General features: G+C 42.7%; 1 protein-coding gene and 1 long non-coding RNA gene across 6 annotated transcripts; one reads left to right on the top strand and one right to left on the bottom strand.

Moving 5' to 3' along the window:
* Positions 1-6,922: 6,922 nt before the first annotated feature.
* Positions 6,923-205,358, bottom strand: bcl11aa (BCL11 transcription factor A a). 5 transcript variants are annotated; one of them, XM_055639889.1, is made up of 4 exons: positions 205,161-205,358; positions 200,378-200,710; positions 73,481-75,366; positions 6,923-10,081 (listed from the first exon to the last, which is right to left on the bottom strand). In XM_055639889.1, the coding sequence occupies exons 1-4, from the start codon at positions 205,213-205,215 to the stop codon at positions 10,073-10,075; spliced, it is 2,283 nt and encodes a 760-aa protein (XP_055495864.1). In that variant the 5' UTR covers positions 205,216-205,358; the 3' UTR covers positions 6,923-10,072. The 5 variants fall into 5 exon arrangements, with proteins under 5 accessions (XP_055495864.1, XP_055495863.1, XP_055495862.1 ...); XM_055639888.1 differs by having other exon boundaries at positions 6,923-10,117; XM_055639887.1 differs by lacking the exon at positions 6,923-10,081 and having other exon boundaries at positions 70,779-75,366.
* Positions 205,359-205,612: 254 nt separating this feature from the next.
* LOC129699799 (uncharacterized) lies at positions 205,613-209,027 on the top strand. Its single transcript, XR_008723940.1, has 2 exons — positions 205,613-208,308; positions 208,961-209,027. It is a non-coding gene; the product is annotated as an uncharacterized LOC129699799 (long non-coding RNA).
* Positions 209,028-288,358: the final 79,331 nt, after the last annotated feature.

The raw sequence follows: 288,358 nt of genomic DNA on the forward strand, positions 1-288,358 counted from the left end.
TCATCCTCCCTTCCCCCAATTCCTCCCTCACCGCTACCTCCTTCTGCTTTCCCCTACCCTCAGTCATTCCCTCCCTTCCTCCCTCCCTCCATAAAAAGCAGCATCTGCAGTTCCTTCCTCCACAGATCATTCATTGTTAGCTGGTGTTTAGATCCCGTTGACTTGACGATTGGACCAGTTTGCATCGTGGCGGTGCCGGTGCCGTCAGGGTCGGCAAGGTAGGCACTGCGTACCCTGATTAAAATTATAAAATGATAATTATTAAATATAAATAGTAAAGGCACGGGAGAATTATGCCTATCTAAGAGATCGATCTCGTAGGTAGGCATAATTCTCCGTGCATTTCACGTGCAGTACATGTAAGACGGGAAAGTGTGTGCAGCTCACGTGCCATCGACGCTGCTTCAAGCCGTCAATTTCAAGCAGAGCAGAAGGCAGCTGAAATTCTGCCTTTGCAGCGTGGACTGTGTACTGCGCATGCACAGCGCAAAAGGCTATAAAGTGGGAAGCGGCTGTAAAAGGACATCGCCACTGGGGGGCGGGGGTGGGGGGGGGTTGTTCCTTTCACAGCATATGGGGAGTCTGGCCAGCAATAAAGTTGCAGGAAAGCAGGAGCGTTGAGAAGGAGGGGGTCGGGGATCATGCCAGAGCAACCAGCTCAAGAGCGGGTGAGCGGGTGAGCGGGCAATGGATAACAGGACAGCGGGCGGTGGAGCTTACTCCATGTGTCAGTGCAAGTAACCTCAATTGGTCCCTTGTTCGCGTTGATATAGGAGTGTCCACTGCCCGCTGTCCTGTTATCCATCGCCCGCTGATCCGCTCCACACTATGATCTTTGCTCTTGAGCTGGTCCCCTCACTGTTCAGACGGAGAGCACTGCCAGTGAGTGGGCTGGCAGAAGGCGTTGAGGTCCGGCGGCCACTCGCAGCCACCCGAGCTGCTTCCCTCCCCGGCCACAATGCGGTGGCTCTGCGCCCGGAGCGCTGTGGCAGCGGTAAGTGAGTGAGTTTCTGGCATGATCCCCGACCCCCTCCTTCTCAACGCTCCTGCCTTCCACGCAACTTTACCCCTGGCCAGACTCCCCACATGCTGTGAAAGGAACTCTTCCCCCCAATTGATCCCTTGAACTAGTATAGTAATTCAATAAGATGACAATTGATTCAACTTGTCCCGGTGTGCTCCCGTTTTGCCACCATCTCTCCACCTGCCATCACCCTCCACCCCACAACCATTCTGTAATTCACAATGAAGGAGATTTGGAAGCCTTGGGCAAATTGAATTGTTACTTTCTTTATTTTTATTCTTTATTTTTATGGAGAGGAGAACAATCTGCGCAGGCGCGGTTTAAGATTTCTTTAAAAAGCCGACTGACTGCCTACCCTGAGTAATTACTCATGGCTGTTTGATTGCCTGTGTGTGTGTGTGTGTGTGTGTGTGTGTGTGTGTGTGTGTGTGTGTGTGTGTGTGTGTGTGTGTGTGTGTGTGTGTGTGTGTGTGTGTGTGTGTGTGTGTGTGTGTGTGTGTGTGTGTGTGTGTGTGTGTGTGTGTGTGTGTGTGTGTGTGTGTGTGTGTGTGTGTGTGTGTGTGTGTGTGTGTGTGTGTGTGTGTGTGTGTGTGTGTGTGTGTGTGTGTGTGTGTGTGTGTGTGTGTGTGTGTGTGTGTGTGTGTGTGTGTGTGTGTGTGTGTGTGTGTGTGTGTGTGTGTGTGTGTGTGTGTGTGTGTGTGTGTGTGTGTGTGTGTGTGTGTGTTGTGTGTGTGTGTGTGTTTGTGTGTGTGTTTGTGTGTGTGTTTTGTTTGTGTGTGTGTGGGTGTGTGTGTGTGTGTGTGTGTGTGTGTTGTGTGTGTGTGTGTGTTACTCAAACTCTGCACAAACTGTTCAGCCACCCTGCAACCCGACTCTCACTCCCTCCCTCTGCCCGTCCCCGTCCTGCCCACCCGCCTACCTGCCTGCCTGCCTGCTGACTGTCGCCGCTGGGCCGGGCAGGGCCGCGGGGAGTGGGTGGGGGAGGGGATGGAGTCGGAGTTCGTCACGGTGGGCATCACGAGTTTCGATGAGCTGGTGGAGATGAACTCCTCCGAGAAGGCCGTGAGGGTGAGTTACCGCAACAGCGGCGGCGGAGGAGGAGACGGACCCGGGGGGGGAGGGGGCGGGTAGACGGGACTGCCATTGCCGCAGACGGTGGGTGGGTGAGAGTGGTGAGTGATGAGCGAGAGAGAGACGGGACGTCCTCCACTGAACCCCCCGCGGCTGCTTCCAGTGGTGTGCGAGATGATAGACAAGTTACTGTGAGGAGGGGAGAGAGGAGTGAGTGAGTGAGTGAGGTGGGAGAGCCCGCTGCCGGTGGGGCAGGAAGAGGCATCACCATCCTGGCCGTGGCATTGACTGACAGGAGAAGAGACCAATCTGCGTGACGCTGAAGGAATCTGCGCACGCGCAGTCTTTAATGATTTTTAAACCTCAAAAACTTTTACAATATACCACCGATCAGAATGAATCTTGTTGTACTCGCAGCACAAGAGAACGGTGAGTAACCTGGTGAAAAAACCTCGTAGCGCTATCTCGACCCATTTTTGCGTAAATAGAAAAAACACGCAAACCGGAAGAGCACAAGATCATTTAGTTATGGATAGATAAATAGATAGATGGATGGATGGATGGACGGACGGACAGACTGATGGATAGATAGATAGATCTTCTTCTTGCGTATGGCGTGCACAGCCTAAAGTTGTAGGATAACTTGTTCTATTAGGTCTTATTTGATTGTGCACGGCAGGTTGATTGCATTCGTCGAAACAGGGCGGACCACATGAAATAGATAGATAGATAGATAGATAGATAGATAGATAGATAGATAGATAGATAGATAGATAGATAGATAGATAGATAGATAGATAGATAGATAGATAGATAGATAGATAGATAGATAGATAGATAGATAGATAGATAGATAGATAGATAGATAGATAGATAGATAGATAGATAGATAGATAGATAGATAGATAGATAGATAGATAGATAGATAGATAGATAGATAGATAGATAGATAGATAGATAGATAGATAGATAGATAGATAGATAGATAGATAGATAGATAGCTGTGCATGAGTATTTATTATTTATTCAATCCTGCATATAAGGCACACTTTTTTTCATTTTCAGAGAGACCGCATGGGAAATTTTTCATTAAAAAATGTATTATGCCTTTCACAGAAAATTGTGGGCTTTTTTCTTGACTCCTGTTGTGCAGAGCGAACATTAGAAATGAACTGAATAACCCAAATAACCCTGAAACTCAGCAGGTTGGAATAGTGAAAGAAGATTCACCTTGGTACATGAATGGGCGGCTTCAGGCAAATGTACACCAAGGGCAGAGCCTGGAGACGTAATCAACAAATGGCATTGAGGAGCAAATGGGGGCATAATGAGCAGCAAGCTAAACGAGGCGCCATTCAATAGCTGCAGCTGTAGCTGCATGATCATCATTCCACTTGGTGTACGCTCCATCAGCAGGTGTGAACAGAAGTAAACACTGTGGGTGCAGCCGGCATCATCAGAGACCCACACCATCCTGGCCACACACTCATTTCACCCCTGCCATCGGGTAGAAGGTACAGGAGCCTGAAAACTGTAACGTCCAGGTTCAGGAACATCTTCTTCCCTACAACCATTAGGCTATTAAACACTACAACCTCAAATAAGCTCTGAACTACAAAACTATTACTGTTATTATTGCACCACTATTGTTTGTTTGTTTGTTTTATATATATATATATATACATATATACGGTATGATCTGTATATATGTGTATATGTGAGCATGTGTATATGTGAGTGTGTGTATGTATACACATCCAGGACAAGGGGTCACTGCTTAAGGATAAGGGGGAAATCCTTTAAAACCGAGATGAGAAGAACTTTTTTCACACAGAGAGTGGCGAATCTCTGGAACTCTCTGCCACAGAGGGTAGTCGAGGCCAGTTCATTGGCTATATTTAAGAGGGAGTTAGATGTGGCCCTTGTGGCTAAGGGGATCAGAGGGTATGGAGAGAAGGCAGGTACGGGATACTGAGTTGGATGATCAGCCATGATCATATTGAATGGCGGTGCAGGCTCGAAGGGCCGAATGGCCTATTCCTGCACGTAATTTCTATGTTTCTATCTATGTTTCTATACACACACTGAACGTATTTTTTTCTTGTTATTATATTGTTTACAGTGTACTATAATTACATATTCTGTTGAGCTGCTGCAAGTAAGAATTTCATTGTACTAATCGGGACATATGATAATAAAACACTCTCCACTCGGGTACTCGAGATTTGAAATAAAAACAGGAAATGCTGGACTCAACTCTGCAAGCCGGGCAGCATCTGTGAAGAAAGCAGCACGAGTTATCATTTTAGGTCAATGACCTTTCTACAGGAAGGATCAGAGGTGAATAGATTGTAAGCTCAACACAGTATTCTTGAACGTTATACAGTGTGAGCGGCACTGTTCATGATCTTTATTGTGTGCTTTAAAATGATTAGGATATCAAACAACTGAAGTAATGAAGGAACTGCTGTGAGATTTAATGTTTCAAGCACTGGGCTTGCACATAATGGAAACCATCAGGCTGCCTTTTAAAGATTTCTTTTGCACCTTATGTTTGGCTGTAATGTAGGTAACTCTTATAGTTTTTTGTGCAGTTGTACAGCTCAAGACAAGATTGTGGGATATCTGAGAAAATTAGTTTAGTTCAGAGTTACAGCGCGGAAACAGCGTTTCAGCTGCTGATTGGTGATCCCCGCGCATTAACACTATCCTACACACACTAGGACAATTCACACTTATACCAAGCCAATTAACCTACAAACCAGAAGGTACACAAAACTGCTGGAGAAACTCAGCGGGTGCACCCGCTGAGTTTCTCCAGCATTTTTGTGTACCTTCGATTTTCCAGCATCTGCAGTTCCTTCTTAAACCTACAAACCTGTACGTTTTTGGAATGTGGGGGGAATCCGAAGATCTCAAAGATCTCAGAGAAAACCCACGCGGTCACGGGGAGAAGGTAAAACTCCGTACAGACAGCACCCGTAGACAGGATCGAACCCGGGTCTCTGGCGCTGGAAGACAGTAGCTCTACTGCTGCGCTACTTTTCAGCCCCGAAAAATACACGCGAATTTCACCTGAAAACGCACATATTTGGACAAGGCAAAAAGCTTGCTATATTTTCTTTCCACGCTTCATCTTTATGAATTTACCTACAATAACTTCAGCGTTTCCTCGATATGAATCTAGACCAAAGTTTGATCATCAGCTGCGAAGTTCATGTCAACTATAATTTGTTTATGCCCTTTGAGAATGGCAGTAGATACATTTCTCACTAATCTCCCCTGTGTTGCTCATAATGTTGCATAGCTCATTAAAGTCCCCTAGATACAGCAGAGATATATAAAATCAGAGGGTATAGATTTGTGTATTTTCTCACTTAGTGTGGTTGGAATCTGGAGTAACTGCACAAGTGGGTGGTGGAGACAAAGGCTCTCAAAGCATTTAATAATGATCCAGACAAGCAATTGCATTGCCAAGGCAATGAAGGATTTTTGAATATCTAAAGGGGCTGCTCCTTGCCTTCTGGCTGCATTTTTCACCCACCATCCTCATCTTTGGACACCCTGTGCGTAGGGGAGAGAGTAGGGCTGAAGATGTCCTGGTTGGGTTGCTCCTGGGCCTGGCCAAGCTGACCATCCGCGAGTTAGGGTGCCAGACGGTGGAGGGCTGTACCCGAGCCAGCTGCCTGCCCCTTTTCCGGGGTTACGTCTGTGCCCGGGTGGGGTTAGAAAGGGAATACGTCCTGTCTACGGGCACCCTTGTCTGAGGGAGTTCCGGGTCCACTGGGCTCCGCAGGGTGTTGAATGTATCCTCAATAAGGATTGTAACATAGTTGTACAGTAGTTTATTATGGATACATGTTTGTATTGTATTATGGTGGTGGGTTCTGGCTTGTTTTATTGTAGTGGAAATATTATTTTTAATAATTGAATTAAAAAAAAAAAAAATTTATTTAATTTAAAAAAAAGACACAGAAGGCTACTGACCAAGTAACGTCCAAAACATGAAGCTGGTTATCTAGTGGAATGTATTACAGTGCATAGCATTGCACATACTATGTACATACTAGATGCAAAGAGTCTCTTGCCAAGAGTATGTGGTTCAATATATCATACTAAGATATAAAATCCTGTCATTAAGTTTCAGCCAAATGTTAGATGTGGGGAGACGTTAGTTTTTGTTTTGCTTTCACCCTGGGCGCTGTTTTAACCATTTAGTAACAGGAGGATGAAAGGGTGATCTTATAAAATCATGAGAGGAATAGATCGGGTAGATAGATGCAGTCTCTTGCCCAGGGTGGGTGAATGGAGGACCAGAGGACATGGGTTTAAGGTGAAGGGGAAAAGATTTAATAGTCATCTAAGGCGTAACGTTTTCACACAAAGGGTGGTGGGTGTGTGGAACGAGCTGCCAGAGGAGGTAGTTGAGGCAGGGACTATCCCAACATTTAAGAAAGAGTTAGACAGGTACATGGATAGGACAGGTTTGGAGGAATATAGACAAAATGCTGGCAGGAGGGACTAGTACAGCTGGGACATTGTTGGCCGGTGAAGAGCCTGTTTCCACGCTGTATCACTCTATGACTCTAAATGACTCTAAAAGAAGGGTCTCGACCTGAAACGTCACCCTTTCCTTCTATCCAGGAATGTTGCCTGTCCCGCTGAGTTACTCCAGCATTTTGCGTCTCTCTACTGTGTGATTACCTTGGGGCAGAGTCATTCGCTGAAGTGATGTGTGTCCCGAACAGTTCTCATTTGACCTTTTCGTCGCAGCGATTAAAACTAAATCAACTTGCAAACAAACATCACTGTACACTTCAATTATAATACAGCAAAAAAATTTATTGAAAGGAATACAAAATACATGTTTCTGAATCCATGGTGACTCGCTGAAATAGAATACATTTGATAGCAGCATATATACACTGTCATTACAATGTCTGGTTACAGCACTGTAGAAGGTTGACAAGGTGCTTAGTATTCTCATAACAAGCTTAAATGATTGTTCAGAAAGATTAAAGAATTATGATTTTTTTTTTTAAAACCTGCGTTGTTGCAAGTTTATTTCTATGACCCTTTGAAAAAGGAGGAAAAAATTTTTGTTTTTACACTTAGGACATGAAACAAGGGATTTGAACGGAATTTAACTGAACTTACGATCATAGCAACAGCAGCAATACCAGAGCATGCTGTAAGCAGTGTCCTTTCCATTCTGCTACAGTAACAGAATATGTCATTCTCAGTTAATGAGCTGCCAATTCCAGTGACATCTCCTAAAACTAAAAAATCTGTACATACAGAAGAATCCATACAGATGCAACCTTGAGACCAGCATATTCCCGATAGATGGAATTTGTTCCGGTTTTAACCGTCAGTAATAGTGCAGTTAGACCTGTCACGGCCGACTTTGACTTTGCTGTACATCTAAATACATTGCACAGACCAGGATTCAACGGCATTTATCTTACTGCAAAGGGAAAAAATGCATCGGGCAATTTATGTTGAAATGAGCATTGATTGGCATCTACTATGGTACTCCATGTGCTTGCTCTGGAGAGGGTCCAAAGGAGGTTTACAAGAATGATCCCAGGAATGAGTAGGTCAAAACCTATGATGAGCGTTTGACAGCACTGGGCCTGTACTCGCTGGAGTTTGGAAGAATGAGGGGGGGGGACCTCATTGAAAGGTACAGAATAGTGAAAGGCTTGGATAGAGTGGATGTGGAGAGGATGTTTCCACTAGTGGGAGAGTCTAGGACTAGCCTCAGAATTAAAGGACGTTCTTTCAGGAAGGAGATGAGGAGGAATGTCTTCAGTCAGAGGGTGGTGAATCTGTGGAATTCTTTGCCACAGAAGGCTGCGGAGGCCAAGTCAGCGGATATATTTAAGGCAGAGATAGATAGATTCTTGATTAGTGCAGGTGTCTGGGGAGAAGGCAGGAGAATGGGGTTGGGAGGGAGAGATAGATCAGCCATGATTGAATGGCGGAGTAGACTTGATGTAGCAGGATTCAACCACATTTACCTCACTGCAAAGGGGAAAATTGCATCAGGCAATTTATGTTGAAATGAGTACTATGGTACTGCATTGCCCGCTGAGTGGTAAGGATGGAAGGCCATTCCGGGGGAAACTTCACTTGACTAGTGGCAGGCAGTGAAGGGAAGGTGCAGTCCCCAGAACAAGGGAAGGAACTTGAGCAGATTAGACCCTCTAAGCACATGGAATAATAACCTTCTTACTGACCAGTGACAGTGGAATGAATGGAGATAGACCACTTGCCATGTCAGTCGCTTGGCACGGTGCAAGGCAAAATGCAGAGATGCAAACCAGACTGAATAACGGGGACAGTAAAAGTAATTCACAAACATTCTCTTGAAGGATGCATGGAATAGCAGTTTTGCCAATAATGCAATGAATGGAATCTTACTGCCAGGATCCCTTTCTCAGATAAATACAATCTGATTGATTTGGACATTCCTTATTAATCCTTTATTAATTTTTTTTTTAACGTTTAGATAGTGCAGACTGATACCATCATCGGGGGAACAGCACGGAGGAGTTACCCATCCTAACGGTTCTGCTGGAATGAAACAACACAGGCAGCTGGGAGTGAAGTACACCGCTCTAATGATGCCATCAACTGATATTAATTGTGTCTGCCATCACAGTCAGAATCAGTAAATACTCCAAAACACTGCGCTTCGTGATGTCGTCAAGACCAAATGTTTCAATAATTTACAGTCAAAGAAATGAACAGAAGTAGCCACAGAAAAAAAAAACAGACAGGCATTCAAACAATCATAGTCTTATGCAATGGTTCGATTCATTTCTAAAGTGGTTGCGATGAGGAGACATTCTCATCGACATCCCTCAATGCATTCGTTACATTTTGTTCAAAGAAAAGGGAATAATCTGTCACGTTATCAAGAAGACTGTAAAAGCTTGAGGGGCGGCCAGCAAGAAGGTCACGGTGACCCAACCGCAATCCTAAAGGGGCCAATTAAGAAGAATGGGAAATGAGCGGTCGGTCATTTCCTACCGGCCGGGCAAGTCGAAAATACCCAAAAAGGTAAAAAAAGAAACCAGACTTTCTTGGCAGTGTTCAGAAGGGTGACAGGTGTGAGTGCACGGCAATCATTTCAATAGCAATTTGAATCGTGACTTTATCCTATAAAAACTAAGCTGCTCTCAGCAGTTGCCAGAAGTGCTCACCTTTCCCCTCCTCCAGCAGATCAAACATGGCCTTTTAAGGTTTTGGGTGGGGAATGGTCTTTGTCTTTTTTAAATACATATATATTTGACACTGATTCCAATTTAACCTTTCACCCTATATAAACGAATGATCCTGTTTATGTGGAATGTCTTTATTTGTTTTCATTGATCTGACACTTGAGTTCAATTAAAATTGCTCTCAGACATCAGGCTTTCCTGTATCTTCCTGCGTTAATTTCCTTCTAGCCATTCCAGTGCAGTCCCATACTAAAATCTCCATAGGAATCCGAATATCCTACAGAATCCTATTAAATCCTATAAGGCAATAAAAATCCTCCAAAATTCCCACAGGATCCTATAGATTATTAATCGAGATTTCCTCCGGGAATATTTTAATGGAATTCTAACTACTGACTAGTGGAAATGTCGTACTGCATTGCACAGCTTCAAGTGTTACATATGAAAATTCTATAGAAAAGAAATAGTGCTTTGCACAGAATTCTAAGGAAAAAAAGTGCCTTACCAGAGAGCGTCTTTATATCAAATATTTAAATGTTTTACGTTAAGAATTTCATAATTTTCAAGCACTAGCTTTAGAAAAAAATTACATTTACGGTGTTTTCCCTTCAAAAGGGAGAATGTCCGTGTGGCTTCCATCAGTTGGACTGGTGTTGGCAGTGCTCCAGGCTCACCTTGCTGAATGGGTGAGGTGACCAGTGTCTGTTTTACTCCAGTGGCTCTGTCCACCAGCCTGTCCAGCTGGGCTTCACTGTGGCTGTAATTGAGACAGATAATAGCCGTAATACCTCACCTACAAGGATAAGATTTGGTGAATTAATAGACAAATAGAAATCAAAGCAGAAGTTTGAAATCCAGAGATATCAGGAACAGTTACACAAGAACGGAATCAATTGGAATCTACCAATAACCCGTTCGTTGGTCCACATAGTTTTCAAGCACTAGCTTTAGAAAACAATTACATTATGGTTCTGTACAAGGTACAATAAGCCTGGTTTATCGACCCCTCCAGGATGGTCCTGGGCCAACAATCAAAAGCTAATATCGAGGGCACCCAATATTAGACCTACACCAAACCCAAACCAATTAGGAGCAGACGAGGGCATTCGATCCAATTAGTGATCCCAGCTACAAAGACATATGTATACAGCAATTCGTTCTTCCCCCGCACAATTAAAGCATGGAATAATCTCCACCCAACTATAGTTACCCAACCAGATGCAACTAAATTTAAAGTAGCTCTTTCTTCCCAATAACCCTTTCTGGCTTAAGCCCTCCCTTCACCACCTCCAGTTTAAATTCCATTTGGAATATTTTGGAGGACCAACAAACCAAGAACCAAGAACCCGGACAGAACATTTGGGGCATGCAAATTTATATTTCAAAAAAATAATTCAACGCTTTTTCATAAAAGTGACAAAAACATATTGGATTTGGACAACAGTGATCTGACACCAAAGGGTCGTCCAGATGATAAGGAACTGTTTATTTTTCAATTAGGTTGGAAAACGAAAGCACTGCAAAATTGAGCTTTGCATGACCATCGAGAGGTGAAGTGCATGTCAGATTCCTCCAGGAATATATCCAGCTGGAGCAAGAACCCTACAATGTCACAGCCAGAGAATTGTACAGCACAGAAAACAACCATTCATGTCAACATCTTTGCCCATCTGAACTAATCCCATGGGACCACATCTTATTGAAATGCCTGTCTAAATGTCTCTTTTATATAGTAATTGTATCTGATTCCAGCAGCTCCTCTGGCAGCATGTTCCAAATATTAACCACTCTGTGTAAAAAAAAAACTTTCCACTCAAATACTCCTTAAAGACCGTTCCTCCCATTTTAAGGCTATGCCCTCTTGTTTTCACATTTTTTATGCCACTACCATGGGGAAAAAAGGAACTGACCATCTATCTATATGCCTCTTAAAATTTAAATACTTCTGTCAGGCCGACCCGATTCTCAGCCACCTTTGCTCAAGCTCATTTGCAAACCGACTAATCATACCTCCTACATTCACATTTAAGTCATTAAAACATAACAGTACCAAGGGACTCTGCACCGATTACTTTTTCAATCGACAATAGATGCAGGAGTAGGTCGTTCGGCCCTTCGTGACAGCACCACCATTCACTGTGATCATGGCTGATCATCCACCTTCAAAACCCGGTTCCTGCCTTCTCCCCATATCCCCTGACTTTGCTATATTTAAGAGCTCTATCCAACTCTCTCTTGAAAGCATACAGAGAATTGGCCTTCACTGCCTTCTGAGGCATAGAATTCCACACAATAGACTCACAACCCTCTGGGTGAAAACGTTTTTCCTCATCTCCGTTCTAAATGGCTTACCCCTTATACTTAAACTGTGACCCCTGGTTCTGGACTCCTCCAACATCGGGAACATGTTTCGGCGTCTAGCATTTCCAAACCCTTAATAATCTTATATGTTTCAATAAGATAACCATATAACCCGATAACAATTACAGCACGGAAACAGGCCATCTCGGCCCTACAAGTCCGTGCCGAACAACTTTTTTTTCCCCTTAGTCCCACCTGCCTGCACTCATACCATAACCCTCCATTCCCTTCTCATCCATATGCCTATCCAATTTATTTTTAAAAATACCAATGAACCTGCCTCCACCACTTCCACTGGAAGCTCATTCCACACAGCTACCACTCTCTGAGTAAAGAAGTTCCCCCTCATATTACCCCTAAACTTCTGTCCCTTAATTCTGAAGTCATGTCCTCTCATGAGTCATGAGATACCCTCTCATCCTTCTAAATTCCAGTGTATACAAGCCCGGCCGCTCCATTCTCTCCACATATGACAGTCCTGCCATCCCGGGAATTAACCTAATCACGCCAGCATTGCTTTTCGATCTTAGTTTCTTAGTTTAGAGCTACAGCATGGAAACGTTTCCACACCGACCACTTTCTCATTCACTCCCGACACGAAGGGTCATTTTTAGAGAAGCCAATTAACCCACAAACCCACATGCCTGTGGGACGTGAACGGAAACAAGTGCACCCAGAGGAAACCCACCAGGTCACCAGGAGAAAGTGCATGCTCCACACACATAGCAGACGATGTCAGGATCAAACCCAGGGCTTTGACACGATGAGCAACAGCGTTACCAGCTGCACCACCCCTCATCGATACAGACTAGCCCTGAACTCTTCCAAGCTCTCTTTTAAAAGACTCACACTTATCAGATATAATTTTAGCTGCAAGCATCTGCTCCCAATATACTTCCGCCAGCTGCTCACTTATGCTGTTGAATCTGCCTTCCCCCCCTATTTAGCATCTTAACTTGAGAACCAACCTTATTCCGATTTATATTTAATTGGAACTTACAGAATTTTGATCACCGTTCCCAAAGCCGACATTCCCACCACCTGCCAGTTTCATTTCTAAGATAAGGTTGAATAATGCTCCATCTCTTAGCAAGCTGATCTACATATTGTCTCCAAAAATTCCCTTGGATACACTTGAGTATCCACCCCATTGAAGCCCCTTTACACAAAGGCAATCCCAGGCAATTTGGGGAAAAGTTGAAATCCACTACTACTATTTTGATTTCTCTAACTTCAAGTAACCCTCGCTTTCCCTCTCTCTCCGTCTCTCCCCCGTCCTAGTTCTCAAACTAGTTTCACTGTCCTGATTTAATTTTACTAATTGTATGCCTCATCGTCACCTTCCCCTCAGCTAACAATGAACCATTCTATATTTCCTTAATAACTGTCTGGTTTGATGTGTTGTTTTCACACCTTACCCTTCCATTTCTCTAGTCTCCCTCTCCCAACTCTTAGTCTGAAGAAGGGTCTCGACCCGAAACGTCACCCATTCCTTCTATCCAGTGATGCTGCCTGTCCCACTGAGTTACTCCACCATTTTGTGTCTATCTTCAGTGTAAACCAACATCGGCAGTTCACTCCTACACTCTATTATAAACCTATTGCTTTTATCCTCTTCTATGATTTGCTTGTATATCTGTTCCTCCATTTCTCATTGACTATGGAGGCCTGTAGTATAATCCTGGCAAAGTGATCACCCTTTTATTATCCCCATTTTAGTAGTAATATTTTATTATTAATGATTAATGTTTTACGTGTCATTCCTAACTGTCACTGTATGTCATGTTGTCACTTGCGGGTGGAGCACCAAGGCAAATTCCTTGTATGTGAATATACTTGGCCACTAAACTTATTCATTCATTCATTCATCTTACAGCCAAGCATAAATAAATGTGACCTCCATACTTAGTTAACCAAAGCAATTGGCCCTGTACAAGTGCAGGACGTCTCCACACCTTGCCTTTGCCTTCCATACCTTCCAGCATTTTTGTTGACAAGCAACCAATCGCCATACATGCATCTGGTGCATCATTCCAGCCAGCACTAGGATCTTAGTTCCTTCAGCAACATCGAAGCAGTTGGTTTAATTCTGCGTTTGGCATTGCCACAGAATGCCACTGCGCTGGCTGCATCGCTGTTCAGAAAATACTCGTAAAGTGTAGGCAGGTGGCGCAAAATTACTGTCCCTCTCAGCATTCCGGTTAGAATAGGGATTGTCTAATCTATCACTACAGCTAATTTCTGACCCGCAATATTCACTGCTGATTTTACTTACGTGAAACCAATTGTAACAAATGAAAACAGCCTCCATTTTAAACCATGTATTTCACAATTAGTACAACACCCTGTTTAATTCGGTCCCTTCAATAAGCAAACACAATTGTTCTGCAAATGGAACAATCATTAGAGATGATCTTATTTATTTTCCGCCCAAACCTAAATAAATCAATATAAGATGAAACTGTGCTGTAGAACGCACGCAAATGCCGTTCAGTAGATCATGCTGGATAAGATGATCTATTTAAAATCCAATAATATGTTTGAAATTGAGTTTGGAAGAATGAGAACTCAAAATGGATGTCAGTGGCGTGAATGGCTTCAAGCAGGTGCTATAAGATCTGCACTTGCTATTCTACACTTTACTGCATGCCTTTGCTTTTAACTGGTGTTTCAGTTATGCACCCTCATTGATACAGCACCAAGAACTTCAGCACAGAGCATATTTTACTTCTGGCTCATTGTTCAAATCTAACAATTGATTTCCACTGCCTTTTTGAGCTAAGAGGCACATTTAAATATTGATAACAGATCAGTAACAAAAAATGCAGAACCTCATGCGACGAAAGGACAAAAATGGGGGAAACAGCATTTAGCAGCTAGATACAAGTGAAGAAAAAGCAACGGCCATTCTAACCTATCAATCCCGCTCATGTACCTGGTGACAATCTGGGATGGATTCAAGCAGATAGTAATTTTGGATAGACACAAAATACTGGAGTAACTCAGCGGGTCAGACAGCAGCACTGGAGAAAGGGAATAGGTGACATTTTAGGTCGAGACCCTTCCTCAGACTGAGAGTCAGTGAAAAGAGAAGTTATATTATATATTAACTATATTCTAATATTATATGACTGAGTTATATCAACTCAATGTGATCACCTACATGAAGGAACACTTCAAGGGACATTAATGATTTGCAAGACCGCTTCCTGCGTAACTCCTTGGTCAATTTGTCCCTTCCCCCCCCCAAACCATCCCCTCTCCTTGTACTTTCCCTTGCTACCCCAGGAAATGCTACACTTGTCGCATTACCTACCCCCTCGACTCTATCCAAGGACCCAAGCAGTCTTTCCAGGTGAGGCAGAGGTTCACAGCACCAACTCCAACCTCATCTATTGCATCTGCTGCTCTAGGTGTCAACTGCTCTACATCGGTGAGACCAGGCGTAGGCTTGGCGATCGCTTCACCCAACACCTCCGCACAGTTCGCATTAACCAACCTAAACTCACGGTGGCTCAGCACTCTAACTCCCCCTCCCCCCTATTCTGAATCCGACCTTTCTGTCCTGGGCCTCCTCCATGGCCAGAGTGAGTCCCACCGCAAATTTGGGGAGCAGCACCTCATATTTCACTTGGGTAGTTTACACCCCAGCTGTATGAACATTGACTTCTCCAATTTCAGGTAGTCCCTGCTTTCTCCCTCTTTCCCCTCCCCTTCCCAGCTCTCCGATACCCTACTGTCTCCACCTCTTCCTTTCTTCTTCCTGCCCCCTTCCCCTCCCCCACCTCCACATCAGCCTGAAGAAGGGTCTCGACCCGAAACATCACCTATTTCCTTCGCTCCATAGATGCTGCCTCACCCGCTGAGTTTCTCCAGCATTTTTGTCTACCTGCAAGACAATGTAATTAACACTGTTGGAAGTTATTTGATGACAGCAAATAGGTGGTATAGAAGCCAGTGAGGACTGTTGTCTTAGTTTACATGAACTAGATCAGTTGGCCCAAAGAATGCCAAATGGAATTTACAGGCATGAGAATGGAAACATTTGAAAAAAGAGGAAGAGAGATGTGGGTCCAGGGGCCATTGCCCCTCAGTAGGGTTCCAAGGGGCAACGCCCCAGGCATGGGGTAAATGAGGGCAGCGCCCCCTATATGCAGACATTTTTTGATAATTGTACCTTGAAATGACACCTTCTTGCCTGTTTACCCTTAATTTATACTGTAATTTTTTTTAATTGTACCTTAAAATAACACATTTTACTTGCTTGTCACTTCTTAATTTACTCAGAAAATTTGTGATAATCAAACCTTAAAATGACACCAACTCCTTGCTTGTTTACACTTGTCATATTACACCTACACCTACTTGTAACACGATACCTGGTCCTTGCTTCTTTACTCTAATTAAGGAGAAGTATCCTTTACCAATGTATTTAAACGCCAAATGAATTTCAAATCCAACTCTTAGCAGTTAGGATGAAAATGATGATCCTTCTACTTCAAAGATGATCATATTGTGCGATATAGCTGCTCAGTCAAATTAAGTACAGTCGATAAAATATTAACATCTCAACCTGGAATTTAAGACATTATTGAAAATAACACTTCTCAAATTTTGAAATTAAAGATTTCATTTCATTCAATTTATGGTCAAATTATTTTTTTTTTAAAGAAAAATAAGTGAATATCGTTTATCTTCTTTTGATTGCTGGACATTTACAGATTGCCAGAATTTGCAAAGTCAGTGACTATTAAGGAATGCTAATTGCTGACTCAATGGCGAGTCCAAGTTGGAAATGCACAGGCAGAAGGCATCCCGACGGGCCACGGCTGTGAACTGGAAACGTGGCTAGAGGCCTTTATCGAGGCGCCGCGGTCTCGATGCCTCCCGTAGATCGCCGCGTAGAATCCCGGGTCGGAGCCTGGCGGGTAGAAGCCGGGGTCGGATGAAGCGGCTGGGGCCCGCGGGCGGCTAAGGCCCGGGTCGGCACCACGGAGGCGTGGAGTGGGGCGTCGATGGCGGTCATGGCCTCGGCAGCGGTGGTGAAGCCTCGCAACGATGGGGCCACGACGGCGGTGAAGCCTCGCAACGATGGGGCTACGACGGCGGTGAAGCCTCGCGGCGGCGACGATGCCTCACCAAATTTCAAAATCCGCGGAGATCCGCGGAGAAATCTCACGCCTCAATTTAACTCTGACTAATATGAGGTGCTGCACCTCATATTGTGTGAATATGAAGAGCAAAATCAGGACAAGAGGGTGGTGAATATGTGGAATTATTTACCACGCGCAGCTGTGGAGGCTAAGTCAATGGATCATTTTAAGGCCGAGATAGATAGATTCTTGATTAGTACGAGTGTCAGGGGTTATGGGGAGAAGGCAGGAGAAGGGGGTTAGGAGGGACAGAGAAAGATCAGCCATGACTGAATAGTGGAGTAGACGATGAGCCAAATGGCCTAATTCTGCTCATATCACTTATGACCTTATGACTTACACAGTAAATGGTAGTGCCCTGGAAAGTGTTGCAGAACAGCGAGATCTGGAACTACAGTTGCTTGGTTCCCTTGAAGGGTGACTTTAGTGAAGGTTATAATCATGAGGGGCAAGGAAAAGGTAAACACTCACTGCCTATTTCCCAGGTTACAAATTTCAGCAAGTAGCAGGCAAGAGGGGAGACCTTTAAGGGGCAACATTTTCACTCAGAGGATAATCCATATCTGGAATGAGTTGGAAGAGCAAGCTATAGCAGTAGTTGCAATTAAGACCTATAAAATGCACTTGGACGTACATGGATAGGAAGGGTTTGGAGAACTATGGGCCAAATGCAGGTAAATTAGATTAGCCCAATATGCCAACATGGTCGCTATGGACAAGGTGGGCTGAAGGGCCTGTTTCCATGCTCTACAGCTCTATGACTCTATCTCTATGTCCCCGTGACTCAACCATGGCACCATCGTTAATGCACGTGCCCTTAATGCATGTCTCCCACTGCAAGGCAAAAAGGCTGTATGTCCACAAAGAAATTGCAGAATCTTGGGAGTAGATAATAACCCCAGAGACTTAGCAGAGAAGAATGTCAGGCACAAACCCGACTGCCTCAGCTCCCGCATCTGGGAGGAGAACATACCGGGGGGGGGGGCTCAGAGATGCAGTAATCATTGACATTTTCAGGAACGCAAACAGTTCTGACTGGTCAGAGAGTAACTACTTAACTGCAATGCAGATCTGTCCATCCAAGGGCCCTTGGGTCTTCACTGCACAATGACTCCAAGATAAGGACAAGGAATCACATCAACATAGAAGAATGAGAGGGGTTCTTATAAAAAACATATAACATTCTTAAGGGATTGGACAGACTAGATGCAGGAAAAAATGGTCCTGATGTTAGGGGAGACCAGAACCAGGGGGGTCACAGTTTAAGAATAAGGGATAGGCCATTTGGGACTGAGATGAGGAAAAAACAGTTGTGAACCTGGTGGAATTTTTTGCCACAGAAGGCAGTGGAGGCCAATTTCATTGGATGTACTGAAGAGAGCGGTGGATAAAACTCTTAGGGCTACTGGAGTCAAGGGATATGGGGAGAAAGCAGGAACAGGGTATTGATTCTGGATGTTTAAGAAGAAACTGCAGATGCTGGAAAATTGAAGGTAGACAAAAATGCTGGAGAAACTCAGGGGGTGAGGCAGCATCTATGGAGCGAAGGAAATAGGCAATGTATCGACCCGAAACGTTGCCTATTTCCTTTGCTCCATAGATGCTGCCTCACCCGCTGAGTTTCTCCAGCATTTTTGTCTACCTATTGATTGTGGATGATGGTCATATTGAATGACGGTGGTGGCTCGAAGGGCCGAATGGCCTACTCCTGCACCTATTGTCTATGTTTCCAACCTCTACACATGGTGTTATTGACCTAATACAAAGCAATGACAATGGTTGTCAAATTAGGTTGCCCTCAGTAATATATCATGCTTCTTCAAATCTGCTTCAACTCACATGAATGACTTGGATCTAGGCATTGAAGGTATGGTTGCTAAATTGAATGATGAATCTAGAAAGGGAAGCAAGTTGTGAAGGGGACACAAGGTCACAAGAGGATATTGATGGGTTAAGTGAGTAAATGGAGTATATGTGAGAAAATGCAAGTTCGTTCGTTTTGACGGGAAAAATAAAAACAAGCATATTATTGGAGAGAGATTGCAGAGCTCAGAGTTGTAGAGGGATCTGGGAGTGCTCGTGCATGATTCATAAAAGACAATTGTGCAGTAATTATGCCTGCAGTAATTGTGCAGCACAGGGAATGCACCAACTCACAAACCACGCACCTACACACCACGTCAGACACCACTTGCCTCATCTCTGGTATAGTCTGTTGGCCGAACATTGGCTTCAAAGGCAGCCGTATGAAGGAACGGAACCGGAGCAGAAGTCAGTCATTCCCATCCACACACAACTGCCCTGAAATAAGATATTGGGTGGTGTCCGACATAGAGCGTAGGTGAGTGGTTTGTGAGGTGGTCCCGAATACATCTTCTCCATTTAGTCTAGTCATGTGCTGTTTAGAGTCATAGAGTGATACAGTGCGGAAATAGGCCCTTCGGCCCAACTTGCCCACACTGGCCAACAATGTCCCACCTGCCCGCATTTCACCAATATCCCTCCAAACCTGTCCTATCCACGTACCTGTCTAACTGTTTCTTAAACGTTGGGATAGTCCCTGCCTCGGGGAGAATATAACATTTTCTCAAGGAGGCTTTGAAGATATCCTTGAACTGGTTCCTCTGTCCTGTCAGTCTCTTCCCATGAAAGAGTTTGGAGTAGACGCAGGTACAATAATAACAATTAAAACACATTAGGACAGATTACTGGAAAGGGTTGATAGCTAAACGTGGGCAAATGGGACTAGCTTAGAAGGGGCAACTTCATCAACAGGGACGAATTAGGCCTAAGGGCCTGTATTCATGCTGCACGGGTACAATCAGAGGTCAATAAATACTCGGGCACTAGTTTAGTGCTTGAGACCAAGCAAACATTGCACTCTTAATAATTTTGGGTGGGTAGCGGATTGCATCTAGCACTAATACCCTTGCAATATTTGTAATTTAATTTTTCTATCTCTCATTCCTTTACAGAAACTACTTTTTTTTTAAAAAAAAGGTCTTTTAGTCGATTGGATTTTCCCATTTCCATGTTGTTGTGTAATCAGTTTCTCAGTTCCCGCTGCACCCCACCTCAATTGTTGATCATATGCAGTCAGTTTGGAAGAGAACCAAATATTGTTTGAACGTCCACACTAAATGGAGTTGAAGCTAGAGTTCATCTACTCTTTTCATCTAATTGTACCATAGCATATATATTATTTCAGTAAGATTTTATTAGCATGATTAAAATATTATAAAGAAGGGGGTGTTCTATTGCTAATGACGGGAGTTGAGCGGGAAAACTCAGAACAGACCAAGGAGCAGGCCCTAATTCAGCTGGATTTAATTTCTGGCCCGTTTGTTCATAGAAACATAGAAAATAGGTGCAGGAGGAGGTCATTCGGCCCTTCGAGCCTGCACCGCCATTCATTGCTATCATGGCTGACTGTCCCCAATCAATAACCCGTGCCTGCCTTCCCCCCATATCCCTTGATTCCACTAGCCCCTAGAGCTCTATCTAACTCTCTCTTAAATCCATCCAGTTTTTTGGCCTCCATTGCCCTCTGTCGCAGGGAATTTCACAAATTCACAACTCTCTGGGTGAAAAAGTTTTTTCTCACCTCAGTCTTAAATGGCCTCCCCTTTATTCTAAGACTGTTGCCCCTGGTTCTGGACTCGCCCAACATAGGGAACATTTTTCCTGCATCTAGCTTGTCCAGTCCTTTTATAATTGTATATGTTTCTATAAGATTCCCCCTCATCCTTCTAAACTCCAGTGAATACAAGCCCAGTATTTTCAATCTTTCCTCATATGACAGTCCAGCCATCCCAGGGATCAAACTCGTAAACCTACGCTGCACTGCCTCAATCACAAGGATGGCCTTCCTCAAATTAGGAGACCAAAACTGTACACAATACTCCAGATGTGGTCTTACCAGAGCCCTATACAACTGCAGAAGAACCTCTCTACTCCTATACTGAAATCCTCTTGCTCATTCCGTACATCTGAATAATGGGAAATGAGATTTGCCTGTACGCAAAGAATATTGCCTGACTTTGTCTGTACCATTAGAGGCTTGGGAACAATGAGCAGTGTATTGATTTTCCATGAAGACTGCATGGAACTTAATGATGGCTCGCACGGTTGAAAAATGTAACATTTGGAGACCCTTGAACCTATCTTTGATCAGACTTTACTGGACTTTATGTTGCACTAGACATTATTCACGTAATTCCCTTTATCATGTATCTGTAAACTGTGGATGGCTCGCTTGTAATCATGTATAGTCTTTCTGCTGACTGGTTAGCAGGCAACAAAAATGCTTTTCACTGTACCTCGGTACACGTGGCAATAAACTAGACTCAACATTTCTCACTAGATGGGTTCAACGTTGACAATGAAATTGGAGAGGATGTTAGTGAGCACCCAGCTACCGAGCAGCAACAACTGACGTCCATGTGGTGCCTTCTATGGAGTTCAGCACCTCCAAGATGCTAACAGGCATTCGGCAATAGCAGGGGAGAGAGAGTCAGGGAGATTACCAAAGGAAGGTCAGAGGAGGGGAGTTAAGGCAAAGATGCTGAAGGTGCGGAGAGAGGTGTAGGCGGCACGGTGGTGCAGCGGTAGAGTTGCTGCCTAACAGGCTTGCAGCGCCAGAGACCCGGGTTCGATCCCAACTACGGGTGCTGTCCGTACGGAGTTTGTGTGTTCTCCCCGTGACCTGCGTGGGTTTTCTCCGAGATCTTCGATTTCCTCCCGCACTCCAAAGTCGTGCAGCTGCACAATTGGCTTGGTGTGTGTGTGTAAATTGTCCCGAGTGTGTGTCGGATAGGTTTTAGTGTGCGGGGATCGCTGGTCGGCGCGGACTCGGTGGGCCGAAGGGCCTGTTTCCGCGCTGTATCTCTAAACTAAACTAAGAGAGGAGGAAGAGCAGAGGGATTGAGGATGAGGGATCTAAAGCGTAGAACCAAGGCAATACTGACTAGCTAATGGGAAGGCAGGCACACATCAAATCTGCGAGAGCTGATTAGAATAAAATGGTATTAGTGCAGACTGGGTGCAAGTATTTGCTTGACAGTCTATGCGGTGCAACATAGGGCTTATTTCCATGCTGCATGTATCTACAACTTCTGTCTCTCCATGACAAGTGGCGGAGGCCAAAGCTGATTATAACAGAGAGACGGGGTTTTGAATTCAGTTCAATGGAGAGAAACAATCATTTGAGATTGGCAAGGAAGGAACAGTGGGGGTTAGTGCAGGTCTCAGTGGAGGAATATTCACATCACCGAGCGACATGTCTGTCGCCTGTATGGTCGTGAGTAGTCGCCCAAAGAGTCATACCTTGTTCTGGTCGCCGCTGGGTTTTCAACATGTTGAAGATTCTCGGCCACCTGCTGCGACTCTGACGGGTGCTGGCAAGTCGCCGAATAAAATCGCGTAAGTGGGACAGGCCCTTTGGTTTATGTAGGATGGAGCCTGCAATGTTGCATGAACAGATGGTTGACCTGGAGTAATGAAAATAGAGATGGTGGTGGAAATAAGGGCAAGGGACAGAGATGCTGAAGGACCCTGGTGATGGGCAAGATATAGATCGGGCTGAAGCTTAGCCGAGTGTCAAATGTCCACACAATCGACGGAAAGGAGCTAGAGGGGGAAGGCAAATAAGATGGTGCAACCTTGCAATAAGATGGTGCTACCATGGTGGACAATCAGAATGGAGGTGAGGATTGTGGCCAAAAGTGTGGGGTGTTACCAACAAACATACAAAAGCTTGGAACAATGGCCCAGACTAAGTCTCTCTCTCTCTCCCCCCGGGAGATGTGATGACAATCACAAGAATGAGAAAACGCACACTTTTTGTGAAATTCAGTGCACTTCAAAAATTGAACACAATAGACAGAAAGGTCAAGAACAGGGAAGGATAAAGTCTTTATGCTTTCAGGCGCACACCACACTCACCCTGCATTAGAAATTATGACCACTTCCACTCACTTCATAGAATCCGACTCGGGACAGGTGGGAACAGACCTTACAATCACTGGCATAGTCACTGGGGGAAAGCTCTGTTGAGCATCAGGGGCGGGTGTGGATCTCAATTCTTTGCACCCCGTCATTCTAGATGCACTTTTAATACAACATCAAATCAGTGTCACAGGAAACTCTGTGACTTTTACAGGCTTCAAGCAAAACTCGCATCCTCTTTACACACTTTCCTTAATTGGCTTGAAGTCTTGCGGAGAAAGGGGCCATTTCATGATGGTGGAGCGGAGGAAGGAAAATGGGGGGGAGAAACAGACTTGTTACATGAAGTTTAGTGCTTCAGGAAAGACCCCATATGTCGACTGCATTTCCTTTTTGATTACCGTTTAATTAGTTTCTACAATTGATGGCACTGTTTCTCAAGGACATACATGTAAACGGCCGTGCCATCTGCCTGTAATATGGTTCTTAAGAATTTCAATGAGCTGCCTTATTTCTTTGAACAAACATGAAACCACAAACCGAGCCCCACCCTTCTACTGTCGTTTTTATTACTCCTGCATTCAAATATAAGTGGCAAGGTTTTGTGCGCCACAAACTAATGGCTCACATTGTTTGCGGTGCCTCCCATAGTCAAAACGTGTTTTAACCTTTCAGGACCAGTGTGGTGAAAATGCTTTCAGAACTGCCGTCTCTCAGCTCCGGCCTGTCGTTCTGTTAGAGAGGTGGGCCAAGCAGCCAGCCATCGACAGCTTATGCTGAACTCGAACTGGTCCGAAGAGCAAATGATAATTTTCTTTAAAGAGTTAAGGTGTTTCCAAAACCGTATCCAGGTGTGAATTACCACCACGGCAAATTATTAAAACTGAAAAGATGGGAGATTCAAATGTCTATTTTTCCCCATGCTTTATACATGATAGATAGAAGTAAATGAGATCGTTGCAGAGACGGGGCATGTTGGAAATAATGGGAGGGGCATTAAATGAAATGCGTATCTGTGCATCCGTGCATCCATTCGGAACCTGCCTGCTGTTTAACTAATTAATGGGCAAATTTAACTAAAGGAGGTGGCTAAATTTTGGAAACAGGAGCCAAGAAAACAAAGGTGCACACAAAAAAAATGGTGCTTGCCATAAACGATTCCTGACTGTACTTACTATATTCAAAGACATTTATTTTATGGAATGATTTAATCAGCTGTATTTCACCCCATGCTAATGAGAATACTTGTTTTATATTTGTATATTTGTTTTATATTTTGTTTATATACGCATACTATTTCTAAGATATTTAAGTCAATAAAATAGTGTCTTGTAAAATTATTCAAGTCATTTTGTCATTAAAAGATATTCAAGTCATTTTGTCTTGTAAAATTAGTTGGCCCGACTTTTGTCATACTTCATTTAGCTTTATTTTATCACTATTCCTTCCACCAAGTTTGGTCGTAGTCTCCTTCCTTGCACCCATATTTAGTTCTCCCTTTAGGCGAGTTAAGATGATATCAGGTAACAAACATGGGGGAAGGAAAAGGTAATATGGGGTTGGACCTTGATCCTCCACCTATCACCTTTCACCTCCACTTTCCAACACCTAGTAATGCAAAGTGAGCAGAGGCGATTTTTCCTTTCTGTACCTCTGGGGTACTGGGACGTATGATGGTGTTCCACCGCCTTCGTCAGCTCCGAGGAGTTACCTCAACATTAACCATTAATGTGATCTCCCTAACTGGGAGAGCAAAATGAGGCAAGCGCTCAATATATTTCAGATTAGAACGAGAGACTGCTGATGCTGGAATCCTGAGCAAATAAAAAAACAAAGAGCTGGAGGAACTCTGTAGGAAGGAACTGCAGACAAAGCAAGCTGGAGTAACTCAGCGGGACAGGCAGCATCTCTGGAGAAAAGAAATGGGTGATGTTTCAGGTCGAAACCCTTCTTCAAAATAAATGGAGTGAAACCGAGTGTGAGGAAGGGTCCCAACCCCAAACCTCATCTGTCTGCCCATCTCCTTCCACAGATGCTGCCTGAGCCGTTATCTTCCTCCAGCAGTTTGCTTTTTTTTACAGCAAAACACTTAAGATGATGAAGATGTTTCTTCGATTCGTTTTTTCCACCTACTGTACGAGGGCTTGGAGCTGTCCATGTATATTGTGCCTGCTACCTCCGTTGGCCTTGGGATCTGCGGGCACTGCCCTCTGTGGCCAGCACATCCATTCAGCTCAAAGTCAGACACAAAATGCTGGTGAGACTCAGTGAGTCAGGCAGCATCCCAGGAGAGAAGGAATGGGTGCATTTCAAATTGAGACCCTTCTTTAGACCCGAAACGTCACCTATTTGTTTTCCCCAGAGGTGCTGCCAGACCCGTTGAGTTACTCCAGCGTTTTGTGTGCATCTCTGGTTTAAACCAGCATCTGCATTCAGCTCCTCCTTTCATTCACACCACCTTGCAGCAACAAACCCCCTTCTCTGGAGGAGTCTCGTCGCCACAGACAGTGACTGGAGTTCCCATCCCTACACCACAACAACTCCTCCTACCAGCAGGGGAGGAAAGGATATTCAAATACACTTTACACGACAAGTCGTTAAACTGTAAACAATGTTCATTTATGCAAACCAACCTATTGTCTTTAAACTACAATTATAAAATCACATAGACAAGAGATTATATTACTCAAAGTAGCATAGAGTGATACAGCGTGAAAACAGGCCCTTTGGCCCAACTTCCCACACCAGCCAACACGAGTCCCACCTGCCCACGTTTGGTCCATATCCTACCAAACCTGTCCTATCCATGTACCTGTCTAACTGTTTCTTAAATGTTGGGATAGTCCCTGCCTCAACCACCTCCTCTGGCAGCTTGTTCCATGCACCCATCACCCTTTGTGTGAAAAGGTTACCCCTCAGGTTCCCATTAAATCTTTTCCGGTTCACCCATGTCCTCTGGTCCTCGATTCGCCTACCCTGGGCAAGAGACTGTGCATCTATCTACCCGATCTATTCCTCTTATGATTTTATAAGATCACCCTTTCATCCTCATGGTACTAAATGGTTAAAACAGCGCCCAGGATGAAAGCAAAACAAAAACTAACGTCTCCCCGACTAACATTTGTCCGACAAACTTAATGACAGCATTTTATATTTTAGTATGATATATTGAACCACATTATTTACTTAAGTAGATCTGACCTTTGCCGAGAGCCTGCTCTCTCCACCTTCTCCCCGCCCTTTCCCCAGCCTCTACCAAGAAAGTTTTAACAACAGAGTCCAAGCAAAACAAGTTCCACTGCTGTGTTGGGCGGCTGTCCAAGAAAGCCGTGCATTCCCTGAGCTTGTTGCCTGAAGCTGGCGATGTGCAGGGACATGAGCAGCATACACAGGTCTTGACCAGGAAGATGGGAAAACCCGTCCTGAAACCCCCCGGCGAACTCACTTGCCATCTCTTTACCCCCCCAATGCCTTTCACTGCTGGCGTTGCCCTCGCTTAGATTCATAATTAATAAACAACTCCAGTGTTAAAATTGACAGCGCTTCATTCAGATTAAAGTGCGGATAGAAAGCTTGCAACATACAGTGGAGAGGAGATGAAGGTAAGTAGATTGCATGCAAGGTATGCTGCCAATTTAAATGAAGGACAAAAATGGGTGCACACAGCCCCAGCCAAGCGTTCACATGCTTGGCTGCAGAAACTCTGGCTCCACCTTGCCCCGCAGCGAGCTAACCTCCACTACAGCTGTACCAGTGGACTTGCCTTCCCCTATCTAGACAAATTGATTTGCAAAGGTTCAAACTGGCTTTGCATACAGAGCGCGGCTCCGTGTCACAATAAGAGTATCAGGAGGCAGACATTGAGTGGGACGCTGCGGGAACTGGTCGGTTCAAAGTCCAAATCACACCCTCCGCTCACCCTCGTCTAGTTTGAAAGGTCACCGCATGTCTGGGACGAAACAAAGTCTCAGGATCTGAGCCTTTATTAAAGGTCAGTATTATTCAACAGCAGTTAACACGCTGGTGCTCAGAGAGTGTGCACACACACACACACACACACACACAAAGCCCCTGGAGCTGTTTGCTGCTTACAACTGGAAGGGCCGGCTCCTTGTGAAACATGACTCCCTGCCCAATGTACACACACACACACACACTCGCACAGCTACAGCACTCGGGACCAGCTGAAGTCTGGGGCGCCTTGGTGTGGCCTTGGCATGTCTCAGCACAGCGACAGCTCTGTATGCCTCATATTTAGCTTGGGCAGCTTACACCCCAGCCTTGACCTCTCATGACAAGTAACTCTTGCTTTCCCTCTCACCCCATCCCCACCCTTCCTAGTTTTCTGACCAGACTGACTGCCCCCCTGATTAAATTTTATCTCTGTATGCTCCGTTGTCAACTTCTCCCAGTCAACAATGATCTCTTCTACATTTTCCTTGATCACCATCTCCTTTGATGTCTCATTTTAACACCTTACCCTTCCTTATCTCTGTGTCTCCCTCTCCCCTGACTATCGGTATGAAGAAGGGTCTCGTCCCAAAACGTCACCCATTCCTTCTCTCCAGAGATGCCGCCTGTCCCGCTGAGTTACTCCAGCACTTTGTGTCTATCTTCAGTGTAAACCTGCATCTGCAGTTCCTTCTTACTGACAGTCTCTTTCTCAGATTCGTATTGGCCGCACTTCCTGTTGATTTGCCCGCCGATCATTCTGTATGCTCTTCAAAAATAAACATTGTCCATTTTGCTTTATATTTCCTTTCATTTCCGTGCACCATTTGGTCTCATTGCCGCTGACGGGTGTCAGAGGTTATGGGGAGAAGGCAGGAGAATGGGGCAAGGAGGGAGATATAGATCAGCCATGATTGAATGGCGGGGTAGACTTGATGGGCCGAATGGCCTAATTCTGCCCCTATCACTTATGAACATGACAGTGATCTGGTTTATGTTTCAAGTCGGGATCAGTTCAGGGAGGATGGACACAAAAAGCTGGTGTAACTCAGCGGGATAGGCAGCATCTCTGGAGAGAAGGAATGGGCCATGGTTGGAATACAGAATAAGCAATAAATTGGGAAGCATCTCAACTACTGGCAGGAGATGGTGATAAATCTCCCAGTGACGGACAGCAGGGAGACCTTTCAATGGGTGCAGGAATAGGCCATTTGGCCCTTCGAACCAGCACCGCCATTCACTGTGATCATGGCTGATCACCCACATCCACTTTCCGAGTCACCAGAGTCAGATTTGTCTCCTGTCTTTAAGGTGCTCACATTTACAGTGCCTCGGAGAGTGCCTTGCATGTCCTCCACATTGAATTTGTAGGAGATAAGGTTATGGATTTGTCACCAAAGTTCATGGCCATAAAAGCTGCTGGGGTGCCATCTTTGTTGACATCTTTATGACATCTTATTGGTCAGGGTGGAGACAATCTAGTTTGCTGTAAAATGGAGTCTAGGTGTTTCTATCAAGGAGAGAATCATGGTTGTTCAAAGTGTTACTTCAAGCAGCAGTGGTACAGTGGCGCAGTGGTAGAGCTACTCCCTTACAGCTCCAGAAGCCTGGGTTTGATCCTGAATATAGGTGCTGTCTGTACGGAGTTTGCACGTGCTTCCCGTGACCTGCGTGGGTTTTTATCCAAGATCTTCAGTTTCCTCCCACACTCCAAAGACATGCAGGTTTCTTGCTTATTTGGCTTGGTATAGAAACATAGAAACATAGAAAATAGGTGCAGGAGGAGGCCATTCGGCCCTTCGAGCCTGCACCGCCATTCATTGTGATCATGGCTGATCGTCCCCTATCAATAACCTGTGCCTGCCTTGTCCCCATATCCCTTGACTCCTCTAGCCCCTAGAGCTCTATCTAACGCTCTCTTAAAGCCGATAATGTACATTGGATAAATGTACATTGTCCCTGGTACGTGTAGGATAGGGTTAATGTGCGGGAATCGCTGGTCGGTGCGGACTCGGTGGGCCAAAGAGCCTGTTTCCGCGCTGTATCTCTAAACTAAGGTGTGAGCTTCCTCTCTGTCCTTCAAGAACTCCATAACTCAAAGAAAAACAGAGTAAATTGAGTGAAGATGGAGACAACTTATTTTACGACATAACCAAATTCATCTGCTATATCAATTCAGGAGGATTATTGAGCATGTTTTCCACATTTGGTTCGCTTAGAAATTCATCTTCATCTTGTGACTGCTTCACAATGGCATGCAGTCTATAACTTGTGGGTCAACTGCAGATTCCAGCTCAGAGTAGACTGCTGTCAAGCCAGGCTGCATCGCACCAGCATTTATCTCAACCCCTTCAACCTGCATCACATCCACACCAGAAGCAACTGCATCCTAATTCAATCATCAAGCTGCCAGCATGCGGGCTAACCTCCAAGTCTGAAGAAGGGTCTCGACCCAAAACGTCACCTACTCCTTCTCTCCAGAGATGCTGCCTGTCCCGCTGAGTTACTCCAGCATTTTGCGCCTATCGTCGGTTTAAAGCAGCATCGGCAGTTCCTACACATCCAAGTTATCATTAGCCAATTGACTGAACCACACACGAGAATGCGTTCTGCGTTTAACATCCACAAATAAGGCCCGCTACCAACATGCTCCTGCAATGCAATGCTAGCGTGCCCACAATGACAGCCTGCCAAATATGGACTGCTTCTCACATCTTGGCTAACAGCTCTCAGTGGATGCAGTCATTGAAGATGAATTTCACCACTGGCCTTCAGTGGGCCAGCGCAGCCTTCGAATACATGCGAGAAACCAATGTTTGAAGGGCTGCCCAGTGGTTCAGCTAGTGGGGCCTCATAGCACCAGAGACACAGGTTCGATCCAGACCTTGGGTGCTGTCCAGTTTGCACACTTTCCCTGGAGTAACCCATGTGTTTCCTCTTGGGGCTCCAGTTTCCCTCCCACATCACGAAGACATGGAGGTGTGTAGGTTAAATTGGCCTCTGCAAAAAAAAAATGTCCCCAAATGTGTCGGGAATAGATGAGAACGTGGGATAACATAGAACTAGTGTGAAGGAGTAATCAATGGTCAGCATGGGCTCACCCAGACCAACATATCAAAGCCCTAATTAAACCGCCATCTAGGCCAAAACACACACGCTAATCTCAGCTCCAATATACAAGGTTACTTGATTCCATTGTTAACGTAATAGCAGATGATTTAGAAAATCATAAGGCAATGATTTTCTGAAAAGGAAAATCATATCTTTTTTTCAGTTGCTCAAGTGGATGGAACAGCGTGGATAAAGGGAACCAGAAGCTGTTATGGACCTGGATTTACAAAAAGGCATTTAATAAGGCGTCACATACAGGGTTACCACATATGATGATAACACACTGGTTCATAGAAACATAGAAATTAGGTGCAGGAGTAGGCCATTCGGCCCTTCAAGCCTGCACCACCATTCAATACGATCATGGCTGATCATCCAACTCAGTATCCTGTACCTGCCTTCTCTCCATACCCCCTGATCCCTTTAGTCACAAGGGCCACATCTAACTCCCTCTTAAATATAGTCAATGAACTGGCCTCAACTACCTTCTGTGGCAGAGAGTTCCAGAGATTCACCACTCTCTGTGTGAAAAATGTTTTTCTCATCTCAGTCCTAAAAGATTTCCCCTCTGTCCTTAAACTGTGATCCCTTGTTCTGGGGGGTGGGATAAATAGGGATTGGCTGACCAGCAGAGAGCAGAGATCATCAGATTGGTAATCAGGAACCAGCGGCATGCCAGACCGACCAGTACTGCCATCAGCCATGATCACAATGAATGGCGGTGCTGGCTCGAAGGGCCGAATGGCCTCCTCCTGCGCCTATTTTCCATGTTTCAATGTTGAACAACTTACAATCTATATTAGTGAGTAAAACCAAAGGCCCAAGTGCACTGAGCCAATTTTGCTGACGATTCAGTTACGCAAGTTAGCAAGTTGTGAAGAGAAGACTAGGAGACTGGATATAGACTCAGATAATAGGTTGGCAGATAGAATATAACATGGGAACATGTGAGGTTATCCATTTTGAAAGGAAGAATGAAAATGGACTGAGATTGCTAACATTTTTGCCAGAACAAAACGATTTGCGATCCTAACACAAGAACTACAAAGGTTCAGCATGCAGGTACAATAATTAGGGCCGCTAAAAAATGCTGGCCTCTATTGCAATGTTGGGGAAGTCCAGGACAAGGGGGTCACAGTTTAAGGATAAAGGGGAAATCCTTTAGGACCGAGATGAGAAAAACTTTTTTCACACAGAGAGTGGTGAATCTCTGGAATTCTCTGCCACAAAAGGTAGTTGAGGCCAGTTCATTGGCTATATTTAAGAGGGGGTTAGATGTGGCCCTTGTGGCTAAAGGGATCAGGGGGTATGGAGAGAAGGCAGGTACAGGATGATTATATTGAATGGCGGTGCAGGCTCGAAGGGCCGAATGGCCTACTCCTGCACCTATTTTCTATGTTTCTATGCAAGGGATATGGAGAATATATGAATGGAAGTTTTGCTCCATCTTAAAAGACATTAGGTGGGATCATACATGGACTATTGTATATAGTTTCGATCTCCATTATTAATACATTTGCATTGGTAACAATATAGAGATGGTTTACTGGGTTGATTCCAGGGGAGAAGGGCTTGGCTTATGAAAAACAGTTGAGTAGGTTGGGTTTATACAAATTCAAATTTAAAACCGAGAGAGGTTGGCTTGTTGAAGGACTTGGCATTCTGAGATGATTGGCAGGGTGGGTGTTTTCTGCGGTGATGTATCTAGAACTAGAGGGCATTGTTTTCGAAGAAGGAAATTAGAAAATGTTTACCGTCCCAGAACATTATTTGGAGTCCTCTACCTGAGAGAGCCGTGTGAGTGGAGTCACCAACTGTATGTAAGATGGAGGTTGGCAGGCGGTTCATACACAAGGGGTGGAGGAATGCAGTGGGGGATTTGGAGCATGGTGTCCAGGCCAAACCTGAATCGGCCATGATCCTGCTGTGTGGCAGGGCAGGTTTGATAGGCTGCCTGACCTACCTCTGCTCCTAAGATAGAACAAAATGGCAGCTGGAGTAACTCAGCGGGACAGGCAGCATCTCTGGAGAGAAGGAATAGGTGACGTTTCAGGTCGAGACCCTTCTTCAGCTAGTCTCGTCCAGAAACGTCACCCGTTCCTTCTCTCCAGAGATACTGCGTTTCCTGCTGAGATACTCCAGCATTTTGTGTCCATCTTGGGTGTAAACTAGCATCCGTGCAGTTCCTTCCTACACGCTGCCTCTGCTCCTGTTCTTCTGTAGCTGGGTGGAGGAGGAAAAGATACAAGGATATTCTCAAAGCCTCTTGGAGAAAGTGCAACATTCCCCAGTGGCTGGTGGGAACCCCCGACTCAGGACAACCCAAAATGGAAAAGGACTGGCATTGAGTGTATGGACCCCTTTATCAGGACCAGGCAGAAAACCAGTATGGAGCACAAGTGTACCATCCCGTACACTACCCACCCAGTCACCTCACAGGGAAGAGAATCATGTGGCTTCTGGAATGCCTTTGGTTTAGTTTAATTTAGAGATACAGCGCGGAAACAGGCCCTTCGGTCCACCGGGTGGCGCCGTTCAGCGATCCCCGTACATTAACACTATCCTGCACTCATTAGGGACTATTTTTACATTTACCAAACCAATTTACCTACAAAACCGGTACGTCTTTGGTGTGTGGGAGGAAACCGAAGATCTCGGAGGAAACCCACACAGGTCACGGGGAGAATGTATAAACTCCGTACAGACAGCACCCGTAGTCGGGATCGAACCCGGGTCTCCGGCGCTGCATTAGGTGTAAATCTACCGCTGTGCCACCGTGCCTTGCTGTGTGCATTTGGGAGCGTTTTATAAAGCAATCAGTTCAAGATTGGCCATTGGCAAAATCTCTAGCATGAAGACCAGGACCAGGGGGGTCATCATCGACAGGACTGTCCAAACTCAGATCTGATTGGAACCAAGGTAGTTCAATGTTTGGCCGTAATTCGGAGGGGATTTCTTGCTCCCAAATCAAGCAAGACCATGTGTCAAGGAAGAAAAGGCGATGCATTGTTTATCTGCCGGATATGCTGCGGGCACTGCAACTGCCTTAAGGGCCTGTCCCACTTTCACGAGGTAATTCACGAATTCTACCGAGTTTTCCCCTTGATTCAAACTCGCAGAATGTCCGTAATGAGGTCGTAGCAGTTCGTAGATATACCGTGGTGGCCCGTTATGCCAGCCGGAGGTCCTCGCGGCATCAGGTAAGCCGGGACGTTTTTTTCCAGCCCAATAAAAAATGTCCACAAGTAAAAAAATGATCGGGATGAAAGAAATTGCAACTTTTTTACTCGTAAGGAGGGCATCGAAATAGTCGTGGGAATTTGTAGACATACTCGTAGGAGTTCGCGAACATAGTCGTGGAAGGTTGTAGGAGCTCGTAGATTACCACCATCTTGATTTTTTTTTTTTTAGTTCCTTTAAACTCGGCAGAGGTTTTGAATTAAGTCGTGAAAGTGGGACGGGGGCTTTGGAGCCAAGCGAGTGATTCAGTTACTGAGTGACACTGGCTTTGTTGACAGGACAATGTAACCAAGCATCACAACCACAACGTATCAGGCTGCCTTTACTCAATATACAACACGGTGTCACGCCTATATCCTGGACTGCACTCAGATCTTTCTGTCCCACCACATGGAAACGAAAAAGAGGAGTGAATCAAATGCAGTGTATTGTAATCGATAGCAAGTCGACAGCTACGCCACATTTCACATGGTTCTGAGCAAGAGCGGTCCCTGTGTGTAGAGAGGGTGCAAGCTGCCCCTATTCCCCGGGCAGAGAGAAACTGCCACCACCGACCAAGCCTCAGCTTCAAGCAATAGACAAAAACCAAATAAGGAAATGATACAATTCCCATCCGCGACCTTCTGTTTCAGACATAAAATTATCAGATCATATTTACCCATTTTCTTTCAGCCTTCTCCTCTTTCTTGTTCCTCCTCCTCTGTTGAAGGCAATGACTCAGGGTGGAGGTGGGGTGGGGGAGGGGGTGGACTGCCGTCCCTTTGACACTTGGTGTCATGAGCCCTCGCCCAAGTGGCTGTTTATCATGTGTGGACCTGAACAGTGAGCATCACCAGGTTGAATTATCATTGGCAAGAGGTGCCTGTTCCGTTGCCCAAGGCGCACACACGGAGAGCACGGACGCTGCAGATTAATCTGACGCGAGAACACTGGACAATTGTTCTCTTCTCCAGCCCAGGGACAATTAAGGTTATCAATTTCCCCTCCTCCCCGACTGGTTAGCTCTGCACAGACTGCATGTCAAAGTTCGCGAAGAGCTACATTTTTGAATTCGCACACATGTCAAAAACATAATTTTGTTACGAGCACAGAGATTTTTGAATTAGTCGCACGAACAGAGATCTACTTAGATGGATTTAGAAAGCTAAACTTCCTGGGTACATTTCCAAGATTGTTGTTATTGGATTCAGGAATCTGACAACCAACATATAGCCTATTCAAAATATGTCAGCTAATCAATTCTTAATTTATAACACCATTAGTTTGGAAAAGTGTGCTTATCAATAATGACAAATCCATTCACAGGCTGAGGGTCGGCTTGTTAATGAAACTGAAAACTATCCTGTAATGTACTCTTTGAAGGCAGCTAATAGGAATACCTATCCTGCCACCTGCAAGGTAAAAATCCTTTGAGAATGACCTCATTCACCATCCAAGTTGCTACCTTGCAATTTATTGACCTTACGCATATTAATCTTCAGACGTAACTGTCTCACAAACTGCCATGGCCTCCTCCATTGTCAGAGCGAGGCCAAACGCAAACAACATCTCATATTTCGCTTGGGCGACTTACACCCCAGTTGTGCGAATATTGATTTCTCGAACTTCAAGTAGCCCTTGTATTCCCTCCATCTCCATCCCTCCCCCACCCCATCATCTCTCCCTCATATCTTCCATTCATATTTTCTATATCTTTCTACATTGCCATCTGAGAAACAAGAATAAAACTGTTAGACATCAGCCAAACCTTAGGCTTGGAACATCATTAAGAAGAAAGAGAGCACTGGTGAGCTTACTAATCGCAAAGGCCAAGGAAGGCCAAGGAAGGCCTCGGAAGGCCACAGAAGGCCAAGGAAGGCCAAGGAAGGCCATGGAAGGCCATGGAAGGCCACGGAAGGCCAAGGAAGGCCAAGGAAGGCCATGGAAGGCCAAGGAAGGCCACGGAAGGCCAAGGGAGGAAGGCCAAGGGAGGCCACGGAAGGCCAAGGAAGGCCAAGGAAGGCCACGGAAGGCCAAGGAAGGCCAAGGAAGACCTTCACAGCTGATGACAGAAGAATTCTCTCTATTATAGAGAAAAATCCCCACACATCTGTCCAACAGATCTGAAACACTCTTCAGGAGTCAGGTGTGGATTTGTCAATGACCACTGTCCGCAGAAGACTTCATGAACAGAAATACAGAGGCTACACTGCAAGATGCAAACCACTGGTTAGCCGCAAAAATAGAATGGCCAGGTTACAGTTTGCCAAGAAGTACTTAAAAGAGCATCCACAGTTCTGGAAAAAAGGTCTTGTGGACAGATGAGACTAAGACTAACTTATATCAGAGTGATGGCAAGAGCAAAGTATGGAGGAGAGAAGGAACTGCCCAAGATCCAAAGCATACCACCACATCTGTGAAACATGATTCAAAACAAGCATAAGCTAAAGATGGCTGCAATACAGGCCTGGCAGAGCATCACCAGAGAAGACACCCAGCAACTGGTGATGTCCATGAATCACAGACTTCAAGCAGTCATTGCATGCAAAGGATATGCAACAAAATACTAAACATGGCTACGTTCATTTACATGACATTGCTGTGTCCCAAACATTATGGTGCCCTGAAATGAGGGGACTATGTATAAACACTGCTGTAATTTCTACATGGTGAAACCAAAATGTGTAAAAATAGCCTTTATTAAAATCTGACAATGTGCACTTTAACCACATGTGAATTTTTTTCAATTACAAATCTCAAATTGTGGAGTACAGAGGCAAATAAATAAATGATGGGTCTTTGTCCCAAACATTATGGAGGGCACTGTACCTGTCTAACTGCTTCTTAAATGTTGGGATAGTCCCTGCCTTAACTACCTCCTCTGGCAGCTTATTCCACACACCCACCACCCTTTGTGTAAAAAAATGTAATATTCAGTTACTGATCGTGAATGATAAGGCAGTTAACGCTGGTGCGAACAGTATTGAAGAAATTGACATTGTATAAATGTGGATGAGATTTGCAACAGCAGGGAATACACACCAGAGGTGTTTGTTTTATATTTATATGTTGACAAGGATGTGGACTTGCTGGCAGTGCGAGCACTTTACGCCCATCTACATTGACCTGCCCATTAAGAATCAAAGCGATTTGTCACAGTGGAACTGCACATCGGTAACAATGCTGATTTTCCAGGACATCATAAATTAGATGTTTCTACAAGAATGTGGTAGATTCATGGCAACTCTTATTGGTACTGCTTTTTTTTAATGGCAGGGTACCACAGGTGCATATACTGTAGGGAAATCGACTTGGATGCATGTAAAGTGAAGGGCGTGTTTCAGAGTGATTTAGTGAAAGGCAAAATGATACAAGCTAGAACTGAGAAGTAAATATCAAAGATTAAAAAATTGGATGAGACAAGTTTGGGAAAGTGTTTGCGGGTGACAATATATGTTGAAAAGCAAAATAAGGTAGTATTCTTAATAGCTTTAAAAACTCATTGGTTATCTATAAGCCTGTGCATTTTCACATGTCTTTACTTCCAAGAGTCTCTATTTACTTCTATTTATCTCAGAGCAAGTAGTGACGTGTGGACCACATTCAGATCTGGTCCCAATGATGTCACTGGGCAACTTATGTCAGAGTAGGAAAATGTTTGCCCACTCACCCAAAATCCACAGGCTGAGGTAAAATTAAATGACTGCCCCGGGTGACCATTTAGAAAGGAAACAGAAGTCTTGCATTTATATTGCACCATTCAGAATGTTGCAAAATATTCTGTCGCCAAGGTAGTGTCCTTGAAATACAGCTACTATTGCAATGCAGGATCATGTCAGCTAATTCATTTGCACAAACACCAATGTGATAATGGTCAACATTTCTGTTATTGGGAATTGGGTTGATTGATAAGTGCTTCTCCTGACACCAGGAATAACTCCCCTAAGTTTTTTTCAAATGACCCTCAAGGCCCCATCACACATACTCCAGAGGCAGCAACGGGTTGCTTGGTTTTAACGTTCAGCTGGGCTGTAAAATGAAAACCCAATTCAAATACAGGCCCCGCTCAAGAACATAAATCCCTTCATTCCCAATCGTCAATTGGGTATGTGATCCTCTCAAACACACCATTAATCGGGATATTGTTGATCCGTTCATTTCTTTTGAACATATTTTTATTTATTTTTAAAGTATTTTAGGAGGTAGATGGTGTGGGAGTGAGCTTTGTTTATCAAGTACTGTACTAGCCTGAGGATAGACACAAAAAGCTGGAGTAACTCAGCGGGTCAGACAGCATCTCTGGAGAAAAGTAATAGGTGACGTTTCGGGTCAAGGCCCAAAACGCCACCTATTCCTTTTCTGACCTGCTGAGTTACCCTACCTTTTTGTGCCTATCTTTGGTTTAAACCAGCATCTGCAGTTCCTTCCTACACTGTACTAGCCTAGCCTGATCCAAATCCCAGTGTATGACGTGGGATAGTCACCTGATTCAACCTGAACCAACACAAATCGTCTACTTCCATCAGACTCTAATTAAGTAGCCAGGTGCTGCTTGCTTTAACTATCTAAAAGATGACACCTCCAATAGTTCAGCCCTCCTTTGGTACCACACTGACGCATGAGCATCGACTTTAGTGCTCATGTCTGGAGCGGGACTTGAAACATAGAAACATAGAAACATATAAATTAGGTGCAGGAGTAGGCCATTCGGCCCTTCGAGCCTGCACCGCCATTCAATATGATCATGGCTGATCATCCAACTCAGTATCCCGTGCCTGCCTTCTCTCCATACCCCCTGATCCCCTTAGCCACAAGGGCCACATCTAACTCCCTCTTAAATATAGCCAATGAACTGGCCTCAACTACCCTCTGTGGCAGAGAGTTCCAGAGATTCACCACTCTCTGTGTGAAAAAAGTTCTTCTCATATCGGTTTTAAAGGATTTCCCCCTTATCCTTAAGCTGTGACCCCTTGTCCTGGACTTCCCTAACATCGGGAACAATCTTCCTGCATCTAGCCTGACCAACCCCTTAAGAATTTTGTAAGTTTCTATAAGATCCTCTCTCAATCTCCTAAATTCTAGAGAGTATAAACCAAGTCTATCCAGTCTTTCTTCATAAGACAGTCCTGACATCCCAGGAATCAGTCTGTTGAACCGTCTCTGCACTCCCTCTATGGCAATAATGTCCTTCCTCAGATTTGGAGACCAAAACTGTACGCAATACTCCAGGTGTGGTCTCCAGAACCCAGAGCCCAGAGCCTTCACACCCACAAGAAAGTGTAACCCATTGAACAATGCTCAAAAGCATCATGGAAGGAAATATACTGAAACAACACAAAGGAACCAACTTGACAGTGGGATTGAATATTACAATGTTCAACAGATATAATACCTTACAGTGAACATTGTAATATTTCACCGGATCCCAATGGCCAGAGTACAGCTGAACATAGAAACGCTGTCTCTAATACTTCAAGGGTTAAAAGTTCTCTGCAATGCTGGTTATCGCAAATTAAATTCAAACTATTTTTTGTTGGTAAATATAGACAAGTTATCAATCAATGAGCTGTCTGGAATTAAGGAACCACAAAGCACCTTCGCAACATGGACACTTAATTTGTGCTCGCACCAGACACTACCACTTCCATTGACACAAAATCTATATTCAAAGGTGGTTTGCACAGTCTGAAAGTTACATCCTGGAAAGTATATCTTTTTATTATTTACTCTTCTCTCCATTTAAAAATAACTCTCCGTTTGATACTGCTTTGGTCAGGACCCATGCTCTACTTTCCCTGGTTGTTGTGTTTGCTATGCTATCTCTTGCTTCGAAACATTCTGGGTACAAAGTTATCCATGCAGACTGCTGGCTCTTGGATGCAGTAACTGCACAGAGAAACTCCTATTAATTGCATTTCTATCCATAATCTTTGGAAAGCTAATTGGTGTCCCAAAAAAAAAAAACACATCTCATCAGGCCTGTAATAAACAGTAATTAAATTCAGAACCAAATTCAGCAACGCAGTGCGTTTTATTTGAAACGAGTTCAGTTCTGTGGTGGTGTTCGTGTACATTTCCTTGCACCCATTTAAACATTTGGGGAATTGTAAATGCAGTGGGGTAAAAATGATCGTCAAGTATAAAGGCGACTAAAGGAGGTGAATTGCTGAACCCTCAGCTGTTGAATTTACGTGAAAGAGCCAAATATATTTCCAGGTTTCCGACAACTTCATCAGCCATTTTACAAGTTACAATAGTCCACTGGCTTTTTTTTTTCATACCAGAAACTCTATGTGATTGTGCAAGGCCCCAGGCGTTTTACATACATTATATAAAGACCTCACAAAGCAGACGTCAGACGCCCAGACAACAAAATCCAGACAGCACTACTACACAGAAATGTTTGACAAAGGTGTCATGTGATGTTAAGCATGAAACCTAACACATGAACACTAACCTTTAGCCCTGTCTCAGTATTTGAAATTTAGATTTGGTTTTGTTACAGAATCCCTTCTATAGGTCTGAACTGAAAGACTATGCACTAATACCGTGCCGACATTACTGTAAAAGGTTTCCATTCCAATATATGAGACTTACAGTAGACCACGAGGCATAACACATATTTGAATTTCTTAATGCTACCATGAGTGCTGGTCTATGCTAAATCTCATATTTATACCATCACCCCACGTCCAATCTCGAAGCACAGTTTAACAGCAGAGGCTCTTGAAGCTAGCCGGCAGATTTGCCATGCACACTTAAACATGCAGCAAAGCACTTTTACAAGAAATAAAGCATTTTACTCTCTTAAAGTGACTGCAGCCCTTACTGTTAGCCTGTATTTCTCTCCGCCTTAACTAATTCCTTAAACACCTTTTGCACTCTCAATTCCAGTCAATAAATGTCCATGTAATTGCTTGGAAATCTGGTTTCATTGCTTCCAAAAAAAAAGCCTGCACTTAATCTTAACAGATAACATGCATGTCGACCATTGCATTTTATGACTAAAAGTAAACTCTGCATCTAAAGCGTGATTTGTTGAATTTACCCTTTTTAGCTATGCTCTGAAGTATTTCATTCCTTGCTTTAACAAGAGGCCTTCCTTGATTCCTAGATCTGATGATAGTATCTACAGAAATTGATTTGAAAGGATTGTAGCACAGAAAATCAAACAGCAGAATCGATTGAGGTGGAGGTAAGAAGCAGCAAGTGAAAGAAAACTCTGGTGGGTAATGCCCCTGTCCCAATTAGGAAACCTGAACGGAAACCTCTGGAGACTTTGCGCCCCGCCCAAGGTTTCCGTGCGGTTCCCAGAGGTTCCCGGAGGTTTTTGTCAGTCTCCCTACCTGCTTCCACTACCTGCAACCTCCGGGAACCACACGGAAACCTTGGGGTGGGCGCAAAGTCTTCAGAGGTTTCCGTTCAGGTTTCCGTTCAGGTTTCCCAAGTGGGACAGGGGCATAAGTTGGCAACACATGAACAGGCATAGAATGGAGGAAGATAAGACACAAAACAGTGGAGTAACTCAGCTGGACAGGCAGCATCTCTGGATAGAAGAAATGGGCAACGTTTTGGGTGGAGACTCTTATTCGGACTTCGGGTCTCGACCCAAAACATCACCCATTCCTTCTCTCCAAAGATGCTGCCTGTCCCGCCGAGTTCCTCCAGCATTTTGTGTCTATCTTCAGTTTAAGCCAGCATCTGCAGTTCCTTCCTACATAAAATGGTGGAATACAGACTATGTGTGGTCAGGTGGGATTAGTTTAGTATCATGGTCAGTACTGACACTGTGGGCCAAAGGGCATAGTCTTGTGCTGTACCATTCTGTGTTTTCTGAAGATCGCTTAGCAGTCGTGGAAATGTAGCCTACACAAGAATGGTTTTTCTTCTTTTGAAACAAAACTCTAACAATGAACCTTGTTTCAAGAATAAGTACAAAAATATATTTTTAGTATATTTGTGTTTATTCATAAGAGTAGCATAGTAGTAGGAAGACCAACAGTACATTGACTCTCATAGAAACATAGAAATTAGGTGCAGGAGTAGGCCATTCGGCCCTTCGAGCCTGCACCGCCATTCAATATGATCATGGCTGATCATCCAACTCAGTATCCCGTACCTGCCTTCTCTCCATAACCCCTGATCCCCTTAGCCACAAGGGCCACATCTAATCCCTCTTAAATATAGCCAATGAACTGGCCTCAACTACCCTCTGTGGCAGAGAGTTCCAGAGATTCACCACTCTCTGTGTGAAAAAAGTTCTTCTCATCTCGGTTTTAAAGGATTTCCCCCTTATCCTTAAGCTGTGACCCCCTTGTCCTGGACTTCCCTAACATCGGGAACAATCTTCCTGCATCTAGCCTGTCCAACCCCTTAAGAATTTTGTAAGTTTCTATAAGATCCCCTCTCAATCTCCTAAATTCTAGAGAGTATAAACCAAGTCTATCCGGTCTTTCTTCATAAGACAGTCCTGACATCCCAGGAATCAGTCTGGTGAACCTTCTCTGCACTCCCTCTATGGCAATAATGTCCTTCCTCAGAGGGTTTGCGTGCAAGACTAGAAGTGGTTTGTTCCAATTATATACAACCCTTGTGAGATTATCTCCCTTCCTAAGGAAGCATACACTAGCGACGAAGGGAGGGAAACAAAGGTTCGCCAAATTGATTTCCGAAATGGGACTCTGACGTATGAGAAGGGATTAGGCAAACTGAGCCTTCATAGGCCCCCGTCTGTCATGGCTAACCAAGGGTGTCTCCACGGTTGGAGGACGCCAGTATTAGTGCAAGATAAACAGCATTAGTGTAAGATTAACGTTAATGGGTGCTTGACGGTTGACAATGGGCCTGTTTTTTTTAATATTCTTATCGTGTTTTGGACTTTTGCCACATCAAAGTACAGAAGCAAGAAAGGTAGATCAAAAGTTTCTTACTTACTGCTGAATTCTTAATGTGGTTATTGAGGGTTCATCAATATTATGGAAACAAGCCAAACTGCGAAGATGCAAAATAAAATTTCCAATCTCGAGATTCAAAAACCAAACATTTATAAAATGGGGAGCTTGATTGAGGAACAATTGTGTAATTTGGTACACAGAGAAACACCAGTTAGTGATAACAGGTTGATTTGGTGATTCAGGTGTCAGGCACATCTTTTCATCAAGCAATTCACTGGCTTAAATGGGCAGTGGATTTTAGCAGTGGGAAGGAGACAGGATTTCTCTCACAACAACGAGTTAGATATTGCTCTTAGAGCTAACGGATTCAAGGGATATGGTGAGAAAGCAGGAATGACGTACTGATTCTGGATGATCAGCCATGATCATATTGAATGGCGGTGCTGGCTCGAAGGGGCGAATGGCCGACTCCTCCATCTATTTACTATGTTTCTATGTTAACCTAGAGTGGAGAGTGTGACACGGATCTTTCATCAAAGTAATTTGCCTCTTGTACACGTCCGAGTGGCTGGGGGGAGAGTGAACATCAGTCGCAGGGAATCTGCCTGACCAGGAAATTTGGAACACTGTAAGAGGCAGTGCAAGAAGCAATCAAAATAATCAGGAAATATATGATTTGCTAAAAGAAGAACAAAAATGAAAAAATGATGCAATTTTAATTCCAGTTGAAATTGCAATTGTTCCTGTGGATTGGGCAAATATGGTCAATACTGCTTATGTCACTATCGTCTGATTTTTAAACATTCAATATATCTGCATGTACAATTGTTTAATTATTGCTGTAACTCTGATAAAACATTCAGGTATCTTGCCCAGGTGGCACAGCAGTTGAGTTGCTGCCTTACAGCACCAGAGACCCGGGTTCGATCCTGACTACGGGTGCTGTCTGTACGGAGTTTGTACGTTCTCCCCGTGACTGCATGAGTTTTCTCTGGGATCTCCGGTTTCCTCCCACACTCCAAAGACGTACAGGTTTGTAGGTTAATTGGCTTTGGTATAAATGTAAATTGTCCCTGGTGTGTGTAGGATTGTGTCCGTGTGCGGGGATCGATGGCCGGTGCGGGCGGACTCGGTGGGCCAAAAGGGTCTGTTTCCGCGCTATATCTCTAAAATTTAAATCTCCAAATACCACACGCAACAACACATGCATAACATTCTGCAGTACTTAAACGGTTTCTAGAAAAGATTCGGCAGCCTTGTTATGATTGTGATCACGTCACATATGTTATTTTGTCTAACCAACTTGGCCCTTTATCATTCTTACGTGGATAGCATTTCCCTATTTTCCAATTACTATCTAATAACAAACCATATAACCATATAAGAATTACAGCACGGAAACAGGCCATCTCGGCCCTACAAGTCCGTGCCGAACAAATTTTTTTTCCCTTAGTCCCACCTGCCTGCACTCATACCATAACCCTCCATTCCCTTCTCGTCCATATGCCTATCCAATTTATTTTTAAATGATACCAATGAACCTGCCTCCACCACTTCCACTGGAAGCTCATTCCACACCGCTACCACTCTCTGAGTAAAGATGTTCCCCCTCATATTACCCCTAAACTTCTGTCCCTTAATTCTGAAGTCATGTCCTCTTGTTTGAATCTTCCCTATTCTCAAAGGGAAAAGCTTGTCCACATCAACTCTGTCTATCCCTCTCATCATTTTAAAGACCTCTATCAAGTCTCCCCTTAACCTTCTGCGCTCCAGAGAATAAAGACCTAACTTATTCAACCTATCTCTGTAACTTAGTTGTTGAAACCCAGGCAACATTCTAGTAAATCTCCTCTGTACTCTCTCTATTTTGTTGACTGGGTGGGCAACAATTTATTTGATATTGGGGCATCTAAATAGAAGCGACGTTTAATTGAGTGGCGTTAAATAATGTTATGTGCAGAATGTATCTATGCATGTCTGAATAATGTCTGTACTTCATTCATTTAAACTTTACTAACACTGCAGCTTAAATAATCGACAATCAAGCTTTGCAGTAACGCTCTCAGTGGTCAGGGTTTGGCACAACATGTTTCTGTTTGGTGGAGAAGAATTAATGTCAGTTGGGGGCAGACACGCAGTATGTGTATACCTTTGTCATTGTAGTCTGTGTAAGTGTATCCCGGTCTTGTGCAAGGGTGCCAGAACCAACTGTTGTGCCTTCCCGAGGTGTCGTGGGCCTAACTCAATGAAACACCAGTGAAGGGAGGTGCCCACTTGATAACTCCAATGATATACTTGCATCTCCAGGATTAATGGTTTTTAAAGAGCTAGTTAATATGAAGGTAGCTGCATTTTACATATGGAGTCAGATACATAGACAATAGGTGCAGGAGTAGGCCATTTGGCCCTTCGAGCCAGCAACTTATTTATTGTAAGTTGGTATATTTAGTTAGCTAATACTTTGGCTTTGGGCTTGGCTTTCTTAAGGGCCTGTCCCACTTTCACGACCTAATTCACGACCTTTTTTACTCGTGGGCAATTTTCATCAGGCTAGAAAAACGCCCCGACCTACTTGATGCCACGAGTACCTACGACTAGCATTACGGCCTGCCTACGACATCCTATGACCTTGTGACGACCACGTTGCGAGTACGAGTCAAGGTCAAACTCGGCAGAGGTCGTGAATTAGGTCGTGAAAGAGGGACAGGCCCTTTAGTTGATCGCTTATCCTGGAGTTATAGCACAAGTACTTTGTGTTTTGTGTTGGTCACGGTGGCGCAGCAGCAGAGTCGCTGCCTTACAGCAAATGCAGCACCGGAGACCCAGGTTCAATCCCGACCACTGGTGCTGTCTGCACGGAGTTTGCACGCTCTCCCTGTGACCTGCTTCGGTTTTTCCGACATCTTCAGTTTCCTATTTTCTATGTTTATCTAGGGGGTAGTGGAATCAAGGGATATGGGGATATGGGGCGAAGGCAGGCACGGGTTATTGATTGGGGACGATCAGCCATGATCACAATGAATGGCGGTGCAGGCTCGAAGGGCCGAATGGCCTCCTCCTGCACCTATTTCCTCTATGTTTTATCTGTAATAATCTGTGGTGGTGGATTTATTGCTTCATGGTAGGCTAAGGGTTAAGTCACATAATAGTTAGCTCACTTCAGTTTACTGTGACTTCCTTGTACTGTCTGTGCCAGCGAACATTTAGTCTCCAGACCAGTAAATGTTACATGAACTTCACCTTTGCCCTTCCCCATGGAAAAAAAAACAGGCAACAAAACCAAACCACACAATAAAACATTATTAGATAGGCTCAGTTGCTCGGGAAAACCACTCTCCTAATCTTTAAATTGTTCACAAAGCCTGAAGGGCACTTGGAGATTCAATACTGTATTTAAGGCGGCCAGACTGCTTCCCCTCCCACAACCCCTTTTCAGACTAACAGCTGACCTTTCAGCTTTTAAAATGGACAAAAAGCAGACAAAACACATCAGTGTTCAGCCACTTGCTTATCTCAGATGTCCGCACCTTGCATTCCATGACCAACTATCTGTAGACTTTAACCTTGCATGTTTGACAAACACTTGGGTCCTGGGCAAGGGCACCAATATATCGTTTCATGTCATTTATATGTCTGTGTGTGAGAGGGAAAACAACCATGACAAAAGGTGGTTTCATAAGCTTTTTAAAAAAAAAAAAAAGACTTCCTTGAGGCTGTGAGCTTCAGAATGAGCGGTGTTATCTGTAGTTGAGTTTAGTGTTTCACCGGCCTGTGATCAGTGTTTGATAGCATTAAAACTTGCTCAAATTCTAGTCAAATATGCATTACAAAAAGACTGATGGAAAATTAATTTTACAGTCTTTGATATTATTTTGGTTTAAAAATCCATGTTCTGCTTTCATTGTGTTACCTCTGTGGTTCTTCTTCTGAATCTAGAAAACCTGAAAGGAGAATTACTGCTTTTAGCGTAGAAATCTGGGTTTGTTCGAGCACCTCCACCCTTATTGTACGACTATCGAAATTACCAGAGGAAATCTTTAAAATTCTCATCACAAATTTCATGAATAATCTGCATCAGACCACTGAAACTGTTCAAAAATATTTATGAATTATAAAAAAATGATTAAACCTTGCGTCAAACTGAATACAAGACAACAACAAACTATAGCAGACGACAGATATTCATAGAAACATAGAAACATAGAAATTAGGTGCAGGAGTAGGCCATTCGGCCCTTCGAGCCTGCACCGCCATTCAATATGATCATGGCTGATCATCCAACTCAGTATCCCGTACCTACCTTCTCTCCATACCCCCTGATCCCCTTAGCCACAAGGGCCACATCTAACTCCCTCTTGAATATAGCCAATGAACTGGCCTCAACTACCCTCTGTGGCAGAGAGTTCCAGAGATTCACCACTCTCTGCGTGAAAAATGTTCTTCTCATCTCGGTTTTAAAGGATTTCCCCTTTATCCTTAAGCTGTGACCCCTTGTCCTGGACTTCCCTAACATCGGGAACAATCTTCCTGCATCTAGCCTGTCCAACCCCTTAAGAATTTTGTAAGTTTCTATAAGATCCCCTCTCAATCTCCTAAATTCTAGAGAGTATAAACCAAGTCTATCCAGTCTTTCTTCATAAGACAGTCCTGACATCCCAGGAATCAGTCTGGTGAACCGTCTCTGCACTCCCTCTATGGCAATAATGTCCTTCCTTCATCTGTTAATTCTGACCCATTAAATAAGATTCTATCCAAACACTCAATCATTTAACTAACTGATAACAAACTCATATTTATGATAAGGGGCGGGGGGGGTCTGAAGAAGAATCTGAAGAAGAATGAGTCTGAAGACGGGTTTCCACCCGAAACGTTGCCTATTTCCTTCGCTCCACAGATGTTGCCTCACCCGCTGAGTTTCTCCAGCATTTTTGTCTACCTCATACTTATGATATTTGACATTTTCTGGTCATTGAAAATTAAAATAAACCACTTCCTTTTTCCCCCAATTCAATTTGTGCAACTTCTTGAATGACTACTTGAATGGCCTACTCCTGCACCTATTGTCTTTGTATCCAACTCCATATTTATAGTACTTTATTTTTATCTTCTTTTCTCTCACTCTCCCCTCCTTACATGTGCAACTCAAGAATATCTTCTAGTGTCATTTCTGTGTCTTTGTTCATCAGTCACTCTTTCTACAAACACATCTTCATGTCATAAAACCAGAGGCAAAGGTGAAGGCACATTTCTCTCACTCCCAGTTGCATTTCAAACATCAACTAACCTACTTACTTTGTTCCAGTAGTGGCAGAGACCCACTCTTTGAAGACATTGAAATCATTGCCTCCGTTTCTGGACAAGAGCTGACAGAGTGTCAGATGGAAATGTCAGAATGATGCTAGTAACACAACACAAGTATGAAGTATAAAGTCTCAAGTACAAAAGCAACAGGACCATGTAGTCAAACTACGGGACAGGAACTTGTCTTGAGTGGTGGTGCTAACTATGCCAGGTCAATAGACAATAGGTGCAAGAGTAGGCCATTCGGCCCTTCGAACCAGCACCGCCATTCAATGTGATCATGGCTGATCATCCACAATCAGTACCCCGTTTCTGCCTTCTCCCCATATCCCCTGACTCTGCTATCTTTAAGAGCCCTATCTAGCACTCTCTTGAAAGTATCCAGAGAACTGGCCTCCATCGCCCTCTGAGGCAGAGAATTCCACAGACTCACAACTCTCTGTGAGAAAGTGTTTCCTCATCTCCATTCTAAATGGCTTACCCCTTATTCTTAAACTGTGGCCCCTGGTTCTGGACTCCCCCAACAGCGGGAACATGTTTCATGCCTCTAGCGTGTCCAAACCCTTAATAATCTTACGTTTCAATGAGATCCCCTCTCATCCTTCCGTGGCATTGGAAGGCAGTCAGGGATTGAGCAAGACTTGACATTTCGAGGTTGGGGTGAAAACAGGAGTGCTGGATTGGAGGTCACTCTGGGTGGAGAGGGGAACGGGGCTGTGGGAGGTTTGAAGCCTCCACTGTGGAGTTGCTGATACAGGGGGAGATAAATGCAGAGTCAGAAGTGGTTGGGGAGACCAATTATAAGGTATGGGAGAGGCAAGATCAGTGGGATGAGCTATGGGTGGCAAGTAATGGACAAAGGGGTCCCAGTCCAGCTCCTGCAGTGGAAACATGGTTGTCCGTGAGTGTTCTGTTAAACAAAATCTTAATGAGATTAGTGAATAGTTGAAGGATTGGTCAGAATGTAGCCCATGACAATGCCTCATGGAGCCATAGAATTGTACAGCACATCAATAGGTCCTTCGGCCCACCTCATCCATGCCAACCCACGATGTCTTTCTACATTAATCACATTTGCCTGCTTTAGGCCCATACCTCTCCAAACATATCCTGTTGACTATTAAATGTAACTGTATTTGCCTCCCTCACCTCCTCCTGCAGCTTATTGCAGACAACCCTCGGTGCAAAAAAAAAAACCCTTCTCCTCAGATCTCCATTTAATTTCTCCCCTATTATCTTAAACCCGTGGCCTTTATTTCTGGACACTCCTACCCTGGAAAAATATTCTGGTCATCGGTTCTGTCCTCTTCAGCTTTAACCTGTTCAGTGTCACTCCCGAGTATACTCATGTCATTGCCAAATGTGAAAGAAAAAAACTTGGCAATAAACAGTGTTTTGTATAGCTGCAACACGAACGTCTAACTCCGATATCCAATGCATTGAAGGCAAATATACCAACCGCCTCTTTACTATTCTATCCACCTGTGTCACCACTTTCAGTAAGTTACGGACCAGCAGCCAAAAACCCATCTGTCTACCATCGTTCCAGAGGTCCCTGCCATCTACTCTATATGCCCTAATGGAATTGGATGACTCAAAGTTCCTTTCCTCACGCTTGTCTGGACTAAATTCCATCTGCCACCACTCTGCCCGGCTTTCCAGGTGATACCACCGCTCCACCCAGTTTTCCAGCCTCCTCCTGATCATCTACCTTCTCCTCTTACATCTTCTGCTTACAAGCACAGAGCCCACAAAACAGCCAGAGCACGTGCACACGCACACGCACACACACACACGCACACGCACACACACCAGATAGTCACAGATTACTCCGAAATATCCTGCTGTGCACTTCAGGATCAGTACAAGCACCTTGGGACATGGAGACCGGCTCTGGGATATTCGAGAAGGCAGCAGGGATTATTAAATGGCCAGACTCATTTGCTTCAAGAGGCATCTCATCCTCAAGCAGCCAACCTTTCTTCTGGCCTAGCAACTCAAAGATGAAGGACACATCAGACAGTCACAGGAACAAGATGTCAGCATTGTTCCCTATTGATCAGGCACTGACTTAGTGTTATAGGGTCATAGAGTGATACAGCGTGGAAACGGGCCCTTCAGCCCAACTTGCCCACACCGGCTAACATGTTCTAGCTACACTAGTCCCACCTGCCAACATTTGGTCCATATCCCTCCAAACCCGTCCTATCCATGTACCTGTCTAACTGTTTCTTAAATGTTGGGATAGTCCCATCCTCAACTACCTCCTCTGGCAACTTGTTCCATACACCCACCACTCTTTTTGTGAAAATGTTACCTCTCAGATTCCAATTAAATAATTTCCCCTTTACCTTCACCTTAAACCGACGTCCTCTGGTCCTCGATTCACCTACTCTGGGCAAGAGACTCTGTGCATCTACCTGATCTATTCCTCTCATGATTTTATACACCTCTATAAGATCCCTCATCCTCCTGCGCTCCAAGGAATAGAGTCCTTGCCTGCTCAACCTCTGCCTATAGCTCAGACACTCTAGTCCTGGCAACATCCTCATAAATCTGCTCCCTATCCAGCCTGGCATCTTTCCTATAACACGTTGCCCAGAACTGAACACAATACTCTAAATGTGGCCTCACCAATATCTCATACAACTGCAACATGACCTCCCAACTTGTCTCATGGAAATGCCCACAATGCGGCCTCCCTCTTGCAGTGAAACCCCTCATTATTTCCAAACCTTCCCAGAACTTTATGCATCTCCATTGAAGCTCTGGGCGTAGTCAAATGCCTTGTATCTAACAAACCAGCCTACAGTCCTTGAGTCAGCTGATGCCCCCTGCCCTTGTTGCAAATGAAATATTGCATCTGACATTCTAATGATCATGGGCATGTGTCTAACAGGACATGGAACAGCAAAGAATGACTATTTTGAGTCCATATAAACAACATTGATGCTCACATCCATCAACAGAAATATTGTGATAAAGGCAACACACGTGGCCATTCCCGACACCAAGATATTGACATTTAAAAGCATTCAGAAGCGACCCTTGGAATCATACCCACACTTCATGCGAACTTGAGTTTGAGATGTTGTAAGTAGAGGAAAACATCAAACTCAGTTGCACAACAGGACATGTATTATACCCGGGCTTCATCACTTTTGTTGGAAACATAGACAATAGGTGCAGGAGTAGGCCATTTGGCCCTTCGAACCAGTACCGGCATTCAATATGATCATGGCTGATTATCCAGAATCGGTACCCCGTTCCTGCTTTCTCCCCATATCCCTTGATTCTGTTAGCCCTAAGAGCTAAATCTAACTCTCTCTTGAAAACATCCAGTGAATTGCCCTTACTAACAAAGGAGGACCCAGCGTGGGGTGGGGGGGGGGGAGAACAAAGGGGGATCTAGCGCGCGTGGTTACTTTGTAACATTGTTAGCGCCCTTTATGGGCGTCTATTTGCATACCTTGGGTGTGCAAACAAAGAATATCACTGTGACTGGTCACATGTGATTCAATTCAATTCAATTCAATTCAATACCCTCCCTTCTCCACTGAAGTCCTGGATAGTACTGCTGGCCTGGAGGTAAGTCACGCTGCCTGGATCGCCAGCTATCCCTGCATTCACATGCTGGACTTTTCGTAGAGTCCAACAAGGCAGCTCAAATGGCACAGTCTTCCCAGCTATCTGGTTAGCCTACCTCCCAGTAAATCTGTAGCAGGTTAAATCAGGAAGAAAGGACTACTGGGAGAATAAGTAGACATTTTACTTCAGCTGACGCATTGTTAATTGTTTCAAACTGTGTGTGAGAGTTTGTTTTGTAGATTTCCAATTCCTTTTTAATTTTTAAAATATTATTTTTAATTATTTAGTAGCTCTCCAGTGTTTTGAATGTTGAATGTTAGTGAAAGCCGCGAGGCCCGACACTATGCTGTTGATGTCAGTGTACGGAGCGCTCCTCTTCCAGTGGAAGAGATAGCACCCCAGACCGTGTTGGAAGAAACTGTGCGATCCAAGACCAACAGAAGATCTGCCTCAACATACCATACGACAAAACAGTGACAAATATGTCAAGTCAAGTTAATGTTTCATGGTTCACTATTAAACAGGTGTAGTCATCTTCCCAATAATCTGAAATAGTAAACAGCAAACACCACAATGAACAAGGAGGACACTTTGTGCAATCAGTCTCAGGTAAGAATTAGTCACTGCACAGGACAAGGCCACGAGTGATAGGAGCAGAATTAGGCCATTCGGCCCATCAAGTCTAGTCCACCATTCAATCATGGCTGATCTATCTCCTAACCCCATTCTTCTGCCTTCACCCCATAACCCCTGACCTTCTGTAGCAAAGGATTCCATAAATTCACCACCCTCTTGACTAAAGAAATTCCTCCTCATCTCCTTCCCAAAGGAACATCGTTTAATTCTGAGGCTACGACCTCTAGTCCTACACTCTCCCATTAGTGGAGACATCCTCTCCACATCCACTCTATCCAAGCCTTTAATGGGTGAGAATGATCGATCAATGTCCGATATCATTGCCGGATCTGTGTCCAGGACTTGGAAGCTCTTATGAGGATCAAGCAGTGGAAAAAACGTCCACAAGAGTATGTACAACCTGGGGCCACCTTCGTCATTGTGAAGTTTGTTGGTTTCTCTAGAATCCCAACTTAAAGACCTCCTGAGGACTTGAGAGCTCCTAATACCAGTGTTGTTCAGGAAGACAAGGTGGTTTTCTTGAGCATGGTGGGCAGAGAGTGTTCCAGCCAGTAAGCTCCATAAACTATCTACAGCCTAGCTGCAAACTGTTTAACGATACGATACGACCAAGTCTCTGTGTGCCTTGGTTTTCCACGGATGGCATTCTGATGTATTGACTTGGACAAAGTTCCCAAGAAAGGACCTACAGAGGATTAACACAGATAGACACAAAAAACTGGTGTAACAACGGGTCAGACAGCATCTCTGGAGAGAAGGAATAGGTGACGTTTCGGGTCGAGACCCTTCTTCAGAGGATTAGTTGGTCAGTGAACTGTATTCCTGTGATTTTGTAACATGGCAGTGTTACTTTGAAAGCTGATATAAAACCTGTGGCGCCTATTCTGGCCCCGCTTCTGTTACTTGGGTATTCTTATCAGTGAAGTTGGACACAACAAATAAAGACTTCAGACAAAATGTTGGCTGAAATGTTTTAAATGCTGCCATGGATATCAGAAAGCCATGGAACACGAGCACAGGATATTCAGATAATTTAGTTTTTATGATTTCTAATATAGCAAGTTGGGTAAGGCATGGTGAAGTATGATTTGAAAATACATGTTTATATGCAGATTTTTAATTAAGGAACACATTGTTCTCAGCCTGAAGAAGGGCCTTGACCCGAAACGTCACCCATTCCTTCTCTCCAATGCCTGTCCCGCTGAGTTACTCCAGCATTTTGTGTCTATCTTCGGTTTAAACCAGCATCTGCAGTACCTTCCTACACGTATTATTACCAAACTGTTTAGACTCTAATGAAGCACTATCTCCTCAGACTAAATTATAACTCTTAACAGTAGAAGGCCAAGGCTATTTTGTTTGGGGTTTGATCATATAAAAAAAAAAAATATGGTATTGTACATTTTTCTTTGCCATCGTTTGGGCAACCATGGAGTTTTGCATTAGTTAACCTACTTTATTAAGAGTCATGACCCATGCTTGCTGGATAAGGGCAACCAGTGGATGCAGTGTCCCATAGTAACGTAGAAAATAGGTGCAGGAGTAAGCCATTCGGCCCTTCGAGTCTGCACCGCCATTCAATATGATCATGGCTGATCATCCAACTCAGTATCCCGTACCTGCCTTCTCTCCATACCCCCTGATCCCTTTAGCCACAAGGGCCACATCTAACTCCCTCTTAAATATAGCCAATGAACTGGCCGCAACTACCTTCTGTGGCAGAGAATTCCACAGATTCACCACTCTGTGTAAAAATACCAATACCACTTGTATTTTTGATTTGTTTCCAAAGAAAATATATCTGAATTTAATAACTTGCATTATAAAAGAAAACCTTGTATAAAGGCAGTGTCCTACAGTTTAGTTTTTATCTCAACATTTTGATTCTAATCCCTTTTAGTTGTTGCCTAATATTCATGTAAATCCAATGATTAACTGCCTTCAAATAACTATAAAGCCACCTTTAGCCCAATCATTTGATCTGCCTTTACCCTTATGTAGACAGATATTGCTGCTTAAAACTCACATTCCCACCCAATTTTGCATTACTAGCAAATATTAATAAATTGCAACCAGCTGACTTCTGATATATCCCACAAGTTGCAGCTTTCTAACCTATTTATCCAAATTTTTGCTTTTTGTCCATTAACCAACTCCATTCACAGTAACAGTTTACCCTCAATTAATGCTGTAAACCCTTAGATGTGGCACCTTATCGAATTCCTTTTGGAAAACCAAATACACTCCATCCACTGGTTCCCCTACACCCGGCCAACAAAGAGTGCTGATTACTTGAAATATACAATGAGACATGAAGGAGTCATTTATCCTACTTAGTCACAAACTAGAGAGGTGGGCAACCTGGGTTTTGTATTAAACGTTATTTGACTTTGCAAAAATCGTATTGACTTTGTCTAATCGTATTATATTTTTCTGGGTGGTTGTGTTATCAGTTCTTCACTGTGTTTCCGCAATTGCCTGACAACTTACAACAGGTTAACTTTCCTGCAGTTTCCCCATTTTTTCCTTATCCCTCCTCTCATGTGGGACGGTATTACATGGGTTTGTCACCCAATCCATTCCCGGAATCAGTGGCGGACTGGGGCTAAAAATATTGGTTGCCAGGAGACAAAGGGGGCCCACTACATCAGGGGCCCACTTGCCATCAGGCAAGCTGACACCCTGGCCAGTCCGCCACTGCCCGGGATACAAATGCCAGGCGAGTGGATACCCGTATGTACAAACAAACTGCAACAATGTGGGACTGGACTGAGCAGACTCACTCAATGGGGGGGGGGTGCTTCACTCACGCCTGCTCGCAGCTCTCTCTGTGATCTTCTCTCACCCACTCTTATTGTTTGTCTCAGGAACTGAACCCGGGTACTGCCGATATAACCTGCCCATTACAGGGGGAATGTCGTAAGACAACAAGTGCCTTATTATCGCAGCAGCCATATTTTACAATCCTCAACTTCAGGCCATCGGGTCAGAGGATTTGTCAGCCCTTCGTCCCAGAGGTTAGTCTTGCGTTTCCTCACTCATGATGCCACGGATGCCAACAGATGAAGAACAGCAATTCTGCTGAAAAGAGCTGGCCAAAATCAGACACCACAAATCCCAAACAACCTGGGATGCGCTAACTAAGGCGTTAAAAAAAAAACTACCCATTAGTGACTTGGTAGATGAAGTAACTCCAAATATCTCATTATATGTATTTTTGAAGTAATGCAATCCTAATTCTATAAACTAACTGCACATGGTGGTGGGGTTGCCTTGCAGTGAAAGGGATAAAAAAAATGATTTATAATATGTACATTTGCAAGGAGTGGGTAACATCCCTGGACAAAGCATACGTCTATTCATTCTCTCCTTGTCCTACAAGTTGCTGCAACCACACAATGCAAATCTTGAAAATAATGTCTGCTTTTAAGCACCTTGGGCCAATTTTGGATCCATTTTGCCATGAATAGGATGATGATGGACATTGTGAACTGTACACATTTGCAAAGATTTATCTAAAGAGACCACTGTTCATGTTCCTTGCAGCTTGAATTTCAAAAATCACCTCAGGCAGAGGAGAAGGGAGTGGTTGAAAGCTGGAAAAGAATGAATTGGGGAGACGTGAAAGAAAGACCAGCATTCTAATTGTCTCCATGTCATATGCTAATTGTTACTGCCATTCAGTACAAGGCACAGTATCACTCTTCAACAACAAGAGGTAAAATAAAGTCAGTTTAAGGATTTGGGGTGAAAATTTATTCAGGAATTCCAAGGATACTTCAAACCTAATTTCCCGCATTTGTTTATGAGTTGGTTTCCAGCAGAAGTGGAGCAGGTGGAGTTTCAGGTTGGGGAGGTAAATAACTTTGTTGGCCACCTCACATTAGCCCAAACATGCACATTTGTCCATTTTCTAGTGTAAACTCCATCCCGAAGCAGAAGTCCCTTAGGACTGAGATAAGGAAAAATGTTTTCACGCAGAGAGTTGTGAATCTGTGGAATTCTCTGCCACGGGAGGGCAATTCACTGGACGTTTTCAAGACAGTTAGAGTTAGCTCCTAGAGTTAACGGAATCAAGGGATATGGGGAAAAAGCAGGAACGGGGTACTGATTTTGGATGATCAGCTCAATGTCTGCAGTATGCTAATTGAACTTTTCTATACTGCACCTTTTATTATTGCACCTTAATAACATACCTTAAAATTTTACTACACTCTGGCACACTGTGAATATTTTATATAATGTATATGTCCATTGTCTATTTTTATTGGTATATAGTCTGTCTGTGTTATAAATATTACTTGCACCTTTGGAGTATGGGGAAACGCAATTTCAATCCTCTGTGTAACTACTTGTTGTATTATTTGAATTGACAATAAAGTTTACTTTTACTTTGACTCATATTGAACGGCGGAGCTGGCTCGAAGGGCCGAATGGCCTACTCCGTCCTGCACCTATTGTCTATGCTTATGCTAGTTCTGCCACTGCTTTCCTCTTTCATACTTCCTCTAATGTGTCAGCCTCTAAGTGGAGCAACCAAAGGATAACCACGTGTGAATGTCCCCCCCCATTTCTGGAACAATCAACCTGAGAGGGTGCCGTTGGGGGGGGGGGGGGGGGCACATTTATGCCCTTGTTTTATCACACATACACACCTACTGAGGCAAGAGACAAACATTGGTTACGCACCAGGATTCTCATTTCCAAAAGAGATTCTGATATATGGAAGTGCCGACACCGATTTGTGAATATCTGATGAAGACCAATACTGCTTCCACCATGGTCTCTGTGTGTTATGCCAGTATAAGAATGAAAACATGCTGGGGTGGTGATATCTCATTCCAGCCAAATTGACTGTATCCATTAACTGATGAACAACCATCTACACGGGTATTATGACAGCCTATTGTCCAGGAACATAGGTTCTAGGAGCAGAATTAGGTCATTTGGCCCATCAAGTCTGCTTTATCATTCAATCATGGCTGACATATCTTTCCCTCTCAAACCCAATTTCCTGCCTTCTCCCCATAACTCCCGACACCCTTACGCATGAAAAATCTGTCAATCTCCGCCTAAGGTATATCCATTGACTTGGCCTCCACAGCCTTCTGTGGCAATGAATTCCACAGATTCACCACCCTCTGATTAAAGAAATTCCTCCTCATCTCCTTTCTAAAGGTACATCCTTTTATTCTGAGTCTATGGCCTCTGGTCCTGGACTCTCCCACTAGTGGAAACATCCTCTCCACATCCATTCTATCCAAGCCTTTCACTATTCAGTAATTTTCAATGAGGTGTCCCCTCATCCTTCTAAACTCCAGCGAGTAGAGGCTCAGTGCCGTCAAATGCTCATTATATGTTAACCCACTCATTCCTGGGATCATGATGGTAGACTTTACAGGGTGCAGCTTTGTGCAACTGTGACATCTGTTGCAAGGAAGCCACAATACTAAACCACATCATCGGGCTGACACAAGTAATGATAGTAGTCCTCAGGTTTATCTCCACTTCTTCATGGATACACAGTACTAATGACCTATAGATAGTATCGCAGAGGAGAGGGCAACTTTCCTTCCAATTATCTGCTGGGGCAACTCAGCAGGTTGAGCAGCATCTGTGAGAGGAAGGAACTGTCGACATTTTGGGTCTAAACGTGTTTCCGGCAAATCAGCAAATTTTCATCTGTCTCAGCCGTTCTAGACCAATAATAGATACAGTTCCACAGCAGGTTAGAACTAGGCAATTGATGCTGAGGTTTCCACAGCACCCCCCACCCTCCAGAACTATGATCTCAAGTTGGTCAATGTATTAGTGGAGACCCGATAAAGTGGTGCAGCACAGACTACATCAAATCCTACTGAGCCGTGCAAATTATTACATTGACATCACCAATTTGCGAATGCCACCACAACGCTTTTCTGCTTCGAGGCAGCAACATGCTCACTTATCACTTATGCGGGTACTTTGGTATCAGACAAGTATACAAGCCATTATCAAAACACCTGACGATGTATGGTGTAAGAACATAAATTAATAAAATGCATGTTCCAAATAGATTTGAATGGCATAAGCAATTATACTTAAGTTTCTATTACCAGCAAGTGAAATCTGGTGTCACCCAGCACTAAAGACCTCACATATCACAACATATAAGAGGCCATTCGCTTCAGAGGGAAAATGCTTTGATTGTTTCAGAAAAATAGATAAAGTTCAGTTCATGGTATTTGCTTGTTCCTTGTTTTGCAGAAAATGCACTCAGGACAAACAGGTATCTGCATTTATTTCGGCAATAAAGTGCTTAGGAACTGACTGCACAAGGTAATAAAAGTCAATTGCAATTCATTTATTTTCAGTCTATACCATATAATCACTCAGAGTTGTATCTCTATTAGTACGAGAACAAAGGTGCATAGAATCCACCTGGGCCATCAAAATTAAATGATTTTGAGTGATGTATTCTAGAAATTAATTTTTTCCTTTCTAAACATGTTGACCAAAATATAAACTGACCAGATCGGACTTTGCTGGCTTTACCCTGCACTAAACAACATTCCCTTATCATCTATCTATACGCCGCAAATGGCTCGATTGAAATCATTACTGTCTTTCTGCTGACTGGCTTTTCACTGTACCTCGGTACACATGACAATAAACGAAACTGAACTGATTATTACAAATCAATCTTTTAATCGTGATGCCAAGGAGCCAGATTTAATTCTTACACAAGATACAACCAAGCTCTCCTGATGCTTGAGGTAAAACTCCTGCAACTCTTCCCAATTATACGGGGGTTTCTTTGATCCAATCGGAAAACTGATTCTTCCCATCGAAGACGTGGGGAGTTTCTATACTGACAATTAAATAAAATACAACTGCACCAGAAATAGTTCTCACACTGAGAATAGTACACTTTCCTTTTCTGTTATGAACAATCTTGTATTCCTGTGAATGGAACAAAAGAGAACAGTTTTCCCACATTTTTTCCATGCCATCCCCGATTCCTATTTAATTGTGAAATGAACCTTCAGCGCAGATGGGACACCTTCACTGCACTGTATCCACACAACTCTTCCGTGATCATGTTACCGACCACGCAACAGTGCCAAAGCATTTCACCGTAGCGGTAAAAGATGTCACTCATTTAAAATATAAAATTGCTAATCTTACTCATCACACTGTCAACTGTCCGTCAATGAATATACTGTGTGAACCCATTAGGGGAGATTCCAGGACCTCCTTATCCTCACTTTATGTTCGTTCACGCCTCCCCCAATCTACCCCTCCAAACATGCCAGTGGATCAATACAACATGTGGTGTCGTATTCAGGCAAGTAGGTCAGGGAGGTCCCAAGATCAAATCTTTTTTTGGATTGAACGTACAGCTCTCAGCAAGGGGTTAGGTTTGGGACTCAGCAAATGGTCTAAGCATAGCAGGTTAGGGAGGAGGAGATATATTTAACCATATAACCATATAACAATTTACAGCACGGAAACAGGCCATCTCGGCCCTACAAGTCCATGCCGAACAAATTTTTTTCCCCTTAGTCCCACCTGCCTGCACTCGTACCATAACCCTCCATTCCTTTCTCATCCATATGCCTATCCAATTTATTTTTAAATGATACCAATGAACCTGCCTCCACCACTTCCACTGGGAGCTCATTCCACACCGCCACCACTCTCTGCGTAAAGAAGTTCCCCCTCATATTACCCCTAAACTTCTGTCCCTTAATTCTGAAGTCATGTCCTCTTGTTTGAATCTTCCCTATTCTCAAAGGGAAAAGCTTGTCCACATCAACTCTGTCTATCCCTCTCATCATTTTAAAGACCTCTATCAGGTCCCCCCTTAACCTTCTGCGCTCCAGAGAATAAAGACCCAACTTATTCAACCTATCTCTGTAACTTAGTTGTTGAAACCCAGGCAACATTCTAGTAAATCTCCTCTGTACTCTCTCTATTTGTCCAGGATTTCTACTCCTCATCCTTGTCAGCACCCTTGACAGCAACACTGACAATAAAAGGTGGATGGATGGGTGCGGACAGGATGAGGCCAGACCTGGATGTTCCCACAGGCGAACAGCCTAACAGCACTCACTGTCTAGGCTCACACATGAAGAATGGCCACACAGACGAGGGATTGCAGGGGGTGCCAACGTTCATAGATCCGTGTCCACTGTGGGCCACTGCCTCCCGCAGATGAGGAGAAAGAAGAGACAAATTGAAACAAGAGGTTAAAAAGATACAAATTTCCAGTAATGTGAAGTTTTAAAAATCAACGCAAGAAGAGAGCAAAGAAAGACAATCTAGAACGGCAGGGAAACAAAACCACCATTTGTACTTGAAATCAACAAAGGCTTTGGATTAGGAATTAGCAACTGGAATAAAAATCACAAGTGTTTTTAGAATCTCAACCTTACCCCAGACCCATCCCAGCCCACAACATGTTTACACTTTTAACGTATAAAGTACCCAGGATAGGCCAGCAGCACTTCATCACCAAACCCAATTTGTTATGGAACAAATGAGATTGTAAATTGTTATTAAACCCCTGACGATTGTGTCAATGAAATCGTCTATTAGAGGGAAATCTGTCGAGTCTTACATCACAGTAGCAAAATACTACGATAAATGAACATTATTGTCATTTACAAGTATCATGCATCAAATTTGTCCCAAAGTAAAAATTCTCTCTTTTGTATGAGCCAATGCATAATGGATGCATTATTTACAGTTTACAGCCATGCCATTCTCTCGTGCAGTATTAATGCTATGAGAGCATTGATGTGAAGTAAAAGAAGCACAGTATTGTATAGCAAACATTTTGAAAATAGCCATCTAAATGATGCCATTGAGTAAGAGAAAGTTTGTTCAACAAAGTTCGCTAAGTTTTCATCTGGGTCAAATAAACAATGGAATCACAGTATTGGGCACGCGGATGAGTTGAAGATAATTTTACTTTTCTCTGTCTCGGTTATATTAATATTGACATAATTTAACTATTCTTTTTAAATAAACGTTTGCAACAAAGGGCGTGCTTCCTTGTGAAATGGCATTCGTATTTGCTACACAGAGTACAACAAGTCAATTGGGATTTTTGGAATGGCAATCAGTAACTGGCTGCTTCCACAGGGATGAATGTCGCGATGTCAATGATTTAATTTTGTACTGATGACTTGGATGAAAAGACCAAATGTACCATAGCCACATCTGCCGGTAGCTTAGCAAGTTACGAGGTGAATATAACAAGTCTGCAAAAGTCAAGTCACATTTAAAAAACAACTCTCGTTGGCAAAAGTGCTTTACATTTGTTATAAGAATAGTATAAACAAACAAACTACATACATATATACATATAGTCCTCGCTCAGCGGACGTCAGGAAAAGCTTGGGAGTATAGATACGTTTTTAGTCTTGACTTAAAGGAGTCGATGGAGGGGGCAGCTCTGATGGGAAGGGGGATGCTGTTCCACAGTCTAGGGGCTGCAACCGCAAAAGCGCGGTTGCCCCTAAGCTTATGCCTAGACCGCGGGATATTCAGCAACCCCAAGTCGGCCGATCTGAGGGACCTGGAGGTGGAGTGGTGGGTGAGAAGACTTTTAATGTAGGAGGGGGCAAGCCCATTGAGGGCTTTGTAGACATAGAGGAGGGTCTTGAAATGTATACGGAACCGCACAGGGAGCCCAGTGGAGAGAGGCCAGGATCGGGGTGATGTGGTCCCTTTTTCGGGTGCCCATCAGGAGTCTCGCTGCGGCGTTTTGGACCATTTGCAGGCGGGACAGGGAAGATTGGCTGATGCCAGTGTAAAGAGAGTTGCAGTAATCTAGGCGGGAGGAGATAAATGTGTGGATGATCCTTTCGAGGTCATCAAAGTGGAGGAATTGTTTTATTTTAGCTATCGTTCGAAGCGGAAAGATAGGTTAAGTCGATGAACGTGAAGCTGATGAAATGGTAAAAAATGTGATGTCGCCCACTTTCGAGGGAAGAATTAAAAGGCAAATAATCATTTAAATGGAGTGAGACCCCAAAAGGTTCTGGGGGTATTAGTACATGGAACAAATGCAGGTACAACTAGTAATTGGCAATGATAAGGGAATATTGAGCTTTATTGAAAGGGGTACAATTTTGGGGAACTGCAAATGCTGGAATCTTATGCAAAAACTCAAAGTGCTGGAGTAATTCCGTTTTTCAGGCATAGAAACATAGAAACATATGTTTCTATGGGATTCTATGGAAGGCAGTATCAGACAGTTTGATGCTGCCTGACCCACTGAGATGCTTTAGCAATCTGAGTTTTGATGCAATCTTGCAGGGTGCTAGTAAGTAATATATACAATTTTGATCTCCATATTTATGCAAGGATCTGTTTGCATTTGAGACAGTGCAGAGCAAGTTCATTTGGTTGATTTCTGGGGTGAAGGCATTAAAGTAAATAGAAAGATGAAGCCAGGTTGGGACATAATTATTGGTGTTTAGAAACATAAGACTCTAAGGAAAACTGTCAATGTGGATACTGAAAGGGGTATTTAGAACACGAGGGCACAGGTACTGAACAAGGGGTTGCCTATTTTAAGGAGTCGTCGAACATCTCACAGATGGCCATAATTCATTGGAAATCACAACCACAGAAAATTGACATCATTAAGTATACGCAAGACTGACGGACATTACAATTTGAGGAAGTAAAAGATAATGAGGAGCGAATGGGGGAAATGGAGTTAAGACCAAGAATGGATCATCCTTGACCTAACAAAATAACTGAGAAAGTTCATGGGGCTAATTCGTTTCTCAGTCTTATATCATCAACTTTTGCATAGGTCACAATTAGAGGGAAATGTGTTTAATTAAAGCAGCAATGTTGTTCTTAAAGAGAAATTAATACTTTTTTTTAAAAATTACAGATATATGCTGTTAGCTGATGAGTTTTTACCTGATTACAACTATTTTTTCTCTCCAAACAATAGATGAGCTGGATTGAAATGATCAAATTGCAGACGGTACTGCTAATGTACAGCTGCCCCATTATAGGGTGATTTCACCAAATGTCAAATGAGCGTAGACCCCCCCTCACGTGACCGAAAAATTTAACTGGGAGACACATGTATCGCGTTTGCTCGCTGAGGCATTATTAACTTACTTTTGATGAAATTCAGCGAGCAAACGCGATAATTCCCGATATTTTGGACCTTTAAATCTCCACGGCAAATGTCTGCTGTTCACTTCCGCTGTTTTTCCACCTTCAGTTCCCTCTTGTAATTACCTTACTTTCTATCTTTTTTTTTTGCCTGAAAATTTAGGTCGCTGTGCTTCACGGTCACCCCGACTAGCACAGAAATTTTCAGCTCAAAAATCGGCCGTTTTCCATGTTTTTAACGGGTGTGAGAGTGCGTGTTTCCCCATTCACTAACATGTACCGAAGTGACATATGTCCTCCAGTTAAATTTTTCGGTCACGTGAGGGGGGATCTACGCTCATTTGACATTTGGTGAAATCACCCTACACAATACAGCAGGGTGTAGAGAACATGGAGTCTCAATGTTGACCAGGTAGCCAGCACTGTCACACATTTGAGACGTAGGAGTTGCCCCAGGCAGAAAAGTTCACCCTGACCATTCTCCCACTGCTCTAATAGACACCTGAAGAACAGTGTCTCAGCGGGACAGGCAGCATCTCTGGAGAGAAGGAATGGGTGAGACCCTTCTTCAGACTCAACCTGAAACGTCACCCATTCCTTCTCTCTGCAGATGCTGCCTGTCCCGCTGAGTTACTCCAGTTTTTTGTGTCTATCGTCGGTTTAAACCAGCAGCTGCAGTTCCTTCCTGCACACCTAAAGTACAGTGATGGGATAAACCTATCATTCATCTACCTGCTTGGAAGTGAATGATGATCGTACTTGGAATACAGAATGGGACCCCAAGCCAAAATAATTACAAATGAGATTATCCATGTAAACACACTGGTGAGTCACCTTGCCAAAATAGACTTAACCTAAAAGTAAAAAATAATTTTGGTTTGATCCTTTAATTGGAAACTTTCATTGCTTTAGTTCATTTTGTGCTTTGGAAAAGGAAAAACTTGTGGTGTCCCAAAAAGTGAATGGGGGGCAGGGGTTGTATCCTCTGATTCCCATCATTAAACATGAGTGCAAATGAAGGCCACTGATTATTTTCATCTCCAAATATTCAGCTTCCCGATGAAATTGAATAGTTCAACCAGTGGCAAAAAATTCTCAAACATGTTCAGGACTGGTGACCAAAAATTAGTTGTTGCCCAATATCTCACATTTACCACGGGATGTGCAATATTAGTGCAGTAAAGCATTATTTTGCCATATTATTTGCAACACTCAGAATTTTAAATGTTGCCAAGGTGCATGAAATATAATTTATCGAAGGTCAAATAGCTGGCACAATAAAGATAGTTCCAGCTGAAGTTAAAACAGCTCATTTCTATTTTACTCTGCATCAAGTATTCAAATAAATGCTTCATTAATTACTAATGAAAATGGTTTAGATCAAGTACTATTAAAGGGGAATATCAGACTTCAAACAGTTTCTATTTAATACACAGACCATCATCTATTACCTACTTCCCAGCAGTAAATTTATTTTCATCATTTTATTTACTTAGTATGGGGAAGTTCCTGTCTGTAGATCCAGCATTTACTGCACAACAGTGATTTAACTGCTCTGAAGATATTAACAGATGTTTGTCACCATGGAGCTGAAATATCTGTCTTTACTAATTTTAGAAACAATAAAAGTGACAGGAATGAAAAGTGGTATTCTCGTTTTTAGTTAATACTAGGGGAAACCAAAACTCAGCCCTTCGATGAAAATGGAGCGTTTGCCACAGCAGTCTAAAATATAACAGGGAACAGATGAAATCGAAAGGAAGGGTCTTAAAGAAAGCTGGAACAATGGTATGCTGCTCAGTACCCCAACTTCTGTCATTCAATCAGATCAAGTTTGATTGCGACCTCAACCCCAGTCAACACCATACATTTGTGCCCTTGTGATGAACATAATCAGTGGCCATCAATGTGTAGGAAGGAACTGCAGATACTGGTTTAAACCGAAGATAGACACAAAAAGGCAGCGACTCTGGAGAGAAAGAATGGGTGACGTTTCGGTTTCTCGAGTCTGAAGAAGGGTCTCAACCCGAAACGTCACTCATTCCTTCTCTCCAGAGATGCTGCCTGTCCCACAGAGTTACTCCAGCTTTTTGTGTCTATCTTCAGAAAACCATCAATGTCAGGTTAGTAATATTCAATTGATCTCATCTCAATGGATTTATATTTTAAACAGGAATGGGGGGGGGGGGGGGTGGGGGGGGGGGGGGGGGGGGGGGGGGGGGGGGGGGGGGGGGGGGGGGGGGGGGGGGGGGGGGGGGGGGATAGCAGATAGAGACAAATGCTAGATATTATCAAGTGCATGATAGTTGGCTTGGTGGCCTGATATATAACACCATGATTCTATGAGGTCTTGCCAATTGAAATAAATGACTTTTATTCCCACTGTTAACACACTTGTGTGGAGATGATGTATTTTATATCTGGTATTGAGCCACAGTTAACGCTACAGGAAAGAAACAAAACATTGAAAACAAAAATACTTAAGCACAAAATTGCAGATTCTTTAACATTCTGAGATCTGCTACACTAAGTCCAGACCTGGCAACACATGACCTCCAATCAGGTAAATAAAGGCTGTTATATTTATATTGAACTTAACAGCAAATTAACTTTCTGTACTCCAAAATCACACAATAAAAGGCACAACAGAAGCAAAAGATACTGAAGCTATACATCAGTACACAAGTCTATTCTCATCAACTATTCTTTTTCTATTCACATTAAACTCTTCCACAAACAGCACCAAATTTTGACAAGACTGCTCCCATATTTCACAGTTAATTATGGGATAGTTAGCGTGATAAGCTACAAATACTCTAGTAGGTAGTATAAACCACTTCATAAAGTACTGGTAAAAGACATCTACACCATGCATTTATGCCAATATGACTTGGATTAGTGTCCACATTAATTCTATGCATCTTTATTTGACATTAACAGCGCTAAAGAATGCTGGCTGCCACGGGAAAGATAGTTGTGCATATCTTGGAATGGTATTCCAACGTGTGCCTGGAACCGCATTTAATGCTTTCTAATCAAAGATTTAAAGCTTCTGACTCAAAGCCTTATTTTAAACTTATTCCAGGAGCAAACTGCACTACATATTAATACAAGTAATCAGCGATTATGCACCTCTATACACTGACTCAGCAGCAGTAGGACATTAATAAACCAGATGAATGATGCCGAGCCTCTTCACACAAGTCTCACTGGGTACCCATGATCATCTTGAAAATTATTTTTAGACTTCATGTCCTGGAAATGACACCACTTTGCAGGTGCTGTATCCACTAAATAAAAATCCACCAAGCCACGCATGCTGCCTTAACTGCATCCTATTTAATAATCCAACAAAAAACCAAGAGAAATTAACAATGCCAGAACTAAAAATGAAGGATTAATTTGCTAACATTTATTTTCAGTAATATCGCCAGCACAATCAATGCATTTTATCAATCTGAATCAAGCAACATTAAAAATTAGTTTATACACTTGGGCAAAGATGCAATCGATGTTTCATGGTGAAAAGTAGGCACAGCACAGAATACTTTGTGTTGAAGACTGCACCTGATTAACTTGGACAGCGCAATGCCTTTCAGGAAGGCAATTGGCGCAACAGTGCAAAATGAGCCAGTGAACACCATCACACACACACACACACACACTGGGATTACACACCATTTCAATGCTACCACAAATCATACTTCACTTAATTAGCAAAACTTCATAAATAGCTGGACAAACAATGCTGTTTAGCAAACAGACATCATAACTCCAAACCAGGATTTCTTATGTTATTTCTTTTCAAACTATTTTCCAAAGCCCTAATCAATAAGAGAGCCCAGAAAGTAGTTGGGTTGTCATAATATAAATGCTCCTAATCCCCCTAACAACTTGCGCTTATAATCCTGCCTTTAATGTAGCAGGACCCAGACATTGCACAGGAGTATTATCAAGCAACACTTCACACTGGAAGATTGGAAATCAGGGACACACAAATGTCCACAATTGTGTACGGCTGCACGGATGAAAGAGTTTGGAGATAAGGTAATGGTTTAGAAACTGCGTGGATGGCTCACATCTACCAGGTATTAAGGTTGAACAAGTCACTCATGGGCAACCAAGGATGGGCAATAAACACAAGTGCTATCAGTGACACAATAACCACACAGCAAGCTTTTCTGAGTAGCATTATGAGGTTTGTGAGGTTGAAATGAAGCAAATGATTGTACATATAAGGCAGCCATTATCTATGCAGCAGGTTCTCACAAAAAGCAACGAGATGGATTGGATTAGTTAACTTGTTTCAATTGCATTGGCTGAGGGAAGAATGTTGGTTAAGCCACAAAGAGAACTTTTAAAATCTTCAGATGAGAGCTAATTAAAAGTTTAAATAGATGAGGCTCAGAATTTATATTTTAAAGAAGGAAATCTACCTTGAATCAAGCATTACTTTACACCAGGCAGAATAACATACTTTTATTATCTTTCTCTCTTTCTCCTGTTTTTTCTAGTGTAATTTTGTACTTCGTTATTGATCCTTACATTTCAAGTGAAATGCACACTTTTCTAAGAAGGATCTGAAACTAACTGGCATAGAATGAGGGGTAGAAAGTTAAATTATGTATGCATACCTTTTAAAAAATGATTAAATGCAAATCATATCAACTTAAATTGGAACCGCTAATACAGAGAATTAGTCCTAGAAATATCCTTTACGCAGGTCTGCATTTGCAACTCTTATGTGATCTTACTATCTAATGCCAATAGCTTTGCCCATGTTGCAGCTTTCAAAGGCCGACATTTCCAAAACAATGTCATTTGATTTGTTAAATCGTTATCAAAAATTGTAACTCAATAACTCAGAGCGTTCCAACAGCTATAGTTTCTACATCTTGGAATCGAATTTTTTTTTAATCCTTTAAGCAATGGCAATGCAGAGCTTTATAGATGTGTCTTCCTCCGAACCCATCCCCTCATTTTACAAAAAGTAAAAACTATCTGCTTCTTTACAAATCCACAAATGCATTTAAATGTGAAATCATAGGTTTAACAATTCTAGCGACACATAAAAACAAAGGAAGTGAATGTATCCAAAATTTATGAGAACATGGGGTCACACTTGTATATGGTTTTACAATGGTGCCTTACATGTTATGCTTGTCACATAAATCTGCTCATGAGATTCTCGTAAATGCACAAAGGGCTTGCAGGTTCATGATTTTATAATGCAATTAATGTGTAACAGTTCGGGAAAGCCACCATTTCTTTTCGCCACTTTGCTTACAGTATTTGGGCTGCATGGTGCATGCTTCCCATGATGTGTTTGAAGTATGATTGGTGCCTCCAACAGAAACGCACCACGAGCTGACTGAGGTTTAAAGCAGCTACATTTCTCCCTTTAGCAAGACTAAATCTGGAGCAACTACATCTACAATGTCAAATCAAAAAATATCAAATGAATTTGACAGATTAAATCTCTTATACCAAAAGCAAAAAATGTTACTGGGAATTTTTTAAATACGTCCGCATTTGAAATAGTATTTCTGGTTAATTTATAAATTCTATTATGCATTTTTAATATTTTAAATTTTGATATGAAACATTATACATGTTTCCCTCTGAGGTTGGTTAAGTTATATATAACCCCTGCTGCTCAAACCATGGTGGGAGAGCTTTCAAATGGGATTTTTCTGCAAAGGAATAAGTGGGATTCCAGTGATTTAATAACATTTTCCCAAAGAAGCCTATTTTTTTTTTGGTCGGGCACAATTTTGATCTACAAATAATGCTAACTTTTTGACAACGATCTTAGAACAAATGTGGTTTACTAAAAATACAGTTCCATGCTAAAATCGACAGGTTAGAACTAAACTGTCATCCCTTAGGGATATTTCAGAGATCCTCATCTTTTTACAAGAGCACAGAGAATGATTATATACTCACTCCTGTTCTATAAAAGTGAAGCAGGTAAAGAAAAAGGAAGTGTGTACTAATATAAAAACAGCTTTCTTTTTGATCTGTAAAGAACAGAAATGAATGATACACTAGTTAAAACCCAGTTTTAAAAGGGTAATCTATTGATACTGCAAATATTTAATGTAATAAAAGAAAAATAAATGGAAAAAATATATAAACTACAAGCTACTGCAGGTGATATTAAAAAATAAACAATTAAGATATTTCTGTGCACTGCCTCTCTTTATTGTTAACACACTATTTCCTGAAATAATCAAATATAGAGGAATCACATGCAAATATAATTACATGTTTGCTAATATTGCCAGAGGTAATTTTCTAGCATTAATTTATTTTGCATTTATTTATTTTAAAGTCTGTAAAAAAAAAGCTACCAGTGAGCCTCATCATTATTTTTAACATTTGTGAAAAGATTAAATTGACAGGATTTGCTAATGGGTCTGGTGTTATGCCATTGGTCCAAAATTGGTCTTCACCAGCAATGGGAAATATATTTAAAGCAAATCAGCAAACTGCTTTATGCTGAATTTAATTTTTACATTCCACCGAGATCAATTGCTTGCACTGCAAAACAGACTGCCAAATCGAAAGCTTGTTTTCTGCCAGTGGCAAGGCCCATTCTTCCTTCCATTGCATGGCTGAACTATGTAGACTGCAGATCCTAGCTGTGATCCCCAACTTATGCCAGGTCAATAGATGCCAAGCAATGTAGAGGTAAGAATCTTAACATTGGACTCCGTGCTCAGGGCTAAGGCTAGGGAGTGTCAAGGATCCCAGCTCCCAATAGTCCTCCAGATACTCTTTCTGCACACATAGCAGTATTTCACTGCATAAGGCCTGTGGGCAACCAGCACCTCAATGCATGCCTGAGAACTGTCTAGCGGGCAAAGACATGTGGCTTCCCAGAAAAGGCAAGAAAATGGCCAAAATATATCATTTAAAAGTTATTTTATAAATATTGACTAAAATACACACATGCACATTTCCTCATATTATATCCTTGTATGAAAATCCTGAAACTATGAGTTCAATTCAATTAAAGGGAAATTCAAATCAATGAATTAGAAACTGATAATTTCACTGCCCACTGCCATACTGAGTCGTGCAAACCAGATTCAATCTACATCCTTTACCAAAGTAGTTGATGTAGATGGAACAAATATAGTCAGCATCCCAAACGGCAAATAATAAAATTCTCTCTATCTATTATCCTATACCCTGTGCAGGGATATATTACCCAAGGTAGAATTGGACTCGTCCTCATCTTTGAAGTCACACATCATTACGTTGCTGCATTGAAATAAAACAAATATGTGAAAGATTTTTGAAAACATATTTGTGTTCTAAATAGAACTTGTGGGGTTGAGAAATTGCAGAATTGTTATCCACGTTGTGTGAATTAGATTTTCCCGCACCTACGTGAGGCACAGCAATACCATCAAACAATTGTAAACATCCGCCATTTCTCCAAGTCATAAATTTTAGTTCATCAGGTCGTCAACTCTCAAAGGAAAAACCTTGGGAGTAGAAGACGCAACACCAACAGTACCATTGGAACAACTACACTGAACAGTTTGCTGACTCACCTTATGGAAGGTCCAGATAATTGGACTTAGCAATTAAATGATCTGTTGCTATTAACTTAAACAGGTACTGCTTGTATTTTCAACTACCACCTGGTCAATGTTTAATTTTCAATGCATGGACACAGTGCCCAAGTATGCAGATTAATCATGCACTTTTAGTGGGAAAAGGAATTGTGGCAGAGAAATTGGCATCAATTAATTGATTAATGATTTTATTTAGACATAGTTAGTAACAAAGAATTTATTGTATGCTTCATTCATTTTCATTGAAATATGATCACATTTTTTTAGATAGCCAATAATCCTGCTACATAGCTGGCAACCCCTCACCCATGCAGGGAATGAACCTGCACTTGGCTCACAGTGCATTTCCCGATTGTCTGTTATGTTAAACCCTTTCTAAAGGTGGGCAATTTTCTGCAGCATGCTACCAAACTCTATATGGGTCAGCGAAAGGGGTCGCTGCAGAGATCAACTCAGCTGGAGCAAAAGCTGTATACTTTAATTATGCCATACAAAAACAAATAACTAAATTAATTTAAAAAAAAACTAAAATAATGAGGAAAGCAATAAATAAGCACACACAAGGTTCACCAATTAGCTTTGAATTTTTTATTAATTTTTTTCATAAAGGGACAAAATGGGCAATGTAAACAGGATAATGCAGACAACTGCCAAACACAGACAGTGGTTTCCAATAGACTCCTGAACTTAACAAAGACCAGAAACAAATACAATAAAAGCCAGGTTGTAATGACCTTTGGTCATCTAAACGAAAAAATAAAAAATAAAATGAAAAAAGGATCAATTCGGTGCATCTGTTTTAAACAGCGCACATAAGCAATAATAAATAGTGAATCCCATAGTAAAAGATAAATGTCAAGTTACAACAACAGCTTTTATTACAGGAATAGAAAAGGCCGATAACAAAATATTCTGCATTGCCATTTACAAAAAAGTATTGACTCAAGCGGCTTTAATATGCTTTGCATATGAAATTTTCCCAATCTAAATATAAAGCACCATTTAATTTTTGGCAATGAAAAAACTGCAAACATTTAATTTACTGCATATGAAGTTAGATGCTGGAATGTAGTAGGTGAGAGGTTAGGAGACAGAAGCACACTACAGAACAAACATTAGCTTGCAGTACTGTATACAGTATGGCAGCAGGGAGGGAAAGATATGTACAACCAACCACTTTGACCATTGGCGCGACGTTCTAAAGTTTCCCCAAGCAGCCGTTATACGACCTCTTAACTGTACAATGTCACGGGCGTATTCTTTTTTTTGTTTGTTTGTTTTTTTGTTGAAACATACAAATAATTCGCACTATATTATCCTGCCAAATTAAAAAAATATACTGTGGCAGCCTGTTTTTTTCCACTACCAAAAAAAGGTACATTGATACCTTTAAAGAACAAGCAACAGTTAAAAATACAAGCTTCAATATAAATACTATAGTGCCTACACTAGGTGAACATTTATTTCAAATAACCATTCTAGAAATACAGAAAAGTAGAGACCATAAATGTGTTTAGCATAGGAATCAACATGTGTGCATTTTCCTATAGTTAAGTACTATATATATATATATATACATACATATGCATATATATATATACTCTTAAACCTTTCCCCAATGCAAGTTTATACAACCTGAAGAACTGTGTGCCAAGGGCAGAGTATCCACTAACGGTATAACATGTAAAGTCTTGACAACCACCAAGACACTGAAATCCTAAAATATACTTCTCCCTAACTTAATGAAGTGTTTTCTTTTTAAAAAAAAAAAATCTTACCATTTATACTTTAAAAAATCTGTACAAAAATTCTTGCACTGTAGTAGTGAGATTATTTATTCTAATTGACTGCAGTCCCATTATCGTCTGCTGAGGAGACATGCTGTTAAATCGTGTTGCTTTACATCTTATATTCTTTTTAAATTTAGCCAGGTGCACTATTCTAGTCAATGACTGGCAAATTGACACTAAACAATCCGTTCATTTTTCTTTCCTAAGTATTTCAGGATTTTTTTTTTTTCCCCTTAATTATATGTTTGTAAACTGGGAAAATTGCACAGTGCACTTAATTGTCCTATCCAAGCTGTCTTTTATCCTTTTGTCTTTTTGCTCAGCCTCTGTACCCCTGATTAAAGAAAGGGCATAGAAGTCAGGAGCAGAGTCAAGTGCGATTCAAATACAAGCTAGGGGTGGGTGGAGGGGCTGGTGGAAGTATTACTGTATCGTCTTGATGTTTATATAACTACAACATGGTGTCTGAACCAAGCATGACATTACGGATCACAGATGGGTACTATGAGATTAATGGAATTATCAAGACATTTTCCCCCTCGGTTCCTACCACTTTGTTACTCTCGTTTTATTTATATATGGAGTATTGGTTCACTCACTGGTAGCCAAAACTAACAAGTGCATGATGTGGAAGCATCACTTAAGTCAACAAAAACCCAAGGCTACTCCTCCAGGACTTAACTGAAGAACAGAAAGAAAACCAATACAGTTTCAAAAGATCCAAGGCACTCAGATTATTATTTTTTTCTTTCAACCAAACAATGGCATTCACCCAATTATCATTTTCTTTTTTTTTTTTTCCTTTGCCAAAAGTCAAGGCCAGCAATTGCTCTTACGTTCTAATTTAATATATTAACATTCTAAGACAGGGTTTCCTTTAGAAAGAGACGGCTTTAACAGTGCGAATTCCAGCCTGTCCATAAAGGGTTAAATAAAGAAATATATTTGGGGGGAGGAAGGGGAGGTCCCCCATTTTTGTCTTCCCTCTGTGTTACGACCCAAACTATACAATGACGTGTGTTACAGGACGCTATGCAGCATGGTAATTTTCTTTCAAAAAGCAAAGAAAGGACAAAAGGTGGTTACCCAGCACTAACCAAGGACAGAATTAAATTGCCGAACATACCATACATGCTGTCTAAAAGAAAACAACATACACAACACGTAAATTATTGCACAAGAGAAAGGCTCGAGTTTGCGTAAAATGCAATAGTATTGCCCCGATACAAATCATGCATTCATCAGTGACATTAAACCAGTTGTACTGGCATCAAGCACATGTTCCTTACGTCCTCAGCTTCCACTTGGTTTTGATCACAAGAGAATAGAAAAAGCTATAGGGAACTTGAGCATCAATACACCTACTCAGTTTTTATATCATTATTTAACAAGCGCTCACTGTGCCATTTTTTCATGTGTTTCTCGAGGGTACTATACACGCTAAAAGGCATCTGACAAATTTCACATTTGTAAACGTCTTTGCCCACCTGACCGTGCGTTTTCATGTGTCGTGTGAGCTTGCTACTCTGGGCACAGGCGTAGTTGCACAGGTCACATTTGTACGGTCTCTCGCCCGTGTGACTTCTCCGGTGGACCGTGAGATTGCTGCAATTCTTGAAGATTTTGCCACAAAATTCACACGTGTCACTCCGCTTGCCCTCCTTGGAGCTGGGCCGTCCCGGGCCAGGCCCGGTGATGTGGGGCGTGCTGCCGCCACTTCCCGTACCACTCCGACCTGAGATCCCACCGTCCATCTCTCCCGGAGGAGTGGAAAAGCGTAAACTTCCATTTTCTGAAGAGTGCTCAGATGAAGTTGCGAAAGGGGATTGTCTGGAGTCTCCAAAGCTGAGGAATGGGTCTTTCAGCTGCCTTGAGGCGGCATAACCAGCAAGCCACTGTGAGTAAACGTTATCTGTGGGAGCCAAAGGTGCTGAGGGTAGGTCAAAGTCTTTTTCAAGCTTAATGCGTTTGGAAAAAGGGCTGAGGGAGGTCGGGCTGCCCAATATAGGCTTTTTCGATATGCCCCCAGAGGCCGATTCACCTGGTGAGGAACCTCTTCCATTGACTGTACCATCATCTGTGCGATCAGATTCGCCAGCGACCGAATCTTCATCATAAGTGTCTCTGTGAACCTCTACCTCAGAGGAGTGATGAGTCCGCTTGTGTTTTTCCACAAGGACTTGATGGAATGCCTCACCGTAGTGCTGCATGGTAGTCATGGCAATGCTGTGCATCACTTCAGGTAGAGAGCTCTTCTCTTCCACAGGCCGCGAGCTGTTCTCATGGTGACGCACACTCTCGAGACTGACACCAAAGGCAAATTCGGACCTATTTTCATTCTCAGGATCCTCCTCTTCCTCCTCCTCCTCCTCCTCCTCTTCTTCCTCCTCCTCCTCTTCCTCTTCTTCCTCCCCATTTTCTGGAATCATATTGGCATCTGTTTCACTCTTGTACTTGGCTACCACGGACTTGAGGGCACTGCTGGCGCTGCCCACCAGATCACTAGTACCGGGTTCAGGAGAGCTGGCAGTGGAGAGGCCATCATCTGACTTGATGGTCATGGGCGATGTCTTGTGCAAGTGTGTTTTCATGTGTCTCTTTAACTTGCTGGCCTGAGTGCAGGCGTGGTCACATAAATGGCACTTGTATGGTTTCTCACCAGTGTGGCTTCGACGGTGCACTATCAAGTTGCTCTGAAACTTAAAGGTTTTCCCACAGAATTCACAGGACTTGGACTTGAGCACACTCTGGGCTGGTGGTGCTGCGGACTGGAGGGGAGGAAGGGGCGGTGTGCTAAGAAATGGCGATTTGTTGCTTGACTGGAATGGTTGCAGTAGCCTCTGCATGGGACTAGGCCGACTCGGTGACAATGGGGGAGTGGAGGTGTTGCCAGCTAATTCCCTAAGTCTCCTTGAGAAATCCATTGATGGTGGCTCCATAGGTATGGAATTAAAACGCAGTACCCTGTCAAAGGCACTGTTATGATGTGCGGCCGCCATGGCCATCTCCTCAGCGCTCAGCCGATCCATCCGATGGTCTAGATGATGGCGGGGTGGAGGGCTAAACAACGGAGGCGTGGGAGGAAATCGGCCTTCTACAAGCCCTGGCGTTTCCCTAGAGACAGGCCCAGCCATTCTCAGCAGGTTGAAAGGACTGCTATCTGCTACATGAAGTCCATGAAGTGGCGGTTGAGGGCCGCAATCTGCCCCAAGTCCTGAAGGAATACCAACCCGTGGGGTCAAGGGACTTCCATGCTCAGTCTCCAAATAAATTCGGAATCCATGTGTGTTCTGGGCATGTTGGAGGAGAAACCAGGCGCTGTTGAATGGCTGTTTGCAAGTTGTGCAAGTGTAACTGCTCGGCTCATCCTTCCCTGCAAGAGAAAACAAATAATGCCAACATGAAGACAACTGCAAACCATGCTCAGCCGCCATCTTGAAACAGTTAAATAAAAAGAAAATGTTTTTAAAGAAATGTTAAACTCAACTCTAATGGAAAATGTAAAAAGCACTATAAGCACCTTGAAATTGAATCAATTTATCTTCATTTAAGGTGACCTAATGGTAAGGAGATCTACGACCTCACAAAGTTAACCCTGTTATAGTGTTCAGTTGGGTCAAATGAGTAGCTTTATTTACATTGCTGCTGAGACCTTTTAGGTGAATCAGCAAAGCAAACCGGAGGCTGAGAACCAGAGTTTCACGTAGTTACTTTAAATAGGAACTGATTTCTCTAGGTAACAAATCTAAAGTCTTCTAAATAGGAATCGATACATGACTTTTCTCATTAATCTGGCCAAACCACACAGGTATTGCTCATCTACTTAAATAACCTTGCTTGTAATGGTAATTTTTCTCCTGCTGAATAAATAAAATCTCCACAGACCACAAATTTCTCCACCAAAGATTCTCAGAGACATGCTGCAAATATTTTAGAAATTTGTGCTCAGCCCTAAAATGTGAGTCAGACAATAAAAGAAGATTTAAAAAAAAAATTAAGACAAGCTGGAGACAGCGGTCAAAAAGGCTTTCAACAGGGACATAGCATATCCACAAAAGTAAGTCTTAATCTCAATCCCTTGTGTTATCCAGGCAAACTCATCCTGTCCTGCCCAATTTGAATGGGGCAGGACAGAATGAGCACCACCCAAGACAGGATGAGACAGGATGAGCACTGTGGCGCAGCAGTAGAGTTGTTTCCTTACAGCCCTTGACCTGGGTTCAATCCCGACTACGGGCGCTGTGTGTACGGTGTATATATATTCTCCCCGTGTCTGCATGGGTTTTCTCCGAGATCTTCTCTATCCTCCCACACTGCAAAGACGTACAGGTTTGTAGGTAAATTGGCTTGGTGTAAGTGTAAATTGTGCCTAGTGTGTGTGTGTGTGGGATTGTGTCAATGTGCGGGGTTCGCTGGTCGGTGCAGACTCGGTGAGCCGAAGGGCCTGTTTCCATGCTGTATCTCTAAACTAAACCAAACTAAACTGACCAAAAAGTTAAGACGTCATAACAATTTATCTTTTGTTTCGCCCTCTGAAAATTTATGGGCACAAGTCATCTTTTTCCACTTGATATCTGTTCTATCAATCCATTCAATGTTCATCTAGGTAATGCTGAGGTGGAATGCTAAGAAACAGAGCCATGGACAACCATGATCCACAAGCCCAGCATGTCCCTTGAGACAGGCCCGGACATTCCCAACTGGTTGAAAGAATATTATCTGCTACATGAAATCCGTGACGTCAAGATCTCATCCAAGTAGTGGTCACCCTCAAGATTTCATGCGGGAGACAATCTTTCTAAAGGGGGCCAGACAGAAAGTGCAGCCCAGGACTCAGAACCTACTTTCACATCCCTTTAGCCAGGGCTGCTGATGTCTACTGCTGCTCAGCCAAAATCAGACAACATAACACAGATCAAAGATTGAGTTGGCAATCCATTCATCTGCAGGGATCAACTGCAGATCCTTAGCAGCTGCTGCATCAGAACCAGAGTGTTTAATTCCCATTCACAGGAATTTTCAGACTACACAGAATAGCCAATCCTGCTGCCATCAATCTGAAAAGGAGAAAACTATGTGAAGCAATTGATACGCTTGTGGTGGACATTTATTGGAAATTTGATTGAAAATTTACTGAAGGATTAGGTTCGGTCTACATAGCTTGGCTTGGTTGCATCCGGGGACAAGTGTACGTTTAGTCGTCACGAACCAGCTCAAGTGATAGGAAGTCCTGCTCTTGCAGAGTCACCAATCTCTTAGGCAAGACTTCCACTCCTCTGAAGAAGGGTCTCGACCCGAAACACCACCCTTTCCTTCTCTCCAGAGATGCTGCCTGTCCCGCTGAGTCTCTCCAGCTTTTTGTGTCTACCTCCAACTTCAGATCTGCAGTAGACATTAAAGGGAGTGACTGCAGTTCCCAAGAGGGGCTCCATAACGTCACACCAAAGAATATGACACTGGTCAATAATTCCTCCAGTCATGATACCCTCCTGGGAGATTTATATAATTTCTTCCAGGTCCTTACGAGACCCTTTCCCAAGATTTTCTCCTCCCTTTCTGTCCCTCCTTGGTGATTGTACAACAAGGCTCAGGGTTGGGAAAAAGTCAGACGTTACACCATGTCGACATAGCACATTACAATAGTTGGTCTGTGATTTCCCTTTTCCAGATATCTGTAAAATAAATGAAGTGTATACTGGTTCCCACAGTGCAATTTCACGCCTGGAACTTCTCCTTAAGAGGACATTGGCTCCGAATATGACATGACTTTTAAACTGTAACACTTTCTGGAACAATCAACATCACACATTTAATCCCTATCTATTATTTAGATTACAACTTTAAAATTGATTGAACACTAAAAAATATCATTGGTAAATATCATTTCATAATTTTTTTTAATCTTCATGGTTCAAATCCTTTATATATTTCTCCACTTAGATATGTTGTAATGATAAGGTGATTCCTGTAATTGACAGTGGCATTAAACTGGTTTCTCTCGATGAAACATAGCAAGAGTCAAAAGTGTTTTATTGTCATATATCCCGGAAGGGACAATGAAATTCTTGCTTGCTGCAGCACAACAGAATATGTGAATAGCTACCTGTTTCCGATTACAGGTAGCAGTAGCCTACATTTTATACTGCTCCAGTGAATCCCAAAAAATATTTAATCTCGAGTCAAATTTAATGCAAAAAAAAAAACTGGGTTAGAGCTACCTTAATTGGACCCCAGCTCCCTCAACTAATTGTTGCCAGAAGCATCGTGGAATTTTTAAAAAAAGGGATGGCTCTTTTATGTAGCTTCCAGGTCGATAGTGAGCAAGCATACATTTTTACAGATTTATTCTGAATTCTTATATCACACAGGTTGCCTACAAATGTATAGACTTTATTTAGTAAATTCTTCAGCCATCTTCACTTCCTCCCTGAACGCTCCTTTTGCACTTCCTTTAAACACCTGGTGCCACCTTTAAATGCCATCTCAATCTCCATCTCTCACCAGTCCTTTGAACCTGTACCATATGGAGTTTCATACAATGCCTATAGTATTTGAATTTCATTATATTGCAATTTATGATATTAAAATCTGCATCAGCACCTGCACACTCCAAAGACGTCTAGGTTTGTAGGTTAATTGGCTTGGTGTATGTGTAAATTGTCCCTAGTGTGTGTAGGATAGAGTTAATGTGCGGGGATCGCTGGTCGGTGCAGACTCGGTGGTCCGAAGGGCCGGTTTCCACGCTGTATCTCTAGACTAAACTAATTTTCTGCATGGGTCTAACTAAATAAAACTATCAATGAAGAGGATGTCAGTTACAACATCACAACTGCACTAACACCAGTTTTCCAGTTGTCCAATGTGAAAGGATAGGGTTTAAAGGCAGATTTGCATCTCCTTTGGGATTGTAGATTTTGGCTGCAAGAGTCTCCAAGATACCTTCAGTACAGGGAAAACAAGAGTACCAGGTTTCGCCGATGTACCACCAGATGTCTCGGTTGAAGAGGTACGCAGGGTGTGGAGATGTTCTCTTTCTACCAGGCAACAAGAGATCCTGCCATGACATATGGATGCAGGTGCAAGAGAGAGTGGGATGTTTGTGGAACCCCTTCACACTGATGTGACTGCAATGTAGCAAAACGTCAAAATGGAAAGACATCCAAACTTTCTAACTCCTCTTGATGCATGACCTCCACATTGGCTGCAAACTCAGCACACAGAACCCCTTTGCTCCCCTTTTGTTAGCACGCAGCAAAAGCTTTTCACTGTACCTTGGTACACGCGACAATAAACTAAACTAAGAAACTCAGCACACAGAACCCTTTCCCTTGCTGAAAGCAGCACCCTCTTCACTCTGTACAACATGCCAACCTCCATGATTAAAATCACACTAAAAAGCCCTCCACACCCACACAGGATACTGCTGCTCAGTGCCACGCACCATAGTCATCACTTAAATAGTCTCTGCAGAGGGCGGTCACGGTGGCGCAGCGGTAGTTTCTGCCTTACAGCGAATGCAGCGCCGGAGACCCGGGTTCTATCCCGACTACGGGGGCCTGTCTGTACGGAGTTTGTACGTTCCCCCCGTGACCTGCATGGGTTTTCTCTGAGATCTTCGGTTTCCTCCCACACTCCAAAGACGTACGGGTTTGTAGGTTAATTGGCCTGGTATAAATGTAAAAATTGTCCCGAGTGGGTGTAGGATAGTGTTTTATGTGCGGGGGATCGCTGGCCGGCACGGACCCGGTGGGCCGAAGGGCCTGTTTACGCGCTGTATACTCTAAACTAAACTAAACTAAATGATCTGCAGCCATTCACTGCCCAAATTCCAACATTAGGCAAAGATGAATTAGAAAGCGTAAAAGGAGCTGGGTGATAAAGTGGTTCGTTAGTTAGTTCCGTTTATTGTCACATGTTTCGAGGTACAGTGAAAAGTTTTGTTGCGTGCTTTTATTGGTATGCTAAGGAGAAGTGTTGGGTGATCGGGGGGGGGTGGGATTGGTGATGTGCTGGTGTGGACCTGGAGATGTGACTTAAAGTGAATCTCTCAATTTGTATTAGAAACCATAGAAATTAGGTGAGGATGCCATTCGGCCCTTCGAGCCTGCACCTCCATTCAATATGATCATGGCTGATCATCCAACTCAGTATCCCGTACCTGCCTTCTCTCCATACCCCCTGATCCCCTTAGCCACAAGGGCCACATCTAACTCCCTCTTAAATATAGCCAATGAACTGGCCACAACTACCCTCTGTGGCAGAGAGTTCCAGAGATTCACCACTCTCTGTGTGAAAAAAGTTCTTCTCATAAATGCAGTATTAGAGTTGACTGCATTGCCTTGGTCATTAAAATAATCAAAATGCCTCGCCTTGTAAAATGTATTCACTACCCACCCCCTCCTCACCATAGATGGAGTCACAAGAAGCTGCAGATGCTGAAATCTAAAGCCACAAAACAAACTGCTGGAGGAACTCAGCAGGCCTGGCAGCATCTGCGGAAGGAATCGGACAGTCAACATTTCAGGTCAAAACTCATCTCATCTGGACTGAAAATGATAGAGGGGACATAGCCAGCTTTGTGCGGAGAATGGGTGGGATGAGGTAAGACCTGCAAGCAATAGTAGGAAGATAGACACAAAATGCTGGAGAGAAGGGCCTAAGCCGAAACGTCACCCATTTCTTGACTCTCTTGACTCTTCTTCTCTCCAGAGATGCTGCCTTTCCCACTGAGTTACTCCAGCACTTTGTGTCAATTTTCGGTGTAAACCAGCATCTGCAGTTCCTTCCTACACAAGCAATAGGTGGATCCAGGCGAGGAGGAGTTGATTGTCAGATGGGAACAATTGGGGGAGTGAAGGGTGGAGATAGTGACAGAACCTTGGCGGGCAGTTGTGACAACGAAGGACTGCAGATTATGCATTCTGATAAGAAAGGGTGGAAGCAGATAAGGAAGGGATGGTGGGAACAGTGTGTGTGGGGGGGGGATAGGTAACCTAATGGGAGGAGAAATTGGAGATGGGGAGAAGGCAGGAGAATGGGGTTAGGATGGAGAGATAGATCAACCATGATTGAATGGCAGAGTAGACTTGATGGGCCGAATGGCCTAATTCTACTCCTATCACTTATGACCTTATGAGCACATTAGTGATGGGCACACATTGCTATAAATGTGGAGACTCAGATAGAGAGTCTGCAGGAATCCATGACGCTGGGCTGCAGCTTTGCGGAGGATACTAGAAAAATCAGCTTGTGTCAGTAAAGTGAAAGGGTGGAGGGTCACAGTCTAAAGTCAATTCTCATTTCTAGTAACATCTAGGGATGCCACAAAGATCTTAATCTTAGCAGTTTAATGGGAGAACATCGTGAGCTGTGAATGATGAATGGGAGCTAAAAATTTCTATTCCACGGCAAGTGCATTGTATTCATATTGTTTTACAAAAATATATATTTTGAAAATTACAGTATAAAATATTTATCATTGAGCCTGAGGTCTATCAGCAACAAGAGATTACATTAACAAGACCTGTAATAATGGTTGTGTCATCACATGGACCTATCAAGGGGAAATGTTCAAAGTATTTCAGTACATAGTTGCCCGGAGATGCACGCATGTAGTTCAGCCTCCAGACCACTGCGCCTCTCAGTTTACCACACTGCTCTTTGGTAATAAAAATGTTACGCCGTTCTCTTGTGTGGTAGACAGGGGCCACATTTCACAAGCCAACCAACTATCTGAAAGAATAGTCCTCAATAAAGGCACTTCGCTGGACCCAGAATTTGAAACACAATGAAGACATAATCCCTTTACCCAAGCAGTCTTTCCAGGTGTGGCAGAGGTTCACCTGCACCTCCTCCAACTTCACCTATTGCATCCGCTGCTCTAGATGTCAGCTGCTCTACATCGGTGAGACCAAGCTTAGGCTTGGCGATCGCTTCGCCGAACACCTCCGCTCGGTCCACAATAACCAACCTGATCTCCCGGTGGCTCAGCACTTCAACTCCCCCTCCCATTCCAAATCCGACCTTTCTGTCCTCGGCCTCCTCCATGGCCAGAGTGATGACCACCATAAATTGGAGGAGCAGCACCTCATATTTCGCTTGGGCAGTTTGCACCCCAGCGGTATGAACATTGATCTCTAATTTCAGGTAGTCTTTACTTTCTCCTCCCCTTCTCAGCTCTCCCTCAGCCCACTGGCTCCTCCTCTTCCTTTCATTACCCCCCCCTCCCCCCCACCCTCACATCAGTCTGAAGAAGGGTTTCGGTCCGAAACATTGCCTATTTCCTTCGCTCCATAGATGCTGCCTCACCCGCTGAGTTTCTCCAGCATTTTTGTCTACCGAAGACATAATCTCATTATGTTTACATGAACCCTTTAGTAGATTTATATATTAAACAAATTAAGGAGGGGGGGGGGGGGGTACAACGCATCCAAAGAAAGGTATTAGAAGAGTATTATCTATTTACATTTCCTATTATTTGATATATCGTCATGAAGCTCTTTGCAGAAGATTTTAAAATTTTGTTTAATCTGCTCCGTCTGAAAGTGCAGATAAGGCTCAGCAGACTTGAAACACATCACATTTTCATCAAAGGCTTCCCATAGAAAGTAAATGGAAAACGTCCAGTTAACGGCAGCCTCACGACGGATTGGTCAGCAATGCCTCAGAATGGCAGCCACGCTTCCCATGTCTATTTCCAGCCAGGAATGAACTGTTCCAAATGTTCAGCTCTATGAAGAGAATAAACAGGGCAGCTGGGTTGATTTTTGTCATTTCAAGTCTTTCCACTAGATACTGCTAGTGAGCTCCATCCATACATACTCTGGTGACCTCCAGTGGCTGAAAGCAGAGCACTGCAGCTAAGTGGAGCTGAAACCTTTGGCTGATCCGATTCCTCATCGCCCCAAATCAATTTGTTTCCAGAGAAAGAAGTGCTGCGATATCAGCCTCCCATATTTCATTCTTTCCAAGCAGCGTCTACTTCCTAGAAGGGAAAGTAATTGAGTTGCAGTTCTGATGTTGATGTCAGTGGTGTACTCAGCTTTGCTGGTAAGAAGTGCTTCAGGGTTTGTGTCCCAGAAGCTTTGAGGTCCAGGATTGTGTTCAGCCAAACAAACATGATGAATGAATGACTCCCTTAATGACTACCAAGATCCCTATGGGAAAGAAAGGTAGGTCTTTGGGTACTGGGATGTTCCAACCCATTCCCAGAGGAAATTGTATACCTGCCCCTATAATTCACACTTGGTAAAAATGGAAAAATAAAGCAACTTTAGTTTCAAGGTTTTACGCAGAGTGATGGCTTTTTTAGTCAGACTGCAACCTGCTGTAATAATGTATACGCACGAGTGTATGGCACTGAATGCCCTGCTCTCCTCCCTTGGACAGCCCCCATTTGTTGATGTCAAGATCAAAAGTGTAAAACTTTTCCGATGGAGCAGAATGAGAAACATCAATTGGGCAGATCCCTTTTCGTGTGACAGCGTGTTAAAGAGTGCCAGTGCAAAAAATCTCACACAAAACGCCAGAATCCCTCCTCCCGTCCCACCCCCACGGCACGTTCAGGGTAAGGCTAGGGAGGACAGAACACAACCTGACTAAATGTATCTTCGAACTTGCATGACGAAATCCCACAGATGAAGATGGCTTTCTCCACTCCTCATCTTTAACTTTGATTCATTTAGCTTTCCCTCTTTACACTGTGGCCAAGAAACATAGAAAATAGGTGCAGGAGGAGGCCATTCGGCCCTTCGAGCCAGCACTGCCATTCATTGTGATCATGGATAATCGTCCCCAATCAATAACCCGTGCCTGCCTTCTCCCCAGGCACTGGGAAGAAAGTCCACAAATTATGACTAAAATATTGGATTTCAAACACTTTGTTTGTAACATCACCTGGAACCTAAACATATCCATTTGGTGAACCAACATGTCAACTTTGCAAGGGTGATGTGGTTGATGGCTACGCACTGGCCGATTATTCACCAACGGGACAGATCTCTCTTTGTGTAATAATAATAATAATAATAATGTTTATTTATATAGCACTTTTCAACAAAACCAGTATTTGAACCAAAGTGTTTTGTATAGCTAGTTTAAGAGTGACAGTGGAAGAAATCTTGGACAAAACACCTTGTTGCATTATTTTTGTATGACTGTATGGTAAATCAAATTTCACTGTTCAGGTTGCAATCTCCCACCCGCTCAATGGATCAAAATGATGACAAAAAGGACCATTGAACCATTGAGGGGGTGGGAGATTGCAACCTTCACGTGGTCCACCCTGTTTCAACGAATGCAATCAACCTGGCATGCACAAACAAAAGATCAAACCGAACAAGTTGCCTTACAACTTTAGGCTGTGCACACCATATGCAAAAAGAAGACGAGCCATTGAGAATCCCACCCCCATGACAGGTTAAAAGATATCCATTTGGTAAACTAACATGTCAACTTTGCAGTCATGACGTGGTTAATGGCTACAGACTGGCTAGTTATTCAACAAGATGTAAACTTTACAATCAAAATTACTGCATATTATTAACCTCTGAGAGTCTCTGTGAATGCATTCATTCATTCCACACTGCGACCATGAGATTATTTGCTACAGTGCTTCCTATGCAAATACAACAATGATGCCATTTGACATCTCTGTGGGATCAGGGCTGAGAGGAGGGGCAGATAAATGTTGCTTTTAATAACGAGAAAGATGAAATGGTTCAGATTTAAATGACAACATTTTCTGTCTTTTTATATAAAACATGGTGATATTAAATCTGGTGGAGATGACTACATCCATGAATATAAATATACACTAAACAAAATATCCTGCAATTATGTGGCATATTTTACAAGACAAAGGATAGGATCAGAATAGCTTGCAGAGCTTCAGATAAATATTAGTGATATGCTTTGATGAACAATGAGATTAAGTGTGACTGTCTGTATTTAAACGGCAAGAAGGCTTAATATGTAATCATCCAATTGACAGATTCACATGGGCAGCATGAATTTGGCTGAATTGAGAAGCTAGTGAGCTCACAAACACTGAAAGTGACCTTCTCTTTTCTCCCCGTCTTATTTGTTGAGGTGAGATCAGTGGTGCCATTTTCACGCAAAACCAGGTCGTAAAAAATAAGGGCAATCAATAGAATCATATTTTCATTAAAATCATATCAGTGATTTAACAAAACCATTGGAGTGGTGAAGAAACACAAAGAAACTAATAATTATCATTAGTCGGCTGGAGTTTTATGTTTTTTAATCACCAAGAGTTTAATCTTTTTCCTGTCAAAAACGTTTAGCTGTATTTTGCTTGCACTTCATGGCTGCGTTAATGTATTTATATTTTGATTCTACAAAAACATTCATCTTCAGCTTTGAAAATGTGCTGTTATAAAGCTTAAAGGCACCACGTCAACCTTTTAAATCGGCCACAAGTTTAAACTGAGAAATTTGGTTCACTATTATGCTATTTTTACTTAGTGTGTCCAGCCAGAAGCGGCCTAGTTTGGATCTAGCACCGGGCTTGTTTCTTCCATCAGGAGGGCTAGGCAGACTAGGCCACAGATCCCTCTATTATTACGTCAATGTAACTGCTGTGATTGACCTATAGAGGGGAAAAAGGGCGATTTACTTCAAAGCAGTCTGACATTTTTCCCCCTAGCCCTGCAGTAATTCATCACTCTTCTAAGTCAGTTTAAAGGCCCATTTATATTTGAGCTTGGCCTCCAGGAGAGTGGTGCCTGAGCAGAGAGCTACAATGTGTTTCCAGCTCAATTTAAGGCCATTTCATCAGTTAATGAGGCAAACATCTTAAGTGCAGTCTCTCTGGGAACCTTTAGCTACCCGTCACGTCACTCCAACGACTCCCTGCCATCCACGTGGTTAATGGCTACTCACTGGCAGTGCATTCAGCAAGAAATAAAACTTAACGCCTTAGTTATTGGATATTTCTATCCTAGCATGAGAGTTTCAGCCAAAGTGCTGTATTACTTAAAATACCGTACTATTAATGCTTTATTCAGCTATGTATGATGCTGGAATGTGTTAAATGCTAGTTTCCTATTTTTGGTGCCTTTATGTGGTTTTTGGTCCTGAGGGAAAGCCTATAGAAAGTAATACTTGTTTTCAATGTTTCTGATCCCTATCCATGAGAGTCGGCCTCTGGGCAAATGTGAGGTAGTGAGCCAACCTGCTTCACATTACAGCTTTCCAGTGCTAGAAAGGGGCACATGGGCAGTATAAAAACACCAAAGAAATAACATTTATCCTACACATAATTCTCCCTTTGCTATTAAATGTAAAAACAATTACAGCAAAGCAATTTACTTTCTACCCAGCATTCATTATGGACCGCAACATCTCAATGGTCACCGACCTCTGGCAAACCACACCACAATGTCCCACTAAGATCAGTGAAATAAGCTGATGCCTGTACCAACCTCCTAAAACTTTCAGAGTCACAACATAATTACAAAAACAAAGAGACCCCCATTTCCATTTTACCATACTCCAATTTCATGGCTTGAGACTTCTAAAGAAATAACCACCCTCTCTCGCTCACTGCTGTAGGCTCCAATTTAACTCAAGGGCTCGTGCATCATCTGTTAATACACTCCTTGCCAAATCCCATCTGTACTTCATTCACCAAACCAGCAGCAGGAAAGACAAATGTTTAAAAAAACATTTTAGTGGAAAAATCACGAAGAAACTGCCAGTGGCATGGAACTCTGAGGAGTAGAATAGTGTTGTCATTTCTTTTTTTCTGGTTGCACTGTGTTGTTTTTGCAGTTAGAAACTCTCCTTTCTTTCTCACTGTCGAAAACCCTGGAAGGGTGCCTGCCGAACATTGTGTTACCGTCTGAAGAAGGGTCGGTCCAAAACGTGGATCGAATTGATGTTTTCAAGAGAGAGTTAGGTAGAGCTCTTAGGGCTAACAGAATCAAGGGATATTGGGTGAAAGCAGGAACGGGGTACTGATTTTGGATGATCAGCCATGATCATATTGAATGGTGGTGCTGGCTTGAAGGGTCGAATGGCCTACTCCTGCACCTATTTTCTATGTTTCGATGTTTTCAGGTCAGGTCGGGGGGAGTTCCCCCCGCCACGGGTACCATGTAATCCCGTGCTACCTGCTCCATGGTCGGATAGTCAGCGACTAAACCGTCCCCCCACCTTGTTTTCCAGGTGAGAAGGGGGCTGTGGACCCCCAGCAGGACCAAAAAACAAGACCTGTCAAAGGGTGGATGAGCTCCTAGCGAGCCAACGGCCATCCACACTTCAGTAGAAGTTGCGATCACTGTCGTACACAGCATTGTAAGGAATGATGATAAAGCACACACACACACACCAAAATCCTACACTTCCAGAGGCAGAAGTCCGCAGGAACTGGAGGAACTGGAGGACAGAGATGTGTGGTGCGTCCGTCATGATGAATATGAATGGTCACCTATTCTCCAGAGATGCTGTCGGACCTGCTGAGCTACTCCAGCTTTTTGTGTCTATCCTCGGTTTAAACCAGCATCTGTAGTTCCTTCCTACATGCTGTGATACCATTCCATTTTTTGCACCATCTTTGTTCCTCACCCTCATTGAAACATTTGTTTGACTCCCCAGTGGGAAAATAAAGACTGGTGTTGCTTTGCTTTGTTGCAGGCACGCTTCTAATCTGATGGAAACTGCCCACAAATCTCAGTAAGCACTAGATTCAAAAAACATGGAATCCGACCTCCATGGTAGTAGTTCCTTTCTCGTATTGCATGGTTATTTCAAGTTGATTTTTATCTGCCCTGCAGTCACACAATGCGGCTCCAGTCATCACACACTTATGTAGACTATTTCCATTTTCCAGTTCTTGGCCTGCAACCTTCTGCACTACAAAACTAGACGCAATATGCCGGAGTAACTCAGCGGGACAGGCAGCATCTCTGGAGAGAAGGAATGGGTGATGTTTCGGGTCGAGACTCCTTCTTCAGACTCAGCTGAACTCTCGTCGGAGAGAAGAGGAGAACTTCTTCAAAGAAGACATACATTGAGGAGATTTCGCAGTGGAGCGAACAAAATGTGTAGGGAAGAACTGCAGATGCTGGTTTAAATCGAAGGCAGACACAAAATGCTGGAGTAACTTAGCGGGACAGGCAACATCTCTGGAGAAAGGAATGGGTGACGTTTTGTGTCGAGACCCTTCTTCTGACCTTCTGTACCACGGCATTTCATGTGCTCATAACAATAGTGTTTGTGAGATTGCCTGCTCCCCATCTGTTTTAGATTTCAACCACCCTTTGGATTAAATAAAAATCTTCCACAAATCCCCTCTAAATATCGTACCTTCTACCATAAAACTAATGGGCCTGTCCCACTTACGCGACTTTTTCAGCGACTGCCGGCACCCGTCATAGGTTGTTGCAGGTCGCTGAAAATTTTCAACATGTTGAAAATCCAGCGGCGACCAGAAAGACGCTACGACTCTTTGGGTGACTGAGGAGACTACTCACGACCATACAGGCGACACCCTGGTGACATATCACGGGGTGAAGCCTGTATGGTCGTGAGTAGTCGCCCAAAGAGTTGTACCTTGTTCTGGTCGCCGCTGGATTTTCAACATGTTGATAATTTTCAGCGGCCTGTAACGACCTATGGCGTGTGCCGGCAGCGGCCGAAAAAGACACGTAAGTGGGACAGGCCCGATAGCCTTCTGACATCACCGCTAAGTGGAAATGGTTCTCGTTTTGTTTTGTGGTTAAAATTTTGTTTACATTAATCAAGTCGTTCCTCAGTCCCCCTGGCCCCAAATAATAGAGAACAATCCAGCTCCTCCAGTCTTTCCTCACAGATGAAACTCTGAACAGGCAACATCCTGTGCACCCTCTCCAAAGCTCTTCCTGTTTGGACCTGTCTCCGTTGTGGGACCTTTTCAAAAGACTCAATGGCTCACGGTAGACTATATCAACTGCATCACCTTACCACCATCGGCATAGTTACACATCTCTCCGAAAAATGAAATCAAATTAGTCAGATCAGATCTACAGTTAGCACAGCCAGGTGGACATCCCCACATCTCCGAGTTCAGATTAATTCTGCCACTCAGAATATTTTCCAATAACTTCCCTACCACTTACATCAGGATCACAAGCCGTTAATTACCTATCTTATTCCGGCTGCCTTTCTTGAGCAACGGTACATATTTGCCATCCTGCCCCTAGAGAAGATTTGAAAATGTCTGTCAGGGCTGCAGTATTTGCATCCCCGCCCCCTCCTTTGCCTCCATCAACAGTCTTGGCTACGTCCCTAGTATTAACTGTCCACCTTGGTATTTTCACCTTAAACCTGCTTTAGACTTATATGCCAATAATATAGGAACACATTCAACTTTCACAACTTTATTTTTGGTGGCAGAGAGTCTTTACTACAAATTGCTGGTTCCAACGTCCTGTCTAGTCACATTGAAATCAGCTTTCCCCAATTCATGAACTTAGTTTCCAATCTATCTTGTCCTTCCCCTTAATAACCTGAAAACTGAAAAGTTCTGGTTGCTATCAAATGCTCTCCCACTCGCCACCCTTTCCATTTACTAAGATGAGATCAAGTACCAATATTTCTGGTCAGACTAACTGACAATAGACAATAAACAATAGGTGCAGGAGTCGGCCCTTCAAGCCAGCACCGCCATTCAATGTGACCATGGCTGATCATCCACAACTGTGTACTGCTCACAAAGCTCTCCGGGATACACTTTATAATATCTTGCCTTCTTTAAGCCTTTAATACCATGGAGAACCCAGTTAATATTGGGGACGTTTTTTAAAATCTCTTTCTACTGTTCCCCTATTATTTTGAAACTTTGGTTTACCATATCTTTTATAATCACCCGTGAATGTCCCAAGAACTCTGTCAGCAACAGGTTTCCTAATGAGGCCAATGCAAAACTCAACCGCAGTAATAATCTCAAGGGAGATGGTAATAAATCTCTTGACCAACTATTCCTGCTTCCATTTCCTCACATCTATACACTGTCAACGTATATCAACCTTTTCTACATCGAACTCTTGGAACTTACTGCTATGAACAGACTTTGGAGAAACACACTTCCTCCTGCTGGGCCCAACACGAAAAAAAATTACCAGAAATTAGATGCCTTGGCAAAATGTAGGTTTCGCTATATGCCCTCCTAATGACATTTTAGTGAGTACCTTCGCTTACTTATTACAACACAGGAAGAGGGTATTTTTCCCCAGCAAAAAAATCCTATCTGCCCCATCATCTCTTTCGTATTTAGTCTAATTTAGTTCAGTTTGGTTTATTGTCACGTGCAGCGAGGTATAGTGAAAAGCTTTTGTTGCGTGCTAACCAGTCAGTAGAAAGACAATACATGATTACAATTGAGCCATTTCCCTGCCGACCAGCAAATTATCCTCTCTTGCACATACCAATCCACCACCGATTAATTATTTTGCCGTTTGCCTATATTATGGGGTAATTTACAGTGGGAATTTTTTTTTTTAATTATTCATTAGGTCTGGGCCTTGCAGGCTGAGTAAGCACTCATTTGGCCATCCCTCATGGCCTTCAGAAAATACTGGCAAGGTGTTTTGAACCGTGGCTGGCCTTCTAACTGGTGGGAGGCATGGGCTTGCAATGTGCTGTCTAAGGAGTATTAGTAAGTTGCAACTGTCAATCCTGCAGATGGTACAAGCTGATGCTACTGTGCGGAGTTTAGTGAATGGTTGTGGATGGGTCGCCCAGCAAGTGGGCTGCTATGTCCTGTATGGTTTCAAACTTCTTCAGTTGTTGAAGCCAGATTCATTGAGGTACGTGGAGAGTATTCCATCAAACTCATGGCTGGGCCGTGTAAATGGTGCACAGGCCTCGCTCGGGGAGTTAGAAGGTGAGTTAGCTGCTACAAGGTTCCTAACCCCTAAGATATCGAAATTGGTGATTCACTGGTGGTAATGCCACTGAATGTCAGTGGGTGAGAGCTGGATTTTATTTTGTTGGATATAATCATTGCCTGGCATAAGGGTGGCTTGAGTATGATTTGCCACCTTTCTGGACAACATTAACCTCCCAGCACACCTTTGAGATGACCCAAAGCACCCAGTGAAAATCTATATGGTTATAGGATGAACATGGAAGCTCGGCAAGAGCAGGATCAAACCGAGATCTTTGAAGATGTGAAGCAGCAGCACTAACCACTGCGACTTTTCCTTCAGCTTGGTCTGAATAAAGAATCACAACAAGAAAATATTTCTCCTTTTATCAAATTCCCTTCATTTCCACTCTTTCTCCACATTCCTCCCTCATTTTCTTTAAGATCTGCTCTATTGGTTCCATGGCTTCTGTCTTCCATTTCTGGTCTACATCCACTGATCTTCCCTACTGTCCTTCTAGAGAGAGCATGGGAAGCATTGCAGCAGGCCTGACGTTTCCTGATCCTCTGCTCAGGCAAAGACTCTCTTTCCAGTAGAAGCAACGAAGCAGCAACAGTGACCAATGTTTCTCTTGCTCAGGGCAATGCTGAGATTAATTGCAGCATCGTCTTATTAACTCACCTACCAACACCACCCAAGTAGAAGCACTTTTACAAGGCTGTTTAATAAAAGCGTGAGAATCACATGCAAACTCTACTTGATCAAAGAGGCTAACTCCTATTAACTTTGCCACGATTTGGAATTTGATAGTAATAGATCATTTTCTATCTGATTTGAGCAACATTAAGAACAAGTCAGAGATTTGGCCCAGCAGGTCAGACTGACTATCAAGTTCCCAATTATACAATCCAATTTCATTCTATCTGTCTCACAATAACTACACCCAGAATCTACCACTTACCTATACACTAGGTGCAATTTAAACAATCAGTTACACTATTAATCTGTGCATCTTTGGGGTGGGGAAGGAAAATGGAGCTCTGGGAGGAAAACTACCAGTTATAGGGAGAACATGCAAATTTCACAGTGGGGCCATAAAGGACCTCGAATTTGCAACAGAAAAAAATTGTGATTGTTTTACCAAGGAAATTTGCCCAAAATCGGTCTTAACAGAGTAAAAGATCTGGGAATTTCACACAAGTTAAATCCATTGCAAATCTTTTGTGTTTGATTAAAACAAAACATTTCACCGAAATCTGGCTCTGCCCCCAAAAATGCCCTTTGTAGCCTTTGGAGGAAGTTCTACAAATTAAGCTTCTATGGGCAAAGGAACTATTACGCACTTGTCAACAACTTTAAATATTTAGTAGAAAAAAGATTTTGTTGTTTGTTGCAAAGACAAATCAGTCTGTACAAAATTTTGCTCAAAATGCTCAACATACACACATTAAAATGCGTATTTGCTGTTGATAAACACAGCTGAACCGACCGGGCTGCCACTCTTAAATATGGCAAGATTTTATTTTAATTCAAAGTAATAAAATTTCTTCAGTTCACAGAAGACCTTACATTTGTGATTATGCCAATAAACTGGAGTGGAAACTTGAACCAGAACTTTGGAAAACCAGTAGAATTCCTTCGTACCCAGCTTGCCAGCAAAATAGTCCCATTTCCTTTCTTGGAACTGTAAAGAGAAGTAGAAGTGGGGGGAATAATCTGAGTCTGAAATTCCCCCAGTGAGTGTACTTCATGCACTTTGTGCACTCTGCAAGGCCACAGGGTTCCTGCTTCAGTCCAGTCATGTTGTTCATTACAATTTGATTGAGAATCAAATTTAATCCACCTGAAATATCATTCCTTCATAATGAAAATAGCATCATTCAACATATTGGCCACTTCTGATAGCTCTGCCCTAATGAGATCATCACATGTACAGCAATACTGATGGTTCAAACACTTTGACAATATGAGATTTACTTTTCTCTCTCCATTATTTTTTTTAAACACACTGGTTAATAGATTTATGCTACAAATATGTCTGTGCTATTTAAATCACCGTAATTGAAATAAATACATTATAAATGATAGTAAAAAGGTAAGTACCACTGCAAAAAGATAACTGAGAGTACAACAGGAAGAATAAATTGTGAAATTTACCTTGTGACCACTCTTCCAGTTATTCCAGTTTTAGCAGTGCCAGGAATTGCACTACCCACATAACAATTAGAGAGGCGGTAAAAATATCCCTTGCTTTCTAAGAGTTGCCTTGGAAAATATTTGGGCTTATCCAAGAATAATTCAATATTTTTCGTAGCCTCTGAACCATTAAATTGAAAAAGGAACATGGAACCCTGATGAAAGATTGGCAGACATTCACATTTTCATAAAAATATCTCAAGAAAGCAGAGTCAGATCACTCCCTCACAGGCAGGATGTGGAGCCTTGGAGAGGATGCAGATAAAGGTTTACTAAGATGCTGCCTGAACTAAAGGCTACCAGCTATGAGGAAAAGTTGGACAAACTTGTATTGTTATCTCTGGATCATTCGAGGCCGAGGGGAGACATGATAGAAGTTTATAAAATGATGATAGGCGTAGAAAGGATAGTCAGAATCTTTTTGAGAAAGGTTAAATAATAAAGGGTATAGATTTAAGGACAGAAGGGGAAAGTTTAAAGGAGGTTTACGGGGCAAGTTTTTTTGTTGTACCGAGAGTTGTAGGTGTCCTGGATCCTGCTGGTGGTGGAACAGATGCTATCACAAGCCATTTAAGAGGCTTTTAGATAGGCACGTAATACTGCAGGGAGGGAATTCAGGGGTGTAGATCTAATGCAGGAAGAAGGAATTAGTTCAAAGTGATCATGTTTGCCATAGGTGTTGTGGGCCAATAGGCCTATTCCTGTACTGTTCTACGTCCCATGTCTTTTGGAATATACTGAAGCCCCACTAATTCACCAGCATTCGCGTTATATATGCCACATTCATCTTTACATTCATTCATGTTTTAAAAACAATATCTACCAAACCAGCTTGATAAAAAACAAACTGTTATCGAGTGTCAGTTCATTCCTCACCTAGTTGGTGCTGACATTACCACTCCTGTAAAGTTCAGGATTTTAGCCAACTTCTTATGGCATGGCCTGAGCTGCTGATTATCATCTGAGCTCTATGATGCTTTCTTCAAAATCACATTTTTTTAACGTAAATTACTATTTAATCCCCAAGTGTGCATTTCATTAAAGAAGGTTACAGTATTTAACCTGGTAAGGCAACATTTTCCCAACATTCATACTGCAGCCTTATTTAGTGAAAAACATGCAATGAAAGCAATGGATTTGTCAACCTCAGTGTTTGTGAACTCGATTCCTGTAGAAGTCCTGGATTCCGCTTTTACTTTTTTCATATAGCACCGTACAACAATTGGATAGGATGTTAAAAATTAAACCTATTAGTGAAATTTATCTCAGGAAAGGTATTTTCCCTGGAACTTTCCCACTGGCTAATACTTCATTAAACGGGATGATGAGCCTTCAAGAGTCACGAGTGTTTTATTGTCATATTCCCAGAGAGAACAATGAAATTCTTACTTGCTGCAGCACAACACAATATGTAAACATAGTACAGAGTAAACAATATAATAAACAAGAAAAAAAGTCCAGCATGTGTGTTTGTACACATACTCACATACATACACACACACACAAATACACACACACACACACATATACACACACACATATATATATATATATATACACACACACACACATATGCACACATACATACACATAAAAAACAAACAGAGCCTTAAAGCCCTGTCCCACGGTACGAGTTCATTCCAAGAGTTCTCCCGAGTTTACCCTGATTCGAACTCAGAGATTTACGGTAATGGCCACTCGTCGGTACTCGGGGCTCTCGTGGACATTTTTCAACGTTGAAAAATCTTCACGAGTCTTCCCGTGCTTACCTGCAGTTAGCGAGACTTCCCAAGTACCTGCCGTTAGGGCTAAGAGAAATCCCCGAGCTCCGACGCACCCGCTACGTTCATTCTCCGTGCTTACCACCAGTTGTACAGGGTCTTGGTGGGACCACACCTGGAGTAATGCGTACAGTTTTGGTCTCCAAATCTGAGGAAGGACATTATTGCCATAGAGGGAGTGCAGAGAAGGTTCACCAGGCTGATTCCTGGGATGTCAGGACTTTCATATGAAGAAAGACTGGATAGACTCGGCTTATACTCGCTAGAATTTAGGAGATTGAGGGGGGATATTATAGAAACTTACAAAATTCTTAAGGGGTTGGACAGGCTAGATGCAGGAAAATTGTTTCCGATGTTAGGGATGTCCAGGACAAGGGGTCACAGCTTAAGGATAAGGGGGAAATCCTTTATGACCGAGATGAGAAAGACATTTTTCACAAGGAGAGTGGTGAATCTCTGGAATTCTCTGCCACAGAAGGTAGTTGAGGCCAGTTAATTGGCTATATTTAAGAGGGAGTTAGATGTGGCCCTTGTGGCTAAAGGGATCAGGGGGTATGGAGAGAAGGCAGGTACGGGATACTGAGTTGGATGATCAGCCATGATCATATTGAACGGCGGTGCAGGCTCGAAGGGCTGAATGGCCTACTCCTGCACCTATTTTCTTTGTATCTATGTATCTATGTTTGATCTTTTTAAAACTCGGGAGAGCTCTTGGAATGAACTTGTACCGTGGGACAGGGCAATTAATTGGAGAGTAATGATAATAAGCATTGTAGAACCAACTCACTATTTCAGCAGAGGAAGTGTTTTGCAATTCATGCAATATCCTTTTTTGGAATTACTCTTTTATTTCAATGAAACATTGCTAATGGATTAATAAAGCGCCTTGATCCGAGACGCTATTTTGATTTCTTTTTCCAACTGTAATTTGTAACAGTAAAGATTATGGCCAGTAATCATTTTACTAGCAGCACACAATTAAAACCAAATTATTTCTATTAGGTCAAAACAATGATGAATTATGCAGAAATTAAATTAGCCAAGCAGAAAATATATCTAAATTTAAAGTTTTCCAGCCTAAGACGCAAAACATCAATGAAGCAGATCGTGAGGAGGCAATGAAAAATGAGTAGAAAGTAATATTAGATATTATTCCTTCACTTAAAGATTGATAACATGCCAATTAAAAAAATGGAATACACAGGAGTTATTCAATAACATTTAACGGTACAGCAGACAGGCCAATGAGCCAACTTTGGTCATGTTCCCAACTTTTCTTGGGCCTTTAAGATAATCAATAGCTGACAATAAGATACAAAGCACAAGACTCAATTGAGCCATTCCGTTGTAAATCTAAAGCTCAGTCCATCAAATGTCACCCATTCTGAGTGCCAATCACTCATTGAGATTTAAAATTGTGACCTATTTTGATGTATGTCAGCGTTAAAAATAAACACAGCTCCATACGTTTAAATGGCTTTGCAAGCCGTGTCACTCTTACTGTTCATAAATGCCACTCTGAACATTTCCCCTCGTGTTGACAGCCCTGAAAGAGGTTTATGAGCATCAGCAGAATTGTGAGTCTGAATTATTACCTTGTATCTCACTGTCAGATATTTGTCATTCTCTCTCATGTTTACTTGAGACAACATAATATAGGTGAAAGGGTGATAAAGAGGATGGGATGGAAGAGCTGACACACATGACTGCGCAAGGATGCCTTCAACTCCCCCATCACACAATTGTCATATGGGCAGAAAACCGGTTGGATGTCTCATCAGTTTGCATCATGAGCTGAATTTTCACTCTTTGCCATTCCAACAAGGAGAGCCCTTAAACAGTGGCAACATTTGCCCAATCAGGAGGGACATAAATAAAACGAGCATGTATCACCTACAGCATGCGAAATCCAAGGAAAAGCCATGAATTGGGTCAAACTTGCAACTGAATACAGTGGAAGAAATACATACAAAAAAAAAATAAAGTTGTTATGAAATACATTCTAAAATAAAGCTAATGAACTAACATTACCAATCAATGCATCTTAGTTTGGATGGACTGTATTGCAATTCCATGATGATTGATGGATTTGATCTTATTGTCATGTAAATTAAATTGATCATGTCACAGACAGCTATCAAATGACAAGAGGAGCTCAGACGTTTTTGCAGGAATTCGTATGGTGAAGTGTGTGTGATACTAAAAATTACATGCTTTTAAAAAATGTGGGCAACCAGGAAACCAAATGGAAAATCAGGCTCCCCTAAGTTAATGTAGCCCCTCCTGCATTTACAAAGCTGGCCCAGACTATTTTCCAAAGACTTCACAAGTTCCTTATTTCAAGCTTGGCTGTGTGCCAGACTCTAAGTGTGCTCTCCTTTTTCCACAATGCAGGGTTCTCTTTTGGATGACGTTTAAAACATTCATCTAGACCGAATATTGCCGCAATATCAGAACATTAAACAATTACTGATCTACAGTATTTCAGTTTATCAGGATCAATATATAAAAACAAATGTTTTTAAAGATTACATAGCTTTCAGCAGCCCAACAGTAGCTTTTTCCTCAGTCATGCCACAGTCATAAGTGATAGGAGCAGAATTAGGCCATTCGGCCCATCAGGCCTACTCCGCCTTTCAATCATGGCCGATCTATCTCTCGCTCCAAACCCTTCTCCTGCCTTCTCCCCATAACCTCTGACACCCGTACTGATCAAGTGATTGTGTAAGCCACTGAGTTGCACCAATGTGTTTCTAAATACTTGTATTCGTGAAATGCTATTGATATTCACATAACTGCAAATCCACCATTTCACAGGTATATCAACCACAAAATAATTTCACCCTTGCCTCCTCAAGATCAATGACTTATTTTCACTTTCAAATCCCCTCCTGAATACTTCACTTCAACTTTCCATTGTACAAACACAGTACGAGAGTGAAGGCAGGCACCAGCCAGGCCTGTTCCTGACCTTATTCTCCATACACTAACTTATCTAGGGAGAATTAGTACACCCAGTATGAATCAGTACATCACTGATCATGACGTTGGGCTCCATGAATTAGAGGAGATTTGCCTTCCCTCTAATCCATCAAGCCAATCCCCATGCGAGGCATTTTTTGATCCAAACAGTAATGAATTGGATTCCATGACACATTTCCCCGTGTCTGCAAAACCAATCAATACATCTGCCAGAGAAGGTAGTTTTAGAATACGTATGGGAGGAACTGCAGATGCGGGTTTAAACTGAAGATAGACACAAAATACTGGAGTAACTCAGCGGGACAGGCAGCATCTCTGGAGGGAAGGAATGGGTGACGTTTCGGTTCAGATCTGAAGAAGGGTCTCGCCCTCGAAACGTCACCCATTCCTTCTCTCTAGAGATGCTGCCCCGCTGAGTTTCTCCAGCATTTTGTGTCTATCATAGTATTAGGATACCTGTTTTCAAGTTTGATTCAGTGTTATTAGCAAAAATAGTAAGAAACTATTCAACCACACCTAACTCAGCCTCTTTATTGTAAGTACAACCTGCATTAATCCTGGTGAATGCTATATTGCATCTCTGCTATTTTTATTTCTATCATGCCGCTGAATTTTAAGTGAATATTATAGTCGTTCAAACTGTGGAAAACAAAACTGCGGATTAACAGCATCCCAGTTCTGTAAGTAGTAAGAACATTTAGTGCTTAGAACTGGCGTAAATTGGTCAAATTGCGGGTTGTGGCATCCGTTTTACCCACAGGACTTCATTTTTACTGTTGGATTAAATGACATCACGAGCCAACTCGCCAGACACAATTAGCTACCGAAAAAAGGTTCAATATCATTCATTTCACATTTTGCTGGTTTAATGTCGATCTGGTCTTCAAGAGGCCACTAAAGTCGAAGTGTGTTGGGTGTAATGATTACAGCTGCAGCTCGTCACTTGGAGCAATGGAAGTGAATGGCAGTACGCTTCCATTTGCAGATCCTCGGTTTAATTAGAAAGCCCTCGGATTCACGCATATGTGGGTCACTATTGACAGTTGTATCTTTGATGCTTCCTGTGTGACAGTTGTTGAGTTGACCTTCCCCAGGATGGCAGGATTACCCAGAATTTGACAGTGTGGGGAATTCAATCACTTCTGCTTCTCCAACAGGAAGCTACTGGCAGGGTTACCTCCAACGTGCAGTTCCTGTGTTAGACAAATACTGATTGGCCTCAGGCTAAAGATGGTCACTGGAAAAGTTCTAAGAAATATTGAAAACAAAAATGTATGCATGTCTGTGTGTGGTGAAATAATTTCCTTTGAGGACAATATCTTTCTGTTGAATCTCGTGGTTTGTTTACCATTTGCTGTGAAGCGTTCAATAGGGCACGACAGCCATTATAAAATGTCTGGTGAGTATACCATAATATCACATTACACCCGCAACCCATAATCAGGACAGCTGGCTTATAGTGACCAAATAAGTCAAATTACAGCATCTGAACTGTTTCAGGGAACCCATTTTCAGATTCCATGTGGTTTTAATTAGAGCTGGTGGTTTAAGGTGACGGGATACGTTTAATTTTGTTTTTCTTGCATGGGGTCCCATAATCTTTATTGGGGTTTTGGAAATTACATTCTGCTATTCTGGCCTTTTTAATTTCATAATAAAACAAAAGGTTTGTTATTTTGTAATCCAAGTGGGTAAAAATAGCAAAGGATCTGCCACATGATTCTACATACATTTTGATAGCACATTCCTAATCCAGCACCAAAATCATGCCAGACAATTTTCACTTTACACATTAAAAAAAAAAAAAATCACAGATCAAAGAAACGCACAACACAGCCAGCAGAAATTTATTTGTGTAAGAAAGATTCACCATCTGGTGTGCAGTACAAACAGTAACACCAGAGAAACCTGTAACTGCATTTAAATCAATAATATAGTTAAATAGGTTGATGACTATAAACTCTGCTTTGAAGAAATTGGGGAGAGGTGGAGTGGTGGGGAGGATAGTATCTGATGATAAATGCAATTTGCCAAAGTTCTTGGATGTGATGGCAGCGGTGCTGGCTCGAAGGGCCGAATGGCCTTCTCCTGCACCTATTGTCTATTGTCTATTCACTTCCGGTGATAAGCATGAAAGCTGACATCTCCAAAGAACTTTAGGTGACACAATAAGTTGTCTGATCCAAGAGGGGACAGCAAGCAAACAAAGTGGGAAAGATTTGAGTTTATTTGTGGCATGTAAATCTTCAAGGAAGTACAAGAAGGTGGGCAATTAATAGGACAATAAAAGCTACACGAGTTTCTTAATGGCACAGAAATCTCTGGACTGGACCGATCTTATGTTTCAAAGCAGCCGCCGTTCCCTGGAGCTCTCCTTTCCTACTACAAGGAGCGGAGAGAGTAAGTGGCTCACTTTTGAAGCCCAGGGTCAGAGTATCTTATCCCATGGGATCTAGGTTCAATGCCGGAGCAAACTGCAGGAATGCACGGAGGCAAACCTCCCCACTCTGCCGGCTACTGGGGTCTGTCTAAACTGAGCTCCTCTTGGGAATGAACACACAATTTTGCAATTCTTATTTCAATGCAAATTCACCAGTAATCTGGCTGCATCTAGAGCGATTGACACGGACATTCCACATTTAACGCACACACAAAAAATATATATATATACACTCAAAGCCAAAGAATATACTTGATGAAAAGGCAAAAGTCAGTACAAAATGGTGCAGACTACTCAGAAAGTTACAGTGCTAATTGGTTAAAGATATAAAATTTCATAACCCAAACCCTGTCACCACATATTAAGAAATTAGCATGATTATTGATTTGGAATTGCTTCTTTGAAAATTGCTTCTGTGCATTTGTAAATAAAGCAGTAAATAGCCGCTGTAAAAGCAAAACCACAACCTCACACACTGCTCTATCCCCACACCATCACCACAGACTTGTTGTTAGGATTTGTATAATGTGACTGTCAATGCCAGCCAATATATTTGCAATTGTACAACACGAATCATGAAAATATCGTCAACTGGAAACCCGAGTTTTAGCGTCAAGCAAACAATGTTAAAAAAGATTCTGGATTCTGAGTGATACTGCTAATTGGATCAATTGTAGGTGTGCACAATAAAAACTTTCAGTTCATAAACTAAAAATAATCTGGGGTTAGACTCTGAATGAAATGTGGAGTTAAATCCATTCATATTTCTATTTTTCATTTTAAATTCACTTAACATTAAATTATTTTGTGTGCCTAATCAAATCATTTTGTTGAGTGGGCATGTTGTCAAGGTCTGATGCATATTAAATCTCAAGCCTTCAGCATTAACAAATCTTTTCAATAATTTCTAAACTGATCACTACTTTAAACTGCACTTTTCTTTAACACAATAAAAAGCAATCGAACGTTGGGTCTAATTGCAGATTAAATAATGACAAGCCAGTGTTACAATATACTTTCAGTCTAATTCCTTGGCTCCACAGATCAAGAAGTCTATATCCAGGCGAGTTGTTTCAGTTCTAATCTTTTTAAAGGGGCTGTCCCACTTGGACGACCTAATCCACGAGTTTAGAAGACCCTAGACGAGTTGAAAATAATGTCAAGGTCGTGTTGACTTGCCGAAGTAAAAGACCTCCTAACTAATGACCTCCTACAACTATGTCTACAACCACCTACGACCCCCCTCGACCTCAGTCTTCCACACCTAAGACCAACTACGACTATCTACGAGTGGAAAATGATCACATGATAAAATGATGTCATTTTTTTTCTCGGGCCAGTTACCGACCTACGACTATCTACGATTACCTACGATTACCATCACGACCTATTACAACCTACCTACGAGTAAAAAGTATCGATTTTTTGCATGCCAACTTTTATTTACTGGTGGACGTTTTTTATCAGGCTGGAAAAAACGCCGCGACCTGCTACAGGCCACGAGTACGCGGAGACCACTCACGAGCATGACGAAGGGTTACGAAAACCTCCTACGACCTTGTGGCGACCATGCTGCGAGTGTGAATCAAGGGCAAACTCGGCAGAGGTCGCCAATTAGGTCGTGACAGGGGCAGGGGCTTAAGATACCCTGATTGAACATTTTAAAACATTTTGTGAGCTTTGTTTGATTTACGAGCATGTGTATAATGCTTTATTTTTAAATCTTTTTTACACAATAAATGCTCAATCTATGTGGGGTAAGGAAGAGTCCTGCCAAACACACATACATTTGAAACACAAAAAAGAACATGGAATAATGATGTATTATTCCTTTACTCCTACATCTAACTATTTTGGAAGAATTTACCTCAAATCTGGTTACCCTGAGCTTTTGAAAGGAATCCCTCGCTGTAATAGACATGGTCCAACAAAAGATCTTAATTTGTTGCAACTAGGGTGTAATGTTCTTTGAGATATCCTGAAGTTAGGAAATAAACTACACACATAGAATCCGCGGCACAGAAAAGGCCCCATATGATCGCTGAACCAGTGCCGACCACAATGCCTATCTGAACGAAACCCATTTGCCCACGTTAGACCTGTATCCTCTAGCCCTTTCGTCAAGAGTCGAGAGAGTCAAGAGGATTTTATTGTCATATGTCCCAGATAGAACAATGAAATTCTTACTTGCTGCACCACATCAGAATATGTCAACATAGTACACTGTAAACAATATAATAAACAACAAAAACAGTGTGTGTATATATTAGCATACTCACAAGTACACACAGACACACACACACATATTTCCCAATGACAGGGGTAAAATAAGTGTGTGGCCAGGATTCAATTTCTTATCCCAGTACCTGTCTAAATGCCTATTAAACATTATAATAGCAGCTGCTTAAACCAATTTCCACCAGTAGCATTAAGATATATCCCATTTTATAAGCTTGAGACTAGAGTGACAGACAATCCAAGTCAGTCCATTTTTCTGTGTTGTCTAAGTTTCACGTCCTGGCATTAATAGAACACATTACAGCACAATTGTTTCTGAAAACCAATAGATCAGCCATAGTTCTCCATGAAAAATCCATGCTCCCTTTTGTTTCCAATTCATACGGCATGATATCCTGGGAGAAGAGATTTTGGTTTTGTGATCCATCGTATCACTGCGCTGTTGCATTTCTAACCATGTTCTTTGTGTGACAGGTTTGTGAAAGATGTTTATATTTGTTGTATAAAAGAGGTGCCGCCTCTTCCCTTGCAAATACTGTAATTAACTTTATGACATGGACATAGTAACAGCTGTTAAAATATAACCCTACTTTTATATTGTGCTAGTTTGGCTCCATAAGAGCACGCTCGTCACTGTGTCCCATTTTAGTGTCAACGGTGTTTAATTGTCATATGTACCAGCAAGAGAACAATGAAATTCTTACTAGCTGCAGCTTAACAGGACCATTGATGCAATAGCACACAAATAAATATATAATTCATACTACAGTAAATTAATAACAGTAATATCAGGTAACCATTGAAGTGCAAAACCAAAGACGATAAATCAACCAAAGACATTGTCCATAGAAGATCCCAGTTGCTGAGGTAGTGATTAGTGATGTGCAATGTTCAAGACGTGCTGGGTTGAAGGTGTTCTTGTATAGTGATAGTGATGGTTATAGTTTTCAGGCTCTTATACCTTCCTCCAGGTGGTAGTAAGAAAATGAGAGCATGGGCAGTGTCGTCTGAAGGGCCTGTCCCACTTGGCCGTCATTTGCGCCTCATATGTAAAATAGGTCGACGCCTTGTGACGCACGGGTAGCGTGTGGGTAGCGCGGGACGGGCGCATGGAGAGGCGTGGAGGAGTGTGGAGTTGCGTACACGGTATCGCGCGGCGCTCCAGGATTTCGTGCCGTACGAAATCCTCGCCGGCCACCTGGGTGACGCATCGCGTATGCACGCTGACACATTGGGTACGCACGCTGCATCCCGACGTCTCACGTGTATCGCGTGGTGAAGGATGGTTACGTCACCGTGCGTAATCATGCGTCGCCGCGCACCGCAGGGTATTTTAATGACGTCACGCGCACCAAACGGCATGATGACGCGTGATTTGCACGCGACGTCGCGCGTAACAACGCGTCGACCTATTTTACATATGACACGTAAATGAGGCGCAAATGGCAGTCAAGTGCGACAGGCCCTTGAGTCTTTGATGATATTGGCTATCTTTTTGAGGCAGCGCCTCCTATAGGTTGGAGGTTTGCTTTGAAGGCAGGGAGGTCAGTGCTTGTGCTGACCTAGCAATGTCTCCCACTCTCATTCAAGGGCGGCCATGGTGGCGCAGTGGTACAAAGTTGCTGCCTTATCGAGCTTGCAGCGCCAGAGACCCGGGCTGGTCTCGACTATATGTGCAGTCTGTATGGAGTTTGTACGGTCTCCACGTGATCTGCGTGGGTTTCCTCCGAGATCTTCGTTTTCCTCCCACACGCCAAAGACGTACAGGAATGTAGGTTAATTGGCTTGGTACACGTGTAAATTGTCCCTAGTGTGTGTAGGATAGTCTTAGCGTGCGCGGATCGCTGGTTGGAGCGGACTCGAGTAGAACAAATGAATGAAAGATATGCAGCAAAGTAATGAAGATAAAAGAAACGGGCCATTGTTAGTTGTGGGCTAGGTGAAAACGAGTTGCAGACAACGAACCTCACCAGGATGGTTTAAACCAGCATCTGCAGTTCCTTCCAACACACTGGTACAAAGCTAATCGGATGACAAGCAAACAGGATAATCGTCAAAGGAAACTGGAGAATCTTGTGGTTTGTAGATGGGAAAAGTGACATTCCAATTCATCACATGCCTTCACTTCCTGACCAAATGATGGTGGATACACTAATGCCCACCATCTAACGAAGGAGAGGATAGCTTGATAAGGAGTGTATTGAAGTGGTTTACAAAACGTTACGTATGGAAAACGTGAGCTTTCGGCGCATGTGCCCAAAATTAAATGAACAAACTTTAAAACTTTCCTATGAATATTTTTATAATTTCCCACAATAGCCAAAATACAGCACTCTCCCTCTGGCATAAACATTCCAACCATGTCTACTCAATGTATACACACATCCTGACGGGTTTACAGTCTCTTGCTGAAATATACATTTGTGATTGAGCTAGGGTGCATTATCTACACCGATACCAATATTGAAGGATAGACATGAGAGTAAGGATCCATCTGTCAGTTCAGAATAAAAATAAGATGCCGAAGATAGACACAAAATGCAGGAGTAATTCAGCGGGACAGGCAGCGTCTCTGGAGAGAAGGTATGGGTGGCGTTTCGGGACGAGGCCCTTCTTCAGACCCTAAACGTCACCCATTCCTTCTCTCCAGAGATGCTGCCTGCCCCGCTGAGTTACTCCAATCCTGCATTTAGTGTCTATCTTCGGTGTAAACCAGCATCTGTAGCACCTTCCTGATGAAAAGATGACGTTGTGCTGTTGGTAGACAAGTGAGGAAGTTGCCGCACTGTCCAGGCCAATTTATTCTCAAACAACATCATTAAAATCAGTTCAATGTTGCTATCTATCTGTGTTACCTTTACCTATTAACTGTGATGACACTTTGGAAGTTATTCACTGTAGGTACTTTGTCACAGATTTGCCCATTTCCTTAACCTTGTTGGTATGTTTAATGATTTAACCCTCAACACTGCTTACTTGCAGTGCCCGGACGTTTGTGTCAACAACATATTTAATAACTCATCACCCAAGTTGGCAGGACACGTTGAAACCCCAGTGAAGGCCCTTTTAGTCTGCACTGATCAAGGTCTGCCAACTTGATTTCCATTATCCCAATACCCCACTGAATCCAGCCGCATAACCAATTGTACATTAACAATGCATCCTCAAACCCATGGGCTTCAATGTTTAGATACATCTCCAGTTACATGGACTTTATCAAATGTTTTCTCAAGGTCCATATAAACAATATTCATAGAGTGAGTGATACAGTGTGGAAACAGGCCCTTCGGCCCAACTTGCCAAAACCGGCCAACAATGTCCCAGCTACACTAGTCCCACTTGCCTGCGCTTGGTCCATAACCCTCCAAACCTGTCCGGTCCATGTACCTGTCCAACTGTTCCTTAAACGATGGGATAGTCCCAGCCTCAACTACCTCCTCTGGCAGCGTGTTCCATACACCCACCTGAAGAAGGGCCTCGACCCCAAACGTCACCTGCGTGAAAAAGTTACCACTCGGATTCCTATTAAATCTTTTCCCCTTTACCTTGAAACTATGTCCTCTGGTCCTCGATTCCCCTACTCTGAGTAAAAGACTCTATGCATCTACCTGATCGATTCCTCTCGTGATTTTGTACACCTCTTTAAGATATCCTCCTGCGCTCCATGGAATAAAGACCCAGCCTACTCAACCTCTCCCTATAGCTCAAACTCTCTAGTCCTGGCAACATCCTGGTAAATCTTTACTGAACCCTTTCAAGCTTGACAATATCTTTCCTATTCCATGGTGCCCAGAATTGAACACAATATTCTAAATGCGGTCTCACCAGCATCTTATATAACTGCAACATGACCTCCCAACTTCTATACTCAATACTCTGACTGATGAAGGCCAAAGTACCAAAAGCCTTTTTGACCACCCCTATCTACCTGCGACTCGACCTCCATGGAACAATGCACCTGTACTCCTAGATCCCCCTGCTCTACAACACTACCCAGAAGCCTACCATTCACAGTGTAGGTCCTGCCCTTGTTCGACGTTCCAAAATGCAACATTCACAGATGTATTTCTTTGTCCACCTGACTAAATGAGTCTTTGAAGAGGTGAGGTACACAAAATTGCTGGAAAAACTCAGCGGGTGCAGCATCATCTATGGAGCGAAGGGAATAGACGATGTTTCGGGCCGAAACCCTTCTTCAGACTTTGAAGAGGGGAGTCAGGTTCATCAAACAGGACCTTCCTTATACCAATCCCAATCAACTTCACCTGAACTCCACACACTTTAAACTGTCCTTTATCTGCTGTGCTGGATTCTCCTTCTGCAATCATACACAATCTTGGTGATCACAATAAAAGCTGAAAATGTAAAGAAGAACCATTTTAAAGTTTCAGATGTAAACCCTGAAATCTCCCAGCAAATGAGGCATCACCCCAAACAATCAGTATTTGCTGTTTATTTGCATTCCTGATCACAATGACGTACATTCTTGAGTTGATATTTTGACAGATCTCTCAATAGAGTACATTTTCTGAGACTTCACGCCCAATAATAGTTTCACAAATTACCTTTATGTTTATAAGAAAATGTTTATGGTTTCCATTGAAAGCCATCCATGGTTTATACAAGTAGAAATGCACTCAAATCAGATAAGTGTGGAATTCAGGCCGTTTAACATAATACTTACATCTCTGCTTTCATGCAAGGGGTCCAGTGTGCAATCGTGGGAGGTTGCCGTTACCAACTCCTTTCAGAAATGTAAATGTGAAGCTGAGATCCCTCTCAGACACTTGTCAAAGGTTGTTATGTTATTCTTTGCAGGTGTGTAATTTTCACCGTACAGCATAAGCAGCAAAGTTTTATACCATCATTTTTTTCTTTAACTTATGTCCAAACTGGAGGTGCAATAGGATAAAATGAAGAATTACTTTACACTTTTTTTATTTCTGATAAATTATAGTATCGTAAAGTGGTTACAGCACATGAGGAGGCCATTCAGTCCGTCGAGTTTGTGCCGGCTACCAGAACAGCTCAGTAGTTTCATTCCCCCCCACCCCCCCCCCCCCCCCCCCCCCCCCCCCCCCCCCCCCCCCCCCCCCGCCCTTTCTCTGCAACACTGCAAATTTTTCCTCTCCGTATATTTATCTAATTCCCTCACACAAGCCACAATGGAGTCTGCTTCCACCACATCTGCAGGAAGTGTGCTTCACATTCTAACCTCACGCTGCGTCAAGACGTTTTTCCTCCTGTGGCTTTAAGTTCTCTTCCCTTTTATTTTACGTGTGTGATGTCCAATCTTCAACCCCTCCACCAAAGGAAACAGCCTCCCACTGCCCACTCTGGTCAGACTACACATTATTCTACGCATTTCTGTCAAATCTCCCTTGGCTTTCTCCAAAGAAAACAGTCCCTGTATCTCTTATCAATCCTTGTCATAGTGGTCTTTCATCTCAGAAACCGTTTGTAAATCTTTTCTGGCCAGGCCTAATGATCTCACATTCTCTCTATAATGTGGGAACCAGATTTGAACATGATACTCCATTGGAGGCCAGACCAGTGTTTTACAAAGATTCAGACTGATTCCCCCCCTACCCTCCTCCTCTTATATTCTATGCCTTAATTGATAAAGTCCAGAATTCTTTGTCTTATTTTTCAACCAGTTCTGCCACTTTCAATGATTTGTTGCACACATACTCCCAGCTCCCTGCACTCTCATCCTTTCAGAACAGTATCCTTTATTCACTATTTTCTCATCTCATTCTTCCTACCAAAATGAATCGCCTTATATTTCTCCGCATTAAACTTCATCTGCCATGCATCTGTCCTTTCCAGTTTATACCCTGGCCCCATAGCAGGAGTGTCCACGTCGCAGGGCTGGAAACTGGAAGTATCCTGAGCTAATTCCGCTACCACCATCATCTACTGCCACAAGTGATGACTTCCACTGGTTGTCGCTGGAAGCTTGCGTCCTTTTCAGGACGGTCGATGAGAGCGAGGCCAACATTTGTAACAAGATGGACACGAAAAGAAGGAGAAGAGGTTTATATCCTGCTACAATTTATCACTAATTCTTTTCACATTTCACAATGTGCTCAAATTTGTGTCTTCTGCAAATCTAGAAATTGTGGGTTGCATCCCCATGTCTAGCACATTAATATGGATCAGAAAAGCAATACCCGAGCATCAAGTAGATACAGAGGTAAAGAAGACATACAGTATAGTATGCTTTCCTTCATCGGTTGGGGCAGTAAGTGGCAAGAATCAGAAAGTCATGTTGCAGGTCTATAGGACTTTAGCTATAAGGAGCGGATGGACAAACTTGTATTGTTTTCTCTGGAGTGTCGGAGGCGGGAGAGACTCGATAGAAATTATGAGAACCAGAGAGAGGGTAGATAACGGAAACTTTTCCAAATGTGCAGGACAAGGTTTTTCTGTGCAGAGAGTGCAGAGGTGGGTGCCTGAAACACACTGTCAGCGGTGGCAGAGACAATAGTGACATTGAAGAGACTCTGTATGTCAACAAATACCTTTGTACACCTCTACAGATGAATGGTAGAGAGCATATTGATTGACAGGTTGCATCACAGCCTGGTTTGACAACTTGAAAGCCTTGGAATGAGGAAGATTACAAAAAGTGGTGGACACTGTCTGGTCCATCACAGGTACTGACCTCCCCACCATTGAAGGGATCTATAGGAGGAGCTGCCCTTCAAAGGCAGCCTGCATCATCAAGAACCTCACTGCCCTGGCCACGTTCTCCTGCCATCAGGAAGAAGGTATAAGAATGAGAAAGCCGTGACCTCCAGGCCCAGGAACAGCTGCTTCCCAATAACCATCAGGCTCTTGAACACTACAAACACTAACTAAACTGAGAACTACAAACTGTCTTGATTGCACTAGGGAGTTGGGCTTTGTTTTGCACTAATGTGTTTTTAAGTTATTGAACATGTTTTCACTTATTTTGTTGTCTATGAGTACTGTGTTTACAGACTTATTATGCAGTTGAAAGAAACAATTTCATTGACACAAAGCTGGGTGGCAGTGTGAGCTGCGAGGAGGGTGCTATGAGGCTGCAGGGTGACTTGGATAGGTTGGGTGAGTGGGCAGAAGCAAGGCAGATGCAGTATAATGTGTGGTTATTCACTTTGGAGGCGAGAACAGGAAGGCAGATTATTATCTGAAAGATGTCAGATTAGGAGAAGGGAAGATGCAACGAGACCAGGCTGCTCTTGTACATCAGTCGCTGAAAGTAAGCATGCAGGTACAGCAGAAAGTGAAGAAAGCCAATGGCATGTTGGCCTTCATTGCAAGAGGATTTGAGTTTAGGAGCAAGGAGGTCCTTCTGCAGTTGTACAGGGCCCTGGTGAGACTGCATCTGGAGTATTGTGTGCAATTTTGGTCTCCTAATTTAAGGAAGGACATTCTTGCTATTGAGGGAGTGCAGCGTAGGTTCAGCAGGTTAATTCCCGGGATGGCGGGACTGATGTATGATGAAAGAATGGATCGACTTGGCTTGTAATCGCTGGAATTTAGAAGGATGAAAGGGCATCTTATAGAAACATATAAAATTCTGAGAGGATTGGACAGGGTAGATGCAGGAAAAATGTTTCCAATGTTGGGGGAGTCCAGAACCAAGGGTCACAATTTAAGAATAAGGGGTAGGCCATTTAGGACTGATATGAGGAAAAACATTTTCACCTAGAGTTGTGAATCTGTGGAATTCTCTGCCACAGAAGGCAGTGGAGACCAATTCACTAGATGTGTTCAAGAGAGAGTTAGATTTAGCTCAAAGATAGATCTACATCTCCGAATACAGATTTGAAAAATTCTCTTTTAAGGGGCCTTCTATTTCTACTTTCCACTTTCTCTCTTCCTTTTTTATTTTTTATATACACACCTCACGTTTTTCTACTCTCTACCATCTATTTTTCCACTTTTTCCTCTTTCTATTGTTTTCGTTTTCTTGTCTTGCTTACTTCTTTCTCATAACATAAAACTAGAGGTTGTACATAGAATGGATTACGGTATTACATAGTTGGCACCTAAAATTAGGTTCCACTGTACTGTTTTGTGTGGTATTAACTTCTAATAAAATAAACAAAACAAAAAAACAAGATTTAGCTCAAAGGATATGGGGAAAAAGCAGGAATGGGGTACTGATTTTGGATGATCAGCCATGATCATATTGAATGGCGGTGCTGGCTCAAAGGGCCAAATGGTCTACTCCTGCACCTTTTTTCTATGTTTCTATGTTTCTATGTTTTCGGCACATATGACAATTAAACACTCTTGACCTGGATATGCAGATAATGGAGGGATATGGATCATGCGCAGACAGAGGAGATTGGTTTAACAGCATCATGTTCGTCAGCATCAGCATCATCAAAACGTACAAAATTCTTAAGGGGTTGGACAGGCTAGATGCAGGAAGATTGTTCCCGATGTTGGGGAAGTCCAGAACTAGGGGTCACAGTTTAAGGATAAGAGGGAAGTCTTTTAGGACCGAGATGAGAAAATCATTTTTTTACACAGAGAGTGGTGAATCTGTGGAATTCTCTGCCACAGAAGATAGTTGAGGCCAGTTCATTGGCTATATTTAAGAGGGAGTTAGATGTGGCCCTTGTAGCTATAGGGATCAGGGTGTATGGAGAGAAGGGAGGTACAGGATACTGAGCTGGATGATCAGCCATGATCATATCGAATGGCGGTGCAGGCTCGAAGGGCCGAATGGCCTACTCCTGCACCTAATTTCTATGTTCCTATGTTTCGGAACGTATATTGTAGCCTTAAGGGCCATTACCTGTGCTGTGTTGTTCTATGTGTAGGAAATTGGAGGAGATTTTGCACTGGAGCGGACAAAATGTGTAGGAAAGAACTGCAGATGCTGATGAATCAAAGATAGACACAAAATGATGGAACAGGCAGCATTTCTGGAGAGAAGGAATGGGTGACGTTTCGGGTCGAAGAAAGGTCTCGATGCTGCCTGTCCCGCTGAATCACTCCAGCATTTTTCTTCTATCTTCTATCGACCTCCTCATAAGTGACAAAGCAGAATGTTGCATTTGGAATTTACAGTTTGTAAAGGTAAACTGAAGCTGTAAATGATGTGCCGCCATTTGTTTTTGGATATAAAGATTAAAAATAAATATTAATAATGCTATTTCACATGTAGTCCATCTCTGGGATAAGAAAGGTTTCCTTTCCTCAATCGATGTTGATAATTACCAAATATGACCATGATCGAAATGTAGTCACAAAGAAAGACTACAATCAGAGATACAAGGATACAAGCGCTGTCTGATTAGAGCTAAGGGCATTATCAGAGCAACCACACACCCACAATTTGGACTGTTCATACTGCTTAACTCTGGGAGGAGGTACCGCAGCATGAAGAGCGGGACAACCAGGTTCTGCAACAGCTTCATCCCCCAGGCCATAAGATTACTGAACAATCAAAAAAGCCGAGGCTAGAACTTTTTAAATATCGTCACTTTTTAAAAACTTTTTTATATTTATTTATTTTACAGAACCATGCACATGAGGCATTTTTATGGACGCACCTAGAACTTTTAACTATTAACTGATTTTGGGGAGTAAAATGCAACAAAATTCCGTTCAAGGTGCACTGTGTCTAGGTGTATATCTGAATGACAATAAAGTTTTCATTCATTCATTCATTCATTCATCCATTCATTCATTCACCTACACCAAGGACACAGAAGAGGTGAGTCCATCAGCAGGCATATACTGCTCCTAGCTTTAGTTTTAATTTTAGAGATACAGCGCAGAAACAGGCCCTTCAGTCCACCGGGTCCATGCCGACCATCGATCCCCGCATATTATCACTATCCTACATCCGCTAGGGACAATTTTTACTTTTACCAAGCCATTTAACCTACAAACCTGTACGTCATTGGAGTGTGGGAGGAAACCGAAGATCTAGGAGAAAACCAACGCAGGTCACGGGGAGAACGTACAAACTCCGTACAGACAGAATCCGTAGTCGGGATCAAACCCGGGTCTCCGGCGCTGCATTCGCTGTAAGGCAGCAACTCAACCGCTGCGCCACCGTGACCGCCCATGATGAGAGGAATTTGCTCACTAGTAAAATCCTGGCTGAAGTTTGCCCACAAGGTCTGCAAGATTGGTGGAATATGTTTGAAGACTAATTGCCGACGACTTAGATGGAACATGAAAGTTCAACTGACTCACATGGCTATCTGGATTACAAGTCTTCCCACCCTGCCCCCTGTAAAGACTCCATCCCCTACTCCCAATTCCTCCGCCTACGCCGCATCTGCTCCCAGGATGAGACGTTCCATACCAGGGCATCGGAAATATCCTCGTTCTTCAGGGAACGGGGATTCCCCTCCGCCACCATAGATGAGGCTCGCACCAGGGTCTCATCCATACCCCGCAACACTGCTCTCTCTCCCCATCCCCGCACTCGCAACAAGGGCAGAGTCCCCCTAGTCCTCACCTTTCACCCCACCAGCCGGCAAATACAACAAATAATCCTCCGCCATTTCCGCCACCTCCAACGTGACCCCACCACTCGCCACATCTTCGCATCTCCCCCTATGTCTGCCTTCCGCAAAGACCGCTCCCTCCGCAACTCCCTTGTCAATTCTTCCCTTCCCTCCCATACCACCCCCTCCCCAGGCACTTTCTGTTGCAACCGCAAGAAATGCAACACCTGTCCCTTCACCTCCCCCCTCGACTCCATTCAAAGACCCAAGCAGTCGTTCCAGGTGCGACAAAGGTTCACCTGTATCTCCTCCAACCTCATCTACTGCATCCACTGCTCTAGATGTCAGCTGATTTACATCGGGGAGACTAAGCGAAGGTTGGGCGATCGTTTTGCCGAACACCTCCGCTCAGTCCGCAATAACCTACCTGAACTCCCGGTGGCTCAGCACTTCAACTCCCCCTCCCATTCCCAATCCGACCTCTCTGTCCTGGGTCTACTCCATTGCCAGAGTGAGCAACACCGGAAATTGGAGGAACAGCACCTCATATTCCGCCTGGGTTGCTTGCGTCCGGATGGCATGAACATTGAATTCTCCCAGTTTTGATAGCCCTTGCTGTCTCCTCCCCTTCTTTAACCCTCGAGCCGTCTCCTCCCATCCCCCCGCCCTCGGGCTCCTCCTCCTCCCTTTTTCCTTCCTTCTCCCCCCCACCCCCCATCAGTCTGAAGAGGGGTTTCGGCCCGAAACGTCGCTTATTTCCTTCGCTCCATAGATGCTGCTGCACCCGCTGAGTTTCTCCAGCATTTTTGTGTACCTTCGATCTTCCAGCATCTGCAGTTCCTTCTTGAACACATGGAAGTTCAAGTTCAAGTTCACGTTTATTGTCATGTGCCCCTGATAGGACAATTAAATTCTTGCTTTGCTTCAGCACAACAGAACATAATAGGCATTGACTACAAAACACATGAATAAATAAACTGATAAAGTGCAAATAACAAATAATGGGTTATTAATGTTCTGAGTTTTGTCCGAGCCAGGTTTAATAGCCTGATGGCTGTGGGGAAGTAGCTATTCCTGAACCTGGTTGTTGCAGTCTTCAGGCTCCTGTACCTTCTACCTGAAGGTAGCAGGGAGATGAGTGTGTGGCCAGGATGGTGTGGGTCTTTGATAATACTGCCAGCCTTTTTGAGGCAGCGACTTCGATAAATCCCCTCAATGGAAGGAAGGTCAGAGTCGATGATGGACTGGGCAGTGTTTACTACTTTTTGTAGTCTCTTCCTCTCCAGGGTGCTCAAGTTGCCGAACCAAGCCACGATGCAACTGGTCAGCATGCTCTCTACTGTGCACCTGTAGAAGTTAGAGAGAGTCCTCCTTGACATACCGACTCGCCGTAATCTTCTCAGGAAGTAGAGGTGCTGATGTGCTTTCTTGATAATTGCATCAGTGTTCTCGAACCAAGAAAGATCTTCAGAGATGTGCACGCCCAGGAATTTGAAGCTCTTGACCCTTTCAACCATCGACCCGTTGATATAAACGGGACTGTGGGTCCCCATCCTACTCCTTCCAAAGTCCACAATCAGTTCCTTGGTTTTGCTGGTGTTGAGGGCCAGGTTATTGCGCTGGCACCATATGGACAGTTGCTCAATCTTTCATCTATACTTGGACTCATCCCCATCAGTTATACGTCCCACAACAGTGGTGTCGTCAACGAACTTGATGATGGAGTTCGCATTATGACCGGTTACGCAGTCATGAGTATAGAGTGAGTACAGCAGGGGGCTGAGCATGCAGCCTTGAGGTGCTCCCGTGCTGATTGTTATCGAGTCTGACACATTTCCACCAATACGAACAGACTGTGGTCTGTGGATGAGGAAGTCGAGGATCCAATTGCAGAGGGATGCGCAGAGACCCAGTTCTGCGAGTTTGGTAACCAGCTTGGAGGGGATGATAATATTAAATGCCGAGCTGTAATCAATGAATAACAGCCTGACATATGAGTTTTTGTTGTCCAAGTGGTCCAGAGCGGAGTGGAGAGCCAGCGAGATCGCATCCACCGTTGATCTGTTGTGGCGGTAAGCCAACTGCAGTGGGTCCAGGTTTTTGTCGAGGTAGACAAACGCAGTGATATATTCAGCTTCATCCCAATGTGCATATCACCCTTTCCTCCCAATCCATCTACCCAAGTTTACTCCAGCATTATATCTCACACCAACTCCTATCTTCCTTTTGTTTAGCAGTCCCCTCTGGATCAAAGCTGATTAGTTCTGTAGTCGTAGGAGAAGCAGATTCTGCCATGTAAGACAGAAGGTGCCTGACCGAGTGGGCAGTTTAGGAAGTGATCCACTCCTTCAATCGTTCATAATACCCTCCCACATGCTCCTGAAAAGATCAAGGCCACGGCACAATACGGAATCTCCTTTACCAGTTACATCATCAAGCACTTGTTTCTTCCAACAACCAAAACGTGTGCTGGCCCACTGAAGTGATGATGAATCCCATCATTGACGCCGTCTCCATTGAAACCTGGCTCCCAAGATATGGGAAGCCTTCTCTGCTTTCAAAGTTGCTTGTCTGTCATATTGTGTGTCTTGTCCGCAACTCAGTGGAAATATTTTGCAGCTCATCCTGACAGTTACATCCAGCCTCACCCTCAGTCTTCCACCGTCCGAGCCAGTAAAGAACCAGTAAAAAAAACAGTAAGGAGGATAAGGTTCAACTATTCGCATAAACGTGATTAGCAACTTTCACTCTCAGCCACTTCCTTATAATATAAAACTTATATAATATAAAAAGGTGCAATTGAATGACAATATATTTGGGGGATTTGGTGATTTTTAAGTCTAGGTTAGTTTTAAATAACAATGTATTATGAAAACGTATAAACGTTACTGCTTTCAGTGTCATGGCCACTGGAAGTCTAGTCCTCATGCTTGCTTTGATTCATTCATCCTAACTGTCCAGTTAATGCCCAGTGAGTGATTACTGCTTGGTGCAATATCACAGCTGTCTCTGTGTAATAGCAAAACAGCTTTTTCATTGTCCAATGTTCTGTGCTTTGTTTGTGGTCAGTCACTCAGCACACAACAAAAGCTTGTTTGACCAACAGTGGTTCCAAAACAAAACCATGTTGGAGGTAGTGTTGTTAACAGCATGAATTGATGTTCAGACAGCTACCCACAGCTTTTGCATCCAAACAGAATTCTCTTCACAAACATACATCTTAAAAAGTGAACAAAAGCATTTGTTACCCCTGTTAACTGAAAATGGGCGACTTAAAGGTCTACAATAGTGATAACAAAGCTCTGAGAGGTTTATTAGGCACCAGCAATGCTCTGAAGTCTAATGAGCAAGATGTTTCAGCACTTCACTTTAGTTGAAAGGGTTGGGTCTACAAATAGACACTAAAAACAGTTCTTGGAAAATATGATTGCGCTGATTTTAACCTGGATAATCAGACATTTTTCTCTTGTCTCACTCTGGCCTAACTTTCTTCTCTTCTCTCTTGCCCACTGGGTGCAGCGATTCTCAACCCTGTTTTGTCTGTGTAATTTCACTGAGAATTGATTTTACCGACCTCATCCCACCTGCACTCTGTTATTCGATAAGATCATGACTGATCTGTTACTCTAATGCTACTCACAAGGTAGACCATATCTGGAATGAGCTGCAGACCAAGGTATAAAAGTGGTAATAAAAGGTATAATCACGACTTTCAAAAGACAACTGGGTGGAAAAGGTTTGAAGGGATGTGGGCCAAATGCAGACAAATGGGTGAGTCCAGAATGCCAATTTGAATAAGGTGGGCCGAATGGCCTGTTTCCATGCTGTATATGTGATTGATGACACTATGATTCTAAGTCCATTGTTCCATGAAAGCAGCAATGCAAGTATATAGAGTGGCAAAGAAAGCATATAGCATGCTTGCCTGCATCATTCGAGACATTGAGTATAAGAGTTCGGACGTCATGTCAAAGCTTTATGAAACTTTATAAACTCTATTACATTCCGCCAGAGCCCTCTCAGGTAGAGAATCTCTTCAGGATGAAGTAACTTCTTATCTTATCTGGCTGACCTCTTATTCGGAGAGTGACTCTTGGTTCTCGACATCCTAGCCAAATGGAGCATCATCTTATGTTTGCTTTGGCAAGCCCGATGTTTCAATTAGATCACCTCTCATTCTGCTAAACCCAAGAGAGGAGAGGCCCAGTCTGCTTAATCTCTCCTCAAATGACAAACTCACCCTTCCAGAAATCAATCTAGTGAACGTTTGATATGTTTCCTCAATGACAAATATATCCTTCCTTAGGTAAGGAGACCAGATGTGTATGCAATATTCCAGATGCCATCTCACTAGAGGACTATATATATATATAATTGAAACCAAACTGCTACACTGTTGTACTCAAATGTTCTTGTTGCAATAAAGGCCAACATACAATTCGTCTTCCAAATTGCTCGCTGTACGTGCATGTTAACTTTCATTGATTATTGTACAAGGACATCCAGGTCAGTCTGAACAGCAACGCCTTTCAAACTCTAAACTTTAAACCACAGCACTTTTTATTATTTTACTAGACCAAGTGCAGACCCGTTGGGTCTGCTCCCCCAATGGTGTGATTCCCCCAACCCAATATTCCACCATGCACCCGTCTCCTCCAATGGAACTGAAGCCGTTGCCAAATGTAAGTTTCCAGCACTCCCCTGCCTCCCTCAATTGCACCTCCCCTGCCTGCTGCAGCAGTGAAAAGTTCAGTGTTCCTGTCTTGCAACTTTGTTTCGAAGTGTGTTGGAAGCTGAAAGGAAGGAGCAGCCGTCACCGAATCAAAAGGCAGGAAGGGATCCGTACTGCAGGCGGACGGACGGATTTGAGTTTTATATATATATAGATAGATGTCAGACAATATTTTCACCCACCATTTTTATTTTTTTTATTTTATTATATATGTGCGATGCTCCGGTATTCCCTGGGAAACGTCTTCTCATTTTGCACTGTACAACTGTTGCTTTGCAAGATGACAATAAAGGATGATATTGATATTCTTACTGGCAGTTGGTCTAGATCATAAACCCGTAAAAAAATGGATGACTTTCCTCCCATCTCCCGTGCCATTTCGATGGGCACCAGCAGCCCATCCGGTATCTACCAGCATGAGATCTTGCTTACTGACACTAGCCAAACATAATCTGGTCCTCAACGAGCTTCTGTAGTTATAATCTGCGTAACACAAATCCAGAGCTGATTCAAGTCCTACAGCTCCTGTCTGAATATTTCACACAGCAGATTTGCCCATTAAGTTGTATGAGGGAAAGGAAGACATGAATATTTTAAACAAGGATGCCATTTTATTTATCAACTGGTCTATTACTTTTCTATCTATTAGCTGATGGAAATGTTCCAGTCAGAAACAGACAATACTAAGGACCACTAAATTACAGTAATGGATTTGGAGTTCAGTAAAATTGCCATTTCCAGTTTATAGAATCATACAACACAGATAGAGGTCATTCTTTGCCAGATATGTGAAAGAACTATCCAATTAGTGACTTTCCCGCCTCTTCCCCATAATCGAGCGAACTTGTCCTTTTCAATTACATATCCAATTCCTTGTGTAAGTTAATGCTTAATCTGTTGCAAGCATCCTTTTGCACTCCAGATCTAACATATTGCCAAGTCAATTTATACAAAAAACTTGTATTCATCTCTTTTGCCAATTGGTATAAATGATATACCATATAGTCAACATTCCTGGGGTTATCATGCTCACATTGAGGCCAACTTTATTTGTCAATATAGTTATCTACCATAACTAACAATGATCTACTCTACATTTTCCTTGATCTCCATTCCCCTTGTCCTGTATTCACACCTTACACTTCCTTATCTACACACTTCCTTATGGATCTTCCTTATGTACCTTATGCTGCCTGCCTTCCCCCACAGTGGGAACCATTGTGGGGGGATGGCTTTATGTTTATTGTTAAATTCTTTAATGTTGTGTCTTTTCTTTATTCGTGTGCTACAATGGCAAGTCAAATTTCACTACACCAATTGGTGTATGTGATAATAAATGTACCTTGTCTTGTTGTATGTACCACCCACTCCCCTGACATCAGTCTGAAGAAGGGTCTCGACCCAAAACGTCACCCATTCTTTCTCTCCAGAGACGCTGCCTACCCCGTTGAGTTACTCTAGCTTTTTGCGTCTATCTTCGATTTAAACCAGCATCTGCAGTTCCTTCCCACACTAGTCATCTGCCATCCCCAAAACACAAATCTAATCTAGGCTTAATTCATACGAATCCCACTGCACACAAGTGCAAGTTGTACCAATGTCAGGTTCTGTTTACCTTGCACTGCAAAAAATCTGTTTGGCTGTCCCAACTCGACAGTTAGAAACACTGGCTTTGAGACTTCACCATTGATGAACTGCATGAGCTGGGTCCAAGAGCAACTTCCAGGACAGCTTTATACTGCAAACACAATGCTAGAGATAACTAGGTTCACTTAAAGCCCCAGAACTCCACTGAGCTAGAGTCTACTGGAAAAGAATATCATTGTGTCAGGATTATGATTGGAAACATATGTTAGTAAGTGAATGTGAATTCCAGATGTGAAAATAATTTTTACCATTACACCATAAAATAAACTTCAACTAATCGACTGGAGGCTTGTCGGTGCAGTGACTTACAACAAGCTTTTCACCTCTGGGACCCAGACATAAATCTTGCCCATTTTGATATGGTTGAAATCTTTTCTCCAAAGAGTAATGGACCCCTATGTGAATACGTTTACTTATCTTAACCTATTTCAAACAGGCCCAGATGATGAAATTCCCCAAAATTTGGTACTCCTACTCAGAGACACTACAAGAAAGGTTGTTATGAAAATTAAAATTGTACTATCAGGGAGTTTTGGGTTACAGGGAATTTGTTGAGAGATTTATACACTACCATATGGGCATAGAACAGTGTGGTGATTGTATTCGGACAAAAGAGACTACAAATACTGGAATCCACAACAAAAACAGAACCCTGGAAGAACTCAGGAGGTCAAGCAAGATCTGTGGATGCCTAAATATTCATCGACATTACGGGTTGTGTCCCTTCATCAGGGCTGAGAGGGAAAAGGAAAGATAGTCAATAAAGAGCAGTATGCAAGGGGTAGGATAGTGGCTGGTGGGTGTAAGTGGAAACAGATGGGGAGAGAATAATAGGAAGATTAAACCAAGTGTGGGAGGAAGAGTGGGACAGTGGCAGGTCGTTGATAGGTGGAGTCAGATGGAATGGGGATGAGGGCCAGGTGGCACTAGTTGTGGGTGGAGATGGAAGGAATGAACAAAGGCAAAGAAAAACTAGGTGGACGGTTGGCTGTCTTTGGAAGGGGAGCACCATATAACATATAACATATAACAATTACAGCACAGAAACAGGCCATCTCGGCCCTACAAGTCCGTGCCGACACAACTTTTTTTCCCTTAGTCCCACCTGCCTGCACTCATACCATAACCCTCCATTCCCTTCTCATCCATATGCCTATCCAATTTATTTTTAAATGATACCAATGAACCTGCCTCCACCACTTCCACTGGAAGCTCATTCCACACCGTTACCACTCTCTGAGTAAAGAAGTTCCCCCTCATGTTACCCCTAAACTTCTGTCCCTTAATTCTGAAGTCATGTCCTCTTGTTTGAATCTTCCCTATTCTCAAAGGGAAAAGCTTGTCCACATCAACTCTGTCTATCCCTCTCATCATTTTAAAGACCTTATCAAGTCCCCCCTTAACCTTCTGCGCTCCAGAGAATAAAGACCTAACTTATTCAGGGGTGTGGGTTCCCAGAAATTGGAGAATTCATACTTCTACCTTTGAGTGGTAAACTACCCAAGTGGAATATGACACGTTGTTCGTCTAACTTGCATTTACTGTAGTTCTCATAGCAGTGGGGAAGGCAGCGGACAGGCAGGTTGGTGTGAGATGTAAGCTGACAAGCAACCAGAAGGTCGTGTTGGTGGTTGTGAATAGAGCATTGATGCTTTATAAAACAGTCACCTAGCCCACTGGTTCCAAACATTTTTTAGCTCACGGCCCCCTTGAGATCTTTTTATTTTTCTGTGGCCCCCCCCCCCCCTGACATTATTAGCGGAAAAAAAGTACTTCAATATTATAATACCTCCCATAAAAAGATCAGTGTCCATTAATTGCACATATATTCTCTTTTATTCTATTCCACAAACATCAAAAAATATTTCAACTACATAGATTTAAATTTATTAGAACTGAAATTTAGGAGGCAACAGGGTGGTAGCTCTGTGGCCCCCTTCATTGAACCTGTGGCCCCCTAAATCCCCAATTTTTTCTGTGGCCCCCCTGAAATTTTCCATATGGCCCCAGGTTGGGAATCACTGACCTAGCCTACACTTGGTTTCACCAATGTAGAGGCTACATCACATGCGTTGAATAATAATAATAATAATAATAATAATAATAATAATGTTTATTTATATAGCACTTTTAAACAAAACCAGTATTTGAACCAAAGTGCTTTACAGAGATTGATTAAATTAATTGAACAGATCAAATGTCAATAAATCCATACAAAACAAAAAAGAGAAAAAGAGAAAAAAGACACAGAACAGTACACTATAGAAATCAACATGAAACGTCCCCCCACAGCAGAATTCACTGTGAGGGAAGGCACGAAAAAAAAATGCAGTAGACGAGATTGGAAGAGGTGCAGGTTATGCTCCATCCACATGGGCTGTTTAGGTTGCTGAATGGTGGTGAGGTGGGGAGAGGTGAATCCGCTCCTCTGGTTGCAAGGAAAAGTGCCTGGGTAGGGGGGAGGTGTGAAGAGACCTTTCAATCACAAAGAGAGTGGTCCCTGTGGAAAGGAGAGAGGGGTAGATAGGAGAAGATGTGGCCAATGATGGGATCCTGTTGGTGCTGGTGGAAATGGCGGAGGATGTGTTGATTGTGGTAGCTGGTGGGGTGAAAAGTAAAGAAATCTACTGCTGTTCCACCTGGTGTGTTGGGGGTTGGGGTGGATCGGTTCAGAGCAGATGTGCAGGAAATGGAGGAAATATGTGTGAGGGCTCGTATTGGACCAGCAATCTCAAGATCACACATTTAAATCACACCATAGCATCAAAATGTTTGCATGAGCTAGGTGTCAAAACCAGTTTTTTTTTCAAATAGTAACTTTTGCCAACAAGTAATCAGGCAGTAACCATACACAGGGAAGTTTTTCTGCTTCCTCGGTAGAACATAATAAAACCTGCGTAGGAAAGAACTGCAGATGCCGGTCTAAATCTAAATCTAAATCTAAATCGAGTAACTCAGCGGGACAGGCAGCATCTCTGGAGAGAAGGAATGGGTGAGTTTTCGGGTCGAGAAAACTGAAGAAGATGCTACCTGTCCCGTTGAGTTACTCCAGCATTTTGTGTCTACCTATAATAAATCCAGTGACCCTATTATAATAATAATAATAATAATAATCTTATTTATATAGCACATTTTTAGTCAACTTGCATTGACCCCAAAGTGCTTCACATAATTACATTACATTTACACACAGGCAAAGGTGGGTGAAGTGTCTTGCCCCAAGGACACAACGACAGCATGCACTCCAAGCGGGATTCGAACCGGCTACCTTCCGGTCGCCAGCCGAACACTTAGCCCATTGCGCCATCTGTCGTCCCATTATAAGTCGAGGAGGTAGTTTATCTCCAATTTCTTGACCATTATCAATAATTCACATAAAGTAATTGAAAATAAACGTGTTCACGATCACATTGTCGTGCACAAATTGCTTGTTGTACTTTCTTCGCTGAAACAGTGACGGCATTTCAAAAAACTGGCTGTAGAGTGCTTTCAAGATCCTGAAAGCAATGTGAACATTTCTGGGTAAATCTTTTTCCTGATCCGAGCCACACAATCCCTGAAGCCAAACTGCTAGTGTGTAGTTGCACTGTGACAAAACCAAGCAACTTGACTGCATCCTTAAAAGATATTGGATATCCCCAGACTCCAGACTTCCCAATCCTTCCCACCATCTCCTGGCCTGGCTACCTGCTGCTCCCAAGTCTGCTCTCTTGATTTGTAGATCCAACTTAATTACTCACAAGCTCTATTTCAGCCCAGATCCTGCCACTGTTATTCCCAAACATAAGTTTCCTTCAGCTCATCTCCCTCCAGATGCTCCTGTGTTTTCAGCTCCAGCTTTGAATCCCACTCGAGTTCACTGCTTGTTGCTTTCCCACTTTGTTAAGTTTCTCAAACTTAACTGTTTACTCACCTTCACTGAAGTAATTTCTAAAAACTTAGATCGAAATGCAAATTATTTTCCTGCAATACGTATGCAACTTCAATTCATTCACATAAATTGTTGAATGTGTATAGACCAATTTGAATTTCAAAGCAAAGCCTTCAAGAGATTCAAGATTCAAGATTCAAGAGAGTTTATTGTCATGTGTCCCAGATAGGACAATGAAATTCTTGCTTTGCTTCAGCACAACAGAATATTGTAGGCATAAATACAGAACAGATCAGTGTGTCCATATACATTTGAATATAGGTATACCTTGAATCAAAAGGAAAAATTAATGATTTCAAGCAACATGTTTGAGAAAAATATATAGAACACATGATTAGAGGATAATCCAAATATTAATTTTAATATCCTAATTATTTTAAAATTGTACTCACTATCTTAAATATGTTGTTTCTTTCCCCAGTTGAGAAATGATTCACAATATCAACCTGGAGTAATAAATTCCAGGTGCAATTATTATGATAATATACTCATTTAACATTTACAGTGGACAGGATACACAGAGGTCTGAAGGCCATAATGTTTGTGCGTTGTAGTTATTACTATACGTAGTCATACAGCACAGAAATTGGCTCTTCAGCCCAACTCGTCCATGCAGACCAAAATGCCCCATCGAAGTTAGTCCCAGTTGCCCACATTTGCCCCATATAATTTGAAAACTTTCCTATCCATGTACCTGTCCAAGTTCTATTAAATGCTGTTACAGTACCTGCCTCAACTACCTCCTCTGGCAGTTTGTTCCATATACTCACCACCATCTGAGTGCAAAAGTTGCCCCTTCGGTTCCTATTAAAACATTTCCTGACCAAATCGAATCATTTATTCTTGCAAAAACGTCTGCTTCCTAACTGTTTTAGGAATAGAATTTGACAAATACCAATGCAGACTGCAGTTAGACTTAAACAGCCAAAGGATCATTGGTCTGTATCAAAGCAAAGATTCTGCACTGGACTTCAGATAAGGACAGAACAGATTCTCCACAACAAATTCTCTTCGCCAGCTCCAGATTTTCTTATCAATGCCTTTTCCAGTGGAACCGTGACAAGATATGGCCACCAACAAAGGACAAAACAAATCTGCTGCAGGCTTTGGGCATCTGGGCCACTCATGCAAAGCAAAATCAGATGATAGCAGTATTCTGCATGGGAAGGAGCATTCCTTTGCCCAAATTCATACTTCAGAGGAGGTCACCCTTAAATGAACGCTCATTCTTGGGGTGGGGAACAATGAGCAGTATTTGCTGAAGCACTAACGATACATAAATAACATCACTATCCATTGTTTCTTCACATTAATCGTGAAACATGTGGTCCATGGCATTATATTGAGGCAAACAACTGGAAGTAATTAATCGTGTGCGGACGTGGCGTCGAAGGACGAGAAGCCGAAGCAAAGAAGTCGAAGCCAAATAGCCGAATGGAAACAAAGCCGAAACGCCACCTAACCGAAAGGCTGTGTCACCTACAGGCCAACTAACCGAATATCACTCTGCCGAAACGCCACCTAACCGAAAGGGTGCGTCGCCTACAATCCAAGTAACCGAATGCCGCTCGGTCGAAAAGTCAAATAATGGCTTGTGTGGGAAAATGACCCACACCCTCCCGTCTCCACCGGCCAGTGATGTGATGGACACGGGGGTCTGGAACAATCGCTGACATGTCCCGCCCCCCGGAGATGTCATGTCCGTTATTTGACTTTTCGGCGACGCAGCCATTCGGTGAGTTTGCTTTTAGGCGTCACGCCCTTTCGGTTCGATGGCGTTTCGGCTTTGTTTCCATTCAGTTATTTGGCTTCGACATCTCAGCCTTCAACGCCACGTCCCGGTACCGTAATCAATAACATGGAACAGCTGATAGACCAACTCCCTAAATGATGTCTACTCATTCACTACTAAAATCACCCAGCACCACGGAGAAAATTCCACGCCCTGAATTTACCACAAATGTAATAAGGTTTAAATAAACAAATTTCCAGAAGCATTTGGCAAATAAAAAATCATGTTTATTGAGAATTCTGTAAAGATTTACCATCATTCACAGAAATTGTTGATTGCATTTGCATAAATGAGTATTTTAAAAACAAGGTCTTAAATCACAAACATAAACTTCAGGATTTCAAACAACATGTTTTGGAAAAATAATTAATCACATTATTTGAGGATAATCTAAATATTAATTTTTATTGTTTATATGTTGTACCAAATATCTTACTGTTTGTGCAAATCCAATAAACAGTTTCTGAGTATGAAGGACAAACTTGACAGAATTAATAAATATGAAGTATTTTTGCAAAGTGCTTCAGTCATTTGTTTTCCCCCACGAGGAAAAGAAGGGAGCGTGGTAGGCTTACTAGGGAGGATATTTTAAACAATGGTTCACAAATATTAGGACTTGTGAAGAGACAAATCACACACGCACATTGATACAAAACACATTTGCTAAGATCAATACATATGTAAAAAGTTAACATATCTCCAGGTAGACACAAAATGTTGGAGTAACTCAGCGGGACAGGCAGTATCCCTGGAGAGAAGGAATAGGTGACGTTTCAGGTTGAGACCAACATATCTCCAGCTACTTTGAGTATTTTGTCATGAATTATGCCCAGCAATAGCACTCTAAAGCCACACAAGACCATGGCCATATAATTACAGGGTATAAATGTCTTACCGGGAGCTGTTTATATTTCTGCTGTTTATGAGTGCTGGCCATTTCTAATCAATTACCTGTTATAATGCATTAATCATCTACTTTCACTGCACTTGGAACAATTTAGTGATTAATATGCATTTGCCATGGTGTCTGACATAACTGGGATTTAATTAACTGACAGATTGTGAACACCGATCAACTATTTGAGAATCCATTAAACATATAGAATAGAACTGGTTACAATTACTGCTTTAGTTCAGAGTAGCATTGTTAATTCCACAACTGAAAGACAAAGAAAATCTGCACAACAGAGGTATGGTCCACAATCATCAATCAGAAAAAAGGCATTCTAATTGAATAAGAAGTGAGTTTAAACCTGGAACAAGTCCCATGGCTCAGAGCCATTTCAGTAGTTTTAATATTTCACTAAATATCATTCACTCCAAAATCGTCTTTTGAATAAAATCAGTCCTTCTTATTACAATTTGTTATTAAACCTGAAGGCGCCCATTTGGACCTGGACATTTTTGCTTGTAAAAAAAATGGTTGTGTCCGACCCCCATCTGTCCCCCCCCCCCCCCCCCCCCCCCCCCCCCCCCCCCCACCCCACCCTCCACTCAGCCTCTCTTGATGATTCTGCAAGTTTATTTTAGCCATCGCATTTGTGACTCAGTTAAATGTCTTGCTTGGTTGAGTCAAAAGATTCTAAGTTCATGTTCCACACCAGAGGCTTGACGGCACCAGGAAAGTGGCTGGCCTGGTGCTTCAGTGCACGACTGAGAGAATACCGCACCATCGGAGGGGCTGCTGTATAACAAGGCTTTAAACCGAGGCACAATGTGCAAAAATGACTGGCGAATTCGCTCTTTTTTCTTGCAAGTAGAATGTGCCAAATGTGTTGGATCGTTTTTGACTTTTGGTTTTGCTCAGTGTGAACCACTGCGTCGTCAAAAGGCAGCTAATAATGTATGATATAGCTAAACTGTCAGGACAAAGAGTTCATGATTTATGTGTCTGCTGGCAGCTATGAAGAAGTCAGTGGAGCACTGGGCAATAGTTTAAACTTACTACTTCGACCAGTGAGACAACAGGTGGATTCTGACCACAGAAAGAGCTGCACCAACAGATAAAACATTCTCTATCTTTAGTTACAAAAACAGCATTTGCTGACCCCTATGCAATGCTGGTAGACCCAAAAGGATGTGATGTCCTCAGAGATAATTGATATGTTGGATTCTCAAAAAGTGGTCACAAAGAGTGAGTGATGCTGCTTCAGATTGCTACATCACAGGGCATCACTGACACCTACAAAAGTTGTGAGGCTCCAGGAGGAATCTTCCCCCCCTGTATCTCTGGTAGAAGGAAAGATTTCCCCCACTTGAGATGGGGAAAGGATGCCCAGTATGACTCTGTGTTCCCCACAGTTGTGATGTGTCCAGTCCATTTCAACATCTGTATGGCCATTCTATACTGCTGTTCCAGATGTTTAGCTAGATGTGAAAATCTGTCACTTCCACCAACATGGTTAAGGCACCAAATTCAAGATTGTGGAAATCTATCAACTCTTTGCCCTTCCACATGGAGGTAAATGACCTGATGGCAATTTTGATGAAGAGCTGGGATGTTATCTGCTATCCTGGTCAATATTTTTTACCTTGCCAACTATTAGTGGAAAAACATTTTATCTGATGGTTATCTTGTTTCTTCATTACCTACATTACAATGTTATCTCTCTCATCTGGGTGCACGCCAGAGGGCTTCAGATGCTGTAATCATGACCATCTTTAAGAAAGAAGACAAGCCAAATTGTGGTGATTACTGAAGGGTTCCCCTGCCTCTTCCCAGTTGCAAATGCGTTCCCCTCAGAGTCACGGTGTGCAAATATCCATCGAGGTAAAATGGACACGAGCATCACCATGCAACAAATGCAGAAATAAAAGCAGCACTCTGGGGGCGGCACGGTGGCGCAGCGGTAGAGTCGCTGCCTTACAACGAAGGCAGCGCCAGGGACCCGGGTTCGATCCCGACTACGGGTGCTGTCTGTACGGAGCTTGAACATTCTCCCCATGATCACTTGGGTTTGCTCCGAGATCTTCGGTTTCCTCCCACACTCCAAAGACGTACAGGATTGTAGGTTAATTAACTTGGTATAAGTGTAAATTGTCCCCGAGTGTGTGTAGGGTAATGTTAATATGCGGGGATCGCTGGTCAGCGCAGACCCGGTGGGCTGAAGGGCCTATTTCCATGATGTATCTCTAAACTAAACTAAACTAAACACTGCCCACAATACATGGCCTTTAGCCCTACAAAGCCATTGACTCTATCAACCAAGGATAATGGAGAATCCTTCTCAAATTAGGCTGTATCACAGAACTATGTTACCATTCTAGGTATGCTGAATGATGACAGGCAAGACATAATCATATCCAATAGAACCAATAGATGGATTCAAAAGAGAGTTAGATGTAGCTCTTAGGGCTAACGGAACCAAGGGATATGGGGAGAAAGCAGGAATGAGGTACTGATTTTGGATGATCAGCCATGGTCATCTTGAATGGCGGTGCTGGCTCGAAGGACCGAATGGCCTACTCCTGCACCTATTTTCTATGATTCTATGATCCACCACAGACCCAATTTCAGTGCATAGTGGGGTTAATTAAGGACATGATTTAGCACTTTTTTTTAATATCATCCTTGCTGTGATACTCGCTTTTTCTTTGGAGGGTCCTCAGGATCAATGGAGCAGGAGGTGGCTGATGGGGTGAGTAGGTGGGCAATTTAAGAGGTGCTATCCTTCTATCATTGCAGCCAGCGCATGACCACTAAGTTCCCAAGTCCACCCTTCCCCATGTTGTGTGGCCCTGGTGCAGGGCTTCATCAGTCATCAGTAGTAACTCTTCTTCAGGAAGCATGGAGCCCACACTCAACTCATTAACTTACCCATCTGATGGTCTCCCCCCCCCCCAACCCCCCCACTTCAGAGCTGACAATAGTGTGTCTGTTTGTGGAGACATGAATTCCATGGCCTCCAGACATGGACACCTGATAGCAACAAGAGGCTCAACGCTAGGAATGTTGCCCTGGAGGGGAGCATAAGTAATGGTTCATTTATCCTTCCAGAGAATTTGGAAAGCCTTGAGGAGCATTAGTGGTATTTTTCTGGTACCTTGAGACGCCTCACCTATTATAATCTTCCCTTTGGAATGCAATTACTCTGCAGGACAAGAAGGAAACTGTTTCAGCTCTGTCGTCTCCACTTCAAAACCACATTCACCTCAGCCTCAATTGCTGATTTATGGTACGCAGAGGGCGTTTGTGTATACGCATATTTGGAGGCTGAGATCCCAGTCACTGTTGACTCCCTTGCTAAAGTTTATAAGAGACTGGGCCTTGCACTAACCATCTGGAAGACAAGGGTCTTCTGTCAGACTGTTTCCCATCCATCACCACCCCTGATGATCAAGATTTACAAAGGAACGGGGTACTGATTGGGGATGATCAGCCATGATCACACTGAATGGCGGGTGCTGGCTCGAAGGGCCGAATGACCTACTCCTGCACCTATTGTCTATTGTCTATTGAGCATTAAAAAATGGATCACTCTCCATTTCTCAGCAGCCTCCTCTCAGCAAAGGCAGATATTAATGATGAAAGGGGAGAGTTGATAGAAGTATATGAAATTATATATTAGAGGCATAGATAAGGTAGACAGCCAGAACATTTTTTGCCAGGGTGGAAATGGCCAATGCTAGAGGGCATAGCTATAAGGTGAGATGGGGAAAGTTTAATGGAAGGTACACAAAAAAGCTGGATAAACTCAGCGGGTGCAGCAGCATCTATGGAGCGAAGGAAATAGGCAACGTTTCGGGCCGAAACCCTTCTTCAGACCCGAAAAAACCCTTTTTCGGCCCGAAACGTTGCCTATTTCCTTCGCTCCATAGATGCTGCTGCACCCGCTGAGTTTCTCCAGCTTTTTTGTGTACCTTCGATTCTCCAGCATCTGCAGTTCCTTCTTAAACAAAGTTTAATGGAGTTGTGCAGGGCAAGTTTTTATAAACAGAGGGTGGTGGGGGCCTGGAAAGTATTGGAAAGGTGGTGGAGACAGATAAGATAGTAGTGTTTAAGAAGCTTTAAGATAGGTACGTGGAAGTTTTTGGGAGTAGAGGGCTATGGATCGTGTGTAGGCCGATGAGATCAGTTTAACTTGACATCATGTTCGACGCAAACATTATAGGCCAAAGGGCCCGTTCCTGTGCTGTAGTGCTCTGTGTTCTAAAACACCACCAACTCCAGTGCAGCAACAAAACCTCCAGCTAACTGAGGGAAAAAGATGTCTGACGATCAAGACCTTAAACCTGCCAGAAAGATCATAGTCTGCGAGTTAGCAACATCAATGCTTCAGAGGCATGAGTAAACTACAACAGACATCAACAGACCATCTCAAAGCACTGGAGAAGTACTATGTAAAATCCTGCAAATGCGTCCGAAAGGTCAGTGAACCAATATCAACATCTACCCACCATTGTGTTTCTGATTAGACACAACCAGCTCAACCTCAACCAGTGAGGGTGGGGGTGGCACTTTATATATAAGCATGGCACCAGATTCCTAAAGCGAGTAGTTTACTCTGACCTTAGACACGGTAAGAGATTTTCGAGATTTCAACAAAAACACTTGAAGGATATCTCACAGTTGCCTTGAAAATATGCAACGTGGGCACCAACTGGTGGGCATCTCTGGCCATGACTGCTCAACATGGAGAAGGAGCATTCAGGAAGATGCTGAGAATCTCAAGTCTCAACCACAGCACCGCACAGAGGCCGTGTACAAAGAGCAGAAGGAAACAGCATCCCAAATAATCAACAACCATCCTGTCAAGCAACAACTTGTGACAACGTCCGGACAAAGACAGATTCTACGAATACTCTTCAATCAGCTCAGAACCACAGACCTGGAGTAGAAGCAGTCAGACTAAACTCCAAGGACCTGGCTAAGCGTTGCACATTAAGATATTAGGATATTGTGAAAGATGCAAAAAGTGAACATCTTCCTTTGTCATTCCATTTCCTTCTCGAAAATCACAACTGATCCTGCTTACCCAATCCGTTCATATCATAACGATAGCTATGATGCCCCGAATATTTCTCCCAATTCAAGTGATGCACCAGATAAGCTATTACTTGAAATGGTTAGGTTTGCAGCAACATAAACAGATTTAAGGAAAATACTTAAAATGCAAAATATTGCAGATTTTGAATACCTAAAATGAAAACAGAAAGTGATACGATCATCAATCTAAAACTTTAACTCTGTTTTTATCCCGTTGATGCTTCTGAGCTGTTGACTGTTTACGGAACATCTTATTTTAAATTTGTGAACAAGATTCTGTCCAAGCATTTTGAACGATAAGTCAGGTGCTACCTGCTGGGCCGTAGACTCAGAACGGTCTCAGAGATAACACACAAGCTGAGGGGAGGAAGATATTCACAGAAGGTTTCACTGAACCGCACGATGCATAATGTTGGCAGCACTTTGTACTCAACTTCCACAATACGGTTCCACATCGACGTCAGTGTTCACACGAGGTACAGGGGCCCAATTGCCACCATGGGTTTAAACTCACCAGAGATGGATAAATTGAAACAGTGCAGTGCCCTGCAAACTCCTGCCACCTTCGCTGAGCGCCAACTACAAGATTTTCTGTCTTGAAGCATGACAAAGCCTGTTGCCTGTTGCTCATCACCATCATTATGTGGTAAAACAATATCTGAAATCCACTAGCTTTTGTGGCTCCTGATAATGAACAGAGATTTCAGTCTTTATTTAAAACCTGTAAAGCTGCAACTCCTCTCAAGTGCCAATGTACAAATGCATTGCTGTGAGAGTACACCATTTTATTTAAGCCAGTTGACAATTTGGTGTGCAGAAGTCCCAAACTGCCGTCATTTTGATCGCACTCCAGAGTTGCACTTGGCATGGACACCGGGAGTGCCAACATCCTGCGGTTTTCCTGCCATTTTCCTGGGTAACCTGGGCATTGAACCTGTGTCCTGGACATACTTTGAAATAAGTGAGGGTGTTTAAATGTAATTCATTCATTCTTTTCTAGTGTCCAACATTTAAACTGCTTTTAATTATTTTTAAAATGTTACTTTTAACATAGCAAGCAAAGTCTTTTGACAGTTTTGTGGCCAGTAAAGCAAGCCTAAGGGTGTGACTGAAATATCTGTCATTGTGCATATATTCTCAGGACAAAATCCCCGTGGGTCCTTGCCCATCAGTGGCCACATCAGAGATCACGTTGTCATTGCAGGTGAATGCAGGCAAGAGGATGCTGAGCATAGAAACATAGAAAACAGGTGCAGGAGTAGGCCATTCAGCCCTTCGAGCCAGCACCACCGTTCAATATGATCATGGCTGATCATCCAAAATCAGTACCCCGTTCCTGCTTTCTCCCCATATCCCTTGATTCGATTAGCCCTAAGAGCTACATCTAACTCTCTCTTGAATAGTGAATTGGTGGAGGCAGGTTTGTTTTTATCATTTAAAAATAAATTGGATAGTTATATGGATGGGAAGGGAATGGAGGGTTATGGTCTGAGCGCAGGTATATGGGACTAGGGTAGATTATGTGTTCGGCACGGACTAGAAGGGTCGAGATGGCCTGTTTCCGTGCTGTAATTGTTATATGGTTATATGGTTATATGGAATACATCCAGTGAATTGGTCTCCAATGCCTTCTGTGGCAGAGAATTCAACAGATTCACAACTGGGTTAATTGGCCAGTGTAAATTGCCCTGGGTGTGTGTGTGTGTGTGTGTGTGTGTGTAGATCAATGGTAGAATCTGCAGGGAGTGCAGAGGATGTGGGGAATCTGCAGGGAGTGCAGAGGATGTGGGGCGAATAAAATGGGATGAGTGTAAATGGGTGCTAGCTGGTTGGTGCAAGCTCAATGAGCTGAAGGGCCTGTAACTGTACAATATTTGCTCCATGACCAAGGTTGTCTCTTACACTCTGATTAGTTCATCAATCTCAACCAGGAAATAGCTGTCCTGAGATCTCCGTAATAAGATGAAAATATCAGCTGTAATTCCATGCTGTGAGCACATGTGCATACTGAGTGATGATAGGACTAGGCTTGCCTGCGATGCCCGAATAACTGTCTGTGGTCACACAGAAATATTTGGTCTCACATAAGTATATCCACATGGTGAATAGTAAGATGGGTGTGTGCCTTTGAAAGCACATTCCAACGTAAATTATTGCTTCTGGAGAAAATAAGGAATGGAAAGATAAAAGTCATCTTCATCATAAGGTAACAAGTGTATCAAATGACTCAAGCATAAACATAGTATTATTATGCCAAGGTTTACTTTACTGCCTTTTAAATGCGTTAAAAAATAATTAATGTCCCAACATGCTTAGTTGGTGCCTTTCAACACTGAAGGATAGCTGCAGTAATTCCATTCTGAAGGCAGAATTTAGAACCACTAATCCCATGGTGGAATTTAGGTGAAACCGTCAACCTCCAGCATGGCCCAATGGCCTGTTCATTGCTCAAGAGCAGTCATAAAGTTTTGCTTTGCCCTCAATGGTGCATGACCATGTCCTCAAAAAATCCGTACATAAAACAAGAGATTTTGGAAAATGGTGGCGAGATCATAAGGAAAAGGAGTAGGATTAGGCCATTCGGCCCATCAAGTCTATTCCGCCATTCAATTGTGGCTAATCTATCTCTCCCTCCCAACCCCATTCTCCAGCCTTCTCCCCATAACGTCTGACACCCGTACTAATCAAGAATCTATCTAGCTCTGCCTTGAAAATATCAACTGGCTTGGCCTCCATAGACTTCTGTGGTAAAGAATTCCACAGATTCACCACCCTCTGACTAAGACATATCTCCTCATCTCCTTCCTATAAGAACGTCCTTTCATTCTGAGGCTATGGTATCTAGTCCTGGACTCTCCCACAAATGGAAACATCCTCTCCACATCCACTCTATCCACGCCTTTCACTATTCTTTATTCTGAGATAATAATTAGTTGGTGATTGTTTAATACTAACTCAGTGCAATCTGCTGAAAACTTTAATTGGGTCCTGAGTATTAGCAAAGCTACTCAAATTTTCATCAAATTAATTCTTAGGTGATTATGTCGCTCCAAATATTAAGATGATTAAAAACCAGTCAATTAAAATCAAGTAAATAACTGCTTCTCTTCCCACAGACACACCCCGATCTGCTGAGTATTACCACCAGTTTCTGATTTTTATTTCAGGTGCTAAAACAAGATCCTTTATGACAAACCAAAATTAAGTTAAAATTCAGGGACACTTTTTAACATTTTATTAATCAAATATTTTAGTTTATAGTAAACACCATCGAGCTTATCCTTTTGATTAAAAAAAATTGCAAGATAATGTTATACTCAAAGGGTTAATTATCAAACACCAATGAAAGTTTCCATAAACACAACAAATTAATTAAAAAGGTATGCACTGCTGTGCAAGGCGCCAGAGGTTCACTCCCCTGAGCAATTTTCTTTGTACAAAAATAGATGCGACAAAGTACAAAACAACAACAGTCTGAAACAGAAAGGTACAAGTCCCTTTAAAATTGTGTTAGAAGCTCATTATTGGTCATACTGTGGCAATGCCAGTGTTCTTTTTTTATCCCATCATCGCCAATAAACTGTGTTTGTAATTAAATAATATCTGAACAATTGTCCTCTTCAAAGGAGCCTCCACAGTTTTAAGGTCCACAATTTTTTCTATATTTTTCTCTCCTCTCTTTCTTCCACAACAATTTTCTCAGGATACTGTGATCCAGATTTCTTATTTCTGCAAATGGTCCAGCATAAAAATATACTTCAAATAGTTTAAAAGGTTCCAAAATCCAGGCTGGATTTTTGATATGTTTACCTGGTGTACTGCAACCTCTGTCCCTTGGGTGGAGCAGAACGGAGGGTGGGTAGGGGAGCATCCTCTCATTTTTAATCGTTCTCACTGATTCTGGCTGGATAATCTTGCTTTTCCTTTACCATAAAATAACCAGGCTGCAATCACGGTGATGGCACCCGAAAAACTGTCAGATCGCGAGGGACTGGGAGGCTGTCAGTGTCGGTAGAAGCAAACAATGTTAGCATCAAAGCAAAAAAAAAAATAACCTAAGAAATGAATTAAAGGTCTGATACAATAGGCCGTGAACATATGGGGGCAGGGATCACAACATGCAATTAACCTCCGTCCTCACAGGATAATGCATGCAGCTCACCACCCCCGTGCTGCCCGCTAATTGTAAGGGCTTCAGCAGTGAATCAATACTGAGTGGCTACTGTAGTATCACCAAGGCCAGCCTTTCCTTCTGAGGAAAGAAGCCGAGATTTGAAGCAGGTGCTAAAATCATCATCGTTGAAAACATTAGCGACGCAGTGGTGCTGGATTCCGGCGGGCACAGCGACGGACGCACCACACGTCTCCCCATCGAGGGCGTTGGTGAGATGGTCCATCCAACCGACATTTTGAAACTAAAATGTTTGAGCTAAAGGTGTTTCACATTTCAGGCTAACTGGGAAAACTGAAGACGGCATCATACTCAAGAACATGGGATCCGTTAGGTTTTCAAACAAGGTAACACAACATTTGGTGAGGGTGGTGGACAGATGAAAGATGTCCTATATCACGGGAGATCTGGTGACCTTCGGAGTCAAACATGGAAAGCAAAGGGAGCAGATTGCCCTGGAGGTCAAGCCCTGATGTACTAAATGCTAAGCCACGAGAAGTTCAAGCGGCCGTCAGGTACAGTCAACGCGTCCTCAAATCCGAGCAACCATCAACTGTATCAATCACTGTCCCCCAGATATTGCTCGTTAAACATCCCCACCACAACGCACTGATCAACAACCATTATCAGTCAGGCTCATTCCTAACACTTAGAAACATAGAAATTAGGTGCAGGAGTAGGCCATTCGGCACTTCGAGCCTGCACCGCCTTTCAATATGATCATGGCTGATCATCCAACTCAGTATCCCGTACCTGCCTTCTCTCCATACCCCCTGATGCCTTTAGACACAAAGGCCACATCTAACTCCCTCTTAAATATAGCCAATGAACTGGCCTCAACTACCTTCTGCGGCAGAGAATTCCAGAAATTCACCACTCTCTGTGTCACTTCTATTCGTCTTATGGAAAAATGTGGCTCAAATTGACAAAAGAGAAAACCCAGGTAGACGTGCCAAATCTGTGGCCAGCAGGGGCACTAAAACAATCAAAGAATGATTGTATGCGCTTACCCATATCCTTTCATACATCCCACCTCCTCTTCAGTCCTTGGTTTTACAATGGCATGGTGTGAACATACATCTATGGTGGTAGCTTTTGCTTTTGCATTTTGACAAAGGAGGCACTCTAATGACGAGTAATTGAGAGATAGTAATGTGCGGTAATGTCAACAAATGAGGAACTGGTGATGGGATTGCTCAAATCTCATTAGGTTGCATTTCATACAGCCACACAGAAGGTAGCCCTGTTGCATCTTCCCCTTAGCTCTTCACCTTGCGCCGGGCCACAAACATCAAGCAGGACACATCCCACCCTGCCAACCACCTTTTCACTCTGCTACCCTCAGGGAGGCGATTCAGGTCTCTGAAGGCTCGCACTGGTAGACTAAAAAATAGTTTCTACCCATGTGCGATAAAAGAACTTAATTCCAACAGAGAACACTGGGGAAGCAAAATGTAATTCCAAGAAATGCAACATTCTTTTAAAATTCTTTTTAAATACTTATTTATTATTTTTACTAATAAGTGTACATATGTGTCAATGGTTGGCGTGTTTGTATTTTTTAACCGGAGGAGATGCATTGGAATTTCGTTGCACAGTATTGTGCAATGACAATAAACGTATTCATTCATTCATTCAACACCAAGGCCAGCAGGTTGTACACTACACACTTCACCCGAAACATCACCCATTCCTTCTCTCCAGAGATGCTGCCAGTCTTGTCGAGTTTCTCCAACATTTTGAGTCTATCTTCGGTGTAAACCAGCATCTGCAGTTCCTTCCTACACAAACCCCTTGCTCTCATATTTATCAGACCTTTTATAATTGTTTACCATACAAGGGATATGGGGAGAAAGCAGGAACACGGTACTGATTCTGGATGATCAGCCTTGATCAAGGGGCCGAATGGCCTACTCCTGCACCTATTTTCTATGTTTCTATGTTTCAATAGTCAAAGAAAGCCATATATATTATGCTATTTATGAATGGTGTTCATGTTGATAGCAAGTCGATATAATCATGGAATATTCTCCTGAAATCCATTTGACAGAGCTAACCATATTAAAAAGATGTCGTCATTTATATGGCATGCCAGAGATTTTCAGAGAGAAATAGATATCTAGGTATTGACATTATTGCTGAGAGGAAGCAATCTCACGGTTAAAACGAAAGAATGAAAAGAAAATGCAAGAAGGGTCCTTTTGCTGGACAATGAGGCAAAGATATGCAGTTAGTGGCCAGTGCCAGCACAACACACCAAAATCCACTAAAATTAGTTCATAGCATCCATCTGCTGATTTTTGTCATTTACAGTACACCACAAAATGGCACACAACTGTAAATGGAAATTAGGTTACAGAGATGTCACGGCAAAAAAAGGGGCAACTTAATATATTTCACATTGTGCTTCACAAAAGAATACTGCATCGTACATTACTGTCAGGACACAGGCAAAATAGAATCTAGTTGTATCTGTCTATGTTCATGCACCAAACCTCAGCAGCTGGAGGTTGTGCCAGGTAAAACTCGTACAAATGGAGAAACAAAAGGAAAAGATTTACACCGTGGCTTTGTTAAAAATGACACTTTCAACAGATCTATAAAGTTGGTGTTGAAATAGCTTTCTTGTAAATGGAAAACTTGGAAATTGAATGGTGTTGATTAATAAATGGTGTAACAACACTTCATGAGTTTTAATACCAGAGTGAACATAGTTCATACAATTGCTTCCCATATTTATTTAAATATAGTTTCTTTCTAATAAAAGGTTCCGAATTCTCAAATGCTGTTTCGTTTTTGAAAAAATTAATTGCAGGAAGTGTAGACGGCTGTTAAATGTATCTTTCCTCATTCGCTTCCTGATACCTTCCTCCTCTTAGGAGTTAAAATTAACTTCCTTATGCTTACAAAATGCCACAGACGTCAAACTACTATCAATGATTTGGATCAGATCAGCAGTTAAAATTGTTCGTACGAGTACAAGTGTATTTGTAGTGCAATTGTACAATTGTCAGTATGCTTTCCACGGTACAATTCTGCAAAGGTGAGCCATCATTTTCAATGCTGTTTATACTCCTTTAGAAGTTTGTGGTGGGAGTAGGTAGAAAGTTTGAATACCAGTGGATTGTTGAAAGCTGACTGACCATGATCACTGCACTAAATGATTGCAGATAGAATAGAAGCAAGGGATTTGACATGGTTCTACATGGTAGGCTGCTGTGGAAGGTTAGATCACATGGGATCCAAAGGGAGATAGTCAAATGGATATAAAATTGGCATCATGGATGGATGGAGGAAAATAGTTTTTTGCACTGGAAGTCTGTGACTAGTAATTTGCCTCAGAATTCGGTGCTGACTCCATTGCAGTTTGCCGCCTAGATCAATGATTTGGATGAGAACGTACAAGGTATGATCAGTAACAAAGTTTGTAGGTGACACTAAAATGGATGGTATCGTAAATAGTGAACTTGGTTGTCAGAAATTGCAGCAGGATCTTGATCGGTTGGGCAGGTGGGCTGAGGAATGGCAGTTGGAGTTTAACACGGAGAAGTGTGATGTGTTCCATTTTGGGAAGTTTAACCAGAACAGGACCTACCCAGTGAATGGCAGGGGATGTGGGAGGTGAAGTAGAGCAGGCGGATTTAGGAATGCAGGTACATAGTTCTTTGAAAATGGTGTCACAGATAGATAGGGTGGTCAAGAAGGCCTTTGACATATTGGCATTCATTGGGCAGGGTATTGAGTACAGAAGTTAGGAGGTCATTTTACAGTTGTACAAGATATTGGTGAGGCCACGTTTAGATATCGTGTTCATGTTTATTCACCCTGTTATAGGAAAGATGTTGTTAAGTTGGAACGGGCGCAGAGAAGATTTACAAGGATGTTACCAGAAGTCGAGGGCCTGAGCCATAGGGAGAGGATGAGCAGGCTACGACTTTATTCCTTAGAGTGCGGGAGGATGAGGGATGATCTTATAGATCATGAGAGGAATAGGTAGGGTAAATGCACAGTCCTTTACCCAGAGTGGGGGAATCATGAAACAGAGGACATATGTTTAAGGTGAGGTGGGGGGGGGGGGGGGGGGGGGGAGATTTAAGCCCCGTCACACTTTCCCGAGTTACTCAAAAATTCTCCCGAGTTTTCCCCTCGTGAGTAACTCGGAAAAGTGGGACAGACCCTTTAATAGGATCTTGGGGCTAACCTTTTTTACACAAAGAATGGTAGGTATGTGGAATAAGCTGCCAGAGGAGGTAGTTGAGGCAGGTACTACTATGTTTAAAAAACATTGGACAGGTACATGGATAGGATAGGTTTAGAGGGATATGGGCCAAAGGCAGGCAGGTGGGACTAGTGTAGATAGGGCATATTGGTCGGCATGTTCAAGTTAGGCCGGAGTTCCTGTTTCCATGCTTATGACTCTGAGATGCCCCATGTGATGATATCACCTACAGGTTGTAGTTCTGATGATCAATTCAATGTATGTCCTTGCAAACTGAATGACAAATTCCTGCCAAACATTGACATTTCTTTATGCACAGCCTGAGTGCTGCTTTTCAGTGCCAAAATAACTCCCTTTTAAATATTATTCTTTTCAGGAAATCCAAGAGAGCACACCTCCAGCAGCAAATGAGATCAGAGGTCATTCACAACAGCAGAATATCATTTGGCACCGAGAGAAACGGCAACTCGCATGCCTCTCACCGCAGATAAAAACTGAAAACATTACTGACGATTCTGGAGGATGGATTCTAATGGCACAGAGCTGCTGGTGACCCTAGAACCAGCAAACCCCTCAACTCATTCAGAGATAATGATACATTAGTGCACTGCAAGGTACACCAATAATCTTCTATGAAATTTTGGTTATCAGAACTATTTCCAGCCATCTTTTCCTCTCTCCTGCTATAAATTTGTGATATATTTAATTGGTAGAACTATTTGACATTTAGTCAGTGATCTCCCAGATAGGTGCATTCCAGTCCTCCCTCTGCCTACAGTAAGCAGAAAACTGCTCTCTTCTGTGTAAATTATCTTTTTAGAAGACGTGTTCAATCCTTGCAATATTTCAGAAGCAAGCAGTCTATTTAGTTAAATACTCCAAATGCCTTATGCTAAATACTCTACAGGCATTATAATATATCACATATTTCACACGCCCTTCCAGCCTCGGAAGCCTGCCAAAACCACATTTCAGTGATCAGCATTCATGGCAATCATTGCCAAATATATTTAACTGCCATGTCCATTTACCTGGCACAGCACAGATGTACATCTGTAAAAAAGGTGTCCATTTCCAGGATCTGCATGTTACTGACATCCTTAATTACTCGTCATAAGGTGGTGGTGAGTTGCCTTCCTCAACTTCTGCTTTCCTCAACTGCTGCTGTCTTTCTGGGAAAGGTGCTCACAGGGTGGTTTTGCTTAGGGAATTCCAGGACATCACAGAATATTTGTAGATCAGTACGTTTTCAGACTTTTATTTTGGAAAACTGTATTCAAAACAAACAAAAGGCAAGTTTACCAGCAATATGTTTGAACTAAAGTGGGTGTCCTGATTCGTGATGAAACAGACCCCTTGAGTTCTGACGAGGCCTTTTCCCACATATTAGGTATAAACTGAAACCCGCACATTTAAAAGGTAAACAATGCTGAAAGAGATCCACGCCCTCCAAATTAGACTGAATTGCTAGAGGCCATAAGGTATGCAACAAGGCAGATAGTTAATCGGGAATTATATAAAAGACTTGCGAAATATCTGTTCCAAGGGGCAGGGCACAATTCACAAGGATTTGTATAGACTACTACAAAATGACTCAATTATGAAGATATTTACCTACCCAAACACTAAGTTCACTGACCCATAAGAGCACCTGATCAAGCAACATTACGTTTGTGATTCTCAGCCTTGCCTTCTACTCCATGTACAACCTTGCTCCTCCCCATCTCTGTAGCTTCCAGCACACTTGCAACCTTCAGAGATCCTTAAGGGCCTGTCCCACTTGGGTGTCATTTGCACGTCACGCAGGTAGCGCGGGAAGATTTTGTGAATCCCAAAATTCTAGGGCGCAGTGCGCGACCGCGCGTCACTGCCTACGTCACCACGCATCATGCCCGTGTAATGCATGCCATGCGCGCATCACGACGTGCGTGTCGTGCGCCGTGACGTGTAAATGATGTCGCATAAATGACGCGCAAATGACGCCCTAGTGGGACAAGCCCTTTACGTATTTTCAAGTTAGCCTCTTGCATATCGGACGGCTCCACCATTAAGCTTTGCTTTCAGTTGCACAAGTCCTATCCCCCCAGGAGTCACTTCCCAAACCTTTCTGCTTCTCTCTGTTAAAACCCTGTTCTACTCTTTGTTTTTGGTCACCTACCCCAGTATGAACAGTGTCAATTGTGTTTGATATCATTTTTGTGGGTTTATTTTATCATTAGCAAAGACACCGCTTTGAAGCACTTCAGTTCGCAGTCTAAAGAAGGGTCTCGCCTATTCATTCGCTCCAAAACGTCGCCTATTCCTTCGCTCCATTGATGCTGCCTCACCCGCTGAGTTTCTCCAGCATTTTTGTCTACCTTCAGTTAGCATACTGTTCACTTTGGTGAGAATAAGAACAATTACATAAAGGTGGGAGTGGAAATATTCAGTCAAAATATACACATCAAATCACTAAATCGAAAGTTTTCCAAATGGTGATGTCTGAACGTCCAATTGTTTTTTTCTCCATAAATGGTACTTAGCCCCCAGAAAAGAATGGTGCTTATGTTTTTAGCCCATAATGTATTGCTCCAATTTCAGGACACCATGGGTGCAGGCTACACCCTTACAAAGCTTACATTTGTGACTTCTGCAAATCTTCGTTGCTACAGGAAATGATATCCAGGACATGCTACGATAAAAATCCAGTACACTCGCAAAAATGAGGAAGGCGACTATAATGAAGTAATAATAATGTACTAGTAATGATAATAATGAAGGTAACTGCTTTACTGAATAAACTAATCACTTGGTTTTGTCAGGTGCTTTTGTTTTGGGGAAGATCATTTTCAACTGAAGGTTCCAAGCAAGTCAGTTGAAAATAATGCTTTGAACTTCGATGAGATTGTATGCAAAGCAGACTGCCTTGAGGAAAGTTTGAATACAGGGTAAAGGTTAAAGGAGTTGTAGTTAGCAGTGGTGAAGTATAAGATGCCCCAGTATTGGTCAGGTATTGAGAATCATCATTTCTTATGTGACTCAATGCAAAGTAGTCAGATTTCCATTGATACTAATCAGATGGGGGGAGGTAATTCAAGAGAGATAGCTCAGAAATGACTGTGTCAGTGGGATAAAAATACGTTTGGAGGCAGAAAATGACAGATAAAAATGGATGTAGAAAAAAATGCAAAGTACCTCACATTAAGTAAGAAAAATATCTGATCCAATGTTCCTGGTAAATTGAAAGCGCACCTTGTTCAGTATATGCACAGACAGTCACTAAAACTAAGGGCATGTTAAAGTACACAGCTCTCAGTACACTGTCAGTGTGCTTTCCATTCAGCGCCTGCAGAAGGTTGAAAGAGTATTCGGCAATATGCCAAATCTCCACCTACTGCTGAGGAGGTAGAGGCGTGGTCAGCTTTCTTTGTGATTGCATCAATTAGTTGGGGCCCGGGCAGATCGTCAGATATGTGTAGGCCCAGCAACTTGAAACTGTTGATTTTCTCCACCTCTGTCCCGCCAATGAGGACAAGTGCGTGGTTCCTCGACCTTCCCTTCCTGAAGGCAGCAATCAGCTCCTTGTTCTTGCTAACGGTGAAAGCAAGATTATTGATTAACTGGAGTTCAACCGGTTTATTGATCTCCTCCTAAGCTCTGACCCGTCGCGACCTGTTATTCATCCAGCAATGGTGGCATCTAAAGTCGTTGCATTTAAAGATGGCTTTGGAGCTGTGTCTGGATGCACAGTAATGGATGTAGAGATAGTAGAGCAGGGTCTTAACACACAGCCTTCAGGCGCTTCTGTGTGGACGGGTTAGTGAAGAGGTGTTGATGGAGCCAATCATACCGATGAGGAACTTGAAGACCCAGTTGCAGAGCCAGCCCCTGAGCTTGATGATGGGTTTGTAAGGGATGTCGACCTGTAGTCAATGAATGACAGCATGGCATATGTGTTCCTGTTGTCCAAGAGGCCCAGCGCAGAGTGGAAGCCAGCATGATCGCACCCATTGTTGCTCTGTTGGCGGAGTAAGCCAATTGAAGGGGATCCAGATCATTACTTAGGCGGGAGTTCATTTGCATCATAACTAATCTCTCAAAGAACTTCATCACAACGACATGAGTGTCACCAGTCGGTAATCATTCAGTACGTCGCCTTTCTCTTCCTGGGCTTCGGTATGATGCATGTCCTGTCAATGCAGATGGGGACCTCAGACCGTAATAGTGAGAAGTTTAAGATGTTAGTGAAATCTACAACTACTATCTACCTCATTGATGACCCTCGGACTAATTCCTTGATCGGACGTTGCTGGCTTTCCCTTGCACTAAACGTTATTCCCTTATCATGTATCTATACACCATTAAAGGCTCGATTGTAATCATGTATTGTCTTTCTGCTGACTGGTTACACGCAACAAAAGCTTCTCACTGTAACTTAGTACGTGTGATAATAAACTGAACTGAACTAACTAACCAGCCAGTTGGTCTGTGCATGTTTCAAGAACACCATCAAGCCTAGATGTTTTTTGAGGGTTCATCCTCATGAATGCACAAGAAACAGCTACTGAATCTTCCAAAGTTGAAAAAGGAATCTCAGGTACATAATTTAGTCACAGAACCTCTAAAATAATCAGTTCATTATCAATCAAAACTATCTAAAAGTGTATTTGCCTCCATCAATTAAATATTTTTCTTGCTTTAAATCTACCAGATGAAATGATGGAGACAACAACAGTTAAAAGACACTTGTACAGGTACATGGATAGGGACGGTTTGGAGGGATAAGCAAGTAGGACGAGCTTGATTAGGTGTTTTGGTTGGCATAGACCTGTTGGCCTGAAGGGCCTGTTTCTGTGCTGCATAGCTTTATGACTCAATCCAAGAGCGTTGTTTACAATGGCTGCAATCTGCAGGTTTGTTTTTCTATCAGTGCAATAATTACAATCTTAAATCCATCTGGAGTGATTTCTTCATGAATTCTAGATTTAATTTAGTGAAGCGTTCACTGCACAAACACTGCTAAAACAAAACCTAGCTTCCACTTTAAAAAAAACAGTTATACAGAACTCAGTTGCTGTTGCAGTTGTTAGCCTAGATAAAAAGCCAGTTAACCCTGCATCATTCCTGCACGACACAAAATCTACCTAGATAATGTTGAAACCACTATAATAAATATCCTAAAAAATACAGAACTCGGCCACAACTGCAATGAATAACCCAGGCAATGTAAAGCACAACCAGTTACATATCTAACGGAATAATTATTAGACTAAATGTTAAGAGGCCTTGACAGACAATGTCAAATCAGAATGGACTGCAGATCTAGCTCAAAATTCCAATAATGCCCTCTGACATTCTGCAGCGACTACTGTAATAAACAATACATCTGGTATCCATTTGCATTTGAATGATGAGACACTGAACAGATATTAGCAAATACCAGACAAACTGAATAGAATGTGGGCACTTGTCCCAATAAATTGCTGGAGCTGCTGCTACCTGGGTTTGTTTTATAAACTCGACTAAAACCTGGGGACATCTTGTACTGATGATTTATGGCTGGCATTTTGCAGGTTGATCCCTGTTTTTATCAGGGTTGCTAAGACTGGCAATGCCTTCACGTACAAGAACATTCATGAAAAGTCTTTGCAGACAAGAATATTCATGACAGCTCGTGCTTGGCAATCAACGCTGCCGTCATGGAGAGGACTGCTCTCCCCTCTCAACCCTACCACCACATGCCTCATTGTACAATAGAATAGATACCAGTTTTGAAATGAGCGACCCTTCCCTGTTGCCCCTAACATCCCGTGAAGGCTATGCTTGCCCATCTACTTAATATACCCCACTCTTTTGGCATACTCCCCTAACCAGAGAGAGGTTCCAGGTAAAATAAAACAGAAGATAATAAAATATTCTGAGCACCATTCCCAAAAATGGTATTTGCCAAACGTTTCTTTATAAAAGACACAGCCTATCGCTAACATTCATACATGCTGGTTACCAAACGACAGAGATACGGTGCCCAAAGTTACCAGTCATTTTTTTTTAGTCTACAAAAACTCTTCTTCACAAAATGTGGCAGTTTTGGGCATAATGCATTAGGATATAAAATCAACGTATCTAAGAATAAAGACATTGTATATAATAGGATTATGACTGTGAGTGTTGTTTAATATTGCCCTGCCTTTAATCACACTTCATAGAAATATTACTCTTGGTCTCATTTCCCAATATCACACCAGTGAAGATTAGCTGGTATTATTCTTGTATCCATATCTTTTTGATCCCTTGTGATAAGGGCACAGCCAGAAGGATGTTAAAATTGGTAAAATAATCTATGAATTTCAGATAACATTCATCAACTGCTTAAGCTCTCCGCTCTCACAGGTATGCATAATTCTGAGTGTGGGATTGGCACTGTCGAGTGGATCCGATGTGAAGTGTTTGCTTTTAATCACACTGCAGAATCAAAACAATTTTTTAAAAACTCAGTGTGTTAATGTCATTGCAATTATCACTGTACAGTTTATTTAACCAGGTTTTCACTTGCGAGTTCTGAAGCAGCCAACGAAAACACTAACAAGGACTATCAATCAGAAGACCAAAAGGACCATTCATTAAAGCACTGATTAGCCAATATTGCTTTTAGGTCAACATTATTCAGTTTGGTCTTCTAAATCCGTAATGGAGGCACTGTTTTTGAATCTCTATGCTCAGGCAGTACAGGAATAGAATTTATACTTTGTTTTGCTAAACTTAAATACTAGCCCGGCCGCTAATAAATGAATGGTGTGTTTCACACTGTCTTCCACCGCTCTTTCACAGCAGTTTAACTGCTGAGAAATCAAAAAGAAAATCAACTGAGCATAAATATTTAATAATAAAAGGGAGTGCATTTACATATTTTGGACATAGATTTTTGATTAGAAGACATTTTGTTTGTGAGATGGATGTATTTTAGGTTTTCATAAAGTATAAAGATTTCTTAAACATGCACGTTTCTTAGTTAGATCATGAACACAGAATATTAACAAATATTGGACCAGAGCACAGTGGGCTCTTACAATTTACATTAGTCTCCTTTCATGTTTTTGCTCTCAAATAATAACATGCGTTATAATGTATTGAATTACTGCAAGACTAGTAAGAGACATAGCCCCAGAGAAGTGGCTGGGACTGTAAAATACCAGCAGGGCTGGATTTCTTGGCAAGCCATTAACTACTGAAGTGCTCAAATAAATGAGAAGCTTTAGAATTTATTTCAACTTCCTTTTTTGTGGTCTGTTTTGTTTACTGTGTTTATAAGAACAGAAAATAAAATAGATAGTTATATTAGTACGACCACAATTGCGTTTTTAAATATGACACCTGTGCTGGCAGTATCTATAGAGCAGAATTTTTTAGCAGATGGACTTTTGAGCAAACATAGATTAAAAATCAATCACCACAAACAATGTTATACAACCTTTAGAAAGACCAGATCTAGAGTTTTGTAGCTCAGCAGCATTTTAACCACAACAATATCATAAAACTGCATGGTGCATTTCCTCAGGCTCGACTAACCACTGAAGTCTTGTAGGTACAGTCCACTGACCCAAAATAAACCTTTACATTCATGTGAATTTTAAGGCTGGTGCTTTATGTCATGAAACATGACTATTTTTCAATCTTAGAAAACTATTTGCAAAAATGCCTTTTAGCTTTTTTACTTCAGAATTGAAACAGATATCCGGGGATTAAACTGCAAATGCACATGTTGAAATGTCCGTGAATATCATGTGCACAGAATAGCTAATGGTTCAATGCAAGCCTAAAAATCTAAATAACAAATTGCGTTATGCACAACGGCAGAAAAGCATCGGAGCAAAATACAATACAGTAGCTTTTTGAACAGGACTATTCCACCAGGTTTAGTTTAGTTTAGAGATACCTGTACAACGTAGAAACAGGTCCTTCGGCCCACCGAGTTCGCACCGACCAGAGATCCCCATACATTAACGCTATTCTACACAAACTAGGGACAATTTACACTTATACCAAGCCAATTAACGTACAAACCTGTACGTCTTTGGAGTGTGGGAGGGAACCGAAGATTTTTGAGAAAACCCACGCGGTCACGGGGAGAACGTACAATCTCCGTACAGGCAGCGCTTGTAGTCGGGGTCAAACCCGTGTCTCTGGCGCTGCAAGCGTTGTAAGGCAGCAACTCTACCTCTGCGCCACCGTACCGCCCAGTTAGATCATGGCAGATCCATAACACAACATCATGTACTTACCTCAGTTCCATTACTCTCATTAACTTTACCCAGCACCAAAACAAAATCAATCTCAAACTTAAGCTTTCAATTGTTCAATCTTTAAAAGATTGATGAGCGATTTCAAGATGTAGACTTTACCTAGCTCCTCGAAGCCAAAATTCGTTACCCACCACTCACACCCCCCTTCACCACCCACCCAACACCACCTCGATGTTCTCGGATGACAGGTCAAGTTATTTTTCCCAAATACCCACTTTCCACTTATACCCCAACACCTCCAAATATCAAAGGTTGCTTTATAAACAAGAGCTGGAGCAGCATTATCTGTCATTTATATTTCATCCAATTATCAACAGCCTTCTCCAACCTCATCTAAATCTGCAAAAGCTCCAAATATAAGTCTGAAACAATATGAAATGAACAGTTCAACCCAGCTTTGGACTCGCTTTGATCCCCAAAACCAGTCTGAAGTGGATTACATTGATATGATTAACATAATCAGCTCAGTTAATCTTCCTAGGATTGGATGTCGGTGTGCAGTTTAATGTATTTCTATACTTTATCTGATATTTACTTCAGAATGGGTCTCAAGAAGGGAAAGAAATGAAAATTAATGAAAAGAAAACTGAGGTGGAATAAAAAAGCAGAATTTTCATTAGATGTTATTGTGCATCTAGTACATTCCATTCACAAGCCACTGTTTTTCCAATGGAAAGTGACAAGCAATTAGTTTTAATGCGAGAGGTGTGGAAGACAGTAGCTCGAATTAAATATTCCCATTCGTCACATACAGAACAGGTCAGCAGTTCCACCAGCAACTCGAGGCGGCAGCCACAGCACAGGATTTGTTTGGACTTGCAGGTACTTTTGAGACAGCCTAAAAAACAGCTGTCTGACCCAGAATCATTCAGCAGCTATGGCAACTGGGTGGGCCAAGTTCAGACTGGACAAACTTTAATCAACGCTGCGCTCCTTGTCCTCCTGATATTTGCAGCCTCCACCTTTTTATTTTCAATCAGGTACTTATTATTCATCACTGCAGTGATGGGTGTTGGTCACACAACCACACAGATGGCGGAGGGTGTGGATGGACTTGACACAACCATGGGGCCACATGCACACATCCCTTAGCTTTAATCCCCACAACATGACAGAATTCATTCCAAGGATGTATTGTGTTTATTTATAATCTCTACATATTGCCTCAATTTGTCTCCTTTAAGTAGAACTTACATTACAAAATTAGAAACTGCATTCATAGCAAACTTTAATTGAAGCCACACAGGAGCCAGTAAATGCTGAAATGCAGGTTAATTTTATTCAGGAAGCAGTTTGAGATCTAAATATAGACTTGTTCAGGTCCTATGCTTGAAACACTCAGAAATCATTATCAATATACTTCTCTGGGCCTTTAATAAACACACAGGGCAAATATTAACGTAAAATGCTTAGCATATTCAGACAAATCTCAACTCTTGTGTAGGAAGGAACTACCGAAGATAGACACAAAACGCTACAGGAACTCAGCATCTCTGGAGGGAAGGAATCTCAACTCTTATATAACTTGAAGCCTAACTTTAAAAAAAAACTAAAGTGAATAAAAAAGAATTTTGGATACAGCAGCGTGTAGTTCAAGACCATTAATCTTATGCTCCTTAATCAAACAAAGGGTGACGTTGGATACTGTATTATGTGGCTTTGTAAGCTAGGCTCTGTTCTAGAAATCCAAAGGAACACGGTAATGACATGACCTAGAACAATCCTAACATAAAACTTACACACATTATTTGGTTAAAAGTTGAAACAATTTACAAAGAGCCAGAGCGAGGTAAATATCTCCATTAGCTGTTCTTCCAATGAAAATATTAGAATGATCCTAACCTCTATGTATTGAATTTTCCTCAAAAAAAATTTCAAATCATATATTTGTGTTTGGAAGTATTACCCTGCGAGGGAATACAGCAAAGATGGGTGACAGATCAAGATGCAGAGAGAAATCATTGGCACCACTAGAGGAAGGTGGATGATAATCCATCCATAGAAGAATGTGAAGCATGGACTAAAAGGGGAGATTGGCAGCTGAATGCAAGCCTTTACTGGGTGAAAGTTAGTTACAAGTTGGGTCAAAGCATGCAAAAGTTGAACATTGAGAATTGAGCAATCCATGTAGAGTCCGAGGCTGTGGAGAGACCACATGGAAATGTCAAAGTCCCAGACGTGTGCTGGTAATGTGGACTTGCAATCTCAATATAGAGTATCCTTTTTGACATAACAAGAATATTAAGAGTATTTTTCAAAACCCGTGCATTGCTGACCATTCAAGTGTTGCCAGAAAGGACTGAAGACATATATTTGCTGTAGGACAGGCAGTTTTACAAATATTCTATGATAGATACATAGAAAATAGGTGCAGGAGTAGACCATTCGGCCCTTTGAGCCAGCACCACCATTCAGTACCCAGTTCCGGCTTTCTCTGTTAGCCCTAAAAGCTAAATCTTGCTGATATGGCAGCACAATATAAAGGCAGGCTTCTACATTACTGAAGAGGCTTACAGCTCATTGCAAAGTTGCAAAGTAAGCCTGTGGCGCAGGCTAACATCTTTTTATAATTGGTATCACACCAGGGTAAAACTTCCCAGAGTGGAGGGCAATCCTTTGGGAGAAGCCAACACCACAATATCATTTGAGTGAGGATTGTGCAGTTTTGGAGCAATGGGAATATTCTCCACCCTCAACAGAAAGTATCTCAGAACGAATATCCACAACTTACTTTGCCAATAACAGTGAACTGGTTCACAGGAGTTTCAAGATGAGGGGCTGTGCCATTGAAAGGAGTTAATAATGCACCATGAGGTGGAAGGAAAAAGGTTCAGCTTGAGTTACTGAGATTAGATCATTTTAACGGGTCTGGCCTAGATGATATTGCTGCAAAAGATGAGACCATTTAATTGTTTATGGAATCACTGAACATCCTGAATGAGCCAAGTTAAGTTGGATGCATTAAGAGAGGAATTTGTTGCAATGTGGATGCAGTTCAATAGTTCAGATTCAGATTGCTATGTGAGTGTACAGTACAGAGACAACTAAATGCATTACAACGAAAGAAGATGCTATGTGAGTGATCAAAAGGCTTACTGATACCAATCCAATACAAGGCTGAAAATAGCTATAACCAAATTGTAAGCAAAGTAACTAATCCAGGACAGAAAAGTAAGAGGGGATGAGTTTGTGACTTCAACAGTGTCTGTATAATGAAAAAACAGCTGGCATTTAAAGGCTCTCAATGTCGAAGTCAGGAATGAGAGGCAAAGTGCAAATAGTGCACAAACATGGATATGTTTAAAAAATAAATACATAGTTGGTTCATGACATATAATAGTATACCAAATACAAATGTACAATACATTACTCGTGTTAACAGTTGACGTTCAAAATATAGGCATAATACGATGCACTTATAGTTTGCATTGTTGCGGAAACAATTATGTTCAAGGAACAACTGTGGTATGAAATTTCATTTGATTAAAAAAATTCCAGATTGGGAACCCTTCCTTAAATTTAAGAAAGGTTGTTCAACTCATGAGTGATTTCATGGGTAAAGTGTTTGTAATTTGGATGACAAAATATATTTTGTGAGAAATATCACTATATAATATGTATGTGTGTGTGCGTGTGCGGGTGCGTGTGTGTGTGAATAATCAGTGAACAAACACGTTATAAACATAGAGAGAAAGCAGGGTATAATAGGGTAGAGACTGATTGAAATTAAATGGCGTTGGTGCTGGCTGAGGGAAGGCAGTGAAATCATAAGTGATAGGAGCAGAATTAGGCCATTTGGCCCAACAAGTCTACTCCACCATTCAATCGTGGCTGATCTATCTCTCCCTCCTAACCCCATTCTCCTGCCTTCACCCCATAACCTCTGACAGCCATACTAATCAATAATCTATCTATCTCTGCCTTAAAAATATCCACTGACTTGGCATCCACAGCCTTCTGTGGCAAACAATTCCACAGATTCACCACCCTCTGACTAAAGAGATTTCTCCTCATCTCCTTCCCAAAAGAACGTCCTGTGAACTGTAGCTGGTCTATCCTGAGGAGTTTTAAATAAAGGGAGATGAATGAGAATTGAGGAGAGAAAAATCACTGCTGGATGTGAGAAATATAAAATGCTGCCATTCCTGAAAACATAAAGTAAGAAATACTGTTGGAAATTAATACCAAGCAGTCCATGCAGCATCTGTGGAGAAAGGGAAACTGAGTTAATGTTATACATGTATTTCACAGGGTGAATACACCTTGTGTGGCAGCACTGTTGATGTATCATCAAGATACCTGTTTATACTAGCCACCGGTAACTGGGGAAGCTGGGCGTCAACTGCCTGAGTAAACGGCAGTATCAAAGAGTTGCCTGCCATTGCTCGGATGGTGGTGGGAGTGGGAAGAACGGAGGGAATAGGAGTGAAATGACATGGCAGGCCATTGAACCAGAAAGCCACACCTTCCACATAGTATGAGAGAGCAAAGAAAACATTGCACCACTCAAGGTCACGTTACCAATAAGGAATGAGAAAGTGACCTTGGGTAAACATACTATCAGTGTTGCAGCCTTATTATCAGAGGTCAACAGGGCATTGATCACAGCCCATTCGATATGGTTCTGGCCATGTTTGGAGAGTTATTCTCACCAGTTCTGAGTGCTCTGGATACCTTTGAAGTTGGAATTTTTCACAGAAATGAATAGTTGAGACGGTGAACGCAAGTACGACCTACTTTTTTCTGCTGGCACATGGGATATCACAAGCCATTACTTCACACTTTTCCCCAGAACATCTTGACTGCACAATGTTATGGAGCTGCAGAATAATCTTTTACAGAGATGTTCCCTTGTCTTCAATAATTAGATCAAAGCACTAACCCTAATGTATAGAGAGGGGGCCAGGAAAGAGAGGGGGGGGGGGGGGGGGGGCAGGGGTAAGAGTGAGAGGACAGGAGAGAAGGGAAATAGAGAGGTGGGAATGAAGGGGAGGTGGAAATGGAAAGGGGGAATGGAGATGGGGAAATTGAAGTGGGGGAATGGAACAGGGAATGAAGGGGATGACTGGAGGGGTAAATGGAGGCGGTGAATGAAAGGGGGAATTGAAAGGGCAAATGGAAAGGGGAATGAAGAGGTTGAATGAAAAATCCAGGGAGGCTTGAGAGAAGAGCAGGGGGGATAAGAGCCAGGTGGGAGAGTGAGGAAGGGAGGGAGGGCCAGAGGAAGAGAGACGGGGGACAAAATCTGACGGAAATGGCCGATTTGCCCCACTGAGCATTGTTCTGCTTCACGGCTTCTGCATTAACTGCCAAATAAAGTGGTTCTGCTTCCACATGTCAAGCACCTGCTTAAACCCCAATAGACCAACTTCTACAGGTGCACAGTAGAGAGCATGCTGACCGGTTGCATCGTGGCTTGGTTCGGCAACCTGAGCGCCCTGGAGAGGAAAAGACTACAAAAAGTAGTAAACACTGCCCAGTCCATCATCGGCTTTGACCTTCCTTCCATCGAGGGGATTTATCGCAGTCGCTGCCTCAAAAAGGCTAGCAGTATCATCAAAGACCCACACTATCCTGGCCACACACTCATCTCCCTGCTACCTTCAGGTTGAAGGTACAGGAACCTGAAGACTGCAACAACCAGGTTCAGGAATAGCTACTTCCCCACAGCCATCAGGCTATTAAACCTGGCTCGGACAAAACTCTGATTATTAATAACCCATTATCTGTTATTTGCACTTTATCAGTTTATTTATTCATGTGTGTATATATTTATATTATGGTATATGGACACACTGATCTGTTTTGTAGTAAATGCCTACTGTGTTCTATGTGCTGAAGCAAAGCAAGAATGTCATTGTCCTATCAGGGACACATGACAATAAACTCACTTGAACTTGAACTTGAAGATGAGTTCAAGATGAAGACAGAATGAAATCACGGGCAGGTATTTTATAACTATCCACAACCTGCGGAACTAATACTTTGGTACTATCACTATTTGCATATACAGTTTATAAATAACTTGCCTGCATTTCAACAACTCCATCTTCGCCACGGCTAGCTCACTCCTCCCAGGGAACTATGTTGCGACCCAGAATAGGTTTAAAGAACCCACCCGCCCTCCCCCTCTTTGCGCAAGGGGGGAGGCAATCAGAATTTTAACTATTGGTCGGGAACCTAATTTTAATATTGTGCTTGTTCTCAAGGGACGTTTCATGGAAGGAAGGAAACTTCTAAGATCATGCTGTCTTACTTCACTCTAGGAAGTGGAACGAAACAGGTCTCAGCATGTTGGCGGGTTGATGACGTCATCAACACATCTAAATCACGACATGGGAGGGAGGGAGGGTGGTGTCAGAGAGGTTAGTGGCAGAGTCGGCCTCCAGTAATCGAGACAACTTTTACTAGCTAATCCTAACACCAACGGGTCCGTTCTATTTTAAACAGCAAATTAACTTAAAAAGGCAGAGGGGTGGAAGGGGGAACAGAGTGGGGGTGAAAGGGAAATCATTTGTACTCACTTTTCCAGCTTGTGAACAGGCTTTCTAAAGTAGTGTCCTGTCACATTCTAAGTGTAGCAAGAAACAGCAACATAAGAAACATCAAAAATCTGTCAAAAACAAAAAGCACTGTTGTAATAGAAAACTAAATGGGAAGAAAAACTCTGCCACATATTAATATACACTGTGAAGGTTAATGTCTCATCTTGACAATCTCAACCAATTTAAAACCACCAAATTACTGAGAATAAACATGTTTTGACCTGTTTTCCTACACTGATGCCTCATGACACATTTCACTTAAAGAGAAAAAGATTTTCACAGTGGCTACTTTGGGATTCTCATAGAAATGCTGCATCCTATGAGAACTGGGCCCAAACTCTCAAATTTAGAAAAGTATGCAATGATCGCTATGAAACATTTCTTACAGAGTTTATCAGGTTATTTGCCGGGTTGAAGTTTCCCTTGGCTGATGAGTATAGAACTAGGGGTCACAATGAGTAAATAAGGGGTCAGCTATTAAGGACTGAGATGAGACGATAACTTCACCTAGAGGCTAGTGAATCTCTAGTTCACCTAGAGGGTAGTGAATTACGCTATGGAGACTCGGACATTGAATATATTCAAGACAGATCGATGGGCTTTTAAATGTTAAAGGAATCAAGAGATTATTATTGCCATAGAGGGAGTGCAGAGACGGTTCACCAGACTGATTCCTGGGATGTCAGGACTGTCTTATGAAGAAAGACTGGATAGACTTGGTTTATACTCTCTAGAATTTAGGAGATTGAGAAGGGATCTTACAGAAACTTACAAAATTCTTAAGGGGTTGGACAGGCTAGATGCAGGAAGATTGTTCCCGATGTTAGGGAAGTCCAGGACAAGGGGTCACAGCTTAAGGATAAGGGGGAAATCCTTTAAAACCGAGATGAGAAGAACTTTTTTCACACAGAGAGTGGTGAATCTCTGGAACTCTCTGCCACAGAGGGTAGTTGAGACCAGTTCATTGGCTATATTTCAGGGGGAGTTAGATGTGGCCCTTGTGGCTAAAGGGATCAGAGGGTATGGGGAGAAGGCAGGTACCGGATACTGAGTTGGATGATCAGCCATGATCATATTGAATGCGGTGCAGGCTCGAAGGGCCGAATGGCCTTCTCCTGCACCTAATTTCTATGTTTCTATGTTTCTATTAGTGCAGGAAAATAGCACTGAGGTAAAATATCTGCCATGATCCTATTGAAAGGCGGAGTAGGATCAATGGGCCGAATAGCCTAATCCTGCTTATATTTCTTATGTACTGAAATCGTTTAGTCATTCCTATTTAACAAATGGTATCCTCAAAAGTTCTATCAAAAGTTCTATCGAACTGGAATTATTCATATCACTCTGCTTGAATGAGAAAGATTGGCAGTCAACGAGAACAAAACGAGGACACTAATTTGTCATCATTCTTATGATGGTACCATTCTCCATTCTCCATTCTTCACATTCACAAACTGCTCTTTGCTCTATTGCAAGCATTGTTTCGGTGGTGACCCACACAGCCACACAGCCATGGAAGTTAGGACAAGTGACCTGGGGTATCACCACAATATTCAAAGTCAGTGGAATTTTATCAGAAGCGAAATTGGACCCCCAAAGTAACATCAATTAACAGAAACAGAAAAATCTTAGTTAACGTTGAATTAAAAACATTTGGCCGAAAGAGGAATGGATCTTTTAACAGCAACTAACACAAACAAATCCATCAATTGTATCCGCATTAGTGCAAATGAGATATATTAATTGTGATGCATTGGTCTACACACTTTTCTTTCAGATTTCTTGGGATGGCAAGCATTTGCTTTTTCAACTTCTACTTTTCAAAACTGAAAATGCAATTCAACCTCTAAGTAAAAGGCTAAATTTTGGACTCTACTGAACTACTGAAATCCAGACTTCATCCTCCCGCTTTACTCAAAAGTCTAACATTGGCCTTTCAGCTTCAGGTTAAAATTCAACAGGTTCCAAGACAGACATGCAATCTTCCTTAGCAGATGTTCAATGGCAGGACATTCCCTAACTGAGAACAAAGAATATGGAATCTGCCTCGTTCTTATTGAGTAAAACTCTGAACTCGAGAATATCATAGCTGCAATCAGAGAGGACATATGGAGGGTTCCAACATTGAGGCAATACAGACTGAGCTCAAAAATAAGAAAAATGCAATCACTGATGAGATTATACTACAGGCTTCACAACAACCTGCGGGTGATAGAGGAGCAGATATGTTGACAGGTTAAGGAAAGATGTAAAAGCAAGAGGGTTGTCATAGTGATTGATTTTAACTTCCCCACTATTGACTGGACTTCCTCAGCGAAGAGGCTTGGATAGGGTAAGATTTGTTAGATGCCTCTAAGGCGGCCTCTTGAAACAGTATGAGGATGGTCCAAGTATACGGGTGGCCATACTGGACCTTGTATTGGGAAACAAGCTTGGTCAGGTAACTGGGTAGATAGGAACTGTAGATGCCGGTTTAAAACAAAGATAGGCACAAAACGCTGGAGTGGGACAGGTAGCATATCTGGTGGGAGAAGGAATGGGTGATGTTTCGGGTCGGGACCCTTCTTCAGACATGTACGGTAACTGTCTTTTCAGTGGGAGAACATTTTAGGAACAGTGATCACGACTGCTTAGAGACTTTCAGATGGTTGTGAATAAAAGCAAATTATAAAAAGAAAACACATGAAAGTTAAAACCAGTCAGGTCCTTTAAGGAATATAACAAAAGCAGGAAAGAATTCAAGCAGGAAATTAGGAGGGCCAATATGGGCCATGAAATATCTTCAGCAAGAGAATCCCAAAACATTTAATACAGACATTAAAAAGGTAACTAGGGAAAGGGTAGGACAATCAGGATAAAGGAGGGAAATTAGACTTGGGAGTCAGGGGAGTCAAGTACTAAACAAGTACTTTGCATCAGTATTCACCACAGAGAAGGACATGGGGGATAGTGACATCTGCGTGGGTTATAGTTATGTCAGGATATTTTGAGATCAAGAAGGAGGTGGCACTGAGCTCTAGCTGTAAGAGCAATAAGGTGGATAATTCCCCAAGGCTTGAGTTATCCATCCCAAGTTAATGAACTGAGATTGCTGAAGTCTTGACACAGATCATTGTATCCTCCCTTGCCACAGGCAAAGTCCTAGATGACTGGAGAGTAGCCAATGTTGTTCCTTTGTTTAAGGAGAGAAATAGGGATGATCCAGGAAATTAGGGTTTTCTGAACCTCACATCATTGTTTTGGACTCTACTGGAGAGGATGCTTAGCGATTGGATTCACTCACATTTGGAAGAGAACAGGCTAATTAGGGGCATTCAGCATGCTTTGTGTGGGGCAGGTCATGACTTACAAATTTGATTTTGAGTTTCTTGAGGAGGTGAAGAAGGCGACTGGTGGGGGAAGAGTAGTGGACGCTGTCTACATGGTCTGTCGTAAAGCATCTGGAGGTTGATCCAGAAGGTTAAGATGCCAGGGATCCATGGTGACTTGTGATATGGATTCAGAACTGGCTTACCCATGGAAGACTGAGGGTTGAAGAGGAAGGGCGTTCTTCTGGCTAGAGGTCTTGCCTGTGGTGTTTTACAGGGATCTGTGCTATGATAGAAAAATGACTTGGACAAAAATAGACGAGTCGGTTAGTAAGTTTGCAGACGACACTAAATTTGGTGGAGTTGTGGACAGTGAAGAAGGCTGTCAAAAGACACATGGGATATGGATCAGAGACGGTCGGAGAAATGGCAGATAAAGTTTAGTGAAGACAAGTGTGAGGTGTTGCACTTTGGAAGGTCAACTGTAAGGGAAAAGTTTGTAGTTATTGGCAGGAGTCTTGACAGTATTGATGTACAGAGGAGGCTTATGGGGGGCTTATGTCCATGGCAACACAAGTTCAATGGTTTAATGGTTCAATCATGCTTTACATTGATGGAGTGGTGAGGGAAACCTTTAGTGAGCTTGCCTTCAGCGTTTGAGGCCTTGAGTACGAGATTCAGAAAGTCACGTTGCAACTTCATAACATTTTGCTGAGGCCACATTTGGAGTATCGTGTCCAGTTCTGGTCATCCCATTTTAAGAAGGATGTGGAGGCTTTGGAGAGGATGCACGTGAAGTTTACTAGGCCACTGGTATTAGTTATTAGGCGAGGATGGACAAACTTGGATTGTTATCTCTGGAGCATCAGAGGCTGAGGAGCGACCTGATCGAAGTCTATAAAACCTACGATAGGTAGACGGTCTGGATTTCTTCCCCGGGGTGAAAATTTCAGAGCCGGAAGGCATAGTTTCAAAGTCAGAGGGGTGAAGTTTAAAGGAAATGTGCTTGGCAAGATCTTTGTTTCCCAAAGAATATCGTGGGTACCTGGAATGCGCTTGCAGAGGTGGTGGTGGAAGCAGGCAGTTAGGATTATTTAAATTTGGCATCATGTTCAGCATAGACATGGTGGGCTGAAGGGTCCATTCCTACGGCGTCCTTTCCAATGCAACTCTGTTCTATGTTCTTTAAGAAGGAACTGCAGATGCTGGAGAATCGAAGGTTACACAAAAAAGCTGGAGAAACTCAGCGGGTGCAGCAGCATCTATGGAGCGAAGGAAATAGGCAACGTTTCGGGCCGAAACCCTTCTTCAGACTGATCGGGGGCGGGGGTGGGCGGGGACAAGAAAGGAAAAAGGAGGAGGAGCCCGAAGGCTGGGGGATGGGAGGAGACAGCGGGGGGACTGAGGAAGGGGAGGAGACAGCAAGGACTAACAAAATTGGGAGCTCCTCATATTCCGTTTGGGGAGTCTGCATCCTGGGGGCATGAACATCGAATTCTCCCAATTTTGTCAATCTGAAGAAGGGTTTCGGTCCGAAACGTTGCCTATTTCCTTCGCTCCATAGATGCTGCTGCATCCGCTGAGTTTCTCCAGCTTTTTTGTGTAACCTTCTGTTCTATGTTCTTCCTGGTAATTCAGTAAATAAATGCACTATCCCATAGGATACTATGCCATTCAACAAAGAACAGTTCTCAACAAATGTGCAGGAAGGAACTGCAGATGCTAGCAAGGGAAAGTACCTGGGGAGGAGGTGGTTTGGGTGGGAAGGGACGAATTTACCAGGGAGTTACGGAGGGAACGGTCTCTGCGGAAAGCAGAAAGGGAAGGAGGTGGGAAGATGTGGCCAGTGGTGTAATCCCGTTGGAGGTGGCAAAATGTTGTAGGATTATATGGGGGTAGTCAAAAATGCTGGAGAAACTCAGCGGGTGAGGCAGCATCTATGGACCAAAGGAAATGGGCAACGTTTCTGGTCGAGACCCTTCTTCAGACTTAGATAGGATTATATGCTGTATGCGGCGGCTGATGGGGTGGAATGGGACAAGGGGGACTCTGACCTTGTTACGAGTGGGAGGATGGGGAATAAGACCGTTCCCTCTATTACTACCTCGTCAATTCGTCCCTTCCCACCCAAACCATCCCCTCAGGTACTTTCCCTTGCAACCGCAGGAAATGCTACACTTGTCGCTTTACCTCCCCCCTCGTGATCTAAGCAGTCATTCCAGGTGAGGCAGAGGTTCACCTGCACCTCCTCCAACCCCATCTACTGCATCCGCTGTTCAAGGTGTCAATTTCTCTACATCGGCAAGACCCGGTGATTGCAGGCTCGGCGATCACTGCACCCAACGCCTCCGCTCAGTTAGTACTAACCAACCTGATCTCCCGGTTGCTCAGCACTTCAACTCTCCCTCCCATTCCGAATCTGACCTTTCTGTCCTGGGCCTCCTCCATGGCCAGAGTGAGTCCCAGCACAAATTGGAGGAGCAGCACCTCATATTTCGCTTAGGTAGTTTACATCCCTGCGGTATGAACATTGACTTTTCTAATTTTACATAGCCCTTGCTTTCTCCCCCCTTCCCCTCCCCCTCCCCTTTCCAGCTCTCCCACAAGCCTACTGTCTCCGCCTCTTCCTTTCTTTTTCCCGCCTCCCCCCCCACATCAGTCTGAAGAAGGGATTTGACCCGAAACGTCACCTATTCCTTCTCTCCATAGATGCTGTCTCACCCGCTGAGTTTCTCCAGCATTATTTGTCTACCTTCGATTTTTCCAGCATCTGCAGTTCTTTCTTAAACAGGACACAACAGGATGACTTTGAAGGTGGTGCAACTTGGGTGGGAGAGGGATGGAGAGAGAGAGGATGCAAGAGTTACTTGAAGCTAGAGAAATCAATATTCAAATCACGGCTGTAAGCTGCCCAGGCAAAATATGAGTTGCTGTTCCTCCAATTTGCAATTGGCCTCACTCTGACAATGGAGGAGGCCCAGGACATAAAGGTCTGTGTGGGAATGGGAAGGGGAATTAAATAGTTTGGTAACCAGGAGATCAGGTAGGTCCAGGCAAACCCAACACATGTCAAAATAGTTCACAGTCATCACGGGGACAATATTATTCATTATAATGGATCCAACACCCACGGACCAATAATGCAGCAGAATAATGCAAAGTTTCCACTCCTGCTGCTTTCTAACATTCTCATTTTATAATGACACAGAAGGCTATTCAGCCCACCAGGTGAGTCGCATCTCGCAAGGGAGCAGTCCCATTAGTCTCTCTCCCCCTCCTTATTTTCCCTGTACCAATGCAACGTATTTAATCTCATACTGTATGTGGCCATCAGTAACACTTTAACTTTTTGGCCACAAACCTACATAAGCAGATAACTTAACAGTCGTCAATGAATTTACCAGTGGCTTTGTGAATGTGGAGGAAACCGGAGCACCCAGAGGAATCCATGTGGTCACAGAGAAAATCTGCAAACGTCCTGCAGACAACACCAAGATCAGGAAGAGACCCACATCCCTGAAACTGTGAGGAAGCAGAGCTAACTGTTTTGTCACCATACAGCTCCTGCTCAACAATGAACTCGTAATGGTCAACTACGAGTAAAAAGTAACCATTTTTTTTCATCACAAGTATTTTTTTACTCGTGGACATTTTTTACAGGGGTGAAAAAACGTCACGAGTTTACCAGATTTCCCGAGTACCTACCGTTAGCATTACGAGCCGCTACGAGACATCCACGAACTCCTACGGACCCGCTACGGACATTCTCCGAGTTCGAATCAGGGGAAAACTCGGGAGAACTTGAGAATTACCTCGTACAGTGGGACAGAGGCTTTACCATTATCACGTTCCAGGCCATCAATATCCTTAGGGATGTCATTGACTATAAACTCAACTGAATCAGCCACATAAATATAGCTGTAAGAGCAGATCAGAGGCTGAGTAGTCTGCATCAAATAACTCACCTCCCCACATCTCAAAGATCTTCCACCATCTACAAGGCATAAATCAGAGTTGCCTGGATGACTGCAACTCCAAAAACACTCAAAAAGCTGAGCACCATCATGAACAAAGCACGATTGGCATCCCATTCAACACCATGGCCTTCATTCCCTCCAGCACCCACACGACAGCTTCAGCGTGCACCATCTATAAAATCCACTGCTGTTGCTCACATTCCACCATTCCACGATTCCACCAGCACCTCACAAGACCGTGACCCTGAACATAACACTGGGGCTGCAGACAATGTCACAACGTACAGATTCCTCTCCAAGGCAACACATGATCCTGCTTTGGAAATAAATTGTTATTGCTTCCTCAATGGACCTTGGGTCAGTGGAGTTTATAGACAATTCCTCATTCTACAGCATTTTGGAATATCTGAAGGACTGCAGGAAGTCAAGAAGGGGCCTTACTTCCAACTTCTCATGCAAAGTTAAGGATAATTTAGAATTGTTAATCTTGCCAGGGTCATTCAGATACCAAAATATTGTTGAACTGGGTTTCACTGTTATACCCCCACAAAGATCGCTCAGCCTTCCAATGCGCATCGTCTAGGGCTGTATATGAAGAAAGGCCAAGGGTGTGGAACACAAGAGTTTCAGCATGTGCTTGTCATCAGGGGAGAAAACTGAGAAGAGAGAAAGTCTTTACAATCAACCTTAATTAACCACAAGTTCTCACCTTTCCCTTCAGAACAGCCTCATAGCATTTTTGCATTGAAAGAAAACTCACACAAACTTAAAATAATGTTTAGATCTGAACTTAAGTGAAGCAGGTGCCTGTGGAAATATTGTTCCTGGTAACAGAGGCAAATGTTTCAGGAGGTTTGGATTAAAACTCTCCCATGGTGCAGAGCACACTGGTGACATTGTAACTCTAGCCAGACAACGAGGTTTTCTGGTTAATCTGCTGCCAGAAAACATTTTACAGCAGCTCTTCAGTACAGCTGCCTGCTCTGCATCATGACATACAACAGAGCACACATCATTTATGGCTTCTTCACTAGAACAGAAGACAGATAAATACCCCTCACTGCAGTATGTTTTGGGTCGAATTCCCACTGTAGCCCTATATGGCCACTGGGCATCATGTGCACCAACTTCATATAAGGTGACACAGTAAGCAACACACAGGTCTGAATAGGAAGAGGCTATTCACTCCAATCAAATACCCACTGAGAATGTCACAGGTCATTCTCATCTATCCCAGGTTTGGCACTGCACCAGCACCACTTATGCCAGTTGAATTAGCAATTAGCGTTCAGTGTGCTGAGGCACACTTCATAAATCACCATGTATCAGATGCCCTCAACTTTTCAGCTTGGTTTAAATGATATATTCCCTTCCTCCCCCTCACCCCACCATCTGATGAGAACTGGCCATCTTGCCAGAATCTAATGCCTTGGCCTTCACAAGGTCAAGGTCAAACAACCTCCTTGAACTGGTCCAGGCCCATTCATAGTCACGCATGTGCCCAAAAATATGAAAAATGGTGGAATACATCTCTTTCAATTCTGAAAGCATCACAGGTATATTGTTTTGTGCTGAATATATGATTCATATCTTTTTTCGAAGTTTATCAAGTGAATTGTTGATGTTACGCAGACAACGTTTGTTTAGTGTCGGAGGTCAAATATGACTGGTCACGTGTGTGACCTCACACAAACGCGTTCTTTTCATAAAACTCAGTTTTGTCTGACAAAATCTATGAAGTTTAAAAAAGCTAGAATGTTCATATCTTTAGCAGGCGTGCATTATAGTTCTGTAGGAAGGAAGATAGCAATGAACAAGATTAATCTCGTACAAGAATCTTTTAATGTATTTACTCTATGTGATGCCATCTGGTCACGTGTGTGACATGTTGGTTCACTTTCCAAAGAATGGCCCTCCAGCAAATGACTCCCATAGACAAGTAGTTCCAGGGTGGAACATTGAGGAATGGTGATAGATTTCCAAAGTTAGTGCGCTGTCAGGCTTGGAGGAGAAATTCCAAATTTGACATTGTACAATCTTGGAAATATATCGCTGTTCCTGACAGCAGCGTCACAGAGTGCCTTTTGCCCTCATTTTTGTGAGTGCAGAGGTTGTAGGTTTGGGAAGAGAGTTGCAGAGAATTTAGTGAATTTAGATCACAGCCATGGGTGAAGGGAATGTGGATGGGATGCCGATCGATTGTGCTATTTTATCCAGAGTCACTGGCAGAAAGCGTTCTGGACCACCGATTAAGTAAAAGGACTTCAAATCCCACTGCAAACGTGAACATTTAAATTCAAATAATTAAATAAATCTGGAAAGTAAAAATTGCTAGTCTTTTAGCAGTAACTCCAAAATTAGATTATCATAAAAATCTACCTGTTTTATTAAAATTCTTCTGGGAAAAAAAGTCTGCATCCTTATCCAGTCTGGTCAAATTATGAGTCCTGCCCTCCAATGTAATTGACTGTTAATACACTGCTAGGTTCAAGGCATTTACTGATGAACAATAAACGTTAATATCCCACAAATAAATCACAGATGATCAAAAATTTGTTATAGGAACTCAGCAGGCCCGGCAGCATCTGTGAAGGAAAATAGGCAGATGATGTTTCACGTTGGGATATTTCTTCAAATATTTTCTTCTTGCTGGTAGACAACAAATCTTCATGCACTATCAGACTCTAAATAAGTAATAGTTTAAAGAAAAAAATATATAATCTCTTAACCCAAGCACAACATAACCAATAATGTGCATCATTGGTAGCATCAAATAGTTTGATACAGATACCAACTAAATTCATGTTATTAACCAACAGACAGGTTCAGCTTCAACTGACTATTGCACTAACAAGAAGCTGGGCACATCAGACTCAAAGGAACCAAATAAATCTGTCAATCATTGTGAAACATAAAATAACTAGATCCAGAATCATGGAAATGTTTTGTGTTCATCCAAAGGGCCACTAGTACTAGCCCTCCCCAGGTTCGAAGCCCCGATTTACAGACACCCACATATACAAAAGAGCATTTGGGAGACGGAAGAGTTGGGTGGGATGCTGGCTGCTGCATCTTCTGCCAGGAGGAAACGGAGCACTTCCATCTATCTTCTCGCCCCATTCCCTAACCCCACTGCCGAGACACAGCAAAGTGGGGCAAGATTGAGCTGAGCTCAGCTAGAACTGAGCTGTCTCACTCATTTACTCACCGAGTCAGGCCAGCAGCCTCTCTCCCTGCATCTACTTGCGCTCCCACACACTGTTCTTGTTCATTTCCATTTTACGCACACAGTTCGAGTTACAAACAGTTCTCAGGAACACAGCCCTGTTGTAACCTGGGCACTTCCTCTGCCAGTATTTACCTCCCTAATAGATTTCACTGTCTCTGGAAATGGGGGTTGTTGCAGATTATAAAAAACTGATCTACTGTTGTTCATCTACAATAAACAAATCATTATGTGTAGGAAGGAACTGCAGATGCTGGTTTATACGAAGGATAGACACAAAGTGCTGGTGTTACTCAGCGGGTCAGGCAGCATCTTTGGAGAAAAAGGATGGGTGACATTTCGGGTCGGAACCCTTCTTCAGAACAAATGATTATCATTGGATTATTCAACAAATTATTGAAATGATTCCTTCATGTCAATTTCAGAGTTTCATTCTATCCATATTACTATGCAATGCAAAGATGCACATATCTCTTTTTTATTCTGGACAGAATTATATCTAATCTTCATATTTTGATTCTTTTACAGAGAAATTATTTCATTTAATATTACAATGATAAGGACGTTGTATTTTTTCCACTTCTTGAAATACAACATTTTCTTTTCACTGTCGCCAGCCTAGTTTAAATAATGTGTTTCCCAAAATTATATCAGAACAAAACTGCCCCTTGGTCTTAAACGGGTTGATATAATGGGTGCACAGGCTACACATTTTCAATTTCTCCATATTTTCAGTCTGTTAAGGTTTGCACAAGTTTTCAAGCTCCACGAGTCCTCCCACCTGTCAGCTAAATGCACATAAAAATGGACATAATGGCCATTTGATCATTCAAAAGTCAATACGTTATTCTGAAAATGACCAAATGAAAGATGCAGCGCTGCCTCAATGGATAAATGCACCACCAACCTAAGTTCTTGTACTTATGTATATAAGGGCAGCACGGTGGCGCAGCAGTAGTGTTGCTGCCTTACAGCGAATGCAGCGCCGGAGACCCGGGTTCGATCCTGACTACGGGTGCTGTCTGTACGGAGTTTGTACGTTCTCCCCGAGACCTGCGTGGGTTTTCTCCGAGATCTTCGGTTTCCTCCCACACTCCAAAGACGTACAGGTTTGTAGGTTAATTGGCTTGGAAAACGTAAAAAATGTCCCTGGTGGGTATAGGATAGTGTTAATGTGCGGGGATCGCTGGTCGGTACGTACCGGTGGGCCGAAGGGCCTGTTTCCGCGCTGTATCTCTAAACTATATGACAATAAACCCAACTTAACTCTAAGCCATTAACATCACGAACCCTGGTAGCAATCAAGCCAACAGTGATGAAATGGCATCAATGTTTCTGAGGTGCAGTTCTCCCTGTGGACTAATGGTCAGCTGACACATGCTACCTCAAACCCAGCACTCACAGCAACGTTGGGTCAAAGGGCTACAGGACAGATAGCTCCTTTACCATAATCGGCAGCTTAAATGTGAAACACAATGGAGACAGTTATACACATCTTAACCAAGGCCTCGACACAATGTGATGAGGAACTCGCCAAAGTCACACACGTCCAAACCCACAAACCCATGGTGTCATGAGCCAGAATTCCTATGTATTGAATCACAGCTGAAGAGTAAATGTACACCTCTTAATAACAATCATAGCTGATTTAGAATGGTCTGGATTTAAAACTAGATTCTAAATAAATTGGTTAAACAGTTTAATCAATTACAAATTAAATAAGGGATCTGTCATCGTGCCAGCATGTATTGGCACAGTACAAGGCTGTGCACACACTGGACCCAGTCATTCAGATCCTGTTCCAGAGGAAACAGCTGATGTAAAGCTAACAAAATAAATATTGAAGTGGATTTCAGCCCTTTAGCTGGTCAATTAACATACACTCTGGCCAAAAATTGCCATCATGTAACCAGGGATAGTTTAGATTCTGGGATTAATAAAGAGGAAGTCACTTTTTAAATAATGATTGAGATGCACAACAGGTTACATTTTACTAATAGAGGCTTCATCCTTGCAACGTTTGCGGCACGGTGGCGCAGCGGCAGAGTTGCTGCCGAACAGGGCCAGAGACCCGGGTTTGATCCCGACTACGGGTCCTGTCTATACGGAGTTTGTACGTTCTCTCCGTGACTGAGTGGGTTTTCTCCGAGATCTTCGGTTTTCCTCCCACGCTCTAGAGATGTACAGGTTTGTAGGTTCATTGGCTTGGAATAAATGTAAATTATCCCTAGTGTGTGTAGGATGGTGTTAGTGTGCGGGGATCGCTGGTCGGTGCGGACTCGGTGGGCTGAAGGGCCTGTTTCTGTGCTGTATCTCTAAACTAAACTAAACTAAAACATTCCATCACTAGAGTTGCAATTTCACGGAAACTCCACAGTCTACTATGTGTTTTCTAACTACTCTTTAAAAATATATCTTGATGGACAATCGGTAGAGCATTAATCTCAGGAAAAAATGCTCTCTCTCTGTGCCAGCATTAATGTCAGTAATATCAGTAATAGCTCATGGTCTAATACTCAGAAAAACTTTGTTAAAGGTAAGGTTTCTAATTTTAACAGAGTTACAGAATTCTTGTGGACAGGATGAATCCTATAACCAGAAGATTTTGTTCCAAGGAACCACATTTCTCCTTACTCCACCCGCCTGCCAACCACCACTGCCCCCCATCACGTGTATTTACCTGTCATAGACACAGAATGTTGGAGTAACTCAGCGGGACAGGCAGGATCTCTGGAGAGAAAGAATGGGTGACGTTTGGGTTCAAGACCCTTCTTCAGACTATCATTTGCCAGGTTTTGTCCCAACACCACCTCTCTTTTTCACCTTTCTCCCCCATACTCTAGCGGTCTGAAGAAGGCTCCCGACTCGAGATGTCATTTGTCCACTCCCTCTGCAGGCACTGCCTGACCAGCTGAGTTCCTCCAGCACTTTTTATTCTGCTCATAGTTCCAGCAACTGCAGTTTATCTGGTTAATCAAGTTGTTGTAAAATATTCCATTGCACAATTTTTAAGAGTTGGGGAAATATCCCCAGTGTCCTGGCCTGTGTTTACCCCTCAGTCAGTATCGCTAAAAAGCAAATTATCTGGTAATTATCACGCTGCCACTTGTGAAGATTTGATGTTTGCAAATTAGCAAACTATTTCCTAAGTTACAATAGCGACTACATTTCAAAATTGACTAAAATCTGTTTGGGACACAGAAAGAGATGCACGTGGAACTATTTCTGTCATTACACTTCACCAGCATTCTTTCGTCCAAGACACTCCCAGGAAGCTACCTATTGGAGCTACCTTTTGTCCTAATATTCCTTTGCATAGCTTATTAATGGTCCTTTAAAACACCTTGTAATGCTGCTACATCAATGCAAGATGGTGTTGTGGTTCACCCATCATTGCACAATTATTCATTCCAAGCCAGATAGATCATATCAGATTCCCTCCCCAAATACAAATCCTTCCATGAGCCCAATTTAGGGTTTAGTTCAATTTAGCTTGGAGATGCAGCACGGAAACAGGCCCTTCAGCCATATTGGTCTCCATCTGTATGGCTCTAACCAAATAATTTCAAAGTGATGTTTGTTAATACCATTAAAAATTGTTTTAGCTACAAAGATCTGTGAAGAAACTTTGATTATTTCTGCAAGTTTAGTTTAGTTTAGAGATACAGCATGGAAACAGGCCTGTCAGCCCACTGAGTCTGCACCGACCAGCGATCCTCACACATTAACGCTAACCTACACACAGTAGGACTTACACTTTATTGAAAATTTACACTTATATCAAGCCAATTAACCTACAAACCTGTACATCTTTGGAATGTGGAAAGAAAACTAAAATCTCGGAGGAAACCCGCGCGGTCGCAGGGAGAACGGACAAACTCCGTACAGACAGCACCCGTAGTCAGAATCGAACCCGGGTCTCCTGCCGCTGTAAGGCAGCAACTTTACCGCTGCGCCACCGAGGGTATGTGAGATCAACTCTTCCCACTTTGTCCATCACGTCCACTTTTCTTTCAATCACCCGTCCCAATATAATTCATTCTTATCTGAAGGATTTCATTTCAAATCAGATGAAACATAAATTTGATAAACATATGAGCATTATAAACAGCCAATTATATTAACAACATATTAAATTGTAAATGCTTTGGGGAATTCCCTTTTTTCTCCTCTTTTGCACTTCGATATGTATCATGCATTCTTCACAGACAATTAGCTTCGGTAACTTGTCCTTTGGTTGTTTTCCCTCAGTCTCTAATGCATGATTATTTGATAAAAGAATGAAACAAAAACGCAAAACACAATAACTCATTACAACTTTCGGTCTATCTAGCAATTTAATCCAGGGGGAGTAGAGTAGGACTTCTGCTAGTTTTTTTTTAAAACCTTAATATTTCACAGAATAACCAAAAACAGAAAAGAGAAAACGACAGTGGCTATTGGCTGCAATGCCAACAATTTCCTATTGCTTTGAAAAATAAAATCTCTAATTATGAAATTCTAGAAAGAAGCCCAAAAACTCAAAACACATGTTAAAATTGCTTAATTCAATATTTTTAATTGAAAAATCCAATTGTTGAAACAGAACAGAAAGTTTTACAATTAGATTACACAAAATGTTCCGCTATCTATCTTAATTTTCTGTTAGCCATGCATTGAGTTTTGTCCTCCAAATGGTGTTGCTCCTTACATTTTTATGCCAATTCACTTTCTTCTGATGCTGCATAGAAGCCAAGTGTCTCTGGATATTTTCTTGTCTCAAACCAATGTCATCACTCATGAGACTGTAACCCCTTTCCAAGTAAACTGCTTTCCACATACGCTCACACAGAGCCTCACAAACGATGGATGTTTATTCAATCACCGCAACAAAACTTCCTTGCAGTGAGATTAGAATCTCTCACTGGTGTATGGTTATCACCCAGCCACCCACATTTCTGCAACAGTGACTGGCCAGCACTGTAACAACAGGCAGATAAAAATTAAAATGCATTAACTTATTGAAGACTGTTAACTGAACCTAGCATTCATTCTGAGGTCTGACTGAGACAGTTATAGCAGCTACTTTTGAGAAGCCAAGTGACAAGCCATTTTGTTCTTTTGTTGTGGAGAAGTGTGACATCACATACCATTATACAAATAACAGAATAGGACCAGAAGCAACACTGTGTTCATCAATGAGGCCAGGAATTAAAAGCTGCAAAGAAGCTTCTTTTTTAATTTTTACTTGCCTTATTAAACAGTAACATGGAATCAGCACACACTACACATTCAGATATAGGCAAACATATTGAGACACAAATCAACCAAGTTACAAATTCCTGGCTAGTCGCTCCCTCAAACAAGTAATCGCCATTGTCAAATTCAGCAGAAAAAAGCAGCAATTGGATTTGGATTAAAAGGAAAGACAACAATTGGCCTACAAGATGAAGACAGGAGGGTATGGAACTGAGGGGGTGTAACTGGGATGCCAGGTATCACCGTTGAGCCCTCTGGAGATGTTGTGGGCCTATCAATGAAACGTCAAAGAAGGAGGGTGCCCACCTGATGATCCCAATGACGTACCTACCCTACCTTCCAACACTCCAATCCCACTGCCAATATCAAGAGTGCCGATTTACTACAGGGATTAAAACATCAAGTCCAATTTGCTCTACTTATTGTTTCAGGATGTAACAAGTAGAATGGATAAGGGAGAGCCAGTGGGTATGATATATCTGGACTTTCAAAAAGCCTTTGACAAGATCCCTCACAAGAGATTAGTGTGCAAAATTAGAGCACATAGTATTGGGAGTAGAGTATTGACATGGATAGAGAACTGGTTGACAGACAGGAACTAAAGAATAGGAATTAACTGGTCCTTTTCAGAAAGGCAGCCAGTGACTAGTGGGGTGCCGCAAGGCTCAGTGTTGGGACCCCAGTTGTTTGCAATATATATTAACGATTGTGACGAGGGAATTAAATGTAACCTCTCTAAGTTTGCGGACGACACAAAGCTGGGTGGCCGTGTGAGCTGCGAGGGGGATGCTATGAGGTTGCGGGGTGACTTGGATAAGTTGGGTGAGTGGGCAAAAGCATGGCAGATGCAGTATAATGTGGATAAATGTGAGGTTATCCACTTTGGGGGCAAGAACAGGAAGGCAGATTATTATCTGGTGTCAGATTAAGAGAAGGGGAGGTGTAACGAGACCTGGGTGTGCTTGTACGTCAGTCACTGAACGTACAGCAGGCAGTGAAGAAAGCCAATGGCATGTTGGCCTTCAATGCGAGAGGATTTGAGTTTGGGAGCAAGGAGGTCCTACTGCAGTTTTACAGGGCCCTGGTGAGACTGAACCTGGAATATTGTGTGCAATTTTGGTCTCCTAATTTGAGGAAGGACATTCGTGCTATTGAGGTAGTGCAGCGTAGGGTCACCAGGTTAATTTCCGGGATGGCGGGACTGACGGATGATGAAAGAATGGGTCGACTGAGCTTGTATTCGCTGGAATTTAGGATGAGAGGGCATCTTATAGAAAAATATAAACTTCTTAGAAGATTGGACAGGGTTGATGCTTGAAATATGTTTCCGATGTTGGGGCAGTCCAGAACCAGGGGTCACAGTTTAAGAATAAGGGGTAGGCCATTTAGGACTGAGATGAGGACAAACCTTTTCACCCAGAGAATTGTGAATCTGTGGAATTCTCTGCCACAGAATGCAGTGGAGGCCAATTCACTGGATGTTTTCAAGAGAGAATTAGTTTTAGCTCTTCGGGTTAACGGAATCGAGGGATATTGGAAGAAAGCCGGAACGGGGTACTGATTTTGGATGATCAGCAATTACCATATTGAATGGCGATGCTGGCTCGAAGGGCCGAATGGCCTACTCCTGCACCTATTTTCTGTTTCTATGTTTAATTACAAGTTGTTTGTTTCTCCCTCAAAACAATTAATTTGATCATCTGCAAATGTATGAGTTTTTATTAGTGTTTAAAAGTTCACATAACGTTTCCTACATTACTATTTTATAAATTCTCCCCTCTACTAGGCAGTCTCCCACCACTCCAATTTTGTGGGTTCTCAGGTGGCCAATGGTCTGATGTGGCCAATGTCTCCATTTTTAGTAGCAGCTGGGACATTCATTTGCAATAGAGTGAAGGACTTTATAACTATGGTCTTTACCGTACAGTTTTCGTGGCAACTTTAATAAGCCTCGAGGCATCCCTCTTCAACATAGGTTGTCACAACAGTGATCCTTGGTGTTTGTGTGTTACGTAAAGCAGCAACGCACTATGGTAGCAATCAGGATTATGACCCCATTGACTGCATTTTCCCTCCTTTCTTTGGAGACTTATATGGACACAATGCATTTTCAATCTCCAGACAAAACTGAAATTGCTACGGCCATGAATCAAGTGCTGGGATTAGTATAGGTGGGTGTTGAGAGTTATCCTAGACATGTTGGGCTGAACGGCCTGTTTCTCTGCAATATGACTATATGAAAACAAATGGAGTCACTGCTGTAGAGGAGGATATGGATCACACCAGCCACTCAAATCATACATGGAGGGCACTCTGCTAATAACTAGCTTCTTTCCCACAAGAGTGGTGCTGCCATAATCTCATCTTCTGATTCACCCTACCTAACACAGCTCTGCTTCCCCCTACCACACCTGGAGTATTGCGTGCAGTTTTGGTCTCCAAATCTGAGGAAGGACATTATTGCCATAGAGGGAGTGCAGAGAAGGTTCACCAGACTGATTCCTGGGATGTCAGGACTGTCTTATGAAGAAAGACTGGATAGACTTGGTTTATACTCTCTAGAATTTAGGAGATTGAGAGGGGATCTTATAGAAACTTACAAAATTCTTAAGGGGTTGGACAGGCTAGATGCAGGAAGATTGTTTCCGATGTTGGGGAAGTCCAGGACAAGGGGTCACAGCTTAAGGATAATGGGGAAATCCTTTAAAACCGAGATGAGGAGAACTTTTTTCACACAGAGAGAGTGGTGAATCTCTGGAACTCTCTGCCACAGAGGGTAGTTGAGGCCAGTTCAATGGCTATATTTAAGAGGGAGTTAGATGTGGCCCTTGTGGCCAAGGGGATCAGAGGGTATGGAGAGAAGGCAGGTACGGGATACTGAGTTGGATGATCAGCCATGATCATATTGAATGGCGGTGCAGGCTCGAAGGGCCGAATGGCCTACTCCTGCACCTAATTTCTATGTTTCTATGTTTACCTCTCCCTAACTCTCACAGCTCTGTATTGTTGGTACATGGCAGATAAAGAGGAGCAAGGCTGTCGGAAGAGAGAGTGGACGCTGGCGCGCTTTAGCTGGCGCTGCTCTCTCTTCACATTGTGTTTTTTTTGATTTTTTGATTTTGTGTCTTTGGAGCGATTTCTATCTTTAATTGGTGTATTGATGATGTCCTTATTATTCATTTTTCTCCGACGATATGTTTTTTTTTCTCTTCTGTTTAATCTTTGTAAGGTGACCGTGAGATTTTAAAGGCGCCCGAAAATAAAATTTATTATTATTTATTATTATTAAAGTCATGGAGGCCTACAGCACATAAATGGCCCCTTGGATCTACTGTTTTGCCCATCTATATGAATATCATTTGCCTGCATAGTTTGTCCTCTCTGATGATTATTCCCACAGAGATGTGACATTGAAGAGGAGCAAGGATCGATCAGTTGGACCAATGCCAAAGAAGCATAGGAAGGAACTACAGATGCTGGTTTAAATCGAAGATAGACACAAAATGCTGGAGTAACTCAGCAGGACAGGCAGCATCTCTGGAGAGAAAGAATGGGTGACATTTCGGGTCTAGACCCTTCTTCGGACTTCTTCTGAAGAAAGGTCTCAACCCAAAACGTCACGCATTCCTTCTGCCCAGAGATGCTGCCTGTACAGCTGAGCTGCTGCAGCATGTTGTGTCTATCATAAAATGCCAAAGAATATGGCCTTGCTTTTGCTGCAATTAGGTTTGGTCTGAAGGCGAGTCTGAAATGGCATCAGATTGTATTGTATTGTATTGTATTCAAATTTATTGTCATTGTCTCAATTAGAGACAACAAAATGAATTTCCCTTTACAGTCAGTATCATAAAAATAAATAAATAATAAATATTAAAACATATTAAAAAAATAAAATAGAAATTTAAAAAAAAGCACAAACACAGAAAGTCCACGACACAACACAACACAGTGGCACCAAGGTGAGGAAGGCACCATTGTCCAGCCAGCCTCCCCTCCGATCTTCCCAGATGTTCATCCATGGTCGGGGCCTGTCCTGCTGCCTGTCCAGCTGCGTTACTCCAGCATTTTGTGTCTATCTTCGATTTAAAGCAGCATCTGTAGTTCCTTCCTATGCTTCTTTTGCATTGGTACAACTGGTCGATCCTTGCTCCTCTTCAATGTCACATCTCTGTGGGATGGGGTGGCAGAGTAGAACAGTGGTAGAGTTGCTGTCTTACAGTGCCAGAGAACCCGGGTTCAATACTGACTACTGGTGCTGTCAGCACGGAGTTTGTACGTTCTCCCCGTGACCTGCGTGGGTCTTCTCCGGGATCTCTCTGGTTTCCTCCGACATTCCAAAGACATACTGGTTTATAAGTTAAATGGCTTGGTAAAGTTGTAAATTGTCCCTGGGGTGTATAGGATAGCGTAAGTGTGCGGAAATCACTGGTCGGCATTTACTCAGTGTGCCGGAGGGCCTGTTTCTGTGCTGTGTCTCTAAACTAAACTAAAACTAAGATGCCAAATCTAGGGACTGACTGGTCATTCATATACAGTATATACAGCTTTGAGTGCCTCTGCTCCCTGAAATAGGCACTGCTTAGCAGAATGAGGAATAACCAACTCATCACCATGACTGGGTTGTAGTTTCAAACTGACCAGCCATGTTCCCTGTCATGATCCATACGGTGAGATAAAGCATCCAGAAAAAAAGCTCAAGAGAAAAGTAATTCATCTATAATGAAAGCGACAATAATAACATTAGCCAGAACCTTAATGATCCTGATTTTATTGAACAATATTCACCACGGCCTTTAATGGTGATATATTTATTCCATTCCTGGCATTGCAGGTCTGTAACCAAGTGCCTGGGTTATGTTTAATGTTTTATGTGTCATTCCTTTACTGTCACTGTATGTCATGTTGTCACTTGCGGGCGGAGCACCAAGGCAAATTCCTTGTATGTGAATACTTGGCCAATAAACATATTAATTAATTCGTTCATTCAGCCCATCTAGTTCATCCCTATCACAGCATGCAGAATAGGACCCTCACAGTGAAAGGTAAGGTTGAGAGGGAAACATATGCAAGTGGGTCCAGCTGAGTGGGGCATCTTGATCAACATGAAGAAGTTGGGCAGAACAGCCTGTTTCTGTGGTGTATGATCTATAACAGGCTTGAGGGGATAAATGACATAAACTTATACTGTAAACACAGAACATGGAATTGCTAAATGTGCCAACTAATTAAATTCTATATTAGACACAAGTTTAAACTTCATGAATCTGGAAAATGAATTTGCAAGGAGATTACAAAAGTATAGCGTTATCACTTATTTCAAAGAAGCAGCTGAAAGGTGTGCATCTCTACGGCCCCAGCTGGCTGCAATTCAACATCTTGCCCACATTTCCATGTTTAAAATAGGTCCCGTGGAGCAGCCCTGCGGCCCTGCAGCATGCAACAGTTGTAGCTGCACAGGCCCACTGTGCAGCCAACGATTACCACTGACTGTCCTTTCACTAGCTTTCAAAAAAAAAACTTTCATCTTTTTTTTTATATTGAAAAAAAAAGTCCATTGCCAGCCAACTCCTGAAGCAAAATTGCAACAAATCTGAAGGGTCTGGCAGCTAGGAAGCAAATACTCTCTTAACAAGAGGCTCAGATTTGGGACACCTGAAGAACGTTATAAAGAAAGGCCAGTTGCACGTTAAAAACTTTTAATTACAATTTAAAAAATGTAAGTCAAGGCATATTTGCTTGTTGGTGCTGATTACACTTCCACGGTAGTTATTTCTTTTGTCCACTTTCACTGAAGCCACGCCAGCCTGAAACCTCATTTATTCTGATGAAAACCAAGCAGCAGGCACTTAAGTGGCAGCTAAAAGTGCCACTCTCAGACAGCCGACTGCCTGCCTGCCTCATGCTTATAATAGTTAAACATGTCAAAGATTGGGAGCGGACATTTTGTGGAAATGATGAGAAACCGGACACCGAAGGTACAGTTTCAAAATAGTTTCTCAGAACCTGCAGAAATTCCAAAATCAGCCCTGAACAAAAATGCCAACAGTGACCTTTACAACTCCCTCGGCAGAGGCCTTTGTGTGAGGTAGGGTTTAGAATGTAGTCGCAATTACCTACCAGTCTCCAATCTAAATTATTGTTTCTATTGTTACAATAATAAAGCAAATTAAGTGGGATTGAATGGGCATTATCTTCCCTCAAAAGCACAGGGCATTTTGAAAATACAAGCTGCATTGATCAGGTATCATTTACTGCTCTGGGCTAATCAGAATTAACTTTTTTATGGCACACCAAATGAAAATCATTTAATAATGCAACGTGCACACTTTGGAAATTCCCTTTGTAAACCTCGTCGGCTTCTTTGAACATAAACCACGGAACAGAAACTGGCAAACTGTTTAGTGATAGTGAGAAAGGAAATCGCTGCTGTACAAACTACAAAGACAGAAGACCTTTCAGTCCATCGAGTCCACATGGCTTTTCGCATAGCAATCCCATCAGTCACATATTCTCCTGCAACCAACCACGCAACCTATTGTCTTTCACATGACCACCAATTGCTCATTTTTACTCTCGCCATTTCAAGAGAGTTTATTGTCATGTATCCCAGATAGGGCAATGAAATTCTTGCTTTGCTTCAGCACAACAGAATTTAGTAGGCATTAATAAATACAGAACAGATCAGCGTGATTTACCCATATTAAGGGCAATTCACGGTAAACTAAGTAGGCTAAGCATTTGGGATGTGGGAGTAACTTGGACAACCCGGAAGATACAGGGAGAATGTGCAAGTTCTGCACAGATGGTACCGAAGATATGGATCGAACCTGCTGCTTCCCTGGAATGGTGCGGAAGCAGTATTAACTGCAACTATGTGCTTCCATGTAAGAGACTGCTGTTGAAAGCAAAGCAGCAGCCTCATCAAGTGCGTCTGGACACATTTAAAGATGTTAATTCTAATATATTTGCCAAGCATCAAATCTTTCATAGAACTCTTTTTGTGATCTATGGGTTGTGCCCAGGGCACCTGGGCAAAATTAGACTGCCTTTGAAAGATTATCAACTCAATCAAAGCACGTTTTGGTCGGCCTAGAGTTTGCTGGGTGCCCACAGCAAGGAGCTGACCACAAGTGAATGTTGCATGCAGGCAAATTCCAAGGTGCTGAGGATTTCACTGAAGTTTGATGCCAACTCCACAATATCTTCCTGATATTGCACAAAGAGGGACTGGAACCTCCGTAAAACCCTTCGAGCTTAATGCTAATAGTAAAACGCCTGTCCCACATGGCGATTTGTTTCGGCGACAGCCGGCGTCATATCAGGGTCGCCAAAACATTTCAATATCCAGCGGCGATAAAAAAATGTTGCGACACTTGAAAAAACACCGCGCGTCATACGTCGTCACGCCGCGAATTTTTCGGTGACCGGGTACGTCAGTCAATGATGGCGGCAGTCGCCGAAAAAAATCGCCAAGTGGGACAGGCCCTTAAGTGTGTATGAGCAAAATTGGCCGATATTTCTGTTGAAATCTAAACCTTGTCAGCAAAAGGTATACCATCTCTCTTACTGTGAGTGACAACATATGAATATATTTGCAAATGTTATACTTTGGAAAAAAATTATGAACACTTTTCCTTACGAAAAAAGTTAACTGCCCATGATGGTAAAGGTGAATCTGATGATGCTCATTTGTGACCCAGAAATCAAGTATCTACGGTGGCCTCACTTTGACCGACAGAATGAACAGCACTCTCAATCCCTCAGAAACTAAAGCTGCAAACAACTTATCGTTGATTTGACTAAAACGCACAGTGAAATTTTTGAGCTTGTAGGAAGCCAAAAAGAGAAGATTCTCACCAGTTCTATAACCATTCAAAAACCACTTTCTTTCTATAAAAGTCACAATTACTGCCCAGCAAATTAGAAGAACTTGACATAAATCATAACAGCACATTCCCACGATTGTCCAAACAATTTAACAACCAATTATGATCTGTAGTTCCACAGGTTTCTTGATTACCTCCAAATCACTCAACTGAAGTTGAGGTTTTAGGTGCCCAAATCCCAAATTAACACCCTGGCCTTCTCTGCTCTCCACCTCACTCTCTTCTGAGCTACCTTTTTGACTAATCTCACCTCCTTCCCTCATATCTCGTTATATACCTTGGCAACATTTTTTTTGTTTGTTTCGCGTGTTCCTGCGGACTTTTGCTGCCTATTTTCCAAGTGCCAGTAGTAATAGCATTTCTTGCAGTAACGTGTTTGCCTGTGATAGACAATTTGCAATGATACAATGTCAACAATGAAATAAAACTTCCACATTCAGACCGAGTCACAAATGTTGTCCATAACACTAAAGGACTCCCAGCGGCTCTTCGAATAATGCTATGTTATCTTTTACAACCAGCTGAACATAATCTAGGCCTTGGCTCGGCACTCTGTTTAAAAGTCAACAACTCGGGCAACTCAGCCCTCCCTCATTTCTGCAGTCAATCGCCTTCTTCAATAATTTATTCAGGCTGAAACCACAACTTCTTACTCAGTTTGTGTGGTGCCACAGACCAAACCAGGCTGACACAGATTAAAAATGGAGGGAGCAGGAAAGAAAAAAAAATCCTGGTGTTACCTCCCACATAAAAAGAATGAATAACTGGAATTTTGTGTATATAAGAGTTAGCGTACAGACTCAACATCATTCGCCATCTGTGCAGCAGATTGTACATTTTCTATAAGGATTGAAAGCAGATAGTGCACATAAGGTTTATAGGTTGTGACAAACTGGATTTCTGGCTGCTTTCCTGACAGGAACTAGTCCTATAAAAAATAGTGCTATCAAATCCCCATTCTCCAAGAGCAAATAGGTTCACCGTACATTGGTTGTGGTTGTGGTTGGGGGTTGGCAGGGAGTGTTAAATGTTGCTACTTTCATGATAGTTAGTGCACTAAGCACTCTGCATCAAGGGGACGTCACACTTTCCAAGCAGCAAACACTGAGGAAGTATTAACGGGTTTGATCAAGCCTTGACAAATAATGCAAAGTAGAATAGAGCCCTGTTCTGTGGAATAGGTCAAGACCAACCACAGGCTTGCACCTAACCACTCAAGAGTTGTCAGGAATGGCACGTGACAACAATATGCTTCTCTCCCAATTACTTTGCACTGAGATGCATGATATCGCATCCCTGCAGTGAATGGCGTTCAAATAAGATTCTGGAGTTCCAGAACCAGCTGTTATCAGTCAACTGAATCATCCTACCACAACCAGAGAGCAGTGCTAAACTACTATCTACCTCTTTGGTGACCCTCGGACTATCCTTGATTGGACTTTGCTGGCTTTACCTTGCACTAAACGTTATTCCCTCATCATGTATCTATACACTGTAAATGGATGGATTGTAACCATGTATTGTCTTTCTGCTGACTGGCTAGCACGCAACAAAAGCTTTTTCACTGTACCTCGCTACACGTGACAATACACTAAACTAAATTGACTGACCGAGTTTGGTTCTGAATCTGGGCAGGCACTCACATCCTGCCAATCCTGTGCGGGATCAATGGAAAACTGATGAAACCAATCTCAATTGTATCTCTGGGAAGGGGAGAAAGGAGTCACTTTTTCTTTGCTCAAGACCACCTCCTGGTGGAGGATCCCAAGTGCAACATCGCTTAACTTCACAGATCGCACCACATGTGAAAACACCATCTCAAGCAAGATACGTTTGTGGAAGGTGCAATGCGAGAGTAATCAAAGCACAAACATTTGATTCACTTAAATTTTAAAATGTAAAGTACTATCATCTGTTACTCTCCCCTTCATTTCAGTTGCATTTCAGGCTCCATTTCACTATAAACATGGAAATAACATTATACTTTTTTATAATTATTGGTCCGGTGGAAGAATCTTAAAAACAATAATTCTTGTCCTAAAATCAAACAGCGATGCATTTTCAGAGGACTAATAAAGCTAGGATATACACATCAAATGGTGGGCCCAGGAAGTATTGAGGAACAAAGGGACCTGGTGTATATATATATGTTCAAGGGTCCCACAAGGCAACAGCACAGCTAGATAAGATGGTTAAGAAGGCAAACCGGTTACATTAGCTGAGGCACAGAATATAAGAAGAGCACAAAGGTTCTGGTACAGCCATATAAAACAATACTACAGCTGGAGCACTGAATGTAGTCTGGCCACCATACTATACAAAGAATGTGTAAAAAGGAACTGCAGATGCTGGTTTAAACCGAAGATAAGACACAAAAAGCTGGAGTAACTCAGCGGGAGAGGCAGCTTCCCTGGAGAGAAGGAATGGGAGATGTTTCGGGACGAGACTCTTCTTCAGACTGAAGGAGGGTCTCGACCCCAAACCTCACCCATTCCTTCTGGTCTCGCCCCGAAACGTCACCCATTCCTTCTCTCCAGAGATGCTGCCTGTCCCGCTGAGTTACTCCAGCCTTTTATGTCTATTATAGAAAGAATGTATCGCACTGGAAGAGCTTCAGTAAAGATTCACAGGGGAAGTGGGCTGCAGTGGAGATTTTCAGTTACCTCGACCACTTTGAGGTCAAAAGGTTTGAGGTAAAAGGCATAGATTTGAGGTAAGGGGTAGAAGATTCAGAGGGCATTTGTAGGTGGAGATTTCCACGCTGAGCGTGGATGAAATTTGGGGCAGACTCTAAGGGGGTGATGGGGGCCAGTACTCTGGCACATTTGACAAGTACTTAGACAAGCACTTGAAATGCCATGCCATAGGAAACTGTGGGTCCAGCGCTTGTAAATGGGAAATTAGTACAGACGGAGACCTGAAAACTGGCACAGACATGATAGGTCAAAGGATCTGTTTGCATACTGTATAACTATAACTAATATCCTCAAAGAAAACATGACTTACTAGTCTTTATCCTTCCACCCCCTGCAGGTTCATGGGCCTGTCAAAAAAATGTCACTGTCATATCTACTTCCACCACTTTCCCTGGCAGAGCGATCCAGACACCTACCACTCACTCACTATGTGAAAAAACTTGCCTTGCAACTCCTGCTTTAAACCTTCCCCTTCTCGCCTTTTCTTTGCTCCCACCTCTGGTATTTGGCATTTCCTCCCTGAGCGAAAGACTCACTGCCTGCGTTATCTGTGCCTCTCATAATTTTGTAAACTTCTCGATGGTCGCCCTCCAGAAAAAAACGCCCAGGGTTGTCCGTCCTCTCCTCCAAGCTAATAGTCTCCAATCCAAGCCACGTCCTGGAGACCCTCTTATTGCATCTTCTCCAATGCTTCCAAATCCTTCCTTGATTGTGTGTGACGAGACAAGAACTGTGCACAACCATAAAGGCATGCCAAGGTTTGGACCAAAATCTTAACATGGATTGCAATGCAACCTTTATCCAACACAACAGAAAGAAGCACACATGTTTAAGTGAGGCTAGACACAAAAATCTGGAGTAACTCAGCGGGACAGGCAGCATCTCTGGAGAGAAGGAATGGGTCGAGACCCTTCTTCAGACTGGTTAGGGGTAAGGGAAACGAGAGATATAGATGGTGATGTGGAGAGATAAAGAACAATGAATGAAAGATATACAAAAAAGTAACAAGGAAAATCCCCGCAGCTCTGCCCTTGCTCCCCCTCCCCCTGGTCGCAACAGAGACAGAGTCCCCCTAGTCCTTACCTTCCACCCCATCAGCCGTCGCATACAACACATAATCCTCCGAAACTTCCGCCACCTCCAACGGGATCTCACCACTAGCCACATTTTCCCATTTCCACCCCTTTCCGCCTTCCGCAGAGACCATTCCCTCCACAATTCCCTGGTTAACTCATCCCTTCCCACCCAAACCACCCCCTTCCCAGACAAAGACACCTTCCCCTGCAACACCTGTTCCTATACCTCCTCCCTCGACTCTGTCCAGGGACCCCGACAACCCTTTCAGGTTAGGCAGAGGTTCACTTGCACCTCCTCCAACCTCATCTACTGTATCGGTTGTTCAAGATGTGGACTCCTATACATTGCCGAGGCCAAACGCAGACTGGGCGATCGTTTCACGGAACACCTTGGCTCAGCCAGCGTGAACCAACCTGATCTCCTGGTTGCTGGACACTTTAATTCTCCTTCCCATTCCTACACAGACCTTTCTGTCACGGTCTCCTCCATTGTCAGAGGAACAGCATCTCATATTTCGCTTGGGCAGCTTACAGTCCAGTGTTAAGAATATTGATTGATCTTGCTTCAGGTAGCCCCGGCATTCCCTCTCTCCCTATCCCTCCCCCACCCAAGTCACACCAGCTTCTCATTTTCACCCTACAACCAGCCTGTTTCCTTTATCATCGTTACATTTTTGCATATCTTTCATTCATTGTTCTTTATTTCTCCACATCACCGTCTATATCTCTCGTTTCCCTTATCCCTAACCAGTCTGAAGAAGGGTCTCGACCCGAAACGTCACCCATTCTTTCTCTCCAGAGATGCTGCCTGTCCCACTGAGTTGCTCCAGCTTTTTTTTTGTCTATGTTCGGTTTAAACCAGCATCTGCAGTTTCTTCTTACATATTTAAGTGAAGCTGCTTATATCAATTTTATGGCAACCCACTGAGGCTGATTTGAAATCGGTATTTGGAGGGCAGATTGTGAATCCCATTACCACTCAGCAGCAGGGAGACAATGCTGCTCACTCGCGTGTCTTCTTCAGTCCTTTTCCAAGGGCACTAAGTCACGTTCAGCGAAGCGGAGATCTCGCTGGACGTTGTGTGAATGCTCATGATCCCAAAAGCAAATGATGAGAAGCAAATGAAGGGAATGGATGCCCCCACACAAATCCCCTGCATCCTTACAGCGTGAACATCAGGCAACAGGCTGCATGCAACAGCAAGACTAAACAAAAAACTGAGAGGGAAAATATATAATTTCATCAAAATGTTGCCTGGGCCCCCACGATGAAGTCACAGTGAGCAAGATGATGTGCTATTGCGAGGACAAGAGCATTGTTTGAAAAGCCTAGTGATTCCCTAGAAATTAAAAACTGCATGACAACGGAGCTAAATTCTTCAACAGCCACACCGACAAAATCTCATGCCAATTTGATCCACCTCATTTTACGTCAAAACATCAACATGTGCCAACTTCTTCAATCGATCGCTAGTTACATCCAACAAAACTTTGAGTATTAATCTAGCTCTCCACCTTGAAAAGAGCAGAGAACAGAGACATTTTCTTGAATTTGCACCAAATTATGAAATGGCGTGGTAATGCCCACAGTTTTGATGTGGACAGCAAAGAACAGGGTTTTACCTCAATTGCAAAAACCTAAAGTTGTTATACCTAATGTTTTAGAATGACTTGCTTTTTGTGAATTAGTTTTAATTTCTCCTTAGGAAAGCATGCACTGTACTTTGATATTTTTTTCTATGGTGTCAGGGGCTTTCAGGATTATAAACATGCATGTTTATAGTGCATAAATAATAGTGTAATATCTTTGAAATGTTTTTTTTTTGTAGTATGAATGATCAATGTGAACTTGAAAGGAAGGAATGTATGTTTCATTCTTCAAATCCCACCTGATTTCTGTTTACACTACTGCATTTTTATGTTTTACCAGAACTCAAAAAGATTCCCAGGAAATTTCCACCATTAAATGATCATGAAATCTAATGCAAATATAAGCATAAATTAGATTGAAGAAATTCTAGCACATTATACTATTTTGCAATTTAGGTGAAATTCTGTTCGTTTCAGCCCACAAAGTCTAAATGGATAATGAAAGGCGATCACAATTCAATTGTCGTTTGCTGAGAAAACTCTCATCTAGAAATTGGCTGTGAGTAGGTTTGGGAGTAAAACAGCCTTTGATCATCTATGCACAATTGAATGTTCCTCAACAAAATTTCTTCCAAGATGTATTTTAAAAAAAGCCAAAGACCAATAATCAAAAATGGAAATGCAGCACCAAAGGAGAAGGTAATCAGATGCATTATTATATAGTAATCGGGCATTTCACCTCATGGAAGCTGCGGTATTAAAATTAAAAAGCTACGGCATAAACTAAACAAAATGGATTGTACAGTAAATATATAATTCAATCATACCAAAATAGACCATGTGGTCACACAGTAGTGCTCGCACCATAAACAGCTTTGCAAAAGGCTAAAAAGGATTCCAGGATAATAGTTTGTATAGGCATGCAGCCACAAACGTCAGGTTTCAGATTCAGCCACAAAATAAAGATCTGTAAACAAAATTGTTTAAGGCATTCAAAGATCAAGAGCGCAATTATAAAGGATACATTTTATCATGTGTTTGTGAATTATGTATTTTTAAAAATTAAATTGCCAGTAAACAACCTGCTTTCAATAATATAGATGTCAATTACTGAGAAAAATAAAAATTGCATCCACAATGGATTTTGAGTAAGTTGGTTGATTCCTTCCAATCCTAGGTAAAATTGGCTGACTACTCCATCCCAAATTGTTATCAGTCAGTATTTAGCATCTTTACTTGTAGATACTTGCCACTTCACTTCTAGCTTATGGCTCATTTATAAATACACAATACAAGAAGTAAACAGAACAACAACATTTATCTGTATAATGTCCATATCAGAAGTGTTATGGACTAAATAATGCCAGATTTATATTTTAATATTAAAAATCACAGTCTGTACAAACGGAAGTGAGAGTAAATAAATATCAAAGAGACAGCATTGCTTCAACCACTAAAGTGGTTATTAGAAGAAAAATATCAGTCGGGAACAATTCCCCTTTAGGCCCACTGAATGCCCACGTTAATAAAATATTTTTAGCATTTATACACATGTATGACTGCAACTACAAATTTCAAAGCCAGCTCCTGTTTTTGTTTTACTGTCCTATACAATACTTTGTATATCTGTGAGAAGACGATTTCTAATTATTTTACAAATATAAAAACCAAGCTGACCAAGATCTGGAAATATTAATATGAAGACAACTCCAGACATAGCATTTAAAACGAAATTAACCAATTGCTTTCAAATCAAATTAATTCTCCTTACTTGTGCTCAGAATTGATCGTACTACATTACAACAGTGACACTGCTTCAAAGAAACATCAATGGTTGTAAGGAATGTCGGTACATACTAAGGTTGTGAAACGTGTGCTACAAATCCAAGTCTCTTTCTTGTTCCACAATGTATGGTTAATTCTTCATATACAGATCATAGTCTGGCCAAGTTCAATATTAAAATGAGACGATAATACTAATGCTTACACGGTGTTTTTAACAATGAAATGTTTCACAGCTTATCAAGCAATGAATTACCTTTTAGACTGCAGTTCCCATTGAGAAAACAAAGACATAATACGCATGGTACAGGGAGAAGGAGGAAAACTGAAGGAATTAACAGATCAGTAACTCCACTCGTGCACATTCCCACTGAGTAGTTCTGAAAGCAAAGGTGCATCGGCCTTGAGATAAAGTTACTCATCCTTGGTTGCCTTTTTATTATCGGAATAGAACTGTAGTGGATCTGAACCTGACAGACTCAGACGAGTAGGGGATAATACACAGGAGGCATTTCAAATTAAACAAGAACAAATTGAAGAGCATTGCAAATGGTAAAATAAAATGTTGTTTTTCTTAACACGAGTAGGGTTGGAACTAATCAATCTCAGGCCACGGAGCTAAGGATAGCAACAGTTTGATAAAAGCCTATGGTTAAAGTTTTATTTATCCTATTTATGTTAGTATCAGATGGTATTGGGGTTAAAAGAGAAGCTAATTTTCACCATTTTCCCAGAATTAGGCAACATTTATCCCCACGCTCCCGTTCCATTCTCGGTCAGCTGCACTCATTAACTTAGGGTCTGGACACTCAAAAGGGCAAACTTAAAACTTGTTTTGTTGTGCAAACTGTAACATTCTCCCCCTTCCCAGAGCTTACCCCAACATCTTGAGAAGCAGAGAGTGAACTGTGCATCATCAGCGCAGTTCACGCTGTGACAGTAATTTCAATGATAGTGGGCACTGTCAGTGGGGTGGAAAGAGCAATTTAAATTTCTCCTTTCACTTTTGTGAGCTCCTTGCATATGTGAACCCTGACCCATCACGGTGGAACTCCACTCAAAGAGACCAGACAGACAGAATGGCTCGGAGAATGAGCACAAGCAGCACATTGATTCACATATTAACACGGGAGAAAATACAGTCAGTCAAAGGCAAACACTTCTATTTAAAAGAACAAGTACCTAGACAGCATTGGGCAAGACAATGGTTAGAATTTTAGAAACTTGGAAGCCATTCTTTGGAAATAAAGGCTCATTTTTTTCTTTTGAAAGGAATTTTATTAATAGAATGCTATAACTGTTATACAACTTTGACAATACCAGGGCTTTTTAATCCACTCCCTTGGTTAAATCAATAACGATTACTTATGACTTATGACTCAAAATACTTATGACTTGGGTTTTCCCAAATCAACTAAAAGCATTGCAGGTTCTACAGATTTTTGTTCCACAGCAAATTTCACTGAAGTTCCCAAATGTAATTTTGAAGACAGCACAAAAACCTGTGGGGCCAAGGATGTGTGGTAACCTTCATTCTGCCTCGCAGCAAGGTAGAAGACAAGCAACACTGAGCCAAGCGCATAGATTTAAACATTGTACTTGGGTTATTATAGGTTTTGCCGGTTTACAGATTGGCAACAGTGAGAACTGTATGAAACAGGAGGTCAAGTTCATTTTGCATCCCCACCAAATGGCATGGCCCAACTTCCAATGAAACATGTCACAGTAAACAAAATCCATGCGGCACTTTTTGAAACTGACTGCCCCACCGGAGACCCAAGGCAGGCAGGCAGAGCAAGAGCATCCTACTGTAGCGAATGTTTTGGCAATTTATTTGAAGCACGTTTTTGGCAAACAGAGAATGCCGAGCTTTCGGTGATTTCATTCAGAACCCTGAAGAGCCGAAAGGTGTGTTGTCTTCTTTTAAAAGTGCTTAGGACAGCCGCAGAGCAGGAGTACACCAGTTTACCAGGAACCATAACCCTGACACCAGGACGGCAATGAGAGCACATGATGACTGTCCAGGTGTTTCACCTCTAAAACCTCCCCCTTCCTCCACCACAACCTCACTCTTTTTCAGTGGTTGGGAACCTTTTTAATTCCAATTTTAGTCATTGAGATTGAGAAACTAAGCACTTCACATTGAATTTAGGTAAAGTAATTAGTCAGAGCATTCAAGTATGGGAAAGAATCGGCTTTTTCTGAGGAGGTGTGAAAGCAGACAAGTTTAGAGCAAACTGTTCAGAGCTCAAAAGAACTCTGAACCTCGGCAGGACATATAAATATGTAACCGCTTGTATGTATATACATTAGCTACACTAGAGCAACATCTATGCTTGGCTCTGAGGAAGTAACTTGATGGTTAAAACAACAAGCTATTGGTTGTAATAATTTTAATCCTGATACTTCCCAATTTGCAGGAGTAGCAAGCTTCCTGATCGCACATGTCCTCCATATGAAACTATTCATAAATGGGGTTTGAGGAAAGTTCGTGGTGTGTGGATATATTACAAACTTTAAATGCTGATAATCAAAACATCATATAATCACTATCCTGCTTTAGTTACAATTCTGGGTTATGAAAAAAACACGGTGAATGAGGATTCGATCCTCTCCTGAATCAAGAAAATGTTAGCTCCACATTCCTGGCTGTGGGATAAGGTCTGGGGTATTTTACTTGTAATCAATCTTCAGTCCCAAGAGGCCACTTATGAACCTGCAAAATCCCAGTCACATTTGTGTAGATTTACCCTTAAAAGGGGGAAAAAAATAATAGTTCTTAATGTTACTCCACTTCTGCCAAGAGCAGGCACATCCTCAATTGGACTCTGGTCCTTGCTTTACAAACTGTGGGCCATTAACATGATCTAGAATGGATGTATTGATAATACTCAATTGAAGATTAAAAAGATAACCAATTCCTATCCTCTAAAAATTGAATACAAAATGACAACTAGTAACTCAGAAGCCCTTTAAGTAGCACCCAGATAGTTGCCGTTAAGTTTGTGATGTCCAATCAGATTTATTTATGGAGAAAAAACACTAAGATTTTCAGATGTAAAACACATTATTAAAGTTTTTTTTAAATAATTGAAAAATCAATTGTCAGCTTCCTCATAAATTATATTTCTTTTTTGTAATGTTTCATTGAACATTATCCCCAAAATCCCTCTTCTCTGAAAGCCCCCAGGGTCCGATGCGATCAGATGCACAAGGTTCAGTATTGAAATGTTACATGTGGCCAATTCAGAAAGTACAAGTCTGATCTTTGCTGTTTTTCCTACTTCTCAGCTTTATGGAATCACTCAACGTAGCAATTCCTATGTCAGTGCAATTGCCTAAATTAATAGAAATACCAGCGGCAGCAAATAAAAGATATTATCTCAAATCTTCCTGCTTTCCAATTGGCAGTCACAGTGAGCACTGGCAAGGCCAGGTGCCACTTTTTAAAATCGGTCGTCTAAATATGGACCTGTGATGAGATGCATGAACTCACGAATGCCTCATTTAGCTGCAATCTGCCCCAAAGTTAAGATTTGTTAAAATTTAGATTCCAGACTTCAGTGATACAGCGCAGAAACCAAGTCAGCGACGACCAGCGACGACCCCCCCCCCCTGTACACTAGCGCCTTCTTACAGGGACAATTTTACCAAAACCAATTAATCTACAAACCTGCATGTCCCTGGCTTGTGGGAGGATACCGGAGATACCAGGAGAAAAACCCACGAGGTCACAGGTAGAACGTACAAACTCCACACCAACAGCACCTGCAGTCAACTGGGTCTCAGGCACTGCAAGACTGCAACTCCACCACTGAGCCAGTGTGACGCCCAAATTTCTCCGATGTCACAACGATAAGATTTGTTTCACTGCTGAAGATACTTGTCAACGGACACTAAAGTGCAGGAACGTATCTTGGACAAAGACACGAAGTGCCAAACTAACTAGCCTTTTTTTCCTTTGCCCCATTCTGCACAATTCCCAATGTACACATCACTAATTCCATCTTTTCTCAAGGCAGACATTGTCTATAACGATGCAATGAGCCATGTATTTTTCATGTTCATACGTTTTTTAAAAATAATGAATTCAATTTCAAAACTTTCTTTTGAGTACGGATAGCTATCGCCTCCATCTGTGTTTGTGTGTGACACAGCCTGTTAACACTGATCGCATGCCACGACCTGCCAAGAAAACAGCATCCAAGGCCAAGTGGACACGGGCAACAAAATTCTTGCCACGACCCACTTTGAAAATACCAACCTCCCTCAGTGGTACTTTCGGCATTTAAGCTTACAAGTCAAAAGAATTGCATTTCACAATTTGTGTATAATTTCAGCAACATCCAACCACAAACCCTAACAATTACTTCCAGTATAGTCTTCATATCATTATCAGTAAATGAAAGTGCAGGAACTGCATGCTTATTTTAGAAAAAGCATCTAAGTGAGATAGTTCAGCAAATAACCAACCCTTCTGGCTGTTGCACGGTATCAGTAGTTTTACAGAGGACTCTGCCGTAAGTGAAATCAATCTGTCAAACTACTTCAGGCTGGATTTTGCCAATTTCTATATTCGGTTGATCTCGGAAACATTTTGCTCTTGATTCTGTCCTAATCACCTTTGGGAAATAGTTAAAGGTGTTCATAAGAATGACACAGTGGTTTTCAGTTAGTGCTGCTGTTAAGGGCAGCAGAGTGGCACAGCAGTTAATGTTGCTATGAGGATGTGGTATGGTGGCACAGTGGTTAGTGCAGATGCCATCTGCTCCAGCCATCTGGGTTTGACCCTGAACTCCGGTACTCTCTGTGTGGTGTTTGCATGTTCTTCTTGTAACATTGTGGGTTTCCCTCAGGTGCCCTGCTTCCCTCCCACATTCTGAAGGCCTTCTGGTTGATAGATAATTGGCGATTGTGAATTACCCCTGGTGTGGGTGAGCAGCAGGTTAATAGGCACGCAAGAGAGAACGGATTACAGGGAGATAAATGGGGGAACAAGATGAATGGGATGGCTCAAAGAGCTGACTAGGCTTGATGGGTTTAATGGCCTCCTAAATCCTAAGAAAATCTAAATAAGGACCGGAAGTGTTTTTTGAGAATAAACTAAACATGCGCACGCTCAACATTATTCAGCTCGCTGGTGTCCCGCAAAAAAAAAACAAAGATAGGCTCCCAAAATAGCTGGTGCAAAAGTCTGATGTGATATTTTCCACAAAACGGAGCAAAAATGACACCAAATAAATTCACGACTGCAAATCATACACATCCTACAGGCCGTGATGCAACAATGATGATATCTATCCGAATGAATACTGAAACATGGCTTTTGGGGTAAATGCAAAAAGCGGCTTTCTCAAGAAGTCTTTAGTATAAATATTTTAGAGCCAAAGCTTCAGAAGAACTGTCAGTTCCGTGCTGGAGTATTGATTAGGTTTTCAGTTGTGAACCAGAGGCATTTCCTTCCATTCGTAGCAGCCCATTAAGCTGATCAGAGAACAACCCCCCCCCCCCCCCCCACTCCCCCCTCCCCATCACAAAAAAAAAGCCTTTTGCGCAAAATAACAATTGATATTATTGCCGTGTGCTCACACCTACACACCAAAAGTAAACTGCAATGAAAATCTTCAATGTGTGAAGGCACTCATAAATTATGCAAGAACAGCATTAAGATATTCTGAGGAAACAATTTTTTTTTAAAGGAAAAGGAATGACCTACAACAGACATGATACATTGTGACAGAAATAAAATGCTGGAGAACTGCTCTTTGTACTGGGAGCTCATCATCGAGTACCAGAATAGTTAGCACTCAGAGTACTGTAAATTATCACTAGTCAAGGCCATTGATTTTCTGTGTATTATTTCTTTGGGATCAGAGGAACAATACAGCCCTGCTAACCCCTTCCCCAGCAGCTACACCATTCACAAGACTGGGGTCTGATTTGCCAGCACACAGGCTCCTTCACATTTTTTTCACCCACTTTTTCCCTCAGTCTTGTGTCCATCATGTACAATACATCCTTTTGTCCTGATATTCCCCCCTCCTTTTGCTGTCACATCACGTTTCTAGACACCACGTGTGGATTAGTTTGCAGATGATTTCTATAGGGCAAGTTCAACCTCTCCCATTTATGAAAGACTCTCAATTTAATTTGCTTGCACAAACAGCAAACCTCTCTCTCCCTCCCTCTCTCTCTCTCTCTCTATTTCACTCTCTCTCTCTCTCTCTCTCTCCCCTCCCTCCACCACCCCTCTCCAAAACCACCCCCCCCCCCCCCCCCCCCCCTTGTCCAAAGCCCTCGGGTTACAGGCATTATCACAAGTCTTTACAAGGCAAGCCAGGAAAGACGATAAGAGCTGGCCGGCCTGCCCGCAAGGCCAGGCAGACCAGTCTCAACTGGTTCTCAAGATAAAAACTGAGCGGTGTCGGCTTTTTACCCCCTCAGCCAAAAGACCCAGGAGCATTAATACTGTCAGCAGGTAAAGAAAAAAACGGCTCGATGACTGTGACACTTTCATCAAAAGTCTGGAGCCAAGCCAAGTTCATATATGTTAATGGCCAGCCATCATCAGGGCCTCCAATCCCCTCCCCTCCCCCACCAAGCCCTCCTCCACCCCTGCCAGTCTACTCTTCTACCCCTCAGCTCCTAAAAGCTAGACATAGATTATGTCTGCCTTTCCTTTTCTATTCGGGATAAACAAAGTGCTTCAAGTTCAGGGCACACCCTGGGACCTATGACAAAGCAATCTATCATTCTGTCTGCTAAACCAGTCTGGTTGCACCAAGGCGAAAGAGACTAATGGTTCAAATGTACAATTTCCCTTTGTGCTGCTGCCCCGGTGTTGCTAACCCCTTTCTTTACCGTCTTCAGACGAGCAGATGTGCTTGACCGCTCTGTGTAAGCCCCTCCCAGCCAAGTTAGCTTTAATAAAAAAAAGCTGAAGAGGAGGAGAAGCACAAAGCTATATTAAATGAAAAGAAAGTGACTGTTCCTTTTTCTCTGCTTGAAAAGTTTAAAAAAGAAATTCATACGTCTTGATGAAAGTAGTTTCTAAATAACAGGATTTTAAAAGCTGCTACTGGTGATCCTGAAAAGAACGGGGTCAAGGAAACGGCAAATAAATTATTACAGGATGCCCTTGCTACTTCAAATGTTTCACTTGTGGCAAATAGGTTTGGAAAACATTTCTGTTAGAACTTTCCATGTTTAAGAAGCTTTCAAGCTGCTTTTCAGTCAGGGCTCTTTACAGATAGTCGCTCGCTAACATCACGCATTCCTAATTCTGTTTGTCTCTGTGTACATTAGACATTTTAAAGTACTTCATTTTGCTCTTGATCACTTGTATCTGTGCACATTTAAGGCAGCATCAGGTTTAGCTTGATCTTTAATAAATCTACTCTGGGGGTGGTTTATTTTAGATAAACCATTTTCTGTGCTGGTGTGCACAGATTGGTTCATTAACAGCTCATGCAGTGAGCTGAATCCATTCACGTCTGCACAGGGAAACCAATTCAGATTGATCTGAAATAGGGAAATTACCATAGGGAGCAGATAGCCAAACAGGTCGGACTCAAGCTGTCAATAAGCTGATTTATTAAAGACCGATTCAAACCGATGTCGCTATTCACGCAGCCATTGAGCAGCGACACCCACCGACTCTCCCGTCCTCACACTTCTGCACTGCCACGATTTGATCTGAACACATCAAAAGCAAAACGAACCAGGTTCCAATTCAAAACTTTTGAAGGATTTACGATAAAGCCCCCCCTCCCCATTATGCTGTCCACCATTGTACATTTTAATGTGTGCTCGGTTTTGTTCAGTTTGCATTTCTCGAGAGGAAAGTCGGAACACATTGGAGGAAAGCACAACTCTCGAATACTTTACTTGGATCAAGCTGGTTTCACTTCCCTGTGTACAAATTATAAACCCGATCATCTCTGATTGAAGCAAAGAACATAGGTTAATATCAGTCCAAACGTTCAACAAAGGCAGCCAACCATTCCTCGGAAAGAATAGCATTCCCAAATTAATGTGATATACTGTATGGTAAGCTGCTGCTGCTGCTGCTGCTGCTGCGGTGGGGGGGAGAGAGAAGATGAGGAATTATATTCACTGTTTGCATCTTCCATCCAAATAAAAGGACAGATCCTCATTCATCCTCCATATTAATTTGTATAGAATCTCCACTGTTTATTATCAAGGCTCCTTACATTTGAATTCCTTGGTACAGATCAGCTTTGTCATCAGCCTTAATTCTAGTTTCTTTGATGCAAGAATCAGCGATAAAAAGTAGCAGTTGCAAACTGCTCATCTTTTCATCAGTCTGCAGTAACAGCGATCTCAAAGGATATTTAAAAAAAAAACACTTCTCGTGAAAGTGTTCAGGTTTTAGGAGACAGATTCTCTCCAACAAGCTCAGGCAATGGGTACGTTTAATTTTCCTTCCGTTTGTGTGGTGGCCATGTTCAGTGCAATTAAGCAAAAAATTCCTCAATGCATCAAAGTGGTGTAATATCGCGACCGAGTCGAGATGGGACATTAATTTTTTTCTTGCAAAAATTGAAAAAGCAACATTTTTTACCATACCGTAAAATGAGAGATTTAATTCAGCAGTATTTAACTATTCTGTTGGGAAGAGGGCATGATGCCAAAGTCAAGTCATTCTAACTGTTTTGCAGACACACGACAGCGGAACAAACAACATGGCATGGAGCACCTTGCTTATACTGTATCACTAGACACATTCTTTCACCTATTCCACCCCTTCCTTCCCGCTGGTCTTCAGTTCTTTACGTACAAAAAAAGTGGGGGGGGGGGAACGTAAATTATCCATTAGATTTCGTCGTATCTTGCTAATGCAATTACATCAAGAAAATTATAGCGCGTGTGGAATCAATTATGCATGCACTTGGACCAGGACCAAAGGCTACAAAGTCAGATAGGACTGCGCACACGGAAAAAAAAAACTAGAACTCACAGATGGACCCCATCAGTTCATCTTACTGTCTAAAAAGTTCATGCACTTAATAATTTATTTGTGTTCTGGATACTGTTTCACCGATGAATATTAACAACTCTGAAGCATGCTTTCAGCATCGCAGAGCGGGAGGAAGCGGGCAGCTAGCAGCTTTTGACTACAGCATCTTTGGGAAAAGAGCCACAGTGGCAGCTTCTGTGCTAATGCCGAGAACATGATCAGAAGTGATTAACAACAGCTTCATATGCAAATTACATTAATAAAGGAGTGCAAAGTCATCATGTAAATTAAACATGTCAAATCTCTTGGTGAACTTTCAATCTTGGGGAAAGGGGGGAGAAACTGGCACTGCTTTAATTTACAACATCAATTTTCCAAGCTCTGAAACACTCAAGTCTTTGGCGATACAAACAATTTTCACCTTTTTTTCTGCAGCATTCTGACAGGCCAGCCTGATGCGTGCCGAATGCACATGTTAATAGGCCAATCAAAAATGCAAAACAATTGGCAATTACAGCGAGGACCTAATGGTCATTAGAATTTACAACTAGGTAATGAACTAAAGTCTGCCTGCACCATGCATATTCATAAAGCAATTTAGCCTTTGAAGATTAAAGAAGTGCTTAAAATTCAAATGAGGTTTGGTAAATTATCAGCAAGATTCATCCAGAAAGTGCAGGTTGTTCTGAGCTATTTTTTAAAGTTTTTTTTTCATGCAAAAATATTAGATCCGTTAATCTAAGTTTGCCGCAAATAAAAATCCTCAAGACAGGTCTCAGGAACAATAACAACGCCAGGATAATAACACATATTGGCATCCGTGGATCTAAATTATCATTCGGAAACGTACCAATAGATGTCTAACAATGAGCAACACACACACACTCACAATCTGCATACATTGATTAAAAACACACACACATGACAATTAGCTAGCTGTGAGTGCTGTGAGACTATATTGCATACGGCGCAACATTTATAATATTCAACTGTGGGGTATCGGGCAATGGCTAACTCCACAATATGGGCTAGGAGCAAATACATTATTTAAAAATTTGGGGGGTTTTCATCAAATGAGCAAATACAAGATGGATGGCCACAACATACCTCATTGTACCTAATGCTCTTCAGCATGTTTTCAGAATCATTCAGTAAAAATAAATCAGTTTCATGCAGGAAAGGGGTAATAAGGAGAACAAATACCAGGATTTAGTGGAAAAATAGCTCTCAGAATGATCAAGGTTTGTTTGATATTTAATTTGTGATTGCATGAATATTAGCGCTGTTGAGCCCATTGCCCACTGGTCTCTCTTTCACATCAGAGTCCATCAAGGAACTCTGCGATCACCAAACCCGTGAACAGGGCTGTGGAAATGAAGAGGAAATGACAAGCAGCTGTTCCATCAAATAGCCACAGTCATTTGAGCATTTCAAAAGAAAACCCAGGAGTAACAAGAGCAAAACACTTGTGGCCACACGTTCTTCTGAAACGATTGCTGCTCGTGTATGTTAACAACATTCCAAGAATCAGGCAGCTCCCGAACTGCAGCTCGCCGTGGAGGAACAGTTCACTGTCTGAATATCATGAGATGGGTGAGCTCTTCGTCCTATCACTGCTAATCCCGACCAACCCATTTCCCACACTAAACAATAACGTTGTATCGCAGTGTGATCAAATATATGTAAAGCAGAGTTATTAAAAATTAGATGGCTAATTCAAAAACAAACTATTTCTTTATAATTGGTGGAAATTCTTCCTCTCCTGTTTCCAGAAACTCTCCCTCCCCCGGGCCCAGCCATGTACGTATTAAAGCTAAAATGGATGTATATTTGATTGCCCAAATATTGTTCTCCCTTCATTAATGAAACAACTAATGAATTCATTTGAATACTATGTTAAAGAATCATAAGAATGGCCCAACTTGCCACTTCAGTATGCACTCAGAACCGAATATACTGTGTGAACATCATTCGTTATTAGCCCCAGCTAACTGGTATCATATTTAGCCAAAACACATGATAATTCCTTAAGGCAAAATATTTATAATAATGATCAGATTTCGTGTTTTTTAATGTGATTAAACGGGCATCTTGCTCAGATATACAGTAGGTGCCAATATAACAAACGTAACTGATAACTTCCACTTTAGTGGAAAACAATTGGCAAGGCCTGGCTTATTGTAAAATTAATTTATCATTAGATAATGTTCATCATATAATGGTGAAATTCTTTACAAGAATTTTCATTTGTTTAAAAAGGTCCGTGCCCATTTCCCAAATGGTGCCATGCCCAGAGCTGCCATCTCTATCCTAGCACAATATTACAGTGCACTCATGAATAACATTAATATTACAGCATGGCATCTCACAGGACATTTACATGATCCCATCTGAGCTTACACCTGAGGGCCACACTCAGACTTGGTAATTGAGCTCTGATTGTAAAGGCAAATGAAGAACACTAAAAACCTGCTGGGATCTGGGTTGACCTCTTTCCTCCCTGCACCTTGCTCTTTCCAGTGCCAACGTATTTCTCAGACGCTGAATAGGAACATATTAAGACACTGGTTCCAAATCAATTTTGGGAGGGAGGGAGGGTGGGGTGGGGGCAGAGGGGAGTCAATGCAGAAATAGGCAGAAAGAGGGAAGAGAATATTGTAAAATGAGAGGAACCCAGCGGGCCTGGTATGCACTGCTGCACCAGCATTCAATATTACACTAGTACAGAGCACGAAGCTGAATACTTAAGATACCCAGTGCTTTGAGCTTTTGGGAAAGGGGTGGCATGATGCCAGGAAATGGCCGACTAGGCACTAAATGCTTTTATTCCACAAAGCCTTGGCAATATGAATGTAAAAATTTAGACAATGAATTATTCTCCACCAAATAAACCTGCTTTTTTTTTTCATTATTATTCCTTACAACTGAAAATATATTCCAAAAATATATAATTTTATCAAAGCTATCACAAAAGGAACAGAGTGCTGATGCCCTGGCTAGTTTGGTGTCAGCAGTCAGCCAGCGATTACCAAGGTTAACAAAACATCCACTATATTAGGATACTGGTCTCACTTCTAGTATTTTACAAAACTGGACTTAGACACAGCATTCTCCTAAACACAATCTAATTAAAGGAATCCACAAACCATTTTCAAATAAATGAAAGTAACAAAACAAAAATGCTTATTCCCTCTGCCTTGCAGTGCACACTTAAAACCTCAGCACCATCAAAATAGACAATAAATAAAACTTTTCATGATCAGTCTGTTTAATGTAATGAGAAGGTCGTGGCTGCACTGCAATTTTTACCCCCTTTACAATATTTCATAGCGGTTATTTCATAACAACATAGACGGGAATTTTACCAATTATAATCTATTTTTTAATAGATACTTTGTAAATGTGAGCTGTGAAATTACAAAAAATTTGTCAGGAAAATAGTTCAAACTTTTTTCAACACGGCAAATAAGGAACAGCAGGGAGGGCTCGGAAGTGTATGTGCAATCATATAGCTTAGTTTGTAAAATGCAGTGTAATAAAGTACACATTTGTAATGCTTGTTGTTAAAAGTAGTTTACGACACTGATTATTTAATTATTCATAATATGGAAAACGTGTGACAGAATATTTATTATTTTATTCTGAAACTGGTCTTCATGGGACAAAATTGCTCTTTTTTGTAATGTTCATGCAGATAGAGCGGCTCATGCATTGCATTTAGGAGTCTAAATGCCTGCTGTACAGGCGCGGGTTTGTGTGCTTGGTCTCCAATGCATGCAATAAGCTACTGTGCAGTTCGCTGGCTGCTTGATACAGTCTGGATCGGATTTGTTTGACGGTAGCTGTGTGGCATCTCCTTTGAGTTGCTTTCCTCAATATGTAAATAGCAGGTTGCATCACTCTAGCGATAGCCCATATTTGGCGATTTAGCGTGGCTTTTACAGTCTCTAAAGGCTAGGAGCCCCTTCCGCCAAGCTCCAGGTTCATTAATCATGCCCTGTATTTGTGTTCATTTTCCTTTGCATCTGAGACTATGCATGTAAATGGTCACAACATTATTTGTCCCCTCAAAGAATCTCCAACCCACTTTCTCAAAGGTAAATACCAGATCCACTTTTATAGGAATAATAACGCAACCCTCCAACCTTCTCCCAAAAAGGCAAAACCATAATATATCAAAATTGTAAAATAAAGCAGCCAGTCGTGGGGACATTTTCTTTCTAAATAAAAGCAATTTCTCTGGAATGTGCTGGGTATCTTCCTGCATAATTGGTTGCCATTAAGTAAACATAATCTGCAATGCACCTTTTATCTTGTTTTTTTTCTGGGATGTATTAACATCTTTGATTGAAGTAGCTATGTGAGCAAAACAAGGCCACATTCAACTTTGAAAATTAGCACATGAACGTGCACACTGTCTTGAGAATCTGCTTAAATTGAGAAATGCGTTCTTGAACCAGGACCAGTTATTCAACAGGAAATAAACCACACAATTAAAATTAACTAGCAAACTGTCTCAAATAACAACATCTTCATTAAAAATATCCTAATATCACAACTCTGACATAAAAACATGAAGGTGACCTAAAAAAATAACTAACGGAACTATTATTTTCTATCAGCACAAATTGCTTGCAAAGAGGATTTCTGAGGATTTGCTTACTTCAAATCAGAGATATGAAAGAGCATTAGAACAGAATATAGTCATAATTTTATCACAAGTTTAAAGCCTTTACATTTTCCTCAGTGTTTTCACTCTCAATGTTTTAAACAAGCCACGAAACAAAGATAATTAAAGAAACACAAAATAATATTCAGAGACGAAAATGGCTATCAAACTCCTGTATTAACTTGAAGAAAATACATGAATCAATTTGACCGTATTTTTCAGGAGATGATGAAAAAAAAACTGTGAGGTTGTGCCAGGGACTGGGGACGACAAACACAAGAGAGAAAAGGAGAGGTGAAGTGTGCACAAGTACACAGAGGCAGAGTACTCACAGAGTGAGGGAGAAGGCAAGACGGGGATGGACGTGGTGGGGTTGGGGGGAGCGAGAGATAGACAGGCGGAACATCAATCAGAGAAAGGGAATCCCCAGGAACAAGGGGTGCAGGCAAGAGGTTGTGAGGGAGTGCACGAGCACATGGGAAAGAGCAGCACAAGGAGAGAAACTGGTGCTTGAGGAAGAGATAAAGAGCAAGAAAGGATATACATGCAAGAGCGGCTGCATGTGTGCAAGCATCTAATAGAGCAACGGAGAAAGAGCAGAGCAGAAGAGAGGGAGACCATGCACGTGAGGGAGAGGGTGAGGAAGGGTGTGCGTGTGCTGGGGAGACAGGACAGGAGAAAGCACAAGAGCAGGGATACACATGCAAGAACGGGCAAGCCAGTGAGGGAATAAGTGGACAAGAGAGAGCAAGAGAGAGGGGGTGAGAGAGAGGGCTGAGAGAGAGAGAGGGTCAGAGAGAGGGGGAGAGCAAGAGGGGGAGAGCAAGAGGGGGCAGACAACGAGTGAGAGAGCAAAGAGGCAGGACAGCGAGTGATGGAGGCAAGCGCGAGAGACGGAGAGACAGCGAAGCACAACAGGAGGACCCGTGTCAGAGAGGGAGACAGCGAGAGAGGGATGGCGTGAGACGGAGAGAGCTGAGAAAGAGAGAGCATGAGAGAGGGAGCGTGAGACAGAGAGGGAGAGGGAGAGGCAGAGGCAGAGCAGAGAGAGGCAGAGTGCGAGGCGGAGAGCGCAAGGCGGTGAGAGAGGACGCAAAGTGCAGAGGGAGAGCGTGAGGCAGGGAGAGCAAGACAGATGGAGGGATCGAAACAGAGACAGAGAAGGAGTGAGACAGGGAAGGAGAGCGTGAGACAGAGACAGAGAGCGCGAGAAAAAGTCGAAGAGATTGAAATATTGCAGAGGAAACAAAAATGGAATGATCAAGATACATCTGTCAGAACCACATCAGGAAGAGAGAGAGTATGGGGGCCATTTATCATTCCACTGAGAAGTTATGGTGCATCGAGTGGCCTTTCCTGTCAAACCAACCTTTGAAATTTCCAACATGCCCTTAAACTTTTGAATAAGCATGTCTATGCGCTTCAGTAACTATCTGCCCTCTTAACTGTGGCCTGGCTGGTATAAATGGCATCTTAAAGTCAAGGTCACCCATGTCACTTTGCCATGGGGCTTTGTTTAATTACAGTGCAAATGCTGACAGCTGATATAGACTGGGAGCTAGCAGCAGCAGCAGTTTGATTAAAGCTAGAAAAATAAATAAAAGGTAAACAGCGAGGCATGTGTTTTTCTTTGCTTCTTCCTGTTTGTGTAAGGTGGAGTGTTTTGTTTGCTTTTTTTTTACCTGTTGCTGTGCTTTCCTGTTTGGGGCAAACTCCCTTGGATGATGTAGATAGACAATCGTCATCGTCTGGAGTGACCTGGATGCCAACCTCAACAGGTGTGGATGCCTTTTTGAGTTCACTGTGTGTCGGCGACGGTGGCTTATCTCCAGCTTTGTCCAGACAGAGGCTGCCATTGCATTGCTTCCTTTTGTGCTCAATAAAGATTAGAATGTCCCCCAGTGGGAAATTCATCTGACACTGGCCACAGGTAAGGAGGTCGTGGTCACCCTCAGGAGCTGCCAAGGTGCCATGTGCCTCTTCTTCATCTGTGAGAATGGCTTCGAGGGAATCAGCTACAGTGGAGGAACATAAAGAGAGCAAAAAAATAATGAAAATCTGTGATTCTTCTCAGCAAATTGAATCAACTTCAACTCCCCCACCCCTCTACTTTCCCTGCAGTAACAGACTCGGTTGACATGAATAGCGTTCAGAGCAAGAGGGTCGCTGTCCTTTTTAACTGCATGCTCTTCACAGAAATTTATCACGGCACGGCAACAGACAAAGACGGCCAAGTTTACAAAAACTGTTTAATTAGATTTCAAAGAAATTGGTTTCTTCCACAAAAACAAAAGCGCACCAGAAAACCAAGAGTAAATTTCACCAGAATTCCCCATAGATGAAACTGACTGCTTTAGGAAGTGCTGGTAATTTAAATTACAATGGTAGTGGAGCAAGAGTCAGTGCAGGTCTTTATACTTCATTTAAATAAATTTTGGTCATTTAAAGGAAAAAAAAGTCAGGGAAATAATGTGGCTTATTTGGCACTAGGAAATTGGCTTGCTTATGTCAGCTCTGGTAGCCACATGAAACAGCTGGCTACTTACTCTAAGCTGCACGGCTCCAAATACTCATACTTAGAACGCCCTTTGTAATGGAAGCTCGTTCCTCCCTTGCTGCTTTTGTTAAATGCTCTCTATCAGAATCCAAATAACCATTTTTCCTGCACTTAGCACAAGCGTTATTATTTTACCATAAACGCTAATAACATTGAAAGGGCTGCAACATATCGTAACCCTTTTTCACAGAATGCCAACAAATTGGTTTTAATTACAGAAAGCCGCAAAGAACCGCATATCCATTTTAGACCTGCATCGCAGAGTTCTAAAGTTTATGTCTATAAGATTCCGATCACTGGAAGCTAAGTTTGCTTTCTGGTAGTGAAGGAAACAATCCATTGACAGCATACATTTCATGGCAACTTATTAAATTAAATGTGAATGCACCTCACCTACACCCTGGCAACCAACACTGACATTAAAGCATCTAGTATTTAGAAAATTATGTATAAATCTAATTGACTCGGTTTGCGTTGCGGTATAGTTACATGCATCATTAAGATAAAACATTTGCATTAAAAAGTGTCAGTCTATGTTCACCGATAATTTGATTTAATTTAAAAGAATCACGGCAATTGAATAGAATTTCCTTCAGCACTCAAGGGGAAAAATACTGCATAAGTACGAAAGTATTCTGCAAACTTGATTTTTAAAGCTTTTGATACCTTAAAAAACTGTTGAGAAAGAGAAAGATGATTTCAGTTAGCCTCTAGATTTTTTTCACAATTCATTACTGATTAATTTTGAATGGGAAATTATCTTTCCATTGTATTTTATTTTGAACCTATGGTAAGGATATGCCCTCAGAAAAATAAACATAATTTACATATACATGATTTTTTTAAATTAATTATTGAATAAGTCGTGCTCTGTAATCCAGACAAATAGCCCTATGATTTTTTTCCACTGGACTTGAAACACCAGTACATTTTCATTATTAAGAAATAGGATGTGAGTTTATATTTATAGGCAGTTGCTGTTTCATTCACGAGCTTTCCTTTCATTAAATTAATAGCGTTATTGCAGCAAAATATTATAATTCCACACTTCGACACCTATGAGCCAGTCCTGCTTTATGCATTTGAAGATGTCATACATTTGCTACCTAGGAAGATGATAGTCAGTACTAGGAGGTTGATCTTGGTCTTTGAGAGAGTTTTCCACGAGGAATGGTATACCGTTCTTGGTAATATACAAATAGAAATTGTGCCGTTTCAAATCTCGAGACAAAATCTTTTATTTCTATGTAAGAAACGGGTTGAAATTTGCGTTGGGTTATTTGTGATCATTATACCGATGGCAATGGGGGCACACACAGTATAATTCGCTAACATACATTGGAGACACCTTTACACCCAGCTTCCAAGAAAGCTACAAGGTTCTTTTGAAAACATATTTACATTTTATTGTCTCGCCAAAGCTATATCGAGTTTCAGCTGTCAGAATCTATTCAAACAATACCACGGTGTCTTTTCTTTCTGAGTAAAAGCTTCCGCGCCACCTCTGCGCGAATCTGCTACAATGTTGTGGGAAGCATCAGATGCTTTTTTATACAAATATGATTTCACGAAACTATTGGGGAGTGTCGGCTTGCGAATGCCAATAAAAAGTTATGAACGACACACATATAAGTGTGTGAGATCTGGGGGAGAGAAAGCGAGAGAGACGGAGCGAGGGAGTCGGTCTCTTGACAAACTAACACTTGATCGCCGAAGCTCCAGTCACTCTCGTTGTTTCGGGCTTGTGTTCTCTTTCAAAGCCTTTCCCGTGATAATAAAACCATCAGCGAACACCAAACTCCGCATCAAACACGTGCATCAAAGGAAAAGATTCGGCCAACAAGCTGAACTGTTTTTATATTAACAACTGCATTTAAGAAAACATCTGATTTGCAGTTGATCCAGATTTCTAACAGTACGAATCGGGGCACTGCAATATTCAGATTTGTTAAGAAATAACTTTTTTTTTAAATTCAGCCATCGATTTTAACAGATGGTGAAGTTGGGACCAGTGCGCCGAGCTTCTCGAGATTCCTTTACCTGAAATACCATCACATAGAAACAACCACAGAAGGCGGCAGGGTTGTGGTGTGGGGGTGGGGAAGGGGGACAAAGAGTTTCAATCTCTCTTTTTTTTTTTTGGATGGGGTGAACGTGGAGAGAGAACGAACCTGAGCAGTTGTTAAGGAATGGTGTTGAAGTTTGTGCAGGTTGCAGTCTTGCGCTTGGACTTGTTCTTTATGTTACTCTGCCTCCTAGCGACACGAACCGACTGTATCGACCCCCCTCCCTGCTCCGTCTCACCAACTTGACACATCTCTCTCCCTCTCCTTGCAACCACCGTGCCAATACTCTGCACTGAACACAATCCAACGTTGGCTTGACATAGACATACACAGCAGCCCGAAAGCCCGGCGTTTGTCACTATCACCGGTAGCTTCCATCTCCTTGCTTATTGCAAACACATGCACCTTTTCTGCAACTATTGCCCCGTTTAAAAAAAGGATCGTTCAAACGCAAAGGAGACTCGTCCTCTCGAATGGGTTGCATTACATTCGCCGTGTTGTTGGCGTCCAGCGCGCAAAAAAACCGACCGGTCTCCCTGCAGGCAGCTTGGGGGGTGCAGGAAGCAAAGATCATAGTATCTTTGTCTGGAAGCCCCTGCCAGCGGAGGGAGGGAGATCCGCGGCCGCAGCAAGACTTGGGTTCCTGGCGAGAAACGAACGACCCCCCTCCCCCCTTCCTCCCTCCCTCCCTCCCCTTTCCTCCCCTCCAAAGAAAAACATTACAAGTGTCAGATGCACAGAAAAGAATACATTAAAAAGTGTCAGAGACTCAGAGAAGATAAACGTTAAAATAAAAGTGTCAGATGCACACAGACAGGGGCGCGAAAGAGAAATACCCCCCAGTCTTGCAGCCAAACTGCTGAGCGGTTTGCAGGGAGAGAGACGGCGGGGAGCGGGACTCGGGAGCCCGGAGCCGGGAGCTGGGACAGCGGCAAGGAGCCGAGCAGCCCAGCCCAGCCCGCTAACACGTGTGTGTGCCCGGGCTCCCCTTGCAACCTCCCTCCGCACTTGCAATTGCATTTGCATTTGCATTTGCACCAACAGGGGTTAAACCATTTTAATGTGCAATTATTGTTAATAATCGGGCGGGGAGGATTGCATTGGTGTGAAGCGAGGAAGCGGCGGCAACAAGGCGCGAGTGCCGGGTCGTGCAGGAGGTGCCGCGCACGCGGAGCCGCAAGCTCCTTGTAAACACACAACACGAGATTTCTTTCCCAATCACAAGCAAGTCCCGGCGAATTTTTTTTTTTTTTTAGCTTTTGCATTTTGAAAATCTTCCAAAAACACAAACCTTCCCCCCCCCCTCTCCACTCCACCCCCCAAACTCAGTGGAAGGGATGGAAAGTTGAGCGGCAACTTAAAGTTCTCGGGGGTAGAGATGTGTGTACACAGTACAGGGTGAAGTGCGTGCTCTCAGCCGGCGCAGGGGGAGTGAGAGTGAAGGCTCAGGCAAAGCAGGGGAGAGAGGGAGAGGGTGTGAGAGAGAAAGAGAGGGGGGCAAGGAGGAGAATGAAAGGCAAAGGTCCGACAGCGTGCGCTCTATGGGGCTGCAGGATCACCGCTGCAAACTCACTCAGATGCGAGAGTTAACAGGATGATGATCGCGAACTCTTTAGGAGCTGCACTTGTGGACCCCGCTGCTGCTGCTGCTGCTGCTGCTGTTGCTGCCAGCCCAGCGCTCCAGCGCTCCCCGCACTGCTCCAACCATCAATTCTTTTCCCCCTCTCTTTCCCCCCTCACTCTTTACTTTCACACGGGCTTTTCTCTCCCCCCCCCCCCAAATTAAATTTAAAAAATAAGGAAAAAAGTGCAGCAAGAGCAACAGAATCAAAGGATACTTACGTGAAAATTCCCGTTTGCTCAAGTGCTGAGGGTTGCCCTGCTTGCGGCGAGACATGCTCGGTCACATCGGGAGCGGGAAGAAGGAGACTCCAGAGAAAATATCTTCATCAATGGCTTGACATAAAATAAATTAGAAATAATACAAAGATGGCGCATGGAGATGGATTGTGGGATAGCCGTCATGGCTTTAAAACCACCAAGTTCAAGTGCGTACGTGACGTGCCCGCGAACTTGAACGTCAGGAGGTGGCTGGGCAGGGCGAGAGGAGAGAGCAAGCCAATGATACATACCCTGGGACACGGGGCTGGACAAACCCCTGTGCTCAGAGAGAGAGGGAGAGGGAGGGAGACACACACACACACACTCTCTCTCACACACACATCCAATAGGCGCAGCTTCAAGCTGCTTCCAGTCAATCCATCAAAGCCTCCCTCTCTCAAAGCCACTCCACCCTCCGCCCCTTCCATCTTCCCTGTGCCAGCTCTGGGCTGTTCGCAACTCCATGGGCACAGAGTCACTGGCCAAATTCATGCAGCCAAGCACGCAGGTTTACACATCTTCAGCACTAGTGCAAGGAACCAGACATTAAAACGCGCACACGCAAATATGTGTGTGTGCATATACATGTAAATGTGTGTGTGTGTGTGAATGCGAAAGTTCCTCTTGTCACCTACAGCAAAGGGCCGGCTTTATTCACAAAACTAATCACTCGGGAAATAAACGAGATTTGCAAAGTATTCTACCGAATAAATAACAAAACGAGGATTAGCTTTATAATATTCGATGGCGTACACGCGAGCCCAGATGGTGCAGATGGAGAATAAAACATACCTACATTTGAATATAATTCTACATTAAAATCAGAAATCTAGTCCATGAATTTCTCACACTATCGGGCAAAAACAACAGTTCGTGGGGATTGCTGAGACTTTCTGTGCGTACGTAGTTTTTTTTAAAATATACGTTTATTTTGTAAATATAAGTGTCCTCGGCTATCTGTTTTGTGGGACATTACCTGTTAACCACAGATGTGTTGTCTTCGGTTACTTATCAGTGAATATTTCACAAGATTTACAATGCATCAAGCGAATCTATAATGCAAAGTGAAAATACTAATCCTATTATTTTTCTACCCTTTGTGCCGCTCTTCTATGCAGTGTACTAATTCGAGAGCGGATTAATAATTGAGCTTCATGCTTTCTCGTTTTTCAATGGGTTTCCAGGTATTTTAGTAGCAGGTATTTGAGTTGAATGGAAATCGTAGTTAAAAATTGTAATGCAGTTTCTCATTTCGAAGCAGATATGCATTCTGAGATGAGAGTTTTCAAGTGACCTTTGTAAGATTTTGCACCTGTATCGATCGCTTTATTTTTTTTAAGTAATAAGGTTTCAAAGCACATTATGTATTAAAGGAAAAATGATTGTATGTTAATTATGTTGCCCATGGTAATACTTGAATGATTTCATTAAAGGTGATAGCTGGAACTCTGATAAATCAATAACAAAATAAAACATTTTTTTTGCTAAACCTCCCCATCGATGTCGATTTAAAACAAAAATCTGCACAACAAACAAAAAAAAGTGTACTTTGCAATTAGTAAGTCATAAATAAGGAGAGATTTATCGCTAATACATGGCATTGGAATTCGGAGAAATATCGATCAGGGCAGATGGCTAAGACCATCTTGTGTTGTACTATGCATTGATGTAACGGGAAGCTTAAACTGTAGAAGATTTGAGGGTCGCCTTTGATTCATTGTTTCCGTGAAGTCTGAGAACTGTACATCACCACCACCACCATCTTCCACACCAACCCCCGCCCCCAGCCCCAAAATGTAACGTGGTGTATGTGGTGGTGTTTTTTTTAATTGAGTATAGACGTTTTTAGCTGGAGGCTGTGGACGCGAATATGGCCAACACAACAGTTCAGACAGCAGAAGTGAAATTGAACTCATTTGTGATCAATGGTGGGATGTGTTAACAGAGACTTCGCCATTTTTTTGTTTTCACTAGATGTGACAAGTGGTTGAAGGGGTTATCTATTTTTACTCTGACGCTCAACGATCAGATACGACCTGCGGTTGCAGCTGCACTGTCCCTCTTTCAGGAGGAAGTTAGGTTACTTTAAGTCATGCCTTTTAAACTATATGGTTTAGTGACTCCTAACCCGGAGTAGATGGCACTTCTATTAAAACAATAAAAGTACATTTCACATCTGCAAGGATTCCAAATTACTGTAGGTTATGTTGTTTTGAACGTGCGGTTTTCTGCAGGAAAGGGTTCTGTAAATTTATGGGGAAAGAGTGCAAAGAGTCGCAGAACTGCATGGGAGCCAAGTTCCTTCCAACGGACCTCCCCCACTTCTAATGCAAAATGATTTCTGATCTAATCTGCATCTGGGAGCTGGCTGCTAACCTGGTCAGCTTTTATCTGCCATTTTACCCAGTAGTCACTGAACTGAGCTGGCTGATCCATTTATTGGCGAGACCCAGCCAAACTAAAACGTAGTCCTGGGTTCTTCACTCGTTCGTGATTAAAAACTATTGGCGCGGCCAAATAAAAGTTACTTTAAGTGTCTGCAACGTTCGCCCACTTAAACTCCGACCCAGCAGCACAATGGTCCCCATAAAAACGATCGAATGACTGGAGAAGGGAAGGGGCGGTTGCACGCATTCAGCTGCGAATTGTGGACAAGTCGGTAACGAAAGAGTTAATTCTATCTTTTGATTAGCTCACTAACAATAACTTTATGCCATGCATCCAATGACTGGCGCTGTGTATTCAAAGTCGGCTGATTTGTTTAATAAATGTGCCGAGCGTGTATCTGCGTGTGTCTTTTTTTTTCCAAAGAAGTGTTTGGCTACTCGTATTTTTTAATGCATCTAATAATTATTTTAGCATTCAGAGCAGCGTCGAACCGTTTCACTTGTGACTCCTTTTATTCGCAGAAACCCCTATGGGTGCCTCCGAGCAAAGCAAGTCAACGATCTATCACGCAGCCGATTCAATAGCAGGCTGAGCTAACCTTGACCTCTACCTAGACCTCGCTCCATCTGGTGCCAGGGTGTTTTTCATAATGTTGATGCCTCGCAGTCAAAATTGATCAACGCGGAATCGACCGCCTGACCTCCTCAAGGAGCGTTGCGAGGTAACCTGACTGCTTGAAAACCGAGAGAGCCATGTGCAAAACATGGGCAGGAAAATTGAGTGTCCGCTTGGTCGCATTTCAATATGTAAATGATCAGGCATTAGCAGTCGCGACCCATCCGCCAAATAAATCAAACCACTCCGCCGTTCTGTCATTATTTTTTTTTCTACATCATTTAGTAAATTGACTTTTTTTTAAAGCCCCGCTTTTAGACCGTGTGTAGTAGAATTGGTCCCCCACCCTTGCTCGGCGGCTAGGGCCCTGTTGTTAGCGATGGTGGTCAAATGTTTGCATAATCTACATAGCTACACTGGACAGTGAACAGCGGTTCGAATACGAAAGTTTAATTCCATTGTAAGGCAGATAAAGGCTGGGGTTTAGTAACGTGACAATCGATGAACGAATAACTAATCGATAAGTCTTCGATACTTAGCTTCCGGAAACATATTATTTTGTTACGAAGGAGGACATTAAATGCATTGTTTTTTTTTTTTAAATCTTGTATTGGGAAAGTGGACGGTTGTAGCATGCGACTCTATCTGGTTCCATTGCATTAAAGTGAATGCGTTATTTGATGTCTATCCTATCCGTTGACAAGACGGAACTAATAGCAGTAATGCAACACTTTCCCCTTTTTCTCTCTCATTACCAGATACGATACGCTTTATTGAAAAGGTCCGTTGCTGTACCCATTGAAAATAAAGGCGAACTTGGCAGTGTTTTTGTATTGTCTGCAATGTCTTGAAGACGTGCCAGTGCTTGCCAGTAAAAATGAGTGTCAATTACAAGCTTCCATATTCCATCCCACATATTAGGAGGTACTTGAGCAGAAAGCGTTCAGATGACGTTTGCACTATATTCAGAAGTGCAAATCGTGTAGGCTTTGTACCAAAACTAATCGCGAACAAAAGATGTGTGTCTCGGCATACAAAATTGAGTGAGAAAGTGTAACGTTTGAAATGCCCCCGCTGTACAATGCAAACGTAATTGGTGGCATGCATGCTGTGTGCTATGTTATACATATGGATCTGGTGCTATAATATTCATTGCCTTTGTTCAAGATGAGACAGGCAACCGAGAGGTAGTAGTACAACAAAGATTGTTTTGTCTGTGGCTGAATCTGTGTCGTCGTCTCCCCCCCCAGCGCCCCATCCAGGTGTGAGAAAAGGGAAACTCGTAAAACTGAAACAAGTACCTTTCATTGGGGGGTACAAAGTGCTTTCCTGAGAAAAACATAGGGGCGATCAACTGGAAAGTCGAGCTACCTTAAGAAATTGTAACATTGGTTAAGCCATGCTGACTTCCCCCGCTTACTTTATTTTAGTTTATACAACGTTCTATACCCAAATGACAACGTCTGTACAACGTTTGACAACTCCTAGCGGCTACATTTCTGCGAGATTGTATATCTGGATATCCTCTTTCTACTGCTCATCAATTCGCTTTATCAACATTATCTTTACAGAATCCGGGTGCGTTTGCATGTTCTCGGATTTCTTTTACATTTTGTGCGTAGAAATTTGCATCAGGAATCAATTATATATATTTTTCTCAAATTAAAGTTTTGTAACTTTATTCCTTTTGGAAAATAAGTCAAACTAAACGACAATCTTTTTAAACTATTCCATTTGGTGAAAAAAAATGGAAACTATATTTGGCTTCTTAAGTAAAAGTCTCTATTCATTTTCTGTTTCTTTACGTGAATGCATTTTGCAGGTGTTGAGCGAGCCTAAGATGTTATCTGGGTATCTGTTATACTGATTTCTTCATCTAATGAAACAATTTAACTATTTGCTTTTTATGTGCAGAATTCCCCATACATCAAAAGGGGCATCATTTTGACATCATTTTGAGTTTCGTTTTATGGAACGGTCACTGCTTAGGTTATAAACTTGAACATTTAGTTAGTTAGTCCAGTTACAGGCCATTTTCACCTTTTGAGACCAGACATAAGCACACAAGGACCTATTGAGTCTGTCTGGACTCAAGTGCAGACAGATGGACGGCGCACAGAGCCAAGAGGTTACGTTTGCCAAGCCCCGCATCGACCCTTTCAGGGGACTTCACTCAGCTAGTCTGTTGTTAAAGCTGAATTATAGCCCTGCGCAGACACACAAAACCTTCTCAATAACACTATTGCACATTATTAACCGACTAGCGACTACTTTACATAGGTTCGCTTCGACGTGTGTTACTTTACATTGACAAAACATACTGCAACTAGTCGGAATGTTCAGCCAAAACATGCGTCAGAATTTCTAGACTTCGTCTTTTATTTAAGCAATATATAAACAGGAAAGGAAACTGCCCCTGCAATACATACATGGGATTTTAATATGGTATTTCTATGAGCTGTTTTATATTGTTATATCATGTTCTAATTGGCGCTCCATAGAAGGAGTCATGGCCATGGATTCATTTACACGTAACATGGTGATCGGAATCTATATTGATTATATATCATCCACCAACTGCTACAAGATTCGGACATACTTTCAAATAGCCCAAACACTAAACCATGTTCCAAACCCACCAGTATCCTACGGTAATATGCAATATACAACCCACTTATGAACTTATAATTCATATGTTTTTATAAAAATGCATAATACACTGAACCACCGTTCAGTAGTTCATATACATATATATGTCTATGTTAGCGTTTACATCAGCAGAGTATAGGTGATGCCCATGTGAAAATGGAATGATAAAACAATTGGATAAAATAGGTATTGTCTGAGTTATTTAACATGTAAGATGTCAAATGGTTTTAAAATAACGAATTAAGAGTTAGGTTAATATCTCATCTACTGTTGTTGAAAAGGCAATCATCAGCTTTAGCAGTTCAGTCATCAGAACAGGTTTAAATATGTGGCTGACTGTGAATATTAACGTGAAGATGTCTTTCTGAGTATTAACATCCTCTGTAAAGTCCAGGTTTTGTAGAACAATGGTCGTGATCAAAATGGATTACTTGACCAGCAAACAAATATTTGAATTAGTTTTATGTTTTGGCCATTCTCTTAATTTGTTTTTAAAGAGTTTGTTTGCAGGATTTGTGTGAGATTCATAAATAACATGGATTGCCCCCATCCTTCCTAATGATAAAGTGTTATACTACACCTGAAATTTAGCGGTCGTGTCCAGTATTAAAACATATTACAATCCAAACAATTCATTTTATTGAGATGTGTTACATCAATAAATTATTATTAATGCCTAGCATGTAATAACTTTTAAAATGATAATTCACACATATGTATTACATAAATCAGTAGCGCTGTGAAAACTTGGAAATTGTTGTATACAGGTAATCTAGCTTAAAAAAACGGAATGCGATTAAATAAAAGCATATTTAGAAATAGATATCGAAAAAAATGTTACTTGGGTTCCATGCATTTTCAGGACACCCGTTAAAGGAGAATCTCCGAACGTGAAAAGTCAATTAAAGTCCATGTATACTTTACTTTTTTTTAATCGTTTGTTTCACAGCGTACTTGGCTGGTTATTGCTGCCCACTCACTGTCCATCAATCTATCGTAATGCATGATCTTGTTTATAACTGGTGTAGTTAAGTTGTTGTTAATTTTACACTAAACGGTTGTTATGATGACAAATGAGGAGGCTGTGATCACACACATGGGACCACAAACAATTTATCTCACGCGTGAAAAGCAGGATTTTGATTCGAGAGGTTGGCATTTCTTCAACATGCCTCCGGTGGGAAGTGGCTGAAGATCCCTCCAACTTCACCAGAACCATTCACCTTTGGAATCTGGGGACACGCTTAGTTGAGCCAGCGTATGAAAATTAAAGATTTATTTTGATTGTAGTTGTGCAGCGTTGAGGTGCAAATGGAAGTATGTAACTAGATAGAGACTGCAACACCCTCTGTCTATAATTCTATACTAACGGAACAACACATGATTTACAATCGTATGCATATTAGCAGAGAGATAATTTGCTAGACTTTCTAATCCATCTTTAAGATATATTTACATACCGAGGTGGGCGTGTTTAATCTGTAACATTGATATTTGGTTCTAATCGCGAACCACGTCTGAATATATTTTATGCTGAACATGGATTAAACCCAAACTTTACTGATTACTTAAATAGCTGGTTTGCTTCTGCGACTTTTTTTTAAAACAGCATTTTATCTCACACAGAATTGGTTTTGTTAGGCTGCCGTGCTCAATTGGTAATCAGGAATATTGCAAATCAAAGCGGAAAATAGACAGCAGGGTGATAAAGATCAAATTCAATTTTGTGCGGACAGATTGAAAAAAAAAAGTTATGCGTTTAGATCAACTCGGATAAGCGCGCTTTTCAGTGGTTAGCAGTAAAAGGAGGGAGTTCGTGGTTCTTTGTCAGAGGTTCTGCACTGTCCGACAGTTTGTAATGAACGCGCGCCACCAACAGGGCAAAGGCAGCATTGTATATACACCCTGCAACCGCACAAGTGGGTCACAGCAAACATCAAACTCCGCGCTAAATATGCTGCTCAAGCGTCTGTCAACGGAGGGGCCCATTGTTAAGACAAAAACGTCGTGAAGAGTTATTCACTGTCTCTCTATCAATGATGCAGTTGAGTTTTCCCTTCTTCGAATCTTGAAATCGAAAACACTAGCCCGAACACATGAGTTGCGCTAACTTTAACTTGCAGTTCAAATATCTAATGTCTCATCATTAAATTCTATCCACACAGATATTCTAAATTATTAATTATCTTCAGTTGCACCCTGAAGAAAAACATTGGTTTAAAACATGAAACACGCTTGCAGCTGGGCTCAAGAAAATAAGTATATATACATTAAATTCAGAGTAGCAATTTATTTGGAATTTCAAACATTTTCCTCTCCAAACTGCAAGATGAATTATATCTTGCTTTTTACCACGCGCTGAAAAGATGCAAATTTGACAACTACTTACCACGAGTTCACGTTTCTTCTGCACATATTGGACGAGAAACCAATCAAAGCAAGTATATAACAATAAAACAAGGACACCAGAATATATCGGAAACCAACGAGACTAATTGCCAAAATGAACCAAGCAATAAAGTTCAGAATTATATTTTAAGGTGAAGTTTAAGGTACAAGTCCAGGGGATAACTTGGTTTGGGATGGTGGTCGGTTTGGGGAACGTGGTGGGGAGGAGCAAGGCTTTGGGGACTTAGATAGGTCTTCTGTACATACAAAAAAATGCATTGTAAGAATTGTTAGTTACAATTAACAACGTGCTTAATGCTGGAGAGGGTGAATCATGCATTTGGTTCATTACTTTTAAGTAAACGGAAATAAAATAAAATATCAGCATTTAGGTAATTTCAGAAGTTAAGCAAAATAAAACGAGATCATGAGGTGGTCATAAAATGAATTGCAAATCTTTAGAACAAATAGAAGAAATGATGGATTTAGCAGGATGGAAAGATGTCTTCAAAGGCAGTAACATCTTTGAGGAAAAGCCTTCTCAGCAATAAAAGTTTCTAGCGTTCAGTCTCCAAGTGAACTACCGCAGCCACCAAGGTCCCCCTGGTGGCTAAAGGTTTACACTGTACGAGGAAACCAGACCGGTATGAATGAAAATACATTTAAACACCTAAATAAGGAGCAGCCCTAAATGCTATGAAAAGCTGAATATTCTCAGCAAGTCTTCGTGTTTAACAAAATCTTTCAAAATTAAGCTTATCGATGCCAAAAGTGATGAACTGACAACTTGTACACTTTTGAAGTGAATAGAAAAAATACTTCACCCTCTCTGAAACAACTTTTGAAGCTGGTCACATCTTTCACTTTAACTGTGCCCCAGAGTTAAATCATCAACTTGACTTCCAGGCTACATTGTGTAGGACAGAATTGCAGATGCTGGTGTACACTGAAGATAGACACAAAATGCTGGAGTAACTCAGTGGGTCAGGCAGCATCTATGGAGTAAAGGAATGGGTGACGTTTCGGTTCTGAAGAAGGGTTTCGATCCGAAACATCACGTATTCCTTTGCTCCAGAGATTCTGCCTGACCCGCAGAGTTACTCCAGCATTTTGTGTCTATCCCAGGCAACATTCCCGCATTCAATCCAAATATAATGTTCATTATGTAGAAAATCTGGGAATAGTGCATTGCATCCCTGTACACCTGGCCATTTATTTATTTTTAATATTCTGGGCTGGAGTTTCACAAGACAGTCGGCATTAAACTGATGAGGTACCAATCATCTGAAATATTGGCTCTATTGCATTCTACACAGATGCTGCTAAAGGGCAGGGCATAGTGGATAAGAGTTTGGACACTATGTTACAAGCAAAGATACCAGAGGAGCAAGATAGACCACTCCTACAAAATCCAATGGACTGAAGTGTAGTACGCAACGGAGCGGAACGTCCGCCATTTTGGGAATAAGACTCCAACTTCCATTATGCCTGTCGCAGTTTAATCCACGTATCTTTGGTTACAACTTTACACAACTATAGGAAGGATGTGATGGCACTCGAGAAAGTACAAAGAAAATACTTCACCCCATCTGAAACTACTTTGGAACCTGTTCATTTCTTTGACTTTAACTGTGCCCAGGAGTTAAATCATTAACTCGACTTGTGTAGGAAGGAACTGTGGTTGCCGGATTACACCGAAGATAGACACAAAATGGATTGGACAACTTCAGTTACGTGCAGTAGATTGGATAGGCTGAGCATGAGTTCACTAGAGCCAAGGAAGTTGAGGGGAGACCTGACAGACATATGTACGATTATGAGAGACACAAAGATGCGGAGATAATCAGAATCGTTTTCCTATGATAGGAGGATTAAAAACAAGAGGGTACAGGTTTAAGGGGAGAGAAAGGAGCTTTAAAATGGATCTGAGGGTGGATGGTTGATGTCTACAACCTGCTGCCAGAGGAACTGGTGGAATTAGATACAGATACTGTATTTAAGAAGCATTTGTGACAACACTTAAATAGGTAAGGCATTCTTCTTTCGTGTCCATTGTCTATATTTCAACTGTTGGGCCAGGCTCTCGCACAGTGGACAACCTTCTCGTTTGCCACCGCTAGATCTTCCAGGCAGCATTGTTCACCAAGAAGTGATCATCTTAGTAGGTGTGGTATGGATTATACAGATGTTCCTGAGGAAGGACATTATTGCCATAGAGGGAGTGCAGAGACGGTTCACCAGACTGATTCCTGGGATGTCAGGACTGTCTTATGAAGAAAGACTGGATAGACTTGGTTTATACTCTCTAGAATTTAGAAGATGAGAGGGGATCTTATAGAAACTTACAAAATTCTTAAGGGGTTGGACAGGCATGCAGGAAGATTGTTCCCGATGTTAGGGAAGTCCCAAGGGGTCACAGCTTAAGGATAAGGGGGAAATCCTTTAAAACCGAGATGAGAAGAACTTTTTTCACACAGAGAGTGGGTGAATCTCTGGAACTCTCTGCCACAGAGGGTAGTTGAGGCCAGTTCATTGGCTATATTTAAGAGGGAGTTAGATGTGGCCCTTGTGGCTAAGGGGATCAGGGGGTATGGAGAGAAGGCAGGTACGGGATACTGAGTTGGATGATCAGCCATGATCATATTGAATGGCGGTGCAGGCTCGAAGGGCCGAATGGCCTACTCCTGCACCTAATTTCTATGTTTCTATGTTTATGTTTCCACATTCACATTCAGTGTCTTCCACATCTGCATAGCCCCATTTGCTCATATTGGTCTTGCATTGTCCCAAGCCTGTACGAAGTCTATTGAGGGACTTCCAGGTATTCCAGTCACACCTGTGACCAGGTGGTAGCTGTTCTTTGGTTGGGATTGGCAACTTTACGTGATGGTGGTTTTCACTGCATTGAAAGATAGGGTCCTACTGTGGGCAAATAGAATCAGTGTAGGAAGAAACAGCAGATGCTGGATTAAACTGAAGATAGACACAAAAAGCTGGAGTAACTCAACGGGTCAGACAGCATCTCTGGAGAAAAGGAATAGGTGACATTTTGGGATTAGACCCTTCTTCAGACTTCAGATCAGTATAGATGAATGAAAAGGTCAGCATAGACTTGGTGGCTTGGTGGGGCTGTTTCTGAGCAAAGCAACACTATGACTTCTCTTTTTTATTTTATTCTCTTTTAAAGTTTATTATTCGAGAAACCTCACAAAGCCTAAGACGAAAAGAACTGCTTTTGAGCATATTGATTAAAGCATTAAAGGATACTGAGTTGGATGATCAGCCATGATCATATTGAATGGCGGTGCAGGCTCGAAGGGCCGAATGGCCTACACCTGCACCTATTTTCTATGTTTCTAATAGTTAAGAAGAAAACAATAGAAAACATTCATCTTTCTTAATGGAGTTTCAGAGTAAAAATGTGATAATATCCACAACACGATGGAGAAAAGGAAAATGGAAAGCTGAGCACACATCAGAGAAAGGAAGGACAACCTACCAGAGGACTGGGAGAAATTCAGAGTCCAGCAGAGGAGGACAAAGGGCTTAATTAGGAAAGGGAAAATAGATTATGAAGACCATGATCATAAAGAAAACTGGCAGGGAACTTAAAAACTGACTGTAAAGGTTTTTATAGATATGTGAAGAGAAAAAGATTAGTTAAAACAAATGTAGATCCCTTGTAGTCAGAAACAGGTGAATTGATCATGGGGAACAAGCACATGGCAGATCAATTGAATAACTACTTTGGTTCTGTCTTCACTAAGGAAGACATAAATAATCTGCCGGAAATAGCAGGGGACTGGGGGTCAAATGAGATGGAGAAACTGAGTGAAATCCAGGTTAGCCGGGAAGTGGTGTTAGTTAAATTGAATGGATTAAAGGCCGAATAATCCCTAGTGCCAGATAGGCTGCATCCCAGAGTAGTTAAGCAAGTAGCCCCAGAAATAGTGGATGCATTAGTGACAATTTTTCAAAACTCTTTAGATTCTGGAGTAGTTCCTGAGGATTGGAGGGTAGCAAACGTAACCCCACTTTTTAAAAAGGGAGGGTGAGAGAAACCGGGGAATTACAGACCAGTTAGTCTAACATCGATAGTGGGGAAACTGCTAGAATCAGTTATTAAAGATGGGATAGCAGCACATTTGGAAAGTGGTGAAATCATTGGACAAAGTCAGCATGGATTTATGAAAGGTAAATCATGTCTGACGAATCTTATAGAATTTTTCGAGGATGTAACTAGTAGAGTGGATAAGGGAGAACCAGTGGATGTGTTATATCTGGACTTTCAGAAGGTTTTCGACAAGGTCCCACATAAGAGATTAGTATACAAACTTAAAGCACATGGTATTGGGGGTTCAGTATTGATGTGGATAGAGAACTGGCTGGCAGACAGGAAGCAAAGAGTAGGAGTAAACGGGTCCTTTTCACAATGGCAGGCAGTGACTGGTGGGGTACCGCAAGGCTCAGTGCTGGGACCCCAGCTATTTACGATATATATTAATGATTTGGACGAGGGAATTGAATGCAACATCTCCAAGATTGCGGATGACACGAAGCTGGGGGGCAGTGTTAGCTGTGAGGAGGATGCTAGGAGGCTGCAAAGTGACTTGGATAGGCTGGGTGAGTGGGCAAATGCATGGCAGATGCATTATAATGTGGATAAATGTGAGGTTATCCACTTTGGTGGCAAAAACAGGAAAGTAGACTTTTATCTGAATGGTGGCCGATTAGGAAAAGGGGAGATGCAACAAGACCTGGGTGTCATGGTACACCAGTCATTAAAAGTAGGCATGCAGGTGCAGCAGGCAATGAAGAAAGCGAATGGTATGTTAGTATTCATAGCAAAAGGATTTGAGTATAGGAGCAGGGAGGTTCTACTGCAGTTGCACAGTGTCTTGGTGAGACCACACCTGGAGTATTGCGTACAGTTTTGGTCTGCTAATCTGAGGAAAGGCATTCTTGCCATAGAGGGAGTACAGAGAAGGTTCACCAGACTGATTCCTGGGATGTCAGGACTTTCACATGAAGAAAGACTGGATAGACTCGGCTTGTACTCGCTAGAATTTAGAAGATTGAGGGGGATTCTTATAGAAACTTACAAAATTCTTAAGGGGTTGGACAGGCTAGATGCAGGAAGATTGTTCCTGATGTTGGGGAAGTCCAGAACAAGGAGTCATAGTTTAAGGATAAGGGGGAAGTCTTTTAGGACCGACATGAGAAAAACATTTTTCACACAGAGAGTGGTGAATCTCTGGAATTCTCTGCCACGGAAGGCAGTTGAGGCCAGTTCATTGGCTATATATAAGAGGGAGTTAGATGTGGCCCTTGTGGCTAAAGGGATCAGGGGGTATGGAGAGAAGGCAGGTACAGGATTCTTAGTTGGATGATCAGCCATGATCATATTGAATGGCGGTGCAGGCTCGAAGGGCCGAATGGCCTACTCCTGCACCTATTTTCTAAGTTTCTATGACAGCATGAAAAAGGTGTAAAGATTGTACTGATGGGACAGAGTCTCAGCACCCTGGGCGTGAAGAGATGATATTACTTATTGAGGACAGTGGCAGTGCCACACAAGTCAATTTCATTAGCTGAGTAAGAACTGAAAATAGCACAATGAACTGGTAAATGTTACCACAGGAGATGTGTACCTTCAGGCAAAGGAAAATAAGTGAGGACTGCTTCAGTCAATGGAGATAGACCAATCCTAGAATAAAAGCTGATTGATACAATCGGAATTTACTGCTATGACACCGGTCTTTTTTAGTTTTAGTTTTAGAGATACAGCGTGGTAACGGGCCCTACAGCCCACCGAGTCCGCGCCGACCAGCGATTCCCCGTACGCTAACACTAACCTACACACACTAGGGACAATTTACATTTATATACCAAGCCTATTAACCTACAGACTTGTACGTCTTTGGAGTGCGGGAGGAAACCGAAGATTACGGCGAAAGCCCACGCAGGACACTGGGAGAACATATAAACTCTGTATGGACAGCACCCAGTATCAGGATCAAACCCGGGTCTCTGGCACTGTAAGGGGTCACAGCTTAAGGATAAGGGGGAAATCCTTTAAAACCGAGATGAGAAGAACTTTTTTCACGCAGAGAGTGGTGAATCTCTGGAACTGTCTGCCACAGAGGACAGTTGAGGCCAGTTCATTACATATTTAAGAGGGAGTTAATGTGGCCCTCTAAGGGGATCAGGGGGTATGGAGGAGGCAGGTACATACTGAGTTTATCAGGATCATATTGAAAGGCTCCCGAATGGACTCTGCACCTAATTTGGCACTGTAAGGCAGCAACTCGACCCGCTGTATCACTGTGATGTGGAGATGTTCGCTGATGGTAGCACAATGCTTAATTCTGTCCACAACTCCATAGAGTATAAAGCAGGCCATTGCTGCATGCAACAGGACATTCAGTCCTGGCCTAAAAACTGGAAATAATATTTGGCAATGACCATCTCCAACAAGTGAGTGTCTCAACACCTGCCCTCTATCTTCAATTGAGTTGCTTTTGCATCATCATCCTGGAGGTCATCCCTGAGGTGAATCTAAACTGGAGTAACCTCATAAATACCATAGCTACAAAAGCAGGGCAGAACATGGGCATCTTGAAGCAAGAGACCCACCCGATTCTAAAATCCCAAAGCTTTTATACCATCTACAAAATAGTGATGTGTGATGGTGGAAAGGGTCAAGAACTTCAAATTCCTGGGCGCGCACATTTCCACAATTGCCACAAATTCCTGGGCGTGCACAATTGTGTGGGCGGCGCGACTCTCGTCTGCAGCGGCCTCTGCAGTCCGTCTGCGTTTTTATTATTTTTTGTCTATGTTTTTATGTAGTTTTTGTTATTTTTTGGTGGGGTGTGTGTGTGTGGGGGGGTGGGGGTGTGTGTGTGGGAGGGAGGGGGTAACTTTTAATCTCTCCCTGCACGGGAGACCCGACCTTTTCTTTGTCGGGTCTCCATTGTCGTTGGGGCTGCAACGAGGAGCGGCCTCCAACAGGAAGACCGGGGGCTCCTGGTGCCAACGACTCACCTCACCATCGTGGAGCTGGCTGAGTCCAGAGCAGGTGGAGCGGTGGTGGAGCGCGCTGCTGCTGGCCCGACCTCCGGAGATTCGGAGGCTGCAACTGCGGGTCTGGCGGACGGCGGCACCGGGAGCCCGCGGGTCCCTGGATGGAGACCGCTTTTCAGGGCTCCCGCAATGGCGACTTCTCCCGCCCGAGTTGCGGGGTTGAAGAGCTCCTAGAGCGAGGCCTGACATCACCGCCCCGCGCGGCTTGGAATGGCCGCGGGACTCTGCGAGCGCACGCTGGGGGCTCTAACATCAAGACCCAGTGTGCGACCTTGCATCACCCGGCGTGGCTTTAATGGCCGCGGGACAATCGCCATTGCCAGCCGGGGGCTTTGACTTTGACTCTGACATCGGGGGGGGGGAGAGTGCAGTGGAGAGATAAGTTTTTTTGGCCTTCCATCATAGCAATGTGATGGATGTTTATGTAAATTATGTTGTGTCTTGGGTCTATTTGTTTGTAATGTATGGCTGCAGAAACGGCATTTCGTTTGGACCTCAAGGGGTCCAAATGACAAATAAATTGAATCTTGAATCTCTTGAGTCTCTTGATCTTCCGAAGATCTCTCCTGGTCCCAGAACACTGATGCAATCATAAATAAAGCACATCAGTGCCTCTACTTCGTGAGAAGTTTACGGAGAGTTGGTATGTCAAGGAGGACTCTCTCGAACTTCTGCAGGTGCACAGTAGAGAGCATGCTGACCGGTTGCATCGTGGCTTGGTCCGACAACCCGAACGTCCAGGAGCAGAAAAGACTGCAAAAAGTTGTAAACACTGCCCAGTCCATCATCGGCTCTAACCTCCCTACCATCGAGGGGATTTATCGCAGTCGCTGCCTCAAAAAGGCTGCCAGCTTCATCATGGACCCACACCATCCTGGCCACACACTCATCTCTCCGCTACCATCAAGTAGAAGGTACAGGAGCCTGAAATCTGCAACATCCAGGTTCAAGAACAGCTTCTTCCCCACAGCCATCAGAGTATCAAACACAACTTCAAACAAACTCTGAACTATAACAGCCTATTGCACTTTATCTGTTTATTTATGTGTGTATATATATATATATTCTATGGTATATGGACACACTGATCTGATCTGTATTTATGCCTACAATGTTGTGCTGCAGCAAGCAAGAATTTCATTGTCCTATCTGGGACACATGACAATAAACTCTCTTGACTTGACTTGACTTGACTTGAATACTTTCTATTTGCCCGGATGACTGCTACTCCAATAGCTCTCAAGAAGCTTGACGCAATTTAGGACAAAGGACGTGCGGCACGGTGGTGCAGCGGTAGAGTTGCAGCCTTACAAACGCTTACAGCAGCAGAGACCCGGGTTCGATCCTGACTACGGGTGCTGTCTGTATGGAGATTGTATGTTCTCCCCGTGAGTTTTCTCAAAGATCTTCGGTTTCCTCCCACACTCCAAAGATGTACAGGTTTGTAGGTTAATTGGCTTTGGTATAAAGGTAAAATGGTCCCTAGTGTGTGTAGGATAGTGTTAATGTGCAGGGATTACTGGTCGGCACGGACTCGATGGGCCGAAGGGCTGTATCTCTAAATTAAACAACTAAAACTAAACAAAGCAGCCCACCTGATTGATGCCCCATCAATTACATTAAACATTAATTCCTGGAATTACATTGCAAAGTGATTACCATGTATACCACCCGCAAAATGTACTGCATCTACAGGTATCCACCTAGGCTAATCACAATACACCTCCCAAATCCAGGATCTCTACCACAGTAAAGCCCAAGGAGAGTAGAATACTTCATCAGGGAACTTCTCACACACTAGCATTGTGGAAGTACCTTCTTCTTGTGTATGGCGTGCACTGCCTAAAGTTGTATGACAACTTGTTCTATTTGATCTTATTTGATTGTGCACACCATGTTGATTGCACAGGGCGGACCATGTGAAGGTTGCAATCTCCCAGCCCGTGGAAGTACCTTGATGAGAAGGACTGTAGCAGTTCCGGGAAGTTGTCACCACCATCTTCACAAGGGTAATGCGAGGTGCGCAACAATTGCTGAGTTTGCCAGCGAAAACCACATTTCAAAAATGGAATTAGAGGTGTACGCCGTCAAATTCCAGAAATACAGTGCATTGGGGTTCCCGCTGCCCTGGAACTCGTTCTGTTTGTACTGCAGGTGTAGTTCACAGATCTAAAGGGAAGTACATGTGGAGTCATTTAAAGTCACAACCACAGTTTTCACTTTCTCACTGCAGACTCCCTGCAATGGCTAAAGAGGGTTTTTTTTTTGCGAACCAGGAAATCCGGCCTGTTTGTGTTAACAGACTGCACATTCTACCCACAAACGGAACCACAGTGAGTTGTGACTTTGGCAAAAAAACAAGTACATTTCACAGTTAACTAAATGGAATGTGTCTTAGTCTCCTGATTCAGTCACCAGCCTCAGGGAGGGCTCAGCCTTGGGTCTTGGTATATGTTGGGTGCAAGTATAATTGAGCGGTTAAACAAATTGGCATTCTCTTAAACTGCAATGAAAAGGTTATTTAACCCATAGTGCTAATAAGTGCACCTAGTTAGTCCACAAATAATGACAGACACTTTAACATTCAATTACTCTTCCTATCAGTATTCAATTTGAAATGCTTAAGAATCAGATATCTGATTCAGATTCAGATTAGTTTATTATCACATCCACTAGGGTGCAATGAAAAACCTTGTTCACAAGAAACTCACAAAGTAAACTACACATAGAATAATGATGAATTCAACAATAAGTGTAAAACAGCAAAATGCTGCAAGATTGCTGTGCACACATAAGTAGTGATCATAGTAAAGGACAATAATAAAACCACCAAGGTGGAGTTAACAGAAAGATTACATCCAGGAAGGGTGTATGAAAGAGGCGATGAGTTCAGGAGCCTGATAACAGGAAGAAACTAGACTTAACTCTGGACGCCCAAGTATCAAGCTTCTCTATCTTCTCCTGTTAACCGCAAGATTCATGGTTTTCATATTTAGTTAAAGAAGCTAAAATGCATTTGGTTTGTGAAACCCATTGAAGATAACCATATAACCATATAACAATTACAGCACGGAAACAGGCCATCTCGGCCCTACAAGTCCGTGCCGAACAAATTTTTTTCCCCTTAGTCCCACCTGCCTGCACTCATACCATAACCCTCCATTCCCTTCTCATCCATATGCCTATCCAATTTATTTTTAAATGATACCAATGAACCTGCCTCCACCACTTCCACTGGAAGCTCATTCCACACCGCTACCACTCTCTGAGTAAAGAGGTTCCCCCTCATATTACCCCTAAACTTCTGTCCCTTAATTCTAAGTCATGTCCTCTTGTTTGAATCCTCCCTATTCTCAAAGGGAAAAGCTTGTCCACATCAACTCTGTCTATCCCTCTCATCATTTTAAAGACCTCTATCAAGTCCCCCCTCAAACCTTCTGCGCTCCAGAGAATAAAGACCTAACTTAAGGTAGATGCAGTTCAATTGACAACGATTTGTCCGGATGAAGTGCTTTGTTCTGCAATTAGTCCATTCAGTAAAAGGAGTCTTCATCGAAGGGTCTCAACCCGAAACGTCACTCATTCCTTCTCTCCAGAGATGCTGCCTGACCCGCTGAGTTGCCCCAGCTTTTTGTGTCGATCTTCATCAAATCTATCTGCCTTTCTAGATTAGACCAGTTCCCCAGTGTGTTAAATTTCTTAGAGTTTGCTTTTTCCCCCCACATAGCATCAGGTGACCCTTTCCATATTCATCAGACAGCTGTTCAACATTGTACCATGGTCACTGATGTTCTATTCAGGAGGCCCGTTTAGCTTCTTTCGTGCCCAGTGGAACAAAGAGAGATGAGAGAGAGAGAGATCCATGTGTTCCACATGTGCAAAGAAAAATTGATAAGAGTTCCTGTGTCCCAAATCATAATATGACATTCCCCTCATTGACATGAAAAATAAATATTTTAATTCTATGTGATATGAAGGCATTATAACAGCTTCTTGTGCATCAACATCAATCCCATTTCATTAGGTGCCAGAGACAGGTTTACAAGAAGCTGTGACTATGCTTTCAGTATACAAAGGTTAGATGTTCATATATGCAGCTACCCACAAGATGATTTTGCATTATAATACTCTAAAGGCACTTCATGCGGTAAAATTTGACGCAAGCTACAGTATATGAGAAAGTTTTAGGATGGGCAACCAAAAACCAAGTCAAATTAATAAAATTTAAAAGTGGTTTAATCGAAAAGGAGATGGGTAAAAAGGCAGTGATTGTAAGGAACACAGTAGCAGCCCTAACATATCAGGTCAAGTTTGTCAGCGGAGGGTGGAAGGAAATCAGGCCAACACTGGAAAAACACACAGATATCTTGGAAGGTTGTATGTAGGCTGAAGGAGGTTAGAGAAATAGACTGCGAAGACCTTTGAATCCCGATGTTGGGGAAGTCCAGAACAAGGGGTCACAGTTTAAGGATAAAGGGGAAATCTTTTAGGACCGAGATGAGGAAAACTTTTTTCACACAGAGAGTGGTGAATCTCTGGAATTCTCTGCCACAGAAGGTAGTTGAGGCCAGTTCATTGGCTATATTTAAGAGGGAGTTAGATGTGGCCCTTGTGGCTAAAGGGATCGGGGGAGTATGGAGAGAAGGCAGGTACAGGATACTGAGTTGGATGATCAGCCATGATCATATTGAATGGCGATGCAGGCTCGAAGGGCCGAATGGCCTACTCCTGCACCTATTTTCTATTTTTCTATGTTTCTATGAAACCATGAATTTGAATTTGAATGTTTCTGAACTGGGGTACACAGGGGTGATGGCAAACAGGATATTGTGCAAGTTAGGATATGGACAACAGTTTTCATTGAATCCATGCAGAGGATACAAGATCCTGTTAGTAATAAGAAGACGCAGGAGGATTCCCAGAGCAGATAGCATCAGATGGGATTAAGACAGGGCAACAGACTGAACTAGGCAACTTTGGTGATAGAAATGATATGAAATTGGAAGCTCATCTCAGAGCTAAATAGAACATTGTGGTTGCAAGAAGTATGGTTCAGGATCGGAAAGTAGCCATGAAGGACCTGTTTCTCTGCTGTACTCTCCTACTGAAAGTACTTTCATAAAAATAGGGAATTGCAGATGGAATGAGGCCTATATATCAACCTATAAAAAAGTTGCATTAATCATATAATTTTCAAACCCTCTGAGAGACCTTGACTATTACTTTGAATAGTTCTGCATGTTATTAAAATGAAGAGAAACGTGCTCATTCTGCAATTGGAAAGTGATAGAGTTCCTATAGGCCGAGGTGGATAGGAATCAGAGGTTGCCAATGGCCGGGGAGAAGACAAACAATTAACAACCTAATGACTGGCTAAATAAAACCTCATTGTATTTGGTTCTTTTCTCTCACGTCCTCACAAAACGTTGCAAAAGACCTTCCAAATTCCTTCTTATGAGGTAGAAATCTACAATTCCCTGCCATCATCCAAATCCTCATCAGCTGCAATCTTGGAAATGTGCTCATTTTGCAGATGAGTATTCGCCAAAGGAATGCTAAAGTTCCAATCACCCCCTTTTCACCTTATTCTTAAAACCTTCTGTGCCAGATAATTGTGACCCTGATGTGTTACTTTGTTTTCCCTCGAGCAGTAGGTGACTTGGACGTGTAGGGTGGAACTGCGGATGCTGGTTGACACCAAAGATCGACACAAAATGCTGGTGTAGCTCAGCGGGACAGGCAGCATCTCTGGATAGAAGGAAGGGTAAGGTGTGAAAACGAGACATCAAGAGAGATGGAGTTCAAGGAAAATAGAGAAGAGATCATTGTTAGCTAGGAGAAGGTGACAATAAAACAAACAGATGTAAAATGTAATCGGGGACAGTAAGACAGGTCAGAGAACTGGGAAGGGGGAGCGATGGAGAGGGAGGGAAAGCAAGGGTTACTTGAAGCTGGAGAAGTTAATATTCATACCGTTGGGTTGTAAGGTGCCCAAGTGAAATATGAGGTGCTGTTCCTCCAATTTACGTTGAGCCTTGAATGGTTGGCCTGATTCACTGGAAGGTTTATTGTCTCTCCTCACATTCGAGGGGATCATCACCATAATCCGTTCTTTTATTTTGTTCAGGTACATCAGACCTTCGAGTTCAGAACCTTTTACGTCTCTCTGAAAGGGACTTTGACAGCACTACTCTCTACTCACTGATACATGCACCTTCCTCGTGCAATCAACTGGTGCTGGTTACAGGCCTAAAATGACACCAACTCTGTGCCGTTAAAAACATCCCAAACAGATCATAGGCATCCTAGCCAAGTGCAGTGTTCATGACAACTCTCAAGATAAGGGCGGCACGGTGGCGCAGCGGTAGAGTTGCTGCCTTACAGCGCTTCCAGCGCCAGAGACCTGGGTTCGATGACGACTATAGGTGCTGTCTGTACAGAGTTTGTACGTTCTCCCCGTGACCTGCATGAGATCTTTGGTTTCCTTCCACATTCCAAAGACATACAGATTTGTAGGTTACTTGGCTTGGTATAAATGTAAATTGGCCCTAGTGTGTGTAGGATAGTGTTAATGTGCGGGGATCACTGGTCGGTGCGGACTCAGTGGGCCGTTTCTGCGCTGTATCTCTAAACTAAACTAAACAGAGAGACCAACAAAACCTCTTCTTGAGCTGCTTTGGGATGACAATACTAATGTAATTGCCTAGTATTTCACCACCTCCAACAAGCTCTGTGGGAAGTCTGATGCAAACTATTGCAAATTTGAGCAATAAATGACTTCCACTTGTCCACTCTCAGCCACGTCGTTCAGAACTTCTTCCATACGAGACAAATATATCCAGATCATAGTTCTCTTCAACATTGGGTCCCTGGGATTTTGAGCTTTAGCCCCGCAGTCATATAGCCATCCTTCATGAAGGAATGTTGAGTCCTTCTACTGTGCTCCATGCTTAACCCATTGACAACTTTCTTCAATAAGGGTTTCTCCTTGCACAGAAAGAAAATTATGAAGTTGGTTGTGAAATAGCAGGAACTATGAAACTGTGATGTGGTCACATGCATGTATTTCCTCTCTCCTTTTCATTGCAGCTCTTGCACCTCCTTAAATCTGCACTCACTCTGTAGTTGTGACACTTCTTCTTCTTAAGCCCTTTGCTCCTCTAGGGAGCATAGGTCATTGACACTTGTCCTCCACCTCACTCGGCTGTTGGCAGTTCTTTCGAGATCTCTCCAGTTGAGCCCACTCTCAGACATTTCTGTCTGGACACCTCTTCTCCAGCTGTTCCTGGGGCAACCTCTTTTCCTTTTTCCTTGGGGGTTCCATTTCAGGGCTTGCCTGGCGATGTTTGTGGCAGGTTTCCTGACCAATTCGATCTCCCCTGACTGTGTCCATCTTGTTAGAGCCAAGCCCAGCACTAAGAGATTGTAGAGCACCATTTAGTTGGCAATTGTGCCAGCCTGGAACATGGTTCGGATGTTCCATGTCCCCACAAGGATGGGTTTCTTTGGCATCAGAAGGTGTGTCAGCTTCCCAGCGCCCCTGCTGGTTTGGCTGGGAAGCGTCATGTTCCCCATCGCTTGGGGCACCTTCTTCAACCAAGTGTGTAAATTGGTTTTCATTCGTCAAAGTTACTGTAACTCACACTTTTTTCCAGGGTGGGGTAGTTAACCCCATGCCCAACCCCCAACCTGGAGGACCAGGTACAGCTTCGTCAGCCTCCTCACCCGAGACCTGTCCGGTTTGGTTGAACCTGCCAGGGATATGAAACCCCATCCGGCATAGCTCTCAGGATCACTGGAGTATACAAGCCTCTCCCCCACGTCAAGGTTGTGGTCCAGGAGAGGAGTTGTCACACTGTAACACTATATCCTGCTCTCTGGCTATTTCCCCCCTTTGTACGACTTGGTCTAATGTCCTGTTTAACTGTACTCTGGTATGGTACAATTTGATTGGATAACTTACAAAGTTTGACACTGTAAACTTGCACACATGACAGCAATAAAACTATACCTGCACCAATATCAGTAACCAGGAGCAATTAAACCAATGCTCAAATACATTTATGGTGAAAAGTACAAATGCGTATTGTACAGTGATAGTCCACTTTGAAGAAACAATTGCCATGTGTATATAGAAGACATAGAAGATATAGCTAAGACTGATGATGTGGCTCCAGTATCCTATTAAAAGGTATGTTACAAAACCTACCTGAAGGATCCCCATTTGGAATCTGCCCTCGCCATGTCCCGATTTTGGCGCTGTTTGGAGGGGGCGGGTTCAAAACGCGTTTTTTACTAGGCTGTACGCCCTCGCAGATGTTCAGCCTAGTAAATCGTAACATGTTCCCCTGCAAGACCCGGTCGCAAAAGGTATTATTAGTTTTGTAGGCCTCGATAATATTCGTATAATAGTTTTAAAATTCACTGTTTCATTCCGCAACCTCTCGCAGCCCCAGGGTTTTATAAAGCAAACAATTAAAGGTAGGACCTTATTTTTACATTAAATGGGGCATATATATAACCCTGTATATCAAGTTATCTATAGCGAGTAGTTCATTTTGGGCTTTTTATATCCCGCAGTATTTTTCTCGGCATTTGAGGGCACTAAACTAGCGCGATGTCAACGTTCTAAACCAGCGCGTTCACATGAACCCACTAGAAAGCCGATTTAAATGGGCATTTATTTACAGCAATTGAACACTAAATTCCTTCCATTTGGCCTATAAATTAATGTAAATTAGATATAAAAATCATGTTATATTGTGAATTATTTGTGAATAATCTTTGGACACTTAGGCTATTTAAAAATGTTAATCTTTCCTTAAGAAATGGGGTTTTGACTATCCAAGATCACAGCTTTTTTGTAATGTCCATTGAAAATCAATAGGGAACAAGATGCTAATTTCCGAGTATGAAAATGGCCATAACTTTTATAATACTTGAGATATGAAAGTGAATTTGGTGTCAAATTAAACTTATTGTTATGCTTTATCTGTTGTGATAAATTGCAGACTTGATTTTTAAACTCTCAAAATTTTGTAACATTGCTACTATCAATTTTCTTACTTCTAATCTGACTTTCTCTAATATTCTCTACAATTGGTCTTTCCCACACACAAGGTCAGCTCCTCCTGCTGTTCAACAATTGCAATTCCCACACCATCAGTAAGGACAAGCTCTATCTATTGATGAGAGGAACTGCAGGTCCACCACTGATTTTACAGCACCCTTGGTTCCAGAGCCGTGCTGGAACATCCATTCTGCTGGACCAACAGACATTATGGCCTCCAAGTGGAGTAGAACGGTACCAGGATGGTCTGCCTAGGATGCTGGGGAGTCGAGATACCGTCCTGCAAAGTCGGCCTCACAAATCAGCCATGGGAATGGATCTGCTGGCTCCATCGGGCTGGAGCTCCAGAGACATGACCGCAGGGTGCAAATCTGCCACGGATGTCCCGATGAGGTTGACATCAGCTGCCTCACCGGGCCTAGATGAAGTGCAGAAGTGCTGTGGTAAATTACTGGGCTAGTAATCTGGTCCATTCATCCAAGGACACGTGTTGTGTTCTGCTATGCTTGCTGTGGAATTCTAATTTTATAACCAGATTGGTTATATAAAAGCCCAAAGCACAAAGTGCTGGAAAAACGTCAGTGGGTCAGGCAACATCTGTGCTGGCAATGGATGGGGGAGGAGGTGTGTTTTGGGTTAGGACCTCTCTTCAGACTGATTGTAGTGGGGGCGAAATCAAGAAAAGAGAGGTGGGGGGAAGAAAAACCAGGAAGGAAGGAAGGAAGGAAGGAAGGAAGGAAGGAAAGAAGGAAGGAAGGAAGGAAGGAAGGAAGGGAGGAAGGGAGGAAGGGAGGAAGGGAGGAAGAAGGAAGGAAGGAAGGAAGGAAGGAAGGGGAAATGTGAAGCCAGGGGGAGGGATACGTGTACAAGGGTCAATGCAGTGAGGAAAGACGGGGGATGAAAGGGAAATGAGCAAGTCTGAGATGGAGGATGAATGTACAAAGGAGGGGAAAGCAGCAGGGTGACTGCAGGGAGTGGGAGCTAGTGGAGGAATTAGGTGCGCTCCGTGGTAAGGTGATGAGGGGGAGCACAGAAAAGAGAGAAAGAGTAGGGGTGATATTACTTGAAATTGGAGAATTCAATGTTCATACCCTTGGGTTGTAAGCTACCCAAGCGGAATATGAGGTGCTGTTTCTCCAGTTTGCTTATGGCCGAACTCTGGAAATGGAGGAATCCAAGAACAGAGGGTTGGTCTGGGAATGGGAAGGGTAATTACAAATAGTTAGCAACTGGGAGATCCAGCAGACCTTGACAGACAGTTGTAATCAATAGTTTTACCAAAGAGATATTTACACATCAGGTAATTGCATATTAGTTATAAAATTATTTAATCCTCTCCCCCCCCCCCCCCCCCCCCCCCCCCCCCCCCCCCCCCCCCCCCCCCTTAGCAAAGCTTCCTAAACTGCCTTAATATCTTAATTTTACAACCAATGACAAATAAAAGATGGGATTATTTGACATATCTCTCTTTAATTGTTTTTGTCCTATTACCTAATGGATTGATACCGTACATTTTCTGTTTCAACGCAATACAAATAGAACATTTAAATAAAAAGAATATTTGCAGTTTATAAATTAAATTATGTTCTACCTTGTTCCAGACATCGGCAGACCTTAAGAGGGCCTCCCACAGAACCAGGAAGTCAAAAATAGCAACATGCCCTCTGACCTCACTGCATTGCCAGACATTAGGTGTGTAAAGAGAGGCATTCCAAATGGGGCATGATTCACTTAGACAAGTGGTCTTTGACTTGGAGAAACACCTAAATGAAAACGCAAACACTTAAGGGAAAGTGGAGTAAAAATCATAATGTGAAAGATGAAAAAGCTTTTGAAATGTAAAGAGGCAATAAACATAACATTCCAATTTTAATGTTTGAAAGCTATTTTTCATCATGACAAATGTCTTTAAAGTAAGTACGATAGTCATGGTGCAATTCAATTTTAACAGGTCGTACTGTATTTATTCAGTAAATGTTAGTTTGTTGATGTCTATCTCTGATTTAGTGCCACTATTAGTAACTTGTATCTGGTGTAATCAGCCACTTATTCATGAACAGAAACTCGATAAAGTAACAATTTCCATTCCAAAACTCTCTGATAAGAAAATTACTTTTCCTACGAAACATGTCTTTTGAATCCTCCCACATAAAAAAAATATTTCCTCTGATGTTACCGAGACTAAAAAACAGCATTGTGCAAAGGAACTCTGAAATGCTGCTTAAGACACAATGTACCCCTAACTTGGATTGCTTTTAGATTGAGAAACATGTGCAGCACTTGTTGACAGTGCCTCCTTTCCCCACACCCCACCTCACCACCACCCCATCTCAACACCCCTGCCCCCACCACCCCACCTCACCCCCACCTCACAGCCACTGCCAGACTTTGCATGGACTGTGTCACATTCTACAATGATAGAAACATAGAAAATAGGTGCAGGAGGAGGCCATTCGGCCCTTCGACTACCATTCACTGTGATCATAGCTAATCGTCCCCAATCAATAACCCGTGCCTGCCTTCTCCCCATATCCCTTGATTCCGCCAGCCCCAAGAGCTCTATCTAACTCTCTTTTAAATCCATCCAGTGATTTGGCCTCCACTGCCCTCTGTGGCAGAGAATTCCACAAATTCACAACTCTCTGGGTGAAAACGTTTTTTCTCACCTCAGTTTTAAATGGCCTCCCCTTTATTCTTAAACTGTGGCCCCTGGTTCTGGACTCGCCCAACATTGGGAACATTTTTCCTGCATCTAGCTTGTCCAGTTCTTTTATACTTCTATATGTTTCTATAGGAATTGCTAAGGACCCTCTGTGGTCTGATTTGCTTGGAAGTGCCCCTTGGATGACAAGAGTTTTTTGCTCTTCCCCCGACAGCTGTAATTGCATCCGATCAATTGTGTAACGTTGCACACCCAGTTCAAACTGAGATCAGAATTCTTTGAAGATGGACACAAAATGCTGGAGTATCTCAGCAGGACAGGCAGCATCCCCGGAGAGAAGAAATGACTAACCTTACCTTATGGATAGAAACATAGAAACATAGAAATTAGGTGCAGGAGTAGGCCATTCGGCCCTTCGAGCCTGCACCGCCATTCAATATGATCATGGCTGATCATCCAACTCAGTATCCCGTTCCTGCCTTCTCTCCATACCCTCTGATTCCCTTAGCCACAAGGGCCACATCTAACTCCCTCTTAAATATAGCCAATGAACTGGCCTCGACTACCCTCTGTGGCAGAGAGTTCCAGAGATCCACCACTCTCTGTGTGAAAAAAGTTCTTCTCATCTCAGTTTTAAAGGATTTCCCCCTTATCCTTAAGCTGTGACCCTTTGTCCTGGACTTCCCCAACATCGGGAGCAATTTTCCTGCATCTAGCCTGTCCAACCCCTTAAGATTTTGTAAGTTTCTATAAGATCCCCTCTCAATCTCCTAAATTCTAGAGAGTATAAACCAAGTCTATCCAGTCTTTCTTCATAAGACAGTTCTGACATCCCAGGAATCAGTCTGGTGAACCTTCTCTGCACTCCCTCTATGGCAATAATGTCAATCCTCAGATTTGGATCGAGTCCCTACTTCAAAATTCTTTGTCGTATAGTGTTCTGGTGTACTCCATTCTATGGCTGTAATGTTGGGTACCTATTCAACTGGGTCAAGGCAGTTAGGGTCATAGCAGAGGTATGGGCTGGTGGCCAGGTGGTGTACAACCTCCTGGTAATCATTACGTATGCTTAGGATGTTGGTGCATATCAGTCTGAAGAAGGGCCACAACCCAAAACGTGATCTCCATGTTCTCCAGAGATGCCGCCTGACCCGTTGTTACTCCAGCCCTTTTGGTGCATGCTCATATGCATGGAATGTGTGCGATTAATATGCTCCTCCTGCAGAGATCAACATTAAATTCTTGGGCATTGGTTCGGCTGGTGCCGACTCACCGTTGCCGTCGCGGAGCTGGCCGAGACCGGAGCGGGTGGAGCGGTGGAGGAGCAATCATGCCAATTGCTTTATTCTTTGTACAATTGCTTCTAATAAAATAAACTCCAAAAAAAATAAAATAATTCTTGGGCATTCTTGGGATGTCACTTGCACCATCATTGATAGTGTTGTGGCACCTAGTGGTCCGGCCACTCTTGCTATGCGAACCCTCGGCAGTTGGGGGTAGGGTCAAGGGGGGTAGGGGTGTGCCGTACTATATAAGAACCAACCTTCCCTCTCTCGCTCTCTTCCTCTCTCTTCATGAGAGTGTCTTGCCACCTCAGCAGGAGCTCAGCTTGAGCCCACGAGGCAACAGCCTCTCAGCAGCAACAATGACTATTATGTTAGTGCTAAACATGCATGTATATCTTACCTACAATGTGATACAAGCAAATTTAGACAATTCAACCCGTCAAGTCTACGACGCCATTCAATCATGGCTGATCTATCTCTCCCGTCTAAACCCATTCTCCTGCCTTCTCCCCATAACCTCTGACACCCGTACTAATCAAGAATCTATCCATCTCTGCCTTAAAAATATCCACTGACTTGGCCTCCACAGCCTTCCGTGAGAATTCCACAGATTCACCACCCTCTGACTAAAGAAATCCCTTCTTATCTCTTTCTAAAGGAAAGCCCTTTAATTCTGAGGCTATGACCTCTAGTCCTAGACTCTCCCACTAGTGGAAACATCCTCTCCACATCCACTCTATCCAAGCCTTTCACTATACGGTACGTTTCAATTAGGTCCCCCCCTCATCATTCTCAAGTACAGGCCCAGTGCCATCAAACGCTCATCATATGTTATTGACATGAGGAAGGGAGTAAGTGTAACGTTCTCAATCAGCATCAATGAAGCCATAGTGGATATGGTTGAGAGGTTCCTCAATGTATTCGGGATCAACCACTTGGCTACAGCCAAGAAAGCATGCCAATGCCTCTACTCCCTCAGAAGACCAAGGAGGTTTGGCACGCATCTTACAACTCTTGCCAACTTCTACAGATGCTCCATAGAACATATCTTATCAGGATGTATCACAGCTTGTTCTGGCAACAGCCTGGTCCAAGGCTGCACGAACTTGTAGAGAGTTGTGGAGCTAGTCTAGTCCATCACACAGTCCAGCTTCCCCCCATCATCAACTGTCTACATTTCATGCCGCCTTGGGTTATCAACCAACATAATTAAGGGCCTATTTTATGCTCATCATTCCCTCTTCTCCCCCTCTCCTGTCGGGCAGAAGATAGAAAAACCGGAAAACACATACCACCCGATTGAGGAACAGGTTTTTTCCACAAACAAAGCTTTTCACCGTATCTTGATGCATGTGACAAGAATACACTAATACCAATACTAAAACTATCAGTGACATTACTGTTGTCAGGTCCCTCAACATCAACATGCTCAACTGTACCAGCCACATGTATATAATAGCTGCAAGAGACAATCAGAGACTGGGTATTCTGTGGCAAATAGAAACATAGAAATTAGGTGCAGGAGTAGGCCATTCGGCCCTTCGAGCCTGCACAGCCATTCAATATGATCATGGCTGATCATCCAACTCAGTATCCCGTACCTGCCTTCTCTCCATACCCTCTGATCCCCTTAGCCACAAGGGCCACATCTAACTCCCTCTTAAATATAGCCAATGAACTGACCTCAACTACCCTCTGTGGCAGAGAGTTCCAGAGATGCACCACTCTCTGTGTGAAAAAGGTTTTTCTCATCTCGGTTTTAAAGGATTTCCCCCTTATCCTTAAGCTGTGACCCCTTGTCCTGGACTTCCCCAACATCGGAAACAATCTTCCTGCATCTGGCCTGTCCAACCCCTTAAGAATTTTGTAAGTTTCTATAAGATCCCCTCTCAATCTCCTAAATTCTAGAGAGTATAAACCAAGTCTATCCAGTCTTTCTTCATAAGACAGTCCTGACATCCCAGGAATCAGTCTGGTGAATTTTCTCTGCACTCTCTCTATGGCAATAATATCTTTCCTCAGATTTGGAGACCAAAACTGTACGCAATACTCCAGGTGTGGTCTCACCAAGACCCTGTACAACTGCAGTAGAACCTCCCTGCTCCTATACTCAAATCCTTTTGCTATGAAAGCTAACATACCATTCGCTTTCTTTACTGCCTGCTGCACCTGCATGCCTACCTTCAATGACTGGTGTACCATGACACCCTGGTCTCGCTGCATCGCCCCTTTTCCTAATTGGCCACCATTTAAATAATAGTCTGCTTTCCTGTTTTTGCCACCAAAATGGATAACCTCACATTTATCCACATTATACTGCATCTGCCAAACATTTGCCCACTCACCCAGCCTATCCAAGTCACCTTGCAGTCTCCTAGCATCCTCCTCACAGCTAACACTGCCCCCCAGCTTAGTGTCATCTGCAAACTTGGAGATATTGCCTTCAATTCCCTCATCCAGATCATTAATATATATTGTAAATAGCTGGGGTCCCAGCACTGAGCCTTGCGGTACCCCACTAGTCACTGCCCGCCATTGTGAAAAGGACCCGTTTACTCCTACTCTTTGCTTCCTGTTTGCCAGCCAGTTCTCTATCCACATCAATACTGAACCCCCAATGCCGTGTGCTTTAAGTTTGTATACTATCTCTTATGTGGGACCTTGTCGAAAGCCTTCTGGAAGTCCAGATACACCACATCCACTGGTTCTCCCCTATCCACGCTACTAGTTACATCCTCGAAAAATTCTATAAGATTCGTCAGACATGATTTACCTTTTGTAAATCCATGCTGACTTTGTCCAATGATTTCACCACTTTCTAAATGTGCTGCTATCCCATCTTTAATAACTGACTCTAGCAGTTTCCCCACTACCGATGTTAGACTAACTGGTCTGTAATTCCCCATTTTCTCTCTCGCTCCCTTCTTAAAAAGTGGGGTTACGTTTGCTACCCTCCGATCCTCAGGAACTACTCCAGAATCTAAAGAGTTTTGAAAGATTATTACTAATGCATCCACTATTTCTGGAGCTACTTCCTTAAGTGCTCTGGGATGCAGCCTATCTGGCCCTGGGGATTTATCGGCCTTTAATCCATTCAATTTACCCAACACCACTTCCCGACTAACCTGGATTTCACTCAATTCCTCCAACCCCTTTGACCCGCGGTCCCCTGCTATTTCCAGCAGATTATTCATGTCTTCCTTTGGGAAAACGGAACCAAAGTAGTTATTCAATTGGTCTGCCATGTCCTTGTTCCCCATGATCAACTCACCTGTTTCTGACTGCAAGGGACCTACATTTGTTTTAACTAATCTCTTTCACTTCACATATCTATAAAAACTTTTGCAGTCAGTTTTTATGTTCCCTGCCAGTTTTCTTTCATAATCTATTTTTCCTTTCCTAATTAAGCCCTTTGTCCTCCTCTGCTGGTCTCTGAATTTCTCCCAGTCCTCTGGTATGCTGCTTTTTCTGGCTAATTTGTATGCATCATCCTTCGTTTTGATACTATCCCTGATTTCCCTTGTTATCCACGGATGCACTACCTTCCCTGATTTATTCTTTTGCCAAACTGGGATGAACAATTTTTTGTAGTTCATCCATGCAGTCTTTAAATGTCTTCCATTGCATATCCACCGTCAACCTTTTTAGAATTAATTGCCAGTCAATCTTGGCCAATTCATGTCTCATACCCTCAAAGTTACCTTTCTTTAAGTTCAGAACCATTGTTTCTGAATTAACAATGTCACCCTCCATCCTAATGAAGAACTTAACCATATTATGGTCACTCTAGCCCAAGGAGGCACGTACAACAAGACTGCTAACTAACCCTTCCTCATTACTCAATACCCAGTCTGAAATAGCCTGCTCTCTCGTTGGTTCCTCTACATGTTGATTTAGATAACTATCCCGCATACATTCCAAGAAATCCTCTTCCTCAGCACCCTTGCCAATTTGATTCACCCAATCTATATGTAGATTGAAGTCACCCATTATAACTGTTTTGCCTTTGTCACACGCATTTCTAATTTCCTGTTTGATACCATCTCCAACTTCACTACTACTGTTAGGTGGCCTGTACACAACACCCACCAGCGTTTTCTGCCCCTTAGTGTTTCGCAGCTCTACCCGTACCGATTCCACATCCTCCAAACTAATGTCCTTCCTTTCCATTGCGTTAATCTCCTCTCTAACCAGCAACGCTACCCCACCTCCTTTTCCTTTCTCTCTATCCCTCCTGAATATTGAATATCCCTGGATGTTCAGCTCCCAGCCTTGGTCACCCTGGAGCCATGTCTCCGTGATCCCAACTATATCATAATCATTAATGGCTATATGCACGTTCAACTCATCCACCTTATTACGAATGCTCCTTGCATTGAGACACAAAGCCTTCAGGCTTGTTTTTACAACGCTCTTACCCCTTATACAATTATGTTGAAAAGTGGCCCTTTTTGATTTTTACCCTGGTTTTGTCTGCCTGCCACTTTTACTTTTCACCTTGCTACCTATTGCTTCTACCCTCATTTTACACCCCCCTGCCTCTCTGCTCTTGTACCCAAATGACTCACCTCCTCTTATCCTGAGACATATCCATCATCTGCAAAGAGCATCAGGAATGTAATGGAATACGCTTTGTCTGGCTTGATCACCACAGCACCACCATTTCTCTAGAAGGCAGCCACCATTCAAGCAGTTTGTTTGTTTGGCTCCCCATCGATGAACCTCCCCCCCTGGCACACAATGGCCGTAATTTGCACCACCTACAAAATGTACCACAACTGCTCACAAGGCCACTCTTACAGCACCTCCCAAACCTCTAGCATCAAGACAACCCAGGGCAACAGGTATGGGGAGATGCCACCACCTGCAGGTTTCTCTTCCAGTCACACACCATGCTGACCCGGAAATGAATCACTGATCCTTATCATCGCTGCAATAACATGGAAAAAAAGACACGATTTTTAAATTAACTAACTCTCTCTCGACTTAAGGGCCTGTCCCACGACCGAGTTCTGGCGAGTTTGCCCTCGACTCATACTCGCAGCATGGTCGACACGAGGTCGTAGGAGGTCTTCGTAACTCTCCTTCATGCTCGAAAGTGGTCTCCGTTTATTCAAGGCCTCAGCTAGGTCTTGGCAGTTTTTTCAATATGTTATAAAAATGACCACGAGTAAAAAAAGGTCGCCATGGAAAAAATTGATACTTTTTTTACTCGTAGGTTTAGTCGTAGTAGGTCGTAGTAGGTCGGCATGTTAGTCATAGGTAATCGAGGGTAGTCGAAGGTAGTCGTAGATAGTCTTCATCATAGTCGAAGGGAGGTCGAAGAAGATCGAAGGAGGTCGCCTTCACTCTCCACTATTCGGTGTCCAATTTTCCCGAAGTTAGTCGTAGCTAGTCGTAGCTAGTCTTCAACATAGTCGAAGGAGGTTGAAGGAGGTTGAAGGAGGTCTTCAACATGTCATTTTTTCAAACTCTTCTATACTCGCCAATTAGGTCGCCCAAGTGGGACAGCCCCTTCAGGGCTGAACTAGCTACAAAGGCAGCAGGATTTGTATTTCCAAGTCTCCTTAAATATATCTCCACACATATGTAATTCCAAGATTTCATGACCTTTATAAAACTATGTTGGATTATTATATAAAAGCATCAAAAGCAAGAGAAAGGCAAATAAATTGTTGTGATTCTCAGTCCATAATAACTTATGCAACTGTCACACACGAATGGAACACATTTTCATCTTAAAATGCCTCCTGTCCTTTCGAATGGGAGGTGTGCAATTTACACACTATTTTTTTATCTCCGATACACACAAGCAGGATGCATGAATGTGAACCACTTACGATTTACTGCAAATAAAGATTGCTGTTCACTGATTATTGTTGATTATCTTCTGCTGAAACTAACAACAAACAAATGGGCTTTTAACTTTCAATGAAACAGTTTAGGAATCACAAATATATATGGCATTTAAATAAAGGCATCTCCATTTCTGAATTGGCGCGTTGTTTATCTTAAAAGAAATGCTGTGCTTGCCTCTCAGAAGCGTCTTTTTAAGGTGCAGCATACCACCTCTGCCCTTTCATTAACTTTGACGGGAAATTCTCAGTCTGGTTCAGTGGCAGCACTCTTGTCATTAAACAGGGTTGAGGTTTTGGTAAACCCCCCCCTCTTCAGCACTTAAAGCCCTGTCCCACTTTCCCGAGTCACTCACGAATTCTCCCTAGTTTTCCCCTTGATTCAAACTCAGAGAATGTCCACAGCGAGGCCGTAGATATTTCGTAGCGGCTGGTAATGACAGCCGTGGGTACTCGGGGCATCAGGTAAGTCAGGACGTTTATTCAGCATGTTGAAAAATGTTCACAAGAGTAAAAAAAATAGCCCCGAGTACCTATGGCTGGCATCTCCGAGTTTGAATCAAAGGAAAACTCGGGAGAATTCGTGAGTAACTTTGGAAAGTGGGGGCAGTGGCTTTAAGCACCTAATCCAAGATGGCATCTCAGCTCATCAGATGGCATCTCTTATTGAGAGCCCTGCATTGTCGGTTGTACTAAGATCAGATGAGGTTACTTGAACACAATAACACAAATAACCATATAACCATATAAACCATATAACAATTACAGCACGGAAACAGGCCATCTCGACCCTTCTAGTCCGTGCCGAACACATAATCTCCCCTAGTCCCATATACCTGCGCTCAGACCATGACCCTCCATTCCCTTCCCATCCATATAACTATCCAATTTATTTTTAAATTATAAAAACGAACCTGCCTCCACCACCTTCACTGGAAGCTCATTCCACACAGCTACCACTCTCTGAGTAAAGAAGTTCCCCCTCATGTTACCCCTAAACTTCAGTCCCTTAATTCTCATGTCATGTCCCCTTGTTTGAATCTTCCGTACTCTCAGTGGGAAAAGCTTTTTCAATAGCACAGATTTCCTTTCTCATGTGTCTATACACTGTAAATGGCTCGATTGTCATCATGTATTGTCTTTCCGCTGACTGGTTAGCACGCAACAATAAGCTTCTCACTGTACATGACAATAAACTAAACTGAAACTGAATTTACAATGTTTCACCACAATGTCCCTCATATCACAGTTATAGCCAAGTTGATGTAAAATGAGTCAGTGAAAAGTATCAATGGAAAAACTTGGCAATACTCTACTTTTGACTTTGAAGCAATCTATGCAATCCATCAAATAATGTAGAACAGAATGCATCAGAAAAACCAGACAGTAAACGATCACTCTCTTAAATGCCTTTACCACACATATTAAGTTGCGTACATGCACTCATGCTAACATATCACATCACGCGTATCATCAGCTTACAAAACTGACTTTCCTAGTCGCATCCCAGAAAAAAATAACATGTTTTTTATCTGTTCTTTTTATAAAGATATATGTTGTTGAATAGTGATTCATAAAATTCTAGAAATATGCAAAACGAATGTGGCGCAGCGGTAGAGCTGTTGCATTACAGCGCCAGAGACTTGGGTTCGATCCTGACTATGGTGCTACCTGTAGGGAGTTTGTACGTTCTCCCCGTGACCTGTGCGGGTTTTCTTTGGGGTGATTCGATTTCCTCCCACACTCCAAAGACGTACAGGTTTGTAGGGTAATTGGCTTGATATAGTTGCAAAGTGTCCCTAATGTATGTAGGATAGTGTTAATGTGTGGGTTTCGCTGGTCGGCGGGTATCCGGTGGGCCCAAGGGCCTGTTTCTGGGCTGTGTCTCTAAACTAAACTAAACTACACAAAACATCCATTCATAAACAAATAGAAACATTTGTGATTCTGTAAAGTCCTACCAAGATGGTGATTTCATGGAATTTTCTAATTTGCAATATTGGGCCTTTACCCCAACTCACCAGCTCAAGCCATCAAAACCCAGTGCTTCCTCTCACACACACTGCTCCTTCTTTCTCTCTCCCCTCTCTCTCTCTCTCCCGCTCTCCCTCTCTCCCTCTCTTTCCCTCTCTCCTTCTCTCCATCTCTCTCCCTCACTCTCTCTCTCTCTCTGGTATGCATTAGGTCTCTCAGTAACATATGGCTGATCCATTGAGTTGAGGGAGAGAGCCAGTGGCATTGGGGCAAGTGGGAAGGACACAGAAGGATCAGCAGATCCAGGACAGCAGGGAAGGAATGGGCTACCTATGCTAACGTGCAGGATGTAACTAGCGAGAGGCCAATGGGTTTTGCTTGTAGGGCTAGATCAAACCAAGTTCACACCTTACCTGGCCCCTGATGAGATGGGGAGGGACCTTCCCCTATCTCCACACTCACTCTGAATCCCCCCCCCCTCCTCCCCCAACCCTTCACCGGCAGTCCTTGACAATTCCACACTCAAACACCCCTTGATCTTTACTGAAGAACAACAGCTGACATTAGACAGCAATGGTTCTTTTAAGGAGTCACTAGACAAATACTAACATTAGCAAGTATGCAAAAATGCTGGAGAAACTCAGCGGGTGAGGCAGGATCTATGGAGCGAAGGAATAGGTGACGTTTCGAGTCGAGACCCTTCTTCAGACAGATGTGGGGGTGGGGGTCGCGGGAAGAAGAAAGGAAGAGGCGGAGACAGCGGACTGTGGGAGAGTTGGGAAGGGGAGGGGAAGAGGTAGAAAGCAAGGACTACCTGAAATTGGAGAAGTCAATGTTCACACCGCTGGGGTGTAGCCTACCCAAGCAAAATATGAGATGCTACTCCCCCAATTTACAGAGGGACTCACTCTGGCCATGGATGCAGTGGTTTTACAAAACATAAACAGTCTTTATGCAACTTGAAGTAAACAAAAAATGCCAGAGAAACTCAGCGGGTGAGGCAGCATCTATGGAGAGAAGGAGTAGGCGACGTTTCGGGTCGAGACCCTTCTTCAGACTGCTGTCGGGTGGTGACGTTTCAGGTCGAGATAAGTTGAGTTTCCCTTCAGAAGGGAAAAATGGCAACTAACTTTTTAAAAATTACCTATATTAATAAAAAGTCGATAATAGGACTGTAATTTTGTCTGAATTGTCTCAACCACACTGAAATCCTCCTTTAATATAGGCAGGGGTTTTGTTCAACTACCTTCCTTGTTACTAGTGCACCACTAGAGGGGGCATGATGACATTGCAAATGGCTAAAAATATACATTTCACAAGTCATTACACTGTTGCAGGGTTTTTTTAAATAGCTTCAGGAGTGAGCAGATGTCTTATATGAGCTATAAGTGACACCTTAACAACATCCTTAGTACATTTCAAGCCTCCAACCTATTGAAATATTGTTAAAATAATAATTGCACAAACACATTATATGTCAAACTTTAAAGGTGGCTAAATAGAGCAAATATATATAATTATCATCAGACAACTATTTTATCTCCTGTTGTTTCATCGGTACATTATTTGAACGCATGTTTCTTTATTTAAAAACTCCCTAAATTTGCAGGTTTTGTTGATTATTTTTGTCACCACAAGTACAATGAGTTTTTTTTTTAATGTTTTATTTCAATACATATTATGTATAGAAAACATAAAACTTATGGATAGAAAACAGAAAACATAATGACAAATTTATTTGAATTAAGAAGATGCAAAGTCAAGCAACAATAAGAAAATGTGAGAAATAATATTGGTTAGAAGGAGGTTATGTTTTAGTGACTGAATTCCTGCAATGATTCAGGATACAGTAGCCATATTTCTGAGCATGAGATAAGACTTCCCAGAGGCAATTCGGACTGTAAACGCCTATCTCACCAAGGAGTAACTCTACAGAACGTTTTTCCTTCCATTATTTATTATGTAAAAGAATATGTGTGTTATGATTGTGTTTATAATTTGTTTGGTTGTTTTGTTGTTTGTCTTTTGCACAAAAGTCCGCGAGCATTGCCACTTTCATTTCACTGCACATCTCGTATGTGTATGTGACAAATAAACTTGACTTGACTTGACTTGACTTGACTATTTGATAAAGGGGGAAAAAATGTCTTTAAAATGGTTTAATAACGGCAAAAAAAACGTATACTTAAATTCTGGCAAAATGCACCCACACCAACGCTCAAAATGGGGATCTCAAATATGTCTGAAATGTTACATCTCGAAGAAATGAGATTCGTCCTATCAGGCAAATCAGAACAATTCTTAAAAGATTCGGTCTCCCTTTATCGACTTATTACAAGCATATGGTGCAACTCACCGTAGAAATTAACTGTTTCAGAACCAGGTGAGGGCTGTGTAAAGATATGAAGCAGGTATATATCCCTTTCAATTTTTCTATTTTTTTTCTCTCTTCTCTATCCTTTGTTTTCTTATTTCATCTCTCCTTTATGTTTTCTCTCTCAGGCTTTATAGTTTTACGGGCTCTTTTTCACAAACTATCAATATCACTACTTTATTCTCTTTCTCTCTTTTTCTTGCTTTTCTTACCTTTTTTTCTTACTACTAAATTTAAAACAAGAAGTTGTACATGAAATTATTATGCTATTCATGTTTTATATTATTGTACACTGCTTCTAATAAAAATTAAAAATTAAAAAAATAAAAACCATATTTAAATTCTGTTTAAGGACATCCATCTTGAGAATTTGCAACAGCCCATGCACCAAATATAAAGATCGTTGCATAATGTTGGGTATTAAGCTATTTATCTTTGCGCCTTTAACATTGCGATATCATTTTATCTAAAATTTGGTATGTTGGAACAAGTTACTTCCTAAGGGCTAAGTTGTAATGAAGATAGAGTGTATGATTTTAAAAATGTAACCATATTGTGCGCTGTGTGAAATAGCCAAGTAACAATGTTATCGATCCTCATATTCCTCGAGGGCAGGATTACAAAAATCAAAAACCCAGGTGTGGGAAGTTGATAATTCAAATCCCCATCTACTGTCAGTCAGATGTCAAGATTCAATTACATGTTCCAGAAGCTCAATAAGACTAGACAAATGATCTAACTCACTGATCATGCAAACAATTGCTGCACTGTACTTCATTATTTTGGATCTCAAAAAGACAGGGTGTTGTTCATGTGTGGAATTTTTGTAATTAATTCAAGTTAATTTGTTCAGTTTAGTCTAGTTGAGAGATACAGCGCGGAAACGGGTCCTTTGCCCCTCCGGGTCCATGCCGACCAGCGATCCCCACGTAATTGAATTGAATTGAATTGAATTGAATTGAATTCCTTTATTGTCATTCAGCCTTTACAGTCTGAACGAAATTTCGTGCCTGCAGTCATACATACAATCATACAATAATAAACAACACTAAACACCAATTAACATCCACCACAGTGCTGTAACATCCTCCAAGCACCTCCTCACTGTGGTGGAGGCAAAAATCTTAGGGCTGCAGCCTCTTCCCTCCTCTTCTCCCTCTGCGCTGAGGCGATTCCCCACCGGGCGATGGCACAAACAGTCCCGCGGCTCACCGAACCCCGCAAACAGGCCGGCTCAAACACCGCGGCCCAGGGTGGTCGAAGCTGCCGCCCTCCAGTCCAGCGGACGCAGCCGCTGGCCCACGGCTGAACCCAGGACTCAGGTCATAGCCGGCAGAACGTCGTCCCAGCCACCCGAGCACCGTTCCAGCCCCGAGCCGGATCGCCCTCACGTGAGTGCTGTTCCTCCCTCGAGCTGGGCCGCTCCGACGGATAGTGTAGGATAACACTATCCTACACCCCCGAGGGACAATTTTACATTTACCAAGCCAATTAACCTACAAACCTGTACGCCTTTGGAGTGTGGGAGGAAACCGAAGATCTCGGAGAAAACCTACGCAGGTCACGGGGAGAACGTATAAACTCCGTACAGGCAGCACTCATAGTCGTGATCGAACCCGGGTCTCTGGTGCTGCATTCGCTGTAAGGCAGCAATTCTACTGCTACGCCACCGTGCCACCCTTGTTCTATTATGCACACGATTAATGAAAGCTAATACCCTCATAGTAATAAAAATAAGAAGAAGAATTTGTTAATTATTGTCACACGTTCCAAGTTTGTGGAAAACTCTGCATATTATCCAAGCAAATCATATCATACATGAGTACAATCAATCCTTACACAAATGTAACAGTGCAAAAAGGGAAAGGAAACACAGTGCCACATGAAGTGTTACAGCTACGGAGAAAGTGCAGATAAAAAAGTGCAAGGGCCGCAACAAGGTAGATTGAGGGATCAGGAATACAACGTTAGCTGACGCGAGGTCCGTTGAATAGTCTGATGATAGCAGGGATAGTATTGCAGTGCCACAAATTGTGTACTACACTCTGCTTGCGTTTAGTTAAATTTACAATGAGTTAAACTTAAAACACGTGAAGAAGTATCAACTTACATGATTAGCTGATCGGATGCAGGCAGCACCCCTGCAGTATCTTACACACTTGCACTTATCTACACTTTGGCTGTAGCTGTTACACCATATTCTGTACTTTGTCCTTTCACCTTGCACTATAATATCAACATCTAAAATACATTTGGACATGGAGAGGAAATGTTTAGAAGGGTGTGGGCCAAATGAGGGTAGATGGGACCAGTTTAGATGGGGCATTGTGGTCAGCATGGACAAGTTGGGCTAAAAGACCTGTTAGCTTGCAGTTTGACTCTATGTATAGTTTTAATTGTAATCATGAATGCATAGATGCTTGTTTTTACTCGGATGGCAGGCGAAACAAAGTTTTTCACGGTGGATCAGTACATGGGGTCGCCAACTTTCTCACTCCCAAATAAGGGACAAAAGGTCAAAATACGGGACAAATTCCCGACGACAATTCGTTGACTGACTTGGCCGTGGCTGGGTGAATGATGAGTTGGTCACTGGGTGCTGGACTGCACACAAAGCCCAGTGAAAAGCAACAAGACACACAACCACATAAAAGTTAACATAAACATCCACCACAGGGGTGATCGAGACTCCAGCATCGGAGAGGTAGAAACTCTCTCCGCGGCATGGAGCTCCCGAATCAGCCTCTTCTTACCAGAGACCTTGGGCTTCACGATGTTAAAGTCCACAGGCCCTGCGGTTGGAGCTTCGATCCTCGGCAAAGGGATCGCAAGCTCCGCGATGTTTTTGAAGGGCTGTGCCGGTCTCCAGGCAAGGCTGTGCCATTCCACGATGATAGGTGCAGTGGGGATGGAGATATGATATGGAAAAAAAATAGCATCTCTGTCGAGGTAAGAGATTAAAAAAAGTTTTCCCCCAACCCCCCCCACCCCCCCCACAGCCCCCACATAAAAACAAACCAAGGAACACTAAACCATACTATTAACACAAACTAAAAATAACAAAAAGAAGAAAGGACAGACAGACTGTTGGCGAGGCAGCCACTGCTGGTGGTGCCACCCAATGCTGGCAATGGGGCAAGAGTGAATCAGATAGTACCCTATCTTATGGAAGGACCATTCTGAAGCCTGATAACAGAGGGGAAATTACAATTAAAACACAATGTACTAGTCCTATAACTCCTGGCTGAGCGCTCAACAAAAAAAAAATCAAGTCCAAAACCAAAGTTTTTTGTTTTTTTTTAATTTTATTTATTAGAAGTAAGTACAATACAGTGGTACCTTTTTTCAGGTGCCAAATATATGTTGACATGATACATTCTCTGTGCAACTTCAATTTTTTTTTTTTTAAAGAAAGAAATGAGAAAGAAAAAGATAATAGAGAGTGGAAGAACGTGTAGTCTGTATAAAGAAAGAAAGAGATAGTGAGGAAGAAAGTAAGCAAGAAAAAGGAGCAAGAGAGAGCTTAGCAAATAGGAGATAGGAGATGAGTTTTTATATTGTTGACCAAGGTATTATCTAACTATCTACCTAAATATGCCAACCTTTGAGAGTTGAAGAGGTTGAAGAAGCTTTTTGTGAGTTTGGCAGCGTGCACATTCAAGCTTTTCTACCTTGTGTCGGATGGGAGGATCGAGAAGGAATGACCGGGGTGGGACAAGTCTTTGGTTACAGTATGCTGGTCGATTCTCCAAGGTAGCATGAAGGGGTAGATGGAGTCAATGATGGGAAGTCTGGTGTGTGTGATGGACTGGGCAACACCTGCAACTCTCTGCTATTCCTTGCGGTCTGGGGCAGTTCCCAAACCAAGCTTGTGATGCAACCCGACTTTACGCTTTCAATGGTGCTTCTGTAAAAGTTTGGAAGGATCATTTGCAACATGCACAATTTCCTCAGTCACCTCACAAAGTTGGTGTTCCTTCTTGGATGTCGCAATGTGGAAAGGTTGTTGCAGGTTCTCGCACCCGTCCAACAATCTGGCCTCCAACAGTATATAGTTGAGGTGGTGCATCAGCAATGTGGTAAAGGATCTGCAAAGCACACATTTTGGGTCTTCTCCCAGTGCTAAGAGCATCTGTGACCTGCTGCTGCTTTATAATACAGGTGCACAACCTTTTAACCGAAAGCCTTGGGACCAGACACCTTTCGTAATTCAGAATTTGTCGGTCTTCGGAATGAAAATTTTTTTGCGTAGATTTTAATGGCTGGCTCAGTGGTAGAGTGCTCGGCTCATATCCGCAAGGTCGCGAGTTTGCGCCTTGATCCCGGCAGAAGAAGTTGGAGCGGGGCTGGGCTGGGCAGCTGCTGGCTGTGGGTCTCTGGGATCTCTGTGCTTGCGGTGGGCCTGGTGGTCGACGTCCAATCCTGACGTCTCCGGTGACTGCACTGACCTGCAGCCATCGCCGTCGTGAAGACAGTACAAAGCCCCCACGCCGGTGCAATGAGCGGGGAGGGAAGGGGTCACACACATGGCCGGGAAGCAGAGGGGTGTAGGTGGGGTGAAACTGAAGGGAGCGACAATCTGCTGCTGCCTGCACGCTGAGTTAGAAAGTTCCCACGCAAGACTCACGATACACTGTGTATCGTGTCTACCGTCGGAACTTTTTAACTCAGCGGGCAGGTAGCAGCAGATTGTCAATTATTAACCCTCCCGCGCAATATACCCTCACCTTCTGTTTTATGAATGGGGATTTAGTTCCCCTTTCTTCGAAGACCGACCGGAGGTTCCGCTGTCACCTGTGCGGGCCGCCCTCGGTGAATGTTTTCAAGGACCTTTCTTCAAGGACCGAAAAAATGTCGCTATTCGGAGGTTTTCGTTATTTGGATCGTCGGATAAAAGGTTGTGCACCTGTAATCCGTCACTCAGACCTGCGTGGCCTACAGCCCAACAGCAAGGACATTGAATTGTCCAATTTCAGGTAATCCGCCCCCTCTTCTCACCTACCCAGCTCCACCCTCACCCTCTCGCGCACAACTTTCTGTCCCTATCACTCGGATTCTGACTCCCTCTTCCACCAACTCCATCTGCTTATCCCCCACCCTATTCCGGGACCCCTATTTACCTTCCTTTTTCTTCACGCTCTTTCCTTTTACTCACCATCCCTCCTTCTGCTCCTATATTTCAACCCCCACCCTCCTCCTTTATTAGATTCCATCACCTGCACGCTTCTGTCCTCTCCGCTTAACACCTCCGGCCTTGGTTACCATTGGCAACCATCCAACCCCCTCCCTTACCTGGATCCACCTGGATCACTTGCTTGCTGTTGCCCCCCCCCCCCCCCCCCCCCCCCCCCCCCCCCCCCCCCCCCCCCCCCCCCCCCCCCCCCCATTTCTACCCGCTATCTCCCCCTTCAATTCCAACTGTCTGAAGAAGGGTCTCAACCCGAAACACCATCTGTTCATTTCCTATCACAGATGCTGCCTGATCCCCCTACGTTCCTCCAGCAGTTTGATTTTGACTCGTCTCGCCTGTTCTCTGAGTTGCTGTGGTCGAAGCTGGATTTTTGTTTTTGTACACAGCTACTAAAGGTAATGTGCAATCTTCTCCGTTCATGGTCGTAATTTTCCAGCCACAGTGGCAGCAGTGCGTAGGAATACTAGCACAGGGAGAAGCGTTCAGAGATGCACAAATGAGATGAAGTGATATCTGCAAGCCTTGATCCGTAAATGAGGTCTGAAATTCCCACCTCGTGATCATTTGACGTTGTGATGGTCATCATGGAGATAACGTGTTGGAATAATGATGAATGGAGAAGTGCGCATGCATATTCACATTTCATTGTCAATGAAACAGTGGCAGAGTGTATACATTATTGGACTAGAAATACAGGAATCTGAACTAATGATCCAGAGATGACGGTCGAATCCCTTCATTGAAATCTTAAGTGTGGCTAATGAATTCATCTGGAGTAAAGAGCTAATGCCTGCAATAGAAATCACGAGAACATTAGATTTTTGTTAATAATCTTTCCAGTTCACAGTGTCCATTATAGAACATGATGGCGCAGCGATAGAGTTGCTGCCTTACAGGGCATGCAGCGCCAGAGATCCGGGTTCAATCCCGACTATGGATGCTCTCTGTATGGAGTTTGTACCTTCTCCCCGTGAGCGCTTGTGTTTTCTCTGAGATCTTCAGTTTCCTCCCACATTCCAGAGACGTACAGGTTTATAGATTAATTGGCTTGATATAAGTGTAAATTGTCGCTAGTGTGTGTAGGATAGTGTTAATGTGCGGGGATCACTGGTCGGTGCGGACTCGGTGGAGCGAAGGTCCTGTTTCCTCGCTGTATCTCCAAACTAAACTAAACTGAACTAAATTGGTTAATTGGTTAATTGGATTGGTATAAATTTAAATTGTCACCCGTGTGTGTGAGATAGTGTTCAGGGTCTGTCCCACTTAGGCGATTTTTTAGGCGACTGTCATATCTAAGCAGGTCGCCGAAAAACCGGTGACTGGACCCCCCTATGACAATGTCTACAACAAGCTACAACAACCTACCACCTTGCCAACGGCAAGCTACGGCATGTTACCAACAACCGGCGACCCATTGGGACGTCCACCCACGACCACACCGACGACAACCTACGACCACACAGGCGACAATCTACGTCAACCAAAGTCAACCTACGTCCACCCATGACAAGCTACGGTGAGCTGCGACCCTGTCGGCAACAGCTGAAGACAACTGAAGACAATTCATTCGTCGGTACCTGTCGCCGGTTGACTTAGGCTGACGTGGGTAGTCGCCAATGGAATTCACCAGTCAGCAGCAGCGACAACCTACGTCAGGAGAAGTCAAGCTATCCCCATTGGCGTCAACCCACTGTCGGCGAAAAATTTTGAACATGTTGAAACTGCAGAGGCGGCCAGAAAGACGCTACGACTCTTTGGGCGACTGAGTAGACAACGCACGACCATACAGGCGACACCCCGGCGACCACGTGGCAACAGCCTAGTCGCCTGTAGTTGCCTAACAAAATCACCTAAGTGGGACAGGCCCTATAGTGTGCGGGGATCGCTAGTCATCTATAAACAAAACAAAAAACTAAAGTAGCTATGAGACTCTGCGACATTCTCGCCCTCAACAATGACATTACTGCTGTTGGGAGCAGCTGTTGGAGCAGAAAGTCCGAGTTACAACACCACCAATACCCTGACAACTTCAAGGAACTCGAGAAAATATCGAAATCTTGTAGAATTCCGGCAACAGGGAGTAGAAATCAATCAGCAACCAACCCGCTAAGCTATCGATAGACGCAAAAAGCCGGAGTAACTCAATGGGTCAGGCAGCATCTCTGGACAGAAGGAATGGATGACGTTTCGGGTCGAGACCCTTCTTCAGACTGTTCTGGTTCCCTCCTGCTAATGCATGGTCAGGTATGTAAGATCAAGGTAGGGCATGAACTGTAATTTAATGACACTGGTATCAAATCGGGCTTGTACGCTGACTTCTTTGATCTTCCTATTCTGCTTTCCTTGCGAGGACTTTATAGATGCATTTACTAATGCCCTGCCCAATATTGTGGCCAGCACTAGTGACATTTATAATGCATGCACAGATATTGCTTGGCGTGTAGGAGCCATACAAGCAATGGACACAGTGGAGGCAAATTGCGCATCCCGAATGTGATGGGGATCCCAGGGGGTGATGTGTTCATTTGTCCCCATGGATCCAGCAGAGACCACTTCTTAAAGGAAGCACACGTCAAGCGAATAAAGTATCTCCCTTTAAACCTAGATTCTGGCTGACACAAAGAATTAACTTTCTGATACCGTCCTCATGAAAAAACAAAAAAAACTACTCGAACATATTCGTGAGATTAAAGTTCTAATTTCCTGATATAAATCTTCCTGCTTTCTGTAATTGTAAAATTCTACCTCGGTCTCAGATTTTTGCCTGAACGGATTAAGTATTGGAAAATTGGGCATGGAGGTCACTTTCTACTTTAATAACTTTAATGGCTGGATAATTAGGAGCCCCATGGGTCAACTGCGCTGACCTCCAGGCACAGTCACTCGGGACTCAAGTCGTCATGTGCTCGCCCCAACCATCAATTGTCAAGTTTGTGACCTATTCTTCTGCTCGGGACCAATCTCACGTTGAGCTAATGAAGGAGTAAATCCCAAAGGAACATGTAGGATGGAGAACAAAATAGAGACAGCAGGCAAAGCAAGATAAAATATGAAGGTAGACAAAAGTGCCGGAGAAACTCAGTGGGTGCGGCAGCATCTATGTAGTGAAGGAAAAAGGCACCGTTTCGAGCCCAAACCCTTCTTCAGACCGAAACGTTGCGTATTTCCTTCGCTCCATAGATGCTGCCGCACCCACTGAGTTTCTCCAGCACTTTTGTCTACCTTCAATTTTCCAGCATCTGCAGTTCCTTCTTAAACAAGATTAAATAGGAGTCTATTTCATAATTTATCATGTCAGGTTCATAATCCTGGAGCTGTAATTGGAAGTAAATGAATGCGGACATTATTTAAAAGGACATAGGTTTAAGGTGAAGGGGAAAAGATTTAATAGGAATCGGAGGGGTAACATTTTCACATAGGTAGTTGAAGCTGAGACTATCCCAACATTTAGACAGGTACATGGGTAGGACAGGTTTGGAGGGATATGGACCAAGCGCAGATATGTGGGACTAGTGTAGCTGGGACATGTTGGCCGGTGTTGGCAAGTTGGGCCGAAGCGCCTGTTTCCACACTGTATCACTCTATGACTCTATTTGAGTGACGAGGAATTGTTGCCAAGTAGAGCATGTCCCCCAAATATGGCCACATATGAAATGGAATCATATGATGAAAAAACCCTTTGCCGTGAGAAAAAAGCAAAGAGGAAAAAAACCCTGTGAATATTGGTTTGCGGTTTGTGAGGAGAGAAGTTGAAAAACAGATAAATGTGAACACCACATGACTTAACTTTCACGTATATTTGGTTTTTGACCACTTTCATAAGAACAGAAATCGTAAGCAGTTGTTACAAATGGGGCATTTCAACCCTAAAGGCAGCATAATCATCCATCCCACAAAGCAGCAGCTTTATTTGACGTATGTTTCGGTATAAAAGGTCTTTTAATAAATGTGCTTACCAAGCTAAGAATATTGGCCAAGAATTTAAAATCTAAAAATAAGATGTTGTTTCAACATTTTTGGAGTATGTTGGGAGTCCTCTACTGTACTGTCTATACACTCACAACTGTGAGGTCAAATTTGGCTCCAACTCCATGTATATGTTGAAGGTAGACACAACATGCTGGAGTAACAGTGGGACAGGGAGCATCCCTGGGGAGAAGGAATGGATGAGTGACGTTTCGGGTCGAGATCCTTCTTCACCATCTATACCTATGTTTACCGATGTTTACACTACAGCGGTGACCCGGATCACGAATAATGATGAGACGGAGTGCTGGAAGGAGATAGAGAACTGGGAACATTGTGTCAGGACAACAAGCTCTCCCTCAACGTCAGCATGACAAAGGAAATGGTTACTGACTTCAGAAAGCACGGTGGTGTACATGCCCCAATCAGCATCTATGTGCCGAAGTGGATTTGGTTGAGAGCTTCAAGTTCCTTGGCATAAATATTTCCAACAATCTTACATGGGCCAACCACATTCAAGCAACAGCCAAAAAAGGTCAAAGCAATGCCTCTCCTTCCTCGGGAGATTGAGGAAATTCGACATGTCTTCAGTGACTCTCACAAACTCTACAGATGCACCATAGAAACCATAGTCATGAATCACTCTCACTATATTTCCAGAATTTAGCTCTTCAATTCCTCACCATTTGGACCATGACTGTGATCATATCTGGTGCCAAGTAGCGTTGACAAAATCCAAATTCTGCATGGATGATAAGGTTATGGTGAGTTAGTGCTGGTTTTATAACACTGATAATCTACGTCAAACTCCATTCTTTTATTTTCACATGAAATAGTTCAATATATTTATTTTCAATGGAAATATGAGCAGTTACACACAATGAACATTAAAATAATACAAAATCTGATGAATGTAATCCAACCAAACGTTGCACTTTCATGCTTCAAACCAGCAGTCAGATTAAACCCTTTTTATTTTGAAAAACCCTGGCAATTTTTTAATTTATCAACAAGAATAATGAAGCAGGACAAGTAAATACATCGACACCATAAACACTAAACCTTTTCTGAAAGTCTTGGTTGCAATTAGTCTTTGATGAAATCTAACAAAGCAAATACTGAGATTTCTTCGAAAATCTCGGCAAGGCCAATGAAATACAAGTTTCTTGTTTCGAGATGAATACCATCAGAGCATACCTGTGACTAAAACTCTCAGAGTACATCTCCACACCTTGGTTTGTTCACTCTAACTTACAGTCGCATTCTGAGGAAGGGTCTCGACCCGAAACGTCGCCTATTCCTTCGCTCCATAGATGCTGCCTCACCCGGTGAGTTTCTCCAGCAGTTGATTTTCCTTCCTAAATGCTAGCAATCAGTTTTCAAAAGTTGGCCTCTGTCACAGAAGATGGAAGCCAATTAGAAATGTGAACTAGTTTGCATTTACTTTCAATTGAAACGAGTTAGTTTTTTTTAATTAATTCAAAAGACGTTAGGCTTCACAGGCTGAGCCAGAATTAATGCAGTGGCCCAGTTGGTGGAGGGCTGCTACCTCATAGTGTCAGAGACCTGGGTTCGATGCTGCTGTAATTGCAGAGTTTGCACTTTCTTCCTGAGACCGCGTGGGTTTCATCTGGCGCTCCGGTTTCCTCGGCACTTCCCAAAGACATGAGAGTTTGTAGGTTAGTTGGTCTCCATAAAATTGTAGTAAGTGGGTGCGATAGTGAGATCACATAAAAGTGTGAACAGGTGCTTTTGTTTTGTTTAGTTCAGAGATACAGCGCAGAAACAGGCCCTTCGGCCCGCTGTGTCTGTTCCGACTAACGACCCCCGCACATTAACACCATCGTATACACTCTAGGGCCAATTTACATAAATACCAAGCCAATTTACCTACAAACCTGTACGTCTTTGGAGTGTGGGAGGAATCCGATCTCGGAGAACACCAACGCAGGTCACGGGGAGAACGTACAAACTCAGTACAGACAGCACCTGTAGTCAGAATCGAACCCGGATCTCTGCCACTGCAAGCGCTGTAAGGCAGCAACTCTGTCACTGTGCCACCAAGCTGCCCAATTCTGATTGATGGTTGGCAAGAACTCGCTGCACCAAAGGGCCAGCTTCCATGCTGTATATCTAAACTAAACTAATTGTCCTTGAGACGGTGCCTTCTTGAGCCACTGCTGTCTTGTAATTCTAACAAACACACACACAATGACTGAAAGGCCATTCATTATCTTCAACATCTAGCTTCCGTAGGATCAGAGAAAATAAATTGAACAAGTCATTGGTTGGTATCTTGGCCCTTCATTCTCTGTGCTATACCAGGTGGTCCTGAGCAACTATGGTAAACCAAATGGGGGCCACTAGATAACGGTACCTGCTGACTATATGGTTCATGAACCCTGAGGCAACACATTTTGCATGCACACAATGACTAGGAAGGAACTGCAGATGCTGGTTTGAATGGAAGATGGACACAAAATGCTGGAGTAACTCAGCGGGACAGGCAGCATCTCTGGAGGGAAGGAATGGGTGACGTCACCCATTCCTTCTCTCGACTCCGGAGATGCTGCCTGTCCCGCTGAGTTACTCCAGCATTTTGTGTCTCTCTTTGCACACAATGACTGTCATGCTGTCACGTACAATATGATAGCCAATGCCACTGGGACACTGAAACAATGCTTCCATTATCTGGACAGTTCTGGTGGTCCTCATCGGTACTTGTCAGCTACACACTGAGTATCTGACTCAAGAAGGGGCTCAACACCATCTTCCTAAGTGCAATCAAGAAAAGGCACTAAATGCTGGGCATGATAGCAAACCCCATATAATGTCGGTCTATTTTTTTTTGTTGCATTTCCTCCTTCTGTGCAGAGACATGAAGAAGGCAGAACAGATTGTCTGCGGAGGGCGCTCAGCATCGCCAAGGACTGCTCTCACCCCAACCATGGACTGTTTACCCTCCTACCGTCCGGGAGGCGCTACAGGTCTCTCCATTGCCGAACCAGCAGGTCGAGGAACAGCTTCTTCCCGGCGGCTGTCACTCTACTCAACAACGTACCTCGGTGACTGCCAATCACCCCCCCCCCCCCCCCACCCCGGACACTTATTATTATTTATTCAAATCATTTGCTATGTCGCTCTTCCAGGGAGATGCTAAATGCATTTCGTTGTCTCTGTGCTGTACACTGACAATGACAATTAAAATTGAATCTGAATCTGAGATGGAATAATGTCTTCCACACTAAATACGCCTGGTTCCACCACAATTCTTTAGGTGTGTTGTGTACCAGCGTGAAGATTTATCCAGAGTTGAAACAGCTGCTACTATTGTGTCGTAGATCAAACATACATTACAGACACTGGAAAACCTAAAACATACTATTGTTACAATTATTAAAGACTTGGTCTCCATTTATCGACTTATTACAAGCATGTGGTGCAACTCAACCTTGAAATTAATTGTTTCAGAACCGGGTGAAGTGTGGGTAAAGATACGAAGGAGATATCCCTTTCAATTTCTCTTTTTTCCCTTCTTTTTCTCTTCTCTATTCTTTTTTTTTCTTTTGGCTTATTTCACATCACCTTCTTGGTTTCTTTCTCGAGCTATTCAATATTCTCTTTCTCTCTATTTCTTGCTTTTCTTACTTCGTTTTTACTATTAAATTTAAAATAAGAAGTTGTACATGAAATGTAATATGTTATTCATATCTTATATTATTGTACATCACTTCTAATAAATATATTATTTTAAAAAAAACAATCCTTGGTTGGCAGAAAAGTTTCTCGTTTCATTAAGAAAGAGCATTTTTCAATGGAGCATAATTCTTTTAAATGAAGTGGCTGTAATGATTATCCTGAGGGATATTTACAACCATTTTTAAAAGAAAAAAAAATTAGAAGACTGGTTTATTGCATCAGATGGAAAAGCATAGCCTTTCCATTATTTCTTCAAACTCAATTGCAGAAGATCATTGTAATAATAATCCCTCACTGGATTTTAAAGTATATGAGCTGACTAAAGTGACTGGATATTTTTGGTTTATATACCTGTAAAATGTCCAGATTAACAAACCAGCAGTAAAATAATCTTAGAGTAATAAATATCGGTTCAAAAATAAACAGAACACGGAGCTCAGGAACACAAAGTAATCAATAAAACTGACAAGAGCATTAAAAATTATGTTTATCAAACTAACATCCACACTAACAAGTGTAGCTGCTTAAATAACGATATGTGTTCCGTGCTGAAAGTTATGTGAGGACTGAAAGTACACAAGAATTTACAAAGGATATGTAACTACAATGGCATGCATCTTGATTAATTGAGCAAAACTATCTAGAAATTGAAGCAAGAGTTGTGTGGTGGAATTTTATTCCTTACATTACCCCATCCCAATATTAAGTTTTAAGGACACCAAACCAAGCCCATCCATTTCACCAATAGATCCATCATTATATATGTACAAATGAATATGGAACTATTTTAGGTAGACAAAAATGCTGGAGAAACTCAGCGGGTGAGGCAGCATCTATAGAGCGAACGCAATAGGCGACTTTCTGGTCGAGACCCTTCTTCAGACCCACCAATATAAATAGGTCTCCCGAGATGCTAACCTTAAAGGAACCCTTAACAAGATTGGATTGAGAATTTGGAGGTAAGCCTGGCACTCACCATGCCTTTCGTATCAGAAGATAGACATAAAAAGATGGAGTAACTCAGCGGGTCAGACAGAATCTCTGGAGGAAAGGAATAGGTGATGTTACGGGTCGAGGCCCCTCTTCAGACTGCTAGGAGAACTTTAAGGCATACCTTGAGGAGATTCTGCAGTGGAGCAGGCAAAATGTGGAGGACGGAATTGCAGATGTTGGTTTAAACCAAAGATAGACACAAAAAGCTGGAATAACTCGGCGGGACAGGCAGCATCTATGGAGAAAAGGAATGGGTGACATTTTTGGTTGAGACCCTAAGTTTTATCAGGATGCTTTGAAGCAAGATATATACTGACGGAATCCAGACCTATTTGTATGGGTAGTGGAATTGTGAAAGGAAGAATTCAATGGCATATTTGCAACTGTTAGCTTTCTGGAATCTTGCCTTTTATACTGCAACATTTTCATGAGTTCATAAATTCTAAGAGCAGAATAAAGCCATTTGGGCCATCAAGTCTATTCCGCCATTCAATCATGATTGATCTATCTTTCCCTCTCAACTGCATTCTCCTGTCTTTGCCTTGTAAACCCTAACACCTGTACTAATCAAAAATCTGTCAAACTCCGCCTTAAAAATATCCATTGACTTGGTCACCACAGCCATCTGCGACGATGACTACCACAGATTCTTCACCCTCTGACTAAAGGAAATTCCTGCTCATTACCTTTCTAAAGGTATGTGCTTTTATTCTGAGACTATGGTACCTGGTCCTAGACTCTCCCGCTAGTGGAAACATCCTCTCCACATCCGCTCTGTCCAGGACTTTCTATATTCGGTAAACTTCAATGACGTGTTCCCTCATCCTTCTAAACTCCAGTGAGCACAGGCCCAGTGCCATCAAATGCTCATCATATGTTAATCCAATCATTCCTGGGATCGTTCTTGTAAATTATTTTACGATACGATACGATACGATAGAACTTTATTCATCCGCGGATGGAAATTGGTCTGCCAACAGTCACAACACACTCCAGGCACACGAAAACTTGAAATTAAAATTACATTAAAAGTGAAAACAAAAGGAATATGACAAGCGACTGTTGGCTGGCTGCCGTGTGCACAGCACCTTCACCGGAACAGACAAACACAGGTTTATCCCCTGGGTAGAGGATTCTAAACTAGAGTGCCCCCACCCACCCCCCCCCCCCCCCCCCCCCCCCCTCTCCCCCACATAACCATATAACCATATAACAATTACAGCACGGAAACAGGCCATCTTGACCCTTCTAGTCCGTGCCGAACACATAATCTCCCCTAGTCCCATAAACCTGCGCTCAGACCATAACCTTCCATTCCCTTCCCATCCATATAACTATCCAATTTATTTTTAAATGATAAAAACGAACCTGCCTCCACCACCTTCACTGGAAGCTCATTCCACACAGCTACCACTCTCTGAGTAAAGAAGTTCCCCCTCATGTTACCCCTAAACTTCAGTCCCTTAATTCTCAAGTCATGTCCCCTTGTTTGAATCTTCCCTACTCTCAGTGGGAAAAGCTTATCCACGTCAACTCTGTCTGTCCCTCTCATCATTTTAAAAACCTCTATCAAGTCCCCCCTTAACCTTCTGCGCTCCAAAGAATAAAGCCCTAACTTGTTCAACCTTTCTCTGTAACTTAGTTGCTGAAACCCAGGCAACATTCTAGTAAATCTCCTCTGTACTCTCTCTATTTTGTTGACATCCTTCCTATAATTAGGCAACCAAAATTGTATACCATACTCCAGAATTGGCCTCACCAATGCCTTGTACAATTTTAACATTACATCCCAACTTCTATACTCAATGCTCTGATTTATAAAGGCCAGCACACCAAAAGCTTTCTTTACCACCCTATCTTTATCACCATAGAAGGATACCAATGGGGCTGTGTAAAACAACATTTGCCCCAAATTAGTAATTAAAACAATTTTATTTTTGACTGAAAGGGTTGTAGTAACCAACATCACTAAATTAAGTGAGACAATGCTCACTTCAGCGCAGCTACAAATATGTTATAAACCCCTGAACACCGGCGTTCCTCAGGGCTGTGTGCTGAGCCCCCTCCTCTACTCCCTCTTCACCTATGACTGCACACCTGTACATGGTACTAACACCATCATCAAGTATGCAGATGATACAACGGTGATTGGCCTCATCAGCAACAACGATGAGCTGGCCTACAGGGAGGAGGTCCAGCACTTAGCTGCATGGTGCGCTGACAACAACCTGGCCCTTAACTCCAAGAAGACCAAGGAGCTCATTGTAGACTTCAGGAAGTCCAGAGGCGGCACGCACACCCCCATCCACATTAACGGGACGGAGGTGGAATGTGTTTCTAGCTTCAGGTTCCTGGGAGTCAACATCTCCGATGACCTCTCTTGGACCCACAATACCTCTACTCTGATCAAGAAGGCTCATCAGCGTCTCTTCTTCCTGAGGAGGCTGAAGAAGGTCCATCTGTCTCCTCAGATCCTGGTGAACTTCTACCGCTGCACCATCGAGAGCATCCTTACCAACTGCATCACAGTATGGTATGGGAACTGCTCTGTCTCCGACCGGAAGGCATTGCAGAGGGTGGTGAAAATTGCCCAACGCATCACCGGTTCCACGCTGCCCTCCATTGAGTCTGTCCAAAGCAAGCGCTGTCTGCGGAGGGCGCTCAGCATCGCCAAGGACTGCTCTCACCCCAACCATGGACTGTTTACCCTCCTACCATCCGGGAGGCGCTACAGGTCTCTCCGTTGCCGAACCAGCAGGTCGAGGAACAGCTTCTTTCCGGCGGCTGTCACTCTACTCAATAACGTACCTCGGTGACTGCCAATCACCACCCCCCCCTCCGGACACTTATTATTTTTTTATTCAAATCGTTTGCTATGTCGCTCTTCAAGGGAGATGCTAAATGCATTTCGTTGTCTCTGTACTGTACACTGACAATGACAATTAAAATTGAATCTGATTCTGAATCTGAATCTTGAATCTGAATCTGTGAGAGTCCTATATGAATCTGCGTTCACTATCAGTGAGTTCGAGGTAATATTTATTTCAGTGCCCTGTGCATGGAGGGCAATCCAGCCCAAATTTTAACTGAATTGATAAATGTCTGCATAACTTCCTTAAAATCTCCTATCTGGGTATCATATGCCATATGAATCATTGTAGCTTTCTCAAAACCAGGGACTTCTATAACCAGGGATAGCTTTGGGTTGCTTTAGGGTAAGTAAACCTTTGATGTGGCACATGACATTTCTAAGAAACTATTGATACCAGCTGAGTGTAGATGCTGTAAGGTCAGCAAAATATTTTGTTCAGCGAAATGGTTCTTAAAAGCACCAATATCATGCTGAAACAGGATTTTAGCCACCTGGTTTCTGCAGTTTCGCTTCACTGGGGTGGCCAAACTATGCAAAGCCGCACGAGAACATAAGAAATATCTGCAGGAATAGTGATGAAAATCCATATAATTAATGAGTAATTGTGAAATAAACAATTTAAAGACTAGGGCAAGAAACAACGTTAACCTGAGCTGCAAACTGTGAGGTGCTGCAATGCAATTGCCCCATCTCCAGCATAGCTTACTTATGCCCCTGTCCCACTTAGGAAACCTGAACGGAAACCTCTGGAGACTTTGTGCCCCACCCAAGGTTTCCGTGCGGTTCCCGGAGGTTTTTGTCAGTCTCCCAACCTGCTTCCACTACCTGCAACCTCCGGCAACCACCTGTAACCTCCAAGAACCGCACGGAAACCTTGGGTGGGCCACAAAGTCTCCAGAGGTTTCCGTTCAGGTTTCCCAAGTGGGACAGGGGCATTACTGTTCAGTGAGCAGGCTATCACGTAGACTTAGTTCCTCCCCCACTGTTGAGTGCATTGGGCAGCAAGCTTTCGCCATTCTCATCGGTTATGTGCGACGTCTTCCACCCTCGATAGGTTTGTGTCCTGAGCTTCCAAATCCTTCTGGAATGTTCACTTCCATGTGAATTTTGGTCGGCCTCTTTTCCTCCTTCCGTCAGCTTGCCATGTCATTGCTATCTTAGGTGCTCGTTCTGGTGACATTCTGAGTACATGTCCTGCAAATGTCATCCTGCGTCCCTCTATGTCCTGGCTGAGAAGCTTTGCTGCAGTTTTCCGGAGCAAAAACAAACTGCTGGAGGAACTCCTGAGTAAGTCAAGCAACATCTGTGGAGTCAAAGGGATGGTTGACATTTGGGGTCAAGACCCTGCATCATGAATGAGTTTTTGCAACAGTCTAATGGTTTCATATTTACCAACACTGGGCTCGAGCTTGTTGTTTTAATTAAAGATTTATTTAATAACCTGTATTTAAAATTTCCAGCTGTAATGAACCAATGGTCCAGAACGCAAGCTGACAGTCCATTAATTTCAAATTATGTTACTGTGCCTATTTGTAGCATGAAGCTCATAGTTGGTTCAATGACATTTATATGCAACGTTCAGCTATGATAGGGGGGCGGACATTTTTTTGGTGTTGAATGTATGTGTGAACATGAGTAAAACATTCTTCCAGGTGCATCTTGTGCAGTACATATTGCAGAAAAAAACAGACAATAAATTTGAAATAAATTTAAAATGAATGAAATGGAGAAAGGCATTTGGAACAATGTCCATGCTTTGTGTGCATATTAGTAGAAGGTCTTACACAGACTAAACTTAAAATTGTTCAACTGGTTGAACATCACATTAAGGGATTGTTATCTCCCATAACTTCAGTCCAAATGATCAGTTTTATCCAGAGTTACAGAAAAAAGCTGGAGAAACTCAGCGGGTGCAGCAGCATCTATGGAGCAAAGGAAATAGGCAACGTTTCGGGCCGAAGCCCGAAACGTTGCCTATTTCCTTCGCTCCATAGATGCTGCTGCACCCGCTGAGTTTCTCCAGCTTTTTTGTGTAACCTTCGATTCTCCAGCATCTGCAGTTCCCTCTTAAACACAGTTTTATCCAGAGTTGGCTGAGCTATCTGAAGATTGCAAAAACAAAGAGTTGCTTCCCTCATGGTCCATTATCCATAGTCATGCATTCAGTTACCTGGGCTCATTTTTTTTGGAATTTCCTCTAGGAAGTTCTCTGCCTCACCAACTTTCTCTTGTTTCCAAGTGCTCTTTAAAACCTGCTTCTCAGACACAGCTTTTGTTAACCTGTCCAGATATTCCTTATATCAGGAGGCTCCAAACTATGGCCCGCGGGCCATATCCAGCCCGCTACGAGATTTTATCCGGCCCGCAGCACGCTTAGCGCAGGACGGAGCGTGTGTCAGGTAGCGTCGAGTCGGGGAGCGCGGCGGCCCGGAGCTGCTCTTAGTGTTGTTACCGGGTAGGTCCCTCGAATTGTCAGAGTAGAGACATCACAGGGCCGCCGTGAAGAAGGGTGCAATGGGGGGGGGGGGTTCAGCTGCGGCGGTTAAATGGGTCGGCGGCACTTGATAACGTGCGATCGTTCCTCTCTACCCCGTCTCTCTCTGCCCCCTCTCTCTCGCTCTCTCTGCCCTCTCTCTCTCTCTCTCTCTCTGCCCTCTCTCTCTGCCCTCTCTCTCGCTGCCTCTCTCTGCCTCTCTCTCTCTCTTTTTTATTATATTTATAAAACTGACATTTCTTTATTTTTTTCCTATGGCAAAAATGTGCCACATATACAATGGGGCCCTTATGCTGAAAAGTTTGGAGGCCCCTGCCTTATATGATCAGGAATCAAATTTAGTTTCATATTTGCTATTAATTGTGCAGCACTTTAGAGCGTTTAATCTTGTTAAAGGTGCATTATAAAGGCAAATGTTTTTTGTTATTGTTGGGTTATAACTGTAAGGGAAGTACGAAAGCACGTCTACGCAAGAGGATGGAATGAGCAAACTAATGGATTAGTTTGCTTATTCATGATCTAACATCCAATTATTTCTTCAAATCCTACTTTAACAGCTTTAAAATAAATTGTAAATGTTTGTACATTATGCAACCTATCTTGATGTGAACAATCCAAACATATGGGAAGGAACTGCAGATGCTGGTTTACACCGAAGATAGACACAAACAAGACACATTTATCAGCATTAAACTCCATCTGCCATCTTTCAGCCCATTTTTCCAAATGGCCTAAATTTACTCTGTAGACTTGAAATCCTCTTCATTATCCACAACACCCCCTATCTTGGTATCATCTGCATACTTACTAATCCAATTTACCACCCCTTCATCCAGATCATTGATGTACATGACAAACAACAAAGGATCCAACACAGATCCCTGAGGCACCCCACTAGTCACCTGCCTCCAACCCAACAAACAGCCATCCACCATTACCCTCTGGCTTCTCTCATTCAGCCACTGTTGAATCCATCTTGCTATTCCGGCATTTATACCCAACAGTTTAACCTTCTTAACCAACCTTCCATGAGGAACCTTGTCAAAGGCCTTACTAAAGTCCATATAGATAACATCCACTGCTTTACCCTCACCAATTTCCCTAGTAACCTCTTCAAAAAATTCACGAAGATTAGTCAAAAATGACCTTCCAGGCACAAATCCATGTTGACTGTTCCTAATCAGACCCTGTTTATCCAGATGCTTATATATATTATCTCTAAGTATCTTTTCCATTAATTTGCCCACCACTGAAGTCAAACTAACAGGTCTATAATTGCTAGGTTTACTCTTAGAACCCTTTTTAAACAATGGAACAACATGCGCAGTACACCAATCCTCGGGGACTATTCCCATTTCTAATGACATTTGAAATATTTCTGTCATAGCCCCGGCTATTTCTACACTAACTTCCCTCAATGTCCTAGGGAATATCCTGTCAGGACCTGGAGACTTATCCACTTTTACATTTTTCAAAAGTGTCAGTACTTCTTTTACTTTGAAACTCATAGTATCCATAGCTACTCTACTAGTTTCCCTTACCTCACATAATTCAATATCCTTCTCCTTGGTGAATACCGAAGAAAAGAAATTGTTCAATATCTCCCCCATCTCTTTTGGCTCTGCAGATAGCTGCCCACTCTGTCTCTCCAATGGACCAATTTTATCCCTCGTTATCCTTTTGCTATTAATATAGCTGTAGAAACCCTTTGGATTTACTTTCACCTTACTTGCCAAAGCAACCCCATATCTTCTTTTAGCTTTTAGCCATATCTCTGTGATTATGAGTAAACTTACTAACAAAACCTATATGGTTCCTAATACTTCCTGGACCACCCATATCGAAGCAATGACCTAGAAACCACACCAACCTCTTTACCCCCTTAGAAGGCTTAGGAAGTTTGGCATGTCCCCTACAACTATCACCCACTTCTACAGATGCACCATAAAAAGCATTTTATCAGGATGCACCTTGGTTTGGGAACAGCTCCATCCAAGACCTCATGAAATTGCAGCGAATTGTGGACGCTGCCCAGACCATCACACAAACCAACCTCCCTTTCATTGACTCCAAATATATCCCACGCTGCCTCGGCAAGGCCAGCAGCATAATCAAGGATGAGTCGCACCCTGGCCGCTCCCTCTTCTCCCCTCTCTTGTCGGGCAAAAAGGTATAGAAGTGTGAAAACGCACACCTCCAGATTGAGGAACAGTTTCTTCCCAGCTGTTATCAGGCAGCTGAATCATCCTAACACAACCAGTGAGCAATGCAATAAATGATGACAATAAACTCTCTTGTCTTGTCTTGTTGCGTTGCTGAACTACTAGTTACCTCTTTGGTGACCCTCGGACTACCCTTGATTAGGTATGTTACAAAACCTACCTGAATCGTGTATGAGCATCTGCTCCACCCCGTGTGTGTGATTTTGGCGCTGTTTAGAGGGGGCGGATTTAAAACGCGAGTTTTACTAGGCTGTTGCAATCGAAAATGTTCAGCCTAGTAAATCATTAACGGAAAATTGCTGAAAGACCCCGTCGCAAAAGGTATTATTAGTTTTATAGGCCTCGAATAATAGTTATAGTAGTTTAAAAATCACTCTCTAAACTCGCAACCTCTCGCAGCCCCAGGGTTTTATAAAGCAAACAATTAAAGGTATGTACCTTATTTTTACATTAAAAGGGGCTTCTTAAGAACCCTGTATATAAAGTTTTCTATAGCGAGTAGCACATTTTGGGCTCTTTATATCCCGCAGTATTTTTCTGGGCACTTGAGGGCACAAATCCTGCGCAATGTGAACGTTCTAAACCAGCGCGTTCACGGGAACCCACTAGAAAGCCAATTTAAAATGACTTTAATTTACAGCATTCCTTCCATTTGGCCTATAAATTGATGTAAATGAGATTTAAAAATCATGTTTTATTGTGAATTATTTGTGAATATTATTTTGACACTTGGGCTATTTAAAAATGTTAATCATTTATTAAGAAATGGATAGATGTTTAGATCTAGTAATTGAAGTTTGAAATTAGCTACAATTGGGTAACTAACTAATTATATGCTTTAATTTCAGGTCATCCAAGTAAGATTATTTTATATTTGTTTCAGAATGCTTCAATCTATGATAACTGAAAATTTCATTCAGTTCTCTTAATTTTTAAGAAGGTTATGGGCTTTTGACAGCACACGATCACAGCTTTTTTGTTATGTCCATAGAAAATCAATAGGGAACAAGATGCTAATTTCTGAGTACGAAAATGGCCATAACTTTTTTATTACTTAAGATATGAAAGTGAATTAGGTGTCAAATTAAACTTATTGTTGTGCTTTATCTGATGGGATAAATTGCAGACTTGATTTTTTAAATCTCAAAATTTTGTAACATTGCTACCTTGATCGGACTCTGCTTGCATTACCTTGCACTAAACGTTATTCCCTATATACTGTAAATGGATCGATTGTAATCATGTATTGTCTTTCTGCTGACTGGTTAGTACGCAACAAAAGCTTTTCACTGTACCTCGGTACACGTGACAATAAACTAAATTTGTGTAATGTACACCACAACATCATTCTACCAACAACTTTCTGTTGTCATTATCACAATTGTAAAGCTTATAAAGCCACGTAAAAACACTGGAGAAAAATAATAGCTTGATTTTCCAGGCTTAATCTATAACAATAAAACTCACTGTATTTGGAAATGAATTAACACGAAACCACTGAATAACTACCTTAAAGGTGAGATATGTAGCAAGGAAAAGAGTCAGGAATGAAATTAATCAAAAAGAGGAAGACTTCTCTCCACGGACGTATGGAAATGCAGATGCTGAAATCTTGAGCAAAAAAAGGATTGCTGGAAGAACTCAGGCAGTATCGGTGGAGGGAAGTGGGCAGGTGATGGTTAGGGTCAGGACACTTTCCAACCCGAAACATCATCTGTCCACTTTCCTTCACAGACGCTGCACGCTCCACGGTTCCTCCAAAAGTCTGTTTTTTGCTCGAAAGATTATTAACAGCTTCTCTTTTGAGAAGCAAGGAGAGGGAAGAATTACATTTCATGTTTTTCTTCACTCCTTACGACAGTGGATGGCAACTTCTACTGAAGTGTGGATGGCCGTTGGCTCGCTAGAAGCTCATCCGCCCTTTGACAGGTCTTGCTTTTGGTCCTGCTGGGGGTCCACAGCCCCCTCCTCACCTGGCAAACCAGGTGGGGGAGACGGTTTAGTCTCCGACTATCCAACCATGGAGCAGGGAGCATGGGATTACATGGTACCCATGGCAGGGGGGGGGGGACTCCCCCTGGCCTGACGTGCTCAACACTTCTCACTATCTTTATCAAACTTTCTGCAGTTCTGAGCATCCACATATTGTATCTATATAATCATGTATCCCAGTTATCCATGTACACATTATGAGCTTTTGACGGCACTGGGCCTGTACTCGCTGGAGTTTAGAGTGATGGGGGGGAACCTCATTGAAATCTACAGAGTAGTGAAAAGCTTGGGTAGAGTGGATGTGGAGAGGATGTTTCCACCAGTGGGAGAGTCTAGGACCAGAGGTCATAGCCGCAGAATTAAAGGACTTCTTTTAGGAAGGAGATCTGGAGGAATTTCTTTAGACAGAGAGTGGTGAATTTCTGGAGTTCTTTGACACAGAAGGCTATGAAGGCCAAGTCAAGGGATATTTCTAAGGCAGAGATAGATTCTTGATTAGTACGGGTGTCTGGGGTTATGTGGAGAAGGCTGGAGAAATGGGGTTAGGAGGGAGAAATAGATCAGCCATGATTGAATACCGGAGTAGACTTGACGTGCCGCATCGTCTAATTCTGCTCCTATCCTTAATAACCTAATATAATGTCAGTAATTGATTTTGTGAATGTCGCACTTACTTCCTGACCTCAAACATTTTTCCCAAAACACTTTAATGATTAGATCACAACACTAATAAATCAGAAAGAGGGTGAACTTATGGAGTTTCTATTTTGGATATAATCGGAAAATTTAAATTGCTTATATTTTTTCTGGTGTAGTTCCTTTTTATGTTTTCACCAAAATATTTTGTACAATCATAAACATAAAATCTTCCGTGATCAATCAAGGAGCTTAATACAATAAAAAACATAACCTTCCATTAGAATTTATTTCTTAATGTATGGATGGTATTGTTTTATTAATAAAGCTAAAAATAACTATATTGCCAAATAATTTTTCTTATGAGTTTTCCATACTTTGTTTATGATTAACCTGATTTAAAATAATTAATAATGACCATAGAGCCATAGTGAATATTTTAATATTATCGGCACAGACTATTCTTAGTAAATTAAATTAAGGGGCGGCACAGTGGAGCAGCAGTGGAGTTGCTGCCTTAACACACTAGAGGCCCAGGTTCAATACTGACGATGGGTACTGTCTGCACACAGTTTCTACTTTCTCTCTGCGACCTGCAAGGGTTTTCTCCATGATCTCCGGAGTTTCGCCCACATTCAAAAGATGTACTGGTTTGTAGGCTAATAGGCTTCAATACATTTTAAATTGTCCCTAGTGTGCATAGGATAGATAGTGTAAAGGGCCAGTCCCACTTGGACAACCTAATCCACAAGTTTAGAAGACCCTAGACGAGTTGAAAAAAATGTCAAGGTCGTGTTGACTCACCGAAGTAAAATACCTCCTACAAGTATGTCTACAACCTCCTGCAACTATGTCTATGACCTCCTGCAACTATGTCTACAACCTCCTACAACTATGTCTACAACCTCCTACAACTATGTCTACAACCTCCTGCAACTATGTCTATGACCTCCTACAAGTATGTCTATGACCTCCTACAACTATGTCTACAACCTCCTACAAGTATGTCTACAACCTCCTACAACTATGTCTACAACCTCCTACAAGTATGTCTACAACCTCCTACAACTATGTCTACAACCTCCTACAACTATGTCTACAACCTCCTACAACTATGTCTATGACCTCCTACAACTATGTCTACAACCTCCTACTATGTCTACAACCTCCTACAACTATGTCTATAACCTCCTACAACTATGTCTACAACCTCCTACAACTATGTCTACAACCTCCTACAACTATGTCTACAACCTCCTACAACTATGTCTACAACCTCCTACAACTATGTCTACAACCTCCTGCAACTATGTCTATGACCTCCTACGACTATGTCTACGACCTCATACAACCCCCCTCGACCTCAGTCTTCCACACCTAAGACCAACAACGACTAGCTACGAGTGAAAATGATGTCATGTTTGCATTTTTTTTCTCGGGCCAGTTACCGACCTACCACTACCTAAGGCTACCATCACAACCGACTACGACCTACGTACGACCTACCTACGAGTAAAAAGTATAAATTATTTCCATGCCGACCTTTTTTTTCGTGGACATTTTTTATCAGGCTGGAAAAAATGCCGCGACCTACTTGAGGCCACGAGTACGCAGAGACCACTGACGAGCATGGGGAAGAGTTACAAAGACCTCCTGCGACCTCGTGGCGACCATGCTGCGAGTATGCGTCAAGGGCAAACTCGGCAGAGGTCGCCAATTAGGTCGTGAAATTGGGACAGGGGCTTTAGTGTGCTGGTCGGCGTGGTCTCCACTCTGTATCTCTGAACTAAACTAAACTAAGCAAAACATTTAGGATGTTGTTAAACTAAATATTTTTTTGATATTGAAACCTACAAAAATGAGCCCAACCCAGTGTCATTGATGAAACTTGGTTTGTTATGAGGGCAGGTATTAATTTTGAAAATTTGAGAATTAAATAAAGAATATGAAATTCAAAATATAACCTAGTCGTAAAGAGAGATGTTACATTGAATGGCTGCCTGGAAATGCCATGGTGTCCAATTAGATAGAAGTTTGGTCAAAGAGTTTTGCAAAATGTCTCAAGGGTAGTGAGAATTAAAATCGCTTAAAGATTTATTACATTTGCAATTTCTACACACACACTCACTTCTTCTTGCCAGTTCTTCAGCTGCGTTCAACCAAACCCTCTACATTTCATCTGACTTGAGCTTGTCAAGCAACAAGTCCCAGCTTCATTGCTTTAACTTTCTGGCCACTTGCTCTTAGATCCTTCAAGCAGAGCAAGAGTCTGGCAATGATAACCAAACCTAGTCCATTAATCTTTCTTTGCCATCCATCTTTCCAAATGTACAAGAGCAAGCATTTAGTGTAGGACTTGGCTTGATTCTCTCTCAATGCCAACTCATCCACAACTGTTACGACATCATCCTTCGAATAACTTCGCATGTACCAAAATCTGGTTAGGAGGTTACACAAAAAAGCTGGAGAAACTCAGCGGGTGCAGCAGCATCTATGGAGCGAAGGAAATAGGCAACGTTTCGGCCCGAAACGTTGCCTATTTCCTTCGCTCCACAGATGCTGCTGCACCCGCTGAGTTTCTCCAGCTTTTTTGTGTAACCTTCGATTCTCCAGCATCTGCAGTTCCTTCTTAAACTCCGGTTAGGAGGTGTTTAGTTTCGTTTAGAGATACAGCATGGAAACAGGTCCTTCGGCCAATGGAGTTGGCGCCGACTGCCGATCCCCATACATTAATACTATCCTACACATATTAGGGACAATTTACAATATTACTAAGCCAATTAACCTGCAAACCTGTATGTCTTTGGAGTGTGAAAGGAAACAAACCGGAGATCCCGGAGAAAACCAACGCAGATCACAGGGAGAACGTACAAACTCCGTACAGACAGCACCTGTAGTCAGGATCGAACCCAGGTCTCTGACAAGGCAGCAACTCTACCGCTGCGCCACCTTCAACACCACACAGTAAATAATACAATATGGATTTTTTAAAGTCATTTTCAGCTGTTTAAAATCATGATACTTAACAGATGGAGGCCTATTATTGTTTTTAATGTGCTTTGTTTTCTGTGATCATCTGTTCCCATCCTTACGTAATTCTATAAAATGGAAATATTAACCCATTCCTTTCAATGTCTGAGTGTATGTTATGGAATTGAATAGAAATTTTAACTTGAAACTTATTTTGGAGAATCTATGCTATTTCAAATACAACTTAAGGACAGCACAGTGACCCAGTTGGTGGTGTTACTGCCCCCAGCAACAGAGACCCGGGTTTACAATACAATACAATACAATTATTTATTGTCATTTGAACCTCAAATGAAGTTCAAACGAAATTTGGTTTCTGCAGTCATACAACAAGAACCAAGACACACAACCAATACAATTTACACAAACATCCATCAAAGTGAATCTCCTTCTCACTGTGATGGAAGGCAAAGTCTTGTCTCTCCCCTGTGTTCCATTCTTCTCCCGATGTTAAAGCCCCCGGCGGGCGATGGCAAGACGGTGCTGGGCGATGTAAGGCCCCGCTCCAGGTTTTAATGTTGGAGCCCCCGGCAGGCGATGGCAAGTCCCGCGGCGTTAAAGCCGCGCCGGGCAATGTAAGGCCCGCGCCGGGCGATGTAAGGCCCCGCTCCGGGTCATTTCATTTTCAACCCCGCAACTCGGGTGGGAGAAGTTGCCGTTGCGGGAGCTCCGATCCTGACCTCAGGTGCTGTCTGTGTGGAGTTTGCATTTTCTCTCTGTGACCACATGGGTTTCGTCAGGGTGTTCCGGTTTCCTCCCACATCCCAAAGATGTGCAGGTTTGTATGTTATTAAAATTGTAGGTCTGTAAAATTGCTTCTTATGTCTAGGGAATGGATGAGGAAGTTAGATAACAGAGAACTAATGTGAATGGATGATCGATGGCAAGTGTGGACTCGGTTGGCCGAAGGGCCTGTTTCCATACTCTATCTCTAAAACTCAAACTAAAAGTTAAACTTGCAACAGATTCCCAACTGCAGTCAATGTGGAATTCGAACACCAAGATGTTCTGCATTAGAGAACCTTATGTAGTTTTTGCCTGAGCCTAAAAAGAAATCCATTAACTGTGAAGGATTGCAAACAGTGATTGCAAACAGTGAAAGCCTGCAGCTTTTGTGAGGTCCTTGAGGAAAGCAACTATGCAGGAAAACAAAGTGGTTTCAGAGGTTTCAAAGGTCTTTTATTGTCACGTGTACCATTTAATGTACAGTGATATGCGAATTACCATACAGCCACACGAAAAAAAAAGCACCAAGACACACAACTACGTAAAAGTTAACATAAACATCCACCACAGCGGATTCCCCACATTCCTCATTGTGATGGAAGGCAATAAAGTCCAATCTTCTTCCTCTTTTATTTTCCTGTGGTCCTGTGGTCGGGGCAGTCGAACTAAAGCTCCGTCGGGGTGATCGAAGCTCCCGCGGCTAGGAGTTCCCGAAGTCAGTCTCTGACCAGAGACCGCAAGCTCTGCAATGTTAAGTCTGCAAGCAAGTTGAAGCTCCAAGGTCGATCCCTGGCAAAGGGATCGCGGGCTTCACGATGTTAAAGTCGCTCAAGCTCCTGCTCTCGAAGTCGGTTTTCAGCAAAGGCTGCCAACTCCTCAATGAAATTGACGGAGAAATGATACGGAAAGTTATCGCATCTCCGACGAGGTAAGAGATTAGAAAAAGTTTCTCAGTTTCCACCAACCTACACATAAAACAAGCTAAAGAACACTAAAAACAAACATTTAACACATACTATTAAAACACAAAAAAGAAAGGGACAAACAGACTGTTGGTGAGGCAGCCATTGATGGCGCCACCTGGTGGTACAATAGAGTCGGGAAGTCATGATGCAGTTTTTTAGGACTTACTGAGGGACTTATTTTGCGTGGCGTTTAGGTCGCCCATTACAGGAAGGACGTGGAGGCTTAGGAAAGGGTACAGCGGGAGTTTGCCAGAATGATGCTTGGATTATTGGGTATTAGTTATAGGAAGTTTTGGACAAACTTGGACTGATTTCTCTGGAACCCTGAAGGTTGTGGAGAACCGATAGATGTATCTAAAATGAGGAGATGGATAGGGTAGACAGTTTGACCCATTTTCCTAGAATGGAAAAATCAAATACTAGAGGGCATAGCTTTAAGGTGCGAGGCAAAATGTTCAAAGGAGATGTGCGGGGTAACTTTTTTACACAAAGGTTGGTGATTGCCTGAAATTTACTGACGGGGTGGTTGAGGTAGATTAGATCGTAGCATTTAAGAGACGTTTCGATAGGGACATGGATATGCAGGGAATGGAAGGATATGGATTATGTGCAGGCAGATAAAAGATGGTCTTGACATCATGTGTGGCACCGACATTGTGATCCAATTGCGGGTGCTCGGAAGGCCCCGACCACGGATGAACACGGAGGGGAGGCTGGCTGGACTATGGTGCCTTCCTCACCTGGGTGCCATTTATGTTATGTTGTGGACTTTATGTGTTTGTGCTTTTTTTTTTTTTTTTTTTTTTTAATTTTTAATTCAATTTCAATTTTATTTTTAATATTTTTTTTTATTTATTTATTATTTTATTATTTATTTTTATTATTTTTTTTTTGATTTTTTTTTTTTTTTTTTTTTAACGATACTGCCTGTAAGGAAAATTCATTTTGTTGTCTCAAATTGAGACAATGACAATAAATTGAATACAATACAATACAATACAATACAATTGGCCTGTTCTTGTGTTGTACAGTTCTATGTTCTAAGAAACTAGACAGAGATGAAAGTGGTTCGCGGGAAACTACTTCACCATGAAGTTCCATCCTGTTATTTAAAGCCTGAGAATGTACTCAGCGAGCAATCAAATACGCCCCAAACCTCAATGGAAAAATTGGAACTTACAATACCTCAGGCAACTCTTTTCTAAAATTAAGCCTTAAGCTTACATCGATTTTCTGGAACACATCAAAAATTGTGCTAAATGGCTATCAAGTAGGGTAAACGAGGATTGCTGTGGTTTGGCTGATCCAGCTAAACATGATCTGACCATCTATAGCAAGCCATGGAAAGTATATCCATCTCCAGTATACTCCTGGTCATCATGAAGGGCTCCAAATTAAAGCAAAGCACAATATATGTAGCTTGAAATTGTATGTTCAAAATGGGCTTTACAATTATAGTACACTTCTATTATTATCACTGAAGGTGGCTTTTACTAGTTACCACTTTTTCCTGTTTACTGTGTTGCAAAACATGTTGATCATAAGCTGCCTTTGTTAAATTGCTGAGAAAAATCCTGCAGTTATATCACGTACAACGAACTTCAGAAGCATTAAATTCCAAAAGTACCTCTCAATAATATTGCAGGTGATATTGTTTTTACAAATGTCCGGTCGTTGAGAGGACGCAAGAGTCTGGAGAATTAAGGAAGATGAATTGAGCGAGAAACTGTGCACGTATATTTTCTTAAATGTGATTTAAACTATGGTTAATTATTACCCCACCCCCTTCAAATAATCTTCAATCAGCGTGGACATGATCTTTGCTGTACGACAACTCAAAGAAAAGTGCAGTCTATTGCACCAGTTAATTTTACAACCCACTAAAATCATCTATAAGGAATCATGCAAGGCCGTGTCCTAATTTATCTGGCTACAGAAATTCACCTCCATTTCACATTTGGTTCAAGACACATATACATGTACCGAACCAATGGGTCTACCACAGCACTAGCTCAGTGAAGACTGGCATAAAACCCAGCTGTATGAACAATTGATTTCTCTAACTTCAAGTAACCCTTTCTTTCCCTCTCTCTCTGCCCCTCCCCCACCCTAGTTCTCTGACTAGTTTCACTGACCTCCTGATTAATTTTACTCTTTGTATGCCTCGTTGTCACCTTCCCCTCAGCCAACAATGAACCATTCAACATTTCCTGGAACATCGTCTGCTTTGATCTGCCATCTTGGCACCTTTACATTCGCCTTGAAACCGTTCCATATCTCTAGTTTCCCTCTCTCCTGACACTCAGTCTGAAGAAGGGTCTCTCCCGGAAATTTCATCATTCCTTCTCTCCAGAGATGCTGCCCGTGTTTTGTGTCTATCTTCGGTGAAAACTGCAGTTCCTTCCTACACCTTTCGTCTGCTCCACTGCGGGAGGTGGCTAAATCTGGAGGTCCGGGCCGCTGAGGAGGAGGATGTTCACCGTCGGGGTTCAGCGTCGGCGTTCCACCAGCCCGGCGTGAGGGCCTGAACATCGGGCCACCCGGGGCGGCGACTGCGGGTGCTCGGAAGGCCCCGACCACGGATGAACACGGAGGGGAGGCTGGCTGGACTATGGTGCCATCCTCACCTTGGTGCCATTTATGTTATGTTGTGTCGTGGACTTTCTGTGTTTGTGCTTTTTTTTTTTAATTCAATTTCAATTTTATTTTTAATATGTTTTATTATTTATTTATTATTTATTTATTTATTTGTGATTTTTTTTTTTTTTATGATACTGCCTGTAAGAGAAATTCATTTCGTTGTCTCAAATTTAGACAATGACAATAAATTTGAATACAATACAATGCAATACAATAAATCTCAAGGTTTGCCTACTTGGAAGAAGTTCTCTTCAGTCTGAAGAAGGTTCTTGACACGAAACATCACCCAGAGATGCTGCCTGTCCCGCTGAATTACTCCAGCGTTTTGTATCTGTCTTTGGTGTAAAACAAGGTTGCTTCATTGCCTCAACCATTTTTCTCAATCTTGCTTGCTACATTTCGCGTACCTCAACTTCATCAAACTTAAAAGTAGTTGCCATCTTAAAAAGCAGATAGCAACAAAAACTATTAAAGGTAAACCATGGCAATCTTTAATTGATTCGTCAGAGGGGGTGGCGAGATTACAATGAGTGCAAACATTGCTCAGTGCTTCTCGGGCTCCCACTTACAGAACAATGGAGAGTTAGCACAATTATACATGTTTCTTATCAGTAAAACACTCCTACCAAGGTTGAATATGGCATGACTGAAAGATTCTGTGGCCTTTCAGAATATAAGAAAGCTGGGTTCAAATCAAGCTCATCCAATAACAAGTTATTACTTATCTCTGGAGCGTCAGCTATTTTTTCAATCTTGGCTTCTTTATGGCCTCGAAAGAAGCACATGTTACTACTGCAGGATTCCATCTTAATTTCTTTATTGAAAAGACAACCTGTCCACCAGACTTGGCACCGAGCCTTCTTTTGTTTTACTGGACCATGCTTTTGTAGAATAACGACTCCATTTTAGATTTGACTATTAGATTTGACTACTAGCTCTTTCAATAAGGCCACCTGAACCTCTGTGGTTGAGCAGCGATATACAACTTCTAGTTGCATTGTGCATGCTCAGTAGATGATTTCCAAACATCTTCAACTTGTTAACTGAAGCATCCAAGAGAATGGGTCTTACACCCTACATTCACACGGTAAATGTCTTCTGCCAGTCTACCCCGCTGCACAACATTGTCCCCCTGCAAGAAAGATTCACGATGATACCTTGGAAAATAGGAACAGCTTTCTATTATCATAAGAAGCACAGATATCGATTGTAAAATTCATTATCACCCGCCATGCACCAGCATGACCTCTGGTTCATTGGTTATATGTGTCTGAGACTATGTACAGCAAACAGGTCAAGGCATTGGAAAGTTACCACCAGCAGTATGACCTCAAAATCCTCCATAGTCACGGTGATGCTGTAAGTAAACTAGCATCAGTGTTCTCTCCTGAGCCAATATACAATATCCAAAAAATGGTCGGTGGAGGCTTTGCGAGATGGCTGCCCTGCCAGCAGCGTGTTCGTCATTTCTACTTTTTTTGTTTTTTTTAGTATGTCCAAATGTTTGTTTTTGTGTCTCTCGGTGTGTCTTGTGTGGGGGGTGGTGAGGGGGGGGGGTAAAGAGGGAAACCGCTTTTGGTCGCCTCCTCCACGGAGAGGCGACTTTTTCCATGTCGCCTCCCTCGCGGCCGAACACCAAGGATTGGTGCGGCCTTTCCCGGAGTTGGGCCCGGAGCTTCAGCTGGTCTGCGGACTGTTCAGCCTGAAGCCACGGTCTGCAGAGCTTCTACCCGTGGGCGCGGCGTCCGGAGCCTGGGATCCCTTGTTGGGGATCCCCTGAGGATATAAGCTCCGACCTGCCGGTCCCCAGTCTTCAACATCTTGAAGCCGCGGTCTGCGGAGCTTCTAGCCGCGGGGCAGCGTGGATTTACCATCCGGAGCGGGATCCCTCGCCGGGCATCCCTGGAGAAGAGCTCCGACCACCGGACTGCGGCCTACATCATCTTGAAGCCGCAGTCTCCGGTAGGGAAGCACCGATTCGGGAATTACCTTCCAGAAGTACATCTGGTCGGCCGCAGCGGCGACTGCGGAGGTTCATGGCCCCGACCACGGGGGAGCAATGGAGGAGGACTGAGTGTACTTTGTGCCTTCCACCACAGTGAAGAATGCTGTGGTGGATGTTTGTGTTACATTTTATTGTGTATTGTGGGGTTTTTTTTATTGTACCGCTGCTGACAAATTCATTTCACTGCACTTTATCGTGTATGTGATGAATAAATCTGATTGATTGATTGATACTCAACACTGAAGTCCTCATTACACCCAGCCAGCTACATTAGGCGAAGCATATAGTTTGCATACCTGACAACAAATTACTGAAACATGCTTCATTCCAAGCTCTCTGGGTGGGAAGAGAGGACGAGGCAAATGAAGGAACAGATTCCAGGATGTGCTCGACCTCTGGAAAATGTGCATCGTCCTCACTGACTCCCTGAGGTGTCTGAATCTTGACTGCTCAGGGTGGAGAAGGTTGGCATTTAGAACATCGAGACCACGCGTCAGGAATATCCTCAGCGGAGGTGGTAGGAAGAGCACATCACCTCACAGGCTACCCATCCAGCAGCCCATCCATGGAAGCATCTGCAGTTCCTATATTCACTTCATCAGCCATCTCAGAACCCACAGGAGTGCAGGGAAGGCGTCCGAATCTAAGTAGGTGATAGTGTAGATCAGGCGAAAAATTAAACAGAATGCTGGCAGATAGATTTTGATCCTGACAAGTGCAAGGATATGAATTTTGGGACGTCAAATAGGGCTAGGATATATCCAGTAAAATTATAGGGTGGTATCATTTGTTAATGAATGGACGAACCTTGGAGATTGGGTCTAGTTCCCTGAAAATTGCCAAACAGGTAGATATGATGGTGAAGGCGGCATGAGGCATGCTTCCTTTCATGGGTTGGGGCATTAGAACCATAGCAACATGGAAAATAGGTGCTGGAGTAGGTCATTCGGCCCTTCGAGCCAGCACCGCCATTCAATATGATCATGGCTGATCATCCAGAATCAGTACCCCCGTTCCTGCTTTCTCCTCATTATATAAAAGCGGGGACATTCCAACATTACCTGGAGTACTGTGTGCAATTCTAGTTCCCACATCATAGGAAGGATGCAGATGGGCTGGGAGAGAAGACAGGAGATTCACCAGGATGCTGAAGATAGACACAAATTGCTGGAGTAATTCAGCGGGCCAGGCAGCATCTCTGGAGAGAAGGAATAGGTGTCGTTTCAGGTCGAGAAGTCTGAGTGTCTGAAGAAGGGTCTCAACCCGAAACATCACCAATTCCTTCTCTCCAGAGATGCTGCCTGTCCCGCTGAGTTACTCCAGCATTTTGTGTCAATCTTCGGTTTAAACCAGCGTCTGCAGTTCCTTCCTACACCAGGATGCTGGATTAATTGGAAGCTTTTAGTCATATGGAGAGGTGAGTTATGCTGGATTTGGTTTCCCTGGAGCATAGGAGGCTCAGGGTTGACCTAATAGAAATATATGCAATTATGAGAAGCATAGATAGGGTTTCTAGACTGTACCTTTTCACATGGTAGGGTTATCCATAATAAGAAGGAATAGGTTTGTAAGAGGAAGGAGCTTTAAAAATGATGAAGGGGAAAGTTTTTTACAGATTTGTTGATATCTTTAATTCCCTACCAGAGGAGAAGTCGGCAATCACTACAATCTTTAGTCAGAGGGTGGTGAATCTGTGGAATTCCTTGCCACAGAAGGTTGTGGAGGCCAAGTCAATGGATATTGTTAAGGCTGAGATAGATAGATTCTTGATTAGTATTGGTGTCAGGGATTATGGGGAGAAGGCAGGGGAATGAGGTTAGGAGGGAGAGATAGATCAGCCAATATTGAATGGTGGAATAGACTTGATGGGCTGAATGGCCCAATTCTGCTCCTATCTTTTGACATGACCTAATCAAGAGATATTTAGACAGTACCTTAAATAGTTAATGTGTAGAAAGATATAGAGATAGACACAAAAGCTGGAGTAACTCAGCGGGACAGGCATCTGGAGAGAAGGAATGGGTGACGTTTCGGGTCAAGACCCTTCTTCAGACCTTGTGTGAGCAAATGGGTTAAGCATAGGTGACTGGAAAAGTTGATAAAGGGACCCATTTCTTTGCCTTACATTCCTCCTATTCCTTTGTTCTCTATTTTAACACTGCAATTAACACGTTTTTGTACGATTAATTATCTTTGCTGAACTACTAACTTGGGTTTTAGGTAGAATACACAACAAGCTTTACATTCTTAAAGTTGAGCCACAAACAACGCCATGACAAGCTCTGTAGTGACTTGAAACGTGGCCACTTTACCCTGTACCATCTGATTAGTATGTGCAGTACTATTTTGAATTCATCATAAAAAATAAATGTTGGCTGTCCCAATATTTGACACAGCCTTTACACTGGAGACATGCTCAAAGCAACCTTTTCTGGTGCTATCTCATTTCCTGAAATTATTGGAGAGAAAATGAATTAAAAATGTTCAAACCTCCAGTGCATTGTATATTAACAGCCCATGAAACAGGCTTAACATAGCACCAATTTATGATTTTGAAATGCAAAGTATGTCGTTGCCAATACCTACATGATTCAATCCTCTGTAATTAAAGCACATGTACTGTATTTTCTATGAGCAAATGCTGTACTTTGACAACTATTTGTAAATTTAAACTGGAAAAATTAATATCCCACAGGTATGAGAAATCCACATTGCATGAACAATATCATTTATTAGAAACAATGCCTTAAATGGGCGACAAAAGACGTATTGTTATTGATAGGCGACCCTGTATTATCACTGAGTGAAAAAAGCATTCTAATATTTCAAAATGCCGATCATTATTTCTTATATATATCCTCCTTCAATCTAGATTTTTTTTATTCAGTAATAACACGAGAGCTTAACAAATAGCAGTAGGACTGTGTGATACAGGCCATCGTACATGTTCTGCCATTCAGTCGGATTTTGGTTCATCTCTTACATTTGTGCCACTTTCCCGTGCTAACCCCATATCCCTTATTATCTTAACGTCCAAAACTCAATCAGCCTCTGTTTTCCCTAAATTTCTTGGGTAAAGGATTTCCGACGTATTGCCCTTTAGGGGTGAAGAGGTTTCTTTTCACCTCCCCCTTGGTTGACTAATATCTAATTCTGAGACAGTGCCCCCTGGTTCTTTACATCCGAACCAGGGGAAACATCATTACCGCATCTACTCTGCCAAGCCCCATAAGAGTTTAACGTGGTTTAATGAGATTATCTCTCTTTCATCTAAACTGTACAATGTATAAATTCAATTGATTTAATTTCTCCTCATAAAACTACCCCCCCCCCCCCCCCCCCCCCCCCCCCCCCCCACCCCCCCCCCCCCCCCCACTCCATTCCTGGAAATGTTTACACTGCTTGAATCTAGTTTGCAGGAGCACCAAACTTTTACAGAATATTCCTGGCACGGTCTCACCAGGACTTTATATAATTGCAGTGAGCCTGCAGTTGTCTCCATGGAGACAGGTGTGAATGATAATAAATCATTTTTTAACTCTCTTTCCAAGACTGGCGATCGCAAGGTCTCAAGAATCTACCCTTGCCCAACTAGATGTCCAACATGCTTTCTGACAGTTGGCTGAATAGCTAAGACGGCCATATCATATTGAAAGTTAGCACGAAGCATTACATCGAGGCCTTAAAATGTATAGCACAGTGTCATGGAAAACATCCGAAACTTGTCTGTCTCCGATGCTGACGTGACGGAACTGAACTTTTTTTGAAAAACATATTTAAAATCAGTGTGAATGCCACAGACCAATACTACTGTCTAAGCTGAGGATCAATTTTTAGAAATAAATAATCTATTAATGTATTTCAAATAGATAAGTTTCACGAACAAGTACCTAATTAAGCAAGTACTTCCCTATTCAAGCACAACTTATCGTATTCATCATATGTTTGTCCATGGATATCAGATATGGATTAAAGAGTCCAGTCATGAATCTTGTGTTTTGAGTTGATGTCAGTGATAGAAACCCCATGACATAGCTTATGATCTAATTTTGCTAAACTGTGCTTTAGGCAACACTATCTCTTTGGTTAGGGAATAGCGTTTTAATGAATTTGCAAGTATTATAACTATCTCTTTTAATGATTTAATGAACTGTTTCAGTATTCAGCACAGTGGCCTTTAATTGAATACTACTTAAGAAATATTAGCTAATTTTATCATTTGGTTGGAAATATTTGACCTGTTTTTCTGCTAATAACCTCATCCTGTGAATATGCCCTTAATTTACTGACTCTTGCAGAGAAAATGATGCCAGTTTGTGAGGAATGAAAGAGCACCTTGGTCAGCAAGCAGGAAGTCTTTATTCCTCAATTCATCATTTCTAATAAAACTACGTTTTACTAGAAGTAGTTGGGGTGAAATTTTGTAAGAAATGTGAAAAATATACATCTTCTAGATGCACTGTGATGCATCCTCAGTGATGTGATCTAGAGGTCATCGGGAGTTTCGGGTCTCACAACAACAGATACCCTCGCCCAGGCGACCCAGCCGGGGTTGATCAGGCCCCGACTTGCATCCCAGCAGCAACCCCCCATGGATCAGCCCTCTTAATAACTACTCTGCAGGGGTTGGGAGATTCTAGTGCGTGGAGGGACACGGCTCTGTGGGGTGAGTCCTGGCTGGAGTCCTCCAGTTCAAGGCCCGTGTGCTGCACCATTTTCACCTTCTCCGAGCATTTCATTCTCGCCTGATGGATTTTTAGGCCACGGTGGTTCATTAGGTCTTTCCATAGCTTTATTGGGTGACTTTCTCACTAAAGACTGGGGTGCTAACCCAGCAGCTTCAAATTCTTGGGCATAAACATCTCTGATGGTCTGGCCTGTGTCCAGCACATTGTTGCAATTACAAAGAAAGCTCACTAATGTCGCTACTCCTTCAGAGGTTTGAGGAGATTTAGCATGTTGCCAAATACCCCAAAGAGCTTCTACAGGTGCAAGAGCGGAACTCGCTATCAAAACATGGAGGGGACGGGGGGGGGACACACCATTTTTTGGCAGCCGCATGCGCACACTCATACACACGCGCGCGCGAGGCCTCGGAGGCTCAATCCAGCGCTAAATGCAGCTCAACTCTGCCTGTCTCACTGGGTTAACTACAGCCCTGTCTGGACTGATGGGACACCAGCGCTGCTTCTCCACGCTGGCCATATTTCCCGCATGTCCAGGAAGGGTTGTAGGCTCACCTGGCGGGACAGGCAGAGGTAGCTGGGTTTGGCACTGTTTCTCTGCGCTGGCCCGTCTGACTGCCGACCAAAGATCCTATAGCGGAGGATCTTTGCTGCCGACCTCTCTGGCCACCCGCGGGGGTGGGGGCGGGGTACTCGGGTGGGGACGGGACTGCGCCGGAGACCCGGCCGGGATAATCCTGTCTGCGGTTGAGGCGCAGGTCTGTGCCATGTCTCCCTCCTCCAATCACCGCTTTAAATCATGTCCCGCCCCCATTGCCTGCTGATCGACGTCTCTCTCCCTCCAATCGGCGCCCTCGATCATCAGCCCAACCCCACTGTCACGTGAAAAGCGGAGATTTCACCGGATTTTAAAATCTGGATTACAAAAACTTGGGGGTGATGACCCCCACCTCTCAAAACATGGAGGGGACTGTCCCCTCTGCCCCCCCCGGATTTTCCGCCCCTGTACAGGTGTACAGTGATGTTGAGGAATGGATGATAAATTTCCAAGCCAGGGCAGTGCATGACTGGTGGTGGAGTTCGAAAATACGTGCTACCCCAGTCCATCTCAGCAGTAGGGGTTGCAGATGTGAAAGGCTCTGTCAGTGACTGCGACAAGCTATTACTGTGCATGTTGTACCATACCCTTATTATGTGACAGTGCTGAAGGGAATGAATGATTAGAGCAGTTGATGAACTGCTAATCAAGCAGGTTTCTTTGTCCTTTATAGGGTGGAGCCTCTTGGGTATTCTTGGTGCTGCATTTATAGAGTGTAGGTAGGTGAGTAGGTAAAGCCCCTGTCCCACTGTACGAGATAATTCACGAGTTCACCCGAGATTTCCCCTGATTCGAACTCGGAGTATGTCCGTAGCGGGTCCGTAGGAGTTCGTGGATGTCTCGTAGCGGCTCGTAATGCTAACGGTAGGTTATCAGGGCATCCGGTAAACTCGTGACGCTTTTACATCACCTGTTACTTTTTATAAAAAATGTCCACAAGTAAAAAAAACTGTCCTTTTACTTGTTATACCCTACCGTTTTATACCAATTCCTATCATTCGTCGTTTTTTTGCATATTGCAACCAATTGTAAAAAATAACTGTTTCAGGACTGGACGAGGGTTGGTCAAGACTATAAATAATGATCTCCTTTTCTTTTCACTATCCTCTCTCAACTTTCTTCATTTACCTTCCGTTTCTTTCTTCATGTCCTTTTAATATATCATTTTCATTTTTAAATCCTTTACCTCCAGCAGGTCTTTCTCTTATTCTCAGATTACGTCATAAAATGGATTATGAAAAAAATGCCCCGTGTGTTCTTCTCTGTCATTGTTTCTGCTTTTAAAGCTTCCTCTTTCCATCTTGCCTGGAGTAAAAAAAAATGCTCCTCTTAAATTTCTCCCCTCTTGCCTGAAGACTATGGGCTCTAGTTTTAGAATCCTCTACCATGGGAATAAGTGTGTTTACTTTATCCATGCTCCTTGTGATCTTGTACACCTCAATAAGGTCACAACTCTTACATTTTACATTTATACCAAGCCGATTAACCTGTGGGTCTTTTTTGGAGTGTGGGAGGAAACCGGAGATCTCGGAGAAAGCACACATAGGTCACGGGGAGGACGTACAAACTCCGTACAAACAGCACCCGTAGTCGGGGTCGAACCTGGGACCCAGGGCTCTGGTGTTGTAATGCCCCTGTCCCACTTAGGAAACCTGAATGTAAACCTCTGGAGACTTTGCGCCCCACTCAAGATTTCCGTGCGGTTCCCGGAGGTTGCAGGTGGTTGCCGGAGGTTGCTGGTAGTGGAAGCAGGTAGGGAGACTGACAAAAACCTCCGGGAACCTCCGAGAACCTCCCGGAACCACACGGAAACCTTCGGTGGGGCACAAAGTCTCCAGAGGTTTCCGTTCAGGTTGCCTAAGTGGGACAAGGGCAAAAAGGCAGCAACTCTACCGCTGCGCCACCATGCTGCCAAACTATTTCTTAATATCACCTGAAGCGATTTGAATTGGCTGGAGACCAGGCAAATGGATCATTTGTTCAGCACTGTTGGCTGAACATGTTTATGAAAGCTTCAACTTGGCATTAGCATTCACACTCGGATCCTCACCATCATTAAGGATGGGTGTGTTCTTGCATTCTCCTCCTCCTGTTAGCTGTTTAATTCTCCCCCCCCCCCAATATTTATTACAAAATGTCATGGAAGTGCAAATCTACAATCTAATCTATCGTCTAGAACTTATTAATAACTTTGCTTTCCATTTTTGCAGCAATTGTGAATTAAATATTGTGGACGCAGCCCAGAGCATCACACAAACTAACGTCCCTTCCATTGACTCCATTTATACCTCACGCTGCCTCGGCAAGGTCAGCAGCATAATCAAGGATGAGTCACACCCTGGCCACTCCTTCTTCCACCTCTCCTATCAGGCAAAAGGTATACAAGTGTGAAAATGCACCCTGCCAGATTCAGGGACAGTTTCTTCCCAGCTGTTATCAGGCAACTGAACCATCCCACCACAACTAGAGAGTAGTACTAAACTACTATCTACCTCATTGGTGACCCTTGGACTATCCTTGATCAGAGTTGCTGGCTTTAACTTGCACTAAACATTATTCCCTTATCACATACACTGTAAATGGATTGATTGTAATCACAATTCTGGCCTCCCTCCACTGGCTCCCGGTGCACTTTCGAGTTCATTTTAAGATACTGTTAATTTGTTTTTAAATCTCTGAATGGGCTCGCCCCGCCTTACCTGTCTGAGCTGCTCCACCCATACACTCCTGCCCGGGTCCCTCGGGTCAGCTGGTCAGCTGCTCCTGGAGGTACCGAGGTCTAGTCGGAGGCTCAGAGGGGATAGAGCCTCCTCTGTTGCTGCTCCGGCACTCTGGAACACCCTGCCGTTGCACATCAGACAGGCCCCCTCACTGTCCATCTTCAAATCCAGCGTTAAAACACATTTGTAGTCCCTGGCTTTTGACCATGCCTGAGGCTTTGCTTCTGTTTGTTTGCTTGGTGTTTTTGATGTTTCTTTATTTTACATGTCTTTTCCTACAATTTCTTTTGATTGTTATTTTTGGTGTGTATTAACTTTTTTGTCAATGATTAGTGATGTACAGCACTTTGTTGCAGCTATGTTTGTTTTTAAAGTGCTCTATAAATAAAATTATTATTATTATTATTAATATGTATGGTCTTTCTGCTGACAGCTTAGCACGCAACAAAAATCTTTTAACTGTACCTTGGTACATGTGACAATAAACTAAACTGAACTGAAATAAAGCAGAAAATACATCTCATTTGTTTCTCTACAGAATAGCCAAGAGTCAAGAGTCAAGAGTCAAGAGTCAAGAGTCAAGAGTCAATTTAATTGTCATTTGGACCCCTAGAGGTCCAAACGAAATGCCGTTTCTGCAGCCATACATTACACACAAATAGACCCCAGACACAACATAATTACATTTTACATAAACATCCATCACATAGCCGTGATGGAAGGCCAAAAAAAACTTATATCTCCACTGCACTCTCCCCCCCCCGATGTCAGAGTCAAAGTCAAAGCCCCCGGCTGGCGATGGCAATTGTCCCGCGGCCATTGAAGCCACGCCGGGTGGTGCGAGGTCGCACACCGGGTCTTGGTGTTGGAGCCCCCGGTGTGCGCTCGCAAAGTCCCGCGGCCATTCCAGCCGCGCGGGGCGGTGTAGTGAGGCCCCGCTCCAGGAGCTCTTCAACCCCGCAACTCGGGCGGGAGAATTCGCCGTTGCAGGAGCCCCGAAAAGCGGTCTCCCTCCAGGGATCCGCGGGCTCCCGGCGCCGCCGTCCGCAGACCCGCAGCAGCAGCCTCCGACTCAGCAGCGGCATCGGCAGCAGCAGCAGCAGCAGCAGCAGCAGCAGCAGCAGCAGCAGCGCTCCTCCACCGCTCCAACCGCTCCGGACTCGGCCAGCCCCGCGACGGCGACGGTGAGTTGTAGCACCAGAGTCCCCGGCTTCTTCCTGTTGGAGGCCGCTCCTCGTTGCGGCCCCAACGACAACGGAAACCCGACGAGAAAAAGGTCGGGTCTCCAGTGCAGGGAGAGAGTTAAAAAGTTTCCCCCCCCCCCCCTCCCCCCCCCCCCACCCCCCCACACACACACACACCCCAGCAAAAAATAACAAAAACTACATTAAAACACAGACAGAAAATAATAAAAACGCGGACAGACTGCAGAGGCCGCTGCTGGCCAGAGCCGCGCCGCCTTCCTGGTCTTTACCTGTCATGGTAAGTGAACTGGAACCAAGGTATCAAACGGCATAATATTGATATTTACAATGCAGGTTGCAGTTCACTATAAAGGGCTTAGCGCCTAATTTAATCCCATCAAATTGAAATACTGAAATATAATTGAATAATAAAACACAACAGGATAATATTTTCAAAATGAACATATCAGAAGGTTAAACATTGGTATTCTTCAATAATATAGTTCCCGTCATTATTACACATTTAATTCAAGATTATTCTGTACAACATAAGGAGATGGAAATATGCCTTTTTCTCTCTAATAGCTGCACTGGAGTTTTGATAAATGATCCCATTATGTATTGCTCACACATTCTCCAATGGCTAACACGAGTGCACATTTCGAACCTACATTGCCAAAAAAACTCTGAAGGAGATTTTTTAAAGAAGCAAATAAACAGACTTTGAGAGAGGTAATAAAAGTAGTGAGGTGTATGAGATTTGGCAGGGGAAATGTTTAGGTTGGATGGTGAGCAAGGTGTTTGTGCCAATTGCCTAATGTCAGCAGCTGCAAGACTGAACCAGAGTTGCCACTGGTTCACACTGCTCAGCAAGTGATCATAGATAGCTCACTGATAACAGCAGTGCAATTTGGGGGCTTTTTCACTGAGTCAGGCCAGAAGTATTTCTAGAGCTCCCCTGATGCTGAAAGACTTGCAGTGGATGGGAAGATTTTTGTCAAGCTCAGGTTTACGTTTACTTTTTTCACGTGTACTGGAAAACAGTGAAAAGCTTTATTTTGCGTGCTGTCTAATCAAATCACTTAATACTATATATAAACACAATTCAACTCAGATACAACAGGCAGAGCAAAGGGAACGATACAGAGTGCTGAATATAGTTCTCAGCCACTGTAGTGCATCAATTCCAATGTCCACAATAGGATAGAGGTGATTTGGACATAGGGTTGCCAACTCTCGCTCTCCCAAATAAGGGACAAAAGGTCAAAATACGGGACAAATTCCCGACGGCAATTCGTTGACCGACTCGGCCGTGGCTGGGTGAATGATGAGTTGGCCCCGGGTGCTGGACTGCACACAAAGCCCAGCCGGCGGCCCAGCTGAGGAGTTTTGTCCCGGGCGCCGGACCTTGCGCTTGACGTCGCACGCAAAGTCCGTCACCCCATCCAACCCATGAGTCGGTGATCGGCCATGAGGATGAGGACGGGTGGTGGTGTCGGCTTTGCGAAGGTCCGCAGGTCAGACAGCTGGACTAGGGCCACGGGTGATGCGCTGCTGCTGCACTCCATGGGCTGCACTACGTTGGGACGGGTGAGGCGGGGCTAGACGCGGCGCTACGACCTGACAGCCCCCTCGACCCCTCGAGAAGAAGGTATGTTTGCCATAGACTAGCAGTCAAATTACGGGATTTGAGATTTAAAATGAAGCTGGTCCCATCGCATAAAAATACATTTGACACCTAATTCACTTTCAATCTCAAGTAATAAAAAAGTTATGGCCATTTTCATACTCGGAAATTAGCATCTTGTTCCCTATTGATTTTCTATGGACATAACAAAAAAGCTGTGATCATGGACAGTCAAAAGCCCATAACCTTCTTAAAAATTAAGAGAACTGAACGAAATTTTCAGTTATCATAGATTGAACCATTCTGAAACAAATATAAAATAATCTAACTTGGATGACCTGAAATTAAAGCATATAATTAGTTAGTTACCCAATTGTAGCTAATTTCAAACTTCAATTACTAGATCTAAACATCTATCCATTTCTTAATAAATGATTAACATTTTTAAATAGCCTAAGTGTCCAAATAATATTCACAAATAATTCACAATAAAACATGATTTTTAAATCTCATTTACATCAATTTATAGGCCAAATGGAAAGAATTTAGTGTTCAATTGCTGTAAAT

Source organism: Leucoraja erinacea, chromosome 8 (genome assembly GCF_028641065.1).
Source record: "Leucoraja erinacea ecotype New England chromosome 8, Leri_hhj_1, whole genome shotgun sequence".
In the NCBI taxonomy this organism is placed as follows: domain Eukaryota; kingdom Metazoa; phylum Chordata; class Chondrichthyes; order Rajiformes; family Rajidae; genus Leucoraja; species Leucoraja erinaceus.

What these genes read in the sequence shown, in the direction of transcription:
- bcl11aa (XM_055639887.1), bottom strand. Translation starts at nt 205,215, where the DNA reads ATGTCTCGCCGCAAGCAGGGCAACCCTCAGCACTTGAGCAAACGGGAA. An exon ending in GAGCAAACGGGAATTTTCAC is followed by an intron (nt 200,711 to 205,160) that starts GTAAGTATCCTT and finishes CCTCCACTGTAG; the next exon opens with CTGATTCCCTCGAAGCCATT. An exon ending in ACAGGAAAGCACAGCAACAG is followed by an intron (nt 75,367 to 200,377) that starts GTAAAAAAAAAG and finishes TTTCTCTTGCAG; the next exon opens with GGAAGGATGAGCCGAGCAGT.